Source organism: Pelodiscus sinensis, chromosome 1 (assembly GCF_052426305.1).
Source record: "Pelodiscus sinensis isolate ZL-2025 chromosome 1, ASM5242630v1, whole genome shotgun sequence".
NCBI classification, from domain to species: Eukaryota; Metazoa; Chordata; order Testudines; family Trionychidae; genus Pelodiscus; species Pelodiscus sinensis.
The window spans coordinates 61621969-61910326 of record NC_143052.1 but is presented as its reverse complement, the minus strand read 5'-3'; the positions used below and the strand labels follow the sequence as shown (position 1 = coordinate 61910326).

Below are 288358 nucleotides of genomic sequence, written 5' to 3'. Positions count from 1 at the left end.
ATGCATCCACCTTATAGTAGCCCCATCTAAGTTGTATTTACCTAGTTTATTGATAAGAATATCATGTGAGACCGTATCAAACGCCTTACTAAAGTCTAGGTACACCATATCCACTGCTTCTCCCTTATCCACAAGACTCGTTATCCTATTAAAGAAAGCTATCAGATTGGTTTGACATGATTTGTTCTTACACCGCATTTCAAGAAAGATGTGGAGAAATTGGAGAGGGTCCAGAGAAGAGCAACGAGAATGATTAAAAGTCTAGAGAACATGACCTATGATGGAAGGCTGAAGGAATTGAGTTTGTTTAGTTTAGAAAAGAGAAGATTGAGGGGGGACATGATAGCAGTTTTCAGATATCTAAAAGGGTGTCATAAGGAGGAGAAAACGTGTTCATCTTGGCCTCTGAGGATAGAACAAGAAGCAATGGGCTAAAACTGCAGCAAGGGAGGTTTAGGTTGGACATTAGGAAAAAGTTCCTAACTGTCAGGATAGTCAAACACTGGAATAAATTGCCCAGGGAGGTTGTGGAATCTCCATCTGTGGAGATATTTAAGAATAGGTTAGATAAATGTCTATCAGGGATGGTCTAGACAGTATTTGGTCCTGCCATGAGGGCAGGGGACTGGACTCGATGACCTCTCGAGGTCCCTTCCAGTCCTAGTATTCTATGATTATAAGAGCTTAGCTTGACAGGAATGAGAGGCTGAATTTGTGTTAATTGGTCTTTATTCAAAAGAAATAAAACTTAAGCCTTGAAGTAAAGGGCCTGGATCTTTTGTAGCTGGAACATGTCCTTTGGTGTACCAGCCAGATAGTTAGTCCACTGGCTTATGGAAAAAAATTTTTGCTCTGAAATGGATATGTTTCTGATTTTTTTTTTAATGTTTTAAACAAAAAAGAGAAGTCTCTTCACTGTGACAGTGGCTGCAGGATCAGGAAAGCCGTGTGGGTCCTTGCCATCAACCCAAGGGAAGACAGACACAAGGAAGATTCTCCAAGACTACATGAAAAGCAAGAGCTTCTAGTAAATGCAAGGTGTAGGCTGGGCAGTGTGGAGCCTGCCCCCAAGAAGTTGTCTCCCACTCTGTCCTTTTAAATATTTGTGGTGATGTTTTTCAGGACCCCAATATCAGGCTCCTTTAGCCAGATTTAAGTGAAATAAGTTGCCTGTTTGACCCAGTTACCATTTACCTCAACACCTTTGAAAATCCAGTATAACATATGACTCTGACATTCATTCATTCATATTGATGGAACTTCAACACTTCATATTGAGAGAATGAAGCAGTTTGGCATATGCAGCTGTATGAGATATCATAGTAACGACATCTGTTGAAGCCCTTATTTCATTGTGTTGGGTGATTTGAGTCTTCATTTTATTTAATCATAAACTTTGGAATTAAATCTGTATTGCAGATGGATAAAGCCACTGAAAGAGTATGAGTACCAAAGTTTTGCTTGATCTCACACAATTTTGGAGTCATTTTCTGTTTTGGGAAAATTGTGGACAAAACCACAGAGGGGAAAGAAAGGGAAAAAACAGGATGTAAAGAAGAGGTGAATGATCAGAGGGAAAACCAAATATTGAGCTCTGGATCTGAACTTTGTGACTTAGGCCTATCCCTATTTAGAACATACCACTTTGGGTTAAAAAGCTAAAAAGTGACAATATCAACTCTTTATTTTGCTCTCTGAATGTAAATGTCAGTTGCGAAAGAGTAAATATTGAAAAGTGGATGGAAAAGCAGCAGCAGCACAAAGTGCCTAAGGAAGAACCATGTGATAATAAACGCCGGTTACAGCTAAAAGCTGTGGTATTCAGACATTGTTCTATTGACATAAACTCTATCATATGCTATTCATGCTATGATGTGTGAGCTATATACAAGATGCACTATAGACAAAGAACAATTATTTGAACCATATGCGATACTTCTCCTGTGTAATGTGACTACCATATGCTGATTGGGACACAAAGTATTTCTGATACTTCTTTGAAAAATGCCAAATCGTCTTCCTGGTTCTGAGCAATGATGAGTGTCACGGGACTATCTGTTTTGGAGGGGTAGCTGTGTTATTCTGTTTCAGCAAAAACGTGTCCTGCAGCACCTTAAAGAGTGCCCAAATATATATGGGTTATAAGATTTCATGGGCTGCAGCTCACTTTGGGTATGTCTACACTACAGCGTTATTTCAAAATATCTAATTTTGAAATAGTTAATTCAAAATAGCTTATTTCAAAATAATGTGTCTACACACAAAATGCATTTCGAAATAGCATTTTTCTATTTCAAAATAGCGCAAATCACATTTAAGGCCAGCCGGAACTGGTTCCGACAGGGCATCAGGTCAGAAGTTGCCTTGTGGCCAGGGCAGCCAGCAGGGCACCCTGGGAAGGGCTGGAGGCTACCTATTTTGAAATAAGCATCTACACAGTGCTTATTTCAAAATAGTGATTTCAAAATTGGCACTATTCCTCGTGGAATGAGGTTTACCAATTTCAAAATAAGCCCTCTGCTATTTTGAATTAATTTCAAAATAACAGAATGGCTGTGTAGACGCTAAGAAAGTTATTTCAAAATAACTTTGCTGTGTAGACATACCTTCCATTCTTTGTATGCAAGTATAAACCCTTTGCCAAACTAGAGTTTCCACTTCATGCATCTGATGGAGTGTTACATTACTATGGGGAGGACCAGCGCTAATGTGGCCAATTCAATCATAGTGGAAGTGGCCCACTCCCAACAGTTGACAAGAAGAGAATACTAAAAGAGTGAAAATTACCTTTTGTTGTGAGCTAGCCATTCCCAGTCCCTATTCTAGCCCAGCAGTTTCATGCTGTAGCCTTTTTTTGAAGTTTTTTTGCTGAAGTATGGCAATTTTCAGGTTTGTTACTGTGTTTAAGGAGACTGAAGTGCTCTACTGATTTTTGTATGTTGTTGTTCTTGGTGTCTGATTGTGTCCATTTTTTTTTCACAAAGACAGTTAGGTTTGGCCAAGGAACAAGGCAGAGGGGCATTGCTGGCACATGATGGCCTTCTAGCCATCTTTCTATTCATCTTACCGTCCATTTATCCAATCCACATTCCCCTAACTTGCTGGCAAGAATATTGTGGGAGACCATATCAAAAGCCTTGCTAAAGTCAAGGTATATCACATCCACTGACTTTCCCATGTCCACAGAGCCAGCTACCTCATCATAGAAGCTAATCAGATTGGTCAGGCACGACTTGCCCTTTGTGAATCCATGCTGACTATTCCTGATCACTTTCCTCTCTTCCAAGTGCCTCAAAATGGATTCCTTAAGGATCCCTTCCATGATTTTTCCAGGAACCAAGGTAATACTGACCAGCCTATAGTTCCCTGGATTGTCCTTTTTCCCTTTTTTGAAGATGGGCACTACATATGCCTTTTTCCAATCATCCGGGATCTCTCCCGATCTCCATGACTTTTCAAAGATAATGGCCAAAGACTTTTCAATGACATTTGCCAACTCCCTCAGTACCCTTGGATGCATTACGTCCAGACCCATGGATTTGTGGACTTACATTGTAATTTACATTGTTCTGTCTGCTATATCTCCTGGCCACTTAAATCATACCATCAATACTTAATGAAATTACTTTTGTTTATTAATAAACTTAGTGTAAATAATCATTACCTAGGGCAGACAAGCAGCTGTGCATCTCTCTCTTTACATAAGAAAAAGAATGGACAATATGACCTTGCTCTGTATAAACCTGTATACAGAGCAAGATGGATTTATTTGGGGTTCAGGTCCTATTGGAGCGCACCTAGAAGCTGAGGCAAGTTCTTTTGATTGAGCCTTCCCAGAGCTGAGTGGATCTCAGTGTCTCTATTACTCTTCATAAGGCTGTGACCCCCATCTCTGTATCAGTGCTAGAGGAGGCCGGAAAGTCTGACTCTGCAAGACAGAGTAAAAGGGGTGCCTAGGAAGGTTGGCTCAAAGGTGTATTAGCACATCAAGTGACAATCTCAAGGGGATCTTTGTGATCAAACCCATCACAGTGAGTTCCAGGTTTGGGAGGAACCTGGCCAGGGCATGTACTGGTAACAGAGGCCCCATGAATAGTCATCCCTCTCCCCAACATGCTAGCCTGCACCAATGCACAGGAAACCCCTTCAAAGCTGTGCTCTGAGACCTGGAAGAGGAATGGATAGATATAAGCACCAGGTGCAGCAAACCTTTACTTCTGCCAATAATCTCACTGGGCCTATTAGTCTAAATAAGGTTCTTTCACTTGAGTAAGAGTTTACAGAAACAAGGCCCTAGGATTTTCTAAGGCACCTGCTAACTTGGTAACTAAGCATCTAGGATGAGATTCTGGATTATGGCACTAAAATCTGAAACACAGAACTCATACCTGAGGCTTTGTCACCTTTGTGTGGTTATAGGGTGCTGCTGGGGCACAGAACAGCTCTTGGCATACTTTAAACAGTGCTGGGACATCTCCTGTACACCAGGGCTGTGAAAGGGGTCATTGGAGGACAGCCTGCGACAATGGCAGGCCAGTGACTGTGTGTAGTGCTGGGAGATTGCAGCACTGGAAGACATAAACTGAGCCCATCACAGCATGCACCCAACATGGGATCTGTTTCCCTGAGCTGCCAGGAACCAGCTCAGGAAGCCCAGCTGCCTCAGCATTGCCCACCTTCTGTCACTGCTGTTTCCCCTCAAAAGCACTCATCACTATCCTGAGCATGCCTTGGGCATCCCTGCTCTATGAGTATTTGGGGGCAAGGGTGCAGCTTCCTGCTGGGTAGGCTGCATCAGGCAGCCTGGGAACATGCAGAAGACTCTGCTTGGAAGCAGCTCTTTCCACTCACACACACCCCTGCATGGAGCAGCAGTCTCAGGAGCAAAGCCAGTCCACCCTGGAGGGCACTCCCCTGGGTCTGCCCAGACCCCTACTGCTTCTCCCTCAGGCAGACACTCCCCAACTGCAAATTGCAACAACTCCTCCTGCAACTTCAGTCCCTCCCTTAACTGGAACCAGCCTGACACACCTCTCCCTCCACCAAGCTGAGACACCACGTGGGCCAATGAAGCCACCCACAGGAGGAGTGAACCTTGGCTGGTGGGTGCTCACCTCTTACTCTGCCTGGGCACAGCACCCTCTTGCCCATAAGACCCCACAACCACAACACTCTGAGTTGTTGCTCATGTTGCTCACCCTGACCTTGAGAACATTTCCCCAGGTTTCTGGACGTTTGCAAAACCCCCAGATCTTGCCTTCTATCCATCTGCAAGCCCCTTGATACACAGAAAAGGAGGAGGCTGCAGGGTTTGTCCGCATGTATTGGGGTTACACAGTTTAAAATTATGTTCAATTCATTAGGAAGGTAATTTGAACGATATGGCAAAGTAATGCTTGAAATGTTATGTGTTTAAATCAGAAGTGTTTGTTTAAATAATAAAACCTCCCCACAAAAAAAGAAATGCACGCTTGTTTAATTGTTATAGAGTTTTTAAAATCACTTACTAAAATACCTGAAAAACTTTCCTCCCTTCCCTCCCTGGTGTAAGAACTCAGCTCCCCAAATTACAGCCTGGAGAAAATATTTACTACCCTGTCCTCGGCTTTGTGGCTGACATAGCTGGAAGGCAAAATGATCTAGTGGACTGAGATTAGCCTGGAAACCAGGACTAATCCTACTGTAATTCTCAGGGCTATCTTTTACTCATATGCAGAATTTGCATTATGGGGCACCACTGGGTCTTAATGTCCAGCCACCTGCCTCTTCCTATTCCTGTTCTGTGACTCTGGTTCCTCCAGAGAGGATCTAGTTAACTTAGAAGTGAAAAGCCTGCCAGACCTATTAGCAGAACATTGAACCTGTGAAAGAGCCATGCAAGTGGTAATGAAGTCATATTTCATTAATGTGTTGCTGAAGATTATAAAATCACATCTCTAAAAAATCATGTGTCCCCGCTTTGGCTGCCATTGGGTATAAGGGCAACAGTTTAATAGTACTGCATAGCACTCCATAGACCCTAAGGATGGCCCTAGTAATTCTGGCTTCATATGGTTTGGGGCAAATCATGTAACTTCTTTCTCTCTCTTTCCATCTCCAAAATTGGGGTGATAATATGTATTTCACAGGAGCATTGTGAGGATCAATTAGTCTGTGCAGTGCGTTGAAGTTGTAAACCATTATATAACTGCTAAGCATTAATATATTTGCTTATATATCCTAGAGGTTTAAATGGAAATATTGACAGACAAACTACTGCAGTGTTACTGGCAACAGACACAGCTGTCATTATCATTTTTTTAAAAAGGCTCTTTTCCATGGCTTTTATCAAAAAAATTAATCTCTTGCTCTTGGGGAAGATGGCTTGCTCTGGGGCTGTGCACCACAGAGCATAGTCCTGGAGGAAGCCACCTGCCCTGCCCCTGCCATTCAATAACCTGCCCTAAATCTTGGTGTTTGTAACAGGTCCATGGACCAGGGGAGGGGCAAAAAGGGCAATTGTCCAGGGGCTTGCTGGTAGTACAGCAGGGTAAAGTAGGCTTCCTGCCTGCCTTTGCACCACACCACTCCCAGAAGCATCTGGCACCATCCCTGTGGCCCCTGGGAAGGCCTCCTCACACTGTCCCCGCTCCAAGTACTGACTCTGCAGCTCTCGTTGACCAGGATCTGCAGCCAGGTTGTACCTCCCTAAACCAGGACTCTCTGATTTGGCAATATCCATGGTCCATAAATGTTCCTCGCCCACAAAGCCCAGGGATAGGGATGTCAGGTGGTGAGGCTGGAAGCAAAGCTGGGGAGCCAGCAACTTGGCCTGGAACACTGTGGAAGGGGGGTGAGCAGTGTGGTGGGGAACTCTGGCCCTGGCAGCAGCCAGGGAGCTCCAGTCAGGGCAGAGAACATGGAGCTCCATCCTTGGTGGTGGCCGTGGAGCGCCAGCCCTGGGGAGTCCTGGTTGGACTGGCAGCAACTGGCCTCTGAAGAGCCCCAGCAGCAGGAGGGACTGGAGCCAGAACCCAAGCCCTTGGGCAGTGGGGTGGGCATAGGCCAGAAGAGCCAGTAGAGCTGATTGGGCATGGGCTTGGGGACCTCTCCTCATCCAGCAAATCCCTTTGTTCGGGACTGGCCTAGTCCTGACGGTGCCAGATGAGGGAAGCCCAACGTGTATTGTCTATGACCCCTATTCTGAAAAAACTTACGTACTTAACCTTATGCATCAGGAATAGTCCCGCTGATCTCAATTGTAAAAACTCACTGCAGGAAGTTACACAAATGCGTAAGTCTTTTCAGGATTTGGGCCTAATGGCTAAATATAAGTCTTCTTGAATAGTTATCAAGTCAATAAATATTTTTATAAATACTCATTTATTGTAAATATCCTTATTTTTAAAAAGGAATAGAAAATGCAAACGTTCTGTTACAAAATTACACTTCCATGAGCCTGGTCTTGCAGCTCGTACTTGGTAAGTAGTTCGCTGAAATCAATTTAACTACTCGTGTAGTTACTCAGGCCCTTGGTTGGTTGGTTTTTACAAAAGTCATATTTCAGTGGCAATCCTCATTTAATCTTAATGGAAGTAAAATGACCGAAGCATGAGCTTGTTAGGAACAGAGTTTGAAAGATGTGGAAAAGGAAGCCTCATTTCTTTTTAAGAGCCGAAGGATATTTGTGCACCCAGATAACTCTAATATGTGTTTGAAGCCAATGTGCATTTGAATCTTCAACCTTAAAATAATGTTATTTTATATTATGAAACTCAGATTAGCTCTATCAATGCGAGGCTCATTCAGCCCAAAACAGTAACTGTGAAGCATGCATGGAAGAATTTAGCTGCAAATCATACAATAATAGAGAAGGGGACATGGTGTCCATTTGCAGGAATCACATTTAAAGGATAAGATTAAAAGTACATTATTTTGATGTAGGATTATAGAAAGGCCCCTTGCACAGCTGGTGCAATTGCTGTTGAGAGAGACAATCCGACTTCTGCTTAGCTTTCAGACAGTGATGATACCATCACACTTTTTTCATAATACTGGAGGATAACATTGGGGATTTATTTTTTACATTTCTAAAATAATTGCTGCTTATGAATAATGCAACTAATCGTCTTTTATTATTACCAGCTTTTGAACTATAACACGTGAAGCTGCAATGCTTTTTAATTTCCTTAAACTCACTACATAACGTGTTTCATTTGCTGTGCTTTCTGAAGGAAAACACCCATAACTGTGCATGGTACTGTGACAGTTCTCAGAGCCATAGCTTTGCTAGGCTAAAGAAGAGAAGTAGAGCATTTTATAGTCGATTCTATAATCCTTACTTTCAGGAATGTTCCCTAGTTATTAACTTCAGGGGGCTACTCATTTGAATAGGGGTTGAAATTGCACACCTAAAACCACTCTGTGGGGTCCAGAGGATGGGCAAGGTACCACAGAAATCTGAACACCCTTCCTTGTGGGATATTTGGAAGGCCCCAGTGAATACACAACCAAACAATCCCTTCAGTATTTGATTTTATTGGGAGTTAGGTGCATAAATACCTTTCATCTAGGCCTGACCCCTGCTCCTGAAAACATTTACTGTGTGCACAGGCTTAATTTAATATATGTACAGAGTTCAGTGGGCCTGCCTATGTCAGGAAATATATGAACATGCACAAGTCTTTGCAGGATCATAGCTTTAAAGTTTGGGTGACATTTTAGGACAGAATGTCATATTAGTCAGTCCAATAAACCCATCCCTAAGTATGAATAAAAGGAGCAAGAATAAACAAACTTGTAAACCAACTAACATGGTTTTTATATAAATGTCCAAAGTGGTTAAAAAAAGAGAGAAGGAAAATATCTGTTATGCCAGACAGATGATTTGTAAATATTTCCAGTAGTTTTCCAAGAAGTATCTGCAGTTTTACATTTCTGCTTACAGTACTGTAGCACCAGTAGTGAGTACTAACTAACTGTTGGTATTGGACTAAAGCCAGGACCTTTAGTACATAGCTCAAAGAATGATTGACACATTGAGAATAGAGGGCAAGTGTTATATAGGGGAACAGTTGCTACTTCCCTTTTAGCATATAAAGTATCTCTACCATGTCATTTTCTGTCCCTTACCCTGTATGTTATCATTGGCTACATAGACCAAAAACAATGTTAATTTCTTTTTGGATCTTCTTTAAGCCAATAAGACCTAGTATAAGTGGTCCTCATAGTTAGACACAGCTCATATTTAGGCTTTCATGATGCTTGCAGAGCAATAAAGGTAATAAAGAAAGCAGAGAAGAAATTTATGACAAAACTTTTATTAGTTAGTGCCATCAGGGACCATGACACAAAACATTCAGAAGGAGGTCACCAATTTCTTATTGTTCAATGAGTCATTGTGCTGTTAAACTGAATGTAAAAAAGACAGCAATAAAATGACTGCATAACCAAAGAGGAGACATTTTCAAAATTTCTGCCATTTCACAAACACCTCTCTCTAATTTTTGCCTGCCTTAATGATAGACTAATTACACTGGCTGATCACAGTTCTTATTTATCTTAAATATAAGTCTTTCCCCTTGGTAGTATCTAGAATTCTTCCAGTAATTCTTAAATTTTACAGCTATCATAACAACAGCTTTATGGGCAATTCAGGTTCTAATAAGAATCATTGCCGCCATTGATGTGCAAGTTTACTTTTTATGAGCTTACGAATATCTCTCCAAGTGACTTGCATAGCTAATTATCTAGTGAGTCATGCCTCCAAGGAGTCACATTCGATATCCTGCAGAGGAAATATCACTTTAATTGTCAACATTTAGTATCTGAAGCATAAAATGTGAATTGCTTGATCATTCTGGTTATATTCATTCATTACTCAAGTGCATATTTTTTTTTTTTTGCATTCTACAAAAAATAAGAGGGGGGTGGAATATCTAGGTGTATACTGAAAAACCCAAATGGCTTAAAAAAGAATTGATGGAGCACTTACCATCATTTCCCTGTGTCGGCTACTCTTTTTGGCACACCTACTGACTGTAGCCAGCATCCCTCCTGGAGATGTGCAGCATGCCATCCACATACATTTTGCCCTGCTGTGCCTTCCTGATATCAGAACTTTGTTCTTCTCTTCAGCATTAGCTAATTAATCAGTCTTAATAAACCTTGCTTTATTTAACACAGAAAACTAAAAAGAATGTTGAATGGTATACAACATGTCTGAGTCTAGAAACTTTGTTCTTGCAGAATGCTAGATTCTTGCAGTCTTGGGCATTGCAATGACCCTACTGCATATCTGGGAAAAAAATCATTTTTATGATCTGTCAGTACTAGAGCTGATTAAATAACAGGTTTTTTTCTGTTTACTGGCAATTCCAAGAAATCAGAAGAAAACTTCCCTTCAGGCTGTACTGAAAACATTTTTTCAAAATTGTTGGTGAAAGACTTTAAAAAAAACCCATTGTTTCATTTTGATGATCAAAATGTTTTATTCCATTTTGACCTTTACAAACTTTTGAATTTCTTAAAGGAAATTTTAATTTAAGGACATTTTGAACATCTTTTCAAACCTGAAATTCAAAATGTATTGACTTTTTGCAGGGGGAGAAGGACAAAAACAGTTATGGGAAACTAACATAAATCTATAAATGTCTTTTATGTGCCTGCATTTGTGTCTGTTAATTATGTCATGTTTTATATACAGAAATTACTGTTTTGTCTTATAATTAGGTCTCTGTTCTTTCTCTGAGGTTGAGTACCTCCTGCCTGGCTTTTTCTTCTCCCTAAACAGGTTTGGAGCGCTCAGTGTCTCCCTCCCATCTTAAAAGGACTAACAGCCAGCCTTAGTCTCCCGCACCTCATCATCTTGTTCCAGGGTTTGGAAGGTCTTTTTTAACCACCTTCACATGCCTTGGTCTGGTAGTCAAAATCTAAAGGCTAGTAGGGTTGCTATCAATTGCTAGAGCTGTCAGATAAGGCACAGGGGCATTAGGATACAGAGGCATCTTCTATCCTCCTCAATTATTAGAAAACCAAATTCTATAAGCCAGCAATGAAACCTCAGGTAATTTTGGCTCTAAACTAATTAATGTAGGGTTAAATTATAGTTTTGCCACAACCACCAGGAAGGGTCAGCACCTAGTTGCACTATCCCTGGGAACCGCTCTAGAACCAGACTGACACAGAAAGTCACCATTTGGTTCCTGCTCACCCCCATAGACCTTGTCTAGGATAGGAAGTAATCTATGTTTGCCCTATACGTGGTCCCTCAGCACACTGGCTCAGCGACACTGAACACTACAGGGAGAGTAAGGCTCCACTGACTCCCCATCCCTCCTCACCCACTTTAACTGCTTGCACTGGGCGGGGGGGGGGGGGGGAGGGGGCCGGAAGTGGTCCCACAAGGCTGTTCTTCTATTTTGCTTTCCTGTCTTTGATATGGTGAGCTGGTACGATGGGAACTTATTCCCTTGCCTCACAACAAGGTGACTTTCTAACTCTTAACGTGTTGCTTTAGCAAGCACTCACAGAATTATGGTACAAGAATAACCCCACCCTCAGATTACTGTATTGTTATTCTGTAAAAATGTTTTTAAAACAGTTAATATTACAATAATTGTAAACGAATGCACTTCAGTGTTGCTGTTTTGGCATCCATTACCATGGCTATTCCATATTAATGTAAGTTAGTGACTAGATTAAAACCACTGAGAGTGAGGGAGTGGGAATTGTCCCCAGAAGCTCTCCACTGAAATAAGGAAGAACCTGCAAGGCAGTTATGCAGGATTTGGGCCACTGTATGATACAATATATTATACTGAAGAGTCGTTGAGTGAGTATGTCGTCACCTGGGACATGCTAATTGTCTCTCTGTGCTGCAAGCCACAGTTAAGGCAGACCAACAGCAGAGACAGCCCTCGGATGGTCTGGCTGTTGCTATTTGAGATAAAGGAAAGCAGGATAGCAGTGATGCAACAATTGACATCCTGATTCCATCAAGGAGGACACCTTAGAAGTCCTAGCTAACTTATTGCAGTAGTGTATTTTACCCCACTTTTGACTCATCAAAGTGGAATCAACTTCTGTTTATTTCAAATGCTTCCATAAATGTAAAGCAAGGGCAGGGAACCTTTTCTGGGTCAGGGCCACTGACCCACAGAAAAATCAATTGGGGGCCACCCACAAGTGAAAAGGCAAAAGAAAACAAAACACCACCACAACAACAAAACAACGGGCTCACCAATGCTGGGGGTGGGGAGGCTGGAGTCTCAGGGGCCAGATCCAAGCAAGCCCCAGGGCCTTAGGTTCCCCATTCTTGATATAAAGCCTGAGGAGGACTGTTTTTAAGTGACTGCAACACACTGCACGTAGAAGCAAGCCATCATTCAAAGATAGGTTCTGTCTCTAATAATTAAAAGGAGGAACCTTGTTTGTCTGTTTAAACTAAGTAGGTGCTAGAGGTATTATTTAGGCAAAGTAAATTGTATTGGTTTAAGACCTGCCTATTAAATCAATCAATACACAAGCAAGTGAATGGAAGATGCACACAAAGCTGTCCTTTTCATTAGCATTGGAGGGTTACTGAAGAAAACGATTGATTAAACCAGCCTGCTCCCCCAAGACAAAAACACAGGTAGGACTCTAGCCCAGCCTCATATGCCATTGTGGCTCACTTAGGATATGTCTACACTGCAATGCTATTTCAGGATACCAGAGTACCCCGAAACAGCTATCCTGTGTCTTCACAGCAAGCCCGTTATTTTGGGCTCACTATTCTGATGTCCTGTAAACCTCATTCTATGGGGAGTAAGGGACGTTTCAGAATAGACCTTTATTTTGAAATTTGGCGCTGCACAGACAGTGCAAAATGACAAAATAAGCTATTTCGAAATAGCATCGAAATAAGATACACAATTTACATAGTTCAAATTGCGTAACTTATTTCGAGTTACGGGGCAGTGTAGACGAACTCGTAGTGCTGCTCCTCCACTGGCGGAGTTATACCTGCATCTTTATGGTTGGATTCATACCCTGTTCTACATGCTCTTGAGTAAGCTCATCCCCAGTGAACCACCCAACTCTGACAAATTCCCTTCCACTCCCCAAGCTAACCATCCATCCTCTATATGCCACCTGCCCACACATTAATTTGCCTTGGTAGACAGAGGCTCCATTGCGTATGTGGTGAAGAGGGAAAACAGGAGCAGACTGGAGTGGGGAGAGGCTAGGGCTACGTACTATTGTCCTGTCGGATTCCCAAAACCCACTCTCCTTATCTGCAGTATCTATCTCTAGTAGTCAGCAGGACTGCTCTACTTCTTCAGTAGGAGATTTTTTGATGTGATTGCTGCTTCTCTGCCCAGGCAGAGCCAGCTCATGGCCTTGCCCTACTTCGCTAACAGCTCATTAAGGCTATTGCTTGTGCTGCTTTCACAGACAGGGCAGATAGAAAAAACATCTTCAGATATCTTGCCAACCACCCCATCAGTCTGGGATTCCTCTTGCCAGTTAGAGCGTCTAGTGCTTTGCCCCGTGTAATTTCAAACATCCTAAATATCAAGAGTTCCACCTTCTTCCCTGGTGAGACTACTCCATCACATAGAAGATCTCGCCATTAGGAAGTATTCCCTAGTATTCAAACTAAACTTCTTTCTCCCTAATTTCATTCCCTTGCTTCTAGTTATGCCCCATATGCTAAGTAATTCCTTCCTGTTACTGGCATTAGGATTCTCATCACATATTTGTAAATGGCAGTGGTGTTCTCTCTCTCAGTTGATTGCTTAGGATAGTCACACATTCTCCTATGTGTGACTGTAGGTTTGGGCAGGCAATGATTTCATACTAAAAAGTTCACCACCATCTGTTTAAAAGATGATGGAGATTACCTATCTCCTAGAGCAGGAAGGGACCTTGAAAGGGCATTGAGTCTAGTGCCCTACCTTCACAGCAGGACCAAATACCATCCCTGACAAAAATTTTGCCCCAAATGGCCTCTGCAAGGATTGAATCCTGGGTTTAGTAAGTCAATGTTAAAACCACTGAGCTATCCCTCCCCCTCCAAATATACAACATTAAAACCACTATATTTAGGACCTAGAATAGAGTTACATTTTCCCTTTCTATTGTTTTGTTTGTTTTTGTTCTGATGAGACAGCTACACCACTATGCTTCTGTAATTGTTTGTTATGAAACACGGAGAAGGAAGGAGGTCACTGAACTAAATTGCACAATATGTGTGTCTCAGCCTGCCGTGGCTGCTTTCCATAGCACTAGCAGGTACATCAATATCTGTTCCATTAGGTATTCACTCCACTGATCCTGCTGTCGCTATAAATAAGGGTGGAAAATTAGTTCCTGTTTTGAAATTCCAGGTAGACAAAAGCAGCCATTTGAATTTTCAGACTTTGTACATAAAGGCTCAGCCACAGCATCCTGAGGTAATAGCAACATCTTCCTTAGACTCCTGTCCTATGAATGACAGAGAAAGAGCAGTTTCATCTGTGTGAAAAATCTCCAACTGTTTTTCTGTATTTAGTGAAACCATTTAGGAAATAAAATGCCAAACTTTAACCCAATAGGAAAACATAAAATTCTCTAATGGTTTACATTAATAATCTTTTGAAACAAGCATACAAACTTGTTTTAGTGTATTTGAACTATTTTTGATGCTTGGCAGAAAGCCAGAGGCCCTGGGCATCTATTGTGTGTTCAGGTACAAACCATGATGGCTTGTGCTCATAATAAATGATAACCTTTTCTCTGCTGGAGGTGTCATTGGACAGTGTTTTGTTGGTGGAGAAGAAGAGGGAGGCATTTTGTTTCTTTTTCCATCTCCTGCCTCCTTTCAGCCTAATACAGCGACATTTTGTAGTAAAAGAGAAGGAAGGAGAATATACTGCAACTCTCTGTAATCCTTTTACTTTTGTCTCCGAGTCCCAACCAAACACCTATAATCCAGTTCTTACGTTCCTGTCTACTGTCCTCTACTCCTATGAGTCTGGTCCTACAGAAGCCTGGATCCTTTCTACTATGCCTTCTTTCTACTTCTTGTGTAGTCAAAAATGTATATTTTAGTATTGGTTATAAAAATATAAGTTTGATGCATAATGATTTGATGTTTAATGATTTTCTTGTAATTTCTGTATGCTTCTATTTCACCCTGTTTCTCATGATTCAACAATGACTACATTGCAAACTAAGTTGTGTTTTTTAGTAACTATGTAATCCAGTGGTCACCAACCAGTAGATAGGGATCTACCAGTAAATCTTGGAGCCTCTGACAGGTGATCCTGACCGGTTTAGCTAGAAAGCTATCAAGTACAAGCATTTCAGTTGCCCCTCCACCCACTATCATGCTCTTCATGCCCTCTGCCTTAGGGCTGTCCCCTGGGAGCTTCCTGCTTGCCGTGCATGGTGTGGGAGGGAAAAAAGGGAGGCACTGATGTCAGGGTGTCCCTTCTCCCCCCCCACTTCCACACAGAGAGAAGGATAAGGAGGGAGCTTGGCAATGCGAATCTCTGTCACTCTGCCATTCTCACAAACCAACTGTTCTTCACTCTCATCTCCCGACCCAACACATGTGTGGGGGATTGTTGTTACTTCTTTCACTGCTTGCAAAGTGGGTTATTTTGGGCTTGTGACTGGTCTCTGAATTTCATAATTTTCATTTCTCTCTTATGCTTATATTTAATTCTTTGAGCAGTGAGTTCTAAAATGCCTAACCTGTCATGGCTGGAGTAATTATCCCTGTGGTAATTGCTGCTCCTGGAAGTGACTGGCATGTCTCTGCAGCCCCTGAGAAAAGCAGAGCAGGGGGTCTCCACATGCTGTCCTTGCCTGCAGACACCACTCCTGCAGCTCCCATTGATCAGTAACAGGAACCATGGCCAGTAGAAGCTGTGGGGTCAATGCCTGTATATAAGGGGAAGCACATGGTGCCATGGAACTATTGCTGTACAAGCCAGCTGCTTTCAGGAGAGATGCAGGACATGGGCAGGAGTAAGGCTGCCTTATCCCCACTGCTCCACCACCAAGAAGCTGTCTCAGTTAAATGGTGCCCAGCCAGAGCCTGCTTCCTGAACCCCTATTCCAGCCCTGAACCTTCTCCTGCACCCAGAAGTTAGTCCCCCTGCACCTAAACTCCTTCTCAGAGCTTGTACCCTGAAACGCCTCCTGGACCCCAACTCCCCATCCTGGGCTAAACCCAGAGACCTTCCCACAGTCCCAACCTCTTGGCCCAAGACCAGAGACTACACCTCAACCCCTTACCCCAGCCTGGTGAAAGTGAGTGAGGATGGGGGAGGAAGGGGGATGGAGTGAGCAGGGAGAGGCCTCAGAGAAGAGGCGGGAAGGAAGCAGGGCAAGGGTATTTGGGTTTGAGGTAGATCTTACATTGCACTTAAATTGAAAAAAAGGGATCTTGTGGTTAAAAGGTTGGAGACCACTTCTTTGTCTGGAGTGCTCTGTACATTGTTTGGTGTGAGTGCAGGATATGTGAAAGAGTCATCAGGAAGGTCCAGATAATCAAGAAGACTTGAGACACTTGGAGATGATGAGAGAACATCTATGGGGCCTGAGGCTAGAAGAAGGCTAAAGAAATTAGCAGAACAGAGAAGCAGACACTCCCGAAGGTGAGAGACAAACAAAAGATAAGAAACTTAACAATAACCATCAAAGAATAACTGAAAAACCTGAAGATCAAGAACACATATTCCTGCGCATCCAGAAATATAATCTACGCTATCATGTGCCGAAAGTGTCCGTCTGCTATGTACATTGGACAAACATCTCAGACACTTCGCCAAAGGATTAATGCCCACAAAACAGATATCAGACAAGATCACAAAGAGAAAACAGTTTCTTGCCACTTTAACCAGAAAGGACACTCTCTAAATGACTTAGCCACCTGCATTCTGCTACAAAGACCTTTTACATCTGCACTTGAAAGGGAATCCTCTGAACTGTCATTCATGTTAAAATTCGACACTTACCAACAAGGACTTAACAAGTCTTTGAACTTTCTCACCCATTACCAAGACAGTTTCCCCAATTATCACCTGTAATACCATTAACTCACAAACATCCCACTCTCCCTACCTTTAATATCAGCAATTCACAGACACTTACCTTCCTTCCTCCCCCTTCCCACCCCCCCGCATCCCCCTTCTGTTCTGCAATGTGATTTGTCCTTTTCATATTTGTTCATTTTTTTTAATTGTATCCTTTGGTATATATGGTTGTGACTACTTTCTTCCACTATTTGATCTGAGGAAGTGGGTCTGGCCCACGAAAGCTCATCATCTAATAAACCATCTTGTTAGTCTTTAAAGTGCTACATTGTCCTGCATTTTGCTTCAACTACCCCAGACTAACACGGCTACATTTCTATCACTGAAAAACCTGAGATTAACACCTTTTCAGGATAAATGGTTGCAGCTTGACACTGCAATACCCACAGACTCAAATGGGAACTTACTTGTTTGTATAAGAAGGAAAGCTCTTGCCATTAAAACTTGATTCAGTCCTTCAAGACAAGCCTCAGAGGAGTCTCAGAGGAACTTCGACTCCTCACTCCTGGCCAGCAAGATGGATTTGAGCCACGACAGTCTTGTAACTATGCACCATCTGCAGGACTGTGTGTGTGGGTGTATATGTGTAGGTATGTGTGAGCTTGTCAGTCCCCGACTTACAAATGGGTTACTTTCTGAACACCTGTTAGTAACTCAGTTTGGTCGTAAGTTGGAAATACCCTTAAACGCACTGCCCGTGCTGTTTGAAAAACTTGATGTACCTGGTTCTCAACTCGAAAATATTATAATGGGGTTAATGGTAGGTTGATCGTAAGTACAGATGGTCATAAGTCAGTGTGTTCATAAATCGGGGAGTGGCTGTACAGTAGAAAAGCAGTTAGCATATGCTTCATAAACATGACATATTGCCTTTTCCCCTGTAAAAAAATCCCATGTGCTTCTTATAAGCATAACACTGCTATGTCTAGACTACAGGGTTTTTTTTCAAAAAAAGTGACCTTTTTTAAAAAAAACTTCACCTGCGTCTAGACTGCTGCTGCGTTCTTTCGAAATTAAATCGAAAGAACGCGGTGGTTTTTTTCAAAATTGGTAAACCTCATTTACAAGGAAGAACGCCTTTTTTTGAAAGAGCTCTTTTGAAAAAAGACGTTCTTGAAAGTAAACAGGGCTTTTTCGAAAGAGAGCATCCAGATTGCCTGGGTCAGAAGTTGCTACCACATCCTGCAGTACATCTGCCACACTTGTGATATTATTGGTGGGGCTTAGCTCCCATTGACCCCTGTGACATAGTTGCTCCTGATTATCAGAATATATGTACATCAGAAGTAATTCTGCTGAAGTCAGTGAAGATACATGAGTGGAAAGCCAGTAAAAATGAGATATGAAAAGTCCATTTTCTTCTGTGAACAGTCTTTTAGTTGTGGAATCAGAAGAGTCCCTACCATTGAGCTCCATATTTTTAGATCTCAGATTGGTGCATCAAGTCTATTATTCTACCACAAGGTGAGATGAGCTAGAACAGTGCAGAAAAACTCATACATAAGGGTTCTGATGACATATCCAAGAAGTGTGAGGAAGAAAAGAGAAACACTCTCAGGAACATGAGTAGGAAGTTAGAAAATAATGCCTATAAATAGCTTTGTGAAAATCCAAGATGTACAATATTACACAGGAATAGGAAACACTATTAAAAAGTGTTACCATAGGGTGGCTGTTCATTGGCCTATCTAAAATGAGATGAAGGCCTCTATAAATACATTTTCTTGTAGAGAGGTTCTACATCATTAATCCATTCTCACTGCATCTTGAGCAGTACTATCACACATTACCAGAGCTTGAAAACTATTCTGATCTCTCAGGCTTAGGCTTAGAATCACAGAAATGTAGAATTGGAAGGAATCTCAAGAGGCCATCAAGGGCAGCCCCCAGCATTGAGGCAGGATCATCCCTAAAATGATGTTTGACAATCTGTTCATACAGACCTACGATGATGGGGATTTCACAACCTTCCTTGGAATCTGATTCCAGAATTTAACCACCCAGACAGCTAGACAGTTTTTACAATAACTATCAACCCCAAATCTCCTTTGTGGCAGTTTAATCCCATTTCTTCTTATTCTACCTTCAGGGGACATTGAGAACAACTCATCACTTCTCCTCTTTTAAAGGCAGTTTCAAGTCCCCCCTTTCAATCCTTTTTTTCTCAAGACTAAACATGCCCATAAACTTTCTTCATGGATCATGTTTTCTAAACCTTTTATCATTTGTATTGCTCTGCTCTCTCCGGTTTGTCCATATGTTTCTTAAAAGGTAGGGGCCAGGATTGGATACTACTCCAGTGGGGCAGTGCTGAGTGTAGTAGGACAGTTGCTTCCCATGTTTTCCATATGACACTTGTTAATACATATCTTTTTGCAACTGCATCACATCACTGACTCATTTTTAGTTTGTGATCCACTTACTCCCCAGATTCTTTTCAGCAATACTGCTTCCTAGACAGTTATTCCCCATTTTCTAGTTGTGCATTTGGCATTTCCTTCCTATTTTAGTACTCTGCACTTGTCTTCATTGAATTTCATCTTGTTGATTTCAGACTAGTTCTCTAATTTGTCAAGGTTGTTGTAAGTCTAATGCTATTCTTAAAAGTGCTTTCAACACCTCACAATTTGGTGTCATCCATATGTTTCATAAATATACTCGCCATCTCATTATCAGAGTCATAAATATTGAATAATACAGACCTACTGACCCTTGCAAGACCCCCACATGTTTGACAGCAAACTTTTGATAACTACTGTGAATACAGTTTGTCAATCAGTTGTACGCCCACCTTATATCAATTTCATCTAGATCACATAAGAACATAAGAACATAAGAACGGCCGTACTGGGTCAGACCAAAGGTCCTTCTAGCCCAGTATCCTGTCTGCCGACAGTGGCCAGCACCAGGTGCCCCAGAGAGGGTGGACCGAAGACAATGAACAAGCGATTTGTCTTCTGCCATCTCTCTCCAGCCTCTGACAAACAGAGGCCAAGGACACCATTTTATCCCCTGGCTATTAGCCTTTTATGGACCTAACCTCCAGGAAATTATCTAGCTTCTCTTTAAACTCTGTTATAGTCCTAGCCTTCACAGCCTCCTCTGGCAAGGAGTTCCACAGGTTGACTACATGCTGTGTAAAGAAGAACTTTCTTTTATTAGTTTTAAACCTGCTACCCATTAATTTCATTTGGTGTCCTCTAGTTCTTCTATTTAGGGAACTAATAAATAACTTTTCTTTATCGGCCCTCTCCACACCACTCATGATTTTATAGACCTCTATCATATCCCCCCTCAGTCTCCTCTTTTCTAAACTGAAAAGTCCCAGTCGCTTTAACCTCTCCTCATATGGGACCCGTTCCAAACCCCTAAACATTTTAGTTGCCCTTTTCTGAACCCTTTCCAAGGCCAAAATATCTTTTTTTGAGGTGAGGAGACCACATCTGTACACAGTATTCAAGATGTGGGCGTACCATAGTTTTATACAGTTCCCTACTTTGCTTATGACCATGTCATGTGGGACTGTGTCAAAAGTCTTACTATAAACAGGATATATCACATCTACTGCTTTTACCCTATTCACTAGATCAATAATCCTGTTAAAGAAGTAAATGAGGCTGGTTTGGCATGATTTATTCTTGACTGTGCTGGATATTCCTTATAATGCTATTATTCACTAAATGCGCACAAATTAATTGTTTAATAATTGATTCCAATAGCTGCCCAGGTATTGAAGTTAGGCTAACTGGCCCTTTTTAAAGACAGGTCTATGGCCCCAGAGCTCAGAAAGGAGGCACACTGAAAGGCACCATGGGGAAAACCTGCAATGCTATTGTCTGCATGGTATCTTTCGCATGAATATACAATGTCAATGGTTCACTTGCTGAGCCTTTTGGTTACTAGCATTCTGCAGAGAAAGCTGGCTGTTCTCATAGGGTTGCCAGATGGTTTCTGAAAAAATACCGAACCCCCCCCAAAAAAGGACCCAGAGAGTAAAATAATAATAATAAAACAGTGTGGCCCCTTTAAGAAACGCTTTTGAGGCTTTTTGTCCTTAACAGGCTGCTGGCAGCCACCTGCCATCTTGCCTCCCTGTGCTGAGCTGGACAGCTCCCCTGTGGAACCCAATAAGCACCCGGGATTTTCGCATCCTGGCCTGGAAAAAATCAGAAAATACTGGACATTTTAGGTGTCCAGTGTTTTATGAATTTTTTTACCGGACAGGAGGTGAAAATACCAGACCATCTGGGTCAATACCAGACACCTGGCAACCCTATGTTCTCATGGCATTTGCTCTTCTTTGTTTCCAGCAGCAGTCACATTAAAAGAAACTAAAACTTCATTGCAAACTTTTTCTAATATTCCTTTTCCATGTCAACAAATGCTGCTAGTTGCCATGAGGATTTTGTGCTGCCAGGATTTTATGCAGTGGCCTCATTGACATCTATACTGCATCACTGTGGGTTAGGGGTACCAGTAGGAGCAATCTTTTCCATCCATTAGCAAAGCCCAATTTTCTTTTCACATTGCTCTTTACAATCTGCTCTGTCCAGCAGTGGGAGTCAGATCCTTCCCTTGTTAAAAAAGCTTCTTTCTATAGGCCAATGCAAAGGCTGAGCTGGGCCATGATGTGGTCTTCCCTAACTCCTTCTTAGTGTTCTTTTCTGCAAGGAATAGCAGGAGAGGAGTAGAAGTAAGTAGTTCCTGGCTGTGCCACACACAGAGAGGCAGACAAGAGAGAAACTTCCTGAGTGCTTTGGCAGAGGGGTTGCTCACAGTGTCGGCTTCAACATTAGCAAGAAGACTGTCTCTCTTTAAAGGTACAAAACTAAACAGCATTTTTAGGGTTGCCTGGCAGTAGCCTGTCATATAATTTGCTTTCAAGACATAAAGCTCTTGTATCACCCTTTTAAGTTCATGCCTGGCCCATTTACATGTGCGATGTTAAAATTAAATCATGTTGTGAATGCCAGCCACATGTGGCAGCCAGCAGAGCCCTCTCAGAGCAGCGGAGGCAGGCAGCCAAAGGTCTGTATTTACTTTTTGCTTTGGTTGCTGATTGGATTATTCATTAAACTTACAACATGACCTGGAAGAATTCAAGCCTGGCTACATTCATCAAATCTAATTTCTTTTTGATGAAAAAGAAATGTAATTATGGAGGTACTTACCTCAAACCACTCTTCCTACTAGAAACAGCATTAATATCTACCAAGACAGGCAGCCATCAGTTAAAACTGAGTCCATTCTGCTATGTAAGAACCTCCCAGATAATTTTGGGGCCATTTGTAAGGTTCTCTATCACAGTCTATATTTATCTCTAATTCATGCACAGATAATTCCTATTATCACTGAATGAGGAATAAAAGCCCCTCTGCCTGTTATCTGACTGCCCTCCTTTAGCTCCTAACTTAAATCATCAAAATTATTGGTGGGCAACCTCAGCCTGCAGGCTCTATGCAGTCCATCAGAATAATCATCTGGCAGGCCATAAGACATTTTGCTGATGTTGACCCTCCATGGGCACGGCCCCCCATCACTCCCACTGGCTGCAGTTCACGGTTCCCAGCCACTGGGAGCTGAGGGAAGTGACAGCCAGCACATCCCGCAGCCAGTGTGGGAGGTGCAGGAGGCCATTCCTGCAGATGGTCAATGTCAGTAAAATGTCTTGCAGCCAACCAGTGGTTTACTTTGCTGGGCAGCATGTATCCCATGGACTGCCGGTTTCCCACACTGGTCCAAATTCTTACTTCATGCAAAGGGGAAAATGGATGCACTGTATTTCAATAGTTATAAGCAAAATAAATGGGTGGGGAAAGTTTATTTTTAAAATGCATCCCACATGCCATAATTTACTGAACTGTTGGAATAATATTTTTGGGTAAGAGTTCTTCTACTTCAGGGGTTTTCAGGAATTTGGGAATACTTTGGATGATAGGAAAATAATTACCACTTATGTGGGCATGATACATTTTCCAGCTCAGTTGCTCTGCTTTGATTCACATATTAGTCTCTGATTTATTCTTTGTGAGGAACTAATGCATTAGGTAAACAGTGAAAAGGTAGACACTTTTTGATGAACAACTTCTAAAAATTGACCAGCTCTTTCATGTACAGATTTCTAGCCCAATGGGTCATTTTCAGATGAAAATGAATAAATCACAATATTTACATTTTTACTGTGGCCCCGATTCAACAAGGTACAAAAGCACATACTTAACCTTAAATTCAATGGGATTAATTGGTCACTTCAGGTTAGATATATGGTTAATTTAGGCCATATATCAAGGTATTTGACATATGTATCAGCAAGGTATTTGTCTCAAATTCTGCTGTCAGACATCACTGTGAATCTCCCATTGACTTCCATAGGAGATGCATATGTTTATCTTAAGGTATAGTTTGTGAGATGACCCACTCTGGGATGAGATGAATGAGCAATGCCTAAGGCATAGTGGCTGAAGGAATTATGCCTGCAGATGCCAGGAGCAAGCACAAATTTCTCCATATGTGCAGAAGAAAGCACAATTGACCAGTACCAGCAGAATGTGTATGGCACATGTGTCCCTCTGTACAATCCTGCAGCCAATTGCTGGTGTGTACGCTGGGAGGAACCATGCCAGATCCCTTGTGAGGCACTAAGTGCTGCTTGCAATGTCCCTCTCCTACTCCCACAGGCTTTGTACTCACATTGTGGCCATCCCTGTTCCCAGTGTCCTTGCCAGTGCACCCAAGAGCTGCAGCCATTATTTATGCATAAATATATATTATACCCCACAGGCACTAGTGAAGGAAGATTTACAGACCACATACAGCACCAGTAGCATCAAATACAGTAGAAACTCTGAGTTACAAACATCTCGGGAATGAAGGTAGCTTGTAATGCCGAATATAACAATATGATTGTTCTTTCAAAAATTATAACTGAACATTGACTTAATACAGCTTTGAAACTACTAAGCAGAAGAAAAATGCTGCTTTTCCTTTTTAAACGTAGTTTGCTTTTAATGCAAAACTGCACCGTTTGTTTGTTTTTGTTTTTGTTTTGTTTTTTGTCTTTTGTCTCTGCTGCTGCTTGGTTGTGTACTTCCAGTTCCAAATGGCATCTGTGGTTGACTGGTCAGTTTGTAACTCTGGTGTTCATATCTTTAAGGTTCTACTGTAGTCACAAAACCATGTTTTGCTTATAACTGTATGAAACTGGCTTTTTTCTCCTAAAAAAACTTGTATTGTTGCATGTGAGGAAGCACAGAGAAGAATCTTTCATCCTCCACTAGTGCAGAAGTCTGCTAAAAACAATGGGAGCTGATTTTTTGTGGGTTTCTCTAGCATGACCATATGCCATATAAAATTTTGCTGAACCAAAACATTTAACAAATTGACTTGATTTCCCATTGTATTGATTGACCTCGTTTTTTCAATGTCAAATCAAGAGAACATAATTACTTTCTGGACAAACAATCCATAATTCCAGTAAATGTCCTTTGTAAATGGAAGTTCATCTTGGGTACATTCTAACTAAAATAACTCTCATTTTGTTATAAGGAAACTGGAGAGAACAAAGCTTTATAGGAAAGCAAGAAAATCTCCCTCCAAAAAAGAACTTGTGTACTACACGCGGTCTTTACATTTTGCGTCCAAAAATAAAATAATTCTGGTGCACTCTTTGCAAGGAGATGAACAAGATAATTGCACTGTATATGTACTCAGAAAATGTCAGGCAGACCATGAAGCATTGACCAGAATATGAGATTTTGTTCTTTATATGAGATTTTGCTCAGTGGTTTGAGCATTGGCCTGCTAAACCCAGGGTTGTGAGTTCAATCCTTGTGGAGGCCGTTTAGGGATTTGGGGCAAAAATTCATCAGGGATGGTACTTGGTCCTGCTGTGAAGGCAGGGGACTGGACTCGATGACCTTTCAAGGTCCCTTCCAGTTCTAGGAGATAGGGTATGTCTACACTACAAAGTTAATTCGAACTAACGGATGTTAGTTCGAATTAACTTTCATAGGCGCTACACTAGCGCTCCGCTAGTTCGAACTTAATTCGAACTAGCGGAGTGCTTAGTTCGAACTAGGTAAACCTCATTGCACAAGGATTAAGCCTAGTTCGAACTTACTAGTTCGAATTAAGGGCTGTGTAGCCCCTTAATTCGAACTAGTGGGAGGCTAGCCCTCCCCAGCTTTCCCTGGTGGCCACTCTGGGCACCACCAGGGAAACTCGTATGCCCCCCTCCCAGCCCCGGAGCCTTTAAAGGGGCACGGGCTGGCTATGGTGCCCGTGCCAGGTGCAAGCCTGCCAGCACCCAGCCAGCAGACCCTGCACCTGGCACACCATGAGCCAGCCACCCGATGCCCCCCAGCCCTCCGCCTCTTCCCGGGACCAGGCTGGCGGCTGTCGGGAGCCTGGCCAGGACCGCAAGAGGTGGGCACCCGCCTGGTCTAGTGCAGACATCGTGGACCTCGTCCACGAACTCCGCACTAGGCACAGGAAAGTGGCCGTCTAGGGCAGAATAGCTGCCAGCCTGGCCACCCAGGAGCAGGTGTGCATGAAAATCAAGGTGGTCCACTGAGACCCCCGACCCTGAGCCCTGAGCTTAGAATGGCTGTACTGGGTCAGACCAAAGGTCCATCTAGTCCAGTAGCCTGTCTGCCGACAGCAGCCCACCCTAGGTACCCTGGAGCGGATGGACCAAAGACAGTGACCAAGCCATTTGTCTCGTGCCATCCATCTCCAGCCTTCCACAAACTTTGGGCAGGGACACCATTTCTACCCCCTGGCTAATACCACTCCATGGACCCAACCTCCATGACTTGATCTAACTTCTCTTTAAACTCTGTTCTAGTTCTAGCCTTCACAGCCTCCTGCAGCAAGGAGTTCCACAGGTTGACTCTTTGCTTTGTGAAGAACAACTTTCTGTTACTAGTTTGAAGCCTGCTACCCATTCCTTTCCTTTGGTGTCCTCTAGTCCTTCTATTATGGGAACCAATGGAGAACTTTTCTTTATGCACCCTCTCCACACCACTCTTGCTTTTATAGACCTCTATCATATCCCCCCTCCGTCTCCTCTTCTCTAAGCTGAAAAGTCCCAGTCTCTTTAGCCTCTCTTCATATGGGTCCTGTTCCAAACCCCTGATCATTTTAGTTGCCCTCCCCTCTCCCAGCCTCTCTCTTCCCCTCTCCCACCTCTTTTTCCCAGTCTCCCCCAGTTTTGTTCAATAAAGAGAGATTCTATTTTTTAACACACTTTTTCTTTATTTTGTAAATCAGGAAGGGGGGCTAGGGAAGGGTAAGTGGAAGGAAGTGAGGGAGGAATGGGGTACGTGCCCCCAATGGGGAGGACTGGGCTGGCTCTGCGGGCTTCTCGGGGTGGAAGTTCTCCTGCAGCCCCCCCGATTGCCCCCTCCCCCCAGATGGCAGCCTGTGGCAAGTGCAGCCGGGGTGATGGCCGAGTGCTGTGATGTTCCGCGTGTGGGCACTCAGGGCACTCCAAGCCAGGACTGCTTTGCAAGCGGGGAACCCTGAGAACTGTCTGTCCGGGGTGAGGGTCGGGTCCCTTTAAGTACAGCCCTCGGCTAGCCTGAGACAGCAGCTCCACGCTCTAAGTCCTCATCTGATGCCCTGCCGGCACTGCTTCCGGCCATCCTTAACCTCTGTTCAGGGTCCACTTAATGTGGACATGCTAGTTCGAATTAGCAAAACGCTAATTCAAACTAGTTTTTAAGTCTAGATGCGCTAATTCGAATTAGCTTAGTTTGAATTAACTAATTCGAACTAAGTTAGTTCGAATTAGCGCTGTAGTGTAGACATACCCATAGGCAATCTCCATTAAAATTAAAAAAATGTAATAAGTATTTCTTTAAAACTCAAATATTTTTGCTGCTTCACATAGCTTACGTCAAAGTTGGTCAAAGATGGCTTCTGCTTCAAAATAAATTGCCAAATTTTACCAGGATTTATACCACCAGGGATGAATCTTACCACATCACTCACATGTAATTGTTATTTATTGTTATTAATTGCTATGAATGGGTAGCAAGTTTAAAACTAATAAAAGAAAGTTCTTCTTCACACAGCATGTAGTCAACCTGTGAAACTCCTTGCCAGAGGAGACTGTGAAGGCTAGGACTATAATAGAGTTTAAAGAGAAGCTAGATAATTTCATGGAGGTTAGGTCCATAAAAGGCTATTAGCCAGGGGATAAAAATGGTGTCCTTGGCCTCTGTCTGTCAGAGGCTGGAGAGAGATGGCAGGAAACAAATTGCTTGATCACTGTCTTCGGTCCACCCTCTCTGGGGCACCTGGTGCTGGCCACTGTCGGCAGACAGGATACTGGGCTAGATGGACCTTTGGTCTGACCCAGTACGGCCGTTCTTATGTTCTTATGTTCTATTATTTTATTTATGCCCCTGTATCAATGTGCTAACCTAAAACAGATAGTTAAGAAAATAATAGTCTCTTCCTTTTCCAAAAATTCTTAGTGTAGTGGCCTGATCCTGCAAATGTTTTCTGTTGGGCATAGTGCCAAGCTCAAATTTTCAAAAATCATATGTCAGATCTCCTGCAATCACGTTAGACTTAAAAATCATGATATTTAAAAAAAATTAGTGATGGATTCCTTTCATTTGCCTTCACGTGTGTCAGCCATTCAGAAGCATATTTTCAAGCATTTCTCTGTAACTGCTAGAACCTCTTTTATTGTAATAAAAGTACATAAGAATGCCCATGCTGAGTCAGACAAAAAGTCCATCTAGCCCATTATTCTGTCTGCCAACTGTGGCCATGGTGCCCGAGAGGGAATGAACAGAACAGCTAATCATCAAGTAGTCCATCCCCTGTCGCCCACTCTCAGCTTCTGGCAAAGGGAGGCTAGAGACACCATCACTGCCCATCCTCGCTAACAGTCATTGATAGGAGCTGATTTTATCCACTTCTTTTTTGAACCCTGTTATAGTCTTGGACAAAGAGCGTCTAGACTACATCCAGTTCTGTCGACAAAGCAAGCTGCTTTGTCGACATGAGAGTGTAGACACAAAGAAGAGTGTAGATGCAATAACGCCTTCTGTCAACAGAGTTCTGTCGACAAAAGGCATTATTCCTCTTAGAATGAGGTTTACCGCTGTCAACAAAACTGTCAAATTCTGTCGACGTTATGTTGACAGAACTCAGCGGCAGTGTAGACGCAGGTATAGTTTTGTCGACAAAAGTCCATTTTTGTCAACAAAACCCTGTAGTCTAGACACCCCCCCAAAGAGTCACCACATCCTCATCGGGGTCATTCTCTACTGGCTTGTGTGGAAGAGGTGCAGAGAAACTCCAGTGATGCATGACAGGTGCAGAGCCTCCATACTACAGCAATTTCTCTCAGAGTTTTGCTCCCATTGAAGAATGACACTGAAAGAATTGAATGGTGTGGGAAGCTGGGTCTTCCTCTGCGCCTGCTTGCTCATGAGTGGATTAGGTTTTCACAATGGTCAGTGGATAATAATCTCACTGAGTTTAAGACAGTTGACATGGAGACAGGATGCTATTAGAGCACAGGTTCCCAAAACAGGGGGCGCACCGCCTTAGGGGAGCATGAAGAAATTTCAAGGGGGGGGGCGCGAGGTGACCCAGTCCCTCCCCCATCAATTCTCTCCCCCTCCCCCGCAAGAAAGAGCCTGGTCTGTACCAACTCAGGCTGGCTGGGGCGGAGAGAGGATGGAGCGTCCCAGTCAGACTTCAAAATGGCCACCTTAAAAGGGCAATGCCTGCTCTGCTCTTAAAAGGGCAATTTTATTTTTTTTTTTTGCTCAACAAGTTTTGCTGCTTTTTTGGGGGGAATGAGTGTTTCTCAAGATTCAAAAAGGGGGTGTGATGCCAAAAAGTTTGGGAACCACTGTATTAGAGGTACTTACATAGGCCTGATTCTCTTTTGCACTAAAGCCTCTTTATGCCACTCTGGCAACATGAAGGGACTTTAAAATATTTCATAGCAGTTCAAAGGGACAATAGTGTAAATGAGAATCAATTTCCTAGGCTGTTCTTGAGTCAGCTTGTCTAGCATAATGTGGATGCTTTGCACTGCTCTGCCAGCATAATCCGCCTATGGAAAGATCTCTGTAGGGAAAGAAAGATTGGTGGCATCACCTTTATTTTCTTGTTCTTATTGAATAAAACGAACTACTCTTCTGTAGGATTGTTAAAGGCTTGGATGATGGTGGCACATATGCTATAGTGGTAGCAGAGCAGAGAGAGTTTATTTCTTTATTGAAAGGGATTTTCTGCTGTTCAAGAAGACTGTTTGAACCAGCACATGCCTATCAAAGTAACCAGTCTCCTAGAGAAAGCTGCATAAGTGGTGGTCACTATGTATTCAGCAAGGTTAAACAATGTGTTCTCATGCCATGAGAAAATGTCTGCTTGCTATCAGCTGGACAGCAAGAGTCTATTACAGTGGCTTTAGCAAATAAAAGTTTTCTTGTCACATCGGGGCACATTTCGCTGTCTCTTATCTAGAGTGCATCAAAAGTCATGGTTCAGTTTTATATATTCAACTTTCTTACCAATCCAAACAGCTGGGGAGAAAAATAACAAAGAAATCATGCAACACTTGCAAGGAACAAAAACAACTTTAAGCAAAGTAAGATTTGGGTGCCTCACAAGACTGATGATAATCTCCTTATGAAATATAATGGTTAATTATTAAGAAAACAGGCAAGGAGAAATCTAAAAGCCCATTCATATTAAACTAATTCATGTTTAAATGTGAGACATATTAGTTTTCTCCAGCATGAAAGTTCCTCTTTAATGTCTTAATGGCATTTAGTTAAACTCCTGATTAACTGATGTTTAGTATACTGTAATAGTAATAAAGAAATCATTTACAATCAAGACACTATCTCCAGAAGAAAATGTAAAAAGAAATATGCATTAGAAAGACACTCTTGTGGCTTTCTGTTCAGTATCTGGCTCATCAAAGAGAGCTCACTAAAAATACAGTTTATAAAATAGAACACAGCAGTCCACAAAGGATGGTGCAAAGCATAACATTTCAGCATGATAGGCAAGGGAATTAAAATAGCCCTTCACATTAACAGTCATAAGTTTTCACCATATATGTATTCTGTTGAAATTTTTTTGCTCTTAAAATAAAATTTCAGTGGAACTTGAGTCATGCAAAGGCCTTGTCCTGGGCCTGTGCATTGCACTCAGCTATGTTTAGTGGCTTATTCCAGATCACACAGTAAGTCAGTGGAAGGGCTGGGACTAGAATCCAGTTGCCCAGTGTCCCAGTACTGTGGCTTACTGCCAAGATCGTACTCCTGGACCTAGACACATATAAATATATAGTCACATATTACATCAGTGTGAGTTTTCCTGCAACAGCATAAGGGTATCCATAAATATTTTTCAGATCAATTTTTAAAACCTTGTGTAAGTTTCAGGAGTTTTTCATTTTTTTTTTTTTTTTTTTTTTTAATGCTCAATGATGTTTGATTCTGCCTGATTATGATTCTATGGCTCTTTCTTGACAGGTCAAACAGCAGGAAACAGATTATCATCATAATCACTTAGCTGTAGTATGGTGCATTTCTTTCATTAAGGAGACATAAACACAAGACTTCCTGGTACTTGACTTAAGTACACGTTCTAGCGGATAATTACCAAGAGCAACAGGGTTCTCAATAACAGCAATTCTGGGTGTATTTAATGGTACTGTGCTAGGCTATCTCATATTGAATTTAACACTAAATGATTAAATATTTCAGGAATGAGGATGTTCCAAATGGATTGTAAACAGTTCCATGCATTGTGAATACAGGATATTCTGTCAGCACTTTTGTTCTCTGTTAGTAAATGTTCACATACACTCTTCACTATGCTTCCTGAGAGTCAGAGGGAAATTAGTTTTTACCTTTCTTTTCACTTTCTAATCATTGGGGACATTCTTTACTTGGGTACTTATTTCAAATGTCTTTGTTTTGCTAACCTGTTCCTGTTGCAGTCACAGACCTTTTCCAGATGGCTACCAACTGTGATCTTGTTTGAGACACGTGCTGATATCTCTAAGAGGATTACGTCTCATCTTCTATGAACTCTAAGCAAGGAAGGCTAAGAGCTTCTTACCAAGCCTCTGGGCCCCAAACTCTTTAACTATTAATCCAAAAGTGGGGCTACTCACGGAGAACAAGGGTTTTAAAAAACAGCTTCTAAGGGTGTGTCTACACTGCACCCTTAGCTCGAAATAAGCCATGCAATTTGAGCTACACAAATTGCATACCTTATTTAGGGTACGTCTACACTACAGCGCTAATTCGAACTAACTTAGTTCGAATTAGTTAATTCGAACTAAGCTAATTCGAACTAACGGATCCAGACTAAAAAACTAGTTTGAATTAGCATTTTGCTAATTCGAACTAGCATGTCCACATTAAGTGGACCCTGAACCGGGCTTAAGGATGGCCGGAAGCAGTGCCGGCAGGGCATCAGAGGAGGACTTAGAGCAGGCATGTCCAAAGTCCGGCCTGCGGGCCAATTGCGGCCCGTGTTCCGGTTTAATATGGCCCCCGCTTCCTCCCCCTCTCCTGGCTCCCCGGCGCTCTTTTGAACTGGCGTGCCCAGCGCGCCGCTTCCGGCCGCGCCACCGCCGCCGCCCATGGCCTCCACGGTCCTAGAGCCTGCCCTGTAGGGCACGTCCGCAGCCCCGCTCTCCCGCTCGGCTGCGGGTTCGCCCTGCCCCTGGGCCGCCGTGAGGCCGGCGTGCCCTGCGCTCTCCACCCGCCTCCGACCCCGCGGGCCCTCCGCCTTGGGGCTCAGAGTGCGGGGACGGCCCTCACGCATGTTCACTTCTTCAAATCTGGCCCTCTTTGAAAAAAGTTTGGACACCCCTGACTTAGAGCGTGGAGATGCTGTCTCAGGCTAGCCGAGGGCTGTACTTAAAGGGACCCGACCCTCACCCCGGACAGACAGTTCTCAGGGGTGCCCCGCTTGCAAAGCAGTCCTGGCTTGGAGTGCCCGGAGTACCCACACTCGGCACATCACAGCACTCGGCCATCAGACCGGCTGCACTTGCCGCAGGCTGCCATCTGGGGAGAGGGGGCAATCGGGGGGCTGCAGGAGAGCTTCCACCCCGAGGAGCCTGCAGAGCCAGCCCAGTCCTCCCCATCGGGGGCTCGTACCCCATTCCACCCTCACCTCCTTCCACTTACCCTTCCCTACCCCCCTTCCTGATGTACAAAATAAAGGACACGTGTGGTCAAAAATAGAACCTCTCTTTACTGAACAAAACTGGGGGAAACTGGGAAAAGGAGGTGGGAGAGGGGAAGAGAGAGGCTGGGAGAGGGGAGGGGGAAAACTGGGAGGAGGGAGCTGGAAGGGGGAAGCAAGGGAAAGGAGGGGGTGGGGAAACTCAAGGATCAGGGGTGGGGGTCTCGCTGGGCCAACCGCCTCCCAGCACGGCGAGGGAGGGGGCCTCGGCGTCCCCGGGGGGATGGGGTGGAGGGTGCGGAGGTTGAGGTGGGGGGTGTGAACATTGAGGAAGAGGTTGTGGGAGTTGAGGAGGAAGAGGTGGGAGGGGGGCAGGAGTGGGGGGAGGGACAGCAATTGGGAGGGCAGCAGGTGCAGGACCAGCACGGGGCACCATGCTCTGCAGCAGGAGCTGCAGGTTTATGCTCAGCCCTCGGACCTCAGCCAGCAGCTCGTGGCGGAGCTGCAGGTCTTCCCGCATCCAGGCCTGCAGTGTGCGGTGCACGGCTCGCAGGGCCCCCGGGTGCTGGTCCCAATACTCCTGCTCCGTGGTGGCGGTCCGGAGCAGGCCATGGGTGCGGGAGCATGTCCCGGGCGGGGTGGTGCGCCCTGCACGAGCAGCTGGTGCAACTGTAGAGAAAGAAGAGAAGGGGTCAGTTCTCCCTGGGGACGCAGAGGATGATGCCCAGCCCCCTCCCCCACTCTGCAACGTGAGGGTGACCATGTCCTGCACCGTCAGAGCTGCTGTGCTTGTACAGAGACCATGGTCAGGATGTCTGGCTCTCCCCGGGACTGGGAGCTGCCCCAAGACCACACCCATGTCCCTGTGCCATGTATAGTGTGGCCGGGGCGGCGGGGGGAGGAGGACATCTCCCCGCCTCCGTGTAGAGGGGACATGTGAAGGGAAAGCATCCTGCTGGGTCCCGCCCCGGGGTCGGGAGCATGTCAGGTCTCTTTGCACAAGCATGTGCCTATTGGGCCATGGCCCCTGGGTGTCACGCAGCTGGAGCCACCTGCCCAAGGGTGGCATGGCACGTGCTCGCACGTGCACAGGTGTCTGCGTGATCCGTGGAAGGCATGGCCCACGCGTGTGGTCTCTGGTCTCCCTCCCGCCTCCCCCCCCGAACTACTTAATTCGAACTACTTACCGGTACGGTCTCCCTGGACGCTGGGACATCCTGCGGTGGCCCCTCCGGTGTGCCCGGGTCAGGGCCCTCTGGTCCTGGCTCGCTGCCTCCTGGGCTGGTGCGGACTGCCCTGCCCCCCAAGAGTTGGTGGAGGGCAGGGAAGTAGGGGCAGGTGTCAGCCCCTGCAGCGGCACCGCCCCTGGTGGTCCTGGCGTACCCCTGCCGCAGCTGCTTCACTTTAATGTGCACCTGTTCCCGGGAGCGCCTGTGTCCCTTGCGGGCCATGGCAGTCGCTATGCGGCCATAGACGGCCGCGTTCCTCCTCCTAGTGCAGAGATCTTGGAGATTGGGGGCCTGCCCCCAAATCTCAATGAGGTCCATGACCTCCGCACTAGTCCAGGGGGCCGCGCGCCGTCTACGGCCCCTGGCTGGCCCCTGGGTGCTCGGGGACTGGGCAGGGGACGGCTCGCTGCCACTGGCTGCCTGGCTCATGGTGGGGCCACTCGGTCAGGGGCAGACACTGCTGGCAGGGCTGTCTGTCTCCAGTGCCATCTGGCCAGAGCCCTTTAAGGGCCCGGGGCTAGGGGAGAGGAGAAGAGTTTTCCTGGTTGTGCCCAGAGAGGCCACCAGGGGGAACCTGGGAAGGGCTAGCCTCCCACTAGTTCAAATTAAGGGTCTACACAGCCCTTAATTCGAACTAGTAAGTTTGAACTAGGCTTAATCCTCGTGGAATGAGGATTACCTAGTTCGAACTAAGCGCTCCGTTAGTTCGAATTAAATTCTAACTAACGGAGCGCTAGTGTAGCGCCTATGAAAGTTAGTTCGAACTAACGGACGTTAGTTCGAACTAACTTTGTAGTGTAGACATACCCTTAGAGTGTATTTCGAAATAGCTTATTTTATAATTTGGCACTGTCTACACAGTGCCAAATTTTGAAATAAACCACTATTCTGAAATCTTCCTTAATCCTTGTGGAACGAGGTTTACAGGGATGTCGGAATAGCGTGCCTGTTATTTAGAAAGATATTTCGAAATAATGGGTGCATTATCAAGATATGGAATACGCTATTTCAGGATATTGGAAGTATCTTGAAATAGTGCCCCAGTGTAGACATACCTAAGGACCAGAAGAACTAGTGGATAGAAGGGTGCATAAAAGCCAGATATACCTAACATTCCCTAAATTTGGGTTAATAAATGCTTCCACTTAATTAAAAAAAAAAGGCTGCAGAAGTAAAAACAATCCACAAGGTTCCAAATGACTTACTGACCAAACTCTTTAGGTCAGGACTCCTTCCCACAAAATCCAAAGGCTCTTTTCTTTTGTCTTCTTAGATGCAATGCCAGAGACAGACTGGGAGAAAGGGGGATATGTTTAAGTGCTTTCCCTTCCTCTATAAAGTTTTTAGGCTCTCTTTAAAAAACATTTCCTGCTGAGAAGCAGGAGTCGGTCACTCCCTGCTGTTTTTTGGCTAAGATGCAGATCTCTTTAACCTACCCTAGTTTCTTGCCAAAGAATGGCCACTTGTAGGCAATGGTCCATCAGCTTTGTTGACAGTTGGCTGGGGTGTTAGCTTTCCCTTTGTCTTTCAGAAACTGGTTTAACCACCTCCCAGACTTAGCTGGGAAATATACTTCAGTCATGGTTTTAGCTTGGGGGTCATAACTTGACATATAATCAAGTTTCAGGGCTGTGCCCATCAAAGCTCATGATAACGTCTATATGTTTTGTTAGTCTTTAAAGTGCTACCAGACTATTTGTTGTCTTTTAAATGTACATATAATGTCGCTCTATGCACTTTACAATGCCATTACAGATCAGCAAGTTATGAGTTGTCAAATGATATCTCAAAAGGCACACTTTCTACAAAGATTATTATAGTATGTATAATGGAATACAAGGGTGCATTCCATCACTGGGTGGAAAATCCACAGGTAGGAGGCCATACCTATTGTTGCCAATGGCAGAGCAGGACTACAGTCTGTCTGAAGGGGTAAGATGCTTCACCCTTTGCTGACATTCCAGATGCTCTGCTGAGCAGAATATTTGGATTTTACAGCATACATAATTGAGACCTCTACAACAGCAAGGGTACTTTCCTGATTGTATATGTTAATAATGTACATTAAAGCAAAATTCAGATAACATAACCAATTTTATAGCAAGTCTTTATTCCTCTATGTATGTTGTGCTTTTTGCTTTCCCTTAAAATAATAACCATAGTTAGCACCCCACAGTTTAACAGCATAATACATTGTGCTCTCCTGCTAAAAATGCCTTTCTTCCCACCACTTAATGTTCCGCGTCAACAGAAAATGATACTGAGATTTCTAAAGAAGCATATATTTTGTATTAAGGAAACTTTTACTTCTGTAGGACTTACTCCAGTTCAGCTGGGTAAATTGGAAGTTTGAGCACATGAGGCTCACAGGAACACTAGGGTGTGGAACTTGAGAGTGTTCAGCGGAAAGAGATACCTGCCTGTGCAAGTAGCTAATGTCCAGCCACAGTGTTGAGCATTGTGACCAGGGTTGGTGACCTTTGAATATTATTGGACAAATGGATGGATTGTGGGATATTTGTTTGCCTGCTTTCTTTTGTTTAAGGAGTAGCATGAAATGTTATTGCTCCAAATCTAAATACAGCATAGTTTGTTTCAGTGATACACATCCAACACAGCCTATTTCTGGAGAGTTTACCAGGAACAATGCTGATCATATGCTATCAACCTCTAATAGGCACAGGAAGACCAAATTTACTGAAACATTATTCTGAGCTAAATATAGTGGGTGTAGACACGATGACCTCTATTCAAATTCTGTGAGATGATTGAACCTTGTGGATAATATTTTCTATTTCATATTATGTATGTATATAGCAGAAAGGTGTATGTGATGTTTCACTGTTGATTAGAAGATAAAAACCCTGCCCCAAAAAGCTTAAATGATGTCAGAAGTTTCAAAGAGAGTAATTTCTATTGCCTACATATCTTATTATGTATAGCTTTTTCTGTTTAACATGCTTTTTCAACCCACTGCCCCCTTATTCTTCTGTGGGACCTACAATCTGGTGCCAGTTCCTGGAGAGAAGATTTTTGCAGTGTAGACTTACATAGTAAAACACTGCAGAAACTTAAGGGCTACGTCTAGACTGGCATGATTTTCCAGAAATGCTTTTAACGGAAAAGTTTTCCGTTAAAAGCATTTTCGGAACAGAGCATCTAGATTGGCATGGATGCTTTTCCACAAAAGCACTTTTTGCGGAAAAGCGTCCGTGCCAATCTAGACACACTTTTCCGCAAAAAATCCCCGATTGCCATTTTTGCGATCGGGGCTTTTTTGCATAAAACAAATCTCAGCTGTCTACACTGGCCCTTTTGCGCAAAAGGACTTTTGCCCGAATGGGAGCAGCATAGTATTTCCACAAAAACACTGACAATCTTACATGAGATCGTCAGTGCTTTTGCGGAAATTCAAGCAGCCAGTGTAGACAGCTGGCAAGTTTTTCTGGAAAAGCGGATGATTTTCCGGAAAAACTGGCCAGTCTAGACACAGCCAAGATGTCCTCGAAGCACACTGCGCCTGGGATCAAGTCAGGACTTCAAGTCAATGGCCGTATGATGGGTTTGTGGGAAGAGAAGCTGAGCTGCAGCAGGGATTGATAAATCCCTCTGAGACTGACAGGAAGCACACAGTGAGCAGGAGCTCTGCCACACTTGGAAAGGGTTCAGAGTGGGCTCTATCTCTGAGCTGCGCCAGTTCTACTTTGGAGAGCCAAGAAACACAGTTTTCTAGCCTAGCAGTAATGTAGAGCAGGGCCTGCACACTTCATGCATATTTGTCTCTGGCAGCGCCATGTTTAGGGATACACGGAGTACATGGCTATGTAGGGCATCCAAAAATGTGGGGCACCAATTCTGGATGCCTCTATAGTAGCCACATGTGATTATGTGCTTATGGATGGCTCTGATTGCCATCTGCTGGTTCCCCGCTGGCCCAGCCCCTTCCCCTGGCTGCTCTTTCAATTAAGGACAGCAGAGCTGCCTTCTCCCTTCCGCCTTCCTCCCGTCCTACTCACGTGTTCCTATTGGCCAGCTGGCCACTGAATTGAGGGCTCCCTCCTGCCACACCAGGGGTGGAGAGGAGTCTGCTACCTCTACAGCTCCATGCCAGTCCCAGGAAGGCCCCGAGCCCTGGCAGAAGCCATACATGGGGGTAGGAAATTGTGGGAAAGGGCACAAAGGAAGTCCCGAGCCCCAGCAGAAGCTGCACATGGGGGGAAGGAGAACTGGGGGGGGAGGGAAGGGAAGCCATGGGGAGCCCTGAACCCAGTCAAAATCTGTACCGGGGTGGGGGTGGCAGAGGGAAGCCACGCCCAAGCAGAAGTCACATATGTGAGGGAAGCGATGCTGTGGGGAGCCCTGACCCCTGGAAGAATTCAGGAAGTGGGGGTTGGAGAAAGAAGCCTCGGCAGGAGCCACATGGAGTGGGAGGGAAGCCCTGAGTCGTGGCACAAGCCACATGGGTGGAGGCGCATCCGTAGGTAACTCGCGTAGAGTCCCATAAATTTTAAGGATGGCCCTGGTGGCTGGTCCCTTCACAGAGGCACAAGTGTGGGGGGATGTGACCTGAGCCCTCTCATCCATTTTTTATACCTGCAGAGGGCCTGCTCTTTCTAGAAATTATGCTTTGCAATGCCCTCTGTAACCAGAAAGGTTAAAGTTAAACAATTTATGTAATTCCCTAATCTTGCTCATTATCTTTTCTTAAATAACTGTCTCCCTCTCAGAGGTTCATCATTTCCATGACTTTCACAGGCCTTCCTAGTGAGTAGACAAATCACCCTCTGTTTCTGGATGTCAATCACAACTCAATAACAGATATAATTTTGAGTAATGAGTATCAAATACTCACAGGAAATCATTTATGATCAATTCAAGAAGTACAAAGATCATTAAAATCTGAATAATAAATTTAAGAAATTTGCACTCTGGTCACTGGTAAAAAGAGACTGAAATTGCCCAATAAATTGTAAACACAAATACAGCAATAATATATGGTGAATAACACATACAACATGTTTACACCACATGTAATATAGCACTGAACTCTTCACGAACTGAATGTTATGCTGACCCTTCTAATAAGTGGCATAGTCAGAACGACGTGTGATGGTGTCTTCCCCCATCTCTCGCCCCTGCTTTATAAAATTGAGTTATGCATATTTGTATTCATAACACAAATACACTTTGGACAAAGTCCTCATGTAACCTAGCAAGTTTAATGTCAAAATCTGCTGGATTTGTATATCTTACTTGCTATATGTATCATTCTTGTGTGTAAAGTTAGAAATATGGGATAGATGGTTTAAATGTGCAAATGAAAGCCATCAAGGATGTTTCCAGTACTCTGGCAACCTTAATCACTCGAGCTATGTCTACACTACAGACTTCTTGTGCAAGAGAGCATCCACACTGCACAAGCACATCGAAAAAGCAATGCACTTTTGCGCAAGAGAGCGTTCAGACTACATGGATGCCCTCTCGAAAGAAAACACTGATAGCTATTCACAGAATGGCCAGCAGGGCACCTGTGCTTTTTTTGATAGGGTTTTTTTGCGCAAAAAGAGGCAGTTCCTCATCCACACACACCTTTTTGTGCAAGAGCTCTTGCGCAAAAAGGAGTTATTCCTTATAGAAAGAGGAATAACTCTTGTGCAAAATCCCCTCTGTTCTGTTGATTTACTTGCGCAAAAACGCATTTAAAGTGTAGATTTTCCACAAGTTTTTGCACAAAATCGGCTGGATTTGCACAAAATCTCTGCAGTTAAGATGTAGCCTGGGTGATCACCTTAATGGCCTGTAAGCAGCCTTGTTTTGTCTCTTAAGTTTAAGCAGCGGTTGGTCCTGGAAAGATATGTTACTATGCCAATTTGTACTAGAATATTAGTTTAACCAGGCAATTTTCCAGTCAAATGGGATGGAGAACAAAGAATTCCCATCCAAAAGGATAATCGCGTCCGGGCGCTATTTCGAAATACTCTATTTCGAAAAAAGAAATGCAATCTAGACACGGTTATTTCGAAAGAAAGCCCTTCTTTCAAAATTACCCTTACTCCTTATAAAATGAGGTTTAACAAATACAAGGGCATCCCCACACCTGGCATGACCCCCTTTGATGTTAATGAGAGAAAAAGGTACTTGGCTGGCACTCGGCACTTTGGAAATATGCTTCTGTGAAAAAGTGACCACAGAGATTATTTGTTATTATTATATCCTAGGGAGGCTACGCCCACCACTCTCTATACTCACCAACCCCCCTCTCTGGCTGCTTTCATTTTCATGGCCAGAGAGCCTGATGACATCATTCTGTTGCACAGCAGGAAAATCTTTTTTATATAGAGAGATTGTAGAAGGATCCTTCTACATCATGGATGGCCAACCAGTTAGGCTATGTCTACACTACGAGTGTTCTCAGCAAAAAATATGCTAATGAGGGACTCATTTACATGAGTTGCGATCTCATTTGCATATTTTCTGCCAATCTGTTTTTGTGCTAGGGGTTTTTGAGCAAAAATAAGCAGTGTGCACGTTTTCTTTTTGCGCAAAAACATCCTTTTCCCACAAGATCGGCATACCTCCTTTTTTGAGGCATAAGGATCTTGTGGGAAAAGGGGGTTTCGTACAAAAAGAAAATGTCCACACTGCTTGTTTTTGTGCAAAAACCCCTAGCGCAAAAATGGATCAGCAGAAAATATGCAAATTAGATCACGACTTATGCTAATGAGTCCTTCATTAGCATATTTTTCTGAGAAAACTCGTAGTGTAGAGACATACTCTTAGAGACGAAGAGCCAAAATAGTGGTGGATAGAGAGCAAAGAGCCACATATTATATTATATATTTATTTTTATATATCTATATATAGAAAGATAGATAGATAGATAGACATTTTACATAAAATGTAGTGATAGTAACATTACAAAACATTTTGGACAAAAATCAATAAAAAAGTCTGTAGTCACTTAAAAAAAGGAACAAACATCAAATTAAAAAAACACCTTTAAAAATACAGTAATATTCTCACACACACACACATAAAAAGCATCCCCACCATGTATTGTAAATTTAACACTACTGCCCTATTATGTCCTGTGAGTTTTTTAAAATTAAACTGAGCTGAGAAGTAAATTAGCACAATTTGAAATGCCTGTTTCACTTCAGCTTGTTGATCTCTGGTATGATTTCATCTTTTTTTTTTACTTAGGAAGATTATGGCTTTTTTATAGTTCTAAAAATCCAGATCTGTCTCAGACTGCAAATATGAGAGGTTCAAAAACAATAAGGGAGAGACTCATATCTCAGAATAATTGCTTCAGCCTGGCAAACAATAGCCCTTGAATTTTCTTTAAAGAAACAGTGTAAATCAGGTACATGCTGATTCTTTTTTTTTTTTTGCCCTGGAATTTAAATATGACATGTGTTGGCTGCTGTGATGGGGCATCCGAGCCCTGCACTCCCATGGACCTGACTCTGGCGCTGTATGGGGGGCAGGGCCCAAGGCAATCAGCTTGCACCACTTGCTCCGAGGTGGCGGAGCAGCTGGGAGGCAGCACGCCTTGTGTCAGGAGCGCAGCATCTGGCTCCAGAGGGCAGGGGCCGGGGGGACACTCATGGGGATGGCAGAGACGGTCAGGGGCGAGCGGCGGGGGATTTAAAACCCCAGTGGGGAGAGTGAACGTGGGGGGAGGTGGCAGAGAGAGGAATCTCTGAGAGAGGTGAGCTTCTCCCTCCCTCTGAGTAGAAGTGCCCACAGCACGAAGGGCCCCATGTGGGTATGAGGGTATGGTGGTGGTGATAACAACCTGTGAGTAGAAACCAGTGAGCCCGGCCGAGTTCAAAAGGTGGGGCCAAAGAGGTAGGAAGTGGCCCAGGGTGGGGCTTTTTGCACAGCCCGTGGGCTAGCGAGTTTCAGGAGGAGCCCCCGCTAGCTGGACAGGACCTTAATTGACCCTGTCCTTAGGGCCCTGTGCCGACACCCGTGAAAGAGGGTGGGTCTGGGTTCCCCTACCTCCTCTCGTTCCTGAATGGATGGATTTCCACCGCCCCTGGCACCAGGGATAGGAGGGAGGTCTACCCGTGCTTCCCGAGAAGCCCTAATGTGTGGTCTGTAGCCGGGCAGGACATATCATTGCCTAGAAAAAAGCCCAGGGCTGCGGACTTTTGCTGGGCAAGTTGGGCCACCGCTTCTAGCGGGACTGACCTACGAATATTGGGGTGGGGATAATTGGGCTGGGGTTACGCCCCTTGCGGATCTCACTATCGCTTTCCCAAAATTCAGTATAAAAATGTATACACTGTCTCACAGCAGCAGCTTGGGCCTCAGTGAGAAGCACCACTTCATGGCTGCTGCAGCTCCAGTGGACACAGCTGGGGGGTACATTTCCCCCAGCTAGCGTAGGTTCAGGTTCATCTGCCTCCTGTGCTCCCCAGCCAGAGTGAGGAATGCAGCAAACTGTGCACTTTCCTCCTGCTCCCTGACAAAGGGGAACAGCCAGCAATGTTCCTGTATGAATTGGGGTGGTGGTTTCAGTCCCTCCGTTCTCCCTAAAGGGTGCTGGGAGAGTGGAAAGCTTGGGGCTGAGGCAGTCCCAGATGGGGGAGGCATCATCCCTAGCCAGCCCCTTTTACCTGCCTGATGAATCTATTTCTTTTCTATATGGTTTTATGAGAAGCAATCCCATTCTAGGCACATCCTGTTTTCCTGGCACAGCCACTGCTTTACCTTTCTTTAAATTATGATAATAATAATAATAAGATGTATACCAAATATGGTGGTCCTAGCTCTTACCATTTAGGAGTTCTTGAACAAACAGACAAACACATAGTCAGACACACAAACTCAAAATATATAGATTTAAAAGTATGATGAGGTAAAATGACTGTAATTTGTCTCAAGCGCATTTATCCACATAGGTTACCTAGGACTAAAAGGTCTGATTTTCAGAAGTGCTGAGCACCCAGCTGACGTCAAAGGTTCAGCCTTTTTGAAAATCAGCCTCAAAGAGTAACTTAGAATGGTGATAATTCACAAACTCAAAAGAAGATCAAAGAAAACATTTACATCAGTAAGAGAGTTACGGTGATCCATGAATATGATAAAACATTTCAAAGTTTGTCCAGCTTAAGGAAGGTCCCGATTAACTCAACAGCAAGCATTTAAAATCCTGATAACACAAGGTCTCCCTGACCTTGTTGGCAGCCTGGTTGATGTAATAGGTTCTCAAGGATGAAACTCTTTTGAAAAGTTTCTAAGCTATCATGTAGCACAGCTGTCACTCATGGTAATCTTTAAAAAAAACTACTGCAAAAACTACTACACAAAATCATGCTTCCCACTGATGTTTGGTTCCCTGAGTTCATCAAATAGGATTTTGCCACACAAGATATATTTTTATCTATCTTTTCCATGGCTTTTCCATGTGGCTTTAAGTAACATTGTGCACCAGCAGCTTAGCTTTAGGGACTGAAATTGATTTTTATCATTATAGCATTTCAAGATTCACAGTGTGTGCTTTACTCTGTCTCACAAAATTGTGCAGTGACACCCACACCATAAAAGGCAGTAGCAGAAGCTGTATTTTTTAAAGCATTCAGACTGACTTGGGAGATCATAACAATGCTAGTGATGAAAGCATCAGTACCTCTCCCATATTTTTATATCCATGTATTAAATGCTATTATTGCAACATCTGGGCATTTAGGACTTCTAAATTGTCTTTTGATTGCACATCATATGTCTCTCAGGTTACACATGGTTGAGGCACACCTTGCCAACATGTGCTCTTAGCATAAGGAAGCTTTGTCTGTGCCCTCCAGGAGGCCAGCTTCTCATGTCCACTAGTAAGAGACAACATAAGCTCTCCCCCATTAGGTCTATGCAGGGCTCACTGAGTTTAACAGGTTAGCAACAGGCACTCTCCTATCCCTGAGCCCTCTGAGGGTACGTCTATATGGCACGGCTATTTTGAAATAAGCTATTCCAGGATAGCTTATTTCGACATAGCACATCTACACTGCAGGGAAGCCTCAAAATGAGACTGAGGCAGACTTCCCTAATGTACATGTACTATCTTGATTTAGAGCCCTAGAAGGCACAGTGGAGAAATAATTTAGAATGTCCCTGGTGAGAGGCCATTTTGAAACAGCAGCAGTGAAGTGTTGACACACGTCTTATTTCAAAATAGCTATTTCAGAATAGGTGCTGTTCCTCGTAGAATGAGTTTTACAGGTTTCAGAATAAGCCATCTGGTATTTTGAAATAACAGAATGGCTGTGTAGATGCTGACACTGTTATTTTGAATTAACACTAGTTATATTGAAATAATGGTGCAATGTAGATGCACCTTGAGAGTCTCCTTGGAGGTCCAAGTCCTGCCCCACTTGCAGTATTCACAGATTTGCTGCTTTCAAAGAGACAGTGCGCCACCGCTTTTCTATGCCATTTCACATCACTGCTCCACTTACAGCATTGAAATATGTTTATAGGGAAATCAAGTATAAAGTTATTTAACAAAGCAAAGAGATTCAAGGAACAGCAAGCAGTAGCATTGGAAACAATAATATCGTAACACATTCTAGAACCTTATCTTAATTTTCAAGAAAATCTCATGTCTTGTAGAGTATTGCATATGCACACTTAGAATCCTTGTGGTGTTTATAGTCAGGCTTTGCTGTTCACGAGAGAAACTCAACCAGCTTGCTGTTTGCCTTCTGGGTGAAGGAGCAAGTGTGTTCCTTTTCCTCTCAAGATATCCAAGCCCATCCTTTTGTCTTCATTCTTAACCAGGACTTGTTTAGATTCTTTCTGTAGATTTTCTCTTTTGTGGATTTTACAACCTTTTGCCTAGCAGCTGGTTAGTCTCATAGGCCTCAGTTTTGAGGCAGGCAAAACATAATACACACATATGATCAGACAGGGAGCTAAGAATCTATTACCTTCCTCCTGATTATAGGATAGCCAACTTTCCTGACTGGATGCCATTGCTGTGAATGACATCTGGTCTGTCCAGTCAGGAAAGCTGGCAACTGTACACCTGAAAGGAATCTGATGACTTGCCTTAACTTCAAGACTTTAAGAACGTCATTTGCAGTATAACTATACAGGGAGCCGACAGCCTACACAGGCCTCTTGGCAAGGTGTGTGTGTGGGGGGGGGAGGGGCTGGCTCTGCACTCCAGGAGGGGGCAGGGCCTTGGGCAGAGGGGGTGGGACCAGAGCAGCCTGCCCTCTGCACTGCCCAGAGCATGGCATGTCCCCTGCCCCCATTAGGGCCACCTGGAGCATGTTGTGCAGCACTCTGGCAGCAATTTAAAGGGCTCAGAGGTCCGGCTACCATAGCAGTAGCAGTGGCAATGGCCAGGAGCCCTGGACCCCTTTGAATTGCCAGGTCCGAGGCAATTGCCCCCTTTGCCTTTACCCTGGTGGTGGTTCTGTAGATACAAAACTTCTTAACTGTTATCCGTACATACATTTCACGATGGTTATGATGACTGGTGAGTTATTAGCTCAGTAAAGATCTTACATGCCACCCTTTGGTGAACTATTATGCCTATCTCTGACCCAGAGGTTTTCAGTAAATCCCTACACATTTCCTGCATCCTCTCCCAGTTAGCAGCAGGACGCCCCTGGGTCACATATGCGCATCAGAGTGTCCCACTGACAAGGAGGATAGAAATTAGGTTCTACTGCTCCAAGGAGGCAAGTTTGGTTTTCAAAAGTGCTGGGTACCTACAGCTTCCATTGATATCTGTGAGATTTGTGGGTGCTCAGTAGTTCTGAAAATCAAGCCATTGATATTTAGGGGCCTAAACAGGGATTTAAGTACCTAAGTGTGACATTTTTGACCAGTGTAACTTGTCACTTTTATAAACACCATTGATATGCTCTCCATTTTTTGTTAATTTAGAACTGTCACTGACTTCAGCCCCTGAGAAAGCTGGGCTTCAGGCTTTCTAGTGTATTGTTATCTACCAGCACACATACCATGCACTGTGTCTTAAACAAATGTTAGAAAAAACAATGTCATCATGTGTCCCTAACCCTAGAGAAATGTACACATGAGTAGCTTTACATATATCACTACCATCATCAAACAGACCTGCTCAGAAAACAAACGACAATTCCTTTGAGATAGAGACAACCTCCTCTCCAGTGACGGTTGCCTTTTGGGCAGCAAGAGGCTCATACGATGTCTCTCTGTATAAGTCTTTTCAGTCTGACTCCCTACCACACCATCCCCATTTGCAGAAGGTAAATACAATAGTCAAAACAGAAGACAAAATATTACCTTATCTGAGGGAGTGAGAGGAGGGCCAGGCAGTACAGGGGATAAACAAAATGTTTTTTCCCAGATAGCCCCACCCTGCTTTGCCTGCAGCCAATGCCAGGCCAGGAGGGAAGGGAACCTGGCTTAGCTAGCTGCTGACCAGCAAAGGAGACAGGAGCGTGCTTCTGCAGCTGGCAGGACCTGCACCAAAGCCTGTCTGCTGGGACAGCCACAGGAGACAATATACCTCCAGCCCTGCCCCCATCCCAGGACAAAGGGGAGGGGGAAACATGCTAGAAACCCTCACTGAGATGGAAATCTATACTCTTGGGGACATGCCCCAAATTTAAGGCCTGGACTAACATAGTGGGATGGAGTTCCTAGGCCCAGGGCACCTGTGGCAGTGGTTTGCCCCCCCCATTTCTGCCAGCTAATCACGGGGCCTAACCAATAGGCCACCCTGCTGCCAGTGAGACCCGGCCACACCTGACAACACTGCATCTTCTAAAAATGAAGTATCTTCTGTAACTCTCCTTACAGCCATGGGAAGTTCCACATTTAAATTCTGATGCATTAAAGTGATCATATGATTCACAGTAAGCTTTCTATCTGATTATCAGTTTTATGTGCTATGTAGTAATAGAAAAGAATCTGCCGCAGGACTTACAACATATCATTATCCAGTATGGATGGTACATTTTCTGTGTAGCTGGTTTTAATAGACTGCTCATAAAAAAAAAAACCCAGATTATATTTTTGAAGTTGGTGGTTAGTGGGTATGTGTTGGGCAGAGATTTCAAGGTCAAAAGGGAGCATTGAGATGAGCTTGTTTGACTCCATTTATAACACAGGCCATAGAGCATATGTTATGGAAAGACATTCCACATCTTGATTTTAAAATAACCAGTGATGGAGAATTCATCATGACCTTCAGTAAACTGTTGCCGTTGTTAATTACCCTCAGTATTTCTAGATTTGTTGAGTTCCACCTTCCAGCTATGGGATCATATTATATCTCTCTCTTTCCTGTTGATCAAATATCAGTGTCCTGGCCTCTTTGTTATTTACCATTCCCCTGATTTTTTTCATCATCTACATACTTTATCAATGATGATTTTGTTTTCTTCCAGGTCAATGATAAAAAATATTAAAAAGCACAGGGTCAAGTTCTGATGCCTACTAACCACTTAGAAACACCCTGACTCAGTGATGATTCCCCAATTACAATTATATTTTGAGATGCATTAGTCAGCATTTAATCTATTAATATGTACCAAGTTAATTATACATCATTCAGTTTTTCATACGGAATGTTGTGTGGCACCAACTCAAATGACTTACAAAAAGTCTACCCATTGTCCTTCATTTAAAATAGTTGCTATCCATTAAGTTCCTGTGCTTTTATCTGTGCTGCCCCCTGTAAATGCAACCCATAGCCCTGCATTATGTATCTATTATTGGATTTCACCCAGTGAATGGGACTGTTTGCAATAAATTGAGTATTGATGTAACAGCATGCTTTACATTGATCAGTACACTTAAAACTGTTTTAGTTATTTAAAAATAGGCTTCTCTAGTCTCAGATGAGTTTTGTAATGTACATCTATAAATCCGCGTTTCCTTTTTCCTCCCTTTAAATAGCTGCATTATATTTTCATGTTTTATCTACACCCTTCTGGGTATTAATAATGAAGTTTAACCTTGTGAAAGAAAGAAGGATTCTCTTGTTTCAAAGAAGGATGTGTTATGAAGCCATTTGATGTAGCAATAATATTGTGTTTGTAATATCTCTTTGACAAGAGAATATTTATGTGGACAACCCTACAAGATGATACAAATATAAATGAATACAGTAGAAGGGGCTTAGAAAGAATCATTTAACATGATGAATCAGATGTAATAATTTTCTTGCTTCCTTGCAGTTGAAATTACTTTATAGACAACACAGCTCAGTAACTCACAACAAATGTTTTATCTGACAAATTTAGCCTCTTTCTTCTTGTAGAATTTTTATGTGTAAAACATGATTTCTTCAAATGTATTTGTTGTTTCAATTCAGTGGACAATTTCATTGTGCTGATTGTCTTCCTTCATGGATTGAACACAATTCTGAGATTCCAGTATTATCTGGTCAGGCTCAGTCAATTAGATATCACTGGTGTTATGCTCATGGAATACACAGAGAAAGAGTTGGGAAAAAATCATGTTCTCTTGCTAAAGATTTGCAAAGATCCAAAACTTCAGTGCATCAGCCATATCTTGGCAGGGATCATATGTAGCTTGTTATCTCCAGCAGACAGGTTTCCTGGTGCTAGTATCATTCATCAAGTGAATTCTGAATGGGATTTCTCAAAATGCATCCCACAAATGTGCCCATTCACTAGATACAAAGCAAAATGATGTGTCATTCCCAGATCCCATATGAATGTTTCTCCATCATAAAAAGCACAAATTATGTACTGACAACCAAAGCAAATTTCACTCAGAACTTTGCATACCCATTATAGAAGCAGGTCTTGCAGGGTGAAGAGCTTACCTAGAAGACAATTTTCCAAAATCCCAGGCTATGTCTATACTGCAGGCTTCTTGCACAAGAATGTGCAGAGCGTCTACACTGCACGCACGTTCTTGCGCAAGTAAATTTACAGTAAAGTGTTGGAACAGAGGGCTTCTTGCGCAAGAGTTATTCCTCTCCCCAGGAGGAATAAGCCCTCTTGCGCAAGAGCTCTTGTGCAAGAAGGCAGTGTGCATGGGCAACAGGGCTTTCTTGTGCAAGAGAGCATCCACACTGCCATGGACTCTCTTGCGCAAAAGCATATATCTTGCACAAAAGGACACGGCAGTGTGGACATGCTCTTGAGCAATAATTTTTGCACAAGAAGGGTATGTCTAGACTACATGGCATGTCTAGACTACATAATCGCCGCTTCATTTAAATTTAAATGGCTGCCACGCTGTGCCGATTAGCTGTTTGTCAGCTCAGCGCGCTAGTCTGGACGCTCCGCAGTCGACATCAAAGGCATTTGTCGACCTCCCCAGTAAACCTTATCCCACGAGGCATACTGGGGAGGTCGACAAATGCCTTTGATGTTGACCGCGGAGCGTCCAGACTAGCGCGCTGAGCCGACAAACAGCTGATCAGCACAGCGCGGCAGCCATTTAAATTTAAATGAAGCGACGATTATTTAAATCACCGCTTCATTTTCCTATGCCGGGTAGCCTAATCTACATGCCTCTGTCGCCAGAGGCATGTAGTCTAGACGTACCCAAACTCTTGCGCAAAACAGTTCTTGGTCAAGAAGCCTGCAGTATAGACGTAGCCCCAGAGTACACATCCTCTCCTTTCACTTTGACATGCCTAGGAGTTGCATGTCTGCACAATAACATATACAGACATAGCCACATGGGTTCAGAACAGTGTACCACTGTGTTCAGTAACAATTGCTTTGGAAGAAATTTCAAGATATCATGTGAGACAGTGGTTCCCAACCGCTGGCCTGTAGCCAGGTGCTGGGCAGTGAACCGCTAGCTGCCAGGCCATGGCGGCTCTGGTGGCCAGGGATGGGATATACCACCCAGCGCCTCCCCTTCTGCCGTGGCTGTTGGGAGAGGCATGTCCTGCCCCGCCTCTCAGCCAGCCACTGCTGGGCAGGGGCTGGGTCTCTTCCTGGACATAGAAGAGTGACGGAAGGGCCCAGCACAGCAGCCTTAGAGCAGCTGCGACCTGGGCAGCAGCGCTCAGCTGGTGGTTGGGAAGCAGTGCAGGGGGCGGGGCTAGTGCTAGGGGGCTCTGGGCATGAAGGGCTCTAAGAGGCGGGGGGCTGGCACTATGGGGCTCTGGGGATGAGGCTAATATTGGGGACTGGGAGAGATCCTAGGGGCTCTGGGTGCAGTGGGGCTCTGGAAACAGGAGGCTGGCACTGGGGCAACAGGTGGACGGCTCCAAGGGGTGGTGATCTGGCACTGAGGCATTTGTGATGGGGGGCTGGCACTGGGGGGCTCTGAGGGTAGGAGGCTGGCATTGGGGGAGTTAGGTGCAGGGGAGTCTGGGGTCAGTGTGTGGTGCTGGGGGGTAGTTGAGGGGTGGGGTGCTGTAGGGGTTAGGGCTGGCACTGGAGGGCTCTGGGGCCAGGGTACCCCAGTTTAGCCTCCCAGAGCCACTGCGAACAGCTGGCTTCAGCTGCAGCAGCCACCCGGCACGTGGCGACTGCCGGAGCTGAAGCTGGCTGTTTGCGGTGGCTCTGGGGGATGGGTATTTTGGAGCAATGGTAACATTTTATTTGAATATTCATTATTTGATTAATGAATATGAAAATATGCAAATAAAATGTTACCTACAGCACAGCTTTCAGAAAAACATCCAATCCTGATTTCAAAATACTAGCAATGAAAAATCCACCACAGCTATTTACGAGATGTTCCAGTGGTTAATTATCCTCGCTGTTTGCAATTTACCTCCTATTTCCAACCTGAATTTATCTAGCTTCAACTTCCTACAAGACTGGATCATGCTACACTTTCTCAGCTAAAATGAAGAGCCCTTTACCAAATATTTGTTCCCCACACAGATACTTATAGATTACAATCACGTCACCCCTTTACTGTCTCTCTGCTAAACAGATAGACTCAAGGAGCTCAGTCTGGAAAAGGCTTGGTTTCTAATCCCATTCTTGTGGCACTTTCCTGAAACCTTTCCAATTTATCAATATCCTTGAATTGTGAACAGCAGAACTGAACAAAGTGTTCCAGCAGCAGTTGCACCATTGCCACTTACAAAGGTAAAAATAATCTCTTTGATCCTGCTCAAGGATCTTATTTATGCATCCAAGGGCCTCCTCAGCCCTTTTGGCCACAGCATCACACTAGGAGGTCATCTTCAGCTCATTAGCCACCATGACCCCCAAATCTTTTTTTCCGAAATACTGCTTCCCAGGATTAAATCTCCTCCTTTATGAGTATGGCCTATATTCTTTGTTCCTAGATGTATACATTTGTATCACGGACCTGTCCTCTTCCGTATTGACCACTCCCCCAGTTTCAGCAAACTTTATCAATTAATAAAAATGTTAAATAGCACCAAGAGCAGATCCCTGCAGGGCTCCATTAGAGACACCATCTGCTAGATGATAAATCCCCATTTACAATTACATTGTTACTAACCAAATGTAAACAATCAGTCATCATTTAATCCATTTAATAGGTGCCATTTTAATTTTATATCATGCTAGAAGTATCAGATTATTTGGACAGGATCTATTTTCCATAACCCATAATGCCACCATTATTTTTTTATTAATCACATCCTGTATCAGCCACTTCATTATCTTGTCTTGAATTAATGTCAAACTGACAGGTTCTATAATTACCTATGTCATCCCATTTACCTTTTTTGCCTTGAGGCAGGAACCCCTTCATTTGGGCCTGAATTATCTTCAATTTATAGCCTTCCTAGGCATTGGAAGAAAAGAAAATTAAATGTAGTTCACCAAGGTTTCGCCAGTACTCTCCTCTATACATTTAGTTTACTAGTCCAGGCCTGGGTAAAATATGGCCCGTGGGCCGCATCCCACAAGATCTGGCCCACGGAGGCAGAAGGGAGCCCTAGGCAGGCTCCCCTGCTTGCCCTGCAGCCTTGCACGCTGTGCAGAAACACAGTTGCTGGGTTCCATTTCTGTTTCAAAACTGGAGGTAGGAGGAAATTTCAGGAGTCCCTACCCCCACCGCAATCCCATTGGTTGATTTCTGACCAGAAATCAGCCAATGGGAGCTGCTTGTTGAATAACAGGCAGCCAAGAAGAACCACGCCCCCTCTCCTTGGCTCAGTTATTCACTGAAGCACATGGCCAGGCAGGCAGGCTGGCTGGCTGGGAAACATTTTAAGTACGGTTACCAGATGGTTTCAACCAAAATACGGGACACACTTGACATTACTTCATAATCTACATTACATCTTATTTAGACAATACCGGACATTTATATTTTCTCAATTTTTTTCCTGAACAGAAAGTTCAAATACTGGACTGTCCAGTTCAAAACCAGACACCTGACAACCCCAGTTTTAAGCTCTGCAAGCTTTAGCTCTGCAGGCAGGAAGGCTGGTTTGGCTGCTGACTGGTAAGTCTCCTGGCCACAGCCTGCCTATGGCACCCCAGCCCCTCCCTACCCCAACCCTCTTCCCTCCCACCACTCAACATACCAAACCCTCTATCCCCCTCTTGCACCCATACTTCCTCCCAGATCTGGCACCCCAATCTCCTGCCTCAGATCACAAGCCCCTTCTACTATGAGTCACATCCCAAACTCCTGCACTCCAGTCCCCTGCCCTAGGTCACAACCCTTTACCCAAACTCCCTCCTAGCCTCCAGTCTCCCTCCTGCACCCCAGTCCCTTACTCTAAGCTCCCTTCTGCACCCAACCTCCATCCCAGGCCCCACATCTCCTCCATTAATATCATGAAAGATATTTATACAGTGCCCAATGCAATGGGATCAAAGACTCCAGATGTTCATAGAATCATAGAATCATAGGACTGGAAGGGACCTCGAGAGGTCATCGAGTCCAGCCCCCCGCCCTCAAGGCAGGACCAAGCTCTGTCTACACCATCCCTGACAGATGGCTATCTAACCTGTTCTTAAATATCTCCAGAGAGGGAGATTCCACCACCTCCCTTGGCAATTTATTCCAATATTTGACCACCCTGACAGTTAGGAATTTTTTCCTAATGTCCAATCTAAACCTCCCCTGCTGCACTTTAAGCCCATTACTCCTTGTCCTGTCCTCAGAAACCAAGAGGAACAAATTTTCGCCATCCTCCTTGTGACACCCTTTTAGATATTTGAAAACCGCTATCATGTCCCCCCTTAATCTTCTTTTTTCCAAACTAAACAAGCCCAGTTCATGAAGCCTGGCTTCATAGGTCATGTTCTCTAGACCTTTAATCATTCTTGTCGCTCTTCTCTGTACCCTTTCCAATTTCTCCACATCTTTCTTGAAATGTGGCGCCCAGAACTGGACACAGTACTCCAGCTGAGGCCTAACTAGTGCAGAGTAGAGCGGCAGAATGACTTCACGAGTTTTGCTTACAACACACCTGTTGATACAACCTAGAATCATATTTGCTTTTTTTGCAACAGCATCACACTGTTGACTCATATTCAACTTGTGATCCACTATGACCCCTAGATCCCTTTCTGCCATGCTCCTTCCTAGACAGTCGCTTCCCATCTTGTATGTATGGAACTGATTGTTCCTTCCTAAGTGGAGCACTTTGCATTTTTCTTTATTAAACTTCATCCTGTTTACCTCTGACCATTTCTCTAACTTGCTAAGGTCATTTTGAATTATGTCCCTATCCTCCACAGAAGTTGCAACTCCACCCAGTTTGGTATCATCTGCAAACTTAATAAGCGTACTCTCTATCCCAATATCTACATCATTGATGAAGATATTGAACAGTACGGGTCCCAAAACAGACCCTTGCGGAACTCCACTTGTTATTCCTTTCTAGCAGGATTTAGCACCGTTAACAACAACTCTCTGACTACGGTTATCCAGCCAATTATGCACCCACCTTATCGTGGCCCTATCTAAGTTATATTTGCCTAGCTTATCAATAAGAATATCATGCGAGACCGTATCAAATGCCTTACTAAAGTCTAGGTATATGACATCCACCGCTTCTCCCTTATCCACAAGGCTCGTTATCCTATCAAAGAAAGCTATCAGATTAGTTTGGCATGACTTGTTCTTCACAAACCCATGCTGGCTATTCCCTATCACTTTATTACCTTCCAAGTGTTTGCATATGATTTCCTTAATTACCTGCTCCATTATCTTCCCTGGGACAGACGTTAAACTGACCGGTCTGTAGTTTCCTGGGTTGTTCTTATTCCCCTTTTTATAGATGGGCACAATATTTGCCATTTTCCAGTCTTCTGGAATCTCCCCTGTCTTCCATGATTTTTCAAAGATCATAGCTAAAGGCTCAGATACCTGCTCTATCAGCTCCTTGAGTATCCTGGGATGCATTTCATCAGGACCTGGTGACTTGCTGACATCTAACTTTCCTAAGTGATTTTTAACTTGTTCTTTGTGTATCCTATCTTCTAAACTTACCCTCTCTCTGCTTGTATTCACTACGTTAGGCACACCTCCAGACTTCTCGGTGAAGACCGGAACAAAGAAGTCATTGAGCATCTCCGCCATTTCCAAGTTTCCTGTTACTGCTTCTCCCTCCTCACTGAGCAGTGGGCCTACCCTGTCCTTGGTCTTCCTCTTGCTTTTAATGTATTTATAAAAGGTCTTCTTGTTTCCCTTTATGCCTGTAGCTAGTTTGATCTCATTTTGTGCCTTTGCCTTTCTAATCTTGCCCATGCATTCCCGTGTTGCTTGCCTATATTCATCCTTTGTTATTTGTCCTAGTTTCCATTTTTTATATGACTCCTTTTTATTTTGAGCATGCCATCCCTCCCTCAAGTAGCCCCACCGGTGAGGGGGGAACCCCTGATGGAGGGGGCCCTGGAGTGTGTGAGGGGAGGTGGGAGGGAACACCCCAAGGGCCATGTACCCACCGCATCTCATTCAGTGCATCCCCTGTTCTCCGAGGCCAATTTCAAGCCATTTATGTGGGGTGGTCCGGCCGAGCCCACAACACCCGCATATTCCGGCACTTGGGCCTGTGCCACAGGCTGGAGGTGGGGACGTACTTCCCCCAGCGGGACCTTGCCATTCGGGCCGTTAGCATGCCACTGTGCATCATGGGGGACGCAGTCTACCCCCGATGGCCTTACTCACACGGCCGTACATGGGCTGACTGGACTGCAGCCAGGCCGCCTTTACCCCCCACCTGGACCGGGCCTGCAACCCCATGGAGTACGTCTTTGGGCGCCTGAAGGCACGCTTCTGGTACCTCCTGACCCACTTGGACATGGGGGTGCAGCACATCCTGGAGATCATCGCGGCGTGCTGTGTTCTCCACAACATAATTGAGGAGAAGGAGGAGGCCTTCCTCCCAGGGTGGATGGCAGGCATGGGCCAGGCCTATCAGCAGCCTCAGACAACTGCCACCCAGCAAGCCAACCACGACGGGGTGCTGTTCAACCAGGCCCCACAGTAAGCCGCACCTATGCCTCCAACCGCGGGGCTCTCCCTATGCCCCCACTTCCCGCTCCCATCACCAACCCTTCCCCCCACCCTTCCCTCACCTCCCAATAAATAGCACGCACTCGGGTAACATGTGATAGTCGCTTATTTACAAGGGGAAGGAGATGGGCTCTGAGGAGTGGGGAAGAGGGGGGCTTTCAACTGGAAGGGGGGAGGAGGGCTCCAACCCGGGAGGACCTCATGGGTGGGAGGGGCGGCCTCTCCCACCGCCATGGGTGCAGGGGTCCCTGTGCCCCTTGTTGCGGGTCGGGGAAGGCTGCACCAAGAGGTGCCAAGGTTGGGGGCCATGGGAGCCATGGGAGGGGGCATGAGCACACCAGGGGAAAGGCAGGGGGAGTCAGGAATGCCAGGGAGGTCAGCGGGGGAGGGGGGCAGCTGCACTGTGGCACAGGGCCCGTGTGCTCCGTGATAGTGCCCAGGAGGGTGCACACACGGTCACAGCACTCCAGGTACTGGCCCCACACCTCCTCCCACCACGCCACGTCTGCGCGGATCTTAGCAGTGAGTGAATGCTCAATGCTCTCAATCGCGCAGATGTGGCAGTGCAGGAGGTGGTGGCGGTCCTGGGAGCGCCGCGACGGGCCCTGGCTCCTCAGTGCCAGCAGGACGGGTCTGGAGGGTCCCTCGCTGGCAGAGGGTCCCTCTACAGGGGAAGCAGATGACAGCACTTCCCCATGGTGTTCTGGGTGCCCTGTGCCCTCCTCCCCGTGCCTCACATGCCACAACGCCTGGGGATGGGTGCAGCAGGCATGTGGGGATGCCCCTGTGGGGATTCCCCAGCAGGGGGGCCTGGGGTGGTCCGGGGGCCCCTGGGGAGCCACGGGTGTGGGGGGGGCATTGTGCCTTCCCATGGGGCTGCTACCGTGTCCCATGGGTGGCCATGGTGGCGTGCTGTGTGTGGCACCTTCGGGCTGTGTGGGGTCAGGGCTGTGCCCTTGGGGCTGGGCTGCTCCTGGCCAGAACCCCTTCCCCTCCTCACTTGGGCGTGCATGACCCCCAGGGTCCCGGGCGTGTGCTGGGGCTGCCTGCCATTTCCGTGTGCCACTCGGTCTGGCTGCACGATGTTGCACGTGCCGCATGCCACTGTGCGTCGTGTGGCCAGGTGGAGCCGTGTGCCGCTCTCTCCCCCGCACCCCATGGCCCCCCTGCCCCCTCCGCCCTTGAGCGTTGCAGCCGTGACTCTCACCAGAGGATCCCTCGTCAGTCTCCGAGGAGGCCCAGGACACGTCCTGGCTGCTGAGCCAGGCCAGAGGGGTCTGGCTGCTGTCCAACTCCTCCTACTCCTCGATGGACCAGTCGCCCTCCTCCTCCTCCTCCTCCTCGTCCTCTTCTTCCTCCTCTTCTGGCAGCTGGACCACCTGGGTGGCCACTGCCGAGTCAACCCGTGCCTGCAGAGCCTTGGCTCCCATGTCCCCCAGGAGGGTGTCCAGGCGGTGGTAGTAGGGGCATGTGGCGGCTCCGACCCCCCTGAGCTCACTGGCTTGCACGTACGTGAGCCGCAGGTCTTTGACCTTGGCCTGGACCTGTTCAAGGGTCCGGGCCAGGTGTCCTTTTGTGGCCAGTGCCTGGGCCATCCGGGTGAAGATGTCCGTGTTTCACCTTCTGGACTTGGGGTCCTGGAGGGTGCCCTTCTGGTCCCAGAGGTCCAGGAGGGCCTCAACCTCAGCGGTGCCCCAGCATGGGACCCATCGCTTGGGGCCCCTGTGGGCCTGCTGGGTGTTCTGGGGTGGCTCCTGGGTGGGGCTTGCGGGATGTCACAGTAGCTGGGCAGCTGTCATGACTCCCTCTGGCTGCTACCCAGGCTGCGTGTGCCACGCGGCTCCGCAGGGTGCCTATGCCTTTAAGGGGGGGCCGGCTAGGGGGAACCAGAGAGTTGTGATTGCATGTATGGAGTGTTGGAGAGGCCACCTGTGTTTTTTCCTGCAGGCCAGTTCTTGCACAAGAAGCCCCTGCCGCACATCCACACTGCCCTCTTGCACAAGAGCTCTTGCGCAAGAGGGCTTACACTTGTTAGAAAAGAGCATAGCTCTTGCACAAGAAGCCCTGTCTTCTGACGCCGTACTGTAAATCTTCTTGTGCAAGAGCAGGCGGGCAGTGTGGACACTCTGCGGGTTCTTGCACAAGAACCCACCAGTGTAGACATAACCCAATGTCTTTACACTTGTGTAAAAACAACGTGGCTACGTCTACACTGGCCCCTTTTCCGAAAGGGGCATGCTAATTTTACAGGTTGTAATAGGGAAATCCGCGGGGGATTTAAATATCCCCCGCGGCATTTAAATAAAAATGTCCACCGCTTTTTTCCGGCTTTTAGAAAAGCCGGAAAAGAGCGTCTACACTGACCCCGATCCTCCGGAAAAAAGCCCTTTTCCGGAGGATCTCTTATTCCTACTTCAAAGTGGCATTTTTCCGGAGGATCGGGGCCAGTGTAGACGCTCTTTTCCGGCTTTTCTAATAGCCGGAAAAAAGCGGCGGACATTTTTATTTAAATGCCGCGGGGGATATTTAAATCCCCCGCGAATTTCCCTATTACGACCTGTAAAATTAGCATGCCCCTTTCGGAAAAGGGGCCAGTGTAGACGTAGCCCATATGATGAGAATTAGGCCCATAATATACTCAAGCTATCTAGATTCAGGAGAAAACCCTCTATCGATGGAATAATCTAGGTGAAATCCTGTCCCCATTGAAGCCAATGGGGGATTTTGCCATTGACTTCAATGGGGCCAAGATTTCAACTTCTGTGTTTTCTGTAGACTAACTACACTTACTAGCAATTTTCAAAGTAGGTCTTTGGCAAAGCCCCACTGAAGGGCGAGCACCCTACAGGAATTATAGAACCTACCATCTTTAACTTCAGGTTAGTTAAGACTATAAAAGATTGTCAGGAATTTCAGAAGGACCTAAAATAACTAGACAATTGTGCCTCGTGATGGAAGATTAAAGTCAATTTAAACAATTATAAAGAAATATTTTGAACTGGAAATATATATTTATAAGTAACTGTTCAATCAAATAACAAGGTGGCATTGTGAACAGCTCAATGAAGCCTTTTGCTCAATGTGCAAAGGTGATCAAAAAAGCTATTAGGCTGTATTAAGAGAATGATACTGAAAATATTATAATGTTATTATCTGAATGGATGATACGCCTTTCTCCGGAATATTGTGTTCAGCTTTGGCCACCTCATTCCAGCAAAAATGGAGCAGCAAAAGAAAGGGGCCAGAGAAGGATAACAGAAATGATTAAAGTGTTGGAAAGATCACCATGTGATGAAAGTTTCAAAAGGTTAAAAATATTTAGCATTGAAAGGAAACCAATCTGAGGGTACGGCTAGACTACAGGCTAGACTACATCCAGCATCTAGACTACATCCAGTTGTGTCGACAAAGCAAGCCGCTTTGTCGATATGAGAGTATAGATGCAAAGGACAGTGTAGATGCAATAACGCCTTCTGTCGACAGAACTCTGTCAACAAAAGGCGTTATTCCTCATAGAATGAGGTTTTCCGCTGTTGACAAAACTGCCGAGTTCTGTCGACGTTATGTCGACAGAACTCGGTGGTAGCTGAGACACAGGTATAGTTTTGTCGACAAAAGTTCACTTTTGTCGACAAAACCCTGTAGTCTAGACACACCCTGAGGTGAAAAGAAAGTGGTAAGCACTGGACTAGAGAAGCTCCCTTCAGGATGTGTATCTGGTTTTGCTCATAAAACAATGGAGATTCTAATTAAATTTGAAAGGCAAAAATCTACAACAGATTAAAAAAATCCTTTCTCACTGAACATCAATAACAAGTGGAACCGCACTGCCACAAGATACTGAGGTAAAGAGCTTAGTATAATTCAGTAAAGGGACACAAACTTTTATGAGTAAAAATGCAGTTACTATTTAGGATGAAAAATGTGTGAAATTAACTCTCATGCTTTAGTATAAATGCCTAGTGTTTAGCTTAAACTTTTCCCATGGGTATGTTATGTATTTTCCCCAGTATTGGAGTTTTACAACATCTGGTATTAGTTATTGTTGAAGACTTTATAGTTTTCAAGATGGACTACTTGTACAATACAATAAGACATTTCCTATGTCCTGTGTGCTAACAAGGATTAGATATGAATGAATGGCCCACATGAGAACAGCCCTATCCATTGTCTGTCTCGGGTGCTGCCTAGTCCCTCTTCAATCCCCTACCCCATACATGTGTTTATTTCCACATACACTGAGGTCAGTAGTGCAAAGCTTACCAAGATGTTCTTTTGCAAAGCCAAGCCATATAAAAGAGTAACTGATCATTATTGCTCCATGTCCAAAACATAAAGTAGCCAGTAAGACCACAAAAGCAAGCTAGTTCCTATACAGATTTAGCCACAAGTTGAGGAAAAGGAGAAACCCCAGAGAAGAAAGCAGAAGAACACTGGCATTAGCAGGCTTGCTCAGGTGAAGTGTGCAGCGCTATTAAGTGCCATTTATGGTTCTTGCAGAGGGATTCTGTGGCTCCAGAAAAATTTCAGATGCCTGGAGAATCATGGAAATCATCCTGCCCTCACTTGTATTTGTATTGTTTGCAAGTGGGCACAAAGGGCTTTGAAATCATGATGGTGCTTTACGCAACCAGAGCTGTGAGCCCCTTGTCACCACTTGACACAAGGGAGTCTTGCCTGTCCTAGCAGGGGTTTAGCTCCCTTCCATAACTCACCTCAGTCACTCAAGCACTATTCTCCAGGCTATACCAGCCCTGTCTTTGCCTTGCAGATTGGCAACTGGTATATCTTAGCCCCTGACTTAGAGTTGCAGACACAGGCTTTATTCTGGCATTTCCTCACTGGAGTGATTGGCTTTGCAACTTAATATATTTCACACAAACCACATGAAAAGGACATTATTATTAATTTTGAATACTTACCTGGGGGCAAGTCAGCTAGGACCAGATTCTGCTACCTTTATTCATGCTGAAAAGCACTTTAATCTTCAAGAATCCCAAGCAGGCACAAAAAGGACTACATGTGGTGTAAGGTTTTATTCAGTGAGTGAAGGGACTAGATTTGGCCACTGGCAACTGGAACATCATATTGACATCTGCATAAACAATGAAAAGTCCTGTGGCACCTTATAGACTAAGGGTATGTCTACACTGCCACTCTAGTTCAAACTAGGGTGGCTAATGTAGGCAATCGAAGTTGCAAATGAAGCCCGAGATTTAAATATCCCAGGCTTCACTTGCATCTTGCCGGGCGCCGCCATTTTAAAATCCCCATTAGTGTGGACTCCGTGCCCACGGCTACATGCAGCACAGAGTAGGTAGTTCGAATTAGGCTCTCTAATCCGAACTACCATTACACCTCGATTTAAATCCCAGGCTTCATTTGCAACTTCGATTGCCTATATTAGCCACCCTAGTTCGGAGTAGGGTGGCAGTGTAGACATACCCTAACAGATTTATTGGAGCATAAGCTTTCGTGGGTGTGACTAGATGCCCGGACCCCGCACTCTAGCCTTGCTCGCTCCAAGGTCATGGGGTGGAGACCTGTCCTGGCTGCACTACGGCCACATTTGTCTGCGGGCGGAGGGACGCCCAGGAGTCCCCCAGCCTAGGATGGCAAAGGGGCGGGGCCTGGGCAAAGAACACAGTGGAGGGATGTCCCTGACATTGGGTGTGGGGCCGTCGGTGATGGCGGGGAGTTTAAAAGCCCGGCCCTGCCATGCAGCAGGGGGGCGGAAGGAGGACGACGCTCTGGGGAGCCGGAGTGCAGGAGGGAAGAAGGAGGCATCTTCTGGCCGGGGGCTGAGAACAAGCAGGCCAGCCCTTCCAAGGGGAGTTGGCCAAACTCGCGGTGCCGAGTAGGTGGCAGTTTCACCAAAGGGAGTGAGGCCAGGCCCAGAACTCAGTTACACCCCAAATGGGGCAAGGAAAGGGAGAAGATGACTGGAGAAGACTACCGGACAGGGGTAGAAATAGCCCAGGGCACAGCCCAAAAAGGAGCACCCGCGGGCTGCCATGTTGCAGGCGGCATCCCCCGCCAGCTGGACAGGGGAGTGTTTCCCTGCCCTTAAGGGCCCTGGGCTGGGACCCAGTGGAGTGGGTGGGCCCAGGTCCCCCTCCCTCCTCTCACGCGCCATAGTGTCAGCCACATCCTATGACGAGCTCTTGAAGTGAAGAGAGTTCAACACAGCAATCGGGACACTATTCTGGGGATTTGAGAGATCCCGGAACCTGGAGGGGACTCAGGAGTCACTGAGGGGTACGAGCCCCCTTTTTCATTTGAAACTTGGAGGACCCTAAACAAGGCCGTGGGGGGATGGCCGTTGATCGGTGTTCCCAAAAAGAGGTACCCAGACTTTATATACCTGTACTTTCTTGGGTGGTGGAATCACAAAATAAAGGAACGAAGGTCCCCGGGGTCTCTCGCCCGGGATCTACCGCATGACAGTGGGCATCTGACGAAGTGGGTCTTTGCTCATGAAAGCTCATGCTCCAATAAATCTGTTAGTCTATAAGGTGCCACAGGACTTCTCGTTTTTTATGCAGATTCAGACTAACATGGCTACCCCTCTGATATTGACATTTGCATTTCCAGAAAAATTCACTCTACCGTCCAAACCCCTAAACTTTTGCAACAGCAGAGCCCATGTATAAGATTAATATTGGCTAATTCATTCCTAACTAGGTATCTTATGAATATGCCACCACAGAGCTCAGGATCAGATGAGGAAACATATCCCCTAAGCACTGCTGGTGGTTATTTATTTTTAAAGCCGCTTCTATTTATAGAAAAGCACTGACAATAGCACCTCTGGCAGCAAACCTGTCATATCTGATAAGCAAAGAAAGGCTAGGCTTGCTTACTGTTTGGATGGGAGCGACAACAGCACGGGAAGTGGGGCTGATGATTTAATTAATGGCATTCTCCTTGCTGAGTCACCGTGTTGCTGTGGGCACAGTGCTGCTGGAAGTTCTGTCTCCCACATCAGATGGAAAAGTTCTTATTAAAGATCCCATGGCACTTTTGTAAAAGTAAGAATGATTTTATGTGGATGCTGGCATTTCCTGAGCCGTCACTTGCAGGAACAGAGCCATAGGCAGGTTTTGACTTGTCTACTAATTCATGGGACAATATTCCACACAAATACTTGTTTAACCTCATCTCCATAATAGCAGATTGACTACTCTGAAATACACTCTCATGCCCAGTTCAGTAACAGTTCTTCATAATGGTGCACATTTTGGACATTTTGTTTTGTTATTGTCCTTCAACTGTGGCTAAATAGGCCAACATGCAAGTGGCAGTCCTTTTTATGTAGAATAGTGATAGAAATGTAGCCGTGTTAGTCTGGCATAGCTGAAACAAAATACAGGACTATGTAGCACTTTAAAGACTAACAAGATGGTTTATTAGGAAGTGGGTCTGGCCCACAAAAGCTCATCACCTAATAAACCATCTTGTTAGTCTTTAAAGTGCTACATAGTCCTGTTTTTTCTTTTTATGTAGCTCTGTACTGAGAGGATTGCAGTGTATGCCCACTGAATCTGCTGCTGCTTACAACTCAGTCTCTGTGCTTCAAGATCCATATGTTAGTTAAACTCAGCTCAGTCTCAGCATCCCCATCACTGGGGGGTCAACAACCTTGCCAGGTCCCAGAGCAAGGTGGAGGGGGCTGGCTCCGTGTTCCCAGAAGGGGCAGAGCCTTGGGTAGAAGGGCTGAGGCTAGAGCAGCCAGCCCTCTGTGCCACCTGGAGCGCGCCATGCTGCGTTCTCTCCCCTCCCAGAATGCATTGCATGGTGGTCCAGTGACAATGTAAAGGGTCTGAAGCTTTGGCCACTGCTGCCATAATAGCAGCAGTGGCTGGGAGATCTGGGCCCTTTTGTATCAATGGAGCGAAGGGGGCAACTGCCCTCTTTGCTCTTCTACCCCATCAGCAGGTCTGCCCATCTCTGACTACTGCTTATTAGGGTGGTGTACCTATTGCTGACAACACCCAGCTGTCAACATGAATGTGGCTTTGGTTCAAGTTGTACTTCAATGCATCCTTGAAGAGTTTCTTCTGGTCATCGTGTATGCAGTTGCCCATGTATGTAGTACAGCCATTTATTTGGCATTTCAGTGTCATCCACCCTCCACACGAGCATAAATATGGCTTCAATCCCTGTGGACTGACTATGTTCCAGAACCTCATAACTGATAACTTTATCCTGCCATCTGATGCAGATGTACTATATTGCAGATGTACTACATTCAGTGTATCTAGAAGCTTGATGTCATGCCTGCAGCAGGTCCAGATCTTGCATCCATACAATAAATTGGACAGCGCAGCCACTTAATAAACTTTTAGCTTGGGTTGAAGCCATGTTGCTGCCAATCTCTGCCTTATTATTCTACCAAGTGATGAACTGGCATTGTTAATGCAACTTGTCGGTTCCTTGTCTATCATAGCAGTGTTCAACAATCTGCCGCCAAGTTAGCAGACGTCTGTTACAGCTTTCAAGCTGTGTGTTGCTGAGGATGACTTTTGGTTTCATGCAGGGATTCCCTGGTGCAAGTGGACACATGACTTCTGTCTTTTTCATATTGATTGTCAGCCTGTACCTGGCTTCAGACTCTGCAAATCTGTCCATACTTAGTTCTCTCTCTTCTTTAGCATGTGCATTTGGAGCACAATCATTGGCATACAGAAGCCCATGAACAATTACCTCATAAATTTTTATGGAAGATCTCAGCCTGTTCAGGTGAAATGATTTTCCAGGGATCTGTGAGTCTATGAGTAGCCTGATACTCGCATTCAGGTCTCTTGTAGCATCATCAACCATTGCTACATAAAAGAGATTAAACAGGGCTGGACCAATTGTGCAGCCCTGCTTAATACCATTAGAGATAGGAAATGGCTCAGACAGACTAGCTTCTACACAGACTTGTCCAAGTATTCCATCATGAAATAGCCTCAGATTTTTTTGGACAAACAAATCTACATAATAATTGCCAAAGTGCAGATTTATTGATAGAGTCAAATGCTTTAGCCAGGCTGATGAAAACAGAGTAACGGTCCTTGTGATAGTCCCTGTATTTTCCCTGCATCTGACAGACTTCAAATATCAAATCTGCCATTCCTTGCATTGACATGAAACTGCATTGCAATTCCAAAAGCACATAATTCGTGATGTTACAATCAAAAAAGTACTTTATCCAGAACTTGTAGAGATGTTTAAGCAGTTAACTATTTTAGGATGTTTTTATACCCCTATTGTTGACCTAGTGAAGAGATGGGGCCATGTTCATGTTGTTATTCCATGTTGGCTGATCCACCACTCTAATTAGTGCCTCATCTTCAGTGTTGGACAGCATGTTAAGGAGATAACTGAAATGTTGTTGCCACCTCCAAAGGATTTCTCCTTTGTCAGTAATCAGTGTTAGACTGTCTGTACTCTTCAAAGGCAGTGTAGTGGTATGGATAGATCCATAAATATCTTTTAAAGAACCAAGTGTTTGGTTTCATGATGGTCGGCATCAACCTGGATTTCATCTACTGTGGCATTCCATTATTGATCCAGGATGTCTCTAGGCTTAGATTGGAGTTCATGACACAGATTCCTCTGTGATGCTGGCAGACTAGGTACCAGTTCATGCCAAGATCATTACAACCCACCTGAACAATGAAAAACACCTAGTTGGAACCAGTCAGTCTTTCACCTGTATAAAAACTTAAAAAACAATGAATAGTCTAGCATCACCTTAAAGACTAACAAAATATATAGATGGTATCATGAGCTTACGAGGGCACAACCCACTTCTCCTGCCCTAATGATGCGCCTGGCACCCACTGACCTGTCTGTTCGTATTTTGTAAATAGATACTAGAGCTATAAACATGTATTTACTGTTTGGACTCTACAAAATACTTGTATGTTGCATTAATATCACTTGTAATATCTGTATCCCATGTTATAAGGTTATATTTAAATGTTTGCTCTATAACTGTCAATCACCAGACAAGGAAGAAATATCAATGTGTGTGAAATACAATTTCCAACAGGAGGTGTTATCTATTGTCCAGAAAAAAAGGGGGGGGGGAGGGAGAGCTATCAACACTACATGAACTACTGTGGAACATCAGAAGACAAAAGACTTTATGGATTGCTTCTCCTGGCTTCAATCCCTATGAAAAGGAGATGTGCAACTGAATTTCTCCCAACATCTGAATTTGCAAACTGAAGCAGAAGGGGGAAAGAAATAAAAAGGACTAGCAAGAAAGAACTGTCTTTTACTCTGCTGTGATTCTGAGGGGCTAAGATTACTAGGCAAAAGCAAAAGATTCTCAGTGCTTGGCCTGGGTTAGCCCTAAAGAACATACAGAGTTTGTGTATTACAGATGTTTCTATTACATTTTAAAGCTTAAGATTGGAACTCATTTGTGTGTATATATTTACCTGCATTAACCTTATAAATAATCCTCATTTCCTTTTCATAGTTGGATTATTATAGTATTAGCTTCAAGTGTTGTCTTTGGAGTAAGTGATTGGTTCTTTGGGGAAAAAACGCTGCGAAGAATCTTTGCTGTGATTCTTTGTGTCCAGGAACATCTATTAATAAGATAAGCTCCCTTGGGTGGCAAAATAGTTCAGAGGGGACTGTCTATGAATTCATGCTAAAGCTATTATAGTACTTGAGGTGCTCACACTTGATACTTGGCTGGTGAAATCTAAGCATTGAACTCAATTTGAGGTTTGTGCTCTACTTCTTCACACTCTGATTTGAAGCTGGAACTCACATTGTGGAGCCACTTCAGGACAGCTTGACATACTGTATGTTGTTGCTGTGTCTACAAAGACATGGGAAACAAGAACGTGATGATGCAGCTCATGCTTTTTAGTGAGTAGCTGTTGGATTTTTGGGCCATTTTCATTAAACCAGCCATTTTCCTGTACCTTGGTTGGCAAGAGTGGCCACTCACAATTTACATTAGCACTAAAAATCAAGCCTGCAGCGATGTTGTTGCAGAGCTGAACTTATGTAACTTCATCTTGTAATTGCTTCACATTGAGCTATGTGATTGCTTGAGATGATGACTTGCAATGCACTGGCTGTATTACCAATAAAATACATCAGGTATACATCAGTCCAGCAACCTGTTCCATGCATGGCTGAAGTGATTAGTACCTAATGCAGAATTGGTCCTAGAACAACGATGGAGTCAATAAGATGCCATTGTTTGGATCTTGGGTGCATCCATGATATGTGAGATTTTTTTGGTTTGGCAAGTGGAAATAAGTGTTAATGACTGCTAACTGACTCTTGTTACACTCACTGAGTAGCAGAGCTCCACTGCCATTCTCTTTCCCAGTCCCATGCTGTCCAGTGGTGTGCTACCAGGTTTACTTACAATCCTGGCAATAAAGTCCCCCGTGATAATCAGTTTATCTGTTGCTGCTATAGACATTATGGCTGTGTCTACACTGGGCCACTTATTCCGGAAAAGCAGCCGCTTTTCCGGGATAACTTGCCAGCTGTCTACACTGGCCGCTTGCTTTTCCGGAAAAGCAATGACGATCTACTGTAAAATTGTCAGTGTTTTTCCGGAAAAACTATGCTGCTCCCGTTCGGGCAAAAGTCCTTTTCCAGAAAAACTGTTCCGGAAAAGGGCCAGTGTAGACAGCACAGCAGTCTTTTCCACAAAAAAGCCCCAATTGCGAAAATGACGATCGGGGCTTTTTTTCCAGAAAAGCGCATCTACATTGGCCATGGACGCTTTTCCAGAAAAAGTGCTTTTCCGGAAAGCATCCTGCCAATGTAGTTGCGCTTTTTCCGGAAATACTTATAATGGAAAACTGTTCCGTTTTAAGCATTTCCGGAAAAGGGTGCCAGTGTAGACGTAGCCTATGAGTTTGCCTAAATCACAGGTAGAATGCTTCTTTCTTATTGTCAGCATTTGTCATGGTGGAGGCGTAAGCGCTAAGGATGGTAGTGAACAACTCATGTTTCAATGGCAATCACAAAACCAAAAGATGGTAACCTATGTCTTCAGTGAGACTTTCAAGCCTGGAAGCAAGGGAGTTGCTAATGACAAAACCCACTCCTGATTGTCATGGCTGAGTGGATGGGCAGCCTGGCCAGAAGAACAGGTATCCTGCACTGATTTCTGCGATTCACTCTGCCATACTGAATGAAACCAGACTCACTGATGCAATGTTGAGCCTGTCCTTGGCCAGTTCTCTTGTAAGAAGTGCTATGCCTCTCTCAGGTCCACTGATGGTAGGGTTATCATATAGAATCCAAACATTCTATGAAGCTCTTGTGAGTGTAAGTTTGCTCATTTTCTGACTGCATAAGTATACAACCTTCCAAATATTGTGGTCAGGGTCTATAGAGGCAGAAAATGTGTGGGACACCTTTTCTAGCCCCCACGTGGGATAAACAGTGTAGTCATGAAGAGAGCTGCTCAGATGCCCAAGACGTTGCTGAATGGTACTGCTACTTCCAGGCACAGCACCAAGTGACCTGCCTCTGTGGACTGCCTGCATGCAGGTCTGTAACTACAAGCACCAGCGTCACCACACCTGTTGCTTCACCCTTCACCTATCACTGTAGTTCTTTCCTAAGAACTCAGGCATGAGAAGTGGTAAGAGCTTACATGGCATCATCCATACTTCTCACCCATTTTCCTGCACTCCAGTGGCATGCACTCCTATAACAATGGACAGTGGTAAGGATGCACTCTATGGCCATGGATATGGAATCATTCTATGTGCCCTCTCCAGTAGTAGATAACCCCTATTCCTACGTCTGCTTGTTACACTGTGTGAGTATAGCACTCTCATTGATAGAGACCACTGAGGTCTTCACCATTGGCCCAGTCAGTGGGAGCATGTCTTAATGAATGTGCATGTATCCACACACTGATGGGCCAGTTCATTGCACCTGTAGTGCCTCACGCTGCTGCAAGATCAATTGGAGAATTAGTCTGGGCAAGCGATGGCCTATCTGGTCACCAACACTAGGTGTGGCACTCAGGCCTGTGCCATGGCATTGATTTTGTATCTATGAAGCAATGCTAATGACACTTGGTCCTTTTGGAAATGCCGTATTCTTCTCAATCAAACCTGCTTCTGCTCTCACTGAAGTCTTTGGGAGTTTTCTCCATGATGTCAATCACAGCAAGGCAGAGGCTGTGAAGAAAAATTAAATAAAAGAAAGTTCTAAAATATGCACAAGCAAGTAATATTAACACCCCTGAAATAAATGCTTTGGGTCCAATTATGCTCTTGTTGACATTGAAGAGAGCAGAAGTAGGCTTTCGGTGGTACAGCACATACACTATCATCCTTTCTTTGTACATATAAAAAGCAGATGTATTTGAGAATTTATTTAAGGATTTTCAGAAGAACTAGTGCCTCTCTTGGAATTTACACCTCAAACTCTGCAAAAGAAACAAAAGGAACCTGTATCAGAATTGTTTTTATGAACAGTGATGGAACAATATTTCTCCAGAAATGTATCCACTTGATGCCATGCTTTACATACACCCACTCTTCCAGGAACTCCTTCAGAACCATCTCTGATTAAGCAGTCCCACACTCATGACAGGCATAACTGTGTACAAATACGTCAGTATTCCACATCATTTATAGAGGTATTTTCTGAAAATACTATTTTTTAGAGTTGAATTTTGTTTTGTTTCCTTGAAACAGTGAATAATGGTGATAATATAGTGTAAACCACTTGGGGTGATCTAAACAGAAATGTAATGGGTTAAAAATGTCGTATTATTTTATTCTCTTTAAAACAACCTTATGCATAGTAGAGCTGTTTCTTTCCCCTGTTTGCAAATTTTATTGTATTTTTTTGTTAAAAAAATGTTTTTTAAACAGAACAAGTGACTTGCAAGGTGTCAAACTGGGGTGCCGATCCTGCAGTCATCACCTTGATTTACAGATAATGTGAAAGGGAAGATGGGCTGAAATTGACAGATTATATCAAATATTTTTTACAATATTACAGTGACTGTGTGGGAGGCAAATGTTTTTTGACTCCAACATAGCATCCATAGACTCTCAGTAAGCATACAGATTTGTTTTGGGTGGCAAATATCTTAGTTAGTCAAGGCTGTTTCCATTTGGTGTCTGACTGGAGTTCTGACTGGTGTCTGTGAGGAAATTTGTTGTTATATTGTAGAGAAAATCATTCAGATTCTAGCAGTCCTATGTTACCCTTTGTGCTTTGTATTCTATTTAAAATTATGCCTGTTGGAGTAAGGGCGACAAATATTACATAATTTCTATTACAATTGTGTCCAGTAATGGTCTCCAGAATACTGCATTTGTTGGTGAAACTTCATGCCACAAGAAGTGCTCTGGACCTTCTTGGCCAGTAAAGGCCAAAGGTGTGCAGGTACTAGACTGAGTGTCAATGGAGACCATCAATGCATCCCTTAAAGAGTAGGCTTGCTGTTTTCTCTTAAGGAATCCTGATTACAGATTTTATTCAAGAAATCACCTGTTAGTGTTGACAATCTGATTTACAGTCTGTATTTTATCTTTTCTCAACAGTTAAGATTATTGAAAAGGTTGTGGTGAAATCCTCACATTTCCTTAATCCTTGTCAATTTGAGAACCAACTGGGTACAGTCTGCATTGCAGTTGAGTTGGCTGATGATCTCTTCCTGATAATGACTGAAGAGGACATCTAGGCTGATATTATGTCATCAGCCTCTCATACTGTTGATCTTAAGGTGCTGTTGACATGCCTCACTGGGAATGCATGAAGCTGCTCCTTCCACAGAAAGATCAAAAATTGTTGCTTTCCTCCAAGAATACCAAGGTGGAGTTCTAGAAGGCATATTCAGCAATTCTTAGAAGGGTTAGTATGGAAACATGGGTTGCAGTGTTCATCCATTGAAAAATATAGGCTATTTAACAGGGAAGTGAAAATGGATAATGAGGTGATCTGCAGCCAGAAGAAAGCTGGCTGAGGGATAATTGTACTGAGTCAAAAATATAGGCCATTTAACAGAACCCAAAGCATCTTGAGTCTGTCTTTTCTTGTGAAATGTGAACAACCCAAGGTAATTTTTTGCTGGTAGTGATACCCCATCATGGGACCAGTGGAGACATAGGCTACGTCTACACTGGCAGCTTCTTGCACAAGAACTCTTTTGCAGAAGAGTTCTTGTGCAAAAACTCTTCCAGAACAGAGCATCTACACTGCCATGTGCTTTTGCGCAAGAGATGTGCTTTTGTGCAAGAGCATCCATGCCAGTGTAGATGCTCTCTTGCGCAAGAAAGCTCTGATGGCCATTTTAACCATAGGGGCTTCTTGCACAAAAAATTCATGTTGCCGGTCTACACTGGCCTCTTCTGGAAGAGCTCTTGCACAAGAGGGCTTCTTCCTGAGAGGAAGCATCAGAGTTCTCACGCAAGAAGCCCTGATTTTCTATAGTACAACGTCAGTTTACTTTCGCAAGAACACGCGACCAGTGAATACAGGGGACATATTTTTGCACAAGAGCGGCCATTTTCGTGCAGGAATGCGCCAGTGTAGACACAGGCTTAGATTTTAAATCCCTTTGTTTCTTCTTCACATTGTATTTAAAATGATGATCTAGGCAACTTGACCGAGAAAATAAAACCTGAAATGCACAAGAATTACTGGAAGATTTGCAACATGTTTCTATAAACCTGTGCAGTACTAATTTCAATAGTTTTGCCTGTACTAAACAAACAAACAAACATATAAGATCCCTCTTTTTTGTGGCTTTCTATTTCATGGTGCCCTTATCAGATACTTTGTGTTAGCTTCATTAACCTACTTTTGGTTAAATAGGCTTAATTAACATCTCAAATAAACAGCTTTGAAACGACAAACTAATAAATATCCTTCAAATTCCTCAGGCCTGCCAATAAAATTTTGTAACTGACATAATTACAGGGGTTTAGAAATTAATTATTAATTGTATCTACAACTTTCAATCAAAAAGGCTTACTTGTAAATAAGGTTTTAGCCCCAAGTCCTGTAAAACATGTATACATTTACTCACATATATAAGTGTTTTGAAGGATTGGGACCTAAGTTAATGACTAGTTTATGACTTTCTTTGTACAGCTATTTTTTTTTTTTTTACAGGAAAAGGTGTGGTGGTGAACTTTATAAAGGAAAGAGGAAGAACTTTATCACCATATAATCCTATTTCTTATACAAATATAGGTAATATTACATTGTGCAGGCTATATATGAGCCATGTGTTTTAACAACTCAGTTTTTATGGTGCAAACCAATAAACAGTAGCACTTCTGATCTGTCCTTGACATCTAACAATCCATAGAATTACATTTTAATGCTGCAAATAGACATTCTTTTAAAATATACCCTTTGAAGGCTTTTTTTTAAAGTATCCCTTTTGTCAGGATAGTTCTGTGCTTCCTAACTTTGACTTTTAGATTTACCCGGTTTCAATGTCACAGGATTAAAAAAAAAGAAATGTTCCACAACCCTGGCTGCACTGCATAGACTGTAAAGTTGAATCCAGAGTTAGATAATGTAATGATAGAGGGAAAGTGGGATTCATATCCTAAATGAAAGCACAGTTTTGCTATGACCAGAAACTTCAGGATCTCTACCAAGCATTTATAAACCTCAACTACCCACCTGGAGAAATAAAAAAGCAAATTGAAAGAGCCAAACGAATACCTAGAAACCATCTACTACAAGACAGACCCAAGAAAACCAACAATAGAACACCACTAGTCATCACCTACAGCTCCCAACTTATACCTGTCCAACACATTATCAATAGATTACAGCCTATACTGGAACAGGACACTAAACTCCAAGAAGCTCTGGGAGACAGACCCATAGTCTCCTAGGCTGTGTCCAGACTCAGGGGTTTTTTCGAAAAAAGTAGCCTTTTTTCAAAAAAACTTCCCCTGCGTCCACACTCAAGCCGCGTTCTTTCGAAATTAATTCGAAAGAACGCGGCTTTTCTTTCGATGTCGGTAAACCTCAATTTACGAGGAAGAACGCCTTCTTTCGAAAGTTCCTCTTTCAAAAGAAGGCGTTCTTCAATGTAAATAGGGCTTCTTCGAAAGAGAGCATCCAGACTCACTGGATGCTTTCTTTCGAAAAAGCAAGCCGCTTTTTCGAAATTTCTCCGTGCAGTCTAGACGCTCTCTTTCGAAAGAGGCTCTTTCGAAAGATGCTTTCGAAAGAGCCACTTTCAAAAGAGGCTTGCAGTCTAGACATAGCCCTATAGACAACCACCTAACCTCAAGATGATTCTTACCAACAACCACAGGACATACCACACTAATACCAACCCTGGTACTTTCCCTTGCAACAAACCCCGCTGCCAGCTTTGTCCACATATTCACTCTGCTGACACCATTATTGGGCCTAACCAAGTGAGTTACAAGATCAAGAATACATATTCCTGCGCCTCCAGAAATATAATCTATGCTATCATGTGCCGAAAGTGTCCGTCTGCTATGTACATTGGACAAACGTCTCAGACACTTCGCCAAAGAATCAATGCCCACAAAACAGACATTAGACAGGATCACAAAGAAAAAACAGTTGCTTGTCATTTCAACCAGAAAGGACACTGTCTGAATGACCTGCTAACATGCATCCTACTTCAGAAGACATTCAAATCTGCACTTGAAAGGGAATCCTCTGAACTGGCATTCATGCTAAAATTCGACACTCTCCGCAGGGGAATTAACAAAGACTCCAACTATCTTACCCATTACAAAGATAGCTTCCCCAATTATCACCTCTAATACTATTAACTCACAGACATTTCCCCTTCCCCACCTCTAATATCATTAACTCACTGGCATTCACCTTATTTCCCCCCCCCCCATATCCCTCTTCTGTTCTGTAATGTGATTTGTCCTTTTCATGTGTGTTCATTTTTTTTAAATTGTATCCTTTGGTATATATGGTTGTGACTATTTTCTTCCATTATTTGATCTGAGGAAGTGGGTCTGGCCCACGAAAGCTCATCACCTAATAAACCATCTTGTTAGTCTTTAAAGTGCTACATAGTCCTGTATTTTGTTTTTTGCTATGTTAAGGAAGACTTTTTTTTTTCTTTTTAATGTCCATCAAAGCTAACGGCCTCAGAATTTCCGTTTCCACCATGCAGTCTCTAATTGCAGGGCTCTTTATTTACTTACAGGGAACTCCACTCACACCGTCACTTCGAGCCATAGTCTAATATCTCCATTCATGTTGACTCGAGTGGGATTACTGGTGGGAGCAGGGCACGGCACCGCTGGGAAAGGCAGACCCGCTCCAGGCGGAGCGGGGGGGGCATGTACACCTGTTTGATGGGTTGCCAGCTGCCTGCTCAGCCTGACCCGCCCACGGCTCCTAACCACCCCTTCCCCCGGGAACATTCCCCACGGCACGGCCAAGCGTTGCTGCGGCCGGGGCGCGGGAGGAGGGGAAGGGGGAGCTGTCGCCCCAGCCCCCTGCCAAGCCTGTGGCAGGGTTTTTTGCAGCAGGAGAAGCAGGAAGCTGCCCGGGTAAATCCTCCCTGCTGGTCACATGACTCAGCCGAGCCGCCGCCGCTCCCCCTGGGCTTAGTTCAGCGCTCGGCGCACGGGGAGGGGGACCAGCTGCTGCAGCCGGAGCTCCGCAGCCGCCGCCGCTCCTGCCTCGTCCCTGCGGGTGGATTTCCTGGCCGCCCGCTCCATGCAGCGCCTCCATTGCGGAAGTGCAGCGGGGGCAGCCTGAGCGGCGGCGGCGGGGCTGGGCTGAGCTGGCCCGTGGCGCGCCCGGCTCCCGGCGCTGGATGGTGCTGCGGGGGCGGCCGGGGCCGGCGCGGGCAGGAGTAACATGCTCACTCGCGTGAAGTCCGCCGTGGCCAATTTCATGGGCGGCATCATGGCTGGCGGCTCGGGCGCGGAGCACGGCGGCGGCTCGGACCTGCCCCTCCGCTTCCCCTACGGGAGACCCGAGTTCCTGGGGCTGTCGGCGGACGAGGTCGAATGCTCCGCCGACCACATCGCCCGGCCCATCCTCATCCTCAGCAAGGACACCAAGCGCCTGCCCTGGACCACGGGATACGCCGAGTGAGTACGGCAGCCTGCCCGCCCCCTGCCCCGGCCCGTGCCCCTGCCCCTCTGGGGGCTTCTCCGCGCCACAGCCGGGGTGTCCCCTGGAGCGGGGAGGGGTGTTCCCTGAGGCGCGCGGGGGCAGCGGAGCACCCCAGCGCGTTAGTATCCAGGGTAGTGCACCCCCCATTTGGGCTTCCTCTTCCTCTGCCTGAGGGCGAGGGCCCGGGGGCTGGCAGTGTCGCTTGTGACACCATTCCTGCCCCAGGCATGCCCGTCTGGCGGGGGAGGGTTGCTGTCCCTGCTAGGGGCGGCTGGTACATGCGTCGAGTTGAGTAGGTCTCTCATCTGAAGCCTCTGCCGGGGCAGGCTGTTTTCTGCCTTCCTGAAGCGAGCCCCGTCTTTTGCAAAATAACCTTGGGGGTTCTGCTTCTCTCCGGGCTGCCCCTTAGGCCCGGGGAAGGAGTTCTTGCAAACCTTAAATCATAGACATTTTGGCTGATTCAAAATTGGTGCATGCCCGTGTGGGGGTGAGACAGCTGTTATGTGGCTATCTCTGGTTGTGTTGCTGGAGAGGATGGGGAACTAGGATTTAACACCTCCCTTCCCAGGCCTGAGCAGCGCTGAGCACAATGCCAGCATTTGTCATTGAGCACTCTCAGTTCTAAAAAATTTCCATCCTCTGTGTATACATTGGCACCGGGGGCTGGGCTGGGAAGGTGGAATGAAGGAGACTACAGTAGTTCTTCCCTGCTTTTGTACCTCAGCTGATTTCCAGTATCTCAGACTCCTCTACTACCCCCAGTTGGTGTTTACAGCTGTACCACATATTTAATTTCCCTGAATTGAAAGGATTAAATGATACGCTATTATTCTAAATCCTGGTGATGATTGCTGGTGACTGGATATATTGTGAATACCCATATTGGGGGGATTTGATGAAAGCGAGACTTCTGTACTCTTTGAAAATGACTGCTGGGGAGGGGGGAAGGAGGGGATGAATAAGTCAGTTGAGCAGCTTTTTGCATTGACACAAACACTAAACTTGGTTTAGGTAGTTTGTGGAGAAGCTTGTTGACCAAGAATGTGTCCCTGCACCATTCCTGGTTATCTTGCTTCACAACTAGCAGCATTCAAATATATTTTGTGCTGGCCTAGTGTCCTCTCTCTGTTGCACTGAGATCCAAGACTTCCCATTGCAAATCTCACATTGAAGATCCATACAAATGGAAAAGCAGCCTATTGGGAAGTTAAGGACACTCTGAGGTATGAATAGTCCTGGCCACTCTCTGCTGTGCTGATAGTTCATTACCTTGAGTAGTATCATTGGTGTTTATTTTGGAAGGAATTGTGTATCTGGGCAGTAGCCAGTTCCAGTCTTAAGCACAGTCAAGGCAAGTGACCTCTTAGGGACAATTCTTGCAGTACACAAAGTGCAGAGCTTGTTTATGTAACAGAGGCTCTGCGGCCAATGACAAGGGAGAGTGAAATCTGCTCTACAGCCTTAGCTTAGTTCCAGCTGGCTTTTAGCTCATGGGGTAGGGGCTAAAATGTGTGCCTTTAAGGTTCGGTCCCTCCTGCGGATGATCTGGTCCTGCAGCATTGCATTTGGATAGGCGACCCCATCAACTGTTCAACAATGAAACTAGTTACCAGGAGATTTATGTGGTGGTGCATGATTTGGCTCCCACTGAATTTAATATTAGTTTTACCATTGTTTCAATGGAAGCAAGATTGAGATCTGTAGAGTACAAACTGTAAGACCAGCTGTGTCAATAGCGATGATTGATTACAGAAGCTACAAAAAATCCAGAGGTTGGGGGAGAAATCGCTTCCTTTCTGTGAGGCGCTATCTCTTAGGACCTAATGCAACTCCATTTCTCCATTAGAGTGCTTACAGTGGCACATTTATCCCAATAATCTGCACCACTGTAAAGTCTCCTGTGTAGCTGCTCTATGCTGATGGGAGAGCGCTCTACGTTAACATAATAAAACCACCTCCAATGAGTGGCAGTAGCTAGGTTACTTGAGAAGCTCTCCCACCAACAGTGCTGTCCACACCAGCATGTCTGTTGGTGTAACTCAGAGCAGTATTATTTTCATACCCTTAAGTGACATAAGCTATACTGAAAAAAGTGGCAACGTAGACAAAACCTTAGAGCGGGGTGGGGAACCTCCAGCATGCTGGCCTTGAACGGTTAACCTCTGGCAGACAACCTGACAGTTTGTTTACCTGAGTGTCCATAGACCCAGAGCTTCGCAACTCCAGGGGCTGCGGTTCACCTTTCCCAACCAATGGGAGCTGTGGGAAGTGGCATGGGCTGGGCAACTGTTTGCCGCAGCTCTCGCTGTCTGAGAACAGTGAACCATGGCCAGTGGGAGCCTAAGGACTCAATGCCTGTAGATGTTCAGGTAAATAAACCATATGGTGGGCTGCCAGTGACTTACCCTGACAAACGGTGTAAGGCCTACAGGTTCTCCAGTCTTGCTCTAAAGTAATAAAAACCCTAATTTTTTGACAACTTGGGGAGTTGGAGCAAGGCTTTAATGAGTCTGCTGAAAAGGTAAAAAATGGTCTTCTAATATGTATGGAAGCACTGAAATGTAAAATAGGATTTAGAGAATTTTAATTCCCCCTCCCCCCAAACCCAGTTTTAGGGAATAGAGTAAACCATCAAATAACTTCACAAGGAGTTATCAAAATGGGTGAGGTTTGAACGTTTATAAAACTTTCAGTTGTTCTGGTGGTAAAATAATCTACTAAATCATTCTTTACAAAAGGGAGTAACTGAGGTCCTATGATTGGTTAATGGACACAGTATATCAGTAACGAAGTACAAAATAGATGGCTGCTAGTGGACTCAGTACATGTCTGTGAGTCCAAGGGAGTTTTAATGTAGAAGGAGTTTTTCAAGAAAGAAGAGTATGACGCTAGGCAAATAATAGTAATAGAGATGTAGCCGTGTTAGTCTAGTCTAGCTGAAACAAAAAACAGGACTGTGTAACACTTTAAACCATCTTTTTTGTCTTTAAAGTGCGACGTAGTCCTGTTTTTTGTTACGCTAGGCAAAGAAAGCATAGTGGGACTGTGTGGGAAACTGTATGCCTTATGAGCTTCAGGGGGTAGCCGAGTTAGTCTGTTACTGAAAAAAAACAACAAATGGTCTGGTAGCACTTTATAGACTAACAAAACATGTAGATGGTATCATGAGCTTTCGTGGGCACAGTCCACTTCTTCAGATGACCGGAGTTATGAGTTTGGGATATGAAAACTCAAAATAAATAGGAGAGAGGAAGACAAAGAAAAAGGGAGGAGGGTGGGAGACAGCATCATTAAGTATCTGGAGAATGAGTACTTAAACCTAAGCAGATAAAAATCGAAGTCAGTAGATTCCCAAGATAGGAAGGATACCACTCAGAGAGCTGTTAGCACCTTCAGTGGTTATTAAGTAGATAGTGTCCCAACAAACCCATATCACGATTAAATCCATTAGCATGTGCATTGAATTTATGGATGAACTGTGATTCCAGGGCCTCCCTGTGGATCTGGTTTGTGGAGCTGGTTTGTTTGAATTAATGTTTGCAGATAAAGAAAATGGCTCTGGTGGGTGTGATCAGAAAAGAAAAGATATTTATCTTACCTGTATGATAACTTTCATTTTTTCAGTGTTAATCTTTGGTGTGTGGTTCAGTTAAAGTGCAGGACCTGTTGGTAACTACTGAAATGAGGCAATCCCTTAGTTTCACATAGGCCTGATCCAACCCACATTGAACTCATTTGGGAGACATTTATTGACTTCATTGTTTGACTAGGGCCCATTGGGAGATCTTCCACTGCTGAAGAAAGAGGGGAAAATAGTCTCCTTAGTAGACATTTCCACTAATGTTTGCCTTTTAGAAGACTTTCTAGAACTTTCAAAATTGTTTCACAGTAGAATTAACCAGGTATTGTTTAGAGAAGCTGGGGTGAAATAAGGCAAATACCAAAATTGCACCCATCTTCCCAATGCAAAGCAGGTGAAACAGTCATTACTGAGCAAAGAAAATGGATGTGGACTCAGGGAATTTTTGTGCTACAAAGGAAAACAATGCCAAACTCTTCATATTTGTCAACTTCAAATTTATTTTTGGCAGGTGCAGGCTAACTTTTTGTGGCTTAATCATGACAGGATTTGGTGTAATATGTACATACAATTGGCTTGTCCTTCCCTCAGCTCATCATAAAATGTGGTGATAATGGGAGTTATGCCCACATATCAAGGGGGAGAATAGAGATGACAAATTTAGAATTGCCTGAATAAGGGACAGGAAGGTGGAACACTTTTTCAAAAAGTTCATTGTTGTGTTGTAAAAACTAGATCCTCCCTTTCTGCTTTTAACGTTCATACTTTAATGGAATGTTCTCTGTAGTTAGCTCCCTTAGTAATTAATTGAAGGGACATCAGAGAGAAATCTGCTATACCTGTCCAGTAACACATGATGTAATATTTAAAGGAAGTGATTTAGTTGTTGCTTCACTATTTTTTTTCTTGAGGCAAGTCTAGAAAAGACTGTTCTCCCTGAATTCCTCTCTCCATTGTGGTTTTTAAATTGCATCTTCAAGAAGGTTCAGAATTATCTCTCTGTGATCAACTCAATTTCTTTATTTCCATATTGAAATATTTCCATATTTCTTTTACCAACTTTTTTACTTCAGAATCTTTTCTGCAGTAAGCTCGTTGCATAAACAAGTTCCCTACATAGAAGTCCTCAACAATTATGAATATCTAGTCATGAGTAAAGAAAGCAAATGCACTCTTACTGTGCATAGGGATGTAATCAATTTTCCTATTCTATATAGCAGGCTCCTTGAGATTTCACGTAATGTGTAGTAGCAGACATGTTGGTTTACTTATGGCTCCAGAGGTCCTTTTTATTATTGGTATCCAGCTAAGTCATCATACAAATTTCAGTCAGCATCTAGAATCTATTCTGATAGGACAGGGACATATATACAATAAATTCAAACTACTGGCACCATAGACTAAATGAGGCTTCTATCTTTGAGACCTTTACCTCTATGATTTCTTTCATAATCCCCAAAGAGAGGGGATCTTCATAATCTTAGTAACTTGTGACTGAAGTGATAATGGTAATTGCTTGCATCCCACCATATCTTCCATAATAAAATGGTGTTTATTGCAAAGTCTGGAATTATTCCTTGGAACAGCCCATCCTTTCCTCTTGTGTCTTTCATATCAGTATTTCAGGCTGTTTTCTCTTTCAGAAATACTTCAACTGGTTCAGAGTTGAACTTATTGCTAAGAATTTGCTATACACAAATGTATTTATCTCAGCAAAATTAAGTGGCAATATTCTAGTTTGTTTCTAATTTTGATAAGGTGTTTTTTTAAATCTGAGACTTGCACTCTGGTATCAGTTATAAAATTCCACCTGCATGTAGAATGTTGAAACATTGCGGATAACTATTTTGAGCAAAAAAATGCTAAATAATATATATTTAGAGGCAGAGCGTAAAGCAGGGTTCCTTCCTGGTATCAGAGTATGAAATTGGTAGGGCTTACTGAGGTTTCCTTACTTGCTTATTCACTAAACATTTGTCATCTTGGAAAACAATCTCCCTTCTGGCTGTTACTTCATCCAGAAGAATTGAGAACTGTCAAGCTCTGATAGCAGATCCACCCCTTTCTTTAGAATGACAAAAGTTATTTCTTTCAACTAGACACTTCCTTTATTCCAGAGGTATGATGTCCTTGCAATTTTGTGCATCAAAAAAACCTGTTTTAAGTCGGTGGTGGTATCTTGGGACTTTTTTTGTTTTGTTTTTGTTTTGGTAAATGCTTCTGTTTTGTTTTCTGATGGGAGATGTTCTGACTAACCTGATATAAACAAAAACAACAAGGAGTCCTGTGGCACCGTAGAGACTAACAGGTTTATCTCTGAGGGTATGTCTACACAGCAGCATTATTTTGGAATAATTGATGTAATTTCAAAATAACAAAGAGTGTGTCTATACAGAAGGCATTATTTCAAAATAATGTTGAGGTGGAGGACTTCTTACTCCAACTCCTGTAACTCTCATTTCAGAAGGAGTAAGGGAAAGTCGAAGGAAGAATGTTCTTCCTTCAACTTCCTGTTGTATAGACAGCACCAAAAGCCAAATTAAGCTATTTCGACTTCAGCTACATCAGTAGCATAGCTGAAGTTGCGTATCTTAATTCAACTTTTGCCCTTCTGTGTAGACATGCCCAACCGTGCCACAGAACTCGTTGTTTTTGCAGATACATACTAACCCAACTAACCCTCTGAGGTTATGTCTACACTAGGAAGGTTTGGCGACAAAAGTGCTTTTGACATGCAAAAGTCACCAAATGTGAAAACCAGTCAAACCAGTTTTTTTTTACTCCCATTGTTGACATTTCATGGCCATAGTGCTAGCATCCTGTTGGCTGACAGAGCAAAGCAATGGGGGTAAGCATCCCACCGGGCAGTGTTGAGTGAAGGCAGAGCTGATCCCTGTGCTTCTTAAGATTCCTGTCTAGCTCTGGAGCTCTCCATGCTAAGGAATGTCAAAGCATCACAGCAGTTCTCCAACCTTCCCCCTGCAACAGCATCTGCCTTAGGGATATTATGTTTGATGAATCAACTAATCAAATAGTTGATGGAATTTGCATCGACTATTCGATTAGTTGATAAGGGCGCCTCCGCCTTTGAAATGTTACAAGAACCCTGTGGAGGCACCGCAGGGAGCAGGGGACCAATTGGGGACGCGAGCAGTCCCCTGCTGGCCTCATGCTCCCTGCAGTGCTTCTGCTTTTGAAATGTAGCAAGAGCCCCACTCGTGCTACATTTCAAAGGTGTAAGCACCTCAAGTTCCTCGCTGTGCCCCAGGCGCCTCCCCCCCCCCCCCCCCCGCCAATGGAGATGGTGCTGGGGGAGCCGGCTTTTAAGCCAGCTCTCCCCAGAACAGGCTCCTGTTTCCCCCCCCTCCCCTTGCTACCTCTCACTGATAGAGACAGCAAGGGGGGAGGGAAGTGATGAGTCGACTAGCCGATAAGCATATGCTTATCAGATAGTTGACTAGTCGCTTAACATCCCTCATCTGCCTGCCACTGTGTTACTAATGCAGGGCAGAACAGAAGCACGCCAGTGGTTTGTTCTTTGTTCACCAAACAGAGCAGCTCATTCAGCTGTCAGATAGGTTCCCACTCCTGCTCTAGGAAGTAGGGCCCGGGGGCTGAATGTTGCCCCTGGCTTGCCTGAATCTGGCGCCCAAGGTTCAGGGCTCCCCCCAGCATTGGGGAGCCTGCGCTGGCACTGCAGCTCTGCCCCACTGCAGGGCTGGAACACACAAAATACTAGGCTGGGTCTCCTTAGGCTCTGGTGTGCGAGTGGAATGTGAGGAGTGTCTTTCTCCTTTCCCCAGTCAGGGGCCATTTCGGTGAGGGTTTTTTTTGTTTGTTTGTTTGCTTCTTACTTGTGTGCGACTCCTGACTGGTTTTTCTGTGGTTCTGCAGCTGCTGACTCAAAAAAGGTTCCCTAGAGCTTTGGAAGAGGAGGGGCACATGCCTGTAGAGCAGCAGAGATCACAAAACATTGAGCAGAGCTATCAGGGCAGGCATTGTGGGATACTGGCAGAAGCCAGTTCTCTTGACAGAACAAACGGGGGGGAAGTCCAGGGATGTTAAATATTTAATTGAATAATCGAGTAACCTCATGATTTCTTATCGGTTAGTCGACTATTCTATAGTCCCTAGGAGCGGGGCCAGCAGCAGTGTGGGATGCCAGGAGGGAGCTAGTCTGCGAAGGGAGTCAGTTTAAAAACCAATTCCTCTTGCGGACCAACTGCTTGCTGCCCTTGATAAAGAGGCAGCAGTCATTGTCTGCGGGGGGGCAGGGCCTGAGCTCCCAGACACGGCATGAACTGGAACTGAGCTGGGCTGCCTGCCTGTCTGGCTCCTAATACATTTTAAATGCAGAGCCACAGCAGGGGTAGGTCCTGCACCCATCGCGAGCCAGAATTGAGCTGGGCTGCTGGCCAGCCTACTAAAAAATGTACTGGTTTGAGGAGAGGGAAGGAAATGTGTGTCATCTATAGCATTAGCCTAACAGTTTTTGCTTATCAGTTAATTGGTTAATCGATTACACTATTACATCCCTAGAAAAGACAAAAGTCTTGCTCAGGGTGGAAGTTTTTGTCACCAAAACTGGGTGTTTTTCCCAACAAAAGTCACATTGCAGGGTAAATGCTCTCACTGTTTTGTCACCAAATAGCAGTTTTAGGTGACAAAACATGTACACAAGGCCTGAGACTGATATATATACAGGCCTGACAAACAGTATCTTAAAGCGCTTGTAATGTTTGAATAAAATTTTTTAGTATAATACCACTTTTTGTTGATTTTCCTCATGAATTAATTTTGATTATTATAGTGAATTGACAATTCAGTATACACTATAATATACACTTTTTTTCACAAATGTACCGCTAATCAAAAGAAGTAATTACACTTGCTCTTCTGTACCTAACGTGCCTTTTGTTTTTGAGAAGTGGTCAGCTTAAGTGAGGAGAAGTTGCCATTTGCAATTTTGCAAAGTACCTGCTATCTTCCTGAGTGTGGGGCCACACTCAAAAAGCATTAGGACTGCCTCTAAGTGCACCCGTAACTTGTCTGTTGGTCTTCTGAGGATTACCCTATTAATAGGTAGGAAGCTCACTGTTCCAATTTTTTTTTCCTGCACAATTTCCTCAATGCAGTCTGCTAGCCCATCAGCCCCTTCTCAAGAGAACTTGTGGTGACTCTTCCTTAAGCCTTGTTTTGTGCTTTCTGAACAGACTAATAAACTAAGCCTATTAATATAACTTTAATTTTAAAACTATATGATACAACTAAATAACCTGATAGGTACTCAGTCGCATCTTGGCTGTGCACATAGCTACATGTTTCTGTCACTTTTATGCCTATCTTTCCTCCTCCATTCCCTTAATTTTTTTACACCTATTTGTTGTGTTAAAAATAGATCATAAACTCTTTAGGAAGAACTGTTTCTTCTGTTTTGTGATTGAGTATGCCTTGGTCCTGGTTAGGATCTTTGGGCTAACCTATAATACAATGAAGAATAATAAGTCAGTCTGCTTTCTTTCACTCCAGAGTATATTTAGGACAAGCAAACTTTTATTGGATTTACTGGGGAATAGCCTAGCTCATTGTGCTGAAGGAATTTCATTCGGGAAATAAGTGTGCATTTTCCCATATTTGAACAGCTTTGACAGTAAAACAGCAGTCTAGTTATACTCCAACTGGATTAAATGCTAACGTGCATTTATTATAGCTCATAACTTCAGTGCTATAATTTCTTTCTTAAATTAGTAAGAATCTAAGTAATGGGGTCCAAGCCAGTTTTGTCCAGTCTTCTTATTTCCTCACTATCTTACTTTCCTACAGTCTCTCTGAGAAACGGGTTAGATGCCCGTTCAAAGTACTCAGTGCCTATCTTGATACTGTTGTATACTACATTATCTGTGAACACATGCAAAGCAGATTTTGCCTTAACTCCTTTCTAAATTGTGCTTTGATTCTTACTGTTTGTTTGAATAGTTGGTATGGGCAAGGTTTTTGCTTTGTGTGCATGTGTATTTCCTTAATAGTTTTGAAACTTATTATTATCCCATTAGTGCTCTTCTTTGTTTGAGAAAACATGTGCCCAGGTCTTTAGCCTCTTTTGATAACGTTACACTTCAGATGTCTTGCAAGACAGTGTGGTTTTTCTGCACTGCAGGCCTGCTCTAGCAATTACATTTTCTCTGTGATGTGGTAATTGCTGCCCCATGATGGATGCAGAGCTCTAGGTGAAATATTATGTAATGTGGCCTTATACTGCATCATTATAGAGCCACATTGTTGTTGTTACTGCAATAATTTTGTGGAAATAGAGGAAAAACAGGATATGATTTTATTCTTGACGTGCTGGTTCTTTTCTTAAGCTGATGACTCTGCAGTTCATTTTCTCTTACTATATTAGTTACTCAGGTTCATTGCCTTTAAGCTGTTTGTACAAGAATGAGCCTTGAGAGTCTTAAGATCAAAATGTTTAGCATGACTTTTAAATTTGTCCACACAGATTTCAGAAACTGTGGGCTGTCCCTTTCACACTTCAAAGGCAAGGTAGTGGAGATGTGCTGCACAGGAATGACTCAAATTACCCCTGTATCATTATACTTCATATCTCAACATTACAAATATTAAATTAAGCCTTGTATCAACCCTCTGAGGTAGGCAAGTATTACTGTTCCGATCTTTCCAATGGGTAAACCGAGGCTACTACTTGCTTAAGGTTGATAGAAGAATCTGGAATAGAATGTATACATCCTGACTCTGTCTCTTGTTCTAATTCCCTGACCATGCTGTTAGTAGGAGATAACACAACAGCTATGTTTGTGTGAATTAAAAGTACTTATCATTGCTGGAAGCTACCATTGCCAATAGTCAGTTAGGAGCATGACTCATGTTCCCACTGTAAACAGGGTTCTTACAGACAATGCTAATTTTGCTGTGTGTGACTTCAGTATCTATGACAAAAGGGAAATCTGTGAAACAAGCTTTCTGCTCTTGTTCTCCCAACTTCTCTCTGCTCAGGGATGAACATAGACAAAGGTAAATTTCAGTATCTATCTTAAGTTGTACAGAATCATGAATTCTTGGTTTAATGGCTTTTGGTTTTGTTTGTTTTTTCCCCCTGTGTCTGGATTAATTTTATGTGTGCTCCTTAATCCCTTGCTTAGTTGAGAGCACTAGATTTAAAGTATTGCCTGATGAATTACTTTAAAATTCAAATCCTCTGTGTATGTGGCATTCTTATGTAATATGTTAAACTTCAAGCCTTATTCCTTCACCCCCTGAAAAACAGACAACAGCAATGACATGATATTTACAAGGGCTTTAGAAATCCTGAGAGCTAACACTTAACATTTATGTAATGCCTTTTAATCTGCCAGGTGTTTTGCAAATATTAATATATTTCCAAAGCAACCTGGAGAATGGTGTGTGTAGGTTAATACTTCCATTTCATAGGTGAAGAGATAGAGGCCAGGAGGCTGAGACTTGCCAGAAGTGTGAGCACTGGAAGTGGGTCTCCGGAGTTCCTGTGTCTCAGCCTTCTGCTTAGACCAGTACTTTCCGTGCCTTTGTGCACTTGGTTTTTGTGGCACAATTTTTGGCATTTTTGAAACTAAAGGGAGTAAGGGAGATAATTTCCCTTAACATTTTTTGTGTTTTTTAGTGTGAATGCATGAAACTCTGAAGGAAACAAATTAGGAATTCAGCTCTGAATGGTTTTAATTGCCTATGTACAGCTGGAATACAGGAGCTATGACTAGAAACTCAGAATAATGTTGTGAAGGGTAGATTGGAGAGAGAGGGTCTATAGCAACAGCCCAGGGCCGCTGAATTACGGTAAGCACTGTATCCTAGGAGATAGTGTGGCTTAATGGAATTAAAGAAGAAATAAAAGAACTGTCATCTGAGAAGCCAATGTAACACACATCAGTTATTTACCATCTGTTACCTAGTTCATTGTAATTTTAATTCTTCTTTTCCTCACTGGGGTTTGCTTCACTAGCTGAATTCCATGAAGTTCTGGCAGTGATAAACAGTCGTAGTGGAGGAGTTGCCAACCTGTTACCATTCCTAAGACTGATAGAAATGGATGGTCTGACAACTGTATTAATCTGTTTAGTTTCCCTTTAGTTTAGAAAGAACCGTCTGGCAGTTTGTCTACACTACATGAAAAAGTCAACCTAAAATATGCAACTCCAGCTACGTGAATAGCATATTTGGAGTCACCATACCTTAAGTCGAATTTCTGCAGCATCCCCGCTGTGGGAGGTTGATAGGAGAAACTCTCCTGTCGGCTTCCCTTACTCCTACTGATCCTGAGGCATATTGGGGTCGATGAGGGCACCATCAGTGGTTGATTTAACAGGTCATTATTAGACCCACTAAATCAAACCCCAGAAGATTGATCTCCAGAGCCTCAATCTCAGGGTAAGAATAGACATGGCATGAGAGAACATCAATTACTTAACTCCAGTATGAACATATGTGCAGGTTAAGAAACACTGTCAAATGCTTTGGGTTCAAACTTAGACTCAATGTTCCTTCAAAAGTATTATATTCTGGTGGAGGAGGGACACAGAACCCAATATGTATCATTTTTATTTTTAATTCTCCATTTCACCATTCAGAAGTTTTATAGCAGCTTCCAATAGATTTTGCTTTGAAGGAACCATTCTAAAATCATTGAGCTTTTTTGGTTCCTTTTGTGTGCCCCTGTGCTGCTACAATCCTTTTGTGTGTCCCTGTGCTGCTACAGTTTTCAGAGCATCCACATTTGTGGTGACATTAAGTCATAACACTAAAGGGAGCTAGTCTGGCTTCTGCTGCAAGAGAAATACATATGTGAGAAAACTAGCTTCAATTATATAAAATAAGTAAAATGGGATAGGAATAGACATTTGATATTTCTCAGAGATAAATATAAACACTTAAACCGTAAAATAACTTTTTTTTTTTTTTTAAAAGACACTATCCCTATGCTTGTTTGAATTTTTATAGTATGTTCTGGGTTTTTTTTCTCACCACTTTACAGATACTAATGAATTAAATTTCACTGTGGCAGTGGGTGGAAGGTACATACTGTATTAAGATGGCCAATAGATGGAGGGAGAAATTTAGTTATTGCCAAGGTGGCTCTAAGATTGGGCTGCTCTGGGAGCTAAGAAGGCCCTCAGCCTAACTTAGAGTGCTTCTGGGGTGCTTGGCAAAGATGTGCAAATCTGTTATTGGCTGCCTGTAGTGAGTGATGCTATGTGGAATCTCTGCAGTGCTGTGAGCAGCAGATTGATCCCTGAGATTCTGCTCTTACTTGCAGCCTCATTCTTGCATACCTCCTCTGCCAGGGTTTGGGTTTGAGTCATCAGAAGGCAGCCTCACAGCAGTCATCTGCATTTCTTGAACTGGGGGAATTGCTGGGATTGAGGCTTTTAAGGCCCCTATCTGGCATAAAGGGGCTGGGACAGAGATAAGGGTCTTAACTATGGAGATAGACATGCAAAACGAGATTAAGATTCTCAATCCATTTTTAACAAAATACAGGACTATGTAGCACAGGGGTGTCCAAACTTTTTTCAAAGAGGGCCAGATTTGATGAAGTGAACATGCGTGAGGGCCGACCATTTTGCCTGACATTCTTTAAACCATTAAAATTCAATGCAAATTAACTATTTTATGCAAAGTTTATTGCAAACGGCATACTTTTCATTTCGTCACATGGATGACAAATCTAAACAGGTGTTAAATCACTCTGCCTTTCATATCTGAAGGCCAGATGAAAAAAAAATCCAAGAAGCTGAAATATATGTCAGGAACATTGTAAAGTACATAACATATTATTGGTAATAAAGGTTGTCTGTCAACTTTTAAGTTCAAAAAATATGAACAGGAACATAACACCAAGTATACATGTTGTGTCCAAATATATTTAACTCATTTAGACCAACTGACATTAACTGAGATTTTACAATGTATTCATCTCAATACATATGGATTCGTTGGGGGCCATAAAAGATAGATATTGCCAAATTACCTGGGGGGCCGTATTAAACCGGAACACGGGCCGCAATTGGCCTGCGGGCCGGACTTTGGACATGCCTGATGTAGCACTTTAAAGTGCTACATAGTCCTGTATTTTGTTTCAGCTACCCTAGACTAACACGGCTACATTTCTATCACCAATCCATTTTTAAGCACCTAAATTAGTGGCTTGACTTTCAGAAGTGCTAAGCACCCAGAGGTTCACAGCCCACTGATCTAAGATCCAGTTTAACATCTTTATCCTGCACAGACTATGGTATGTGCATAACTGGACTGATGGAAGCGGAATCTCATTCGTACATACTAAGATAATATAGTCTGACCTCATGCATAACATAGACTATTGAACTTCCTTGAAATAATTTATGTTTAAACTAGAGCCTATTATCACAGTTCAGGGCAACGGCACCTGTATGCCTCATCTATGGTCTACCAGCTCTCTGGTTGCCTATCTGTCACCTCTCCTGGGGGGAGCCAGGTGTGTGTGTCTGTCTGTCGCTCCTGATCAGGATATTGCAAGTCTGCAAAGTTCTCTGCCCACACTGTGAATTCTTCAGTGAGTATAAGCAGGCCTGCTTTGTCTTCTCCTCAGAGGCTATAAACACTGTAGATGCCGATAAGGATACGTTACACTGAAATTTTCATAAGCAAGCCCATTTATTTCTAAGATGAAAGCATTGCAGAGAAAACCCATTTAAAGAACCAACACACATGCTAATAAGTTTAGCAACGATCACTCCAACTCTAACAAGGACTCCAGCTGGTGGTCAGTCCTTCACACCTTGCCAAGAGGTTTTCCTGGGGGTACATGTGCCTAATAGCTGTTAGCTCAGAACAAGCCTACCTCTGTAATTAGGCCAAGTCCTTCCAGCTCTTCCTAGAAAGAACTAGGGCTTTCCTTGGATGAAGACCCTGTTTTCTGAATCATAAAGTAGGCCATGGATCAGTTAAAACTCAGGCTGTTTGTTTTCTAAAAGTTACTTATTTGTATGTCCTCTGGAGAATCCAGTCTGAACCAGTATGTATGTCAGGAATCAGGATGTGAGTGATCAGCTTAGTGATTGGAGCAGAGATAATCAGCTGAAGTTGGGGCCGCAGATCAGAGCTGAAGTCAGGAACTGAGCATGACTACAGAGGGTTATGCAGTTTAGGAGCAAGGCAGAATTGGGAGTGGAACAAGGCTTGGTGAAGGGCAGGCAAGATTGCATGTTCGTGTTGAGCAGCAAAAGATCAGTTGTTGCTGCAGGGCTTAAGAGCAGATCTTCTGAGTTCCTCAGCCGATCATGTGGCCCTATTGTGCCCCTGTGGTGTTCACAGTCTTCCTGGAGCCTGGGCAGTGGCAAATCCGTATTCCAAATAGTACTTCCGTTCTCATGAACACATCATAGGACACAGGTTCCCTCCGCCTCTCCCCATCCACCCTGCTCATCCACAGAATCTGGAATACTCAAAGCAGGTTTGGGGCAACGATGCTTTCTGCCAATTCCCACAGCCAGTCATCAGGGCCATAGATTTCTCAGTCCACCAGTTAGTGACACTTAGTCCCAAGATGGTTTGAGAAATTTTAGTCTAGGCTGTGTGTCTGAAACATAAAAGTAGTCTCTCTGGTAGAAAATTCCTTCATGTAACTAAACCTCTGAGTTAGGTTGAGTGCCTGTTTCATCCAAGGCCTGGGTGGTAAGTGTCCCAAGGCAGTAGGAATCAAAGGAGGGACATTTAGGATCCTGTCCACTGTTCCAAAGGCCAACTTGAATGACTTAAGTAGGCTGGAAAATGGTGTCACACATGCCTTCACCTGTTCATGCTCTCAGGACAGGGCATTTGTCTTCCCCTTTTTCATATCCAACTAATGGTATGTCACGACTAATTCAAACTAGACAAAGAAAAAGGACTAATGGATATGGCATTGCTTTAGGTCAGTGTTTCCCAAACTGTGGGCCACAGCCCAGTATCGGGCCATGGGAAAAAAATACCAGGCCTTAGCGTGGCTGCTGGGAGGGGGTGGGGTGGGCTGGGCGGGTGTGTGTGTGGGGGGGGATGACTGGCCACCAGGAAGCAGGGTTTGGGACAGCATGGCTGTCCTGCGGAGGTGGGGGAGGGGGCAGTGCGGGTGGCCAGCAGAAATAGGGCTGGATGGAGGGCGGGGACGGGGGGAGGCTGGACGGGGGAGATTGAGAGGATGGGGAAGATGGGAGAACCAGCCTCTGGAAGCAGGGCTGGACGGGGGCAGCGAGGCTGGGGGGGGTGGGGAACACTGGAACCAGCCGTTGGAAGCGGGGCTGGACGGGGGAGATCGGGAGGAGAAGCGGGGGGATGGAGGGGGGAGTGAATTGGCTGGTGGGAAGCGGGACTGACCTGGGCACGTGCAGACCCGGGCACATGAGTGAGTCTGGTCCCAGGGATTCCATTTTGCCTTCCCCCCTCCCCCACATCTACCAGCCAGGCAGTTTGCAGCTATGGACTGATACACCTAATTATAATAAAACTTACCTAATTATAAAATACCGGACATTTTATATGTCTGGTATTTTCTCAATTTGTTTCCCGGACAGAACCCTCAAATACCGGACTGTCTGATACAAAACTGGACATCTGGCAACCCTACCCCTCCTTGCATCCTCCCTCCTAGCCAGATACACGATCCCCAGTCTGTTCCTGCTCCCGCCTCCTGGACTGCCCGTGTGGCATCGGGTCCCCAAAGCCCTGGCCCAGGATGGGTGGAGGATGCAGCTGGGTGAAACACTGAAAATTTATTCATTTTTAATTCTTTTTTTATATGCGTTTATGTTTTTGGGCTGCAAAAAACAGTACTGAAAAAAACGGGTTCCAACTCAAGTAAAAAGTTTGGGAAACCCTGGTGTAGGCAGCTTTCTGTCCACCTTACAGTCCATTTATCCAATCCATATTGCCTTAACTTGCTGGCAAGAATATTGTGGGTGACCGTATCAAAAGCTTTGCTAAAGCTGGCACTGTGGGCTTTGGGAGAACTAGAAACAGCTTATTTGAATAGTCATAATTTTCTTAATGAATATGCAAATATGCCAATGAATGTTACTGCTCTTCCAAAAGCTCATGAATGGATTTATTGGTCCCCGTGTCAAAAAGTTTGGGAACCCTTGCTTTAGGTTTCAGGCTATTCTCCATATTTTTGTGATCCACTAGGGATCTGAAACTGGGGACTGGGATTTTTTAAGAACATGATGGTGCTCCTCAAAAGCTGCCTTAATTTCAAGCAACAACATGTCCCAGGTGACTTGTTTCATTTGTCTGGGCTTAGGTTTCCAGGATAGAAAAAACAATGGTGGAGTTGATTCTGGCTCCCATTTTTTGAGAACACAACTAGTATAGTGAAGTTTGATGCATCCACCTCTGTGGCCAAAAGTCTGGTACGGTCTGGATAGACAAAGATGAGAGCAGTATTTTTTTTTTTTTTTTTTTTTTTTTTTAAACAAGCTTTTTCACATGGTCAAAAATAGATAGGATCTCAGGGACCGGATCCACTGGCTGTACTTCCAGAAGTGTGCTATCATGGGAGTTATCAGGTAGTCAGACCCCTTGATGAACACTGACAAAAGTAGCTCCCTATCTGGATTCTCCTAACCAGCACACTAGCATCTGTATCTGTGGGTCTGTCTGTCCTGGTTCAGCAACTCTGACTCCAGCAGAGTTATAACCAGCTACGCTCTGGTCTTCACCAGCCAAGAGACCCCAATGCCATCTGCTTCCAAAGTCCCCCAGACTGTCAGCACTGAAATATCCAGCCCTTTCTTTGAACACTTAGAAGTAATAAGGGCTGTTCCTTTTAAAGAAGCACAAGAACAACAGCTTATTGCTTCAACTGGGGTTAATAATCACTTTGCTTCAACTGGGGTTAATAATCACTTCACTTCAAACACAGAACTGAGTAGATTTCGATTAAAGCAAGTTTATTAACAAAAGAGAAAAGTAAATGAGTTCAGGCATAAGGGATAAAGTTAGAAATGGTTACAAACAAATAAAAGTGAAAAGGGGCTTTCTAGTGACAGACTTAAATGAACCAAGTCTGTAATTTTAAGAGACTTAGGACATCTTGTTCCAGCAAGATGACTGACCATCCCCTTGGTCAGGATTTCCAACAAAGTCAAACATGTTCAGTTCACTTGTTGTCTTAGGTGAAACATAACTTAGAGTTCTTTGCCCATCTCTCTCTAGTGCTGTGTACCTTTGAATTGGACTCTTCTGAAGGATACTCCAGATAAGGTTCATTAGTTCATTCTGAGTACAGAAGCAGTGATGTCAGGAAAATAAGATTCCCCTGTTGGTTTCTCCCATGCTGAAGGTTGCTACTATCCAAATTTATTTCTCCTGCTGTAGCCTGTGATACAAATGAATAGCTCATTGCATTTGGGCCACCCTAGTTTGAGGTGTTGCCTCTGATTTATTTGGAGGAAATCTGTTTATCAATTCCCCATGACATGGCTGGTTTAATCTGTTAGCCACAGACTTTAAAGCACAATATTAACGAGCATCCATAATATCACATTCTGCATAGTTACACATAATGACTATTGTGGTGGTAGTTTTAAAATGATACAACATAATGTATATTTTGTACACGTGTGTATGCAATGGTGCCTATGGTCACAGATCTGATTGCTGGTCATGTATCCTAATACAGTAAACTTCTGATAATCTGGCACCTTTAGGACCCAGGGGCACCAGATTATCAGATATGCCGGACTATCAGAAGGGGGGGCTATGAGGGGTCTGGGGTGCGGTGGAGGGGATGGGGGACTGGCGCTGTGGGACCAACCTGGCAGCACCCCAGCTGCTCTGCCCCAGACTTCCCTACGTCAACCGCTGCTGAACTGATCAGCAGCTGACTCAGGGAACCCCCGGGGCAGAGCAGCTCCAATTGTGCGGCTGCCTGGAGCACTTCCGGGTTCCAGGTGGTGCCGGACTAGCAGGAGTGCCGGACCACTGGAGTTTTACTGTACCTAGGTCAATACATGCATCCAGGCTGGCTGGGAATTTTGCCTGCATCAGTTCATCACATTGTTGATGAGCTGGATGTTGTAGCACTGAGCAGCTGTATTCAATTCAATGTTTGTCATAAAGTGCCAGAAGTATGCAGAATAGCTGGCTATCAGCTGGACTCCTTGTCCCAGGATTTGCAGTGCAGCCTTGGCTGTGTGCATACAATTCAGGTTATTAGAAGCAACCAGCAGGCACCTGCACACTCCTTAAATTAAGGACTAGTCTTCTCAAATCAAGACGTCCCATGCCAGTGCTTCTTCAGAAAACAGACTAAGGATAAATCCCATCCTCGCAGGGTTGGTGGGGAGGAAAGCCACTGTTGGTTCAAAAAACTCATGGCTGAAAGAACTGGATGTGTTTAGTCTTGAGAAAAGGAGATTGAGGGATGACTTAAGCCTTCTTTTATGTTAAGGACTCTTATAAAGAGGATGGTGATCAACTGTTCTCTATGTGCACTGAAAGTAGGACAAGAAATAATGGGCTTAATCTGCAGTAAGGGAGATTTATGAGAGATACTAGGAAAATAATTCCAACTTAAGTGTAGTTAAGGTCTGGAATAGGCTTGCAAGGAAGTTTGTGGAGTGTCCATCATTTTAAAACTTAAAAAAAAAAAGTTGGACAAACACCTGCCAGTGATTGTCTGTGTTTACTTGGTTCTGCTGCTGGGGGTGGGACTTGACAAAAGGAGGCTCAGGTCATAGTCAGGAACTAGGAATGAGAGCCAGGGTCAGGAACCAAGCAAGAGAGTAGGAATGGAGAGGACTAGGCAGCATAGGAATAGGGCTGGGAGCAAAACAGGATGGATCTGGAGCAAGGTAGGTACAGGAGATATTGTACATGCACTTCAGCTACATTGACCAGCCAGAGATCAATTGCTCTTGGGCTGCTTGGAGACTGGGCAGGCACATCTGCAAGTCCTTGTTCCTGACAATATGCAGATCTTTCTGGATGGTAGTACCCCCGAGAGATGTTACAACCTGAGTGAATTTGTTGAATTTACTCTGTTGAGCCTTCCAGGAAGTGATCCTTTCCCTCTCCCCACCATTCCCCATGGAATCACATAAAATCCCTGGCCCACAATGGTACATACATTTAAGAAGCCACCAGAACCTTTCGTAGTTAATTCCAGGAGATGATAACCCTCACTCTTATGCTCTTAAATCCGTCAGTTCCAACTTTGAGGACCAAGTTTTGGAAATTTTGACCTAAATTAACTTACTAAGATCACAGAAGAAATGTGACTGTATCGTTATTCTGACTTTTAGCCAGTTGGATAATGTTCTGTCTGTCTGGAAAAATCATACCAGGTGTTCCACTGTAAATTTGTAGAATTTACAAAGTAAATTCTATAGAATTGGTATTTTATTCTAGTACATTGGTGTGTTGATGGATTGTCAGGGGCAGTACTGGCCAATGTCCTGCAGTTCTCTGCAAGTGGGCAGACTGAGCTCATGCTGGTCACAACTTGACTAATGTGAGTCCCACCCCACCCTTTGTACCTTCTACCAAGCAAAGTTGGTCCAATAAAAGATATTTCCTCATCAGTCTTTTCTTTCTCTTCTCTCTTTAAATGTTTATATCATAATCTGCATATATTAGTTATATGCTTTGGTTTTATAGTCCCTGGCTGTCTTTTTGAGCACATTGGGTCTATTACTGATTGCTACATGTTGGTGTAACTTGACTGAAACCAATGGAGTTAAGATTTTATACTGATGTAATTGAGATCGGCATCTGCCTTCATCTAGTATTGATCCAAAGTCTATTGTAAGTTTTAGCCCTTAATCGTGGTTCATGTTGTTTTCAAGTAGTTTCTATGTATCTTCGGGAAGAGGTAGTATTCAGGGAATGCTAACTGCTCTCGTCAGCTGTGCTTTTATTCGACACATGTTTCTAAGCAGTACATAGTCTTACATTTTTACTAAATAAACTGCTGCCTAAGTTCCCTAAATTATTGCTTACGAACGCTTTTAAATAGCATGAAAATGCTTCTTAGTCTCCATTACAAATCTGATATTCCAGGATGTGTGCACCATTTAGGATGAAATTAGGTATAAAATATCAATCCAGAATTTTATTGAAGCTAAACTTTATTTTCCTTGAGTTAGATATTTGGAAGTGGTATGTGGCAAGAAGAGGGCAAAGGTTAAATAACCTGTAGTTGGACCGAGTGCTATAGTTAAGGTTTCAGAATGGTAAAAGCTCTAATCCCCTGTTTTTAATTTTTCATAACTTCTGAAGGAAAAAAGTTTCACGACATTTTCCATGTCTGATTTCTATCCGATGCTTTAAGTTAAAAAAAAAAACCTGTGAGTATTTATCGGTGCAGCTGTTATAAATGTATAAACTGTATACGCTGTATAACACTGTATAAATGTTTTACTTTGATTCAGCTGTTGACAGTTCTATAACTTACAAACTAGTGACCACAAAATTAAATCATGCTGTTTTGCTGTTCATACAATCATGAATTAAATCATAAAGTTGTGAATGCTGTTAGATGGATGAGTGTCTTTGGAATTCTTTAAGTGGCTGCAATAATGGTTTCTGTAATACTGTTAAGTTGTATGGTACCAAATAAGATTGCTATCATTTGCTGGATACCAGGTTCTTGTCAGCCCTTTCCTTCCAGTTCATGTGTTCGGGAAAATGCTCTGAACTTCATTCCTCACAAGAAATGCTTCTGCAAAATAACCATTCCAAAAATATGTTGACATGCACCATTTTTCAGGATGGTTCTCCCTCCAGTTTAGTCCTCACTGTCTGTTTAATGCCTTTGTATTCCCTACCAAAAGCACAGACCCCTCAAATGCTTCTTGGTGGATTATTTCAGCATGCCCCAATGTAATCCTCTGAAATCCCAGGTCTGAAGAAGATAATTCTATTACTTATTAATAAACTGAAGTCTCACAGAATGCAGATGGCATGTGAAAATATGGGAAACTTCATATCTGTAACTTCAATATTTTTTAAAGTAGTTCTAGGCTAATATGATTAGCTATAATCCTGTTCCTTGATCTCGGAAAAGTATGATATATAATTCACAAGTTTGTGTTGTGAAATAACTCAAGTGCTTTTTTTCTATGTTGAATGAATTATTTTGCAATTCAGCTGATTCAGTCCTTGAATATACACTGTTAGCTACAGCAGGAAATAAGGACCTGAGAACCAAGAACCAGCTGTATGCCATAGTATTGTTACTCAGGATGGTTTACTGTATCCTGATTTTTCAGCTCTCTAAGTGGAAGTGCAAGAACAGTGTAATACTCTGAAATAGAGGGAATTCCCATACACTGAACATGGACATGGAAATAATTCATGCCCAGTTTGTGGTTGCTTCATAGATATTGATGGGATCCTATTTGCTACTAAATTATTGCTATTTATTGCTGGTGTAGTGGTATGTTTAATTCTATTCAGGGACATATAGTATTTTCTTAATATTGAGAAGTCTGTCCCTGATACATTTTGCAATTGTTGGTACACAAAGTAAATAATCTATGTAAATATTTTCCACTGATGCAAATGCTACTCCAGTGATGCTAATAGCATCTATGGAACCATATGTTTGCATATCATAGGCAAATATGTTTCCAAAAAAAGGAGCATGACATAATAAAAGGCTACAGGGAGTAATAAACAAACATATCAGAGAAATGGAGGGAGATTGAGAGTCAAAGGTGAGGTATGGTTTAAAAGCAGTTCACAATTCTTGTGTGCAAGCAACATTGGTAATAAGATTTGATTAATAAAATACTTGGTAGACATTCTTATGTTCTTTGTGACTTTTGTATGCATAGTGCCTCACAGGACAGGGTCTCTAGATGCTATCATACTGTAGTAATAAAAAGCCTTACAAATATTAAATAATGCTCATGTAATGGTATCTTTCTGAGAGAGAGAAATCCTAGTCCCCATTTCTTGGATAGGAAAACTGAGACAGGTTATCACTTGCCTGTTTCAGTTTACACTGCTTTTCTGTGATATTGAATTTCAGTTTGTGTTTGCAGCAGGCAGGGTGACAAACAAGAGAAAAAAGATGTGAAAGCTTGCAGAAAACTTCCTTTGTGTAAAGGAATGACAAATGTGGAAACTGAGTAGAATTTTGCTTCAAGATTAGCCCAAGTCCTCAGGATTCTATTGTGAAGTAATCTATATACTGGATAGATTGAGAGAATTACATTAGTTCCTTTTAAGCAATACATTGTGTTGATGTGAATGTGAGGTGGTCTAATAGAATAGTGATACATGGTTGTGCCTGCCTCCTGGAAACGGGGGGGATGGGGATACAGGTTCCAAATAAAAGATTATATAGGTACAGGACAGCCACACATCCAGTTTTTTACTGGTACACCTGGTCAAAAGGGGACCCTGGCAGCTCCAGGGCCACTAAAAGTCTAGTTGGCAGTGCAGCAAGGTAAGGCAGGCTCCCTGCCTGTCCTGGCTTTGCACAGCTCTTGGAAGTAGCCAGCATATCTGCCTCCTCAATGCAAGTCTGGCCATGGGGGCTCTGTGTGCTGCCCCTGCCCCAAGCACCAGCTCCGTAGCTTCTGTTGGCAGGGAACTATGGCCAATGGGAGTTGTGAGGACAGCGCCTGTAGGCTCAGGAAGCACACACAGCGCCATGGCCACCTCTCTGCCTAGCAGCCAGAGGGGAGAGATGCTCCCAGTAATGGCAGCAGCACAGAGTCAGGGCAGGCAGGAAACCTACCTTTTGTACTACAGATGGGGAGCCTCCTGAGGTAAGCACTGCCTGGCTGGAGCTCACACCCCAACTACTCTCTGACACCCCAACTCCAGGTCTGAATCCCTTTCTGCAAACTAATTTCCTCCCAGTGCCTGCTCCCCAATGCCTGTCTCAGTCCTGAGCCCCTCCCACACCAAACTCGTGGGCTACGTCTACACTGGCCCCTCTTCCGTAAGGGGCATGTAAATTTCAAGAGTCGTCGTAGGGAAATCCGCAGGGGATTTAAATATCCCCCGCGGCATTTAAATAAAAATGGCCGCCGCTTTTTTCCGGCTTTTAAAAAAGCCGGAAAAGAGCGTCTAGACTGGCCCCGATCCTCCGGAAAAAGCGCCCTTTTCCGGAGGGTCTTATTCTTACTTCAAAGTAAGACCCTCCGGAAAAGGGCGCTTTTTCCGGAGGATCGGGGCCAGTCTAGACGCTCTTTTCCGGCTTTTTTAAAAGCCGGAAAAAAGCGGCGGCCATTTTTATTTAAATGCCGCGGGGGATATTTAAATCCCCCGCGGATTTCCCTACGACGACTCTTGAAATTTACATGCCCCTTACGGAAGAGGGGCCAGTGTAGACGTAGCCTTGGAGCCTGCACCCCTGTCCACACACCGCCTTGCCCCAGCCTTGAGCCCCCACCAGCATTCCAAGTGCCTCAGCCCTTGTCCTACCCCAGAACTTGGAACTTCATCCCCTTTTTCACCCCAATTCCTTGCCTTAGCCCAGAGCCCCTTTCTACACCTTGTTTCCTTATTTTGTGGCTCCTCCCCGGAGCTCGCAGTCCCAGAGCCCATATCCCCTCCCATGCCCTAGCCCCCTGCTCCAGCCTGGTGAAAGCGAGCAAGGGTAGCAGAGAGTGAGCGACGAAGGGGAGTATGGAATGAGCAGAGGCAGGGTGTTCGGTTGTGTGCAATTAAGAAATCTGGCAAACCTATATAGACACAGGCAGTATTCTAATTTTTTGGTAAACTCTGTGAGGTTAGGCAGAGGTAGAAGCAACCAACTTGTGGCTGGAAGGAATTTTACCCAATATTATTAACACGCTGTTACAGTCCTACAACTTCAAGATCCATAACATTGGTTTCAGTGCAAGAAGAGTCCTTGTTCTTTGGTATTAACCACATAAAAAAGCTGGATCAAGGTTGTGTTTTTGAGAGGTATTTGATTTTTACTGCATTTATAAATATTCTTTAATCCTATTAGGCATTAATTTCTTACAATCTTATCAGGGGATTTCCAGGTGTTTGTGTTTTTGTAACTAGAACATTCCTTCAAAGCCTTTTTCTAAGTAATTGTAATAAACTCGTTTTAGGACTGGATAAGGGATGCCACAACAACCATTATAGACCATCTCTCTAATCATGTCTTAAAAGAAGCATATCTAGTAATTAAGGCCCATGTTTTTGAATGTCCATGGAAATTTATTTTACTGTCTGGGGAAACAACAATAAGGGATAGTGAAGAACTGCATAAGGATTATTTTAATCATTTCAGGCCAACACAGTCAGTGGTTGAAGTAATAAGGAAGTGGCAGGGATGTCTAATGCTTCCATTCTGTTTCATAGTTCCATGTGATGTGGTGATGTATTTCCAACGGAGCTGAGCAGCCCAATCTAATACAGAATTGGTTCTCTTAAAGGTCTAACTAGCATGAGTTCCCCTGTTTTTCTGATGTTTTTATGCCCTCTTGATGACTTTATTCGTTTAAATCACAACCTTGAACTAAATTACACATGCCCCATCATATTGATTTTTTTTAAAAGGTTTCTTTACTACAGGAAAGGCAATGTGAGTAGTTGAAGAACTATGAAAGGTTCTGACAGTCATCTCCACGCTGCCCATTTTATCATTACCAAATACTGACACACGCACATGATTTTTCAAAGACACAAATATATTTACATGTTTAAATTTTAATTGTAGCAGACTTTTCATTGAAGTCATTGGGGCTGTTTAGATATAGCATATGTTTAAAGTTTGCAGACTGGGCTCTAGATTGTTTAACAACATAATAGAATATCAAGTTTAAAAAATGTGTATATGTATGTATGTATATATAGTGGCTGAAACTTTTAACTCCTTTCAGTCAATAGCAGTTAAACTAAAAACACTTCAATAAGTTTATCCCTTTCCAAGTAGATGGATACCGGATGTATGCTGGCAGTAATGCATAAGTAATTTGGTAAATAACTACAGTGTAATAAAAAGCCATTTTTCATTATGTCCACTATGTTGCTTTTTTTAAATCTAGTATTCAGCTGCTGAGACTGGCTTCTTTAAAGGAAAAACTTCTATAATCTGCCTTTGTTTGGAGGGGTGGGGGAGCATATTAACAAAATAGTGGATAATGAAAACTGTTAACAAAATTTATTTGGACTAATAAGGAAACTTAAGTTGTCATGGGAAAAGAAATAAAGTTCTACAATGGCTTGCTAACTACTTCAGGGTACATGTCACTACATCTGGAATGTGCAATTTCTAGCTTGAGTAGACACATCTAAGGTAGTAGTCTGAAAATAGAAGCAGAACCATGATGGCAGACTACGCTTTCCAGACAGGGTCATGCTCAGAATGGTTATCCAACCCCGCTGGTCAGGTTGCCATTGCTATATAGCCGCACCCCAAGTTGCAAACGGTTGAGTTATGACCGTTCGCACTTACGACCAAAGCTCCCATGGAGCGGTCGTAAAGACGGTGCCCGAGTTATGAACGTGACCCGCGCTTATGAACAGAGTGGTCGCGTGTAACTCAATGGGGTCCAAGTTACGAACAGCTCAAGTTATGGCCAAGTGTTTGGTCCATAACTCGTTCGTAACTCGGAGAGAGGCTGTATTTCTGTTTTTAGAGCACTAGATCAATTAGCACTAATGTGGTATGTCTACTCCAGCTGAGAATTCCAGCTCAAGCATAGACATTCTCTGAGAGAGAAAACAATGAGTAGTAGGATTGAAATGTCTATATTAACTTTTGCCAAAGGACAACAACAGGGTGCCCCAAGGTTCTATACTCAAACAAATAGTATTTAATACTGTAATCAATTCAATAAAAAGTGGAGTAAGCAATGAGGTGGCACAAACGCTGCTCACATAATTATTTAGCGAGGGCTACTTAAGTTCAGAGGGATATAATAAAACTAATTGAACTTGCAACTAGATGAAATTCATTGTGGATAAATGCAAAAAAAAATACATGTTGGAAGGAAGGATTTGAACGCCTGTCTGTTCTGAAATTAGTGTAACCACTCAGGAAGAAGACTTGATCGTTGCTGGAGAGTTTTGGGTTTTTTTAATCTGCTTTTTTTGACCACCACTGCACACTGAGCAAACAACACGGTAGAATGTATGAGAGAGTGAATAGAAATTATAGTGAAAATACATTGCCTTTCAAGTATCTAGGACTGATGACTAAAGCAGAAAGGATGTTGGACATGCAAGACCTCTGAATTGATCTGCTATGGTAATTTCATTGGTCCCACCGGTGTGTGTGTGTGTGTGGTTTTTGTTTTAAATAACCACCATTTTTTAGTTAGAGACCAAAGTGCATCTGGGAGTGCTTGCTGAAGAGCCTGCAGCAGCACAGCAATTAACATTCCCAGAGCTATTCTGAGATGGTTGCTGATGATGTACCAAGCAGTACAGCTATTAATTTCTAGCACCAGGGGATGGAGGGGAGAAGATGTTTAAAAAATGGTCCGGAAAGAAATAAGCACAGGCTTCTAAGAGGATATGGATAGGACATTTAGCAACTTAAAAGTAGTTTCTCTTCTACAAGCACTGCAGACAGCATGGGTTTTGGACCAAGAGAAGGTGACTATGTTCACGGGATACAGATATAAGAGCTGCCTTTTCTGAGTCTAGAACTCTGATAAAATATAGTTCAAAAATATTATCACTGTTGATGCTTCTTGTTTACCAAGTCTTATCAAGTTAACCCTTCATATCATATTAGAGAGAGAGAGAGAGAGAGAGAAACACATGTAAGCATTGATCTTCCTAGTTTTGTTCCCCATGCATAAGTACTTCTCCCGTTATATGTTTGAAAATGTTGGGTTAATCGGTAGTCCAGGTTGAATCTCTCTAGCTCGGCACTCTGTGGTCCAGCAACATCCGTGGTCCATCATGATTTTAGTTAGCCAGATGTCCACTTATTATCAGCATGGCCAATTTTCCCACCATCTCATAAAGTTTGTTTAAAGCCACCAGTCCTGGCTCTCGGTGTTCTGTGATGGTTATCTAGCTCTAATTTACCCCTTAATGTCTTCTTAGAGCCCAGTAAGCTGTAGAAGTGTTGGTAATCCTGCTAGACAATAGTGACCTCCCATGGTCTGGCAAATTCTCTGGTTCTGCATAGGTCAGGTTCCAAGGATGCCCAAGTAGGCCAGGTTCTAATACTTGTATTGTTTTAAGTACAGTAAACTTCCGATAATCCAGCACCTCTGGGACCCAGGGGGTGCCGGATTATCAGATATGCCAGACTATCGGAAGGGGGGGCTATGAAGGGTCTGGGGTGGGGGGGGGGGGGAAATGCTCTGCCCTAGGCGTCCCTGATTCAGCCGCTGCTGAAACTGACCAGCAGCAGCTGAATCTGGACGCCTGGGGTAGAGCAGCTGGGGGACTGCCGGGTTGGTCCCACAGCACCGAGGAGCGGTGCTACTGGACCAACCCAGCAGCACCCCAGCTGCTCTGCCCCAGGCGTCCCCAAGTCAGCTGCTGCTGAAACTGATCAGCGGCTGACTCCAGGAAGCCCGAGGCAGAGCTGCTCTGCCCCAGGCTTCCTGGAGTCAGCCGCTGGTCAGTTTCAACAGTAGCTGAATCTGGACGCCTGGGACAGAGCAGCTGGGGTGCTGCCGGGTTGGTCCCCGCAGCGCTGCACCTCAGCATTGCGGGGACCAACCCGGCAGCACCCCAGCTGCTCTACCCCAGGTGTCCCCAAGTCAGCTGCTGCTGAAACTGATCAGTGGCTGATTCCAGGAAGCTGGGGGCAGAACAGCTCTACCTTGGGCTTCTTGGAGTCAGCCGCTGGTCAGTTTCAGTAGCGGCTGAATCGGGGACACCTGGGGTGCTGCCCGGTTGGTCCCGCAGCTCCGAGGGGCAGTGCTAGGGAACCTACCCGGCAGTGCCCCAGCTGCTCTGCCTCCGGCTTCCCCAATTCAGCCGCTGGTCAGTTTTAGCAGCGGCTGAATGGGGAAGCTGGGGGCAGAGCAGCTCCAATGGTCCGGCTGCCCGGAGCACTTCCGGGTTCCTGATGGTGCCGGACCATCAGGAGTGCCGGACCGTCAGATGTCGGACCATCGGAGTTTAACTGTATTAGGTTTTACAATGAAGGAACAATGTGAGCTAATTTTTTTTGGAAAATTCCATGCAGGTGAATGGGGAATATAAAAGTAGCTCCTAGAGCAGGGGTGGGCAAAAGGGCTTCTGCGGGCTAGATCTAGCCCGCCAAGTGAGTTGTTCCTAGTTGTGAGCACTCTGCACTTCCAGCTGCTTGTGCTGTCAGAGAGAGTGAGTGTGTTCCTCCTTGTCCTGTGTACACAATGCCTTACCAGCTCTGGGGCAGGGAACTGTGAGAAGGGGGCTTTCAGCCAAGTATTTCTTTTTGAAGTAGAGCTTGATGGTGCATGCTGCTTCTTTGTGAAGCTTGGCTAAATAAGCTATGTTCCTTATTAAAGAGAGAAGAAAGTTATTAATTATTTGCCTTTTAACCAAAATAGCATCCATCCTAGTTTTATTCAAAGATTATTCAAATTATTTTAACTTGAAAATATGAATTAAATAGTACTCCTCTGATGCTGGCTTAATTGGTGCTTAGAAATTCTCTTTCATTTCTCTTGATGATATCTTGAAAACTGCCATTTCTCTTCAATAACTGTTGAATTATTGTCATAATTCAGAATGATCTGAACAAACTGGAAAAATGGTCGGAGGTAAATAGGATGAAGTTTAATAAGAACAAATGCAAAGTACTCCACTTAGGAATAAACAATCCTTTTCACACATACAGAATAGGAAGTAACTGTCTAGAAAGGGGTACTGCAGAAAGGGATCTAGGGGTCATAGTGCACCACAAGCTAAATGAGTCAACAGTGTGACCCTGTTGCAAAAAAACAAACGTGATTCTGGGATGTAATAACAGGAATGTTGTGAGCAAGACACGGAACGTAATTCTTCATCTCAACTCTACACTGATTATGCCTCAATTGGAGTATTGTGTCCAGTTCTGGGTACCATGTTTCAAGAAAAATGTGGAAAAATTGGAGAAAGTCCAGAGAATATTAACAAAAATGATTAAAGGTCTAGAAAATATGACCTATGAGGGAAGGCTGAAAGAATTGTGCTTGTTTAGTTTTGAAAAGAGAAGACTGAGAGGGGACATGATTAGTAGTTTTCAGGTATCTAAAAGGGTGTCACTGGGAGGAGGGGGAAAATTGTTCTCCTTGGCCTCTGATGATAGGACAAGAAGCAATGGGCTTAAACGGCAGCAAGGGAGGTTTAGGTTGGATATCAGGAAAAACTTCCTGTCAGGATGGTTAAACACTGGAATAAATTGCTTAGGGAGGTTGTGGAATCTGCATCACTGGAGATATTTAAGAGCGGGTTAGCTCTGTGGCTATTTTTTTTTCTGTTTCACTTTCCAAGAAATGAATAATTCCCAATTCAAGAAAATATACACTAAAACCAGTTGCATTTGTGCTTTGTCTTCTCTTTGTCTCTTAAAGTAAATGTTTTAAGATGCATGTTCCCACATGTGAAGTACATGCTATTATATTAGTAGCTTTCATTGAGCCTTTGTTACCTAGAACATGGACCCTGTTTGCATGGGTGATGAGTGGAGAAGCAGCTCTTTTGGATATTTCTTCCAGAAACTGGAAATGCCCTCATCCTCATGCTATATTGAGGGCTCTATGAGTTAGAATTTTCCAGGGCCAGCCCAGGGACTCGTATCGTCTGCAGCAGGCTCAACTTGATATCTATGAAATATCAACACAGATGTTAACACTGCTCTGTGCTTAGAACTTGAGGAAGGGGCTTTTGTAAACTGGGGAGTCAACAGAATCATGGCTCGTCATGTCTAGACATAGCCTAAGGGTACGTCTAGACTACCGCGTTTTGTCGACGGAAGTTTCGTCGACAAAGAGCGTCCAGACACATTGAGTTCTGTCGACAAAGCAAGCTGCTTTGTCGACAGAACTCCGTAGTCTGGACGCAGTGTTACAGGCAATAACACCTTCTGTCGACAGAGTTCTGTCGACAGAAGGTGTTATGCCTCGTAAAATGAGGTATACCAGCGTCGACAAAACTGCTGAGTTCTGTCGACGTTATGTCGACAGAACTCAGCGGTAGTGTAGACGCTGGTATAGTTTTGTCAACAAAAGTCCACTTTTGTCGACAAAACTAGGTAGTCTAGACACACCCTAAGAGAGAAACATGGGAAGCAAAAGGGGTAAGTCTGATGTTTGCTAAATACTCTTGTATGTTGTTAAAAAATTGAGTTTATTACATCATCAACATTGTATTAAAACCACTGTGTACGTAACTTAATTCTGAATTATTTCTTTTTGGAAAAATGATAAAAATTGTCATTTGTGGAGTGTTTCTTTTTTGTACAGCTATAGCAGACACAAAAGAACTGCTATAGAACTACAGAGACATTGACTAGCACTAGGGATGTAAAATCCTGTTTAATTGGTTAACCAGTTAAATGTGATGTTTAACAAATTAAAGGGGACACAGACGGGGGAAGGAGAGGCACTCTAGTCCAGGTGGGCTGGAGTGCCCTCCCGCCCCCCAGAAGCAGTGGCTGCCCCAGCCCGGCTGGGGCATCTCCTACCTGCACCTGGACAGGGCAGCCAGAGCAGCTCTTACCCACAGCGGGCCCCAGGGAGCTGGAGCGGGCCCCAGGGGGCTGGAGCGGGCCCCAGGGGGCTGCAGCAGCCCCCTGCCTGCGGCAGGCAGGAAGCTTCTCCAACCCACACTGATTAATGTTTCACATCCCTAATTAGCACTAATAGGTTCTAAGAAGCTAATTGAGTAGTTATTAGTAGGCACTTAACTAAAAAAGGGCTATATTACATGTAGGATACACTGGGTTTGAATAATAAGGATTTTCTGATAAAGGCTGTTTAGATTACTGGAATTATACTATCTATCTGTTATATCACTAAGAGGAAGCACACCACTGCACATCACCACTTTTCTATGGCACTTGAAGTCTGCTTCTATAGCCCCTCAATTTTTTCTCTGTTGAGGGTGATATCAATATAGGAAATCCTGCAAAGTGAACCAAGTTGATTTTCCTTGGTTCTCAGAGCTCCTGCTTGCACTCCCATGAGTTCAGGTTTTACCATCAGAACATGGTGCAAGGTTTCCAACTGCACAATATTCTGACAAGATGCTTACGAAAATGCTTTTCAGCTTCATCATAAATAATGTATTGACTCTCATTTGGACAGAGCCTGGGAATTTAGAAATAAAAATCAGACAGCTAATTAGAATCTGTGGTTAATAATGAACGTTCCCTTATTATAAATGTGGGCTCTGTCATGGGGGGGCTTCTGAAAAGGAATCCTTTTCTGTAGAGCATTAGCAGACCCCTGTAGTCGGAGAGGGGATGAATGGCACACTGTAATTAACGGTGTAGGTTTCATCTGTATAGGTATTCAGGATGATGAGCATCAGGTGAAGTTTTGAGGAGACTTTGTCATTACTAGCGAAAATTGCTCTAACCTGCTCCCCAAAGAGAGGCTTTTAAAAAGCAAAACAAAAAGCCCTGTTCTTTCTGAGACGCATGGGCCTCATGCCAGGTGATATTCTAATCTCTGTCTATACACGGATCACTTGTCATCTTGAAACACTATTTATCTTTCTCCTTCTCTCACCCGGAATAGCAGGTACACAAACAATTGACTGAGATACCTCCCCAGGATGGGTTGCAAGCACTAGTGTAATATATGCAGCTAAAATATTTTCAATGTCTCCTGTAAGAATACTGCCTCTCCATTAGTTAGCAGTTGAAGGATATAATGGAAGCCTTGTTGCACTTCTCAGATGGAATATTGCTCTGGTGAGGCAGGACTGTTTTATTATTGGGATTTTCCTTGGTTTTTCTGACCTCTTATTCTTTAAGTGACTGTTGCTTTCCAGAATCTTTATTGTTAGAGGATCAGGTCCTGGGGGAACCAGTTTGATTTTCACAATCTAGAATCTTGTTATTACAAAACCCTGCTCAACGCCCTTATGAACTGTGTAGGAGAATCTCCTGTAAGAATGGTTGTCCATGTTAGTATGGGGTGAAGAAGAGACTGTGCAGTTGTGATATTTCTTCCTGAGAGTGAGAATTTAAATTATTCATAATCACAATGTACCAAACACTCTAATCCAAATGTGGTATTAGGATAAGCTCACACAGCTCCTGTTAATTCAGTGGCATTGCAACCATTTGCTCTAGGGCTGAATTTGATCCTTGTGTCTGTTCAGTCTTTGAAGGCAGAGTATCTCTCTTCCAGCATTATGTGATTATATTCTTTGTTGCAGAAATTGAATGATTGTATGACCCTGAGAGTGGTCCACATAGGAGACAGCAGTGCTGGACTTCTGGGCTGGAGATTTCATTTGATTCAGGTTGTAATATAATAGCTTCTAACTTTGCTACCATTTAGAAGCTGATGAAAGGAATGAAAGCAAATAATACTGGTTTTGTCTTCATGTAACATAATAATAATAAATCCATCATGATGATTTTTTCCATGTTATTCAATGTTTCCTTCCTTGGTAATGAGTATTGTAGAATAATATTGTTGTTGTCCAATTAGTCCAAAAATCCCCAGGGGTTGAGAAGGCTGATACATAGAAAAGAAAGGAGTATATTTAAAATATAGATTTGGATTTCTGTATCTCTTCTGGCAATTTTCTGATGCAGTCGAGAGCACATTGATTTTGCATATTAGATAAGATTTTGTTTGAAATCACAAACTGTGTATAACATTGTAATGCAAATTAAGATGGTCTTGCTTGCAAATAGCTTTCAAGAAAGGCTCCTCAGCCATTTTAAAAGGGCAAACCGTCATCACAGGTGACTCCATATTAATAAGAATGGACAGAAAATTCAGTACGGAACACAAGGATAACGGGAATGAGTTGTCTCCCCATAGTGGAAATATAACCAGACGATTAAATGAGTTTACGAAGTCACTTGGCAGATCTCTGTTGATGGCGATATACCTATCAGTATCACGTGGAATTGCACAGATGACTGAAGACTTCAGGATCTTTGGAAGCTGAAGAAGAAATATTCCTGGAGAGCTTTCCAGTCCCATGAGTGAGAGAAGGCAGAAAATACTGGAGGTGAACTATAGAACCAGTTCACCTGTATGTCAGTTTGCTCAAACTAGGGGTTAGCCCTATAAGAATATATTTAGTGCATCAACTCTATGAAATGTTTATATGTTACTGCATGTAATAATCTCACTTGTAAAGTTAATATTCCATGCTATATTCAGATAGCTGCAGCGGCACAGGAGCCAAGCAAACAGAGCTGTAAACAGGGGAGTTTGAGTGGGAGTTCTGTTGGAGGGGCAGTGTGCTGGGAGAGAAGCTGAGCCCTGATTAGGGGGCGGGGCTTCACTGATTAGGGGTCCTATAAAGGTAGCCTTCTAGTCAGGCAGCGGCACAGATAGCTGCAGTGGCACAGGAGCCAAGCAAACAGAGCTGTAAACGGGAGTTTGAGTGGGAGTTTGTAAAGGGAGTTTGGATTGTGGGACTTGTTTGGAGTTTGTTTTTGTTTGTTTTTGTGTTCACCGGACTAATAGGATTTTGGTGAGAAAGTAGATAAAACACAGAGGCATTAGTGGCCATGGCCCAAGTAGTAGCGAACACAAGGAGGATGATTGGATGTGGTAGCTGCGGTATGTACATAATTCTGGAGGGGGTATCTGAAGGGAGTTTTGTTTGCATGAAGTGCTGCCTGATAGAGCTGATGGAAGAAAAGATCTGAGGATTGGAGATGCAGGTGGAAACTCTGGTCGAGTTTAGAAGGGGGTTTGAGCAGATGATGGGGCAAAGGCATGACGTGGCTGAAGGGGAAAGTTTAGATATGCAGATGGAAGCAGGATCAAGGATCCTCAGAGGGGGGACTGCTGGGCGAAGAAAATGGACAGTGGAAGCATGTGACTCAGAGAACCAAGCAGAGGAAAAGATGGGTCAGTGAAGGAAAAATAGAGCTCAAGAACAGGTATGTGGAGCTGGAGAATGAAGAAGGGGTACAGCAGGTAGAAAATGAAGATGGAAGGGTAAGGAAGAAGAGAAGAGTGGCTAGTCCCATAGATAAAGGGGAAGACTTAATGGAGACAACACCAATAATGAGCATTAGGAGGATACAGGATGGGTTAAAGAGGATTACAAGGGAAAATAAGAATGGCAAGGACTTGCAGCCAGAGGAAGCTAGAGATAGACTAGAGAATTTCACTGTCACTAGGAAAAGGCAGGTCTATGTGATTGGGGACTCCTTATTGAGAAGAATAGATAGGCCTGTAACCAGAACTGATCCAGAGAATAGAAGGGTGTGCTGTCTGCCAGGTGCTAAGATACGAGATGTGGAACTGAGGTTGAAGAGGATTATTAAGGGAGCAGGAAGGAATCCATTGATTATCCTTCATGTAGGAACAAATGATACGGCTAGATTCTCGCTGGAACGAATTAAGGGAGACTATGCGAGGCTGGGGAGGATGCTCAAGGAAATTGAGGCTCAGGTGATTTTTAGTGGGATTCTACCTGTTCCTAGAGAAAGGCAACTAGGATGTGACAGGATTATGATGATCAATAGATAGCTTAGGCAGTGGTGCTATAAGGAGGGCTTTGGGATGTATGGTCACTGGGAGGCATTTATGGACAGAGGACTGTTCTCTCGGGATGGACTTCACCTAAGTAGGGAGGGAAATAGACTTTTAGGATGGAAGCTGGCTCAATTGATTAAGAGAGCTTTAAACTAGGAATTTGGGGGAGACGGTTGGGAGATGCCCAGGTAATCTCTATGCCGGATTTTAACACTGAGAGGGAGGAAAACGAAGTAAGAAAGGATATAGCTGGGGATAGGAGAATGAACATGAGGAAGGGTGGGGTGGATACTAGTCTAAGAGGTCATATTGGAGGTATAACATCCATGCCAAATTGGGTAAAGAATGTGAATGAGGCCAAACAGCAAAAATTAAGATGTTTGTACACCAATGCAAGGAGCCTAGGTAACAAAAAGGAGGAACTAGAGCTATTGGTCCAGGAAGTGAAACCAGATATTATAGGAATAACAGAAACATGGTGGAATACTAGGCATGACTGGAGTACAGGTATTGAAGGGTATGTGCTGTTTAGGAAAGACAGAAATAAGGGTAAAGGTGGTGGAGTCGCATTGTATATCAAAGATGAGGTAGATTGTAAAGAAATAAAAAGTGATGGAATGGAGAAGACAGAGTCCGTTTGGGCAAAAATCACATTGGGAAAGAAAACTATCAGATCCTCCCCTGGGATAGTGCTTGGGGTGTGTTATAGACCACCAGGATCCAATTTGGATATGGATAGAGACCTCTTTAATGTTTTTAATGAAGTAAATACTCATGGAAACTGCGTAATCATGGGAGATTTCAACTTTCCAGATATAGACTGGAGAACAAGTGCTAGTAATAATAATAGGGCTCAGATTTTCCTAGATGTGATAGCTGATGAATTCCTTCATCAAGTAGTTGCTGAACCAACAAGGGAGGATGCTATTTTAGATTTGGTTTTGGTGAGTAGCGAGGACCTCATAGATGAAATGGTTGTAGGAGACAACCTTGGCTCGAGTGATCATGAGCTAATTCAGTTCAAATTAAATGGAAGGATAAACAAAAATAAATCTGAAACTAGGGTTTTTTATTTCAGAAGGGCTAACTTTAATAAATTAAGGAAATTAGTTAGGGAAGTTGATTGGACTAAAGAAATTATGGACCTTAAAGTGGAGGAGGCCTGGAATTATTTTAAGTTAAAGTTGCAGAAGCTGTCCGAAGCCTGTATCCCAAAAAAGGGAAAAAATTTATAGGCAGGTGTGTTAGACCAAGCTAGATGAGCAAGCATCTCAGAGAGGTGATTAAGAAAAAGCAGAAAGCATATAAGGAGTGGAAAATGGGAGGGATCTGTAAAGAAAGCTACCTTATTGAGGTTAGAGCATGTAGGGACAAAGTGAGAGAGGCTAAAAGTCAGGTAGAGTTGGACCTTGCAAAGGGAATTAAAACCAATAGTAAAAGGTTTTATAGCCATATAAATAGGAAAAAAACAAAAAAAGAAGTAGGACCGCTAATTACTAAGGATGGAGTGGAGGTTAAGGATAATCTAGGAATGGCCAATATTTGAACAAATACTTTGCTTCAGTCTTTAATGAGGCTAAGGAAGAGCTTAGGGATAATGGTAACTTAACAAATGGGACTAAAGATATGGAGGTAGATATTACCATATCTGAGGTAAAATCCAAACTTGAACAGCTTAATGGGAGTAAGTTGGGGGGCCCAGATAATCTTCATCCAAGAATATTAAAGGAACTGGCACATGAACTTGCAAGTCCATTAACACACATTTTTAATAAATCTCTAAACTCAGGGGTTGTACCATTTGACTGGAGAATTGCTAATACAGTTCTGATTTTTAAGAAAGGGAAAAAAAGCGACCCGGTAATTATAGGCCTGTTAGTTTGACATCTGTAGTATGTAAGATCCTGGAAAAAATTTTGAAGGAGAAAGTAGTTAGAGACATTGAGGCTAATGGCAATTGGGACAAATGACAACATGGTTTTACAAGAGGTAGATCGTGCCAAACCAACCTGATCTCCTTTTTTGAGAAAGTAACAGATTTTTAGATAAAAGAAATGCAGTGGATCTAATCTACCTCGACTTTAGTAAGGTATTTGATACAGTACCACATGGGGAATTATTGGTTAAATTGGAAATGATAGGGATTAATATGAAAGTTGAGAGGTGGATAAGCAACTGGTTAAAGGGGAGACTACAGCGGGTCATATTGAAAGGTGAACTGTCAGGTTGGAGGAAGGTTACTAGCGGAGTTCCTCAGGGATCAGTTTTGGAGCCAATTTTATTTAATCTTTAATAACGGTGACAGGAAAAAATTTACTTTTCTTCGCTGTTTAAAGTCTGACAGAGCTAGAGACAGCAAACTGAACTCAAAGATCCCAGTGCTGCCTCCTGAGTCTGCACTGAAAGAAACTTTATATTGACAGATCACTACACATTTGTCACTCTTGATATTTAGATAGTCTCTTGTGTGTGTCTGTTTGCTTCTTTTAGCCTGTAAATAACTCTTATTTTTTTCTAGTTAATAATAAATCTTTAGAGAGTTTTACAGGATTGGCTGCAGATATTGTTTTTGGTGTAAGATCTAGAGTGCCAGTCAATCTGGGGTAAGTGACTGGTCTCTTGGGACTGGAAGTGACCTGAGTATTGTATGAATTTTTTGGACTTTATTTAAATGACTATTTATCACTAAATCCAGTTTGTCTGGGCAGCAACATAGTTCCTTTCTTAGACTCTCCTTAGAGACTGTCTGTGGCTTCATGGTAAAACTATTCTAGTGATCCAGGAGTTAACCTTTTGTTACTGTCTTGGTAAAATCTAATTGGTAATTTAATTATAGAATACACCACCAACGGGGAGGGGGCTGCTCTGTTTTTGACAGTAAGCCCCGAGATATGCACCCACTCATGAGCCACTCAAGATAGTGTGATCCCTACATCTCACAGGTAGGAGGAAATGTTCTTGGTCGGAGATTAGCAAACTGAAATACCAAAAAGGGCATTTAGCAATGCAAAGGGAACCTGATAAGTAGGGAAATGAATATGACAAACTCAGTGAGTTACAAATAAGTTGAACTGATGCTTATATACCAATGCTAGGAGTCTGGGTGAAAAGCATGTGGAATTATAAAGTCTCATTGACTAGAAGGAATTTGATACAATTGGCATTACTGAGACCTCTGCTGGAATGGGTCTCATGATTTCAAATATTAAAACCACAGGTTATATAACCTGTTTAAGAAGGATAAAACGGGTAAAAGTTTTTGGGGATGGGGCGCATCACCACACCTTAAACATGCCTGTGCTAGGGCTATTAAAGTCAGAAGTTTGAGGGTTTTTTTCTTTTTAAATCCATTTGAATTCATTTGCTAAGAAAGAGCAAGAGAGAGTGTGGCTCTGTTACAAATGATCAAATCAAGTCAAAAAACAGAATGAATAACTCTTTAAGCACCTGTTTGCTGTAATGTGTAGAAAGGAAAAACGATAGTGTTAGAGGGAACTTTCATTTGTGGAGTCCTAGACTGGAGGTCCTATTTAGTGAGTAGTAAGACACCTAGATTTTCTAAAAATTATAGAAAAATGTAATTACATTTTATCCCACATAATGTACCTCTCTGTTGGGTCTCATGACACACAAAAATGAAGTAATCACTGGTCTGGAAGCTGTTTTTTTGCTTAGGGGCCATTGATCATGACTTGATTGCAGTAAATGGGGGCAAAGAGAGGACAATAATGATCAGTAATTATATATATACGTGATGCTTCAAAAACAGTAATTCTTAAATCTGACAAATTATGAGCAAAATTAAGGGGGGAAAATGCTCATTTTATATAACTTATCTAAAAGAATACTGGGAGGTAACATGATTAGTGTACAAGTACCTACACAAGGAGAAGATACTGAGTATTAAAAGGCTCTTTAATGAGCAAGGCATAATGAGAAACAATGACAAATTTGTCAGACAAGTTAAAATAAGGCAGGCACTCTTAATGGTGAGGGTGTAGTTTCCAATGGTCAGTTGAGGGAAGTGATGGCTTCTCTGACTCTTGGCTTTGAATTAAGTCTGGATGCCTTTCAGCAAGATGTTTTTAAATCAGATTCATCTGTTATATCCAAGCTACTGGGCTTAATACAGGGGTAACAGTGTGAAATGTACTGGCCTGTGACCTACAAGAGGTCAGACTAGATTATGTAGTCCTGAGGGAATTAATTGTTGCACTTGGAGCCATAGTAAAATTGCAGATTCCCTCAGGACTGATTTTGGTAACTAATAGAGGCTGAGTCACTTATACAGAGCAATCTGAATTGCTTGATGTGCTGGGTATAAGCAAATAATATGTGGGTTTTTTAATAGAACTCCAGTTACAAACACTTTAGGCATGGAAATTGTTTGTAATTCTTAATAAAATATTATGATAGTTCTTTAAAAAGTTTACAACTGAACATTGACTTAATACAGCTTTGAAAGTTCACTGTGCAGAAGTTTACATTTAACAGAATACTATATGTTGTTTCTTTTTTCTGTCCCTACTACTTCTTGCTTACATATTCCTTGTTCTCAATGAGGTATGTGGTGGCCTGATCTGAATGTAGCTCTGCTGCTTGTAGCTTTGTGATTCTACTGTGCAGCTAGGTATGTACACTTGGGAACAAAAAATGATGGCCATATTTTCAGCATAGAGACCGTTAGCATGGGAAGCGGTGTCTCTTTAAAAAAAGATTGTCCACCACAACCCACAAATCAGCTGAACATGGCCTCCCAGTGCAGTGCTGTGTCCAAATGACTAAGCAATACATGCATGCATAAAAAGGGGAATCTCAAATGAGAATAGAGAGGTTAGTTTACCTTTTTCTGGCACTAGTGATAAATGAGAGAGTTCAGAAAAGAGTCATGAGAATAATTCAAGGATTAGAAAACATGCTTTATGCTGTACGTTCAAGGAGCTCAATCTGTTTAGTTTAACAAAGAGAAGATTAAGGGATGACTTCATCACCCTCTATAAGTACCTGCACGAGGAACAATTATTTGATAATAGCCTCTTCAGTTTAGGAGAGAAAAGTGTAACATGATACAGTGGCTGGAAGTTGAAGCTAGACAAGTTCACAATAAGGAGTATATTTTTAACTGGGAGGATAATAAACCTTTGAAACAGTTTGCGAAGAGTCATGATGTATCCTCCATCTTTGGAAATTCTTAAATCAGAATTGGATTTTTTTTTAATAAGAGATGCTGTATTTCAAAAGGAACTATTTGGGGAACATTTTATGGTCTGTGTTAAACAGAGGGTCAGACTTAAGGTTGCTAGATGGTTTCAACAAAAATACCGGACACACTTGATATTACATCACAATCTACATTACATCTTATTTAGAAAATACCGGACATTTATATTGTCTCAATTTGTTTCCCGAACAGAGAGCTCAAATACTGGATTGTCCGGTTCAAAACTGGACACCTGGAAGCCCTAGTCAGACTAGATGATTGCAGTGGTCCTTTCTGGTCTTAAACAGCCTGAATCTATGAATTTCCTAAAAAGGTATCTGTACCAACAAACATAGCCATTGGTTCATTTTAACTACCAGGCTACATCTACGCTACAGGAGTTTTTTGCACAAAAATCGCTATTTTTGTGCAAAAACCTGCAGAGCATCCACACCTCAAGCACGTTTTTGCGCAAGAAAATTTACAGAACAGCATAACAGAGGGCTTTTGTGGTATAGGTATACCCTCTTCTACGAGGATTAACTCCTTTTTGCTCAAGAACTAAAAAGGTGTGTGTTGGACACTCAACAGGGGTTTCTTGCGCAAAAAGAGCCTATCAGAAAAAGTACAGGTGCTCTGATGACCAGTCTGTTAATGGCCATCAGAGTTTAATTGCGCAAGAGCGTCCATGCAGTCTGGACACTCTCTTGCATAAAAGTGAATTGTAGATGTAGCCCCAGAGAAAATTCCCTACCACCTATAGATGTACTTTGCAGTTGAGGTTTTAGTTTGTAACAGGATGACTATCAATTTAATAGTATAGCTGGCCTGAATAAGCCTTAGACTTATATTCATACAGCATTGCAATCTGTATTCAGAACTATGGAAGAGTACCAGCATTATTAGTAGCCATGGAGACAGCTCTGTATTTTCACCTTTTAGAGAAGATTATCCAGAATAGGTTATAACTAAGCCAGAAACCCATTAGTCAAAACAGGTACCCCCATTCAATATATGTATCATACAGAATAGGTGCGATAAGAAAATTCTTGCCTCTGTTGACAGTGATTTTTAAAAGTCTGAGTTGTCATCATCCCCTATCACACTAGCGTTGGATAACAGTCCTCAAGAAATCATTGCTAAGAGATATGATGGCAATGATATTTCTAGTTGTCATTGCAACCCAATTAGTCTTGCAGTTAAAGAGTTTGCAACAAATATGTTTACAGACTAGAAGAGATCAGAAATAGTCACTAAACCTCTGAATGTTAATAGCTGCTCTTTTTGTCACTTGTAATAGGAAATGGACCAAGGAACTACTTTTAAAAATGCTTGATTTTAAAAAAAGAAACAGAATGTGTAATTAAGAATAACTGTATAAGTAAATGAAATATTATGGTTTCTCTGTACTTGTTAAAACTCAGAAAAGGTAAACCTAATTTACCATTAACCTACTCAATTAATACATGTTGCAAGATTCCACCCTCTCACAGTCTCCTTACCTTTTCTGCTATGATTCAACACTGATAATAGTGTAGCAAAGCAAATTTCATCTGACACAATATTTTTTATTTTTGATTCTTCTAACTGTCAGGGGGAAAGTACAGGTTGCAACACTTTCTGCCTGAGCAGAGTAGCATCTTAAGACTGATTTCAAACTAAAAAATAAAGAGTAGGTTTTAGGACAGATGTAGTGCCAGCATTATTTTGTAATGGACTGTTCAGACATTTCAGTTGATTTTGAACTAGATAAACTCCTGGATTTTCTGTATTTATTTATTAGGAGTTGTACCTTAGGGCCTAATTCAGCTCCTTCAGATACCAATTGGAATATTTCTGTTGGATGAAACCCTTTGAGAGGATGAATTATGGGAAATACAAGTGAGTCTGAAAAGTATCTTTTGAGATACAATGTAACGGAGAAAAACTTCCCTTGCATTTTAGCATTTGCTTGGTGTAAAGGATGTTGGGTTTGAACTTAGAAACAGGTAACAATTTTAGATTTGCTGTTCTATTTGTCACTGAAACTGTATGGGGGAACTGAGAATAAATACCAGATTGCCAGTTTTGCTATCTGGAAAATCAGTTTAGCTAAGAATTATGCATCCTAGACACTTTCTGCATGCGTAGAGTGGAGAGAGAAACAATCAATCCCAGTAACACGTACATTGATCCATAATGTTTTCATGTAGAGTAGAACATTGTTGTAAAGCAAATGCTGCTAATGAATTGTCAGGAGTCTGGGGAAAAAAAGATGTGTGAGACCAGTAATGTCTTTGCTGAGACTTAAATGAGCTTCTTACTGATCAGAATGAAAGTCTCTTGCAATCCAAAAACAATTAAGTCTTGTGGCATCTTAGAGACAAACAGATTTATTACAGCATAAGCTGCTTTGGGTAAAACCCACTTCATCAGATGAATTGAAGGGGAAGTTATAGAAGCAGGGCTATGTATGAGGAAGAAATTATTTGTTATTGTTAATGAAGCTAATCAAGTCGGAGTGGAAGTGGGTCATTCACACCATAGCCAAAGGATAAATGGACACAAATCAGACATTAGGAATGGTAACACGCATAAACCTGTAGAGGAACATTTTAATCTCCCTAGCCATTAGGTAACGGATTGAAAAGTAGCTGTTCTACAACTCTGGACATTAAGTAATGGATTTGAAAGTAGTCATCTTTCTACAAAAGAATTTCAAAAACTGGTTACAAAAGAAGACAGCTGAACTGGAATTCATTTGCAAATTCAACACAATCAATTTAAGATTGAATAAGGATCTTAATTGCTTAATGCATTACAAAGGTAATTTCCCTTCTCTGGATATTCACATCTCCACATCAAATGCTGTGAATGATTCACTTTTCCCTGACATGATTAGCTACATTAACACAAGCAGCTTCTTTTTATATATATATATATATATATATATATATATATATATATATACACACACACACACACTTCTGCTTCTATATCTTCCACTTCAATTCATCTGATGAAGTTGGTTTTCGCCACAAAAGCTTATGCCCTAATAAATCCGTTAGTCTTTAAATTCCACAAGACTCCTCATTGTTTTTGCAGATACAGACTAACACAGCTACCACTCTGAGATTCTTATGCTAAGTCTACACTGCAGCGCTATTTTGGGATACCAAAGGTATCCCAAAATAGCTATTCTACGTCTTTTAAGTGCACCCTTTATTTCAGAATATAATGGGCTCACTATTCCCACGTCCTTATAAACCTCATTCTATGAGGAGTAAGGGATATTTCAGAATAGCGATTCATTTCAAAATAAGTGCTGTGTAGAGAGCGCCAGATTTCAGAATAAAGTATTTCAAAATAACATCGAAATAAGATATGATGCAATTTACATAGCTCAAATTGTGCATCTTATTTTGACCTTTGGTGCAGTGTAGATGCACCCTTATAGTCCAGGGAGTGTAACAGGCCTAGTGCATCTGAACTTTTGCTCCTATATTGTGTACCTCCTTTTTGTGGAGATAATGGAAGCTGCAGTGTAGTCTGTAGGTATCCAATGCCAGGAGTCACCCAATAATAATAATATACTACCAAGTGCCATTTAATATGATATATATGTGGGGTAACCCTTGGTGCCTCATAATGCTTTGCTGATATAGCTCCCAACCTTGGCCTCTTCATAAGTGCTAGAACTAGGAGTACTAAGGGGCGCTGTCACATCACCTGATTTGAAGTGGTTCCCATTATGTACAGGGTCTACAGTTTGTTTAAATAGCTCTCAGCATCCTCATTAGACAAATTGTTTCAGCACTCCTGGACCCCTTACAAACAGCCTGCAGGTCATACCCTGAGTATCTGAGGATAGCAACAGCCTGCCAACATATTCTAGTCATGCTCTGGCTTCTACCAACCTTCATTACTGCTTGCAAGGTGACCTTAGCGCAGTCTCAGTCCTGGACTTTCCCCCAAACCACATGTTCTGCACAGTCCAGCTCTCTTCTCGACAGCTCTCATGTTAGAAGTCCATTCCCCCCATACTGGGTCAATGAACAACAGTTTGCTAGTTTAATTGGCATTATCCACATGGTTCAATTTAAACACAACACTGAATTTCCTTTGATTAAAGAACAAAACAAGTTTATTTAACTACAAAGAGATTTTAAGTGAGTACAAGCATAAGGCATTAAAGTCAAATGGTTACAAGAAAAAAGGAAGATTAAAAAACACTTTCTAATAACTAAAATGTAAGGTAGACTTGGTTCAAGGTAAAAAGCCTTAATCACGAGTTCCTAGCAAAGCAGCTGATCACATTTTCAAGTCAAAATCTGCACTGAAAGAACAAAGGGCTGGTTCCTAGGCAAAAAAAGTGAGTGATAGAGTGAATATGTGTGGTGTGTTTGCCTCTCACTTTTATAGTCCAGTCATTCTTTGAAATGCATTTTTCCAGATGGTTACCCCACATGAAAGTTTCTTCCAGCTGTGAGGACAGAGATGCGAAATCTCTTTCACCATGAGACTCCATGTTGTTTTTTGTTAAAATGAAGATTGATTTGCTTCTGCCTCTCTGTTGCCAATCAGCTTTGATGACAACTAGCTTAGAGTCGTCATCTTGTTCTTTTTCCTCTGAGGGACAGATTTACCTGTTCCCCAGCCTCATCTGGTAAACACACTTCAGTCATAATTTCAGTTTGTTTATGACATTACTGTACAGAGAATGTTGCTATGCACATTTCACCATGACATTATTGAACTACAAGTTATTAGTTTTCAAATAATCTCACAGGCGTATTTTGTACAAAGATTATTATAGTAGTGTGCAGGAAGTGAATCCAGGGGTGCGTTTGATCACAGCACATCACTTCTTATATGCAAATGGTTAATCAAATATTGGCTTTCCAACATATGGTGCTAACTGTTTTCCATTCTGGCAACTTCGTATTTTCTGTAGAGAATGTGCTTGTGGCCGGACTGGAGCCTGTCTGCAATAATTTATGAATACTTTATATTTACCTGGCTATGGGGATGTTTACTGTCTGAATACATTGGCTTAGCTTAATAGACGTCAGTAAGGAAAATCAAGCAAGAAAGAGAAATTATGCCTTAAGATAAGTGACTTCCCATCAAACTCTGGAGAACTGTTAAGAGACATGCCAGGATAAGAAATGGCCTGGGAACCAAGATCAAAAGCAATATATAGAAGATCAAAAGAAATATATAGCAGATTTTAAAAGGAACACTCAAGTGGAGGGGGAAATTTGTGGGGGGGGGGGGGGGGGGCAGACTGACCCAAAGCTATCTGTTGGGGTGTCAGAAGAAGCTAGACTTGCCTAAGGTACCCTCAGGTGATGGTAAACCTTTTTGTAAGATAGACATGTATGTAGATTGTGTTTTGTTTTTAAAATAATCTTTTCTCTGATGTTTTTCCCTGCTGTTAAAATAAGCAATATTTTGGATTGGGGAGGATGTTTTGTTATGGAATACCATTGGTCACAGACTCCTAAAGGGAGTAACCACTTTGACAGAGGTTGGTCACCATTTGGATCGTTAAGGTTGATAAATAGGGCACTGTAGCCCGGAGCTCAGTCTGAGTGGAAAGATTGCAGAATTCCAGCCTGTGATAAATAAAGGCACAAGACTTGACACCCGAGGAGGTGCTCTCGAAACCAAGGTGGAGACACCGTTATAGAGTTAGTTTTAACTGTGCTAGGATAACAGTGGAATAAAGCTTTCAAAATGGCACGTGCTGTGTCAGAATAGAGTACCGTTCATTTTGTAGAATGTTCATTCTAAAAACAATGTGTACTGAACACCATCTTTGTTCATTCCGAAAGTTTTCCACTTATTACAAGATGTAGACAATACATACTAAAACATGGAGGCTTTATTTTACAACTATCAAAAATTACTTGCAAAATATTCAAGTGAGACTTTCACAGTAAGAGATGTGAGAGTATGCTGCAATATGCAATGCATCTGACCAGCCTGGTTATTTCATCCAACTGATGAAATCTGTGATAGAGGATAGGTTCTGATTGAGGGGAAGAGGGTGCAGGAGAGAGAGAGAGTAAAGGGTTCCAGTGTGTGCTGGGTAAAGAGTAAATTTATCTGAGGAAACTGACAGAAAAATAGCAAATCTGGAATGAAGAGATGCTCAAATATCACTAATAGAGGGAAGCAAATCTGAGAATGAAAACAAATTGGGTAAGTAGTGTTTAACCAAACAGGTTTGCCTTGGTGACCATCAAAGTTCCTGTAATGACTGTGATGGTATAGAGAGCCATGTTAGTGTTTAAAAACCAGATGCTGTTAGCATAGATGGCACTGCTACAGGTTGCTGTTCAGCAGCTGGTTTAATAGCTTATGCCTGTTGTTTTCCTAATTTGATTTTTTTGAATCTCATTCATGTGTCCAGAAGAGCCATTCAGGATCAGATCAATGATGCACCTAGCCCTATATCCTGTCTGCTCACAGTGACCAATTACAGATACTTCAGAGAGAGTGAACAGAGCAGGGCAATTATTGAATGATCCATCTGTCATCCATATACCTAGTCTCTGGCAGTCAGAGGTTTAGGGAAAACCAGAGCACAAGGTTGCATTCCTTACCATCTTGGCTATTAGCCATTGATGCACCTGTCTTCTGTGAACATACTCAATTCTTTTTTTAACCCATTTATATTTTTGATTTTTCACAACATCTCCTGGCAGAGAGTTCCACAGGTTGACTGTGCACTGTGTGAAGAAATACCTCCTGAGGTTTATTTTAAACCTGCTGCTTATTAGTTTTATTGAATGACTCCTGGTTCTTGTGTTCTGTGAAGAGGAAAATAACACTTCTCACTTCACTTTCTCTTCAAGTTCCCTGATTTTATAGACTTCTCTCATATACTCTTAGTCATGTCTTCTAAGATGAACAGTCCCAGTCTTTTTAATATCTCCTCAAACAGAAGCTTTTCCATATCTTAGATCATTTTTGCTGCCCTTCTCTGTACCTGTTCCAGTTCTTGCTATATCCTTTTTTGAGATGGGTGACCAGAATTATGCAAGTATTCAAGGTGAAGGTGTGCCATGGATTTATATAATGACATTATTATATTTGTCTAATTATCTAGACACCTGGGGTCAGTTAAGAGTTTGCCTGAAGCAGCAGGCTAATCAGAGCACCTGAAGCCCATTAAGGCCTGCTGGGGTTTGCTCATAAGGGCTCTCTGGGAGAGAACAGATGAAACTGTGTGTGATCTGAGGATTGCGAGAAAGGCAGAGTTCCGTGGAGGAGCAGGACTGACTTGTTCAGGTACCAGAGGAAAGGTACTAGGAGGGATCATTTGGGGAAGTGGCCCAGGGAAGAAGCTGCCAGACTGGGAATAACAGAAACCTTGTCTGTTGCTGCTACCTTAGGGTCCCTGCGGCCGGAACCCAGAGTAGGGGGTGGTCCTAGGTTCCCCCAAACCTCCCCATGCCACTACAGTCTCCTCTGAGAGGGAAGACCAGGACTACAGGAGGGTTTTACCCAAACTGTGAAGTAACCTGTGATGAGTGTGGCTCAGTAGGCTGTGCCCCCTGCCTGTAGTAAAGAGGCTGTGTAGAGGGCCATAGTGAGCCTCTGAGGCAAACATTATCTGCCAGGAGCACAGGACCCACTGGGCATGGTCGGGCTTTGCCACATTAGTTACAGCCTGGGTACCCTGAAGAGGCAATAGAGGGAGGAGTGTAAGGTGGTCCTGCATCCAAGAGTGGCAAAAAGCCTAGTGGTTCCGTCCTCAGTAATGAGCAAGGGTGTAGTCAGTAGTTTTTGAGGGAGAATTGAGTAGTTCAGTTATGACAGATTTGAGATGGTATCAGGCCAGTCTGGAGAAGGTGTCCAAGAACAGCAAGAACTAATAAGGTTGGCTAATCTTTTTGTGTCGGGTTAGGGCAACTGACACTGTAATGACTTGGCAGAAGAGCTTTGTATTACAATGCAGAATCACTGAACCTACCATTCTCTGAAAGGGCTCTTTTGCGGAATCAGTGCACTTAGCTCCTAGATGAGAGTGTGTGTCCTGTCCAAACTCAACTGCAGCCTCAGTGTTTCATAGGGTGGGAATGGCAGTCGTCATAATGGCTTAAGGGTGGGGGAAGTAAACTGAAAAAAGGAGGGGGAATCCTGGGCTACTGTGTTGTACGTTGAGAAAATGGATCTATTTGCAAATGTATAACTCAATTGCCCTATCTTAAGAGTACAAGGCATCATGTCAGAGACTTGGTAAAGATTTCCAAGACTGTGGTAGCTGAAGTCAGTGGAACTCAGTGTGACTTAAAAGAACAGGAGCATTAGGAGCGGGCTATCCTTTCCAGGTTCCAGAAACTTGGTATTGTCATTTGTATATTTATCTTAACCGGTGTAGCTTCCAAAAAGGAATAAGTAGAAATCTGTTCTGCAAGTTTGTGCATTGGCTGTTTCTCATATGTATAAATGTACTTGTGAAACTTTCAAGGACATGACCTGAGCACTCTGCTGGCTGCTTGTAGAGCTCAGCAGATGACGCTGTTGGGGGAAGTAGAAGTACATTTGAGGTATATACAGTAACAAGAAGTAGATCTTTTTGTGAGTGTTAGGAGGGAGAATTAATAGATAACTTAACTTGTATATGTTGTTCATTTACTTGAACCCCCCTCCACTGTTTAATATGCAGCATTTTCATAGTTCAGACTAATACCGTCTGATAGAACTTAATAGCACCAGAAGAGCCATTTCTGTCTCTCGTAACTGACATACATTTAAAAAAATGAATGCAGTTTATTATGGCTCTGAAAGGCTGTGATTCTCTCAAGTGAGTAAAACTAACTTTATGGGGGAGAACACAGTTCAGCTGTGGAGAACTTAAATAAATATATTGGTTAAACTTAATTATTATGCATCAAATAAACTAATCAAACAAATACATTTAGAGATTTGGCTGACATTACAGTGGCTTGGAGTTCTGGCTAGAAATTTGCAGCACATATAATTTGTACTAGCACTAACTGTTCAGACGTCTTTGTAGTAGCTAGACACTGACTTTGAAATAAGTGTCAATGTAATTCTACTCTTAACTCTGACGTTTCTGGATTTTTTGGGTGTGGATTCATGACACCTTTGGGATCAATTTTTCAGCTAAAGCCTCTATATCTGGGAATATGTTTTATCATACCCAAAGGACTTTGATGAGTCATTAATTAAATGGGAGTTTTCATGTCTCTGGCAGCAGAATTGGATCAAAACTCTGTAAGTAATCTACTACGTGACTGCTATCTTCCTTCCTTCATCCAGAGTCAGACAGGTCTTCCTCATTGCTTTTTGATGAGTTGTTTTGCATGGTTCCTGATAGTTTGAGGAAATATCTTTCTTTCAGTTTCTTTTACTGCCTCAGTGTCTTCTGTCACACTGGCTGCACGGTTGCTCCTGTAAAGGTTTCAACTGTTTGAACTGTGTTTTGTACCTTCCAATTTTGACTTATTCTGTATTTGGCAATAGGCTACCTTGGCTTTTCACCTGCCTCTGGAAATTTCCACTACATGCATCTGATGAAGTGGGTCTTTGCCCATGAAAGCTTATGCTCCAACACTTTGGTTAGTCTATAAGGTGCCACAGGGCTCCTCGCCGCTTTTGCAGATTCAGACTAACACGGCTCCCATTCTGATACTTGGCTTTTCAAATTTCACTGGAATTCCAGTGCACAAGGATGAATTATGACCGATTCTCAACGGTGAGTGCTCAAAAGTGTGTACTTCATTAATTCTGAAATTCAACAAAACAGAAGTGAAAATAAAAGTTGTAAAAGGCTGCTACATTTTCTTATGGGTAATTCCAAAGTGCTGTCAATATTCTGGCAGCATTTACTACTTCAGTGTGCTACCAGGACAATACATGTTACCTAGTTTAAATTTTGACCAGTGGGACATCTGATCTTGACTATGGAGTTGTTAGTTTTATTGATAACCTGTTTTGGAAATCAGGAATGGTCTGGAGACCATTTTGTTACTAACCCTAGGAATGCCTTCCAGTTGTGTAGACAACATGACCTATGCCATAGAGAGGGCTTCTTTACTCTTTCTTATTAAAGCATCAATCTGTTCTCCTGCAGGCCAGGTGAAGTTGCATTCATCATAGGATCAGCATTTCTGTCTAGAAGCAAAGAGGCCTCTGCTTAGAGGAGACAAACTAATACAAACATCGATCTGTGAACAAAGCTCATTGTGTTTCCTGAGATATTTCAATCTGGAGATTTTTCATCAAACCTCCCTTAGATTTATCGGTACTAACGTATGTGCTTTAAAATGTTTGTAATTTCTAAGTAAATTAGTTTAAAAAGTTTTTAGTCTGTTTGGCAAAACAACACTCTCCTTCACATGTATTCAATACATTGTCCTGTCTGATGGACAGTGGAAAGGACTTAATGTTTATCTGCATCTTCCGGTTGCTACTGTAAATTCTGTGTTTTAAACTGCTGAGACTCAAGCCACGACCTTCTTTGTAACAGACTCAAATGAATGCAGAGGAAAGCTCTTTTTGGCCAATGCTTGTTGAAATTGTGCTTAGCTTCTCTGTTGGAATCAAACTGTGCATATTTTAATGCATGCATCTTTCAATCTTGATTATTGGCTGAACCCATTGAGTTTTTTTCTAACTGATCGTGTTTTAAATGTCCCCTGCAATATTGGAATAATACTACTGTGGAGAAGAGCATCGAGCTGAGTGTGTGCAGGATGGTGTGACACTTCTTGGGGATACCTAGGATTGAGAGTCACCTTGTTAGCTCCCTGCCTCCAGCATGAGGGAGACTTGCTTGTATTTGGTATCAATTTCCTGACACCACCAGCTTCTTAGCCTCCTAAATAATCTTATTCTGAGCTATACCAGCTCTTGCTTTGCCTTGCAGGTTAACAGTAGGGATATCACAGTCCCTATTTGAAGCATTCCTTGTAGTGGCTGGCCTCTTATTCACTGAAGAAATACCAGTTCTGCTATCTCCCAGGGGAGAGAGCACACTCCAACCTGTGTGATTCAACTCAAGATCAGGTCTTTGTATAATAGCACAGCACTGAGAGCTATTTATAGTGACAACAAGAATGGGTTTATTGTCAAAGGTTCATTATTCAAGAGCTAATGAGAAAGGATAATAGAAACAAGGGTTTCATATGACCTGATTTCTAGACCTTATACTTTAGCCTGTTACCTTTCCATATGGAATTTGCAGTTTCAGCCAGGCAGGTTGTGAGCCCATTTTCATGAAGGCAATCACACTACCTATGGTAATTAATTCCTAGATGCAAGGGGGAAAGGATGTCATCTTTGCATTCTCCAGAGTTTGTCTGGACTCAGTCAGGATAATCCTGTGTTGTTTGTTCTTCACTGTGCCATTGTCTTGTCAATCTATCCCTTCATTGACTTTTTATGTAAAGAGGGCTTTACCAACTTCATGGCTGTGAAAAATGCATCACAGATTGTGAAATAAGATCTTCCCTGTGAAATCCTATCTCCTTGTGCTGCTAGGAGTGCCCCAGCTGGGTGCTCCTAGCTGCTAGTCCAAGACAGGCTGGAGAGACTTCTCCTGTGTGACTGCTTTTGGTAGGAAGATCAAATCCACCTCCATAAGTCACACAGAAGTGAGGGTCATATACCTGCATTTCTACACTGCAGCAGCCCTGGAGCTGGGGCCAAGGTTTCCCCTCCTCTCCCCCTGCATACTTCCAGCCAGGACTCAGGCATTCTACTCCTGTGTCGTCTTCCAGGACTCAGGGTACCCATTTTTCTAGTGAGGTCCAAAATTAACTGAGGTTCCTGCGTTATCTGCCACTGGCCATGACTAGAAGCTATAGGACTCTGGCTGGGGTGCTCCCACCAGAATGATTGAGATGGTATCAACCTCTAGGTCCCTCTTCTAGTGGCCAGAAGATCAACAGCCGCTGCCTTCTGTGCTGACTTCAGAGCCCAGCAGATCTGAAATGAAGTTCAAATCTTGCGACTCTCCTGCCCACAATCCAATTTTAGGTGGGACTCCCATGGTAACAATAGGGAAACTGACATTTCTGATCAGAAATTTCAGATACAAACATCTGAAATCAGGAAATTGATCAATTTTAAACCCTTCTTGCTGTGAAATTGACCAAAATGTACTGTGAATTTGATAGGGGCCTATAAATAGAGCTTTCTATTTGTTAGCTTTACATCTCAATCAAGGGAGAGGCAAATGCAAATCTTTTGTCTGGCAAAAACCACATTGTCAACTCTACATTAATACTGACTTTAGAATATTTTCAGCATTCAAAACTCTCTATATAGCATCTGTATACTCATTTTACAACAATATTAATGACCAGGGTGGTTCCGACTTTTATTTAAGGCCTCAGTTGGCCTTCTTTGGTGAATCAGAATGTACCTATCAGGATTAGGGATGTATACCCCTCTGATACATAGTATAGTCGATTAACCGATAAGCAAAAGTTTATAGGTTAATGCTATAGACTACACGCCTTTTCCCCCCAGCAGTAAATTCCTTGCCAGTAAATTTTTTAGGAGGCTGGCCGGCAGCCCAGCTCAGTCCCAGCTTGCACTGGGTCCTGGACCTACCTCCCGCTGCAGCTCTACATTTAAAGTGTATTAGGAGCCAGGTGGGCAGGCAGCCCAGCTCAGTTACAGCTTGTGCTGGGTCTGGGAGCTCAGACCCCTCTCTCCTGGATAGGGGCTGCCTGGGGATTATAGAATAGTTGACTAACCAATAAGAATCCATTAGGTTAATCGACTATTACATTAACCAATATTTAACATCCCTAATCAGGATATTCTTGTAACCCCATTGCCAGTTGTCCTGGAGAAGTTTATGAGTTGGGGAGAGGGCCAGACACCCAGAACTGAGTGGAATTTTCACACTTTTAAAACTCTAATTTTTCCATGTGGTTGGTGCACCTAATTTTTTCCCTCCCAGCCAAATTGGTAATTGGGGTGGTGATGGTTTGGGAAAATAGGAGGTGAATTAACATGTGTTGGGAATGTCTCTGGGATCACCAAAAGAGCTGCAGTAGAAGTTAGTATGAAGTTAAATGAATAAGTAAAGCCAAAGATAATTAAACTGCTAAGTAGAGAAACAGTTGAGGTACTTAACTACAAATAATAGGGAGTAACAGAAAACAAGCTTATACCTTGGATCACTTTGCTGGTATGCTTCCTGTTTCTCTCTTTTGTTTAGATTGTATATTTGGTAGCTCAGGGAGTGGCAAAGACGTTTTTTCTTGTTTTGAAAAACGCTATTGATAGTCAATATAAATGAGTAATCATCACAGTGGAGTATAGCTTTACTTAAAGCCAACTGTTCCTGTTGCACCTTTCAGAAGATCACATAACATTAACTCTTCTTAGACAGTAAGCTTTCTGGATCAGGAACTATCTTTCTTTTTGTCTTGTATTTGTACACTGCCTGGCCCAGTGGACTCTTGGTTCATTATTGGGGCTTCCAGCTATTACTGCAATACTAATTTTAATAATAATTGCACAAAATAAATTAAGCCTGTCAAAATCCTGTAACAAAGGTAAGTATTATTTTGATGCTGTGGATGGGAAAACAGCAGCTCAAAGAGGTTAAATGGCTTGTTCAAGTTACATGGCGACTGTGAAGCTAGGCTCAGAACCCAGAGTAAGGATGTTAAGTATCAGGTAATTGACAAATAGCCAATGCATTTTGCATCAACTATTCAATTAGTTGATAGGGCACCTCGACTTTGAAGTGTAGCAAGGGCTGTTGCTACACTTCAAAAGTGAAAGTGCTGATGGAGCCTGGGGTCAGCTGACTCCCCAGCTGATCCCGGGCTCCACTCAGCGCTGCCGCTTTGAAGTTGCATGCAGCCTGGTGACACCCCAGCTGGCTGCAAGCTGCATGCGGCTTTTCAAAGTGGCAGTCTGGCCCAGGCTTCAAGCAGCACTGCTGCTTTGAAGTACTCCTTCTTCTTCCCCACCATTGGTTCTTCTCTCTGAAAGAGGCAGCAAGGGTGGGGGGGAAGCGACTAGTTGACTATCCTGTCGACTATCCGATAAGCATTTGCTTATCGGATAGATGACTAGACTTTCACATCTCTAACCCAGAGCTCTGACAGTTCACAGCTCTATATCCTTTTGTGCCGTCTCCTGGTCAGCAGAGCCACTGTTCACGGATGAGGTCACTTTGCTCTAAAACACAGGTTTGCAATTGGAATCAGCACATGGAACAGTTATTGATGGGTTTTTTTTTATCTTCTGTCAAAGTGTTCTACTTAAAATGGGTAGCTCTGAGCAATCAGAAGCTTCTTTTGAGCCCAGTGATGCAAAATATATAGGTCAGAATCTCTAAATCTATATTTAATACTAGCATCTTTAAAAACAAATGGCTTATTGTAACCTGAATAAGTGTGGTGCCTCTTCTTTTATATTTTGGCCCTCTCTTTATCTAATTCTTGGAGTTCTTAATTGTACCCTCAACCAGCAGCATAGTCAGATCATAGGACTGCAGTTAAAATAGCATGTGTCTATTTAGGGACAGCTTCATGTTCTTATGTTCACCTATCATAGATTTTTGCTTGTGAATGTCAGACTTTTACCTTTAAACCTTTGGCACTTACCATGCAGGGAAGGAAGATAGAGCATTTGCTATAGGTATGTTCATTCTGCAGACTTCTTAAGGCTGCATATAGAGTACAAACACTGTATGCCCCCTAGCACAGGTAGCAGTATAGATGGCGAGGCAATGCTTAGATGAGTAAAGACATTCCTGAACCGTTGGGATATGTATCCTGTGCACCTGTGTGTATGTACAAGCACTGCCTCATCTGTCTCTCTTTTTAGCAGGATATGTTCTCCTGTCTGCCAGAGTCTTTCCCTACCTCTGTCAGTGGGGAAGGTCTCATAGCCCAAGCTCCAGTCTGAGTCTGAAAGTCTACATGGCAATTTTTAGCCTGAGCCCGAACCGGCTGACCTGGGTTGGCTGCAGCAGTGCTGTACATCTTAAGTATAACTGTATCCCAAATAGGGATGTTGAAAACCACATATTAGAGTGATCGGGTAACTGCTGAAAATCTCAGCAGTTACACGGTTATCTGTGCTGAAGGCTCTGCAGTATGAAGCTTTGCTTTATACTGCGGGCTGTGCAGCAAAGCCTACCCAGCATCGGCTCTAGTCCTCCCGGCTCCCAGGAAGGTGGCTTTGTTGCCCTACCTCATCATCATATCAGTTAAATGGTTATTTGGTTATACTCTAACATCCCTAATCCCAAGTGTTTTACTAACTCCATGTGGATTAGCCACCTGACGTGGGACTACAGAGAGCATTACATCTTTGAAATGCCACCTGCCATATTGTTCAGAGACAGCTAGTGAGAGCTATTACAGCCACCCTTGTAAAACTTGATGTCTGGTGCTTAGGCGGCTGAGCTATTGCTCTAGGTAAGGTATAATTTCCTTTCGTGTATGATTTCATTGTGTTGCTTAGTGACAGTCATTCCCCTAAAACACTAGTTTATGTTCTTCTGTTCCTTATACCAGGCTGCATATATTTAGGCCAGCATGGAAATTTCATAGCTGTATGCAAGAATATTCATCTCTTAACTCAAAGGCATGATAAACAAGAAATATTAATCTGGATTTGTGAAATGATTACAAAAATCCCCCATTAGTCTCTGTTCCAGAAGGCCAAAGTGCTGATTATATCACAGTGGATGTAAATCTTTCTTTTCTCTGCTATTGTACATTTAGGGTACCAGGCATCAGGATTTTGTGATTTAAAAAAAAAAAATCAGTCAGGATTATTCTGCTCAAGATTTATTGACCACATTAAAAAAGAGTTACTGTTGGCAATGAGATGGATGTATTCCCTAGAGAGCTGTTGTTTAAGGCTTCAGAAGTATTTTGTTTTTCCATATCCATGAGTAACTTTATTAATACAGCTCTGTAATCTGGTGAGAGGGGCTGAATTTAAAAAAAAAAAAAAGAATGTTGAAAGTTGTTTTTTTTTTAAAATAAGTATTATGATTGCTCCTATGGAATCTTGGATTGTTTGGAAATAATTAATAATGATTATTTGGAAATCATTCAGAATAGAGCCATGTGGAGCAGGGGATGTATTTTTAATGTATTTGTGCAGTGACTAGCATGGATCAAACCGGCTTGATTGTGGTCTTCAGATGATAAATAGCATATAGAAGACTGAGGTGATGGATGGTAACCTGTCCAGCCATTGCCACTTTCACTTAGCGTTACTATACTTTAATGTATGCACTCCAATATTCCTGATTATTCTAGATTTCCTATTAATATGTTCTATGTTAACTGATCCTAACTTCAGTTTGACAGACTGGCCATGCAAATGAACTGATGACCTCCAGGAAGTACTAGATCAGTGGCTCTCAATTACTGTACTCCTTTCAGGAATCTGATTAGTCTTACATACCTCCAGGTTTCATCTCACTTAAAATCTACTTGCTTACAAAATCAGGCAGAAAAATATGCAAGTGTCATAGAACACCATTACTGAAAAATAGCTGCCTTTTTTACTATATAAGTATAAAATAAATCAATCGGAATATAAATATTCCTGCAAGGTAAGGGTTTGGTTGTGTCAGGAAAATGGGATGTGTGTGGAATGGGATTGCTTCTCAGAAAACCGTACGGAAGAGTCAGGCCCTTCACGAGCCTCCTACCCTCCAGGTGCCCTTTAGGGAAAGTGAGGGTGGGGAGCTGAAGCTCACTCACCCTGATTTGTATGGGGACATTGCTGGCAGTCCCCCTTCATCAGGGAGTGAGGGAAAAGTGCAGTTTTCTGCATTCCTCACTCTGCCTAGTGAGTACAGGAAGAAGACTAATTTAGACTTGCTCTAGCCAGGGGGCCTGCACCCGTCCCCCAGCTGTGCCCACTGGAGCTGCAGACGCCATGGAGAGGTGCTTCTCACCTGGCCCAAGCCGCTGTGGTGAGAGACGGTTGGGGTAATCCTTTCTCCCTAGGACAACCTGCCCCACCCCAGAGAAATGATTTAAATGAAGCATGTAAATTTTCATTTTATTTTCCAAAAAACAAAAATTAAGTGAGTTAAGGACCTGAGCAATGCTGGACAAATCTTCTAATGTTTAATAAAATCACTCATGTTTATTATTAAACCCAGTGTAAATAATTGTTACCAGAAGAGGAAGGAGATGGAGCAGCTGTGCATCTCTCTTTCATTGATTAAGGGAGCAAACCTATGAGCTTGCTCTGTGTAAAACTTTTAGGCAGAGTAAAATGGGATGATTATCCTATTGGAGCTGTACACCTGGGCGCTATGTCAAGTCCCTGTGATTGAGCCTTCACAGAGTTGGGCTGTTAGTGTCTGTGCTGCTCTGCTGTGGGCTGTAACCCCAACTCTGTGCTTTTGCTGGGGGAGACCAGAACTTCTGGCTTAGCAGGACAGAGTGGTAGGGTGCCTCAAAAGTCATGTTGGCAGGCTCAGTGTTATGATCAGCCCCCTCCCCCCCCCCCCCCCAGGTGACGGTCTCAAGGGGATCTCTGTGACCCAATCCATCACACTGCTTACTAAATTAACTGGGGTAAATACACCCTTCCATTTAAGTGTAGCACTGATATTGTTTGTAGTAAAAAACAAAAAAGGTTATTAACAAGAGAACACAGGTTAAACGATGCCAAGTAAAAGAAATAGAAATGGTTCCAAGCACATAAGTGGACTCGTGCTTCTAAAAGTCTATACTGTGATCTAGCAAGGTACAGGCTAAGATCAGGGTGGTTTCTCATGAATTTTCCTACTTCCCATGCATGCCAGACTTTCCCTCTGTCAAGACCTTCCACAGAAGTACAAGATTCTGATTTCCATTGTCTGTCTTGGTGAAAGATGTGTGGCTAAGGTAGTATTTCACCTGTATTCATGATCCCAGAGACTTCAACCTACCTATATTGAGGAACTCCCCTTTCTCAGCTTGTTCCCTTGAGTAAGTCTAGTGATGGAGGCCAAAGATGGCTTCTGTCTTCCAGTGTTCAAAGATTTTGCTTCAAGAGGCAGGATGATCTCATGCAGTTTTCACCTCCCACAGGCTTCTGATCCCATGCTGATTTCTGTGTAAATAGGATGACCATTGTTTCTGATTCCACCATAGGTTTCCATAGGAGACAGGAAAGAAGGCAGTTATTTACATGTCTGGGAGGGAACTTATTTCTATCTGTTTGGCCAAAGCATCCCATTAAGTATCCATATTTCCTCATGCAGTTTAGCTTCCAGAGACCTTCATTTTGTGCACTCTTATAATACAGCAATATTGTGTGTGCAGGCACACACACCCTGTCTGATTCTACAATCAGAATGTATATTGCTCTTCATTGTTTTCTGGCTCACCTATCTAGGTCACTCTCTCAAAGCTGTATCTGCTCTGTATTGCTAAAAGGAACACTCTAAAGAAATTGTTAGGTCCCTAATTCCCTCTATGTGAATGGCACCCTTGAAAATGGGACTGAAGTTCCTAAGTCAATTGGTGTCTTTGAAAATTTTACTGAGACTCTCAGAGCTTGTCTACATGAATATTTATTTGGGGGCGTGAATGGACCGTGCACTAACCTGCTGCGGCCCAACCAAAAGCACCCTGGCACACATCAACATTTCATCATATTTTAATCGCTTCCCATTGCAAAGAGGATGGATCAAGGCATGTTAATGTGTGTCAAGGTGCTCATGCATGCTTGTCCCACAGCAGGCTGCTGCACGGTGGAGTCACACCCTGGTTTGCAGAAAACTGAAAGTGGATCCAACTCTACACTATACCCCTAAGCAACGTAAGTTACATAAGCCTGTGGGTGTTTGTACAAACCCCACAGTGGCCAGCAAGGGGTTAAGAGATTATTTTGGGCTCAGACAGCCCCATCCTTCCATACCTGCAGCAAATGCTCCATATGCGGGAGGAATTAAGAGATGGGAAATTCTCATTTGAGTGGCAGAGCTGGAGGTGAGCAGACTTGCAGCCCACAGCTCCAGCAGAGCAGAGGGAAGCCTAAGACTCTGACACAGCTGCCCAAAGGGGCCCTCCCTGAGGGAAGGGTGGATTTCCCCTGGAGACCAAACAGAGAAGTGTTTCGTGGACCTTAGACATTGGTAACCCCTTCTTACTCATTGTGGTTTGAGTTTCCCCAGCAGGATTAAGCTGACCTCAAGGATGGGGGGGAAATGAGAGAAAGAGGTTCAGTGAGGACAGCCTTAAGCAGCCATGACAACTGGTAGCCCAAAGGGCCCTGGGTCAGAGTCCAGTAGAATGGGAAGGCCCAGGTTCCCCTTTCCACAAGCTCCTTAGTGGTCAGGAGTTGCACTTGTGATTGGTTGGCCATGTTGCCCATTGGGGACAATTTCACAACCTAAGTATCCGTGTAGGACTGCACTGTCAGCAGGAGTGCTCTGCCACTGATAGAGCTATTGACTATTGAGTAAGTGGATTAACAATGCTGCTGGGAGAGCTCTCTCCTGTCAGTGCAGAGTGTCTTCAGTAGGGATGTTAAATATCATTTAATTGAATAGTCGACTAACCTCATTAATCCTTATTGTTTACTCAACTATTCTATAGTCCCTGGGGGCGAGGCTGGTATCCAGTGCGCGCCGGCCCCACTCCCTGCCACTCCACACTGCTGCCTCTATCAGAGGCAGCTGCATGGGGTGCCAGGCGGGAGCTGATCTGCAAGGGGAGACAGTTTAAAAACCAGCTCCCTTTGTGGACCAGATGCCTGTTGCCCCATTCTGCTGCCTCTGGTAAAGAGGCAGCAGCGTAGGGTGGCAGCTGCCCTGTCCAGGCTGGGTGCCTAGGTCCTGGACCTGGCGTGAGCTGGTACTGAGCCAGGCTGCCTGCCCGCCTGGCTCCTAATATACTTTAAATGCAGAACCACAGTGGGGTTAGGTTCCAGACCTGGTGTGAGCTAGGACTGAGCCGGGCTGTTGGCCAGCTTGCTAAAAAATTTACTAGCAAGGTGGGAGGTTGAAAATGCATGTAGTCTATAGCATTAACCAATAAGCTTTTGCTTATTAGTTAATTGACTCACTGTTACATCCCTAGTCTTTAGTACAGTGGTGCAGCTGCATCGGTGCAGCATTTTGTGTGTGCATCTGGCCTTAATGTTTTTATATATCAGACCTTCTTTAGCAGCCCTACAACAAGCCAGTGGCAGTCCAGTCTGAGTATTATTACTCCTCTTGAAAAACGAATGCAATTTATTTTTATTTTATTTTATTTTATTTTATTTTATTTTATTTTATTTTATTTTATTTTATTTTATCATCATCAACAATAATCCTTAATATTGATTTTACATTTTTAGCTGTTTCCTCTGAGAGTTGATGTCTTTGTCCATGGAGCAAAGATGATTTAAATAATAAAAACCTGCTTCTCTCAGCATTCCTCTCCTATGGGTAACTAGTAGCTCAGATCCCTGAGGGCAGATCTCCTCAACCTCTACTGTAGCAGGAGCCTCTAGTACAAATATCAAGTCCAGTTCACCACTTGGCTTATAGCTGCTTCATATAAGTATTCATTGCAGGATCAGTGCAATGTGAGCCCTCAGCTTTGTAGCAAGGCTGATAGGAGCTGTAGCTTCATGGTGCTTTATCTGACAAGGAGTGACACTCAGAGCCACTGTATAAACTGCTTGTGCTCACTACTGGGCAGGAGGTGGCAGAAGAAACTAGCCAAGAGGAATCTGATGAGCCTGATGAGTGCTTAGGAGCAATCTCCAATCATAGAGCCCTGGCCTAGAGCTAATGTGGTTGTGTAGGAAATGGTCTGGAAAAGTACACCAGGTTTGGAGTGAAAGGGATGTGCTGCTTTATATTGGTCTTTGGTTGCAATACAAAGGGAAGAGAGGGGACCGGGTTTCCCTACACTGCATCAATGCGAACGGGAGAGATGAGCTGATTGTCTGAGAACACCCAGTCATCTGACAGGGCTGACTGATCTTGTCCAGGGCTACAGGACTAGAGAATAGAAGAAGCAGAGGGAAGAGACTGTTTTGTTTTTGTTGACCCTTGTCAAGGCTGTTCCCCCACTCTGGCATGACGAATGCAGAAGTGGGGGCCCGCAAGAGCACTCCAAAACCTTGCCTCTATAGGCTCTGGCACAAAAAACTCCCCCTCAAAATCCTAATACCTGGATTTTGGGAAATCCACTTCCACCACCCAAGTAATTCCAAGAAAACCAGGGAAGAGATTACTTGGGAGACCTCCTCTCTAAGATAAAATTCTCCCCTGCCCCAACCTCCGTTTTACTTGGAGTTGGGAAAAACAGGGGATTCACAGGCAACAATGGACTCTGCCCTTATAACTAGGCACTGAGTCAAAGGACACAACAGTCAACCAATTCTGGTTAATTAGAAAAAAGAAACAAACTTTTATTATCAAAAGAAAACTACAGTTGCAAGCATAGTAAAGTGGCTAGATGGAAAGAGCTACCAATTGATGTTGGTACTCAGGGGGACGCCCTGGGCTAACAGCTTTAGTTACAAAAGAGAAAAAACACACTTAACAGCTCAGACATTAGTTCCAAATTCCCAAACCAGGAAAAACAACAAATCCTGATGGACTATCTAAACTTTTCCCTACTTACACATTGTAAGAAGTCCGTTCTTGGAGAGAGAAGTGTGTTGCAGCTCCCCCCCAGCCTTGGAAGAAACTGCTTTAAATCTCAAACAAAGAAACAGAGAGGAAAAACTCCTCTTTTCAAGTTTGAAATTCCTACCTGCATTGTTATTGGCTGACCACCCGATACATGGCTAAGTGCTGAAGACATTCGTTAACCCTTTAGTTCTCAGGTGCTAGTCAGCTCTCCTGGTTATGACAACCTTGGAAGGGGAAGGCCAGAAGACTTAACCCAAACTCTATCTCCCAGCCCTCAGTCCCATCTGTCTACCAGGGGAGGTAGTGAGCTGATTAAAGTAGCTAAACTGAGGAAACAATACCTGGGAAGTAAAAATACCATTCCCCTAAGGCTGTGTAATGTACTGAGATGACAGTACAACAGTAGAATTAATTGCAAACTGAAAATGAGATCAATCCCAGGCATTTTGGTACACTTCTATTTTTCATGTTCAGCCTGTTTTCTTACTGTAACATACTTTGTCCCCATAGCTGCCAACTTGCAGCCCATACATGCATCCCCATAAAACAAATTGTGCTAGTGGCAAATCACGAAGGAGAGGAGAGATGCTCTTCAAAGCATTTGCAGAGACTTTTAAACTTTAATAAATTACATGGAATTATGTAAATTAGCTTAAAAAAGGCTATGTGATTGAGAAGCTGGGAGAAGGCCAAAGGACTGGAAAGAAAGAAAGATAATATGGAAAATGTTAGTAGAAGGGAAGTAAATATAGAAAGAGTCCTCTTTTTTGCTCATGCTGTACCAAACAACACTTAATATACTTTGCTCATCACCTGTATGAGCTATTTTGCCAGGTTTGGCACTGCTGACAAAGTAGCAATTTCCGGCTCTGAGTGCATGTAAGATTTTTGATCTATTTTTATATTAAGAGCCAGATGACTCCTGTAGTGTTTATCTGCTCAGAAATTATTATAAGGACCAGTTAAGCCATTCCTGATGTATGTTCAATGCTGGTGATTCTGTTTACATCACAGTCCTGAAAACAAGCAACATTGGCCTAGGACTAGCTTGTTAGATAGGGGAGTATTAGAATTTTCTTTGTAACTATGATAAACCCTTTTTAAAGTCAAAATTTATTTTAAAGGAAATCAAGATTTTAGATGACAAAGTTAGGGAGCAACAGCCGTAGAGGTGGACATACCTGCTGTACATTTTATATCTGCATCGGTTACTTGGTTACAATGTAGACAGTAAGGCTGTGTCTACATTGGCACCCTTTTCCGGAAAAGGGATGCTAATGAGACTAGTCGGAATTGCAAATGCCGCGGGGGATTTAAATATCCCCCGCTGCATTTGCATGAACATGGCTGCCGTTTTTTTCCGGCCCGAGGTTTTGCCAGAGAAAAGCGCCAGTCTAGACAGGATCTTTCGGAAAATAAAGCCTTTTCCGGAAGATCCCTTATTCCTGATTTTAAGAGGAATAAGGGATCTTCCGGAAAAGGCTTTAATTTCCGAAAGATCCTGTCTAGACTGGCGCTTTTCTCTGGCAAAACCCCGAGCTGGAAAAAAGCAGCAGCTATGTTCATGCAAATGCCGCGGGGGATATTTAAATCCCCCGTGGCATTTGCAATTCCGACTGGTCTCATTAGCATCCCTTTTCCAGAAAAGGGTGCCAATGTAGACACAGCCTCCGTGATATAACATAGTCTAGAACATTAACCTGGGAGTTATTACCCTCATGATAGGTCCAGGGAATTTACAGCTACCATCTTTCTTTGTGGCTAGTCGGGAGAGGAGTCTCAGAACCATCTTCTCCAGTCTGTGACCCCATGTAACTAGAGAAGTTTGAAAACCGCTTTTTTAGACAGATGTGGTTTTTAGCTTTTCAGATTGTTTCAGGCTTGTCACCACTTCTCATAGGCAGCCAAAAGGCCTGACTATAATTGCTGGAGACTGCCTATGTATTGAGCAGAGAGAATTATAAGACTTTTGGGACTGCAACCATCTTCTTGTTCTGTTTGTACAGTACCTGGCACATGGGGTTCTTGTCTGTCTTAAGCAGCAAATTGCTATTGCAATACAAATAAATGATTTTTGGTGATATTTCTGTTTGTAAATGTAATGCAACTTGTGTGACTTTTTATTAATTGAATAATGTGTTGGTCCCAATCCTGTAAGCAGTCCTCCAGAGCTTATTACAAGATCAAGACTGAGAATTTTCAAAATGTTTAGGGTTTGCATACACTCAACACCAACTGAAACACATGCATATCTGCAAGCAGCCATCTAGGGGATTGGGATGTGGGGGAAATTCTCAAACTAAGCATAGAGAGGCATGCTAGACTAGGGATGTTAAATTTTGATTAATCAGCTACTCAAGCAGTTGATTAAATTTCCATTGACTACTCAATTAGTTGATAAAGGGAACCTAGCATGACTGCTTCAGTCCCTGATTGTGCCAGGTCCCTACTGCTGTGCCTCTGCCTTTTAAATGTAGGAAGAGACACCCTTACTCTTACTACATTTAAAAGGCAGGGATACAGCAGTCCAGGACTTGGCGCGAGCCAGGACTTCTCAATCCCAGCTTGCGCTGGGTCTTGGAACTGCTGCACCTCTGCCCCCTGCTTCCTCTGCACTGTGGAGATGGTGCTGGGGAAGCCTACTCACTCCATCCTCTCCATGCCCTCTCCTCCCTCTCTCCCTTCTCCCGCCCCCCCTCCCCCCGCTGCCTTTGATAGAGACAGGAAGTGGGGTGGGGAAGGTGAGTATTTGAGTAGTTGACTTGACTACCCAATAAGTCTACACTTTTTGGGTAGTTGACCACTCCACTAGTCACTTACATCCCTAGTCTTTACCAAACTCACTATAGCAAATGCCAGAAGATCGACTGCAGCAACATTGATCTCCGCAGCAGTGAAGACATGCCCTAAGACCCAGCAGGGAGTGCTGGTATAAAAAGTCACTTGCTAGGCAAGATTGAGAGCCACGAACAGAGGCAACTGTTAGGAGAGGCTCTGAGGAGTTGAGGGAGGAAATGTGAGAGGGTTTCCTTGCAGGTTCAGCTCTGTGCCATTCTACATTGGCTGGTGACCTACAAAGGATGTGCCGTGTTTGGAAAACAGACCCTGTCAAACTAACTTGGTGCCCTAACTTTTATGACGTTTCAAGTTTGGTTGATAAAGGTAATAGTGTTGACATAATATGTGTAGGCTTTTGTAAGGTGTTTTACGTGGTACCAGACAAAATTTTGATTAAAACGCACTAGAACCGCAAAGAATTACCCTGGACACGTTAAGTGGATTAAAAGCTGGCTGATAGGTCAAAAATATATTTGAAAATTATTTATCAAAGAGTGGTTATAATAGGGTGCCACAGAGATTCATTTCTTGGCCCTGTGCTATTTAACATTTGCATTAATGACCTGGAAGAAAACACAAAATCATTATTGATTAAAGTTTGCAGACTGCACAAAAAATGGAGGCCTGGCAGATAATGAAGAGGACAGGACACTGATGCAGAATTATCTTGATCATTTGGTAAGCTGAGCACAAGTAAACAAAAGAGTTTTAGCATGGCTAAATGTAAATGTATAAATCTTGGAACAAAAAGTGTAGGTCATACTTAGATGATGGGAGAGTTTATCCGCCATGATTCCCAAATCTTTTTCGGAATCTCTGATGTGCAGGATAATCAGCTGAACATTACCTCTCAGTATGACATACTGGCTAAAAGGGCTAACATGATCCTACTCAAGATTCACATTTATCTATATTTGGCACTGATTCAGCCACTGCTGTAATACTGTATCCAGCTTTGGAGTCTATAATTAAATTAGATTCTTGATTAATTGGAGAAGATCAGAGAAGAGCTAGGAGAATGATTAAAGGATTAACATATTATGCCATATCATGTTAAGACTCAAGGAGCTCAATTTATTTAGCTTAACAAAGACAAGGTTAAGAGGTGATTTGATTACTTTATAAATATGTCCCTGGGAATTAAATATTTGATAATGGACTTTTTGGACAAATAGGGAACGGTATAACATGATCTAGTGTCTGGAAGTTGAAGCTTGTCAAATTAAGACTGGAAATAATGTGTACATTTTAAATGGTGAGGATAATTAACCATGGGAACAATATACCAAAGGTCATGATTGCTTAGCCATCTCTGGTAATTTTTAAATCAGGATTGAATGTTTTTCTAAGAACTCTGCTCTAGGAATTATTTTGGGAAAATTCTATGGCCTGTGTTATACAGGAAGTCAAAGTACTGTAGATGATCACAATGATTCCTTCTGGCCTTAGGATCTGTGAATCACTATAATTTGCTTAACAAATCACCTGGAAATTTACACTGGCCAGGAAATATGTGGGTAGCATAAACCAGGCTTAATGGTTATAAGATTTTTAGCTGGATTTTTTGGCATGAGGGAATTTTTGTGCTTTTTACCCAAGCGTAGTGGACTTTAGGTCATGTAGAAAGGCTGTTTGGTTCAAGCAGACTTTACTGTGAATGCATGTTCTGTAATTGGTATTTTAAAGCAGATTAATTGTATAAGTAATGTGGCCAGTGGATTTTGAGTCCATTTTGATTTAATGTTAAATGTTTTAATAGTATAGTGCACTGTATTGGAACATCTGTAAAATAATAAATGACGTGAAATTTGGACAACACTCTGTCTTCAAAGCACTATACATCTGGCCTGATTAATTTGTATTTACATCCATGTTACTAGAACATAAAATTGTATTCCTCTTTAGAAAAGCCAATCCATGGCCTGCAAAATTAACTCACTAACTTTCCCTCCTTAGATTTACTTTCTTGCCAGGTTCATTCATTCATTATCTTCTCCCCTCTACTAGTTAGTGTTCCTGCTTCCATTTGTCCTGTTTCTCTGTTTAATATAGCATGATTACTCTGTATAATGATAGCTATTGTGCTTGAGGGAATGATCTTATTTGTCAGGTGTGCTTCACACAATGGGAATGCTGCTGAGTAGCTTATTAGCACTCAAGACAGTTCATTGCAAAGTTGCACCATGATGGAAGTTTTTTTGTGTGCGCACATATGAAACTTGTCTATTAGGGAGATGGATCTTTCTCAGGGAGCAAACTCGGACAGTGGAATGAACCTCCACATAAACTAAGGTCACTTCTATGCTTACCACACTGGAGATCGATCTGCTGATGTTTGATTTAGTGGGTCTAAATTGAACACTAATGGCACCTCTGGTCGACACCAGTACTCGATTTGTGAGGAGTAAGGAAAGTCAACAGGAGTGTTTGCTCCCATTGACCTCCTGCTGTGTAATAGGGATGTTAAATATCGGTTAATTGAATAGTCAATAAATCTCATGATTTTTTTTAAGTTAGTCGACTATCCTATAGCCTCTGTTTGGGGGGAGCGAGGCATCCCAGACATGGCACGAGCTGGAACTGAGTCGGGCTGCCTGCCCCCTTGCTCTGAATACACTTTAAATGCTGAGTTGCAGCGGAGTAGGTCCAGACCCAGTACAAGCCAGGTCTGAGCTGAGCTGGTGGCCAGCCTGTTAAAAAATGTACTGGCAAGGTTGGGGGAGAAATGCATGTAGTCCATTGCATTAACCAATAAGCTTTTGCTTATCGCTTAATCGACTATACTATTACGTCCCTACTGTGTGGACAGCACAAAGCTTCGTTTAAGGTTTGTTGACTTCAGCTACATTATTTATGTAGCTGGAATTGTGTACCTTAAACTGACCTGCTGTGAATTGGATACTAACTTTTAGCTCTAGAGCAAATTTCTAGGAAATGTTTGGGACACATTCAGATTATTCCAGAAACTGTAGGGATATTAATGGATAATGGATAATTTTTATAGAATTGAAACCCAGTGTGTGTTGTTTGATACTGCAATAAGCATTTGCTATGTTTATTCTATTACTGGGAACTGACAATCTTTGATAGTTTAATTAGGAATTTAATTGATTTTAAAAAATGTAGTTCAGCTCATGCTTGTAGGCTTGAAAAGAAATTGCAGGGGAGGGAGCAGAATTGGTAGACTACAGCTAAAATCTGATATTTCAGTTCAGAGCTAAAACTTTTGCATATATAAGATAATGTAGAAAAACAAACAGGCAATTTGCTTACTCCTTTGAATACCCATAGACATGATACAGGCAGTCCCCGGGTTACATGGATCCGACTTACATCGGATCCCTACTTACGAACGGGGTGAGGCAACCCCACACTAGCTGCTTCCCCTCAGCAGACCAGGGAGACGCGGAGAGGCTTTTCTCAGCAGACACCTCAGCTTGAGAATAAAGGACTGAGGGAAGTGAGGTGTGGGAGAATAAAACTGAGCTCTGGAGAAATGTTTGGCTAGAGTTTCACCTACAATATGTACCAGTTCCGACTTACATACAAATTCAACTTAAGAACAAACCTACAGTCCCTATCTTGTACGTAACCTGGGGACTGCCTGTATTGTGGAAGATGATCTATTTTTAGGAAATTTGATTTAGAAAGTACAATAAACTCAAATATGAAATTCCAGAACTACTAACTGCAGAGGTGCTGAAACTAGGGGTGCTCAGGCTGCTGCAGTTTCTAGCTGAAATAGTTTCCAGCATATATATTCAATGGCTCTCAGCACCCCTGTTGTGCACGTATTACCCACACACCTACTGTAGTTACTGAGCAATGCAAATGGTACCTAGACCACAACAACAGTTAATATCAAGAGACCTCTACAGCATGGGCTGGCTGTCACCTGGCTTTTAGCTCAGAGGGTAGAGGTTCCTATACACCACTTCCGAGGTCCCAGGTTCAAATCTGCCTGGTGTGGCTTAATTGAAGTAGAAAAAATAGTACACCTGTCTTTATTCAAAGTCCCATCGATGTACATCTTTCTTGTATAGGCAGTTTTTTCTTGGTCGCCTCCCAGATAATGTCATATTTTACAGAGGGGAAAAAAATTCATAATTAACAAAATACACGTAATCTGAACAAGCTGCCAAAAGCTATTAAAATTCCAGTCCACATAGCAAGGGCTTCATGGATCCCACAGTTTCATAGCCACACAGTCCACACCATGACACAAGACTGAACTCCATAACCTACCTTTTCAGTCTGAACAATATTGCTTCTGACCCTCTGGTTTTAAAGTTTACCCAGGTTCACTGATATCTGAAGCCTTCATATATCTGCAGAAAACAACAGCTCTACGTGATGTGAGTTTCCTCATTAAGGCCAATGTGTTTTGATTCTGAACCCTAATGATGGCACAAATATTAAAGCTGCTGATCATTTCAGCAGAAGTATCCATCTTATTCTTTAACCCCCAAATGCCAGCAGCTCCCAGAATCCCATATCTAGCTACCAAACTTCTCCCCTCATGCCCAACACCTTTTTTTTTTAATTGGGGAAGTATATTTTGGAAACTTCACTGACCTAGGATATTTCCCAAGCAGTCAAAATAAAGTTTTATAAAATTTGTGAGAAATCATTGAGATTAAAAGGCAATCTATACATCTCAGCTAATGTTTCAGGCTGCCTACCTGTTTAGGAAGACATTGCATTGGTTTGCACTTGGCTTTTGTTCTTATTGTTTTCATCCATGGGGTTTTAATTTAAAAAATAATTATAAAAATGAAAAGCTTGGATTTAGGAGCACAATTCTATGGCAAATAGTGGTATATTCTGTGCATAGGTCCCTGCCTATAGATCTGCCATTGACAGTGTTTACAAAGGAAAATTTATGGTTTATAAAATTCCTGCATTTATACTTACTTCTGCTCTGAAGTATTCCAACACATTTCCGTGATTTCTAGAGATCTGAATTCATCTTCTAGGTGCAGATTCTTGGAGGCAGAAAACATACTTTTTTTTGTTTTTTAAACTTTCCCTTTGCATTTTTGGGTGCTTTCATACAGATCACAGGTATCTTATTTTTAAATAAGAAAAAGTCAACTCACTAATATTACACTTATTTCAGATAAGGCACTTTTACAATACCTGATATGTTAGATGAATATTGTGAATAAGAAATGAATGCTTATCTATGGAAATGTGTAAACTCTTTCTGTCACACTTGTGAAGATTAACATTGTGCTAATTTAAGTTGACAGCTGTATAAAAGGGATTAGTACAAGCACCATCAAACTCTTGAAGATAACTTTCACACATGCTAAATATGAAAGATAAATTTCAAAAAGCTTGGAACAATTTTGCATAAGCCATTTATCTTGATTTCCTTTTACCCTGGAAGAGCTGAGACTGCACTTCTTAGCATTGCAGAGTGCTGTTATGATATGAGAACTACTGCAATTCCTTAAACTAAGGACTGGCTTCCATGTAAGAAGAAGGAGAGATTTTATATATATAGCTGTGAGAGAAAAGGCCATGTCTACGCACAGATCTTCGAAGAGAGCATCATTAAGGGAAATAGGAAAAATAATTCAAAGATAAATGGCCTGTGTATTTTTTTCTGACTACTGAGTGCAAAAGTTCACTTTAAGGTCTACATTTTGAAACGGAATATTTAGACCTGCCTTTTCAGAATTCAAATTAACAAATGCTTGGGCACTTCTGGTTTCTTAGCCAAAGTGACTATTTTTCATCCTGCAGTGATATCTACTAAGCAGACCAGTTAATCTTTAATATATGTTCATGGAATAGGGTGGTTCTGGAGACCAGTAATGGGACAGTCTACTTTTTTGCCTCTAAATTATTAATTTAAAAGTGGGCACAAGTATGATCACAGGACACTTCCATGTGATGGCTATCTGAACAATGAACTTCTTTTCTTCTCCTAAAGGTTGATACAATAAGGCTATGCTTATGGCAAATTAGTAGGGCAGCATGAAAAAATCTCAGGCTACCACTACCCATGTCAGATTTTTCCTGTGGATCAGTGAAGTCCTTCGGTTTCCAGAGGAGTCAAAGACTTCTGTAATGATCTTATAAAATGTCTTCCTTACAAATTATTCTGTTACTTTGTTTTATATGATATTGTACTAATCTGGTCCCTTAAATACATACATTCTCCTTTTCCAGTCCCCCTTCCTTGTTGTTAATTTCTCTGCCCCAATTTTAGGTTCTCTAACTCAGTGTTTCTTAGCCTTTTTTTTTACAAAGTACCCCTTTAAAAAAAATTATAAGTACCCCAGTATCTACAGTTTTCAGACACATAACATTTTTCTACCATTGCAATACATTTGTTTAATCAACTTAATTGTAGCTGGACAGGCGATGAAATTTTTGGATGTAAAAAGTACAAAAATAATAAAGCTCTGTAAAACTTAAAACAAATTAATTTTTCTTCAAATTTCAGTTGTTGACGTACCCCCCAGACCTCTCTCGAGCACCCCTAAGGGTACTCGTACCACTGATTGAGAAACACTGCTCTAACTTATTGCCTTCACCAACGCTAGTAGATGCTCTCTGTTTGCCTCTTAAATAGCAGAAACCTAACAGTGAGGTTCAGTTGTCCTTGGTGTTTTGGTTTATGTTCATAAGCATAAATGTACACCAGGGTGAAGGCTGGATCTGCTATTCCTTAAACAGAAAGCTCCACTAAAGATCTATCTAGGTGTCAGAGATCATTGGTCTTGAGCCTGGACCGTGGGTCCCCAGGCAGTGTTTAAACTGTGGGTGACACCTGGCAGTGGAGAAGAGGATTAGCTCATGAAGGGCTTAGGCAGCAAAGTTCCTGATTGGGAGTAACATCCAGCCTCACTAATTGCTTAGATGCACTGTTTCCAAGAAGAGAAGTGGAAAGTTGAGAGCAAGTAGATGGATGCTTTGTTGGCTCTCACTTACAGCCTGCCTACTTACCCATTGGCCTGTTCTTGTTGATCAACTCTGCCCCTACACGGGCCAGGTAAATTACGAATCTGGGGGAATCCCAAACCATGAGCTCCACAGAGGGCCTTTATGGACTGGTGTAGCAGACAACTTTTAATAATGCAGAAGCAGCCTGGATGCTACTGAGTCCTCTATGGACCAATCCATTCCAGACTTGAGTGAAGCTCATTTGAAGAAGTGGGTTTTACCCACAAAAGCTCATGATACTATATATATTTTTATTAAGACTCTAAAGTGTCCCAGGACAACTAACTATTTTTAAGATTTATTTGTGGGACGGTAAGAGGATAGCCAGGGATCAGATTACGGCCGAGTTTGGTGCCTTTTGCTGGAGAGAACTGCTACAGTGTGATGTTTCACATTTCCATCAGAATTTCCAGAATAAGAGAAACTCTTGAGAAGAAAGTGTAGAGCTATTTAGACAAAAACCAAAGAGGCATTGAAATTCTTCACAAGAGTCATATGACCAGACCGGGCCTTCCAGAATCCTCCTAAACCATAATTTGAACATATCACAAGGTCTTTGGGCTAGGTCTACACTACGAGTTTCTGCTGCAGAAAAAAATGCTAATTAGGGACTCATTAGCATAAATCGTGATCTTATTGGCATATTTTCTGCCAATCCCTTTTTTTGCTAGGGGTTTTTGTGCAAAAAACAAGCAGCGTGGACTTTCCTTATTGCGCAAAAACCCTTTTTTTGCGCAAGATCAGTATACTTCCTTTTTTGAGGCATAAGGATCTTGCACAAAAAGGGGTTTTTGGTGCAAAAAGGAAACATCCATACTGCTTGTTTTTGAGCAAAAACCCCCAGCGAAAAAAAAATGGATTGGCAGAAAATATGCAAATGAGATAGTGACTTATGCTAATGAGTCCCTCTAGCATATTTTCTGACACAAAAACTCGTAGTGTAGATTTAGCCCCGTTCATGTTACTTTCTGCCAGCTAGTTCCATGCATCGCCATATCAGAGTAGTGAAATATAGAGCTTCAGATGTTTTCCAAACTGGTTTACTTATTGTTGGGTCACTTCGTTCTTTCAGCCTTCTTGGACCATTCAGGATCTTGACAGATTTACTTGATAAAGCAGCTTTGTAAGTATTGTACTGTGTGAAATAACAAACCACAGAATGGCATAATGTCTCCCTCAGGAATAGTTCTTAGTCAAGCATTCATTACAGTTAGTAGGGCAGTTCTGAGATCTGTGTGGAACAGAGGAAGCTAAAAATATTGACTCGTAGTAAAGATCATCCTACATGCTCAGCTTTACTGTTTCTTATCCTTTAGGTTTTTAAGTTAGTGACTTAAAAGATGGTTGAAAACCATTGCCAGCCATGTTGAGGAGAAAGTGATGGGCTAAGCTGCAGGAAGCTATTTTGAAGCTATAATAAAGTATTTCAGGTAGACTTTCTATAGTTCAGTGATGCTTTAAAGCTCATTTGTCGCATGGCAATTTAGGAGTAAATATCCAATGGTTTATTTACCCGGGTATCTTTTTGTATTTTCACTTCTGTTTCAAATCGCATCACTGCCTTCCAAACACATCCAGAAAATAATGTGCCTTCAGTCCAGAAACTCATTATACTCAATATCTAAACTCCATCTTGGCAAATACTGGGCATAAGAGTTTATTAGAGTTGCAAAACTGCAGATGGGTATCTTGAAACTGCACTTCCTTTAGTCCCTTACTTTCAGGTGTCTAAAATGATTTCAGTCACAATTGATGTTTATGAACAAAGAATCCTTGCAAACAGCTGGTGGTAATATGCATACAGATGTTAACTACATACAAATTCTTGCACATCAGATTGCAGCATAGAAACATTTGGTGTTCAATAATCTGTTCATTCACGAAGATAGTTATGGTTAACGGCTGTGTCATTTTTCAGGATACAACTAAGTTGCTTTTACTAAAAGAAAATTATTCATTTACATACAATAATGCAACAAAGTTGCCTTCAAAGAGCAAGGTTTGTTTTTATTTTAAAATGGGTTGACATAAAAATTGGAATTTTATAGTCTGGGAAGAATACATAAAATGATACGTAGAGCGGAATCTGGGTCTTTTTGTACGTGTGCATCGTTCTCCTTCTCCCTCCCCACCCCAAAAGACCCCAATTTGGATTAAAGATTTTCAGATTGTGGTGGTGGTAATATCAGCACTGAGGAATTGGGTGTGTTTGATTTTATTAAAGGAGTTGTGAGATGCATGCTGGTTGTTCATGTACTTTCACATGGTTATCAGGACTGTGCAATATACTTCAATAAATAAAAGCCCCATCTGGCCCAAAACTCCAATAGAAGTATCCTGCCTTCACATACTGATCTGTCAATGAGACTTAACAGTTAGGGGAAAAGGTGGGGCGGGGTAGAAAACGTGTTCAGTGGCAGGCAATAATCATTTAATCAAAAGGGAAATAGTTAATTATGTTGTGAGGAGACATTATCCCATGTTGTACAGGTTCTCGAATCCTCCCACAGCTGAGGCTATTATACTTCCAGGTCAGTACACAATCACCTTCCAGGTCTGTTGAACATATAACAAAGCAGATGCTGCTAAGGTTGGTTTGAGTTTATTCATTTGCCTTAGTTGGTTGATGTCATTGTCCAGTCTTTTAAATAGTCAAATCAAATACTTATACTGAGAGTTTTGGAATCCCTACTTCAGAGTTTTATCATTTGTTTCATATATTGGCTGGCTAGAGATATAAGAGTTATAAGTTATAAGAGTACTGTGGCCTGTACTTTGTTTGCAGATTAACAGGTGTTGAGATTATCTACCTTGAAATTCACAGGACTGTCCTAGTTTCATGAATCTGCCCCAGGTTGTATAGCTTCAGAGGGGTATCCAAGTTAGTCTGTAACAGGAAAAACTTAACAACAAATAGTCTGGTAGCACTTTATAAACTAACAAAACATGTAGATGGTATCATGAGCTTTCGTGGGCACAACCCACTTCTTCAGATGCCTGTAGTGTGTTCTGGACATCCAACACTCCAGTCATCTGAAGAAGTGGGCTGTGCCCACCAAAGCTCATGATACCCATCTACATGTTTTGTTAGTCTTTTAAAGTGCTACCAGACTATTTGTGTGTTAAGTTTTTCCAGGTTTTACAGGCGTGGCAGGCAGAACTGTGAGAATTCTGCATTTAAACTTAAGCTGTTGGCACAAATACGGTAATGTCGCATTTGCAAAACCATGTTATATCAGGCAGTGAAACACATGGTTGCAGCATTAAAACACCATGTCTCAAATGCACATAACATTGCAAACTTTGTGCCCGGAGAAACTCATTTGGAAAGAGAACTTAAAAATGTAACCCTCTCTCTTTTTATGATATCAGCAATCTCTGCTAGCCTATCACACAAGAGGCGGGAGCAGCCATTTGAAGGTTGCATCCCACATACCATTTCGCCTACTGTTTTTTCTTTATTTGTTAAAATTTAAGATTAAGTGCTCTGCAGTTGTTCCTTCCTCCATTCTGTGACCTCTGTATGGAGCACATTCTGTTTGGTATAATATTGTGCTTGTGCCACTCATAGGAAGTGGACTGAGTAGATTCCCGGAGCTGAACTATCCATTACCAACCACAGTTATTAGAGGGTGGCTAGCAGCATGTGAATTAAACTGAAAGAGCAATTATTAACCTCTTGTATTTTAGCTGGCAAGTATAAATATCACCCAACTCATCCATTCGTGGGGCATCAGTCCATTATAATTTTGCTTTAAAATTTCATGTTTTCTTTGTGTGGATAAATTGTAGAGTCAATTAATTAATGCTCATGTAGCTGTGTGGAAATGTAGCTCATTTACATTTTTCAATTTGTACTGCTCCAAATGCTTACTTTCTGAAAAATCCCATAAAAAAATATGTCCATAAATGTCAAAAGTCAAATTTTAAGCTTATGAATATTTAGAAACCGTCTGGCCATATTCCTTTGGTTTTTAGTATGTCACTTAGCAGTGATAGAAGCTTCTGAGGTTTGCTAATGCTAACATGCCATTTGTTTTTTCTAGGGTAATAAATGCAGGGAAGAGCACACATAATGAAGACCAAGCAAGCTGTGAAGTGCTTTTTGTAAAGAAGAAAACTGGAGGCACTATTTCCACACCTAACAAAAATACGTCCACAAAACGAAGGTCCTCACTGCCAAATGGAGAAGGACTACAACTAAAAGACAACTCGGTAAGTAGCCTTCACTAATCTTGCTGTCAGAACAGAAATACAGACTAACATAGTAGAGACCGTAGTGTAAGACCAGTGAAAAACCTAACAATTCCGAAGTGTTGCAGATTTTTTTTATATACTCTTCTCTGGCCTAATTGGCTCTGCTTTCTCAAAGATAGTTTTACTCATTTTATTTAGCTCCATTTTTGGGTTCTGAATTTCACATGCTGCAAATTGTTTCTCATGTAAAGGAGAGAAGACAAACAATCATAGTGGACATGCTAAAGCTATTTAAAATAATGGATATAATGAAGGCCCATTTTCTCTTTCTCATAGCATAAGCCCAAGAGAACATAACCAGAATTTTTAGGCAACATATTGAACACAGATAAAAGGAAATACTTTTTATTATAATACATATTTAACAAATGGCATTCACTGCCTCAAGTTATTGAGAGTGCTTAGTGGGATTCAGAAATAGTCCTTAATCACATATAGTCTTAATATTTATATATAAATAGGAGTTATAGATATAGAGATATATTTATCTATATCTATATCTATATTTATTTCATGGTACAAACTACTCATTAATAGCCTTGTTTAGAGAAGAAATTTCTCCTGTGGGCAGGTTTTGACATAGAGGATTTCTTGCAATCAGTGGAAGATTGGCCATTGTTAAGGCTCAGATTTAGTCATTTTAGTAAAAATCATGACAGAGAACAGGCAATAAACAAAAATATCCCTGACAAAATGGGAAGGGAGGAGAGTCTCCCTACCACCTGCCCTGTCTAAAACACTGTGGGGTCCCCCACTGCCTGCTGCGGCATGGTGAGTGGGAACTCTCGGGAACCCCCAGGAAGCTCTGGGGTCCCCCTGCTACCATTATAGAGTATGTTGTTTGTGGCATCTGTAGGCAGCCTCTGTGTCACTGAAATGTGTATAGATAACAGAATGCATTTAAGTGTTTGTTCTTGCTCGTCATATCACCACTCTTCCTTCTGATGTTCTCAGCTTCATTTCTCACTCAGTCTTTTGCAAACTAGGATTATTATCTTAAAGGCACCATGAATATATGTGAAACTTCTCAATTACAAAAACATATGGGAAAACAAGCAGAAGACTGGCTCTGCCCTGAGGTTATGAACAGGTAAAAGGTGATGAGGGAAGGTCTTAAATATCAAAACCAAAACCAAGAAACCCGGGACACAAAAATCTTTATATTTGACCAGAGTGAATTGAAAATTGCTCAAGACACTAGGACAGCAGAGAATGACGACATCTAATAGTAATAAATCCCTTTTAAAAATGTTACTCCAGCTCCTCTACAGATTTTTGTCAAGGTCCTGAATTTTCAACAAGTTAAATTTGTAATTGCATAGGCCAGGGGTGGGGAAACTAGGGCTGGGGCCAGATGCAGCCCCCAGCTTCCCTGGAAATGGCCCCCGATGCTTGGTGCTCCCCCCAGTATTGAGGAGCCCATAGTGGAACTCCAGCCATCCTGCTGCCGCACCACAGGAACGTAGCGCACACAGTCTATTAGCCTAGGCCGCCCAAGGCTCTGGTGTGTAAGGGGAATGTGAAGAGTGTCTTTCTCCTTCTGAGTCAGGGGCTGTGTCAGTGAGCGTTTGGGGATTTTTTGCTTTTCACTTGTATTCAGCCCTTGAATCATTTTTCTGTGGTTCAGCAGTCTCCAACCCCAAAAAGGTTCCCCACCCCTGGCATAAGCAAAATACTAATTCAGCTATGCCCTGAACTAGTTCAAACAATGAAATTCTGCAAATCTATTCAGTATTTGCATGCACAGATGATCAGAATAGTCATGTAAACATGTACTTCTTGACTTGTGCTCACAGTAACAGTAATTGCACATATGTGCACCCCATTTGTTTTAAAATTAAATACCAAATGAGGATCATGCTGGTATCCTGCAGTATAGTTCTAATTTGACACTCAGTTAAGTGTTGTTTTGTTTTCCTGCCTGATACACTGTTTTGATGTTCATGGAACATAGGAAGTGTCATACTAGGTGTCACTAATATTCCAGACAGTCTAGTTCCTTTTCTCCAACTGTTGCCAGAATCAAATGATTCATAGGAAGATAAAAAGGAAGATTATTTACATAATTGTCTGCCTAAAGGGAATATGTTTTTCCAAATCAAAGATAGTTTGTGGTTTTATATCCCTAGTTTACATGATTTTTGATTCTATCTAAATGTAATCAAATCATTAATCAAATGTTCTCATTATCTTTTCCATGATGACAGTGAGTTCTGCGAGTTAATTACTTTTTTAAACTTTCTTTTTGTCAGTTTTAAACTGGCTGACAGCCAGCCTAATTAAATATCCCCATGTTCCTGTGTTATGAAAAATGGTTTATAGAATCTGAGTCTTGCTGTCTTCATATTGAGTTATTTAATGTGCTGCTCTCATAACCTTTCTCTCCTCAAGTGAACAATCTGGTCTTTACAGTCTTCCTACACACAGTAGTCTTTCCATAAATCTAGTTTTTGTTACCTGTATCCACGCCTCTTCGATTTCTGCAGTATCTCTCTTTTTGAGAGTTGACCCCAGACGAACACAGTATTCCAGGTGAGACACCATTGTTGTCTATGCTAGCGTGACAATACTTTCAGTAGCATTAGCTATCCATTCTTGATACTTTTTTTTATATATCCTATCTAAAGATCTTCCTCCATATTTTACTAAATAGACACCACAAGATGATGCTGTATGTATTGGCATATAACAAAATGGCAGATATAATATTTCCCAAAACAGGGAGCCATATGGCTGAGGGTATTTAGCTACTGGGGGCAGTCTTGCTCTAGCAGCTAGCAGAGGTTGTTTTTTTTTCCTGGTTGTGTACGTGCTGGGCTGAACCTATGAAAAAAGATGAGGTCACATAGTTATTAGTATTAATTATTTGTATTATTTAAAGCATAGCAGACCTTTTACCTGTTAGCATTCTTTGGTAGAGTTCCAGGGCTAAGGATACTGTATTTTTTAAATACGATAGGATTTTTTTTTAATATGAGGAAGTTTATGTAAAATGCAGGCTGTTATGCATCACATTAATATGTAGAAATAAAGAAATGAGACACTTCAAGGCATACATCTTGCTGGGCTGTTGTTTTACCTCACAGGGGTTATTAGGAAAAAAGCCAAACATTGAGTTCTGCAGTCTCTCAGAAGGGATATCCCAGCATGACACACACTCTGAAATCTTACTGTGGTTATTAAAGGGTTCTGTGTAAAGAGAGGAAGAAGGAAAGGATTTATTAAAATAATTGTTTAAAGGCAAGGTATTTCACAGAGTTAAAACAATTAAAAAGGAAATGCAAATTGAATTTTAAAATCTTTATTTACTAATACTATTTTTTCTTCAGATTTCTTTATACTTGGCAGAACATGCTTTCCATACTACATGCCTTTTCTTTCTTCTCCCATCCTCCATTTTTCTCACATTCCCTGGGACATTTTTATGACTTAAATGGCAGCCAGATTTGGAAGTTGTAAAATCCTTTTCATTTCATCAAAGAAACTGGAAATCCCCATCCCCCATGAGCAAGGATGATGGAAGTGCTGCTTGGAGATGTGTGAGGTGCTTGCCAAGCAATATGGTTTTAAAAAGAGAAGTTGCCATCTGGTGCAGTATCATTAAGTGGCTTCCAACAGAGTTTCCTTTGCACCTGGAGATGGCAGAGAAGCACTGTAATAGGGCCCTGATCCTGTAAGCTGTTTGTACATATATCTATTAATATGGGGGACCCCACTGAAATCACTGGGCTCTGCATGGGAACGGGAAATTGCCTATGTACATTAGCTTCAAGATCTAGAACCCAGTTCCTCAAAACTGAGCTATAAAGTAAGAGCCTCCCAGCAGGAAGAAAATGGACCTACATAGCAAAGATGAATCAAGAAAGGGATGTAGGGCTATTTTTTGCCCATAGAAAAAGCAAGGAAACCTGGAAATGAGAAATTAACTTTTTGTTTCAAAAATGACAAAAGCCCAAGAAGAAAAAAATCCTATTGAGATCTTCATCTTCATTTCATCTTGCAATGGGAGGGTCGTTTCCAGCCTGCCTAAAATTTTGCCTCAAATTGAATCTGTGTACTATAAAAGGTGTATACAATTTTGTTTGTGATTCAAGGTCTTACTGTGCACATATGTCTCTCGTGATTCTTTGTCTGTTGCTTTGTTAAAAACAAACGCCACATTTGTAAAGCTTGAATGCTTTTAAAAGGTTAACATTAATTTATCTTATAATTACAGGAGACTGCTTTCAGCTAGGTTTAGTAGCAGAGGAGCCTGAAGCTGATTTGATCTCACAGCAGACTAGAAATGCATTGTGAGATTCAGAGCAGTGAGATGGCTGCTTATTATATTTATTATTAACTAGCCAATTAGTCTGTCATAAGACAGGATTTTCAGGTCTCTCCTCCACGTCGGTCTTCTCTCCTGAGCCTCCGGTCTCTCACTCCATCTCTCTCTCCTCCTCCTCCTCCTCCTGCCTCCCCCCATCTCTCTCTTTCAGCTCTCCACCACCTCCTGCCTCTCTCTCTCTCTCTCTCTCTTTCTCTTCTCCTCCCCCTCCTGCCTCTCACTCATGGGACTGTGGCGCCCAAATGGCCGTTTGGGCTCCGCACTCCCCGTGCTGAATGGGGGGCGCAGAGCCTAACGGTCAGTTGCGCCGCTTGCTCCCATGTGGTGGCCTGGCTGAGCAGCGCCACGGCGGGAGGCGAAGGGGGGTGGGGCAGTAACGTTCACGGCCAGGGGACGGGGCCTGGAGCTGCTGTCACGCCACACATCACTGCCCGCCCCCATTCCTCCCACCGTGGCACTCGGCTGACTTCTGTGCCGCTCAGCCAGGCCGCCGCGGAGGAGCAAGCAGTGCAAGCTGCCATTTGGGCCCCGCACTCCCCATTCAGCACAGGCCGCCCAGAGGGAACAGCCAGCATTTCAGGCAACAGCGCGGCTCATCATTGCTGTGTTTTGATTGATGAAATTTTCAGCTGAAGGATTCTGGTCAGCCAGTGGAGATGGAGAGGCAGGATTGAGAGACCATTACTTTATAGATTGCAGCAGATGGAACTGTGTTTTAACTAATTTCACAGGGGAAAAATGGTTTGTGAACTATGTGCTTCACGCCATAATCCCTCCACAAACCCACCAACTGACTAGCCATTTTGACTACTCAGAACTTTTCTTTGTGACTGCCATTGAAATAAAAATGTGAACCAAGTTACTAAGTAGCAGCAAAGGTTTACCAGTTCAAGCAGAAGAAAGTACAGCAATCATCTTCCATTCTGATTTAATTTAAAAAAATCTTTCACGGTCTCAAGATACCTTTTGTGACAGCTGTGTTACATGTTGACAACATGTATGGCAGCTACCATGCTGACTGATACATCAGGGACCTTTGACCTGAAAGCATGATCTTAAACTCAGAGTTATAACACTCCTGTATTCTTTGTGGATTAACACAGAGGGCAGCACCAAACACACAGACCTGTAGGTTGAATATGTCCTCTGATCAGAGGAAGCTCATCCCAAGCATTTAAGGACCATTGCAGTCAAATCCTGTGCGTGAGTTCCCTCTTATGTGGTTGTTACCATCTTGGCCAGTGCTAAGGATTGAATCACGGGCTTCTAAAGCTAAGAGCTAAATTCTCTCAAGTCTCAAGATAAAGCAGTACGCTTTCAAAACTTAGACCTGTACCAGCCCCATATACTGAATGTATATAGACACAGAAGAGGACATCTGACACCCCCTGACCACATTCAAGTGTTTCTGGGAAGTAGAGACCACTGGATTGTAGCTTAGGATTGCTAACTGTCTAACGGCACAAACCCAAACACCCTTGCCTTGTCCTTTGCTACGTCTTTGAGGCCCCAACTCTCTCACCTTCCCCTCCCCTTTTCTTACTCAATCTCCCCCATGTTTACTCACTTTCACCAATGTTTTTATTTACCAAAAATTCCAAAAAAAAAGTTGGTTTCGGTTAAACCATCATGTACAGTGAAATTTTTTGGCTGCCAACCAACCAAAAAGTAAGTTATTCATGCCACTTTAGTTACTACTGGAAAGCTAGTTGTGCACCTTGGTCTGATTCCTAGTGGATAAATGACCATGTCACAAAAGTATTTAGCCCCACTGCAAGTGGTCCATTCACAAGGGAGGGAAGGGCAAAGTAGAGTGGGTATAACGAACTAGCTTCCTTCCCCAGTGATGTCATGCCTTCTGGGCATAGTTGATACAGTATGTAGAATACTGTAAATTTAATCAGCCTTTCCAGGGGATGGGGTCAGCCAAGTGACATGACATTTTTCCCTTCCAAAAAACGCCTATTCTTTTGTATCTCAGAACAGGTCAGGTACATTAGATAAGGTGCAAATAATTGTCAGTGTTGCTTGGGTCACTGGCAACCCTGATAACTGTGTACATGGTGTTTTGTGTTTTTTTTTTCTTCTCACAAACAGGAAAATGATGGCATCAGCTTGTACTTCTGGTCCCTGTTTGATGGACATGCTGGATCTGGGGCAGCTGTGGTAGCATCCAAACTGCTTCATCACCATATTGTGGAGCAGCTGCAGGAGATTGCGGAGATCCTGAAGAACTCTGCAGTCCTTCCCCCAACCTGCCTAGGGGAGGAGCCAGAAAGCGCAGCCACTAACAGCAGAACTCTAACCAGGGCAGCCTCTCTGCGTGGGGGGGTTGGAGCTCCGGGCTCACCCAACACCCCTCCAACACGCTTCTTTACAGAGAAGAAGATCCAACATGAGAGCCTTGTTATTGGAGCTATTGAAAGCGCATTCAGGGAAATGGTAGGTGTATTTCAGGGCTGCTTTCACAGCTTAATGAATGACATGGGTTGGGGAAGATGAATTTCTTTTCACTTGTTCAGTCTATAGTTAGGTCTGTATTTGGTGGCTCTGTCCTGTAGCGTCCAAGCCCCTCACAGTCTCTCATCCTTGCCACACCTCCATGAGTGGGGCTGTGCAGATGGGGAGCTATGGAGAGCTGTAGGAGAGATTCCTAAGCCCAGTTACACAAGAACAGATGATAATCCTAAATTCCAGGGTGCTGTATTAATTACTGAACCATCCTTCCTGTCACAGTGTTGTGTAACTTGCTGAAGTAGCTTTTAGAAACATCTTTATTTTTAGACATGTAGAAAGTTACATTGTTCCACAATAGAAGATAATCAGTTTTCAATGGTAAGGTAAATTATTGACACTAGGCTGTATATTTCCTAATAACAAATGGTGATGTTTATCCTGGTCCAGTGGGATGACCTAATGCCCTGCATAAAGGGTGTGGAAGAAAGTTGCACAGAGGATGCGCTGGCACTCCTCATGCCACTGGCAGGGTCCCTGTACCAGCCTTGATATAGGAGGCCACGTTCTGGCAGTTTGGGGGTGGACCAGGGAAAGAGTCCCAGTACCCACTGCAGCTTGATGGAGGCTCTTGTTCGTAAAAGCAGGGCCAGATTAAGTGGTGCTGAGACCCTAAACTATGTCAAGTTTAAGAAGCCCCTAGCATCACTCAAAAATGTGTATTATTCTAACAGGACAATAAAATAAAAAATAGTTTTATATTTGCATACATACTGTTACATGGGCAAGGATGCAACTGGTACATTTTCATAATCTGAAGCCCCAAGCTGTATCTTAGGCCAGGTCTACATGAGCGGAAACAAATCAATGCAAGATTTGCACCCCCAGCTACATGAATTGCGTAGCTGGAGTTGACTTTGCATTGATTTTTCTGGGACAACCCTACAGGAGGAGGTTAACATGAGAAGTTCTCCCATCGACTCTCCTTACTCCTCGCAACAGCAAGGAGTACTGCAGTCAACGGGGGTGCCCTCAGCGTTCAATTTAGGTCATAAGCTAGAAGAGGGGCTACATAACAGCTCTGTACTCTGGTCCATTGCTGCTGTGGGTGGGTCTCACTCCACTCATTTGTGGTTCACTCACATGGATAGTTGGGGTGAAATCCTGTCTCCATTGAAGTCAGTGGCAAAATTTCCATTAATTTCAGTGGAACTAGGGATTGACTGGTAAGTGGATATCCCCTGCAGGAGGCTGATTTTGTGAACTTGTGCCATTGTGAATAGTGCTTGCTAACCTGAGAGTTCTCCAAGCAGTAGGACCATGCCCGATAAGAAGTGCCTGTGGAATCAAGCCTTAGGGAGTAACTATATTATATGTCTTTTAAAAAGCTTCATCTTTGTGCAGAAAACTTTAAACAGCATTTCCCAGCGGTTTTATTCTCAAGGTGAAGTACAAAGGCAGGACTCAATCATAATTTTTCCTCATGTGTGTGAATTAGTCTCAGTACATGCCTCTAATTAGCAGACTGCAGCAGTTATTCCGGAAAAGAACGGTTTCATTTCTGCACTCGAGTAATTATAATGATTATGTTTTTGTAGTGCTTTCCATCCCAAAGAATCAGAAAGCTCGTGGCAAACAACTGTACTACTGAAAATATTCATTGTAAAATAAATATTGTACTTTTTATTACAAACTTTTTACAATTACATGACACGATGGAAGCAGCACAGAATTAACTATATTTAACTTAATATTATGAAATATGTACGTTTGTTAGGACATTGCTGTGTATGTCTTCTAGCACGGAGGACCCTACCTGAAATTTGGTCCCCATAGTGCTAGGGACTGTGTGCACAAACTATGGTAATTTGCCTTTCTTCGTGTTACTAGCCGACACGGAGATAGGGTTGAGTATCACCTGCCCCATGTCTTCGATCAAATGCTGCAGGCTGGGCACCTTTTATTCTCACTCACTTCTGCCTTTTCATCATTGTCTCGAGGAACCGTTCATAGTGGTTACCCAAGTACAATAACAATTCTAATGAAAAAATAGGAGTAAATGCAATATAGCCAGTCTTAAAATCTGGATAACATTGTGTACTTAGAATGGGCTTAAGAAAACAGAGAAGTGTGTCTGTGTCTGTGTCTGTGTCTGTGTCTGTCTGTCTCGCTCTCTCGCTCTCTCTCTCTCTCTCTCTCTCTCTCTCTCTCTCTCTCTCTAGTAATGGTAAAACTTAAAAAACATTGAATAGTCCTGCAGCACCTTAGAGTCTAACAAAATGTAGATAGTATCATGAGCTTCTGTGGGCACAACCCACTTCTTCAGATGAATGGAATTAAGGGATCCAGGGTGAAGATAAATAGCAGAGAAAAGAGGAGACTGGGGGGGGGTATGATAGAGGTATATAAAATCATGAGTGGTGTGGAGAGGGCCGATAAAAAAAAGTTATTTATTAGTTCCCTAAATAGAAGAACTAGAGGACACCAAATGAAATTAATGGGTAGCAGGTTTAAAACTAATAAAAGAAAGTTCTTCTTCATACAGCGTGTAGTCAACCTGTGGAACTCCTTGCCAGAGGAGGCTGTGAAGGCTAGGACTATAGTAGAGTTTAAAGAGAAGCTAGATAATTTCCTGGAGGTTAGGTCCATAAAAGGCTATTAGCCAGGGGATAAAATGGTGTCCTTGGCCTCTGTTTGTCAGAGGCTGGAGAGGGATGGCAGGAGACAAATCGCTTGATCATTGTCTTCGGTCCACCCTCTCTGGGGCACCTGGTGCTGGCCACTGTCGGCAGACAGGATACTGGGCTAGGTGGACCTTTGGTCTGACCCAGTACAGCCGTTCTTATGTTCTTATGTAAAGAGAGGGGATGGGGAGGGAAAGAGAAGAGGAAAAAATGGAGAAAGGTTTTGTTTTGTTTTTTAAATTAGTGTCCTTGCTAAATGAGGCTAATAGAATGGGTTCCAAGTATCTTACTTAGCTTTTTATGTCATTAGGAGGTGGAAAGTAGCAGCCCATCCAGATTAGGTCTTTGTTTAAACCTCTATTCAACGTGTCAAACTTGTAAATTAAACCATGTTCTGCAGTTTCTCTCTGAGTGACTTTTGATATTGCTTTGAAATAATTCAGACACTTAGATCCATTAGTGAGTGCCCAGGCAAGTTGAAATGTTCCCCAGTAGGTTTCTGTGTGTTGCCATTTTGAATATCTGATTTGTGTCCATTAATCCTTTGTTGCAGAGACTGTCCAATTTGGCCAATATACATGGCACAGGGGCATTTCTGGCACTTGATGGCATAGATCACATTGGTGGGTGAATAGATATATGAGCCTTTGATGTGGTATGAGCCTCCTTGATACCAATGTGATCATTCTGTATTAGTACCTTTTCCGTGTTTTTATGGAAAATCTTAAACAACTAATAGGCTAGCAGCACCTTAAAGACTAATAAAACATGTAGATGGTGGTATGAGCTTTCATGGGTACAACCCACTTCTTCAGATGACTGGATTAAAAGTCCAGATCCAAGAATAAATAAGGGATGGTGGGGGGGAAGGGCGAGAAAGAAGGGGGGACGGGTAAAAATAGTGAATTGGATTGTTCAAGTTACAAGGGATATGTCTGGGATGGAAGCTAGAGGCATGAAGGTAAGTGTAGCAGTCAGTAGGTTATCGGTATAAGGTGGTGGAAATGTGTCCGTCATGTAATTGTACTGTAGTGACCCCTCAGTCTGACAGGCCTTGGGGAGGGGGGAAGGCCAGTCCTTGCCTACAGACAACCCCCTAACCTCAAACAAATTCTTTTCAGTAACCACGCAACATTTAGCCTGCCCAGGCATTCATTCATGGATCTCAAAGTCACAGTACATAACCCTCTTTGCACATCCCTTCAGGTACTGCCTAGCAGAAGGCCTTCAACTCCTCTCTTCACTTGGAGTGCTGTGTGCCATTACTCCTTTCTGCTTAGTCTCCTTTTGAATACTAATTAAGTTTTCCCTGTCTTGTCTGAAGTGTCAGACTCAATGTAACTCATTTTTAGTCATAACTCAATTAATAATTCCAGTGCCTGTCAAATATGATTTCTTATGGAGAGTCCTCACTCTAACACTCCCCCCCGCCACACACACACACTAAGCCACGTGGCACTCTATGTATCTTCTGTGGATGGTTGTCATTCTACTTAGAGATTTAAACTACTAGCCTATCTCCTGTCTGTTTGTTTTTTTTCTAGACTTTTTGTTGTAGCTTGTGTTAATTTATTTCTATCTTGTAACCTGAGGTAAATGAAGATGGCCTGGGATAAATATTTGTTGTGTGCCAATTGTTAGCATTTTCAATTGCATTTGTTAACAGCTTTTCAGTTGCTTCAAGTTTTAACTCGAGTTACCATACAACCCAAAACTGTAGTGTGAACGAATCCTGAGTGATTTTCATCTTAGTCTTGGTTTATAGCCCATGTTCTGAGGCACTGGAAGGGCATTTCCAAGTGTTCTTTTATATTAAGCTACTCTGATAACTTCATCAAACTTAGCTTGCTCAACTGAACTGAGCTGAAGGGGAGCCAATGGGTTAGTATGCATAGCTTTGTGCATCACAGGTAAGCCATCCACTTCTTATTTCTTTTTTGTCTTAAAGAGAGTGTAAAGCCACATTCAGCCTTTTGTAAAGAAAGTGCCACACAAAGTACACTCCCACCTGAAAGGTATATCCGTACCCCCAGTTATCCTGCTCTCAGCTCATGATTTAATTTATTTGTTTTTGTTGTGTTGGGGTGAAACTTAGATTTAGATGTAGAAAAGTGATAGAAAGCTGGCTTGTTGCTAGAATAACAGATGGGCTGAAAAAGTGGTGTTCAAATCCTGAACCGGATTTGGATTAATCTTGAAATTCAGAATCAGGACTAAGATTTGTATTCTGTGTAGATAAAAATCTAATAAATTTTCTAGTAAAACTTTCAGATGAAAATGGTGACGATCTTGAGAGAGACCATATTTCTGCCATTTTAAATGGTGGAAGCACTTGAATGAATCTGTTCAAATAACTGGCAAAACAAGAAGAGAGTTGACTTGGTGATTTAAGCATTACATTTCAGAATATCATATAGTTAGCCTTACTTCTGGAGCCACAAGTCCAAATCCTAAGAGAACCCTTCATCCTGTAGATGAAATTAATTCCTATGTTTCTTTTGAGGTAAACAGACTGAGATTCCTGGAACCTGCATAGAATCAGTACATTACTTTCTGGATGGTCTGTATAAAGTGCTTTGCATCTGCTTGATAGCATAAAAAGCAAATGAATCAGAATGTGATGTTTACAGCCATTCCATATTGAGTCAAGATCAAGCTTATGTAGAAATCCTACTTCTGAATCTTACCTATTCACCCATTATGAGATTGATTTTTATCATTACTCTGTTCTGAAACTTCTACTCAAGACAGAATTGTTGCACAGAGGGGAAAAATTCTTTGTTCTTTTGGAAGCCACGATTAGCATTGTTTGGCCTTCTCTTTTTTTGGAACTGAGAGGCCTATTGGCTAGGCTGTGACAGTGAATGAACTTTCAGAGGTCTTAGGGTACGTCTAGACTACATGCCTCTGGCGCCAGAGGCATGTAGATTAGGGAACCGGACATAGTAAAATGAAGCGGCGATTTAAATAATCGCCGCTTCATTTAAATTTACATGGCTGCCGCGTTGAGCCGACAAACAGCTGTTCAGCTGTTTGTCGGCTCAACGCGGCAGCCATGTAAATTTAAATGAAGCGGCGATTATTTAAATCGCCGCTTCATTTTACTATGTCCGGTTCCCTAATCTACATGCCTCTGGCGCCAGAGGCATGTAGTCTAGACGTACCCTTATACTGTGACTCACCTGCTCTACGACTCTGCCAGTGTTAGCTTAGGGTACGTGACTCTTTTGGGAGTTATCCCGAAATAGCTACCCCACATCTACACAAGCCATCCGTTATTTCAAAATATTTTTCAAAATAACAGGTGCGCTATTTTGCCATCCTGGTAAACCTGGTTGCACAAGGGATGGCTCGAAATCGCGTGTTACTTTGAAATTTGGTGCTGTATAGACATGCCAAATTTCAAAATAAGCTATTTCAAAATAGATTTGAAATAACATACGCAATTTGTGTAGCACAAATTGTGTATCTTATTTCAAGTTTAGGGTGCTATATAGACGCACCCTTAGGGTTGTCTGGCTTGGCTATAGAATCTATAACTAAATAGTTTTTCCTGTAGCACTGTGGTCAGTACAGTGCAGCCTACATGGCAATCAGCATCCCTATGACAATTCTTAAGAGGTTTGTCCCATCCGTACTACAAACAAAAATCTGTTTTATTTTTAATTTTTGATTTAAATATAAAAATAGATAGTTAACTCTGGCTTTGGAGGTTTAAACATTTTAACTTGCAGTCTGTACAAACAACATAGCAAACCCCCACACAACAGAAGCACCAGCTGCCTAGAATGTCAAAATGAAAGTGCAGCTATATCCCACCCTAGAAAGATCTTAGCTGTCCTCTAAACCCTGAACAAAGAAATGGGCTTTTCAGAGTGTCCTGGAGATGAACAGTTATGGACTCTTTTGGAGCAATATGTCAATGAGGTCCAGAGCTGAGAAGCCCTAATGGAAATTGCCAGCAGTCCATCTCCTTTTTTTAAAGCAGCTTCAGCATCTAATTTCAATAGTAACATTATCCCTTGGGACAGAGGCAGTCTTTCATGTCCTAAACCATTTATGATTATGACCAAAATCAACATGAAATTCTAGCTGGAAACCAGTAAGCAAGCAGTCTGGTTCATGAAGCACTGATGTCATGTGCTTCTACTGTGATACTCCACTTAATAACTAGACAGCAGTTTACTGCTCCGCCTTTAGTTTTCAAAGGGATTTTATGTACAACCTTGTGGACCATGCAGATTTTAAAGTGGCAAAAGAATAGAAAACTCTCCATATCTGGTAGACGGGGTCACAGCCTTGTGGAATTAAATGGCTCTCTTGCTGAGTACTGTAATTTTAATCCTCTAAAAGCAAATGGTGGTCTAACACCACCGTGAAGGTGTGAGGTCAGGCAGTATATAGCAGATGGATTCCTCACTGAAAGATGCCAGTACAATCTCTGTTATCTTCTGGTGATGCTTTCCTTAATCTACCGTCGTCCACATTGCCAACGTTAGCCAATTTGCTCATGTTAGAGTCCCAACTTCAACCAGGACCTGGATCAGGTTTCTATAGTGTGAAAAGTGTGTGGCTGGCACTTTGACACATTCTGCATTATAAACATGTTAAATAAGAGGGGTGAAAAAACTGAACCCTGCTGAACCTCAAATGAGAGACCTTGGCGTAGAGCACCAGTTACCCACTGTGGCCACTCTTAAGGGAAAAGAAATCATCTAAGAGCAGTTCTATGTCTTCTCCACTAGGTGGCACACACAAGCCAAGCAACATATCATGGTTGATGGTATCAAAGGCAGCTGCTTTGCATAAGATGAACTTCAAACTTGATCTTTATCCACTCACAGGAAGAGATCACTGACCACTGTAACCAACCCAGTCTATATTTAGCTTGACAAGGATCAAGAACAGCTGAGACATGTGAGAGTTGTCTCACCGGAGCCTTCTCAGCAATCTGTCCGAAGAATGGAAGATGGAACAATGGCCAGAAGGGGTGATGCTGTCACTCTCAAGTGAGAGCTGGTTGTCAGAGGACATAGAATGCTTAGACATCAGTAACATAGACAGGTGATTTGGAAAGTCTCTTATTCCACTGGGGCTTTACCCAAAATTAATCCCTCTACAGCAGGGGTCTCCAACCATTCTAAGCATGAAATCACTTTTTGAATTTCAGTGCAATCCAAGATCTACCTCAAACCCAAATACACTGGCCCTGCCTCCTTTGTGCCACTTCTCCCAGACCCCGCCCCTGCTCACTCCATCTTCCCTCCCTCACTCCCCAATCCTCCCTCTCTTTCACCAGGGAGAGGAAGCGGGTTGGGGTGCAGGCTCTGGTCTTGGATTAAGGGATTTGGAGTGTGAGGGGGGCTCTGAGCTGAGCTTGGGGCAGGCAGTTGGGATGTTTGAGGGGGTTCTAGGTGCAGGCTGTGGGAGGGTGTTTGGATACAGGGTGCTTGGTGCTAGGAGAGGGACTTGAGGTGCAGGAGGGGCTTCATGACTGGGGTAGGGTTTCAGTATGTGGGCTCCAGCTGGGCACTGCTGATCTCAGGTGGCTCCTGAGTGGTGATGCAGTGCGGCTAAGGCAGGCTCACCCCTACCTTGGCCTGGCACCCCTCCCAAAAGCAGCCAGCAAACTCCGTCCCAAGTCCTGTTGTGCCCCCTCTCTGCTCTGTGGGGATAGGATACAGGGTGGGAGTGGGGGCACCTTGACATCAGCGCCCCCCCTACCTTCCCTGCCCTGCCAGCAAGCAGGAGGCTCCCAGGAGTGAGGGGAGGCAGTTCCAAGGCAAAGGGCGGGAGATGCACAGCAGTAGGGGGAGGAGCAGCTGAAGTGCCGGCCAGGGGCGGATATAGGGCAGGGCGAACGGGGCGGCTGCCCCGGGCCCCGCGCTTAAAAAAGCCCCGTGCATGCGCCATGGCAAAGGGGGGGGCCCCGCGGAGTTATGCTGCCCGGGGCCCCGCAAAACAGTCATCTGCCCCTGGTGCCAGCACTTGATAGCCCTCTTGGCCAAACCAGTCAGAATCACCTGTCAGAGGCTCCAAGATCTACAAATAGATACTGATCTACTGGTTGGTGACCACTGCTCTACAGTGTGCCAGAGACACTGACCAATTGAGAATGCTATACTCTAGTGGTCACCAACCAGTGGATCGGGATCTACCGGTAGATCTTGGAGCCTCTGACAGGTGATCCTGACTGGTTTGGCCAGCAAGCTATTAAGCGCTGGCACTTCAGTTACCCCTCCACCCACTGTCATGCTGCTCCTGCCCTCTGCCTTGGAGCTGTCCCCTGGGAGCATCCTGATTGCTGTGCAGAGTGTGGGAGGGAGAAGAGGAGGAGTGCTGATGTCAGGGTGTTCCTCCTCCCCCCACTTTTCTCTGTGTGGAAATAAGGTATAGAAGAGGATGGAGGGAGCTTGGCAATGCAAATCTGTCACTCTCTCACACTGTGTGTGTGTCTGTCATTCTTACAAGCTTCCCTTCACTCTCCTCTCCTGACCCAACACATACATGGGGGGTTGTTGTTACCGTAAATTAGCATATATAACCCGCACTCGTGTATAACCCACGTTTTTTTCCTGAATGTGTTTTTTTAAAAAAAAAGTTTTAGATAACCCGTGGACATGTATAACCTGCTGGTTATATACGCTACTTTAAGGTAATTGCACATACCTGCTGCCAGTAGTGGTAACGTAGAGCGCAGCACAGGCGAGCTGGCTGGCCTGTGGGAGAGGAGTCTCACTCGTGTCCAGGCTCCGCACAGCCACAGCCAGGCGCAACCCACCCTCCTCCAGGCGGGGGGAACAGAGAGCGCAGAGCAGGCGAGTAAAAATAAACTTGTATACTCTGTGGATATGTGTACCCCACGGGGCGGGAGGTTGTAAAAATGTGTATAACTTGCGGGTTATATACGCTAAAAGACAGTACTACTTTTATTACTTGCAAAGTGTGTTATTTTTGAGTTTTGACTGGTTTGTGCATTTCATAATGTTCATTTCTCTCTTACACTTCAATTTAATTCTTTGAGCAGTGAGTTCTAAAATCCCTAACTTGTCGTGGCTGGAGTAATTTATCCCTGTGGTAATTGCTGCTCCTGGAAGTGGCTGGCATGTCCCTGTAGCCCCTGAGAGAGGCACAGCAGGGTCTCTCCATATGCTGTCCTTGACTATAGATACATCTCTTGCAATTCCCATTGATCAGTAACGGGAACCGTGGCTAGTAGAAACTGTGCTCAGTGCCTGTAGATGAGGGGCAGCACATGGAGCCATTGCTGTACATGCCAGCTGCTTTAAGGAGTTGTGTAGGGCCAGGGCAGGAGTAAGCCTTCCTTAACCCCACTGATCCACCAGCCTGAAGCCATCTCAGTTAAATGGTGCCCAACCAGAGCTTGCATCCTGAATCCATATCCCAGTCTTGAACCCCCTCCATCCCCCAACCACCTGCCCCCAGGGGCAGATGACGATTTTGTGGGGCTTAGGGCAGCACAATTTAATGGGGCCCCCCTTTGACACGGCACATGCGTGTTGGCGCCACGGCGCATGCGCAGGACTTCTTGAAGCGCAGGGGCCCAGGGAGGCCGCCCCACTCGCCCTGCCCTATATCCACCCCTGCCTGCCCCAGCCGCGAGTCCCCCTTCTCTTTCCCAGAGCTTGCACCCTGAAATCCCTCCTGGACCCCAATCACCCACCCTGGGCTGAACCCAGAGCCCCTCACACACTCCAGACTCCTTGGCCCAAGACCAGAGCCTGCACCCCATCCCCCTACCCAGTCTGGTGAAAGTGAGTGAGGAAGGGGGATGGAGTGAGCAGGGTAAGGTCTAGGGAAAGGGGTGGAGAAGGGGCAGGGCCTCAAAAAAGGGGCAGGAAGGAAGTGGGGCAAGGGTATTTGGGTTTGAGGTAGATCTTACATTGCACTTAAATTGAAAAAAGTGATCTTGTGGTTAAAAAGGTTGGATACTACTGCTATACTCTGTCATTGTGACATATGTACTGTGACAAAGATTTTCCAGGTAGTATACAGAGAATTTTAACTATCAGACATGTTCATTAAATTAATGGGAGCTATGCAGCAAAATCTCCAGATGCCACTTGAACACTTATTTCCAGTATGAGTGGAAATAAAAATAACGGTGTCTTACATTTCCTTGTGTACATTGTTGCAAAGCAGGAAAGCTCTTTTGAGTCTCGTTTCATTTAACAGAGCAGGGTGACTTTTGCACGTCACATGAGTAAAATTTAGAGCTCTGAACAGAATTATCCTTCCAGCTATGGAGGGCTACATGGGTCACTGTCAAGACTGATAATTTTTTTGGTGGGATGGGACACATGATTGGAATGTTGGTATGGAAGGGTACGGCTTGCTCAGGAAGGACAGACAGGGAAAAAAGGGAGGAGGGGTTGCCTTGTATATTAAAAATGTACACACTTGGACTGAAGTGGAGATGAACGTAGGAGATAGCCGTGTAGAGAGTCTCTGGGTTAAGCTAAAAGGAGTAAAAAACGAGGGTGATATCATGCTAGGAGTCTACTACAGGCCACCTAGCCAGGTGGAAGAGGTGGATGAGGCCTTTTTTAAACAATTAACAAAACTATCCAAAGCCCAAGATTTGGTGGTGATGGGGGACTTCAACTATCCAGACATATGTTGGGAAACTAACACAGCGAGGCACAGGCTATCCAATAAGTTTCTGGACTGCATTGGAGACAACTTTCTGTTTCAGAAGGTTGAAAAAGCTACCAGAGGAGAAGCTGTTCTGGATTTGGTTTTAACAAATAGGGAGGAACTAGTTGAGAACTTGAAAGTGGAAGACAGTATAGAGTTCATGATCTTAAGGAAAGGTAGAAGGGAGACCAGCACAATTGAGGTAATGGATTTCAGGAAGGCAGATTTTGATAAGCTCAGAGAACTTGTAGGTAAGGTCCCATGGGAAGCAAGACTGAAGGGAAAAACAACTGAGGAGGGTTGGAAGTATTTCAAAGGGACGTTGTTAAGGGCCCAAAAGCAAACAATTCCGCTGTGTAGGAAAGATAGAAAATATGGCAAAAGACCAGCTTGGCTTAACAAGGAGATCTTGCATGATCTCAAAATAAAAAAGGAGTCATATAAAAAATGGAAACTAGGACAACTAACAAAGGATGAATATAAGCAAGCAACACGGGAATGCAGGGGCAAGATTAGAAAGGCAAAGGCACAAAATGAGATCAAACTAGCGACAGGCATAAAGGGAAACAAGAAGACCTTTTATAAATACATTAAAAGCAAGAGGAAGACCAAGGACAGGGTAGGCCCACTGCTTAGTGAGGAGGGAGAAGCAGTAACAGGGAACTTGGAAATGGCGGAGATGCTCAATGACTTCTTTGTTTCGGTCTTCACCGAGAAGTCTGGAGATGTGCCTAACGTAGTGAATACAAGCAGAGAGAGGGTAAGTTTAGAAGATAGGATACACAAAGAACAAGTTAAAAATCACTTAGGAAAGTTAGATGTCAGCAAGTCACCAGGTCCTGATGAAATGCATCCCAGGATACTCAAGGAGCTGATAGAGGAGGTATCTGAGCCTTTAGCTATGATCTTTGAAAAATCATGCCAGACAGGGGAGATACCAGAAGACTGGAAAAGGGCAAATATTGTGCCCATCTATAAAAAGGGGAATAAGAACAACCCAGGAAACTACAGACCGGTCAGTTTAACGTCTGTCCCAGGGAAGATAATGGAGCAGGTAATTAAGGAAATCATATGCAAACACTTGGAAGGTAATAAAGTGATAGGGAATAGCCAGCATGGGTTTATGAAGAACAAGTCATGCCAAACTAATCTGATAGCTTTCTTTGATAAGATAACGAGTGCTTCAACTGGTGTAATTAGGTGGATGTGGTGTCGGGAGATGCAGCATTATGTACATCAACATTAGTGGCTTCCGGGAGACACCCCCCCCCCCCCCAATACTCCACCAGACCACGTCAGACATGGTTTTGAATTCCACTGCTCATTAGCAAGGTATGCAGGTACACTTCCCTCCCCTTTTTAAAATCCTATAAATGTTTGGAATTTCATTTCTTGGTAGCTTGGCACAGAGAGGTCACCTAGCAATGGGCTGTGCTGGCTCCATGCTGCAGATGCACTGCTGCCTGGAGTAAACAGGCGGTGGTGAATCTGTGGGAAGAAGAGAGAGCTCTATTCCAGCTGTAGAAATATCTTTATTTATGAGCCACTTGGGGCATGGGGGAGAAGAGCTATTACATGGACCCTCAGCAGTGCTGTGTGAAAGCCAAGAGCAAGGGTAGCAAGGGCAAGAGAGGCTAACCATCATTCTACTGCAGAGCCACAGATGTGCTACTTTTACAAAAATCTGCATGCCATCCTTGGCGGAGACCCACCACCACCCCAAGGAGCACCATGTCACAGGCCCCAGCTGTGAGCAGTGAGGAGAAGGAATATGGAACCTGGCACGCCAGTGGCACAGCAAGCAAGGACCTGTTTTGTGGCTCTTCACAGTCCAGCCAGTCCCTACAGTCAAGCACAAGTGAGACTGGTACAAAGGAAAGAGTCTCTGGTTAGCACTCAGTTTGATTTGATATTGCAGACGCACATCTGTTTGTTTACTCTTAATTTTTATTTGTGCTAAGAGAAAGAAAGAAATCACTAGGGGTACGTCTAGATAGCAGCGCTATTTCGGGCATGCTATTCTCATGTTCCGGTAAACCTCGTTTCATGAGGATTAATGGACTTGTAGGAATAGCGGTCTATTTTGAACTTTGGCACTGTGTAGACAGTGCCAGATTTCAAAATAGATGATCTCAAAATAAGCTACGCAATTTGCGTAGCACAAATTGAATAGATTATTTCGAGCTAGTGCTGCTGTGTAGAGACACCCTAATAGAGTGAGAAGCAGATAGTAACTCTGCTTCCCCTCTACAGTTAGGCAAAGGGGGTCTTGCAGAATTGTTTGTGCACACCAGCATGTCCTATGAATCCTCTCTAACGATCTCGAGGAAACTTTTTTGTGAGGGTGATCTGCAATCCACTACCCAAGGTTTCTGGGGAGGACTGCATTATTTCTCCCACAGTGATAGGCCACTTTCCCACATCAATAATTATTTCTGCAGGCACCATTGCAGTACACAAGCTAGCAGCATGTATCCCCGATCTATAGCTGATTGCCTGTAGGAGCTGTTTCCTATTCGCCTCTGTAACCCTCAGCAGAGGGAATTCAGCCAAAATCTCCATCACCTATGGAAAACAGTGCCAGTATTCAGTTTTGTTGTCCTAGAGGCATGCCTGTGAACTATTCACCTCCCTCCTGGGCTATACTCACCATCGTTCTGACTGCTTCTCCTTTATGAATCCCAAAGTTAAGTGAGAATGCAGTGCTTGCCAGTTGTGTGGATCAAGGGGAGTGAGTTCAGTATGCCAAGTTTTCACAGTAGTACCTCTATATATGGTATCTTTTGCAGCTGCAGAAGTTATCTTGAGAATCTCTGCATTCACACCAGCCACACGGCACAGCCAGATAAGGAGAGGAGGGAAGAGAACACAAGCTGACACGTTCCAAGAGATGCTGCAAGCTTCTGCTGCTGCAGATACACTTGTACATGCTGTATACTCTTGCAAACCTTTGGGTTCAACAGTTCCATGCTCGCCTCCCTCTGCAGCCCACAGAGTACTGCATTATATGTGACATCAGGCACCGTACCACTGTACTGTGCCTGTCACTCCACCCTGAGGGATACTGCAGCAAGCACAGCAGTACATGCACTGACCTGTGAGATACATGGTTGGTATATGTGTTCTGTGAAATGGAAATGACTGTTCATTCTCCTTGAAAAGTTCTTTTCCCTGTATTTATAAAATTTCATTCAATTATAACTGTGTCTGTTTGCATGGATGTTGAATAAAAGTCTATTTATGGAAACTTAATTCATTTTTATTAGTTCACAACATATGCTGGTTGAGGCTGACGTTATTCACAGTTGATAGGTGCATATGCAATGTTATATTACTATGCACACTATGCATTACAAGGCTCATAACGGGGTGCAAAAAAAGCAATGCAAGGCAGAGCACACTAAACCAACACAGATTACTGTGTCTTACTATTAAAATAGTATTTTAAAGTCTCCATAAGCTATATAGCTTCATGCTGAGTTCTTCTTATAGGTCTTGTACTTGGCTGCTCAAAATCAGCAGACATCTGCTCCTTCAAGGCAAAAACTTTTTCTCTCTTTGCTTCACAAATATTATGAGGGACACAGCAGCTAGCTATAACGATTAGGATCTTTTTTCACTGAAGTCTAATCTCATGGGTAGACTGTACCAGCAACCTTTCAGATAGTCAGACACACATTCTACTGTCATTCTGCACCTTCTGAGTCTATAGTTAAAGCAATGCTTTACTGTTGTCAAGGTGGCCAGTGTATGGCTTTGTGAACCACATGAGTAAAGGCATTAGATCTCCCAGGATCACTATTGGTATATCAGCAATCCACAGTGATAGTCTTCTGGTCTGGAAAGAAAGTCCCTGCTTTACAGCTTTCTGAAGAGGCTTGTGTTTTTAAAGATGAATGCATCATGCATCTTCTCTGAGCAGCCTACCAGCACTTCCAGTACTACAGAAAAGTACCCCTCTCTGTTGGTGTACACTGGAGTAAGGTGGTCTGGTACCAAAATAGGGATGTGTACTATCCATTGCCCCACCACAGTTCTGCAACTGCATTACTGCAAAACCATCCACTATGTCCTGCATGTTGCCCAGAGAGTGAGTCCTTCATAGGAGAACATGGATGCTTGCATCACAGCAACCCCCAGAATGAGCTTCCCAACACCATATTGATTCTCAACTGATTAGCAGCAATCTGGTATTGCAAAACATCCACACAGCATAGACGTACACAGCACATTTCATTGGGGTGTGCATCCAAAGAATTTTTTTAAAATGCACTTTGACCTCCCCCCCCCATTAGCCATGCCCCTGGAGGGTAACCCTCTCCAGGCAAGATGGGCACATAACCAAAAGTAAAAAGTGTTATGTGACCCCCGACCCAAGGACTTTTCCCACCATCCTCCTACCAATAGGGATTCGTTTTGCCCCCACCAACTCCCCCCCATGCAACTATCCTGCAATTGCATTAATCCAATGTGTCTGACATTAATGCGGGGGTGGAGAGGCTGGGGGGGGGGGGGAAGAGTTCCCTCTAAGAGTTTCCTCCCATGAGTAGAATGAATTTTGTGTTGTGCACCAGTACTGAATTCATGTGATTTGTTTGGATGTGCCATTGTGGCACCCAAGTTATTAATAAATATCTACCTTTCCCCTCTGTTGCCATGTCTCCTCCCCTTGCTCCATCTACTCCCCTGGTGCCTGCTGCCTCCCAACCCCTCACCCTCCTCTGCTGTCCTGACTCCTGCCGTTCTCACTGCCCTCAGCCTTCCTGAGACCTGCTCCTCCTCCACCAGCCCTTCTCTCCTCCCTGTGCCCATTCCTCCAGTAGCCCCACTCTGATCATGTGAGCTACCCCTCCTCATCCCCTCTCCTAACACCTCCTTCGCCTCTCTCCTCTGGTGCTGGTCCCTCCCCTGCAGGTGTCTGCCCTTCTGCTTCACCCCCAGGCCCCTACACCTTCCCTTACCCCTGCACCCTCCTGGTGCCTCTCCCTTCCCTCACTGCCCCTGCCCCCTTTGCCCTTTTTTCCCTGATGCCCATCCCCTCACCACCCACTGCCCCCATTCCCCTCATGACCCTGTGCCCTCACACATGACTTGCTCCAACCCCACCTTCCTCATGCCTATGCCTTCTGTCAAGCCTTCTGCCAGCACCTCCCACTCCAATCCCCAATGCCCTTCCCCTCTCCTCTTACAGCATCACCCTCCCACTGACACCTCCCCTCCTGCCCTTTTCCTCATTGTCTTCACTTTCCCCCTAGCATTTGTGTCTCGTCTACCCTGTCCCTTTGGTACCTTCCCCTTTCTTCCCCCTCTCTTCCCCCCCGTACAAGCCCCTTCCACCCCTTCCCCTTTCTTCCTCCTCCACCTTCCCCCACTGCAAAAGCCTCTTCCTCTCCCATCCCTTCCTCTTATTTCCCCCCTCCCCCCCCACCTTCAGCTTCTGCCTTACAGCTGCAAGGCTGGAGTCAGAGCCAGCCCAAGCTGCAGGGCCAGGGAGGGGCAGCCCCGGGGCGCCGTATGGTGCTGGAGGGCCGGGCGGGGGCGCTCCCGGGCACCTCGGGTGCTGTGCGGCGCTGCCGTGCTGAGCGGGGGCGCTCCCAGGCGCCTTAGGGCGCCGTGCCGTGCTGCTGGGCTGCGTGGTGCTGCCGGGCCAGGTGGGGCCTAGGGCGCAAAAATGGCTCGGGCTAGCCAGCCCGAGACATTAGGGTGTGCCTGAGCACATGCCAATACCACACAGTTATCACTGCCTCACTTTTCCACTCACTACAGCTTTCAGTATGGTGCTGCTGAACCAAAGGGCAAGCAAAAGCGCTGCTTGCAGATCTAAGAATGTGGCTTTGCACGTTCAACAGTTCTGCAACCACTTTGTCATCACAAGCCTGCATGACAGCATGGTCCCGCCAGTCAGTGCTTGTTTCCTGGGCCCAGAACTGGCACTCCACCATCTGTGCACTGTGAATGCAGCCAACAATGCTGAATTACTTTTGTCCATGTTACACAGCAATCTAGTCTTCAAGGAATCATTTCCCACAGCTTTTCTGGCAATACTGTAAATACAGCAGGATCAGACATCCCTTACTTGCAATGCTCATCATAGTAGTACGGAACTATGCAAGATCCAGGCTTCTCAGAGATGACATGCACCTAGGTTTATGGGGCTTTAGAAAAAGAGGCACAAAACATTATGGGATGGAGAAAACTGCATTATAGGATATAGAAATCATTTTCCCAGTCACCCTTTTGCAATTCATTTGCCTCCACGAGGCATTGCAAACCATTCCCAAAACACCCTGCACTGATTGATGGCAGGTTGCACAGTGGGATATGCATGGGTGCATTGCACTGATACAGGTAGTGCACCACTGACACAAGGAACATGGTGTAAATATGCAAAGGTGATTTAATTACCATGGTGTCTGTACATCATCATCATAACTTATGTGAATGTAATTTTGTAATGTAGACATACTCTGGAAAAAATCAGGCTTGTTGTAGTACTCCCTCGTTTGCATCATAAAAAATACTTTTGAAGTCATCTATTAAAACAAAATATAATATTTGCATCCTTACAATCCCAAAGCATGTGCACAGCAGACTGAAAATGGGTAAGGGAACAGACATTGATTTCAGATTTTGAAAGGATTGTTAGTAAAAACCAAGGAATAAAGCTATTTTAACATAGTTGGTAGTGCCTTCAAAATGCACTTTAGTGTATGGGTTTAAATTATTTTGATGGTTAAAAGTTTCTGCCTCTTTTTTGAAATACTCCTGTCTTGGTTTAAAAAAAAATCCATAGGGATGAATACCAACTTAAAACTTGTCTATGGCAAAGATGGCAGATATATTAAAGATGTTTATTTTATGCTTATATTTCTCTGACAAAATACTCTTAGATTTGATTTCTTTTGTTCCCCCCCTCCACCCCTCTCAATTTTGATTTGTAGGCAGTAATAGAAATTGTGAATATATCAGAAAATCAGAGTGTAATTCAAATATTCGTCAGAGGATGGCCTCCGTGGGTAACACTGCACTTCATTCTTGTATGTCTTGCAAGATACTAAACAGAATACTTTATCCATGGAACAAATGGGATTGGGCACTGTGTACATTGCTCATAGTCATTCCATTTTTTTCCCGGAACATACAGTTCTGGCAGCAACAAGCAGACAAACTCAACAGAACTTTTGGATTAGAAATATGAATATGTTAAGTTTTTAATAAAATTTCTTCCTAAATGCTAATTGCACAGCTATTTTATAAACTCTCTTCTGTTTTCCTCAGGACTTGCAAATCGAGCGAGAGAGGAGTGTTTACAATATATCTGGTGGCTGCACAGCCCTTGTTGTTGTGTATATGTTGGGGAAACTCTATGTGGCAAATGCTGGTGACAGTAGGTAAGCAAAGCAACTCTCTCTAGTTTTGGAATTTTTTTGCCTAAAAATAATTATTTCCTTTTCAACAGGCAATTAGCAAAGTAGCACAATGGGGCCCTGATCCTTGATTGGAATTCCTTTCAATTTAAATAATATGCCTTACTGTTTATATTGTTCTGTTGCAGAAGGTATTTAGTAGAAACTAAAACTAGCATAAGACCTGTCTTCCGATAAAATGATCTTTAGAGAAGTTGAATTTTCTGGTGTTCCTTGTTGGCAGTCTCTTAATGACTCTTGTGTAGTATGAAATAAAAAAATCATTTTTACTGTGTGTTCTAGTGCAAGTTTTTTATTAACCACTGTTTGAAAGAGTTGAGTATTTCTGTTTGAGAATTGAAAGAACTTTTAGAACTAGAATTTGCTTTTGTTCCTCCAGTCTAGTCTGAGAGGATCTCCTAGCTAATTCTTGATGGGTGCAGAGCCAATCAATTGTGATAGATGTGGCTAGTGCTTTTGTAACTGGGGACATGACCAGGAAAGGATTAAAATAAATAAATCCTGATTTATGTATTCGCCTATCCCTTGATGGACTCCTCAGAAGTTCAGGTCACTTACCTAATCTCTTATTTAAATAATGATGACGACAATTATAAAAAATTTGCCCCTGGAAATATTACTGAGAAGAAGCTGTTTTTCCAGTCTTCTGATGAAGTAGGCCTGCACAACATATGGCCTGCGGGCCGCATGCGGCCTGAAGAGGCTCACTGTGCGGCCCATGACGACTTTTGGAAATAATATTTCCTCCCTTCTCTCTTCCACTCTCCTCTACTCGCCTTTTGAAAGCGGTGCTCTCTTGTGACGACAGGGACACAAGCTCTGGTCCCGCCCTACGCCCGTGTGTGGCCCCGCCCCCACTTCCGGCTCCCGTCCCAGGACTCGGCCCCCCTACACACCTGTCGGCTGGGCGACCGCTTGCGCAGCGCAGACCGCTGTCAGAACGCCACACTCCCCGTGCAGCACGGGAGTCAGCGCTGTTGGAGCGCAGGGGGGGTTGCCCTCGCCGCCACAGTGCGGCCCCGCCTCGTTACAGCTTGCCAGCTGGTAAAATCTACGCCCCGTCGATATTGTAACTTGTATCAGAGTGAAAAAATTTTGCGCTGAGATATTTCTTCTCTTTATGTGTGACTGTGAGTCTTTCCCTTGTGTATGAATTTATTCAACAAAATCTTGAGCTTTCAACAAAATCTGTTGTTGCATGCTGAAGCCCGGTGGTGTGGGGTTTTTTCTGTATGCCCGACACGTGGTGGGGTGGTTTTTTTTTTAAAGCCGGCGTATTCGGTATTTTTTTGGAGAGCATCTGGCAACCCTTCTTGCGGCTCGCAGCTGTTTTCTTTGGAGTAATATGGCCCTCTCCACTTTCCGAGTTGTGCAGGCCTGTGATGAAGTCAAAACTTAGGGTGAACTTAATGGAAATCTCTCTTTCTCTTTCCCATACCACCTCCAGGGAGAGAGAGAGACTGTTCTTGTAAGACTTCCAGTCTTTCTGCTGTTTGTGTAGCAGCCCTGTCGTACTGGGAAAGAACAAGCTGAGAAAAGTAGGGAGGGAAAAGTAGGTTATTCTCTGTGTTGTATGAAGCAAAACTGCATTGGCTTGAAAAGGGGAATAGTCAGCCCTAACATTAGACAGAAAGCCACTAGAAGAGAACTGTATATGGATTTTTCTGTATGTGCACACGCATGCTTGTGTGTGTGCATTTTCACAGTTTCATTATGTATATGCATGTATTAGAAAAGATAGCGAGAGAGCAGATATAGTGCTGCACAAAAGCCTTAGAGTTTTAAGGGGGCAGTAGGCCTAGAAATCTTAAAGGTAGCAAGAGTGATTGCTTGCACACCCAGTCCTAGTTCTCTGCATGCCGGTGCTATGATTCTTCTTGATGTTTGTTAGACACACGTTGAATTAGGAACAAGGCATCGCATGCTTTTATTTTGCACTACTCATTAATTTCATGTTGACAAAAGACACCTAAAATGTGAAGCTCAAGTCTTGGCCGGGGGGTGGGGGGTGGGGGGGGGGAGCTAGGAGGACATCACATCAGGCCAAGGTGAAGATGACCAAATAAATGAGAAATGCATATGCACATTGCATCACACCTACGTTAGAGGTAAACAATCTACAGAACTACTAGCCACATGACTCGGTCTCTTGCCTTATTTTAAAAATAATCACAGCTGGTTTCTGCTAGCTTAAAAGATAAGAAAGTGGATCTCTCCCTCTTCCAGGAGCTGACTAGGTTAGAGGAGACGTTATTGTGTTATCTTTTACAGTCCGAGCAAAAGTCTCAGCATCGCCTCATGCTGTTCATACAAGAAATGCTCAGACTTAGGAGCAACTGGGAATACTCAGTTTTAACATAACTAAAATCTGTACACTAGCTTCTTTTAGATCTTGCTTCTAAGATTAAATTTCTCTAGACTGACTTACAGACACTTATTTAATCACTCTAGTGAAGTTCACAAGACACTATCCTAAATTCAATTCCTGTCACTTCAGCTTTTAGCTCAGAATTCTGTCTTCTGCATGACTAAAGGAGTGTGATTAGAAAGTAGCAGTCATTGACTGTCACAGGTGATTTAATTGGAGGGGGCTTTGCTCTTTATTCTGCCCCATAGATTGTTCTGGAATGGGTACTTTAATATAAAACCCTGTATAACTGGGTTTTCGGAAGTGTTCTTTTTGGTCTGCAGTAATTTTACTTTTGTTCCAATGTGACTAAACTTGAAATGTTTGGAAAGAAGAAAGTGCTCTATCATAGAATATATTGCTTGTGTATCTTTTTTATCAAGACCTAAGTGAGAACAGACCATGTCCTCAAAAACTTTCCTTATGTAGGAGCCTCTGGTGGTTCTTGGAACTGAGTGGAATATTTACATGGGCAATGTTCTTAGTGCTAGTTATTCAAATGGATCTTCTGGAGTAAGCCTAAGTCCTCTGATCCCGCAGGGAAAAAGATGTTCCAGTCCAAAAACCTGGAAGTGAAGTTTTTGATTAGTCACTTGAATTGTTACTGAGAATTCTGTTGGATCTGAGTGGCCTTTGAATCTCTCCAAAGTGTATGCTCGGAAAAAGAGGAATCATAGAAATAAAGAGGCAACTAATTTGGCTACTGGGACAATCGGAGAAATGGAGAACCTGCCGAAGGAGCTTAGCTTGTTTAGCCTAACAAAATGAAGACTGAGGGGAGAGATGACTGCTGTCTATAAATACATCAGAGGGATAAACACCTAGGAGGGAGAGGAGATACTTCAGTTAAGGGTCAATACTGGCAAAAGAATATAAACTGTCCATCAACTAGTTTAGGCTTGAAATTAGATGACAGTTTCTAGCCATTGGTGGGAGGTCTGAAAAAGCCTTCCAAAGGGAGTACTTGGGGAAAAAATGTAAGTTGTTTCAAGAATCAGCTTGATAAGTTTATAGAGGGGATAGTATGATGAGATTGCCTACAGTGACAGATGGCCCCTCCCTGTCTGCTCTTAATAAGTACAGGCAGTCCCCGGGTTACGTACAAGATAGGGACTGTAGGTTTGTTCTTAAGTTGAATTTGTATGTAAGTCGGAACTGGCGTCCAGATTCAGCCGCTGCTGAAACTGACCAGCGGCTGACTACAGGAAGCCCGAGGCAGAGTAGCTCTGCCCTGGGCTTCCTGGAATCAGCTGCTGATCAGTTTCAACAGCGGCTGAATTTGGACGCCTGGGACAAAGCAGCTGGAGGCACTGCCGGGTAGGTCCCCGCAGCGCCGCATGTCAGCGCTGCGGGTGACCAACCTGGCAGCACCCCAGCTGCTCTACCCCAGGTGTCCCCAAGTCAGCCGTTGCTTAAACTGATCAGCGGCTGATTCCAGGAAGCCGGGGCAGAGCAACTCTGCCTCGGGCTTCCTGTAGTCAGCCACTGGTCAGTTTCAGCAGCGGCTGACTTGGGGACGCCTGGGGCAGAGCAGCTGGGGTGCTGCTGGGTTGGTCCCGTAGCGCCGAGGCGTCGTCGGCGAGAAAAGCCTGGTCTGCTGGGGGGGGGGGGCACCTCTGGTTCCAGTCGGATGCCAGTCATCACATTTCTACTCCAGCAGAACTGTTGCTGTTGACTCCTTTTAAATGTGTATGAATGACTGCAGTGAACCAAGGGAACACTGATGGGGGAAAGGAGGGACAAAGGAGGCAGTTGCCCCAGGGCCCAGGGATTCAAAAGGGTTGGGGACTCCCAGATGCTGTCGCTACTACTATTAAAAGGGCAGTGGCCAGAGCCCTAGGCCCTTTAAATTGCTGCTGAAATGCTCCACTGTGTGTTCTGTGCAGCTCTGAGAGCTGAGGGGAGTGGTCCCCAGCCTCGCCCCTTCTACCCAACGCCTCGCCCCATTCTGGGATTGTGGAGCTGCGCTCCAGCCCCACCTTGCTCAGGGGCCCATTCAGGCTGTCTGCTCCCTGGCTAACAGGGTAGGCTCATCAAATGTAGGTGGGAGACTTTTCTTTCCTGGGTGCTACATCTGTGCTGTGGAATTCTCTCAAAAGAAGAAATTCCTCATTACTTCCAGAAGTAAATGCAAAAGCTATTTAACTTAGCTTACCCTCAGTTTTTCTCATGCCTGCTCTGACTCCCATCCTCAACCCCCTCCCATTCACTTGCATATTAGCACTCCCTGTAAAAATCTACACACGAATCGCTGTTTCCTACAGGCTAGAATACTTGGAAGAAGATCACATGTTGCAGTGATATGAACTGTAGAAGTACCAAGTTAAATCTACTTTGTACAGACTCTTGTCCTGAAATAGAGCTAGACTGGAAATTCAGTGTAATTTTAAAACAGGAGGGGTTACAAAGATGGATTTTAAAAGGCTTTCTAGTATCATAGAAATAAGGTATCTGCAGGAAACAATGAGAACAAGGAAAAACTAAGTGTGAGACTTGAATAATAATGGGCTCTGCAATGCTCAGAGTTATGGCTGTGGTATTCAGTTTAACCACTAAAGCTTCTCAAATCTAATCATTTCATGCCATGTACGCTGGCACTGTTGTATAGCAGCTGTCCCTTTGTAGTTGATATGTAATTATACCATGAAAAGACTTTAATTACCATATTACTAAATTACCAGCAGGCAGTCTTCTGGCACAGCCCTAGTTCACTTCAGCATGTACTACTAGACTTACCAAGCTGAACATTTTCAGTTGGGTATGGAAGGGAGGAAAACTGAGCTAATTCTAAGTTTTGTGACATACTCTTATTGAGCATGATGTTATGGTCTTAGCTCATGATGCTCATGTCAATGATGTAATTAAATTTTTGCTAACCAAGGAGTTGCAGTTCTACAGTAATTATGTAGGAACCGCACAGGATGTTAGCATCCTACTGAGAGAGCCACTTCTGCTCTTTAATTGGCAGGCCTGACCATTCTTAGATTGTCATAAACATACCTTCTTGAACAGTGAAAATCTATATCTGAACTTTGGCCAAAGATTTTTAATGTGTCTTACTCTCTAAGCTAAACAGCAGCCTACTTAGCACACTGTCCCCTTCAGGGGAGAAGGGAACACAGAAAGAAAGTCTTTCAGTATTTTCCTTTTAAAGGTATGGGTCCCAAGGTGAAGCCATCTATTTGGTTTCCTTCAAATGTTATGTGAAATGAGTGCTGGCAAAAAGGATATTCAGCATTGTTTGAGCAAGGTTATCTGGGTAGTAAAGTGGAGCACTGTTGTCTTGTATTCAATAAGTAAAGTTTTCAATGTATATTGGTCTTAGTCTATTATGCTGCGTTTTGCATACCCATGTAACATACTCTGGCCTGATTACTTCAGAATATGTATCTGAATAGCTGCTTTGTAAAACACAGTAAATCCTCCTTGTGCACTAATTCAATAAAATATTCAATTGAATAATTATATAATTATTCAATATAATATACAACGTTATAGTAACTTCTAATTTAAAAAAACCTGATATAATGAGTTTTGTCAAATTTCTTTTCGATTTGCTTTGGAAGATTTTTTTCTGTTGTTGCTGGAGTGTTTTAAATTTAGTCAGTAGTTCAGGGATCATAAACGAGGAAATGGACAGATATTCTTTGTTGATTACTAGCCAGTTACAGTTTCAGTGTAACACTTGCACAATATCATTCTGATTACTTTTATATGATATCAAGAAATTAAGGCTATGTCATAAAAATTCCTTTAGTTTTCATGGTGGCCCCAGTACAGATCTGACCATTTTATTAGAGAATGCAAGAATCACCGTTTTATACTGCATCATACACAGTGATACTATGAAGTTGTTCAAGAACTGCACTTATATCACTCCATTTAGAAATAATCAGCTTGTCTTTTATTTTCCTCACAAAGTCACAAAACTCTGGTCTATCTACAAATAGATTCTTGAACTTTATTTGTTTACAAAAGAATAGATGAAAGCAGGGGATGACGGTCTGGACTTGACTTTGCTTAATCTGATTTTTTTTTAAATATTTTGTCTTACTACCTTCCCTGAACTGCCACCTCAGAGAAAGGAGTGTTCTCTCCTTTTAAAATGTCGGACATAGCTGGATTTCCAGGGAAAATGTTCTCTTCCTTTTTCTAATGTGCTTCAGGTAAGTTAGATGACAGTAGCACACTGGGTAGCTTTTTTTATACAGGGTATTCACAACTGGGTTAAGACTAATCAGTCTCAACCTTGTTCCTGGAGTCACATGAAAATAAATATTATATTCTTAAAAGAGGAGAAAATTAAACTAATGTATACAGTGTTGAAGCCTTCTTTACATTTGGTTGCAATTAAAGCTATCTTCTCCCAAAACTAGCTACATAGCTCTCTGAGGGTATGTCTACACTGTGGCGCTCTTTCAGGATACTTCTGGTATCCCGAAAATAGCTATTCTGCATCTTGACAGAGTGCCTGTTATTTCAAAATAATGGGTGCACTATTCCAATATCCCTGTAAACCTCATTCCATGAGGAGTAAGGGATTTGTTGGAATAGTGTTCTATTTCAAAATTTGGTCTTGTGTAGACTGTGCCAAATTTCAAAATAGGCTATCTTGAAATAAGGTATGCAGTTTGCATAGCTCAAATTGCATAGCTTATTTTGAGCTAGGGCCACAGTGTATACGCACCCTGAGTGTATTTGCCATTCTCTTCTGGGATACACATATTCACTCTCATTTCGTTATTGTAGTCATTAATAGTCTGTAGAAGTGGAGCTTACTTTTACAGTTAATCATTGTGCAAACTAGATGAGAAAGGCAAGGATATAGCCATGTGGCCATTAGCTGAAGCACAACGCTATAATGTAAATGGAATTTTCAAAAAGGGAAAATTCAAGGAGCAGAAATCCCAACACATTAGTGTGGTCATTATGACGGCATTACTCCAAACAGTTTTAGCAATATGATTTGCCATATATCCAGAAAAAAGGTGCCAGTACTCCAGGGGAAAAGTTGTTGAGCTCTGCCTGGAGGTGCCGGTACTGCATACTGGGCAGTACCATCACAAAAAAGCACTGCATATACCTATAGGCCCATTTAAAAATTAAGCATGGGGTAGCAATTTGCCTAGTGTCGTACTATTTTTGTTTTACTTTTTAAGATTTATAATAATACTTAAGATTTTACAGGTTTCTTATCTTTCTCTTCTGATTTTCTTCATTAGCTAACCTAGACTTGCTTTGTCCTTTTTTCTGTCAATGCAGACTGGATTGAAACTACCCTTTTAAAACAAAGCTGATGTTTTAAAAATTAAAATTTCTCTCTATCCTCCAGCTACAATCTGGTGTGCAGAAACAGTCTGTCTGCACTCAACAGAGAATCGTGGAAATAAATGTACTGTCATTCACTTTGGGAACATGTAAGCAAATCCCACATTCCCTCAATTTTCTTTGTGTCTCCCCTGCTTTGGAAGCCTGGTGTATATGCCTAAGGGACTTGCTCTCTCTCCCTGTTTTTCATCCTCTTTGTGCAAGGAGACATTAGAATTGAAGAAAGATTAAAAAAACAGCAATATTTCAAGTTTTACAGCATTTTATCCTGATGAAGTTGTTGGAGTTGTTTTTAAATGCCAAAGTAGTCTGTCCTCCTTTAATTATTTCAATTTCAAAGTAATCATAGTAGTTGACAAAAATAAGCACAAGCTTTCCTGATCTCAGTTGACAGTGATTTTCAGAAAACCAGGCTACAATGATCCATTTTGCAATGAAGAGACATGGGTTAGATCAGCAAGTCAGGAGAGTTAGAGAAAGGAATTAGGTTTCAAGACAAACTGAATGAAAAAGAAGCCTAGAGTCCCTCCCACACATGGATTCCTTTGAAGACAAAGCCACATTCCTACCTCTTCTCCAAAGCTTGTTTTTTCTATGAGAGAGCTTGTGTTACATCCATAGCCCTTAAGCTAACAATCTAGCAGGTATTTTTGGCCATTGCAAACAGTAGTTTATGCAAAATGGGTCATCAGTCCTGACTGTCCTACTTTTTTCCACAGGAGGTACTGGCATTGCAGGTTATGTGGAAGTGTAGGGTACATTACTTTTGCAGTAATTTCAAAAGATAGACTAGCCACTTTGTGTTTACCAGCTCCAAAGATGCATGCCTTCTCATGCTTTCTCACCTATAGGATTTCCACTTTTTAACTACATTAGCCCTTGTAAATGGAATCACTTCCTGTTCATTTGTGTTGGGTTCCCATTTTATATGTGCATAGTGAAGGAGGGAATCCATGCCCTGACCAGATAAACAAGGATGGGAGAGGGGAAATGTTCTCCCAGATTTTATGAATGGGAGACTGAAGCAGGTGAAGGTCAGACTGGAAGTCTATGACACAGTTGAGAACTGAATTCAGGTCTCCCAGTGCAGTACATTAACCACAAGAATACCCTCCTATCTATGCCTTTTTAACAGATCACACAAGGGAAGCTCTTGTGGATACTTCATTAATCTTTTTAGAACCAATACTGAGACAAGATCAGGCAGACAAAGAGCCACAAATCTTTTTAGTCTGTTAGAAGGAAGCTTCCCAAGTTCGCTTGGATTGTACCTCAAGTCTGTTGAGAACTCTGATTTGCTGGAAGCCTGTTTCAACTTCTCCTGACCCTTGGATTCTGTGGGCTTTTCAGGTAACTTAAGCAGTTACAACTCATCAGCATCTAGCTAACAGTCCATTTTCTAGTTTCTTAGAGCTGTACTAGATACCAGGGTTCTGCCTCAACTCTGTGCATGTATATGTGCAGGAACTCTAGAAAAAAACTTTGCCATGATATTGGGCAGATATTATTGCCCAGACTAAGGGAGGCTGAGAACACTTGTTAGTTGGGTTGTAGAAAGTAGTGCAGTGGTCCTAACTGGACCAGTACTTGGTGATATCTGTGATGACTCTAAATATTCCTTCTTACTTTACATGTAGATTAGAGAGGATTTTTGTCTGTCTGCAAGGGTACCCTCCCGTCCAATGTGCCCACACATTCTATAATTATTTCTTGAAATTATATGCATAAGGAGACTTACACCAACATAGACTTAACTTTTCAGGTAGTTTGCAACCATAGAGATCCTTCTAGATTTATTGCTTGATGCTGGATTCCTAAAAAGGGACAACTGCAAAAAACCTGACCTTTTTCCAGGACCTGATATCCAGGAAACTATCAACCAATGTGAAAGATGTAGACTTGCACAGTGATCTGTTCATTTAGATTTGCTTACTGTAGGACACTTGTCTTGGGAACTAAACCAGAAAAAGAAACCAGACAAATAAAACCCTCCCAAAACCACCATTTGGTGCAATATGTAGCAGCCCCCGTCCCCCCAACAAAAACTATAAAGTCATGCCACTATGGTTCTGTCATTTCTCTGGCCTACCCAATAAATATACTTAGTCATAAGCATTATACTGTGCTAGAGAGACACAGTTGTGTATCATTACTGTAACAATGCTGTATCCAATTTTATCACTGCTTCTTTTTTACTAATTCCCTATTCAGAGTAGTAACTTTATAGCTAGCCTTCTTTCAAAACTCATGGTTGTCTATCATGCAGATTTGCCTTGGGAGATATCCAGACAATGTACCAAACCTTTGGACTCCCACTTAGTCACCTTCCATCCACACTAGTTCCAAGAACCCTCATACTCCAATCTCCAAAGGATATATCCACACCAACATAGCCTACCCACTCTCAACTTATATTCAGTTAGAAAAACCCATGTTAGGCAACATACAACTTCATTTTGTTTCGTGGAATGTCCAACCATATAATTATATCAGTTGTTTTATTTCTGTGATGGAGATATACTAACTTCCTTTTTATGGGTGGCCAAGGCTCTGTTTTGTACATTAAGATGGCTCAAATTACAGTTTATACAATCAACTTTATTTACATATTTTTATCATAGAATACTAGGGTTGGACAAGAACTCAGGAGGTCTAGTCCAACCCCTGCTCGAGCAGGACCAACCCCAACTAAATCATCCCAGCCAGGACTTTGTCAAGCCTGGCCTTAATAACCTCTAAGGATGGAGATTCTACCACCTCCCTAGGGAACCCATTCCAGTGTTTTACCACCCTCCTAGTGAAATAGGTTTTTTCCTAATATCCAACCTAGACCTCTCCCACTGCAACTTGAGACCATTGCTCCTTGTTCGGCCATCCGTCACTACAGGCAGTCCCCGGGTTACATGGATCCGACTTACATCGGATCCCTACTTACAAACGGGGTGAGGCAACCCCGCACTAGCTGCTTCCCCCCAGCAGACCAGGGAGACACAAAGCTAGCCCCCCCCCTCCCCCCCAGCAGACCAGAGAGACGCAGAGCGGCTTTTCTCAGCAGACACCTCAGCTTGAGAATAAAGGACTGAGGGAAGTGAGGTGTGGGAGAATAAAACTGAGCTCTGGAGAAATGTTTGGCTAGAGTTTCCCCTACAATATGTACCAGTTCCGACTTACATACAAATTCAACTTAAGAATAAACCTACAGTCCCTATCTTGTACGTAACCCGGGGACTGCCTGTACTGAGAACAGTCTCTTTCCATCCTCTTTGGAACCCCATTTCAGTAGTTGAAGGCTATCAAAATTTCCCTTCATTCTTCTGCAAACTAAACAAGCCCAGTTCCTTCAGCCTTTACTCAGAAGTCATGCATCCCAGCTCCCTAGTCATTTTTCTTGCCCTCCGTTGGTTATTCTCTGATTTGTTCACACCCTTTCTGTAGTGGGGGAGCCAAAAACTGGATGCAGTGCTCCAGATGTAGCCTCACCAGTGCCCAAATGGAGGGGAATAATCACTTCCCTTAATTCGCTGACAATGCTTCTACAAATGCAGCCCAATATATAGAATCCTCTCCGGATACCAATTTTGTATCTGCATCTGTATCCACAAAAGTGAGCTGTGAATATCCACTTCCACATCTGTGGATGTGAATACCTGTGGATATAAGGGGATATCTGCGATTTGCAGGGCTGTACCAATATGCTATTGGCTTTCTTGGCAACAAAGGCAAACTGTTGTCTCCGATCCAGCCTCTCATGTACTGTAATCCTCAGGTCTTTCTCTGCTGAGCCAGTCAGGTGGCTGTGTCTACACTGGGCCACTTATTCCAGAAAATTAGCCGCTTTTCCGGAATAAGCTGCGAGCTGTCTACACTGGCCCTTGAATTTCCGGAAAAGCAACAACGCTCTACTGTACAAAATCAGCCACTATTCCGGAAAAACTATTCTGCTCCCGCTTGGGCATAAGTCCTTATTCTGGAACACTGTTCCGGAAAAGGGCCAGTGTAGACAGCCCAGTAGTCTTTTCCGAAAAAAGCCCCGATCGCGAAAATGGTGATCGGGGCTCTTTTCCGGAAAAGCGCGTCTACATTGGCCACAGACGCTTTTCCGGAAAAGGGGCTTTTCCGGAAAAGCAGCCTGCCAATGTAGACGCTCCTTTTCCGGAAAAACTGAAAACGGAATAGTATTCCGTTTTAAGCAGTTCCAGAAATTCATGCCAGTGTAGACACAGCCGCCATGTCTACACTACAGAGTGTTGTCAGAAAAACAGCAGTTTTTCCAACAAAACCTGAGTTACGTCCACACTGCAATCGTGTTCTTTCAAAAGTAAACTGAAAAAAGAGGGGTTTTTCCAGCATTGGTAATCCTCTTTGTATGAGGAAGAAGCCTTCTTCTGAAAGAAGAGGCCTCCAGGAAATAACACAGTAATTTGGCCACTCCATCCACATTAATCAGAACTCTATAGTTCCCATCTCCTGGCCCCTCTTAAAGCTGCAGGCACCCTGGACAAGCGTTGTGGTAGGAAGCTGGCCTGACAGCAGCAGCTCACTGTGCAGCTCTCTCTGCCACAGGTCTTGCCCCCCAAGACAACCCTGGCCCTCACAGGGAGCATCCCAGGGGTCCCAGGACCCACCTGGGGGACCAAGAGGTGGGCACCCTCCTGGTCCGGAGAGGAGATCCTGTCCCTCCTCGAGCTGTAGGGTGAGGAGGAGACATTGCAGGATCTCTACTCCAAGCGGCGCAACGCCGATATTTTTGAGCGCATAGCTGAGTCCCTGGCGGAGCGTGGACACCCACCCTGGACCTTGGATCAGGTTCGGAGTAAGATTAAGAAGCTCCGCCAGGGATATGTCCAGGCCACAGAACGCAGCTCGCGCTCAGGGGCAGGACCCCATACCTGCCCCTGGATCCTGGGGGTTGCGGAAGCCTCTTCCCCACCTGTCATGGTGGACTCCAGCCTCTAGAACCCCATCATCATCTGGCCAGAGATCACGGCGGAGGAGGAACAGGAGGACCAGGACCAGCTGGAGCAGGAGGAGCAGACAAACACTGTCATCCTGACCCTGGAGCTGGTGCCTGTCAGCCAGGACGTCTCTCAGGCCTCGTCGGACACCGGGGAGGGATCTTCAGGTGAGTGGTCTTAGTTTTTCACACAGAGGATGGGGAGGCTGGTGCACAGCGGGTGGGGGGATGAGTGTCTCTAACACTGCTCGGGCTGGACATCATGCTGCAGTCCATGCGTGTGGAACCACGTGCTGCGTTAGTGTGCACCACACGGATGCAGCAGGCAGCCCCTGAGCATGGGTGGGATTCTGTTGCCAGGCTCAGGGGAGGCCACACACATCCTGCCATGACCCTCTCAGCACCTGCAATGGCTGAAAGCAGGCTAGCCACAAGAGCGCAGGCATGACCCGAGACACACTCGCTCCTGCAGGCAGTGCTGCAAACCACAGATGAGCATTCCAACACCAGGGAGGGCCAGGCTGCTCCTGACTCCTCTGCTGTCCATGAGGGGATCCCACTGTGGCCAGACACTTCCCTTGCCTGCTTGTCTGTGGGCCAGGGTGGAGGGTGGGAAGTGGGCAGCATGGTCCCCTGGGAACCTCTGGGCCCTGGTGAGACATGGCCCGTTATGCAGGCCACACATGGCCTTGCTCCCAGGATTTCCCCCTACTCTCCCTGAGGACTGTTGGTCTCTGCTTACAGAGGAGGGAATGGCCTCAGGGACAGTGTCTGCAGGGATGACTGACTGCCTCTCCCTCTTTGTGTTCTCCACAGCTGGAGCATCTGGGACTGAGGGATGAGCCATGCCATCAGAACCAGCGGCCAGAGCCCGGGGGGACCTCATGCACCAGCATATCACTATCCTGCACAACATGCAGCAGACCCTGGCACAGAAGGATGGAGGACTCAGAGTGGCAGAACCGCACATGGGACCAGCTCATGCAGCAGTGCAATACCATGTGTGCCATCATGTTTCACATGATGGCACACCCACCTGCTGTCACTGCTCCTGGCTACCACCCTCCTGGCCCCCTGCTATGCCCATTCCCCCTCTGCCTGCCTCCCATGCGATGCCTCTGCTACCTCCCCAAGTGATGCCCATGCCCCCTCTCTCTGTCCCCCCTGCCATCACTGACCCCGCTTCAGCCCCATCCCCTCGCCCGCCCGTCTGTGGTCTCTGGACCCACCCAACTCTGGCGAGGTCCCTGCAACTGAGGTAGTACATCTAGCCACCCCCTGCCACTCCATGTTATCTGATCCCCTCCCGGGTATCCACCCTCCGCCCCCCCCCACCTCCCACCCCCCCAGCCACCTTCTCAATGTAAGAGAAATACAGACTTCATTTTGTTGGAAACCAAACAGGTGTGTTTATTGAGAGGTCAGGGAAGGGTTGTGGTGGGGAAGGGTTAGGGCAGCAAGCCAGAGGCCCCTGTTGGGGAAGCTCTGGGGAGAATTACTGAGGTCCCTGAGAGAACCTCTCCCTCAGGGCCTCCCGGATGCGCACCCCAGCCTGATGGGCTTGTTGGATGGCAGCTGTTCTTAGCTAATCAAATGCTTGCCCCTCATGGCCAGCGTCTGCACCCCACCCTAGGAGGAAGGCCACCCCCTTCCTCTCCACAATGTTGTGGAGGATACAACATGCTGCGACCACCTCGGGGAATATTGTGCTCCCCCATGTCCAGGCGGGTCAGCAGGCACCTGAAATGCGCCTTGAGGCAGCCGAAGACACCCTCCACCTGGATCCTGGCCCAGTTCAGGTGGGCATTAAATTGGTCCCTGCTGGGGTCCAGGTGGCTGGCATAGGGTTTCATAAGCCACGTCATGAGGGGGAAGGCTGCATCCCCCACGATGAACAGTGGCATCTGCACGTCCCCAATGGCAAGTCCACGGCAGGGGAAGAATGTGCCTGCTTCCAGCTTGTCATAGAGCAGTGTTTCTTAAACTGTGTTTCTTAAACAGAATTCAAAATGGCTGCCCTTAAAGAGGTGTTCCTCGGTCTTAAAATTTAAGAAACACTGTTGTAGAGGCTCAAGTTCTGAAAGACACGGGCATCATGTGTCCTGCCTGACCACCTGACAAAAATGTCTGTGAAGTGTCCACGGTGATCGACCAGAGCCTGCAGCACCATTGAGAAGTAGCCCTTCCTATTAATATGCCAGGCCGCTTGATGTTCCAGTGCTTGGTTCAGGATGTGGGTCCCATCTATGGCTCCAGTGCAGTTCGAGAACCCTAGGGCAGCAAATCTGGCCATGGTCGGGTCCAGTTCTCCCAGGCGGATGACCCACTGCAGCAGGATTGAGTTGATGGCCCTCACCAACTGCAGACGGAGACAAACGCACAAAACAGAGAATGAGAGAGGGAGTGCTTGAGCTCTTGGGAGGTGCCCGCCCCCCTCCCACTCCCTCTCCTCCCCCAAACACCCCAGGATCCACCCCCTATGGGACCACCCCCAAGCAGCTGGGCTGTGTGAGGGCAGGATGGCACAACCCCCCAGAGAGGGGGCTTCCCCCCACCCCCACCCCACCTTTCCCTAGGATCCCCCTTTTCCAGGCCCCAGAGTGCCTTACTTCCATGAGGAGGGCCCTGACAGAGGACTTCCACACACCAAACTGGTTGACCACCAACCAGTAGCTGGGGTGGCAAGCTTCCAGAGGGCGATTGTGACCCACTTCTCCGGGGGAGGGGGAGGCCACAAGTGGGTGGCGCATCTGTGGAGGGTGGGGGTGAGCCAGACACACAGTTCCAAAAAGGTGGTCTTCCGCATGCAGAAGTTTTGGAGCCACTGCTGGTCGGCCCACCGCTCCATGGCCAGCCGGTCCCACCAGTCCGAACTGGTGTCCAGCCTCCAGAAACGCCTCTCCACAGTGGGTTGCAGTTGCCAGAGTGTAGCTCCCACAACCAGGGAGAGGGTCCCCAGAATGACCTTGGGGTCAAGCTCAGTCAGGACCAGGAAGGCAGTTGGCACAAAGTTCTGCAAAAACTGCAGCATGGCCATGTGGAGCCATCGCATGCCATGGGGCAGCTCCAGCTCTATGGCATCAAGAGAAAAGCTGTGGCAACCAAAAAAGCAGGGCAATCACAGCAGGCACTGCGAGAGCTTTGCTGTCCCTCAAAGAGGTAGCAAGCACACAGCAGAAGTAAAGAAACAGCTGTCCAGGGTGGTCCATTAAGCACGCGTCTCTGCAAGGCTCCAGCACCAGCACTCAGAAGCAACTGGTGGCCTGAAGTGGTTCCGGGTGGCCTTTTATATGAGAGCGCATCCAATCAGTATGGACACTCTCTTTTGCAAAAGCAGATCGCTTTTTCGATGTGCTTTTGTGTGTGGATGCTCTGTTTTGGAAGTATTTTCTGAAGATCTCTTCTAAAAAAACTTCTTCCGAAAAAGACTGCACTCTAGACATAGCTTCAGTCTTGATGCCATCCCTTCTCAGTACTTTCACTGCCTCTACCCATATTTTGTCTTGTCTAGGGGCTTTCTCCTTTTTCACATTCCTAAGAGGCTCTGCAAGCCACTTCCTTCTGTACACAATCTATCACTCCCCAGGTCAGCATATGGATTTTGAATTCCTCATTTGAGTTCTTCTGAGGATCACTCTTTCAAAATACTCCAAACTTTGACTCATTCACCACATTTTCAGTACATTGTATTCATTTGATGTAAGAAGATTAATTAACATGCCTCATTTTTTTCTCTTGCCCTGGCAAGTCTAGAGATGGTCTTCTCTCCTGCCTGTCCTCCTAGCTCATCACGTTACACTTTGTTACACTGTGTTTAGGAATGTTCTGATCGAGAAGCCTCGGATACACTGTGAAAACATTAAAGGTCTGATGAATCAATTGCATGTCCAGTTTCTAGTTCATGGACTTGTTCAATACAGACATGATTGGAATCATTGGCAGGGAATTTTTGCATGCCAACAGTAAGAAGCCCAGCACTTCTAAAACAACGATGCCATAATAGTTGATCAAAATCTTCTAAGATACAGCATGTCCAAAATAGCCAACTGTTCCACATATAAACCAAGAGGAAACACACCTGGCTCTGGCCAGCACTGTTTTATGTCTAAGTAGGTGCTAAAACCAAGAGTAGAATCTACCCAAAGTGCCACTGTTGTCCAGATGCATCTGTGGTTATACAGTCACCACTTTCTTAATTGCATCTTTAAAAATATGGTAGTTTGGCACAAGGATATTGCTGACAAACATTCCCGTGTAGAGGAAGTTTTATAATGAGGAGGTGAAACATTACATGTTGGTAGTTCTCACCATCTGTTCAATAAGCAAAGCTACAGTGATGGAAGTCCACCTAAAATCCTAAGGTAAGGTTAATAATGCCTGTTGTAGCTTTCCAATGCATAGTGTCTAATTTAAACCCCGAATTTAACACTGCTTGCCACTATATTATAGGATACTTTAAATCTACCCATGTCAACAGCCTATACATCCTTGCAGCCTATATATCCTTCCTGATATACTTCAGGAAGTTGCTAGTAGAATCGAGTGCACAAGATAATGCACAGATATGTCATAATCAGTGTTGAGACAATTGAAGTCACAACAAAGCTTTCTTGACACTGTTAAACCCTTAATGCTGTCACCCAAACAGACAATGGTTCAGTTATGGAAAACAAGTAGAGAACTATCCTGTAGCCCATGTGATTTGGCATACACACAACTCAAGCATCTTCTACACAGTACAGATTAGCCCTGGTTGATCTAGCTCTGCCTTAATTGATAAGAGTCCTGCGCAGAGCATCTGTAGCTGCAAAAATGAGTGGAGGATAGCCACATCCATATCCGCTGTTACAGATACCTGCGGATATACAGCAGATGCTTACAGATATGCAGGGCTCTTTTAATTGACTCTGCCCTGAATATGACTGATCTAGAGGGGCAGTTATTATCTCCATCGCTGACCCTAGAATCTGTGACTGTAGCAGAGATCCTCAGTTTATGAAGCATCTCCTGAAATGCCAGAGGTGCTTTCCCACTGAACAGGTGAGTGCAATGATTGGGCAATTGCATGTGCAATGGGTATGGAGAAAAAGCAATATAAGGAGATGACAAGAAGTAGCAAAGTATGGCCCCGCTATTTGTTTAGGTCATCAAATTGGCATGGGCGGTTGGTGCAGCTGGGGCTGAGGGAGGCAGGCCTTCAGCCCCACCTATAATCCCTCCCCCTTTGCTGAGGCTGTGCTCCCCAAGAGGGGACGCGGCAGGGCAGCATGCCAAGCGCTCCCCAGAGCAGCAGGGAAGGAAAGAAAAGTGGGCATCATACCGAGTGCTCCCCAGCCTCCCCACAGAAGCGAGGCAACACGCTGAGCATTTCCCAGCCTCCCTGGAGCACTGGGCAGGGGAGGAGAGGGGGCAGCACACAGAGCACTTCCCAGCCTCCATGGAGCACCGGGGAGAGGAAGACAGGGAAGGAACAGCTCCCGGAGGACTAAGGGAGGGCAGGAGGTGGTTCCAGCCTCCCCAGCCAGGAGCACAGGGGGGCCAGGTGCTGGGGGCAGCAACACTCCACCCCCCAGCATGCCAACAATAGGCTCTTTGGGGGCAGAGTGTGGGCATGGCCCAGCTGGCAATTTGGGAAGGCAGAGCATTCCCTTGCCTAACCACCAGACACCCCTGCAAATTGGACAAGGACCAAAGCTGGAGGAAAGAATCCACATGAATACGGACAATCTCGTCCAGGCTGAGGTGATCTCCATCAGAAGAATACCCCCGGGAGCAGCTTTTGCAATCAAAAGGCCAGTGTGACCAGCCTGGAGAAAACTTATCCTGAAGAAGACAGTCTGACTGACCTGGACTGCCTTTCACCATTAATAGTTTTTGAATAATATTGGAATCATATTTTTTTTTAAATCTATTAATGGTGAAAGGCAGTCCAGGTCAGTCAGACTTGTGCACTTCTGAAGAGAGCTTAGCTGGATAATGTACTTGCAGAGTTGACTGTAGTTCAGTGCAGATAACGTCTATTGATCTCAGCCATAGTTAGGCATTCTGCGTACCTGCCTACAAATCTGGTATAAAAGTTGATCAAACTTTGTGTATCTTTCCATATATCTTCCCTTTAATAAGTGTTCTAACAATGTTGTCTCCTGGAGAGTCCTACTAAATCATGGCAACCTAAGCAAACAAGAAATAACCAGGGGAGACCTGCAAGCTAGGAACCACCCTGTCATCACAGGTGTTAGTGTGTTCTGAGTGGAAGGGCAGTTCAGTATGAAATACATACTCGTTAATCTCAGAGGGTATGTCTACACTACAGTGTTATTTCGAAATATCTTATACCTTATTTCGAAATAACGCGTCTACACACAAAATGCCTGTCAAAATAGCTTTTTGCTATTTCGAAATAGCACGTCCACACTGAGTGGATGCTGAATCACATTTAAGGCTGGCTGGAACCAGGTCTGGCAGCACGTCAGGTCAAGATTTACTTTGTGTGGCTGCTGCCTGAGGCTATCTGAGGCCTGTGCTTAAAGGGACAACCCCCACTCCCTTCCCCTCCCCGGACAGCCGGTTCTCAGGTTTCCCTGCTTGCTTGCTTCATTCAATGAGATGTCTCTGCGTGCTCTGGTTGCCCTCACTCAGGACACCACAGCACTCTGCAACATGGAGTCAGAGCTGCCCCTGGGCACACTGGTACTTCTCTTGGACACATTGCTGCAAGCCTGGCTGCACTTTCTGCAGGCTGCCATCGAGGAGGTCCATCGGGGGGCTGCCACTATCCAGGAGCCATGCGGGAGAGCTTCCATCCTGAGGAGCACTAAGAGCCTCCCTAGTCTGCCCCACTGGGGGCTTGTGCCTCATTCCTCCCTCACATCCTTCCACTTACCCTTCCTGATGTCAAATAAAATACACGTATCTTTATGAACACAAACTCTCTTTATTTAACAAAACGGGGGGTGGGAGAATGAAACCCTGGTGAGACTGCGGAAAGAAGGCGGGAGAGGGGAAGAAAGAGGGTGGAAAGGAGAGGGGGAAACCTGGGAGGAGGGAGCTGGAAGGGGGAAGCAAGGGGAAGAAGGGGGGAGGGGAAGCTCAGGATTGGGGATCTCGCCGGACCAACTTGATTTTCATGCAAACCTGCTCCTGGGTTCGCATGTGGCCTTTGGTGGCCAGGCTGACAGCTATCCTGCCATAGACGGCTGCATTCCTCCATCTAGTGCGGAGATCATGGATGTTGGGGGCATTTCCCCCCCCCCCCAAACCTGAATAAGGTCCGTGATCTCCACCCTGGGCCAGGAAGGCGCCTGCCTTCTCTGGGCCCTGGCGGGCTCCTGGGAGCTGGCAGACTGCACCTGGGGAGCAGTGGCAGGCTGGCTGCCAGTGGCTTGCTGGCTCATGTTTTGGGGCCACTGGGTCGGGCAGTGACTGCTGGCTCTAGGCTGGCAGGCTTGGAGCTGGCACAGGCACTGTGGTCAGGGTCTACCCCTTTAAGGGCTCCGGGAAAGGGGGAGGGACGGGGTGTTCTTGGGAAGGCTGAAGGCCCCCCATTTCAAAATAAGTGTCTACACAGCACTTATTTCGAAATAGCAATTTCGAAATTGGCATTATTCCTCGTGGAATGAGGTTTCCAATTTCGAAATAAGCCCTCCACGGCTGTTATTTCAAAATGACTTTGTGTAGACATATCCAGAGATTAACACTTGGCTCAGGTGTTAGTATGAATGAGGAATAAGTCCTCCAATTGAAATGCACAAGGTCTGCTTCTCTAGTGCAAACAGAGTCTGTCTATATGGCTGTTGTAATTCTGCATTAAAAAAGTGTAACTATTTTTGCAAAAATAAACCAATCAGAATCGAAGCTTTGGAATATACAGTATTAGCAATCCTTATTTTGTCCTGGGTGTCTTACTTACAAAGAGTGTGAAATAAACAGCCAGAAGTAAATGCAAGTAAATTATACAATTTAAAAGTAAACAAAAAGTGAAAATTCTGTATGTTGTCTTGGGTACTTGTGCTTAGGGAGATGTGCCAGGATTATAAACTCATCTCTTCTATGGAATCCGTACAGTGGTAGAGCCATGTAGGTTCTCGCTGCAGTTCTCTTACCCTAGGAATGCAGGAGGAAATAGCTGTGTATCGTCAGGGACAGAGGAGAATCTACAGTAGATGCTCTTGTGCATCTTGCCTTCCCTCTTTGATTAATGTGTACTCCCCTTCCTGTTTCAATCACCTTTAACTACTGCATAGGGAACTGGCCAAAGAGGCAATGAGGGAGGGGGAATTGGAGCATATATTACCTATGAAGAGAGGTTAAAGCGACTGGGACTTTTCAGTTGAGAAAAGAGGAGACTGAGGGGGGATATGATAAAGGTCTATAAAATCATGAGTGGTATGGAGAGGGCAAATAAAGAAAAGTTATTTATTAGTTCCCATAATAGAAGAACTAGAGGACACCAAATGAAGTTAATAGATAGCAGGTTTAAAACTAATAAAAGAAAGTTCTTCTTCACACAGCGTGTAGTCAACCTGTGGAACTTCTTGCCAGAGGAAGCTGTGAAGGCTAGGACTATAACAGAGTTTAAAGAGAAGCTAGATAATTTCATGGAGGTTAGGTCCATAAAAGGCTACTAGCCAGAGGATTGAAAGGTGTCCTTGGCCTCTGTTGGTCAGAGGCTGGAGATGGATGGCAGGAGACAAATTGCTTGATCATTGTCTTCGGTCCACCCTCTCTGGGGCCACTGTCGGCAGACAGGCTACTGGGCTAGATGGACCTTTGGTCTGACCCAGTACGGCCGTTCTTATGTTCTATCAGTGAGCGCTAAAGAAAGAAAAGCTGTTCTGTTCAGATGAAAGAAAAATTATCCCATACTTGTTATCTGTATTTGAATATTTATGTATGCAAGTGTTAGGAGGCTGCAAAATGAGAGTAGATGGAAAGGAAGGCAGAGATTTTCTTTTGCTCTGACTCTTCTTGATTCTTTGTTTTGTTGCTTGTATGTTATGCTCATGAGGACATTGAAGAGAGCTGAGGCACTTACATGCTTTGCCAGCATGAGTGGGTGAGGCCTCTAGTATAAATGGAACATTCATGTTGAATTGTGAGTTTTGCTATAGCTTTCACTGGAACCAGGATTTCATTCCCTGTGGGTATTGATAATGGACATGTCACTATTGGAACTCATCCCTGTTAAAGGCTAACTAAATTTCACAGCGTGGATTATTTTAGTGTCCTGCTGGGTCCTCCTTAATCTGTAAAATTATAGGGCTGGTGTTATGTTCCATGAAGTTGCTGATACAGCAAGATGTTTGTAAAAGCCAAGCAAACCAAGGCACTAAGAAATTAATCTGTGCCGTATTATAAGCAGACTAGTTTGGTCAGTAATAAGAGAAAGAAAAGCTGTGTGTTTTAATATATTTAAACCCTGTCAACATTCTTAAACAATTATTCTCTTTTATATACAGGCGCATCTAAACAATTGTAGACTGGTCATTTTTTTTTAGAAATTTGTTAAAAAGATAAATATAGCTGATTTATTTTAAGTGTAGCAGAAACCAGCAGTTGTGATTCCTGATCTTGCTTTAAAATACCCATTTAGTATAATAGTAAACAAATACCCTCTCAGACCAATTCCATAGTTACAGGATTTACATGTTTTTTCTCAGCTATTTTGTGACACAACTAATTAAAAGCTCTTGCTTTATTCTCCTTTGAATGTAATAAAACCTTGCCTTGTTCTTTGTCATTCTAATCCTTCTCTTTAGCATTGACACATTTCTAATACCTCTTCAGACAGGCCAGACACTTCTGCCTCACATGTACAGAACCCACATTGCTCAATACCTTCTGACAAAATGGTTACATCCTCCCGTGGCTTGGAAGTGATAGATGCTGTCAAAAAGCGTTTTCCAAATGGCTTCTCTTTGTCACCTCTACCAGATTTTATCCTCCACTGTAGAAATGTGCAGTTTAATGTTGCGTTTCAAATCATTTTTGGCTGAAAAAGTGTGTAATGGAATCAGGGCATCCCATGAATACCCTTAACAGTAGGAGATGCCTTTTTTGTTTGAACACTAGATTCCCAACAGACCCACGATGGCAGTGAAATTACACTTTTGACCTTCTTCACTAAAGTGTTCCTTTCTTTTTATGATTAAATGAGAGTAACCAACAATGACTTTCTCTAAAATGCATGAGTTTCCCTCTTTTATATATTTTTTACAAGAGAGGATGCCTGGCAGTTCCCAGATGATTACCTCCTCTTAAAAGGGGACTCCTCTGCTTTCTGTGCATTCTCTCTTGTTTTTATATAAAAAGTATTTTTGTGCATTTTTAAAGGGAGTACAAGATTGATTTTCCCCCCATAATCCTTACTGGCAAGAAAAACTCTGAAAGGCAGTGATCAGTTACCCATTTTTGTTGCCTCATAAGCCATTAAAGGCAGAAAGTAAAAAACTTGCCCCAACTATTGCTTTAGGGTATTGCCACTGAATATGATAAACAGAACTTTAAATATATGAGAGAATGCATTGGACACAGTGTTCACATGCTCAGAGATTATTTGGTTGCCCATAATGTAATGCACAGTTGAGTCAAACTGAAATAAAAATGGGAATATTTTATGAAGAATCCCATGTACCCCCCTCTTATGCATCTAACCTGTGAATGTTTCCCTTCATATACATGAGCACTGAGCTTTAATCCATCCCAACTGCTGTGATTTCCCTCTGCACCATTTTATGCATGGATATTCTGGCACATCAGTTGCATGGCTTTTTAGGGGGGAGAGTTTATTAGACCAAGCAATACAGTCCATGGATAAACCTGGATTAACAGGTTTTAAAAACTTGAATTGATTTTTATTTCTTCAAATACATTTTTGTCTATTTCTACCAGCTCTAAGCTACTAAAATTACTGCCCTTATTTGTAGATCCATGTAATATTCTGTGAAAAGCACAGGGTGTAATTTCACAGTATTGTTTATGTAGGAGCCTACAATAAGGCGGCAAATTATTGAGCTTCAATATAGGGGAAAATAGGAGAAATTCTCTGGTCTGTATAATAAAGGAGTCTAATAGTGAACTAATGAGCCCACTGCCCTTAAAATATAACAGGTTTTGTTCTATTTATTTAATTTTTCTGGGATGAAGTGGTATTTTTTGGGGGGCAGAGAACAGCACAAAGCAAATGAGTTAGAAGAGAAATGGACACTAAAAGTAAATATAATTTGGGGCCTAAGGTATTTGGCAGTTCTTATTTCAATTCTTTTACCAAGTGCATTTTAAATTTCTTCATAGCTGATATAAATTAATGATCGCTATGGAACTGAAGTAACCTTGTCATCAAGGAATATTCTGTTAGTGTTGACATACTCATTCCCAACAAACATGAATCATCCAGCCACATATCCCTATGCCTCTGGCTGTACTATAATGTTTCACTAGTGTAGTTAGAATTAAAATGTCAGCATTAAATACGGCAGAACCAGATGGGCTGTGAGCACAATAGCCTCTCCAAATCCAATAGTTTTCTATTTAGCTAGTCCCTTAAAGTGACTTGCTTCTAGGACAGCCTCCAAAACATCATGTCAGCCAGTTGCATTCTAGTATAAAATCACACAGCCAGAATCCCACAACACTCTGGGAGCTAGCACTTCCAGAAGCCATTGTGCTTTATCACTCACACCTCCTTCACATGTGATAAAAGCAATCATGCTATAACTTGGTGATGCTGGTATGACTGCTTCGTGAAATAAAGTGCTACATAGTCCTGTACAATGTTAACAGCAGAGTTCCCCATGCTTTGAAGTACGTATATTCTATATGTTTCAAAATGGTTATTTTAATGTCCTTAGTTCCCACATCAGTCAACAAGATTGCTCCCTTAATTCAAGTCATTTTTCAAGTGACCATAGTACTGATACTGATCATACTGGAATTGAGAGCCTTATCCAAAGAACAGCCTCTTCTTAGGCAGCAGCAGCACCTTGAGGTCATGGAAGGGTCAGTGAGAGGGTACTTTAGTCTCCATACCCAATGAGGGCTGATCCAGTATCCTTTAGATTCATTGGAAACATTCCCTTCTACTTCAGTGAGTGCCGGACCAAGACTTTCAATCCATAGCTTCCTTGGAGAGATTGCTAATAAGCTTGCCAGTTATGGTATGATGTGGACTGACAGTAACAACCTTCAGTGACATGTAATTGTTAAATGGTTCAGACTGAGTACTGGATAGCTTGAGAGACTGGTAATGGGATATTGAGCACTACTATTGATCAGAGCTGTATTCACACTGGTGACCTATAAGTGAAAGCCTGATTGTCCCATTTCTAATCTCTTGAGCTATCTGGTCCTTCAGCCCAAGCTATTTTACTCCTATGTGCAGTTGTAACTCTCTTGCATGTTAAAATACATTATAGGTTTTCATATTTAACACTAATCAAATTCAAGGACATTCAGGACTTAGCTGCTATTCCATGCTAAATTTACTTCTTTGCTTTGATTGATCCAAGGTGCTCATGCTGGGCTGGACTGTTTCACACCATATGGCTGTAATATCTAGTCAAAACAAAAAATAGGCCCCTGAAACACTAGCTTTTGTACCTCGTAATTTCATTGTTTGTGTGCAGTTAGCCTCTTAAGACTCAGTTCTGCCCTTAAGTACATGCGTGAGACAGGCATCTCTTGAGCTATCAGGTTCTTCAGTCCAAGCTATTTTACTTCTCTGTGCAGTTGTAATGCTCTCTCTCTCTCTCTCTCTCTCTCTCTCTCTCATGTTAAGATAAATTCTAGGTTTTTGTATTTAACACACATAAATATTACATAGGAAACATTCTGGCATGTTCCAGGATGGGCCTGAGCCCTAAAATATGTTTTGATACAGATCACCTCTTAAATAGGTGGTTTTTTTAAACAATAGAACTTATAAGTTAATAGTCTAAAAGTAGTATTAAGATGTGTGATGTTTCTGGCATTAGCTCCTTCAGACCAAATTTATGATCAAAAGAATCCTTCTGATTCCTTCATTTAAGATAGGAAATTCTGTTAACATCTTTTGATTATTGTAGTGTGACTCACTACACAGTATCAACATGTTGAAACTCTAGGTGAGGGGTGGGCAATAATGTTAGAACAGAAGACTACTTCACAAATTTTTGAAGTGGCCTCTGGCTGTCCTGGAAGGGGTCGGGCCAGGACACTTTCCATGCTCCCATGCCCACAGACCCTGATTGACCTGGGGTGCAGGACCGTGTGAAATCTTTGACCCCCATAGAGGATTATGAAAACTGGAACAGCTAGCGGTTCCTTCTAGGCGCCACACGCCCCTGGGACGAAACTTTGCATGCTCCCTCCGCCCCCAGGCCAATCAGAGCCTGGGGACGTGGGAGCACGCAATCTCTCATCCCCTGTCTCTGCCCTGCAAGGAGTGTGCTGCACCTATAATGAACCATCAGCTGTTCAAAACACCTGGCAATTCATTCTGAGCACCGAGTGCCCCTGGCAAGGGGAGAAACTTTGCATGCTCCCCCACCCACAGGTCTTGATTGACTTGGGAGCAGCAGGGCAGCCATGTGCTGGATCAACCAGCTTGGCCAGCTAGATCCAGCCATGGAAGCTCTTACTCACCCCTGCTTCAGTGTCAGACTGTTACTCATGAGTCAAATCCAGATGAAAGGGTTATGAAAACTGGCTACTGTATTGGAGCAGTTGTCTGTTTCAAGCCCACATTAAATTAACCATTAGCAATAAATAAAGCAAATCTGCCATTGCAAGCAACACTCAGGGCTTTTCTTATTTCAGTTTTGCAAATGAATGTATTTAATTTCTGGGCGTACTGCAAATCCTCTTTGTGACCTCCACCAAGCCGTGTTTATTAGACTGGAATAGGGAAGGAAAAATATCCCAGACCCATTGCCAATGTTCCCTCTAAGATTTTCCATACTTGGGTGGGTTGAATTTTCTTTTGAGTGGATTGAAATTTCTTATGTGCAACACCAACATGGAGGTAACGTATGGATGTGCACCCACCAGTACAAACAAAAACCATAGGTATAAATATATATTTTAAATGTCCCATAGGTGTGGAAGAAAATATATTAAAACAAGGGATAATTAACAAGGAGCAATTCTTATGATTATTCAATATGAAATCAAATAAAAAGAAAATTAACACTACCCTTGGCTGAAGAAGTAGGTTGTGCATACGAAAGCTCATGATACTATTTATATATTTTTGGTAAAGATGCTACAGAACGCTTGGTTTTTTAAGGTCTTTATTTTTTTTTTTTTAGTTACCAACTAACAGGGCTACTCCTCTGAGACTTTGGAGTACATGTATCATCATCCTTTCTAACAGACAGATGCATGTTTCAAAGATCTTGCAAATAAGGTTTCCTACTACAAAACAGCTAGCATGACAGCTAGTACTTGCTACTTCTGACTTGTAAGAGTCAGAACTCTAGTATATAGCAAAGATCTGGCCTTAATGCAGTGTAGTTTGCCATGTATTAATTAGTAACACAAGATTTAAACATTAAGATCAGAGTTTTAGATATCTGCAACACTCAAAAAAAATTCTGTTAAAAGACTCTTTTTCTTTCTTACCGTAAGCCATTAACACAGGGGTGGGCAATATATTTTGATGGGGGAGCCACTCAAAGAATTTGGTAAGTGGTCAGGGGCCACACCCTTCCCTTATATTAATGGAGGAAGTGTGGGGGTCTGCGATGGAGGTGTTGGGTGCAGAAGGGAACTTGGGGTAAGGGATCCAGGTGTGGGATCTGGGAGGGAGATTGGATGAAGTAGGGGATCATGGACTGGGATGAAGAGGGAGTGCAGGGCCTGGGAGGGAGTCGTGGCCTGGGGCAGGGGCACAGGAGTAGGTAGAGGGATTTTGGCTCTGACCAAGGATAGCGGATCAGGGTGCAAGGTCTGAGGGGGGTTGTGACCTGAAGTGGGGCATAGAAGGAGATGCAGTGTCTGGGAAGGTGTATGGAGTCTGAGAAGGTTTGGGTTACATGGGGTAGGAGGGCAGAAGGGAGGCAGAGGGTTGGGGGAGGTAGGGAGGCACTGAAATGCCAGAGATAGAGTTCTGACTGGGAGACCTTACCTGGCTCCAAGCCAGCAGCCCAGCAGATTCCTTAGCCAGGGTCCCTGCCTTCCAACCCCAGCACGTGCTCAAGGGAGCTGCAAGAGCCATGTTTGTTGCTCTAAACCAGGGCCCTTTGTTTGCGGCCCACGCTGAGGTTTGGGTTTACATGGGGCTCAACATGTGACCTGCAGGTGGGAGCCAAAATAAAAAGGTAGTCAATGTAATGGTCTTCTGTTAATATGGATTTTAGTAGTTAAATTCCTGGACTGACATTGCTCATTAAAAGTGCTGTCATACGGGTGGAAATCAGGTAAATATTGCTTTTTATTAATGTCAGCAGAACTGACTTAAATGGAGCCTGTTTACTGTGTAGTCTTGCCTTAATCTTTGTATTCATGCCCATCAGTGTGAAAGAAGATATTTGCATGTATATGCAACCACGCTTAAGTTGCAGCCCTTGGCATGTGCTGTGAGTATCATTGTGGCCACTGGAGCTTCCAAAGTTGAGTAGCCCTGCTCTAAACTGAATGCTGTGAGCTCGGGGCGTGCGCGGGGGGTGGGGGGCAGGGGAGATGGAGGAGGGGCACTTCATATGCTTCTGGTCTTGCAAACAGGCAGCTGCTATAGGTCAAAACCAGCTAATGGGAGCTACTGAGGGCGGGGGCAGCATGAGAAGCCTGTCTCCCCTCCCTCCAGGCTCTCAGCATTCAAAAACACACACATGGCCCTGCACCCAGCTTTCCTGAGTGCCAAGTGGGAGCGGGGCAGGCAGGGAGCCAGCTGAGGCTCTTGTGGCCAGATCTGGCCTGCACATCACCTTTTTCCCAGCCCTGCAGTAGCAGCTGGAGCCAGCTTCCTCATTTATAGCAGAAGCAGCTGTTGGTGCTTCTGCTCCTCCAAGAGGGCGGGGAGTGCCCTGCCCCCCTCTTTCCCCAGCCAATCAGCTGAGCTTCCTGCCTGCGCAGGAAGTTCTGAACCTCTGTGTGAGGCTCCGAACAGGACTGCGCGGGTGCACAGCTTACAGGGAACCTTGCCCATTGCTAATTTAAACTCTGCTCAGAAGAAGATTGTGCAAAAATATCTCCTCAGTGCTCTTCCCCCATTTTAAAATGATTTACTTATTACCACAAGGGGAATCCCTCCCCACACAAAAAATAAAAGGAATTTCTGATAGTAATAGCAATGGGATTTAGCTTTCATGAAACAAATGATATGCTGTAGGGTGGGTTTCTGTGTGTGTTGCCTTCTAGCTATATTTGCAGCAATAAGCTCATAGTTTCTGTCAAAACTATCCTTCCCTCTCCCCATTTTCCTCGCCCTACAGACTCTTTGTAACAGAAGTCCTGCGTTCTCTGCAATACAACTTCCAGGCATCCCTGCTCATTTCCACAGAAACCCTACAATCCTACCCATTTCCCCCCTGCATTATTCCATTGCATTATTTGCAACATTTGAATATTAGCTGGTGGTTTGTATATTACATTAATCCAATATAGCATGAAATGACTCACAGGTATGTTATGTATTGTAGTGATGCGATAGAGCTAATTGTGTAAAGCAGTGCTTTAAGGATTGTTCTTCAAGGAGGGTTTGTCTTTTTAATCTCCACTAGGGTTCATCAAAGTGTTTGTGGACATAGAATATCCTTTGATGGCTTTTCAGCCCCAGTAAGATAGTCTGTGTAGGACAGCAGTCAACAAACTGATTAGATTATCAGAGGAGTAGGATATGAATAACACAAGTACATAAAGGATCACAAAAGAAAGGACTGATACAATTTTAGGACTGTAAAAACTTGAATAAAAATAACAATAACGGGTCTTGTGTACGCATACTATAATGGCAAAATTGGAGAAATCAGAATAGTGTTAAAATGTTAAGCTGCTCTAATGATCTAGGTGGGCAGATCTAACGATAATAAAATATTTGGGAGCATGTACATATTCTCTAACCAAAGTATAAAGCATGTTATGTGCACTACTTAAGAGGCTGAATAAATAATGAAAAGGTCTGAGACTAAAATTCTATTGTTAGAATAGATACATGAACAATAAATACAGTTGAAACATTATGGACTAAATTCTCCTTTAGTGCAACTTCTATTGGCTAAAACAGGTACACAGAGGACAAATGTGACATTTTATTTTATACAGATATATTATAGGGATGACAGAAGAATGTTCATTATTTGGTAGAATTTTCTTTTCTCTGTGCTGTTTGCAGAAATGTGTGTGAAATCTGCCAGATGATATATAGCCATCCCATTACCTGTCTTCTTCTGGCAGGTAACTAGTTAGATTTGTGTTAAACAGGATTTGCTTTGCCATTTCCATTTGCTGCGAGAATGGAAATGTTACGATATGCTATATGACCAATCAATAACTGGAAAGTGCATTGCATGAGTCATCTGAAACCAGCAGGTTGGAGAATGTTCGTTGTTACTGGGATTAAAGCTTGCAAAGGGTGGCTCTGCAATCAGTAAATCTGCAGCACCTCCTCTGAGTGTCTGGCTTTCACTAATAAAAATAGACCCTGTATTCTTGGGTTGAAATAATTCCTGCCCTTATTGTTTGGCTGCCTGATTTTTCTGAGCTCTAATGAAGTGAATTTGCCATAAGCAAATCTACTGCTTTGCCATTTGACCAAAAATAAAATGAGACAAGAGTTTGTATCTTGTTTTCATAATCTTTTTTTTTGCGGGGGGGGGAGGAGCCTTTTTTGGTCTTGCTCTGGTCCAAGCAGAATAAGCACCCAGCAATGTTAGAAACAGACCATATGTCCCAGTATTTTCTGTAGTCTCTACTAACAATGTTTTATAACAATAAAATTGCAGGGCTATAATAATCAGGAACAAAGAAGTTATCCCAATGTCTTCAGAATTCACGCCTGAGAGTGAGCGTCAGCGACTACAATATCTGGTAAGAGACCTGAGGGCTGTACTAGCTGCTGCTGCTAACTGTTGCTGTGGTGTTCACAAGCATTGTTAGGTAACATTTTATTATAGCACGTTTATGAACAAACTGCTTAGGGTACATAACTCATTCCTGTTATTTATTGTACAAGGTATAGAATGTAGCCATCTTGACATTTGGGTGTGAAACACACTGGTGCATATTTTTTCCCCTTGTTTTATTAGCATGACTCACAAAGATCTCTACCTAAGCTGAATCTACCATAGAGGTGGTCTCATTCAGTGTGGGTAACTATGAATCAGGAGCGATGGATAGTGTTTAAATGTTAAGCTGCTCTAGTTTGCTTAGGGCAGCAGAACCCCCTGAAGTCAATGATTAGCTGATGAGAGATAGATGCAGTGTGCAAAACACTCGTACCCTAGATGCCATGTAACAAATAACCAAATATATTTTGAATTTCTGACTCAATCCACCATTTTATTTTTACACCATTGAAGCTAACAGTTGAGCCCGCTGATTGCTGTATCACATATGAGATAATAAAAAGTAGGCATTGCAAACAGATTTCTTATCTATTACAAACCGGTCTCTTTTGGTTTGCCTCTCAAGAGTTAAAAGTTAGTGCAGCCTCCTTATTAACTGGGTAAGTCAACGCCTACTGTCCTGCTGCATAATACCTTTTATGTTTAGCCTGGTCCAATTGTCATAGTATTTGGCAGGGCAGATATGCAGAGTTGTTAGGGGTTTCTTAAATGCTTTTGAATGAAATGCCTTTTTGTTTTTATTCAGATTTAAGTCCTATTCCAGTTCATTGCTTGAGTCTGAAATTTTCAGAGAAAAGAATTACTTTGGGAAATATTCATATTCAGAGAGCCAAACACAAAACAGGCCTAATACATATTTATGCTTAGTTATATTTAAAATGATTTGTTTTCCTATAAAATAAAGGGAATCTGTAGTATCTTGGGAGCCTGGCACTTCTCTGGGAAATAAGAGATAAAGCACTGCCTACAAGGGATTTTTGCTCTTTTGATGTCCTTTCTGGCTTATATGTGAAAACAGCAACTGATTTGAAAAGCACTTCTGCTGTTTCCCCTGGAATTTTCTTCACCTTTGTTTATTTCATTTGTATATGTAGCCTGAGCCCGGGGTATCATGTTCAAAGGAAATACACATAAGATAGCAAAAGCATGAAACAAAATTAGAGATAATTTCAAACATTCCATAAGTAAGACTTCAACTTTAGTATAAAAACAAAACAAGGTAACCACCTACCAATACTTTGAGATACTTAGAAAACATCTGTTTTTTTAAGGCGAACCTCAAAACAACTCCATGTTTTTTTGTTTACCTTAAATAAACACCTCACTCCAAAAAATCCAAATGCTTAATTAAAATGTATCTAAATTATATGAAGTTCCTGGTCATCCTCATCTTTCCAGGGCCCTCATCTGGCTCTTTTCATCCTTATGTCGCTGGAAACCAATATTCACTGCACTCCCTTGACTTAAGGGTATTTACTTGGGATTTGTTTAGATGCACGTGTCTGGCTTCCCATTTAAATGTAGTTTCCCAGTTCCCCCTCCCTTGTACACTGAACAACACAATCTGCTCATTCTGGTCTTTTTAGCATAAATATTTCTCTCTGCAGTTGTCAGTGCCTGTAATATTACCTCAGTCGGAATATGTGTTTAGTTCAAATGAACCATAAATCCACTGCAGTCTTGTCTCCTCCAGAAATACAGAAGAAAGTGGCCCAGTTCACTGTTGGAACTGGAACTAGAACTGGTTTAACAGTACAGGAAAACTTTTAGACATCGGATTTTCTGACCAATCCAAATTATAACACAGTTTTAGTATGGCCTGTCCTAAAATATCCATGAGAATGACCCTTCTGGATCACTTGGGCTTCCATTCGTAAACTGTCTAGTAAGGAACAGCCTCATCTACTGTTACTACTTTAGTAGAAAATTTAACTAAATGCAGACCCTGGCTTTCATTGGTTCCATAAAGCTGTATGGATATTTGCAGCATAAGCAGCATGCTCTGTCAATGAGTAGAAACTTCTTTGAGCTTCCAGTTGCAGACTCCCTCCTATCAGGCATCTACTCTTAAAGTTACAATAGCTAACCATGCAGACCATATAGCAAAAGGTGTCCAAGTGTTACATTTGCATTCCCTTCTCTCTCCAGATTCACAGCACTTGGGGTTGTTTTGCTCTCAGATAGGTTCCATGCATGTAGTAGACCCTTCTCTAGACAGGCTTTTGCCAGCCTCTAACGTGTTGTCCTTTTGCTTCAAAATAGTGAGACTGTGCACTGATCTGTTGCCTTCTGGAGTTTTCTGACACATCAGCATTTGAGCTAGCAAAGAATGTATCTGTTGAGATTGGCTGTTACCTTTTGAAGAGAGTTTTCATTTGAATGTTCCATATTTTGCCATTTAGTGTGGTTTTGCCACATGTATTTTACCATGTATTCCCTTTGGAAAGTTTGAGTACTATCAACTAAAATGTATTGCAGAATGGTACATTATCATTTGCATTATAAACATACTTAGAAATCGGGGCTAACCACTGTCTGTACATAGTTTAAGGCAATGTTCCTGCCTCAGAAAGTTAGCAGTCTAGAAAGACCAGGAGTAGGCAGAAGGAATTGTTCTTGTTTCTTTTAGTGGTTGGGGAACTGTGCCTCAAAGAGATAATATACCTTGCTCTGCAATATATAAGTCTGTTCTGGAGCTGGGAACTGAACACAGATCTCTTGAGTATGTCTAGTGCCATAGTCACAAGATCATTCTTCCCCTCATATAATTCTTTTAAATAGATATTTCTCTGTCCAAAAGGTTAGTTTACAAAGTACTATCTGGTGTATGGCAACACTGTATGATTTGGGGAGGGGGAGAGCTCCTTTCAACTTCCTGATAATCAGATGGTATGGTTTTCTTCCAAAATATCAGTTTTGTCTGTATGTCTTACTCTCACGTTTCTTTACACATTCACCTCAGATCCAAATCTTCAGATGCACCAAAGCTCTGCTTGATGCACCGGGCAAAAGGAAGCGCAAAGGTGGCTATAAGCTACTTTTTGTGTCCATCTGGTGCTAGGGAAAGCCAGTGTCAGTTCTATGCCAGTTGGAAACTTTACTGTATTAAGGGAAACTACAACTGTCCACTGAGGATCTGACCCTGGAGACTTGTTTTCTTTGTCTAATGTTTCCCCCTATTTAGATTCCCTGTTGTTTCGCTTGAATATGGATCCAGCCCTAGTAGTCTTCTGCGTGCATCACACTCAACTCATTCTAGTTTGTCTGGGGTCAGGCACTAAAATGTACTTCAGAAAAATGTACAAGGATAACTGTCCTCCTATTAAAGGAATAGTAATATACCTTGAAGCTTGGCTATATGTGTGCGTAAAAATGCCAGCACTGATAACACTATCGGTTGCAATGAAGCTTCTGATGTTAGATGTCAAAATGATACATTCTATAACATGACTGAACAAGTCGGTATCAAACAACTTCACAGAGAGAATTGTGAGCACATGAATGCACTCTACAGCCTAATTTGTTGGGATATTTATACATAAATATGACTTGGTTTTCACATTTGCTTTGCAGATCAATTTTAATAAAAAGGCAAAAGGGAAACCCGCTACTTGAAAGAAAAGTGACTCACATTTCCATGTGTGGGATGCTTTCTACATGGCTAACTGTTAAAAGAACATAACTAAGGGTGAATCTTTGATATAGCCAACCATAAAATGGCTGACTCCAAAAGCACATAATACAGAATACTGTAGATTTGTGCCAAAGCAGATAGTAATAAAGATCAAAATGGTGGAAAATGTTTTTTGTGCCCTAAAACTAGAATAGTATAGTGAAGCCTTTTTAATTACATTGTTAAGGATACAGAAAGTAAAGTATTTGGTATTCACTGAGATTGGTTGCTTTTGCTTTTTTTTTCTGTGAAGTATATTTTTCTCTTAGCATTCTTTATAACCTAGACTTAGTATATGCAAAATCATTGGTAAATGTGGCATATTATCACTGCTTAAATGTTATTAGAATCGATTGCCATTTTGCTTTTGTTGATCAATTACAGAGATTTTTTTTGTCTGCTTGTGGATCTCCTTTAAAGAGCTGCAGATGTTTAAGGTTTTTGTTGTGTATGTGTTTTCTTGTACTATTGCAAAAGCCAATCTGCTACCCAGGGAAGGCAAAGAGCCATGCTTTGTAGTGAAGAAGGAACAGTTTTAAGTCAGTCTGAAAGGAGTGAATCTTGGATTTTATAGTAGCATATTCTTACCACTTTATAGAATTACCAGGGAAACATCAAGAATAACTGCAAAAGAAATGTTCCTTCACATAAGAATTCAGCTCACATGCAGACACCAGCAGCTTCCAAATTCCTCTTCTCCTTCTGTTTTACTGACGTCAAAAATACTAGAATCAAGTTAAGATTCTGAGATTATAAATCAACCATTGAGGGTTGGCTGCAGAAGAGAAATCTTATTTGAACATTAGCAGTCCACTGATAGCTCTGCCAGCTTTATTAATCTTATTTCACGTGTGACCTTACATTTTCCATCTGAGTAAATCTTTATGAAATGCATTCTTTCACAATCACTTTCCCTTTGCAATAAGGGAAATTCTTGTTTTCCAAGAAAAAAAAATATTGCTAAAAGCCTTTTTAATTTGGTTTCTTTTGGACCTCTCTATAGTATAACAAGCAATTTTATAATCCATGGGTGAAAAACCCATAGGTGTTAGGTTTCGTTGTTTTTGTTTGTTTGTTTGTTTGTTTTTAAAACAATGCTGTCTTTTTAACTTCAGAGAACACCAAGCTTTGACTGCATTTATAAATATTTGCTCAAGATAATACAATTTTTAAAAAATGGAATCAGCAAGATTCCAAACTAAATATGGATTTCACTTTTTAACATGGCAGATTAAAAGAGTAAATAGTGGAAAATCCCAGCCAAAGTTGTAATATAATATTGAGTTTCTGAAATTTATTTAGAAAATCAGGAAAATATAAAATTCTCTATTAAAATTAGCAATCAGGTTTCTGTCCCATCTCTGAGCTCTCAGAAATTACCAAATATATTTAATAGTGCAATTTACTAAATTAATGGTTTTAGACATGTATAGTTTTCAATAAAAAAGAAAGATAAATTCAATGATTGTATGTAAATTTACATATAGGATATCTAAAATACTAAAGTAAAAGTATAGAAATCCTCTTCTTTAGTTTTGACATCACTAGATATTTTTTTAAAATCAGTACAGGTTGGACCTCCCAGGTCCAGCACCCTTGGGACTGACCGATCTCAAACGAGGTAGTTTGCCGGACCGGGGAAGGTCAATTCCAGCTGCTCTGCTGCCATCCTGGGCTCTCCTCCTGATCACCAGCTCCTGCTCCCCTCACAACTGACCACCCCACAACTACCACTAGGCTCAGTTCAAAGCCCCGATGTTGCCAGATCAGAAATGTTCTAACTGTAATATCTCAACAGTATTTCTTTTAACAGAGAACAGAGATCCGTCTGCATGGACTTTTATGACAATATTTTAGGGGAACTTCATTGAAGATTACAGTTATGAAATACAGTAATGTTGTTCTGTGCTGAGAAGGGATTTGGTGGAACTTACAAGCTTGAGAGTTGGGCCTTGAAAGTAGACTGCAACCTAGTCAGCTACTCAGAAAAACATCTGCCTTGATTCCATTTCAGTGAGCTGGAGGTTTTTCCCCAAAAGATGTCTGGATAAAAGAATGGAAGCAATTGATTTATTTTAGGCAAGAGTTGTGATGTGTTAAGCCTGACCTAGCTCCCACTGAGTTCAGTAAGTTCATGCCTTAAATGGAAGGAATATTTTATTGTGACCTATTTGTACAAGAACTGTTGTGTAGATCAGTAAATAGCACTCCCAACTAGTCACTTTTCATGAGCACTAGATTTATGACATACCTAGAAACTAATGCCAGCTCATTTGATCTTCCCTGAGTGCAGCTGCTCGTGAAGATAAGGCAGATTTTATACCCTTAGCCAGCTGAACAGGACAAAAGGGGCCATTTTCAGAAGGGTGAAGGAAATGCAACTTCTGTCTGTCTACTGTAGGCCCAATGATCCCTGGTAAATTTGACTTGTTTGTCTCAGGCAGGAGTTCACTGTCAATAAATGCAGAAAACCCATCACATGTAAATTATCATTAAATGTTTCTTTCATTTGTCCTTTTGCTGCTGCTGCTTATGGTAGAATGTGGAGAGGAAACACAACAGTTAATTATGTACATGAGCTCAGATATAGTGTTAACAGATTCACTTTTCACTTCAGGGGATTTCGGCATTACTGCCTCCTAGGACCCAAATGAAAAGGAGTCATTTAGTCTGATATTGGTCCGCATCACAGAATCACCATACCCTTTAGTAACACTGGGGGGCTGTGCCCCCTGCTCGCTATGCTCACCGACCCCCCTCTCTCTGGGCATAGGTGTCTAGCTGGGGGAAGGAGGCAAGAACGGGCTGGGGGGTAGGTGTCTGGCCAGAGGGAAGGGGGACAGGAAGCAGGCTGAGGATGTGGGATTTCAGTGGAGGGTGTGTGTGAGGGGGCTCGGGGCATGAGGCCCCAGCAGGGCAGTGAGTGAGGGTGTTGGGTGTGCTGGGTCTTGGCAGGGTGGTGAGTGAGGGGGCTGGGATGCGGGATATCGGCAGGGTGGTGAGCAAGTGGATTGGGTGCAGGGTCTCAGCAGGGTAGTGAGTAAGGAGGCTGGGGCCACTCTGGGAGCCCATGCTGGCATTCCTGCCTCACCCCCCGCAACCCGAGACCCCAACCCCCTACCCCCTCACTCACTTGCTGAGGCCCCCCCCCCAGCTCCCTCACTCACCAGCTCCAGCTCAGCCCCCCTTCTCCCCTGATAGCAGAGAGCCCGCACTGGTGCTCCAGCCTCACCCCCTTTCTCCTCTCTCCCCGTGAGGTTGAAGCAACAGCACTAGCTTACTGCAGGGGGCGGGAGAGAAGAAAGCCCCGAGACTCCCTGCATGCTGCCGTTTCCCTTCTCTCCCCCAGCTAGAGGAACAGCAGGAAAATCCTCCTTGAAGCACGTCCCTGTGCTGCTGTTCCCCCAGCCATGGGAGGGGGAAGGGAAGCAGCAGTGCATGGGGAGCCTTGGGACTCCCTCCCTCCCACCCACAGGAAGCCAGTGCTGGTGCTTCAACCTCGTGGTGGGGTGAGGTGGTAGAACTACCATATGTGAGAGGGCTGAGGGTGTGGAGTCTCAACTGAAGGGGGACTGAGTAAGGGGGCTAGGCCTAGCACCAGGAGGGGCTGAAGCTGATAGGGCTGTGGGGGAAGAGGCTGGTCAGTGAGAAAGGTGACTAGGACCAGGGGGCAGGGCCGGGCAGCCAATGGCAGCGGTAAAGGTGGCCAGGGCGGCTGGTGGCAATAGTAGCATCATGGTGAGAGGAGGGGCTGCAGCCGGTAGGGTTGTCGGGGAAGAGGCCGGTCAGCAGGAAAGGCAAGGGTGCATATTCTGGGCATGGTCTGGCCAGCAGCAGTGGTAGCGTGGTGCGAGGAGGGGCTGCAGACTGCAGCGGAAGGATCTGGAGCTGTCTGGAGCTGAGGGCGAGATGACACCAGTGACGACGTGATGTCACTTTGTCATCCCACAGGAAAGAAAAATGTATATATAGAGAAAGATTAGCAAGCAGTCTTTGGTCAAGGGACTCAGGCTCTCAATAGCTCAAGTGCAACAGATCAAAACTGAGGAATATTAGCAGAGCTGTGTAAATATTGTTAGGGTCAGCCCAAAAACATTTCAGCAAAGCTGTTTCTGCCAGAAAATTGGGAGGGGTTAACTGAAATTAAATTTTCTGTGAAGGGTTTCTGATTTCCACACAAAAGAATGATTATTTTAAATTGAATTCCTGAAAGCCAAAACATTTTGGCTGGAAACAGAAGTATTGTGATTCTGAAATGCCACCACAGTGCCTCATGGGAATTACAATTGTGGTGCTTCATGCTCTAGTTCATTTCTATGGGCCAGGCTCATTGAACAAATTTAAACTCCCACAATGCACTGCCACCATGCAGTTGCCATGATGAGTTCCATCACAATACTGCCTTCTATCACCAAGAACTGACACCGTGGTGCATCATTTAGGAAGATGCAGTTTAACCTGGCACATAATGGAAAATGGGAAAATGAAGCACCCAAACTACAACTTTCATGAAGCAGGACGGAAATATTTCAGTTGTTGGCTGAAAATTTGAGCAGGGGTGCAGACTCCATTTTCTGACCAGCTCTGGTAAATGTCCTTACCCCACTGTGGTTGGATCTGTGCAGCATGAATAATTATTCACTTCCAGGACCAGATATACTCATAGTACAGAAAATATTTTATAACCCAGGGTTGGTTTATTATCAGCAGTTTGTCAGGAACTAGTATAAGTTTTTAGCAGGAAAAATAGGTCAGAACTGCTTTGGTTTTTTAATAAGGAAAGCGATTAATTAAAAAAGTGCTACAAAAATGGAAACGGGCTAGCTGAATGAAGACTACAGGTACCATGGTATGTTGGTAACACTAGATTGTTGCTGGTGCTGAACTAGGGGGCAGGAGCCTGGCTGTGCACGCACGCTCTCTCTAGTTCAGCAGCTATAAAATGGGATGATAATTAAGGCTGCGATTCCATCCTGCAGGTAATGGATTCCATGACATTCAGGAATCGTTATGACTACTTCTGGGGCAGGGCTGCTGGAGCAGCAACTTCCAGAACAGCTGATGGGTGGTCAGCTCCAGGCCTTCCGGAACAGTGGCTGGCGTTGGGCGCTGGAGTAGCAGCGCTCAGCCCTTGCCTCAGTAGCCACTGTTTCTTGCCCATGACCTGTCTGTGACTTTTGCTAAAAATACCCATGACAGGCATTATCATCATGGCTAAGATTCTATCTGCCTTATCAAACTGCCTTGAGTTAAATGGGTGACTAGTGCTATAAAGCTGCTAAATGTTGGTATGTTAAAAGTAGGGAAGACATAGAAGACTTGGCGGAGATCTCACTCCTCTAAGAAACAGAGTAGTGGAGAAATCTAATCCAATACTCCCTAATCACCAAATAGTCATTCCCTTCCTGCTTTTATGTATTTTTTACTGTTTAAAAAGAGGCGATGATCCTAGCAAACAGTATTCGTACACAGGAATACAAATTTGAGACTATCTCATACAATATGAATGATTTTTTTAGTATGAAATGAGTATGGTTTCTCGTTTTTTGCCCATAGGCTTTCATGCAGCCCCACTTGCTGGGAAACGAATTCACTCATTTAGAGTTTCCAAGGAGGGTACAGCGCAAGGAAGTTGGGAAGAGGATGCTCTACAGGGACTTTAACATGACTGGCTGGTAAGTGCATGCTGTTGCTGAGCCCTGAAAAGGGAAAAAAGTCAGTGTAAATCTGTCTAAGTCAAAAGTGTGCATGTATTGTGCAAAGGATTCACCCTCTGTGTAACTTTTCCTTTTTACAAGTCAAAACCTTAAATAAATCAGAGATTGTTGTCTAGTGTTATGACCTTAGTCTTGGAGTGAGATGATAGAGAGGCAAGACAAAGGACATACCATGTGACTCTTTCATGTGTTTAAAATCATTATTTTATAAATATGGTAGTATCTGGTTTAACATTCATTTTCTTGAATGATGTGCCGCAGAAGTGCTTGTAGGGTAGATTACCCTAGACTTTTGAAAGGAATTGGATATGGTGCCGCACGAAGCTACTGGGGAAAAAGAAAGTTATTGTGTGAAGGGGCAAAGTATTAAAAACAGGTAAGTGAAGGGAAACTCAGAGGAGAAACAAATGATCAAATTCCCTTTTGGCAAAGGGTTAACAGCAAGGTGAGTCAAGATTCTGTAATAGTTATTGCAGTGTTTAATATATTTATCATTTCTCTGCAAAGGGGAATGAGCAGTGAGGTAGCCAGATTTGCAGGTAATCCTATTATTTAAGTTAGTCTAGGTAGAGAGAACATAAGAACGGCCGTACTGGGTCAGACCAAAGGTCCATCTAGCCCAGTATCCAGGTGCCCCAGAGAGGACAGACCGAAGACAATGATCAAGCTATTTGTCTCCTGCCATCCCTCTCCAGCCTCTGACAAACAGAGGCCAGGGACACCATTTTATCCCCTGGCTAATAGCCTTTTTTGGACCTAACCTCCAGGAAATTATCTAGCTTCTCTTTAAACTCTATTATAGTCCTAGCCTCCTCTGACAAGGAGTTCCACAAGTTGACTATGCGCTGTGTGAAGAAGAACTTTCTTTTATTAGTTTTAAACCTGCTACCCATTAATTTCATTTGGTGTCCTCTAGTTCTTCTACTTAGGGAACTAATAAAGAACTTTTCTTTATCGGCCCTCTCCACACCACTCCTGATTTTATATAGCTCTATCATATCCCTCCTCAGTCTCTTCTTTTCTAAACTGAAAAGTCCCAGTTGCTTTAACCTCTCCTCATATGGGACCCATTCCAAACCCCTAATCATTTTAGTTGCCCTTTTCTGAACCCTTTCCAAGGCCAAAATATCTTTTTTGATGTGAGGAGAGCACATCTGTATACAGTATTCAAGATGTGGGCGTACCATAGTTTTATACAGGGGCAGTAAGATATTCTGGGTCTTATTTTCTATCCCTTTCCTAATAATTCCTAGCATCCTATTTGCCTTTTTGACCGTCACTGCACACTGCGTGGAAGTTTTCAGAGAACTGTCAATGATAACTCCAAGATCTCTTTCCTGATTTGTTGTAGCCAAATTAGCCCCCATCATACTGTACGTATAATTGGGGTTATTTTTCCCGCTATGCATTACTTTACACTTATCCACATTAAATTTCATTTGCCATTTTGTTGCCCAATCACTCAGTCTGGTGAGATCTTCTTGGAGTCCCTCACAGTCTGCTTCTGTCTTGACTATCCTAAACAGTTTTGTATCATCTGCAAACTTTACTACCTCACTGCTTACCCCTTTCTCCAGATCATTTATGAATAAGTTGAAAAGGATTGGTCCCTGGGGGACATCACTAGTTACCTCTCTCCAATCTGAAAATTTACCATTTATTCCTACCCTTTGTTTCCTGTCTTTTAACCAGTTCTCAATCCAAGAAAGGACCTTCCCTCCTATCCCATGGCCATGTAATTTACACAAGAGCCTTTGGTGAGGGACCCTGTCAAATGCTTTCTGAAAATCCAAGTATACTATATCTACTGGATCCCTCTTGTCCGCATGTTTGTTAACCCCTTCAAAGAACTCTAATAGATTAATAAGACAGGATTTCCCTTTACAGAAACCATGTTGACTTTTGTCCCACAAATTATGTTCTTCTACATGCTTCACAATTTTATTCTTCGCTATTGTTTTGACTAATTGGCCCGGTACTGAAGTTAGACTTACCGGTCTGTAATTGCCAGGATCGCCTCTAGAGCCCTTTTTAAATATTGGTGTCACGTTGGCTACCTTCCAGTCATTAGGTACGGAAGCCGATTTAAAGGATAGGTAACAAACCACAGATAATAGCTCAGCAATTTCTCATTTGAGTTCTTTTAGAACCCTTGGATGAATGCCATCCGGTCCAGGAGATTTGTGAACGTTAAGTTTTTCTATTTGTTCCAAAACCTCCTCTAATGACACTTCAATCCGGGACAGTTCCTCTGATTCATCACCCACAAAGGACGGTGCAGATTTTGGAATCTCCCCAACGTCCTCAGCCGTGAAGACTGAACCAAAGAAATCATTTAGTTTCTCCGCGATGGCTTTATCGTCCTTGATTGCTCCTTTTATAGCTTGATCGTCTAGGGGACCCATAGGTTTTTTTAGCAGGCTTCCTGCTTCTAATGTACTTAAAAAACATTTTGTTATTTCTTTTTGAGTCTTTGGCTAGTTGTTCCTCAAAATCTTTTTTTGCTTTTCTTATTACATTTTTACACTTGATTTGACAGTGTTTATATTTCTTTCTATTTATCTCACTAGGATTGGACTTCCACTTCTTAAAAGATACCTTTTTGTCCCTCACTGCTTCTTTTACATGGTGGTTAAGCCATGGTGACTCTTTTTTAGGTCTCTTGCTATGTTTTTTAATTTGGGGTATACATTTAAGTTGGGCCTCTATTATGGTGTCTTTAAAAAGTTTCCATGCAGCTTTCAGGGATTTGGGTCTAGTCATTGTGCCTTTTAATTTCTGTTTAACTAACCTCCTCATTTTTGTGTAATTCCCCTTTTTGAAATTAAATGCCAGGGTGCTGGACTGCTAATGTGTTCTTCCCACCACAGGAATGTTGAACGTTATTATATTATGGTCACTATTCCCAAGCGGTCCTGTAACGGTTATTTCCTGGACCTGATCCTGCACTCCACTCAGGACTAAATCGAGAATTGCCTCTCCCCTTGTGGGTTCCTGCACCAGCTGCTCCAAGAAGCAGTCATTTAAGCTATTGAGAAATTTTATCTCCGCTTCTCTTCCAGAGGTGACATGTATCCAGTAAATATGGGGGTAATTAAAATCCCCCATTATTATAGAGTTCTTTATTTTGGTAGCCTCTCTAATGTCCCTCAGCATTTCAATGTCAGTATCGCTGTCCTGGTCAGGTGGTCGGTAATATATCCCTACTGCTAATTTCTTATTATTGGAGCATGGAATTACTATCCGTAGCGATTCTATTGAACATGTTGATTCGCTTAATATTTTTATTTCATTTGATTCTACATTATCTTTCACATACAGTGCCACTCTGCCACCCACCCGGCCTGCTCTATCCTTTCTATATATTTTATATCCTGGTATGATTGTGTCCCACAGATTTTCCTCATTCCACCAGGTTGCAGTGATGTCTATGTCAATCTCTTCATTTAATACAAGGTACTCTAGTTCACCCATATTATTAGTGAGACTCCTAGCATTTGTGTACAAGCACTTTAAAAATTTGCCACTGCTTATTTGTCTGCCCTTCCCTGATGCATTGGATTCCTTTGTATGTGGTTGTTTGTCTGCTCTGGCCCATGGTTTGCCCTCTCCCCTCCTCTCTTTCTGACTACAGCTTAGAGAATCTCTATCAATGGATTCTCCTCTAAGAGAAGTCTCCCTCCAATTTACGTGCATCTCCGCACCAATCGGCTTTCCTCCATCTCTTAGTTTAAAAACTGCTCTATGGCAGTAATGGGAGGAACTTGAGACCTAAACTAACTGGGAGAATGGGCAACACAATGGCAAATGGATTTCTGCGTTGATAAATGCAAAAGAATCCACACAATAAGGGGGAAAATTTCAACTACTCAATCACCTTATAGCAGTGGTCTCCAACCTTTTTACACCCAAGATCACTTTTTAAATCTCCGAACAGGCGAAGATCTACCGTCCCGCCCCTTCCTTGAAGCCCCGCCCTCTCTATTCTCCTCCTGTCCATCACTTGCTATCCCCAGCCCTTACTTACACACTCTGATAAACAGTTTATTTTTAAATTATGCAATATATAAAGTTAAAATCACGTGTTTATAGTTATGAAATAAATGGTCTGTTTTTTATTCATGCTATTTAAATCTAAAATGAAGCATTTATAATTATACATTTTGTGGGGACAGAGGTCTGTGGCTGGGGGCAGGGAAGAGGGAACAGGGTGCTGGGAGGGCAGAGGACAGGGTTCTGTAGCAGGGGACAGAGTGCCAGTGGGGACAGGTTTCTGCAGCTGGGGACAGGGTGTCAGTGGGGACAAGAATAGAGACAGAGTTCTGTGGCTGGGGACAGGGGAGTGGGAACAGAATTCTGTGGCTGGGGACAGGGGAGTGGGGACTGCGTTTGGGGAGGGGAGTGGGGACAGAGTTCTGTAGCTGGGGACAGGAGAGTGGGGACTGAGTTCGGGCAGTGGGGCCAGGGGAGTGGAGACAGAGTTCTGTGGCTGGGGAGTGGGGGCAGGGGAGTGAAGTACCAGTAGAGACAGAGAGTCCCCCGTATCTGCCTCCTCCCAGGATTCCCCACCCCCAGAGGGAAACCAGTGCGTGCCTGCCCCGGGCCCCCCCCCCCCCCCCCAGCGCAGGGAAACCCCGCGCACGCCTGCCCCAGGGCCAACCGCCGCGCGCACGCCTCCCCCGGGGCTGAATCACCTCTCCTGTGCTGTGCAGGGAGCCGATGCTCCCTCCCGCAGTACACCAGGCAGAGCAGCTAGCGCTACCTCCGGAATCGCCAGAAGTGGCGCTAAGCTGCAGGACTTCTGTCCATCCCTGGGAAGCCTACACTACCTCCATTTTCACTTGAGGTAGGTAGTGGGGCTTCTCAGGGATGGGAGGGAAATGGGGGCGGGGTGGACAGGACGCCTCACGATCGGCTGGTCGAGGCCTCGCGATTGACCAGTCAATTGTGATCAACCTGTTGGTGACCACGGCCTTATAGGGTTCAAAATTAACAATATTGACACAGGCAAAATCTGGTCATCATTGTGAACTGCTCAATGGAGTTGTGAACCTGTCATCAAAAAGGCAAATACAATATCAGGATGAATAAGGAACAGATGGTGAATAATACAGATAATATTTTGATATTATATAAATCAATTATATGTCCTAATCTCAGTGTGATGTACAGCACTTCTCGTCCTACCTAAAAGAGAACATTTGCAAAATTAGAGGTGTGTTTAGGGACATAAATAAGAGCAGGGGCGGCCTGTCCGTATAGGCGAACTAGGCAGTCACCTAGGGCGTCAAGTTAAATGGGGCGCCAAATGGTGGCGCAATATCATTGAGGGGTTTGGAGGCGGGGGTGCCAATTACATGGTTCGCCTAGGGCGCCAGTTGCTGGCAGTAGTCTAGGGCCACCCCTGAATATGAGGAGATTGGAGGGAAATGGCAAATAGCTTTCTAAAGGAGATGCCTAAGAGGGGACATGACAGTATCAAATAATGAATGGTATAAAGGAGATATATTAGGAGCTTCTGTTCCCCTCTCCCATAACATAAGATTAACTCTTAAGGATTATGAGGTTTCCTGTACCTTTCTCTGAAGCATCTAGCATTGGCCTCTGTTGGAGATAGGGATTGCCATATTGGATAGTCCAATATCCTGTGTCCCCATTAATGCTTGTGTATAAACTCTGTCAACTCGCAGGTCTTCATTGTTGATGTTCTCTTTGCCTAAGGTAAGTCCACACTTGAATTTTTAGTCACATTTTAACACGTGTTAACAGAGTTACACATTTCAGCCTAGACTGCATACAGGTCGCTGTTGCTAGGTTAGGATTAAACACAACTAGCAACAAACATTGGAACAAACATTTGCATTGTATTTACACTGTAGTTTCCAGTTCTGTTAGTTAACGTGTGTTCAGGGGTGGCTACCCGCAGCTTGCGAGCCGCATGCGGCTCTTCAAAGAAAAAATTGCGGCTCCCGCACCCGTGACTCTGAAAGGGGCAGCGTGTTTCTGTCTGAAAGAGACAGAATCGCAGCGTCCCGTGCAGACTTCAAAATGGCTGCCTTCAAAATGGGCACCTTAAAAGGGCAATGCCTGCTCTGCTCTTAAAAGGGCAATGGCCGGCCTTTTTTTGTTTTTTTTCCCTCAACAACTTTTTTCCCTCGGCTCTTTGCACTGTATCCACCACTATTTGGCTCTTTGTCTGTAATGGGTTGGCCACACCTGTGTTAATTCATAATTAGAAATTCACACCTCAGTACATCTGTGGTGAACTGAGAGCTGAAGAACAAGGTAATGGCCAGAGCCACAAAAATGCAAATGGAAGATGATGCTACAGCTCCCATCTAACCCTTGTATTTAATGTCAGTAAAGAGGAGGGGCCACTTTTATACTGGAGTCATCAGTCTGAGAAAATGGCTGCAAGATACTCAACTTCAGACCAAGGCCAGTGCTAGTTTATAAGCAGTCTCTCTTGTTTCTCTGTCAGAGCTAAAAACAATCAAATGGTGAAAGGCCTGTTATGGCCTCATGAAGCTTAGCTGATAAGGGTGCCATTTCAGGTTTAAATGTGCTTGGTCAAGGAAGTTGTGCTTCCCCACTACCTGTGTATTCTTGTGTAATAATCTAGGCAGGAGTCCTCTGTTTAGCTCATTAAACAGGCCCCTCACTTCAGTACAGGCAGTCCCCGAGTTCCGCAGATCCGACTTATGTCGGATCCGCACTTACGAACGGGGCTTTTCTCGCCCCGGAACTCGCGGGCGGCGGGACCACCCAGACACGCAGTGGTCCCGCCACCGCGTCCTCCGGGGCAAGAAAAGCTGCTCCGGGTGTCCCTGGTCTGCTGGGGTGGTCCCCAGCAGACCAGGGACACCCAGAGCAAAGCCGCAGAGGCAGCGGGGTCCTGCGCCTCCAAGGCTTTGCTCCGGGTGTCCCTGGTCTGCTCGGGACCCCTCCCAGCAGACCAGGGACACCCCGAGCAGACCAGGGACACCCGGGGCAAAGCCTTGGAGGCGGTGGGGTCCTGCGCCTCTGTGGCTTTGCTCCGGGTCTCCCTGGTCTGCTGGGGGGGGGGGGCGGGGGCGCACTAGCTGTGCGGCCCCCCCCCCCCCCCCAGCAGACCAGGCTTTTGTTGTGGACGCCTGGGGTAGAGCAGCTGGGGTGCTGCCGGGTTGGTCCTAGGGGGACCTACCCGGCAGCGCCCCAGCTCTTCTGTCCCAGGTTCCAGATTCAGCCGCTGTTGAAACTGATCAGTGGCTGATTCCAGGAAGCTGGGGGCAGAGCAACTCTGCCTCGGGCTTCCTGTAGTCAGCCCCTGGTCAGTTTCAGCAGCAGCGGCTGAATCTGGAGCCAGTTCCGAGTTACGTACAAATTCAACTTAAGAACAAACCTATATTCCCTATCTTGTATGTAACCCGGGGACTGCCTGTAGTTTGAAATGGCTAAAAATGGTTCATGTTAAAAATCTAACATACCTACAAGCTCAGTGACTATTGTTATTCATCGTGATGATTACTCTCCTCAGGTTGCTTGCTTCTCCTTTTTCCTTCCTTGAGTTAGGGTAGCTATTATGGTGTTTAAGCCAATATCTCTTTCCTTTCCTTTTCCGGAAGATTCATTATGGTAGAGCCTGGTTTACTAAACCTCTGCCAAATTTGAAAAGAGAGAGGGGCATAGGGCAGGGAGGAGTGTGTGGAATTCATTGGCAGTTCTTTGATCAGTATATCTCCTGCATGAGTGAGTAGATGTACGGGGAGGTTTTAGAAAGAGAAACACTCATTCTCACACACAATTATTGAGTGCAAGGGAAACTTACAAATTCCTGCGGTGTAATACATAGCCCTCAGGGTTTCTTTTGAAAAAGGAACTGCACTTTATTTTAAAAATTCAGGGTGTTTTTCTGTGTTTTCTGCTAGAAGCTATAGGATTGTAATTTTTTCCCTTCTACTGTGGTCTGGAGCATTTCAGAGTCTCAACAATAGATTGGCTTGGCCAGCTTGTTTGGATTACAAGAGGTTATTGTCTCTGGGACTGTCACAAAGCAGTTGGGCTTCGTTTCTTTTTTCTTTTTTCCCTCCATGAAGTTTCTCCACTGGCTTTGTTTCAGCAGCTCACAGTGGTAACAGAGCTGCCAAGCTTCTTCATAGCGTTAGGACAGCCATTGATCCAACAACATGCACTGCCTCATACTAGTCTAATGCTGCATGTAATTGCTTTGAGACCAACCCTTTCCCTTCTCCCCCAATCTCTACCCCGCCCCCACTCCAAACTTGTCTCCCTTCTGTTCAGATTTTGTGCCAAAAATTCAATTATAGCCTTTAGGTGGGAGCTTAATGCAAGTCACCCCCCTCGGCGTTGTGTCAAGCAGCCATCACGGGATATATACTGTAGCTGGCATTGTATCTTAAGAGCTCTGTCTCCTGCTGAACAAGCCTCTGAGCCATCTCAAGCTGCAATTTTCTGGCAGATGTCTGTATTACTGAGCTGAAAGAACAGTTTCTCACAGCTGGATCGGTGGTACTGGGTTCTCAGGCCCATGGCTGGTAGAAGTTAAACCTTATCATGAAGAGAGCATGTCTGGTATCTTTCCACATGTCCTGCTGGGCTGTCCGTGAGGCAACAGATACACCAGTGATGTTTCTTCACCTGTGGCTATAAAGTCTGGTGGCTGCATGGCAGCTTGTGAGGTTTCAGAATTTGTTTTCAGCCTTCATAGTGCCAAAATTCAAACCTTTGGAATGGTTTTGCAAAAACAGAACTGTGTAGAAATGGCTGTTTTGAGACTGAAACCTGAGCTTTTTGAATCAGGAAAGTTTTTTGTGTCAGAAATGACCAAAACTTTGGAAAATATTTTGGCTTTGATACAATTAATATGATTGAAAATGTTCTAACAAGCTGCTGTCCCACCTATATTTAAGGGATTAAAACTAGAAATGAAGTGAATAGAAGTCACAAGCAGCATCTGAGCATTCTGTGTAACTAACTGTACAGCTGTGCCCAGATCTGCTTTCTCTGAGAGGTATTATGATTGTTTACGGTTAGCTGCCAGTGGTTATCACATTTTTGGGAGCAATTCCTGTGTGTGACTTACTCCAAACCAAAAAAGGATTGTATTCTAGGACTAGCGCTAAACAAATAACATTGGGCAATTATTTTTGTTAGGGGGGGAGGCCACTCCAAGATTTTGGAAAGTGGTTGAGGGCTGCACTCTTCGAGGATATTAATGGAGGAGATGTAGGGTCTGGGATGGCGGTTGGGTGCAGAAGGGAGCTTGGGGTAAGGGACTGGGGTGCAGGAGGGAGACTGGAGTCTGGGAGGGAGTTGGGATGAAGCAGGTGGTTGTGACGTAGGGCAGGGGACTGGAGTGCAGGGGTTTGGAATGTGACCTAGGGTAGGAGGGGATTGTGATCTGGAGCAGGAGATTGGGGGTGCCAGTTCTGGGAGGGGTATAGGTGTAAGAGGGGGACAGAGGGTTTGGGTATGTTGAGTTGGGGGGTGGGGAGCAGAGAGTTGGGGCAGGAAAGGGCTGAGGTGCCAGAAGCAGGCTGTGACCAAGAGACTTCTGCCAAACTAGCCTGCCTGCCTGCAGACTTAAAATGTTTTCCAGCCAGCCTGGCCATGTGCTTCATGAATAACTGAGTTGAGGAAGAGGGGGCATGATTCTTCTTGGCTGCCTGTTACTCCAACAAGCAGCTCGCATTGGCTGGTTTCTGCCAGAAACCGGCCAATAGGAATGTGCTGCGGGTGGGGCAGCTCCTAAAACTTTCCTCCTCCCCTCCAGTTTTAAAACAGAAGCGGAGCCTAGCAGCTGTGTTTCTGCACGATGCGTGAGGCTGCGGGGCAAGCAGAGGAGCCTGCCTGGGGCTCCCCGCTGCCTCTGCGGGCTGAATCCAGTGGTTTGGCGGGCCAGATCCAGCCCGCAGGCTGTATTTTGCCCAGGCCTGCTCTAGAGTCAATATTGTCCACTCCATGGAATGCTTCCAACTAATTTAAAGCTCTCTTTTCTTTTGAAGGGGAAAGGTCTTTCGGACTCTGATCATCTAATGAAATGAGTTTAAAGTGAGGGTTTTTTTTTTAAATTTTATTTGGGATGGATGACCTTTGCTTTTATTGTGTAGCCTGCATTGATGTCTGTAGCTCACACTTCAGCTCTCAAAAATAAAGTCTTAATCACTTAACAGGAACCCAAAATCCTACACAGAGAGCCAATTGTGCATGGTTTGGTTGGGAACATGCAGGTTGATTTGAACAAATATTGTCAAGGTGGACGATGTCTTATCCTTTATTGCTCTGTTCAGTGTCCTCTGACAGCACATTCAGGTAGCCTGACAGAGAAGTGGATAAGCAGATTGAGAAATGCCACAGAGTGCTTTATGAAGCCAAGGCCAGCGCTGCACCCCCGTTTAATATAAATTGATTTATTGAATCAAGCACAGAAACCTTGTTACAGAAACCTCAGGCTTTATCCTCTAGAGAACTACCTAATAAAACAGCCCCAACTGACACTCCTCATTAGCTTTCCCTTGGATCCCAAGGCAGTATTTAAAGTGACAGTGTCCCTCTTTTAAGCCTGAATTTATCTTCTGGTCAATGCCTGTGGGTCTAATTAACTTAGCATTATTAGTCTTATTCAGATAAGCTGCATTTCCTAACAGCTTGACTCCAAGTTGTAAAGAGTAATTGGAAGTCAGCAAACCCTGCAACTTCACCCGCTTGATTACACCTTTTAGCCATATTCATTCAACTTACCATAAAAAGTTCATATTTTTATTAGTATTGTATGGGCTTTTTTTGTCTAGTAGAACCCACTGTGCTTCCTCTGTTGAAATTCTGACTATTGTTGTGCTTAGACCCCAGTCTCATATCCTTTGGAGAACTGCCAGGGAGAGATCAAATTTTAATTTCATAATTACTTCACAAGAAAGCAGCCTTTTCCTGGTTGTGCCTGGTATTAATTTCCTCCCAGCGACTTACATTTTCATAATTTAATGATTAGAGCCACCTTGGCAGCTTTGGGCTTTTCTAGAGAAAAGTGGGGTAGGATGTCATTTTTGCAGCAGGAACTGTAATCCAGAGCTACTAGCAAACCGGGAGAAAATAGCAAGGTGAATTAGTCATTTGCATAGCTCCTGTAATGGGAGAGGGGCTGGGAAATGGTTCTTTTCTGTGCACGGAGGAGGCAGCTCATCGCCTGGCTGTCTGGAGCACAGCTCTCTAATGATAAATGGTTGTTTGCAATGTGCATGTTCTGCATGTTTTCAAGATTTGCAGCTCTGGCTGCAGGAGCAGCGGGGGATGAGACCTGACCTGCTGTGTACAGCACATCTCCTGACAATGATGAATGGCTCCACTTTCCCAAGTGCACACATGCCACAGGAACTGAGCCAGTGTCTTTGGGGCAGGATAAAACAAAGACAAAACAGACAAGTAATAGTCATTGCCGCACGGAAAGGAGAAAAGTAAAGCTGCAAGATGCAATAGCAGTTCCCCATTGTTTGCGCAACAGACCCAACTCTGTTGAGGTCTCTGTAAAAATGGACTTTACCTCCTCAAATATATTTTAGTTTGAAAATCTTTTCTTTGGTTATGGTTGCTTGTTTTTTCCATTTTCCTCCTCCCTATTGCCACCTACATTGGGCAGGTTTTATAAATACATTTTACTCCTCTTTTGCACCTTCCATGTCAGGTTTTCAGTTTACCTTGTACACACCCATCCAACCTCTTGGCATGAAGATGAGTGATTAGCAAACTGAGGCATAAGAAAATTACATTTTCTAAAGCTGCTTAACATCAGACACCTGTATCCATATTTAGGGTCCTTCCTAACCAAGGCCCTTATCCAGAAAAAGCAAATAAGCATGTGCTTAAATTCAGGCACATATTGAAATACTTTCCTGGATCAGGGTTTGAGTTGCTTGATTGTGTTCCTTAACCATAGTGAACTAACATTTCTCTTGATTGAAGGAATGGGAATAAGTGGATAATTATTCTGACTCAGTGGCAGGAATCAAATACACTATACAGAGAACCAGAGACTAATTCCTGGAGATTAATGGTTTGAACACCCTTTGTTCAAGCAATTGATCACAACCTTTGTTTCCCTTCTAGCCAGAGAGGTGTACAGGCAGTCCCCGAGTTACGTGGATCCTCCGCAGTTACGAACGGGGTTTGTTGCCCATCTCCCTGGTCTGCTGGAGACCAGCAGACCAGGGAGACAGGAAGCAAAGCCACTGAGGACGCCGGCAGCGGGACAGCCGCGGTGCGTCTGGGCTGTCCGCTGCCTGCATGCTCAACGGCTTTGCTCCACGTCTCCCCAGACCAGGGAGACGGGGAGCAAAACTGGGGAGCACGCGGGTAGCGGACAGCCCAGATGCGCCGCGACTGTCCTGCTGCCGGCGTGCTCCGCGGCTTTGCTCCGCTTTGCTCCCCGTCTCCCTGGTCTGCTGGTCTCCAGCAGACCAGGGAGACGCAGAGCAAAGCCTCGGAGGACCCGGGAGGCGGGACCGCGGTGCTACTGGAGCAACCCAGCAGCACCCCAGCTGCTCTGCCCCAGGCGTCCCCAAGTCAGCCGCTGCTGAAACTGACCAGCGGCTGACTACAGGAAGTCCGAGGCAGAGTTGCTCTGCCCCGGGCTTTCTGGAATCAGCCGCTGATCAGTTTCAGGAGCAGCTGACTTGGGGACGCCTGGGGTTCTTAAGTTGAATCTGTATGTAAGTCGGAACTGGCGTCCAGATTCAGCCTGTTGAAACTGATCAGAGGCTGATTCCAGGAAGCCCGGGGCAGAGCAACTCTGCCTCGGGCTTCCTGTAGTCAGCCACTGGTCAGTTTCAGCAGCGGCTGAATCTGGACTTCAGTTCCGACTTACGTACAGATTCAACTTAAGAACAAACCTACAGTCCCTATCTTGTACGTAACCCGGGGACTGCCTGTAAATAGAGGATCATTTCTAGTCAGTTTTGGGTATAGATTGCTCGAGGATTAAACTCCACTCTGTAGCTAAATGCACTGGGAATGTTGGTTAGAAAGAAGTAGCACAGGGTATGGAGAACTGATTATTCTCAAACTTGTCTGGCTTTGTCTTTTCAAACATGTCTTAAATGGATGCCCCTAATTTTTTATCACTGTAAACAGATCATGTCTAAAACTGCTGTCCTTTCTTTTTGCTTAACATAAGTGGCTCGTAAAGTTGTGTGTCAAGTAATATTCCCTTGAAATCATACCACTTGCCATTAGCTGTTTCCATTGGATTGTTTTTTCAGGTTTGTACTGAATGTCTCATTGGAGGGATTTGCAATGGGCTGTGGCAGCTTGTAGTCAGACTCAGTAATAAAGCAAAGAATGGGATGGACATGAGATTTGAACTACTCTCTCATCCACAGAGCTGAGCCTTCCAGAGTAGGGCTGAGGCATGTTACCAGCCCTTGTTTGCATGACCAGTGTTCATCCCTAGGATGTCACTACAACAATTTTCATTGGTGATAAATTCATTCAATTTTCAAAACAGTATATTTAAACAAAGTTGATTTAAAGTACCACTTTTTGTTTTCTTTACAAAGCCAATTTACAAGTTGTGCATGTAGAAAACTAACAGATGAGACAGTATTCTGGTACTAATCCCAATTTAGGCACTAACAGTTGGGTTCCCGGTTGAGTTCTCCCCTCCCCCCCCCCCCAAAAAAAATACCACCTACCAGTGCCTACTGATGTCAGTAGAATTTATTGGGCATGCAGGAATTATGAAAACCAGGCAGGCTCCAAAGTATGAAATTTTGGCTCCTAACTTCAGATTCCTATTTTTCAAAATTTGGGTCTTTGTGCCTAAAAGAGAAGCTGTGGGAATTTATAAACTTTTAGAGGATTTTAACTATTTAACAAATGCTTTGTGGTACCTGCTGTCATTCTCAGTGTGTGGAAGTTTGTTCCATAGATTGCCCTGTGCAAAACATTTTGCAGTGTCCACCCAATTTTCTGCATTGTACTTAGACTAGATTACAGTTAATGTATGAGTAGCAACATCTAGATCCTGGTTGCTTCTAGGGATATGAATGGTTCTGATTAACCAGTGGGGACTAGAACAGCTCCTGGGGGCTGCTCCAGTCCTGCGGGGCCTGCCGCAGGTACAGGGCACTCCAGCCCAGCTGGGCAACTCCTGTCCACAAGTGTGTGGCTGCTCCAGCCTGGCCGTGGTGGGAAGGAGCCACTCCAGCCTATTCGGGTTGGAGTGCCCTCCCCCCCACTGCCCCTTTAATCAGTTAGCCAGTTAAATATTATGTTAAACATCCTTAGTTGCTTATAGTTTCGGCACTTCTTTTGGCTCCTGACACAATTTGGGCCATTTTTCCAAAATGTTGATACTGATGCCAAATGTAACTCTGTAGATAATTCATACTTTGTAGCCAATTCTGTAGCAGATATGGATCTTGCTTAACAACACCAGATGTGTTCTTCATAACATCGTTTAATGCTCTGATAAGTGTGGCTGAGGTTCATTTGGATAAGGTAAATATTGCGCCTCCTGAAAAGTATAGTGCAGTTCAGCATTCCATTACATTTATCCTTGTGAGTTCTACATTCCAGCCGTTTACAATATTGTGACCCTATCATGTTGTCTAAGGATGAAAGCGAGTAGTCAATTACTGTATCAGAGGCAGCAAAGGGGGGAAGCAGGAGCTGGTGTTTGGGGGAGCCAGCTTAAAAGCTGGTTCCCCCAGCACTGTCGCTGCAATGCTATCTGCCTCTTCCCCCGCTCCGTATTGCTGCTTCTATCAGAGACAGCAACATGGGGTATGGCATGGGATGCTGCCACAAAGCAGCCCCTGTCCTTGGCAGCCTGAGCTCACTACAGGCAGATGTTGCTCCAGCACAGCTCCTGTCTGCAATAGCCAATGCTGTCTGCAGGCAGAGGATGCTCCAGTAACAGCAATCCCGGCTTGCGCGGGGTCCAGTACCTATCCCCAGTGCGCTTCTGTAGTGTAAATATAGTAGGAGCTGGGCTGCTTGTGCAATTGGTTCTTCCTACATTTAAACTGCAAAGCCAAAGTGGGGGTAGCTCCTGGACTTGGCATGAGCTACGACTGAGGAAGCCTTCCCTTATCGACTAATCGTATAGTGGATAAAAATGTTATCAACTACATGATTTGTGGATTACCTGCCTCTTAACATCCTTAATGCTGTCTTTGAGGTTGAGCACATATCAGTCTGTCAAGTGTCTCTGATCACACTGGTTTTCTAATTACATGAGCCAACTGTGTAATAATTTGGTCATTTGTCTGTCCATGAGTTGCAGTGATTTGTGGTGGTTGGTTTCAGATCTTTGAGTCATCGTCTTCTTGTGCAGCTGCCATCTGTAGTTTGTTCTGTTCGTTGTTCCTTCTGAGAAACAAACTGGAGATGTCAATGGTTTCTACTGAACTCTCCACTGTCAGTTTCGATCACATATGATCTGGGTGCTGAATTCTTTCTCTTTACGACTGTTGGAGTTATCCATCCTTTTTCTCCATTCAGTCTGACATGAACACAGTCACCAGGTTCAGCTGTACATAAGCTCTGTGAGCCTTTTAATCCAATTTGGCTATTCTCTTTAGAGTGGTCACTTGATTCTTTTCCAGAGTTGGAACAGTCGTTCTGAGTTGTCTTACCATCAGGAGTTGTGCTGGAGTGTATCTTATAGCTACTGTGTGTTGATCTAAAACTCAGAAGAGCAAATAATGGACCATCCTGCCGTAAGTCTTTTGTGGGTGTCTGTTCAGCTCTCTGACTCTTCATTTCTTATGGCTAATGTGGGCTGCTAACAGTATGTTCAAAGTCCTGTTTTGTTCTGAATTACTTAAATTCTGATGCAGTGAATTACGATCTATTGTCCATCATATGGACTAATACGAGCAAAGTCACTTTAATTTCTCGATAGCACTATGGCAGGCTATATCTTTCAAATACATTATTTCTACATATTTGGGAAAGTATTCCACTATGACCAGGTAAAAATGTTGTCTAAATCTGCAAGTAGATTCTCCCAAGGTCTGTCTCGTAAATGTGTTTGTACACTATACAGTTCAGCATTGTCTCTTAAATTGATTTGTACGGGATCGTCTTTCAGAAATCCAGTACCATCATGTCCACTGCCCATTCTACCTTTCTTCCCCTGCTCATTGTGACTGCCATTCTGGGGAAGAGAAGGTTGCTGGCTTTTGATACTTTGATCACATGCATAATGAAAGCATTGTTTTGGTCTTTGTAATTTGTTTCTGTGGTGAACTAGCCTATGCAGCTGTATACGGTGACTTCCACTCTGGAAGAGATTGAAGCTGATTTTTAGTCACTTCTGAGATAATGAAGGAGCTGATATCACAGTTAATTTTAAAGTCAGTAGTCTTGCCGTGAATGTTCAAGGTAAGTAAGAAATCCCAGAAACCTTGGCTCTTGATTATCTATAATGTGAGTCAGTTCCCTGACTGTTTTGGTGAGGCAAACAGCTAAAAAACTCCATATTTCATGTATTTATTACACCATGTGCCTCTATCTGGACATGCATTATTTCTTTGAATATGACTATTTCCCAAACCTTGTGCAGCTATGCAAGTTCTGCTTGCCTCGGGTTTTACGAGGATGACATTTAACATGTGTCTATTTACAATTTCTAAGCAAGTTTCATGTGTTTTAATTTTGTCAGATTTCTCTAGATTTTGCTGATTCACCACTTCAGAATATCTTGCTGTTTGAATAGTTAAATTTGTCTTCGGTTATAGCTTCTTGGAAGGGTTTTTATCTGCTAATCCAATAACCCATTGGTCCTCTGGTGCTGAAGCCCTCACAGGAAAAAAAAAAAGTAGATGCTCAGCATCCACCAGCCACCTTCCCATCAGCTCTTGGGTGGCAGGAGGAGGCAGTGTGAGGTTGAGACACTGAGGGAGGGGGAAGGAAAAGGCAGAGTGGGTATGGAGCTCTGGGGCAAAAGAGACATAGAGCACTCACACAGAAAAATTAAGTCAACACCTGTATTATTTATTGCTTTTTTTTCCTTCTTCCTGAAACCATTGGTTTTTTCCCTTCTGTTTCTATTCTTGATTTACTCCTGACGCCATGTCATGTTCTTCTATACCACACATGAACTGGCTATAGAACTTACTTGTGCACACCAAGTGTGTTCATCATAAGGTTTTTTGATGCTCTACCAGGGAAGGCAGAAGCTTATTTAAATGAAGAAGCCACCTAGTGGCTGAACAGGACAGTACAGCTTAGCATTTCATTACAAGTTGCAACCAAACTGCATCTGTTTTGTTATGGGAGCTTAGGTTGGATGTCATGTCTGAAGACAGCTGGCATTTTTTACCAGATGGAAGGTTCCTCTGCCTCTGTATATGTCAGTTTTTATAACATACCAATGGTTACATAGTATCTTTATATATACTGCCTTTTCTCTATAAACAATACAAGCAGGCATAAATGCAACTTTATTTCTTCAAGGCAAGTGAAATAGACCAGAAGGTTGTAGCTTGTGTGAAATCAACAGTAGGTTTCCCACAGTATAAATCGATAGACTCTTCAGTTTCCTTCCTCTTCCCCAGTGGATTCACTGAGCTGCTGGCTGAAAAATTGTCCTTTATCATTCTCCTGCAGGCCTGAACTTTGTGACACAGGCATCTCCCTTTGGGGAGAAAATGAAAAAGCAAACAACATTGCTTAATGCCCAATTGGAAGTTCCTTAGTTGTTATGGTAATGAATACATAACAAAATTAATGATGAATTAATAACAAGTTATTCATAATGTTATCTAATTTTAGCACCAACTGTGTGTCTGGCACTGTCTAGGAAGGCATAAAGACAGACATGGTCCATGCGCCAAGCAACTTAAAGCATAAGGTGCAAGGGGAGAACCAGAGGCTTAAGCATTTTTAACTTTTCTGTAGCATTGTGACTCAAGTTCAGGCTAGTTTGTCAGTAAAAAGGGAAATTCTCAGGGAGTTCGTCCCAGGGCTTAATCATGTTTGCTATTTGAAATATATATAGTATAACAGGCCATAAATATTAGTGTAGAAATCTTTATGGATTGTTGGCCTTACTAGCTTATGATATGAGAGCCATTTGGACCCCTCCAGTATGGAATGTGGAATCACATAACATCCTGGTTACTAAGCGTCAGATTCTAACTGGCCATAACACAGCTGTACTAGGAAATGAAACCTCCCCAGTCTTCTCTGGGGCTTGCTTTGGGCTCCTGCCTGAATTTTGGGTTTCGCTGAGCATTGGAAGTGCTCCAGAGTAAGTATGGAGTGGAGCTGCAATAGCCATGCTCCAGGGAAGGCAAGTTATGGTGGGGAGGAAGTAATCTGCATCCTTTTTCTGGGCTATAGTTACACTCTGATGGAAGCAAAATAGAGAGCAAGTGAGGAATTGGTGACTCTTAAGACCATGCACCAGTTACCTAAGATCAAGTTGCTCACCTTGTAGCTTTTCCCCAGATACTGGCAGCTGGGAATGAGGGAGCTACGATTGTTTCCATGCCAGTTCTGTTCAGATACACTGGGGAACTGAGACTACCTTGTACACTGGACGTAGGTGTTTGAAATCCTCCCAAGGCTGCTCATGGGAAGCACCCTACATACAGCTCCATATACAGAGTTTAGAGCCTGTTGTCATGCTAGCCCTAAGGTTGCACATGAGGTGATCTCTTCCTTTCAAACTCTGTTTGATCTGTTTCCATCCCCCTTAGAAAATCCAAGCAAGACACAGATTCTGTTACTCTCCTCTTTGTTCTTTCTCAAGGAAGACATCACTTATGGAATGTCTAGACTACAGGGTTTTTTTGAAAGAAGATATGCAAATGTGGTGAGAATTTGCATATCTTCTTCCGATCGCTTTTTCTAAAACAGGTTTTTCTGAAGTGAAAGTAGTCTGGATGGGGTTTTTTTTTTTTTTTTGGAAAAAAAAACTTTTTCGAAAAACCGCGTAACCCTAGTTTTTTAGGAAGTGCGGGTTTTCGAAAAAGGGCTTTTTCTGAAAAAACGTGTCCAGACTACTTTCACTTTTGAAAAACCTGCTTTCAAAAACCGATCAGAAGAAGATATGCAAATTAGCACCGAATTTGCATATCTCCTTTCAGGGGGAAAAAACGTAGTCTAGATGTGCCCTTAGATAAGGCCTGGGTGGGGTAAGGCAAGCAGGGAGCCTGCCTGGGACTACTCCCCACAGCGTCCCCTGGCTGGATCCAGCCTGCAGGCCATATTCTGCTAGTACAGTGTTTCTTAAATTATGTTCTGTGACACACGAGTTCAAAATGGCTGCCCTTAAAGGGGCAGGCAACCTTTTTTTGGGTGTGGGGCTCAACAAAAAATCCTTGGTGGTCCTCAAAAAAAAATTTTGATGTTCCTCTGTCTTAAAAAGTTTAAGAAACACTGCTAGTATCTCTTTGTTCTTTCTATCATGCAACTGACTTTGTTCCTTCTATCAAGAAGCTAGTTTTCCTTTTGAATTAAATCAAGACACCAAGGTTTCTTGGTGTGTCTAATAGAAATATTATTTTCTGTTTATTTAGGGTGTGAGTATCACATGCATTTTGTAATGGACAGTTATTTCTCCTCAAAGTGGAAAAACATCAACCCAAGAAATTCTCCTTTGGCTATACTAGCTATGACTGAAAACAGAGAAAAAAATGGTTTGTACTTCCTACAACAGAACCAGTATTTCCCCAGTTTGAAACGATATTTTTCAGTCTAGCATGAATGCTCCCTTTAACAGCAGTATCTGGGTAGTCACAGCTACACAGAACAAGGATTTCACAAAAACCAGTGGCTCTCATTATATGGCTGTTTATCTGTTCCATTTCAATGTATAGGGTACATAATATGCAATTTATTATTTTCACTCAAGTAAATTTACCTACATTTTTTAATATGGAAAGGAACATTGAAAAAGATCACTTTGACACCAGCTGACCGTGCAAGGCAAGGTAAAGAGGAGGCTTAAATTACATGCCTGTGTCACTGCTTCTTGATTCTGACTTGACCACAAGGTCATGCAGTACATGTAGTTATGTAATGCACTGTATTGATCCCAGCTCTATGCAATATTTTAGTGTAGCAGGCGGGGTTAAGTTAGATGGGTTTCAGTGTGGGATTTCAGCCATAAACTTTAATTTCCTGGCTTCTGTTGGTTTGTGCCACAACCTTAATGTTTTTTAAACCTAATTGTGTTTGAGTCCAGGAGTTCAAACAGCCAGTCCAGCTCTAGAGTTGAACATTAGGTGTTGAGGCTCTAGTGAGACTCACAAGAGGGTCCGTTACTGTGCATGCCTTTTTCACACTTGTCCATTCTAGTTCCATGCTCAATACTGATTTGTTCTCTCCGGTGATGTGTCTGAGGTAATTCAGAGGGTGAGAGAAGGGGAGAAAATAGCAAAGGGAAATACACATTGTCACGTAGAGAAGGGAATGGAGGTGAATTATTATTATTATTCTTTTATTCCAGTTATTGTTAAAAATCAGATATGTAAAATGTATGCACACATAAAATAACCATTTAGCAGATGAACTCATTCTTTTCTCATCTTTTAGCCCTTACTATGAAACACAAATAGTCTGGTAGCACTTTACAGACTAACACAATTTTGTTAGTCTTTAAAGTGCTACCAGACTATTTGTTGTTTTAAGTTTTTCCTGTTACAGACTAAAACTCTGAAGCTTGTGAAACACAGAACTTCTGGAAATCTTGCATGTCCTAGCCAAGGTCAAATGGGCTCTAAATATCTTCTAAAGCTCTCCACAATATGAAGCTTGGTTTGATATAAACAGCTCCTGAAGGCGAGAACTGGATCTGAGAACTATTTCACACTCCAGCCACCTACAAACTCTGATGTTTCTCAGTTTCAGATTATTAATGTGAATCCAATCACTCTTCTTTATTGCACTGTGTAATTGTACAGCTGATGTGATGACCAGCAGTGTATCATTCATCCCACCCTTTAGTTATTTAGGATGCTGTTCCAGTTACCTTTCTTCTGCTTAATAAAAACAAAGACAGGTTGGTGTTTTACATGCTTCGTGTTGTTTTCAGTAGCTTTTCTTTTGGCCATATAGCACAGTTCTGTAAGGAAAAATCTCTGCACAGAAAAAACAAAAACAAATTGGCAGCTTGCTGAAAAGACAGTGTCTCTCAGAAAAATAATAAAAATATACATGGATGTTTGTGTTAGGGCACTGGGTCACTAATTGAGTGCAAGCTTTAAAAAAAATGTTGTTTGTCCCCCCACAGGGCATACAAAAGCATTGAGGAGGATGACTTGAAGTTTCCCCTTATATATGGAGAAGGCAAGAAGGTAGGCATGTGAGCTTTCCTTGAACCAAAGGGACAAAGAATTCTGTGCTGTTTACCACGTACTGTAGCCTGTGGCAGTCCAATGTTTTCCACTCAGTATCTCTTTATTTGATCATTTTGACAGCTTGAAAGAATATTGTGTCTGACATAAATCAGTCTCTGTCTGCAGGGAGGGAAAAGTGCAGTGTACTAAAAGGAAGCTTTATAAAAACCGTGGTCATTTGTTGCTCAATTTACCTTTGTTTTCTTACATGCACGCAGTTTGTAAGAGTATTTTTCATTGTTACAAATAGGTAAGCTATAGTGGCACAATCTCAAATTACTGTTCCTGGGCAGATAGCTCTCATGGTTTGGTTGTAAAAAGGGATTTAAAATGTAGATAGGTTGGGTGAAGAAGACACAAATCTATGCGGTTTGCTGACTAAAACAGCAGTTGTGTGTTTAACGCTGAATTACTGTGTTTTGAGATAAAGGGCACTGTTGAAATCCTCACATAAGGGAAGACGCAGGTGGGTGTGATCTCAGGGAAAGGTAACGCATTCTCAGTAGAGTCCTCTAAGGCTATTTTCACATGAACCACCCTTGCATCTTTCCAATAACAACTAAAATGCCCCTTTTTTTAACAGAAAAATGGTAATTTCATCCATGTGCTACTGTGTTACCAACTGCATGATTATGAACAGCAAGATTATTAGCTCTGATCCCAGCAAGCTTAGCTAGATGTAGCAATAGGATGAATATAAGGACACAGAAATCTGTTTGCTGACATTAGTATGCTCGCTGTGTTTCTAAGCAGCACTTCCCCACTGTTTGGGTTCTTATTTGAATACAGAAATATGCAATCTTCAAATTTAATCTCGTTATGCAGGATTCAAACCTGCTATAGCTTATCTACAGGTTTGACAGGATTGATTCTTGGTTTGTGAAGTGTTTGTGCACCTGTTATTTTTAATTTATTTTTTCGTTTTTTGTGAAGATAGTCTTTTAGTGTGTAAGGTCGTTTAAAGTCAGCTCTGTCACTAGCTGGCATCAGTAGCATAAGCTACCTGGTTCAGAGGTGGCCCCAGATTCCTGTTCCCCTGAATGGGAGATAATAGGAAGGTTGCTGGGCGGGGATGTTGGATTCATTGTCCTATGAGAGTATATTGCTGACTTCTCTGTGGTCTGATATTCATTAAGGAAAGCTCAGAAGGTTCTTAGAGGAATGGCTGCTGTCTCAAGGGAAAAGTGTTTTCACAAGTAGGTGAGGTGTGTGAGCTAATTAAACATCTTATCTCTCCAAATGTTTCTCTTAACTACAGAACCAGTAGAGAGAGCATTGGGAGTCAAGTTCATCTCTAAAACTACTCTGTTCTCGGAGAGGACCTGTTCATGTTATTGACACATGAGTGATTTGAGTTTGCCTTGTGGTTCTTTTGTTGTCAAAGGAAAAATGTGGCAGCACTCTATTATGAAAAAACATCCTGCTGCCTTCGTTATTAAACCCCCAGGTTTAAAAAAAACCATTTTATTAAAGCAAAATTAAAATAAAATGTGAACACACTAAATTGTATATTATTAATTTGGGATCAAATTAATATTCAAAGAAACTGGCTAAAGATTTTGGCTTGCTTTTTAAGGAGCTGTCCTACTCTGAATATGGTAAAGATTCTAAATACCTATCTTCTTTTTGATGCTTCTTATGTATGTTCTTAGTGTGAAAGCATTTTCATTACAAGCACTATTAGTATTTTTATACAACAATTCCATAGGAGGAGGAATTGTTTCTCCAATAATGTGCAACACAAGGTCTAGCAGCTAACAAAAAAAGTAATTAATTTGTAGTTCTTCTTAAAATGTAGACCCTTTATTTGAGCTTTAAGGAAGCAGATCAAGGGATCCTTAGGATGCTGGCATTTTGTCATAAAATGAATCTTTTTAATAATTTCCTTCCTAATCCATCTAATTCCTGACTACAACCAGCCTACATACAAGTTTTTCCCTTTACCTGCAATCCCTCCAACAGAGCACTGCCCTAGGAGCAAAAACATTATGGGGTCAACTGCCATCTTTACAGTAATAATTTATAAAAATTATCTTTGAGCTACACATATTGTTCCCTGTTGAAGGGAAAGGACTGGGCAGGGATAGTCGAATTGAGGACGTAAATATGTGGTTGCGCAGGTGGTGTCGCAGAGAGGGCTTTGGTTTCTTCAACCATGGGACTCTGTTCCGGGCGCAAGGATTGTTAGGAAGAGATGGGATCCACCTAACGAAGGGAGGAAGGAGCATCTTCGTGGGCAGGCTTGCAAACCTAGTTAGGAGGGCTTTAAACTAGGTTCATCGGAGGACAGTGACCAAAACCCTGAGGGGAGTGGGAAAGTCGGATACCGGGAAGAAATGCAAAGAGGAACGAGCAAGAAAGGAGGACCCCTGATTTGAATGGAGAAGATAGGGCGAGCAACTGGTTACGTGAAGTGTTTGGACACTAATGCGAGAAGCCTGGGCAACAAACAGGAAGAACTGGAGGCCCGGTCCCAGTCCAAGAAATATGATTTAATAGGGATAACAGAGACGTGGTGGGATGACTCGCATGACTGGAGCGCTGTCATGGAAGGGTATAGACTGTTCAGGAAGAACAGGCAGGGGAGAAAAGGAGGAGGAGTTGAACTGTATGTAAGAGAGCACTACAATTGCTCTGAACTCCAGTATAAAGAGGGAGAAAAACTGTTGAGAGTCTATGGGTTAAGTTTAAAGGAGCAAACAACAGCAGTGATGCTGTGGTTGGTGTCTGCTACAGGCCACCAAATCAAGTGGATGAGGTAGATGAGGCTTTCTTCAGACAACTGAGCGAAGCTTCCAGATCGCAGGCCCTGGTTCTCATGGGGACTTTAATCACCCTGACATCTGTTGGGAAACCAATACGGCAGTACACAGGCAATCCAGGAAGTTTTTGGAGAATGTTGGGGATAACTTCTTGACACAAGTGCTGAAGAATCCGACCAGGGGCCGTGCGCAGCTTGACCTTCAGCTCACAAACAGGGAGGAACTAATAGGGGAAGTGGAGGTGGGTGACAACCTGGGAAGCAGTGATCATGACATGGTAGATTTCAGGATCCTGACCAAAGGAAGAAAAGAGAGTAGTAAAATACACACCTTGGACTTCAAAAAAGCAGATTTTGACTCCCTCAGTGATCTGTTGGGCAGAATCCCCCGGGATGCTAACATGAAGGGGAAAGGAATCCAGGAGAGCTGGCACTATTTTAAAGAAGCCTTATTGAAGGCACAGAAAGAAACCATCCCGACGTATAGCAAGAGAGGCAAACATGGCAGGAGACCGGATTGGCTTACAGGGGAAATCCTTGGTGAACTTAAGCACAAAAAGGAAGCTTACAAAAAGTGGAAACTTGGACAAATGACCAGGGAGGGGTTTAAATGTATAGCTCGAGAATGCCGGGGGGTTATCAGGAAGGCGAAAGCGCAAATGGAATTGCGACTGGCTAAGGATGTGAAGGATAACAAGAAAGGATTCTACAGGCATGTTAACAAGAAGGTGATCAGAGAGGGTGTGCGGCCCCTACTGGATGAAGGAGGTAACTTAGTGACAGATGATGTGGGGAAAGCTGAAGTACTCAATGCTTTCTTTGCCTCTGTATTCACGGACAAGGTCGGCTCCTGGACTTCTGCGCTAAGTGACTCAAGATGGGATGAAGATGGACAGCCCGTGGTGGGTAAAGAACAAGTTAGGAACTATTTAGAAAAGCTAAACGTACATAAATCCATGGGTCCAGACTTAGTGCATCCGAGGGTACTGAGGGAGTTGGCAAATGTCATTGAGGAGCCTTTGGCTATTATCTTTGAAAAGTCGTGGAGATCGGGAGAAATCCCGGATGATTGGAAAAAGGCAAATGTAGTGCCCATCTTCAAAAAAGGGAAGAAGGACGATCTGGGGAATTATAGGCCGGTCAGTATTACCTCGGTTCCTGGAAACATCATGGAAGGGATCCTTAAGGAATCCATTTTGAGGCACTTGGAAGTGATCAGGAATAGTCAGCATGGATTCACAAAGGGAAAGTCGTGCCTGACCAATCTGATTAGCTTCTATGATGAGGTAACTGGCTCGGTGGACGTGGGAAAGTCAGTGGATGTTATATACCTTGACTTTAGTAAGGCTTTTGATACGGTCTCCCACAATATTCTTGCCAGCAAGTTAAGGGAATGTGGATTGGATAATTGGACGGTCAGATGGATAGAAAGATAGCTAGAAGGCCGGGTCCAGCGGGTAGTGATCAACGGCTCGATGTCAGGATGGCAGTCGGTTTCTAGCGGAGTGCCCCAAGGTTCGGTTCTAGGACCGGTTTTGTTCAATATCTTTATTAATGACCTGGATGAGGGGATAGATTGCATCCTCAGCAAGTTTGCGGATGACACTAAGCTAGGGGGAGAGGTAGATACGCTTAAGGGCAGAGATAGGGTCCAGAGTGACTTAGACAAATTGGAGGATTGGGCCACAAAAAATCTGAGGAGGTTCAACAAGGACAAGTGTAGAGTCCTGCAGTTGGGACGGAAGAATCCCAAGCATAACAAGCTGGGGACCAACCAGTTAAGTAGTAGTTCTGCAGAAAAGGACCCGGGGGTTACAGTGGATGAGAAGCTAGATATGAGTCAACAGTGTGCCCTTGTAGCCAAGAAGGCTAATGGAATATTAGGTTGCATTAAGAGGAGCATTGCCAGCAGATCCAGAGATGTCATTATTCCCCTTTATTCGGCTCTGGTGAGGCCACATCTGGAGTATTGTGTCCAGTTCTGGGCCCCCCACTACAAAAAGGATGTGGAAGCATTGGAGAGGGTCCAGCGGAGAGTAACCAAAATGATTAGGGAGCTGGAGCATATGACTTTTGAGGAGAGGCTGAGTGTGTTGAGTCTGTTTAGTCTGCAGAAGCGAAGAGTGAGGGGGGATTTGATAGCAGCCTTCAACTTCCTGAAGGGAGGTTCCAAAGAAGATGGAAAAAGGCTGTTCTCAGTAGTGACAGATGGCAGAACAAGGAGCAATGGTCTCAAGTTGTGGTGGGAGAGGTCCAGGTTGGATATTAGGAAAAACTATTTCACTAAGAGAGTGGGTTACCTAGGGAAGTAGTGGAGACTCCATCCCTAGAGGTGTTTAAGTCTCGGCTTGACAAAGCCCTGGCCGGGTTGATTTAGTTGGGATTGGCCCTGCCTAGAGCAGGGGGCTGGACTTGATGACCTCCTGAGGTCTCTTCCAGTTCTATGGTTCTATGATATTGAAAATCAATATTCCCTTTCCCCAGGGACCTGCTCACCCACATCAGTTTCTTTGTTCGCATCCTTCTCTCATCTTTTCATTTGGGTTGTTTTCTTATCAACATCTTTTCCAACCCAATCTTACCCACAGTGAATACTCACTTTGTGTCCCAGGAATACAAAGAATTTAGAACATTTGTCCAGAGCTGCTAAAATGGCCTGACTAAATGTCCATCTTACGTTTTTGGTGCCTTATGTTTCTTTTTAACTTAACAATTACTATGAATAGCCATATTTGGGCTCCTGTCTTGTTAGAATGTTATCCCATGATGGGATGATCTGTTGTTATCCCAATTTATTGCATTTTATGTGGTGGTGGTTTAATTATTATTATTATTATTATTATTAACAAATTAGGGAAAGCTACTCCATCCACTTTTACAGAACTTAGAACTCACCCTTGGTCTTATGTTTCTATGTGAATTTTAATAGTTTCTAATATGTCAGTCATGCCAGCAGAGATGTACTGAAACAAAATTTTCTGGGAAGACATGCATCTTTACCAAGGCTGCCCTTCCTACCCAGTTTATTTCTTATTTGTTCCATTTTTTCCGAGACTTTTGTCGTTTTATTTTACATTGAAGGGGCACTTGGCTTAAAATGATTTTTATTTTTTCCATAGTATTTATTCTGAACTATTTAAAGATTCCTTTACTCATTCAAGTTTATGTAAGTGTGACAACAGTTTGCTTGGACCCTTTTGGGAATATTAACTCCTAACATTTGGGCTATCGCTACACTGCTGGCTTTTGCTGACAGAGTATGCAAATGAAGCACTGATTAGCATTTTGTCACACTTTGTTTGCATGATCTATTTGAGCAGTTTTTGCGCAAAAACAAGCAGTGTGGATGTTTCCCGGAGAGGGATAAGGATCATGAGCAAAAAGAGGTTTTTGCGCAAAAAGGAAACATCCACACAGCTTGTTTTTGCGCAAAAACCCCTCGCGCAAAAACAGCTCAAATAGATTATGCAAATTAAGAACGACGAAATGCTAATCAGTACTTCATTTGCATACTCTGTTGGCAAAAGCTGGCAGTGTAGACAAAGCCTTCGGGTTTATTGTTGTTTAGTTTGAAGTTTGATGCTTACCCAAATTCCAGAGTTCTATAATTTTTTTACTCCTGCAAATATAACAAGGCATTGGCATGGAAAACTATTATTCTGATGCCTCTTATCACAGGACTGTTTCATTGCAAATGGCTCCATTTTCAGAGGAAGCTAGGAACATGACATAGCCATTCTTCTGTTGTACCCCTAAAGAAAATAAAAAGAGGGATGCGTCCTAAATATTTACCTTATTCCCACTTTTTGAAAGCTGCCTACCACTCAGCATCTTCCCTCTTCTCAGGGGCATATTGCATATAGGAAATGACAAAGCTTCAAGAAGGAGCTGTTAAAATAGTCCACTGATGGAGTGCTCTTCTTGACGAACATGCTGGGTGCTTCATACGCTTAATATAATTTAGTATTTCTATTGGTAGTCATACTTGAGGACTCTTACAGCAGTGGTCCCCAACGTGGTGCCCGCGGGCGCCATGGCACCCGCCGGGGCATTCATGGGCACCCGCTGACAACCTGGGCCGGCCCTGCCCCTGGCGCATGGGAGGCGCCAGCGCTGGGTGCACAGCGCTCGAGTGGCCCCAGCCCCAGGGCACATGCGGGCGCTCGGGCGCGCGGTGCTCGAGCGGTGCCGGTGCCAGCCCCAGGCACGTGGCTTGGGCAGCAGTGCCGGCCCCGGGCCCACGGCACAAGGCGCTCGGGCAGCCCCAGCCCCGGCCCTAGGGCACACGCTGGCGCCGGATGCAAGGGCATCTCAGTCCCCTGGCGTGCCCCCGGACGTGCGCCCCTGGGCGCCCGGGGCGTGAGTGGCCCCCACCTCCCGGGCGCCCGGGGCGTGAGTGGCCCCCACCTCCCGGGCGCCCGGGGCGTGAGTGGCCCCCACCTCCCGGGCGCCCGGGAGCCTCTAAAGTTTGGGGACCACTGTCTTACAGAATCTTTACAGAGGGATTAAGGCTTCATTGTCCTATACCCTCCACAAACAAACTTCTCAGAGAGCTCACAGTTTAGGCTCTAGATAATACATAGCAGAATAAACAGAAATGGGGAAATAGAGTAAAGGAGGGAAAGACAAGGAAATGGTAGAGAGAGGTACATTCAGTGTTTTTAAATTCCTGTGGACTTAGATGAATGAGAGAGAATATTTATTTTGGTTGAGATACACATTTTTATTTTACTGATCTTTTTCTCTTTAACAGTCTGTGTGTGTGTGTATTGCTATATATAATTTTGAGACAGTAGGAATTTGCAGCAGCAGTGGATATTAAATCCACACCAATTCTATCCAGAGTGGGATTTAATTTAGAACAATGGGGAGGGGGGGATGTCTTAGCCCTGAAGAAAAGGTAAAATCAAAGTCAGTGTGACCCTGGTGGATAAGCAGTTAACATTGTGAAAGTGAAATGATTAAACGTTGCTGTCTATATTAACTCACAGTTAATAGGGGAGGAGACACTGAAAAAGAGAAGTGACTCCTCCAAAAGCCCTAGTAGTTTTGTGGCAGAATCAGTTTTTAATTCTCTACTACATTAGCACTGTGTGTAGAAGTGGTTTTGATACTAATGATTTTTCTTTTTATTTCCAGGCTCGTGTCATGGCAACTATTGGAGTAACTAGAGGACTTGGAGACCATGACCTGAAGGTGCATGACTCCAATATCTACATCAAACCTTTTCTGTCTTCATCTCCAGAGGTACAACATCCAGGTCTTTGTTGTATGGCCTATGGGATTGGAAGAATATTAAACTAAGTGCACTTTGTTCATCTTGAATTACCCTCAGCTATGGAAAGTGTCCAGAATGTTGCTTTGTTCTCTTAAATGTGTAAATCAAGAGTGTAAATAATGACAGGACTGATGCCATACACGACATAGTAATGCAGTTTTCATTCCTCTGCCTACTGCCCCAGGAATGTACACATCCTTGTCAGGGCCCCTGATGCCTTCCCGTCTTCTAAGTGTCCTGGTTAATGTCCTTCTGCCTAAGGGGCACTGGATGTGACTTTGCAGCTGCTTCATTGTCAGCCCAAGGATTCACTTTTCACTGGCACAAAATGCTCTTCCCCTTACATTTCCATTTCTGTGATTGAACATGCCATAGAATTTAAAGTTCATGTCAACTTCTGAAATAAGAGACTAGAACCTAGATACTGGAGTCCCAGGTTTCTTGCACAGTAACATGCAGGTTTCTTGCACGGTAACATGAAAACTGCAGCTTGTACACAGCATAGAATCCCAGTGTCTAAGGCGGAAAAATAGCCAGGGCACATCAAAATATGCTCCATACCTGCCCTCAACCCAATTCTTAATTTTAACAGCCTTTGGACAGTTGAGACTTGACTTCCAGAACATTTTCAGTTCACCACTATCCAATTCTTGGTAGCTGCTGGTATTTGGAATGAAGCAGTCCATGTCAGGAGGTAGGGCATTTTCAATTGGTGGCCCAGGATGTTGCAGTGGCCTACTGGAGTTGTCTCTAGTGAGTCTAAGCCTGGATGTCTTCAGAGCCTCATCTAAAACTCCTTTTTGCATAAGCCTCCCTGTAATCATAGAACACTAGAACTGGAAGGGACCTTGAGAGGTCATCAAGTCAAGTCCCCTGGCCTCACAGCAGGACTAAGCAATGTCTAGATCAGTGGTGTGCAACCCATGGGTGTCTTCCTGGGGGGGGGGTCGCAGCGCTGGGCCAGCCGCCATTTTGCTTTCCCAGCTTGGCGCCCAATGTACGCGTGGCGGGGGTGGAGGGAGTAGCAGGGGTGCGGACCGGCACTTTAAATTAAAGGGGCCGCAACAAAATGTTACCGGCACCTTCCGCCCCCCTCCTCCCCAACCAAAATTTTCCTGGCCCTGGGGGTTGCAAATTAAAAAAGGTTGAGCACCACTGGTCTAGATCATCCCTGACAGATGTCTGTCTAACCTGCTCTTAAATATCTCCAGTGATGGGGATTCCACAACCTCCCTAGGCAATTTATTCCAGTGTTCATTCACCCGGTCGGGAAGTTTTTCCTAATGTCCAACCTAAACCTCCCTTGCTGCAATTTAAGCCCATTGCTTCTTGTGTTGTCATCAGAGGCCAAGGAGAACAATTATTCTCCCTCCTCCTTGTAACGCCCTTTTAGATACTTGAAAACTAATGCCGTGTCCCCTCTCAGTCTTCTGTTTTCTAAACTAAACAAGCCCAATTCTTTCAGTCTTCCCTCATAGCTCATGTTCTCTGGACCTTTAATCATTTTTGTTGCTCTTCTCTGGACTGCTCCAATTTCTCTACATCTTTCCTGAAATATGATGCCTAGAAGTGGACACAATACTCCAACTGAGGCCTAATCAGCACAAAGTAGAGCGGAAGAATGACTTCTCGTGTCTTGCTCACAACACTCCTGTTAATGCATCCCAGAATCATGTTTGCCTTTTTTTTTTTGCAACAATGTCATAGTGTTGACTCATAATTAGTTTGTGGTCCCATATGACTCCTAGATCCCTTTCTACAGTCCTCCTTCCAAGACAGTTGCTTCCCATTCTGTAAGTGTGAAACTGATTGTTCCTTCCTGAATGGAGTACTTTGCATTTGTCCTTATTAAACTTCATCCTGTTTACCTCAGACCATTTCTCCAGTTTATCCAGATCATTTTGAATTTATGATTCTGTCCTCCAAAGCACTTGCAACCCCTCCCAGCTTGGTATCATCTGCAAACTTAATAAGTGTACTCTCTATGCCAATATCTGAATCATTGATGGAGAAGTTGAACAGAACCAGTCCCTATTTCATATGTGTGAAACTGATTGTTCTTCCCTAAGCAGAGTACTTTGCATTTGTCCTTATTTAATCTCATTCTGTTTGCCTCAGACCATTTCTCCAGTTCATCCAGTCAGAGCCTGAGCGTTCTGCACATTCCACTGGCTTCAGCAAATACTCAACTGTTGCCAACATTTGAACTAGTAGTTGAAACCTCCATGCTACAGATATGAGTGCCCTAGTAATGACTACAGAGAGGGAGCGAGGGAGAATGCGCACACTGCCAAACTAACAAATCCTGACTAAAAAGCACTTGCATTGAAGCTTGAAAGACAGCTTACGTAGAGATTCTGGTCACTTAAGTACATTGATAGCATCCATCATCCTTCCCCATTCTCACTCCTGTCCTTTCCCTGCCCCCCTCTCCTTCCCCCAGTGTGCACTATTTCTTACTTTTGGAGCCAGCTCTGCTGTTCCAAGCCAAAGAATCAGCCCTTCTGCCCTCATCACTGCAATAGATTTGCTTTGTGCCAGTGTAATGCTTCAGTTCTGCCTCTACTTTCCAGCACTCCAGGTCTAATATATCTCAGGAGGATCAACCTTGAGAATTGTTGCAGCAATTATATCATTCATGCAATATAAAGATCTTATTCGTTTTTCCAGTTTGTGTTTGAATTCCAAAACATCATGTGCACAACATGTATGCTAGCTGAATCTCAGACTCTGCAAGGGCCTGATCACATTGCAGCAAAAATTAGGTTACTCACCTTGTCCAAGTAGCTGATGTTCTTTCAGATGAGGGTCCCTGTGGGTACTCCATGCCAGGTGCTGATGTGTCCTTGCAGGGATGCACCAACACCTGGCGTGGAGTACCCACGGGAACCCTCCTCTCAAAGAACTTTGTTTCCATCATCTTTTGATAGCTAAGGCCAGCAGAAATGTCATGGGGCCAGAAGCGGAAGATGAAGAATACAAGCCCTAGCAATCTTGAGAGAGAGTGAGCAGAAACCAAATTCTGTGAGAAAACAAATACAGGTACCAAAAACCCTCCCACGCACAGAACGATGCTCTTTCTCAAATATTATCTTTATATTGTCAGGAACCCGCCTTACTACACAAAGAAACAAAGTCCTGTGCTGCCATTTGAGGAACTTGCATTTAGAAGTAAATTTTATAGAGTATCTCTTGCAAGTTCTATAGCACTTGCTCATCAGCAGACCTTGAATAATTAATTATATAAAGGTAGGGAAATATAATTTCCATTTTACATGGAATCAAATTTTATTCTGTTAACTGTACTAGCCCATGAGAGGAACTGACACATATCCAGGTCTGATAATCATCATTCAGTGATTTAACTGGTATGAGCTAAACTTTGGAAGGCTTTCCCAGCTCTAGAAAACTGAACCGTTTATAAAGAACCAAAGAAGCACAAAACAGACTACCAAGGTTAAGGATATTTCACAGTGGTATGCTATGTATCTATTTTTCATAGTGAAATAATCATTTGACAAATCTTAATAGGAAATTCATATTAGGAAATGGCATTAGGAATCTTGCACCTGCATCTGGGAGATAAGATTTGGTTTTATGATTCTTCAGGTGATTATTCATCTATTTGTTGGAAGGGGAATGTGTCTGATAGCACAATTTGGCCCTTGTTACTTCACCTGACTGTTTGTCTAACTAAATGATGTGAAGCTGGAGAACTTTTCTCATTAAGTCTGTGCTTAAAGAGCTTCCTGAAGACGTCACAGTATGTAAAAGGAAACCACACAATCTTAGACTGATATCAGTGTTTGGGAGAAACCTTTAGGACTGCAGCATTTAAAGGAACAAATTGGTTAAATACTTGGAGAGAAGAATCAAGGGGATTTCAGGAATGGCAGGTCACATCTCACTGGCTTGGAATTCTTTTAGGCTACAGAGCCAGAGAAGAAGTGAAAAAAGCAGTAGATGGTCTTACCCAGTGGTTGAATTTGTCAGAAAGCATTTGAGAAAATGTTCTGCCTCATAGGTTAATATAAAAGACAGACATGGAGTAAGCGGAAAGTTGGCACAGTGTACTGGAAATTGGCTAAAGGGCAGGAAACAAAAGGTAGCAGTAAAAAGCTAAAAAGGAGGTTAATTGGTGAGTGCTGCAGGGAAGTGTTGGGACCAGCTTTTTGTTATTTACATATAAATTACTTGGAGTATGGTATTGAAAGAGATTTCCATGTTTGCCAATGAAACTGCGCTGAATAGTACTGCATGTACAAGGAACAATACAATTAAGAAAAGATTTAATTTTTTTTGAAGTAGCTGTGCTGATTGAAAGTAAATGCAGCTGAAGCTAAATGTAGAGCGTTGCCTCTGTTGGCTTGAATTCCACTGGGCCAGGCTGGGTCAGGAGCATCTCAGGTGGATGCAGGCTCACAGGTCAGTTTGCTATGAGTACTTTTCAAGCCAGATCAGATGTGGCTCTTTCACAAGCCAGATATGGCCTTTTGCAGTTAGGTACCTAAGAACGGCTATCCTGGCTCAGACTAATGGTCCAGTATTTTGTCTTTCAAGTTACAGTGACCAATGCCAGGTGACCCACAGGGAATGAACAGAACAGGTAATCATCAAGGCTATATCTAGACTACAAGAAAAGTCAGAAAAAGATACGCAAATTGCAAACTGCAATTTGCATATCTTTTTCTGCTTTTCTTTCAAAAGAGGCTTTTCCGAAATTTGGCACATCTAAACAGCACTGCATTTCAGAAAATACTGCTCTTTTGAGCCATCCCTTCTTCCTTGTAAAACGAGGTTTACAGGGATGGCGAAAGAATGTGTCCGCTTTCTTGGAAATTTTTCTTTCCTCTGGTATCCCGGAAAAGTGCTGCAATCTAGATGTAGCCGAAGTGATTCATCCTGTTGCCTATTCCCAACTTCTGGCAAACAGTGTCTAGGGATATCATTCCCACCCATCCTAACTACTAGCCATTGAGGGACCTTTCCTCCATGAATTTATCTACTACTTTTTGGAACCCTGCTTTAGACTTGGTCTTCGCAATATCCTTGGGCAAAGGTTTTGTTGTTTTGTTTTTTTAGTCTCTCCTCACATGAAAGCAGTTCCATGCCCCTAATCATTTTTTCCCTTTTCTGAACCTTTTCCAGTTCTAATATTTTTGAGATCACATCTTCACGCAGTACTCAAAATATGTGCGTACTATGAATTTGTATAGCAGCAATATGATAGTTTCAGTCTTATTATCTATCTCTTCCTTAATGATGGCTTATATTCTGTTGGCTTTTTTGATTGCTACTGCTCACTGAGGAGATACTTTCTGAATACTATCCACTGACTCCAAGATCTTTCTGGAATGGCAACAGCTAATTTAGACTCCTCCATTTTATATGCATAGTTGGGATTATGTACGTAGGGTAGATCTTGTTGAGATGTAACAAACTCTGATCCATCCTTTGTATCACCAATCCAGGATTTGGTGCTAGGGTATTTCCTCAGCACACATTAAGAGGTTTGCTGAATAACAGAATATACAGTCCATATCTAGAGAGAGTGCACAACTGTGAGTTTTAGCATAGAACGTCCACTGTGAACCTTAGCAGAGATCTGAAGACCCCAGTCAAGGTATAATTCATTTTGACCCATCCTCTCCTTGATGGGTGTCTGTACAGGAGTGACACTGCTACTTTGTCACTGGCTTTAAACATTCCTACTTTAGTTATGAAGTTATGGTGTGGGCTGATTAAGAGATCTGAAATTGTCGATCCTTTCTGGTGACTGTTGAAAGTAATTTTTCTAGATTGGGAAAATGGCTTTTTTCCAGGTTGCCAGGCTGGTCACCTACATCTGTGTGAGCTGGAGTGTTCTATATCCACTTAAAGTGCATGCAAGTTTCAGTGCTTTGTGTCACAACCACGATGTCCCTTAAATCTCATAGCTGCTGAATTATTATCGAGGGAAGGGCAGCAAGCAAGGGGTAGCCCAGAGGTTTTGGAAAAATGGCTTGTGAGACGGAGTTGATAAATAGCTCTCAGCCACATAAAATGCATTTGATGCCATACATGTATCACATGAGAATGCTGGTAGCATGCTACTCCGCAGTATAATCACAAATAGCTAATACAAGATGATATGCTTGAACCTCTGTGCTCCAGGTGTCTGTTATCTGGGAACACCTGTAGTATGGAGGAGGAAGCAGCTCTGTGCATTGTTGGAAGGGGCAGCAGGGGGAACAGCAGCACAGAAACACACTTCCCTTGCCACTCCTGTAGTGGCAGAGGCCAGTACTTGGGAATGTGGAGCCACATATACCCCTGGAAGAGAGGCACCAGGTAAACGCTCCAGACCCCGCAGCATCCTCCCTAGCATAACCTTTAATCCAGCATGCCCTGTTTCCCAGGGTTGCCAGATTAAAGAGGTTCAAGTTAGTATTAAAGATGAAAACTAGAACAACTCCACTAACTGGAAATGCATCTGGCCAAGACAGCCTCTGCCTCTGACACCCTCAGATTCTCTGAACAGTTCTAAACCAACTCCTTTCTATTAGTGCTCGCTAGCCACTTGTAGATGTATGTTAGAAGCTAAAGGAAAAGAGAAATATTGTGGCCACCCTTAAATACTTGACTTTGCAACCAAATGACATCACAGGCACATGTCCTCATCTTGCTGTAGGAAGTAATAAGAATACTGTAATATTCTACCTATCTACAAAGGTTTTGGAACGTTTATTAAGGTTTCTCTATTGTTCCAGTATATAGATAACTGGATGTGATAATCATTCTTTGGGTGAGAGCCACATTTGATAACTAACCCAACCGCCTTCCGTAAGATCAGTGTGTCTTTTTCCTTGGTCTGCATACCAGTCAAATAGCCAGTTCATTGTTCATGCCATTGCCCATCCCTCTTAAGTTCAGTGCATCATTGGGTGTCTGTCAGCATCCATCTCCTTGCCATCTTTTTTCAGATTGAACATGTCAAGCTTAGTCTTTCCCCATTGGAATAGTCACTAGTTCCCAAATGAGTCATATTATCTTTGCCTGAGTTTTACCCAAAACCTGAATGTACTTTCATCAAAATATTCGCTCTTCTCAATAGTGTACACTAGAGTCTGCAGAAATATGTATTTTTGGGCCCCTTTTCCAGCTGCATCAGCTATAGATTTGATGGGATTTTACTGCCTTGAAGCAGCAGCCATAGGCTGCAGTCTTGCACCATATGTGTCAATGGAAGACTTTAGTACCAGCAAGATCTGGCCCATAGCATTTCCTCCCAGTGCTGGCAGGAGGGGATCTGTTACTTTAATTTGAACTTTCGTTATCTAAGTGAGGGAGATGGGGCACATTTTTTAAAAAGTCTGCCGGGTTAGATATTTTGGTTTTTGGAGTGATTCACTGCTAAGTGGATAATATTTAACATTGAAATATCTTTCTGACTGTATAAAAGTAGCTGACCTCCAAGAGATCTCATGTGTTTTGTGTGATGAACATCTCGGCCAATACACTGGGAGTCGAGCTGGTGACCTCAACAAAAAAAAGCTACCTTTTGCACTAAAGAGTCAAGGTTCTATAGTATTGCTGGCTGAAAACACTGCTATCCCCTGTGAACGGGCACAGAGGTACACCCATAACAGTCTCCATAGACTAAATTTACATAAGAATGGCCATACTGGGTCAGACCAAAGGTCCATCTAGCCCAGTAGCCTGTCTGCCAACAGTGGCCAGCACCAGGTGCCCCAAAGAGGGTGGACCGAAGACAATGATCAAGCAATTTGTCTCCTGCCATCCATCTCTAGCCTCTGACAAACAGAGGCCAGGGACACCATTTCTGTCCCCTGGCTAATAGCCTTTTATGGACCTAACCTCCAGGAAATTATCTAGTTTCTCTTTAAACTCTGTTATAGTCCTAGCCTTCACAGCCTCCTCTGGCAAGGAGTTCCACAGGTTGACTATGCGCTGTGTGGTGAAGAACTTTCTTTTATTAGTTTTAAACCTGTTACCCATTAACTTCATTTGGTGTCCTCTAGTTCTTCTATTATGGGAACTAATAAATAACTTTTCTTTATTCACCCTCTCCACACCACTCATGATTTTATATACCTCTATCCTATCCACCCTCAGTCTCCTCTTTTCTAAACTGAAAAGTCCCAGTCGCTTTAGCCTCTCTTTATATGGGACCTGTTCCAAACCCGGCCCTTTTCTGAACCCTTTCGAAGGCTAAAATATCTTTTTTGAGGTGAGGAGACCACATCTGTATATAGTATTCAAGATGTGGGCATACCATAGTTTTATACAGGGGCAGTAAGATATTCTGTCTCATTCTCTATCCCTTTCTTAATAATTCCTAATATCCTTTTTGCCTTTTTGACCCCCGCTGCACACTGTATGGAAGTTTTCAGAGAACTATCCACGATAACTCCAAGATCTCTTTCCTGATTTGTCATAGCCAAATTAGACCCCATCATACTGTACGTATAGTTGGGGTTATTTTTTCCAATGTGCATTACTTTACACTTATCCACATTAAATTTCATTTGCCATTTTGTTGCCCAATCGCTCAGTTTGGTGCTATGGAGTTGTATTCCTGATAGATTTGGATCGGGAGGTGTACACAGATGAATATTTTTAGTTGACTTTTTTGTGCTCATCTCAAGAGTCCTCACTCAGGCCTTAAATAATAAAGCAAGTGATACATTTTACAAATTACCTTCTCTCCCTTTAGAGTGAAAGGAACAAATAGCCAGGATTAGTTCTGAGACTGACATGATTGTTTCGTCTGTACTGGTTACAATCCCATAAAATCACAATTACACTGAAAGGTCCAAGCATTTTATGTGTGTTTCCTGCTCCTTGACTCCTGACAAGACTGTGTGCCAAGAGAGATTGAAATAACTCTGTCTTCTATCTGTGCCAAGAACGTGTCCAAACAAATTTGTAGAGCACCGATGCTTGCTATTGAAGCACAAGGATAAAGCAGCATGTATGACCAGGTGCACTATTCCCAAATTCTAATACAGATCATCATAGTTTCTTGTCTACCTTGCCAAGGCTGTCACGCATCTTTCAAATTACAGTCATTGCTGGGGTAATTAAAGTGCTCTGTGAGTGGTTCCTGGGGAATTAAAGGAGCAGGCGGTTTGACAGTTGGAATGCAGGTCAGGCTGGAAGAAGACTTACATCCAACAAAAGACTCATTTGAAAAACTTGCAATGACCTTTGTTCATGTGCCGATTCAGTTAACTCTCTGATTGTGCAGTTTAGACAGCTCAGTCAGGAAAGGGGTTACAGGAGGACATTTTATACATAAGATGTCACATTCTTCAGTATCAGGGCTTCAGTATCAGGGCCCAGACTGAGAAGTCAATTCAGGTGGTGGGCCAGTGGTGGGCAACATGGTTGGTCAGGGTAAGATGCTGGCGGGACACCAGACAATTTGTTTACCTTGCATCTGCAGGTACGGACACTCACAGCTCCCACTAGCCAGAAACAGTGAACTGCGGCCAATGAAAGCTGCGGGCAGCTGTACCTATGGATGCAAAGTAAACAACTTGTCTGCCAATCTGCCAGCCACTTACCCTGATGAACTGCCGGTTGCTCCCCACGGGTTTTAGGAAAATAGCCTAGTATGGAAGAACCATTTTTTCCCCACTAATAGTTTGATTCCTTAAATTGACTCCAGATCAACAAATCACTTAAGAATATGCTCCGTTCACTTTGTGGAGCCACTCACGTGCTTAAAGTTAAGCATATTCATAAGCTCTGTGTTGGATCAGGACTACAGAAAAGACTAGGTAGCAAATCCTTGTACACTAAGCACTTCAGAACATGCAATTTATTGGGCATAGTTAATGGGTTCTGGGCAGATAGTGAAAAGAGTTATTAAAAATTCATCAAATAAATTATTAAATTCTTATTTGACCAGCTGCACCAATGATGGAGAACAGCCAAAGTGCAGAACACAGCCACAAGAGGAGAAGGGAGAGAAATAGGTTTGACTGCTTTGATCACTGCTGTCAGCACTACATAAATGCATTAGGACTCAGATGCAAGAATATTCAAGTCTGTTGCTATTCAAGTCAACACATAAGCACCCAATTAAGCACTTTTCAGCGGTAGGGCATGCTATCTTGAATCAGGAGAGGTTGCCAGCTCCAGGAAGAAGTTGGTCTGCTTTGGGGGAGAGTGAGGGAGTTCCATGTGGGGCTTATTTTAGTGCCCCCACCTAAGTTGTTAACTTATGACCAGCATCATCAGATTTTCACAAGAATTGGAATATTTCCTCCGTCATGCAAGCGATTGTCTCTTGTTTTTTGGTTTTAGGTGAGAGTCTACAATCTTCTCCAGTATGAGCATGGACCAGAGGATGTACTGATCTTAGCTACTGATGGACTCTGGGATGTATTATTAAATGAAGAAGTGGCAGAAGCTGTCACAAACTTTCTACCAAACTGTGACCCTGATGATCCCCACAGGTTTGTGCTTTTACCAGACAATTATCATTCTGCTGCAGCAAGAATATTTTTTGTAACTTATTCTTTTCCAGAGAATAACATGAAGTGAACAAACCTTTTCTTGTAAGATTTTCTGTATCTTTATGGGTAGATTTGCAGCTTGAAGGCTTTTGAAGTGGAAATATTTAAATGTGTTAAAAACTAAGACTGCTAACTATATAGGGATGGGGCGGGGGGGACTACACTAGGTTGGCATGAGTTCTATTTTTCTCACCTCACTAATGCTAAGTCCTCCTAAGGAATTTAGCAGGACTAGTGCCACAATACCAGCCCAGTAGACAAACAGCTTTGTTGCATGGGAATTTGCCCACCTTGCCCCTTACAGGTTCTGACCATCAGCATCTTTTCCTCAGTGTGGTCACCTGGTGCAGGAACCTTGAAGCTAAATACCATTTTTAGGTGTGCCACTGCTGATTGTGTGCTCAATTTATGATGATGATGATGTTTTTAAAACCAGTCTTCAATAGCATATGTCCAGAGTCGAGTGCCAGCAGCTGGACAAGCTGAGTGAGACTAGGAGATGACAAGGTTTGATTGCAACCCGTTTCATCAATAATAGTCACTGTTTTCCTGGCTTTATCTCTTCTTCCTGGTCAACATTGCTCTTCACAGCATCATATTATCTAGCAATACAAATGTTCCCAAAGAGGTGAATGTCACTTACTCTCCCTTGAACGAGTGGCCTGTCTGTTTTCTTGTGAATTAAAATATCAGAGTGAAAGAGACTTCAGTGTTGCTTCCTAATTCAGGCCCACAGTTTCTGTGCCCAGCCACCCCTCTCTCCTGAGCTGTCCCCTCTCCTAGGTAGCATTTTTCCTCTTATGAAAACTCGCACTGCTATGCAGAAGAGAACAGAGCTTTTTACACCTTTTTTTCCACAAGGGGAAATGGAGGGCATTCCGGGGATATTTTGGCATCCCAATGAAAAATGCGTGCCACTGGCTGAGGAGAATCCATAGAGCTCTCGTTACATTCGACTGTCGGTGGCAATTGGAGTGGGAAGAGAGTAATACAAATCCAAGTGGTTGTCTGAGTCCCTTTGCCCACTGTTATCTTCCCTGTTCTCCCTTTGTGTGGTAATACAGGGCTTAGCCTAAAAAGATGACGACTCATGTGAAGCATTTTCAGATTTGCAAGTGACAGCCGTTCCAGAGTAAATTGCAAACAGTATTTTCTTATACTGGCACTGACAAACATGGAATGTAAAATAGCATTTCACTGCAAGTGCTGGATTGTCAGGTGAATAGATGATTAGCATGAAGCTGCAGTTATGACATTCTGACCTTCACAGCCTCCTGTCTCTGAGAGAAGTGGTAAAAATGAGAGTGTATGGGCTGCTTGACTTCTGTGTGGCTTATTAGTCCCTCAGCTAAGATAGAGGCATACATATATCCTGGGTTTTGCAGGAGAGCCCAGGGCTATGGCATCTTAGAGCCTGCCCTAGAAAAAAGCAGCAGCATATGTGTATGCTGTACAGCGAACACAAAATGATGCTTTCATTTAAAGAAAAAAAAAGTCTAGGGATGTGCCAGCAGAACTGGGAGAATCATCCTCCCTTCTCCTGCCTGTTCCCAAAGAGGTAACCGCTAGCCAAACAGTGAAAATGTTATGCTTACGAGCATTACCCATCCCATTGTAACGGTGGATGTACAGATGACCTCCTCTCTCCCCATTGCTCTGGGGCCAGAGAGGCTGGAGCCATGTGGCCTCCTCCCTGCCTGCTACTCCCAGGGGCAGGGAGGCTCAGGCTGTGCAGCCTTGTCCCTCCTCACTGCTCTCAGGGGTGGGAGGAGAGGTTTGCGGCCTCTTCCCTTCCCACTGCTCCGGGGATGCTGGGGTACACGTGTGTGCTCTTCCCCTCCCAGTGGTGGGGGGTGTGCATGTGCTCAGCACACTGCTCCTCTCCTCCCTGTGGTAAGGTCAGGGTCTCAGCATAGGGGGCCGGGCTATCGGTGAGGCTGGGGGCCTGCCTCCCCCTAGAAACTTCTCAGGTCTTCTCAAATACTCTCTGTGACTGATGGACTCCTCTCCTTGTATAATAGTATAGTAAAATGCACATGGGATCTTTTTAGGGGAAAAGGCAATACAAAATATTTATTGAGAATAAAAAGTAGCACACACGCCATCCCATTAATGTTATAGTTACCAGTTTCTTACTCACATCAACCAAGCCAGCTAAGTCGGGTGTGAGAGAAGAGCCGGGCTTCTGTTGTCCAGACCGATGCTGCGATCTTAGGAGGATGAAGACCCAAAGGACCATTCGAGACACCCCATCTTTTATAGGAATCCCTTCTCATGCAGATCTATAGATTCTGCTGCATGTTGTAATCAAGTGACTTTGCAACGTGTTAATCTGGAGATTCTTTTTGTTGTTTTTTTAATATCAGTCTGCTGTCAATTTTTCTGGGTGTTCTCCCACCCTGGTTTTGATGGGTTTTATTATTTTTACATGTGCTTGCTTCTAACTTCCAAGTTCCCAGTCTGCCCCTCATCCTGTCACTGAAAAATAGGGGCACGTTTGATAGTTCCTTTGTGCCTCCAAGTCTCCAGCCCCTCCTCTGGCCATCTGCCTGCTGTGCTGGCCTTCAGACCAATCTTTTTTTGAAACAAACACTCAAGTTCTTCATTCACACGAACAAAAATGACACAATTGCTTCACACCAGCAAGGATTACATAGTTGCTTTTGTAATAGCAGATCTAGTGCAAAATATTCTAAGATTAAAATAATTATTACTATTACCAATGTTTCCATAATAGAAAAAAACATTCTCATACCCTTAAATTAAAGAAGAAAACGATCCTACTGGGAAAAGGGTGACAGTAGTGATAAATAGACCCTTCTGTCCTGTTCCTGCCTTAACATTAATAACAAACACAAGCAGCCTGCTTGATGCATCTTTACAAACAGCACTAGACAGTTCCTTTCTGCGAGTCAGAAAGAAAGGCTGTCAGGTTACACTGAGACACATGACATTGCATAAAGCTACATTTTAGCTTCATGGCTATTCTAAAAAGCTCCCATAATACATAGTGACAATTTGTCTCTTCTAGAAATCCATTTTTAGAGGAGTTGCTTCCTGGATCGCTCAGCCTGCCCACCTCTCTGGGACTTCGTTCACCCAGCTGTTACTTCCTCTCACCACACTCACCCGCCTGGTGCTGCCCTTCTTATTTTGGTTGCTTCTTACTCACGAGTAGTACCTATATGTGAGCACATAGTACTAGTGAGTGCTGATTCTAACTTGCCTCAGCACTGGGAAGTATCTGAAAGCCATGGTGGAGGCAACTGCCAGTCACATGGATATCCAACCCACCTGGATCATGTATGTCACTGAATCAATTCCCTTCCATTGCAGGGGCCTCGGGCACTGCTGCAGGTCAATCCCTCCTGTTCTCTTCGAGTGGCACACCCGTCTTCCCTAGGGCTGTAATACTATGATCTAATTTTGGATGTTGGCAGTGGTGTGGAGGAGACTAAATGGCATTTATTTGCCTATGAAATGCAGGAGGTCAGACTAGATGATCTGATGGTCTCCTGTGGCCATGAACTCTATGACAAAACACTTGTAGCTCCCAGTGTAGCTGCCTACAATCACCCTATTTATTCCCTATTGGAAAATCTGAGGCACATTTGCCTCTAGCTGGATAGCCAGGGCTACCTAGTAATTATACATACCTCAGTTAGAAGTGGGAGTTGTCTGCATAGCTTCAAATGATCGGGGTGACCCTGCCAGTCAAAAAGCAAAGAGGAAGTCCCTTGCTGGTGAGAACGTACTGATCATCTGTCTGTGAAGCACTACTGCACCGTGGGCAGACAGAGCAGTGTTGACCATTCCCCATCCTAGAGAATTTTCCTGTAAGTTCTCTCCTCTTTTCAGGACATGATTCTACTTTCAACCGTGCAGAAATATGTCTGAGGGGCGGGGGGGCAAAGGGAGGAGAGTGTGAAGATCTGGGCTTTGTGTGGTGGTCAGCTTAGAAATGAGTTTCTTGATCGTTGATTTCCCGATTTTGACATGGCCGCCATTTGTATTTAAATAAGCTTTTCCCAAACTTTTTGTTACAAACTAATAAAAACTTATAATCAGTAGTAGGTATGTAGTGGAAAGAGGAGCACGCGAGGAATCAGTTCGATGTCCCAGAGGGTGTTAGGCAACGTCAGAGGAAGAATAGACAGGGAATACCCAACAGAGCTTTGAGATGCCTCACCTATTTGATAATGTCGCCAAACACTATATTATTTAAAATTTTATCCAGGGCATTTCAGTGTAGCTGAGATCACCCATTTAACATTTATGGCCAGTTTTTCAATATCCAAGTTGATGACCTCAGCAGTGCTATCCCAGGACACACATGTACACAGAATCATGAATAGCTTATTGTAAATTAACAATGGAGAGGAAACATGGTCCTAGAGCAGTAGTTCCTGACCTGTGGTCTGCAGACCCCTGGTGATCCGTAGTGGTACTATAGGGGGTTGCGGAAAGTCGGGAGCTGAGAGGCTCCGTACCGGCACCCAGCAAGTCCCTCAGCCTGTGCTGCTTCCCGAGTGGGCTGAGGGATGTGCAAGCTGCAGGCACGACTATATTGTTTGGAGGGTCTGTAAAATTTTAATTGATTGAAAAGGGGTCCCTATGCTGGAAAAGGTTGGAAGCCACTGGTCTAGAGGGTAAGTCACTGGACTGAGGTCAGATTTAATTTCTGGCTCTGCCACAGGCTTCTTCTGAGAGCTTGGGCAAGCCACTTTGCCTCTCTGTACCTCTGTTCCCCATATGTAAAATAGGAGTGATAACCCTTCCTCCCTCCCTCTCTGCCTGCCTCATCTTGTCTGATTTTAATAGATTCTGGGCAGAGGCAGTCTCCTGCTACATGAGCATACAGCAGCTAGATCAATAGGGTCTTGCACTCTTAGGGACTGCAATCATAATACAAATAAAAAATAATAGTGCCCACCTATCCCAGGAGTTGACTATTGACCAGGTCTAATCTTTCAGTCATTCAGAAGTTAACTTTATTTTTTATGACTATGGTGCTTAAGGGTCCTACTCATAGATCAGCACAACAGTGTGGTAGATGCTGTACAAAATCAAAACATAAATGGTGACAGTCCCTGCCTCAAGGGGGTTGCTCTCTAAATGTAAGACAAGCTACCACAAATGGATTTAGGCAGTTGCAGGAGTACAAGTAAACCAAAAATAATATTGCTCTGCATGGTAGGCACTGGTCTGTGCATGCGAACAGTCTGATCATTGTTAAGATTTGTGTAGGTAAAGGAGAATTTTGAAATGAGATACAAAGGCAGGTAAGGAACTAACTTTTGCCGCACTTTATTTTTGTATATTGTATCATTTTTGTTTTGGCACTAAGAATGAAAATTCTTTGTTAAATGTGATCAATGAGTTAGCAGAGTTAATTAGTAGAAGTTATTATACAATATAGAAAAGATTAGAGAATTTAAGAGGAAAAGCAGATTTTCTGGGTCTGATTGTGATCCATCTAACATGGGTGTAACACCATTACATTTAGTGAGGTTACTCCTGATTTTTTCCACTGCGAGTCACACCCAAGTCAGGCCCTTCTACACTTAAGGCTCAGAACAAACACATTTATTAGTGTTTGGCTTGGAGTTCTATGAATGGACAGCTGACGTGAATGTTAATTTGTTCTTTTAAGTAATTTTGTGCCAGATCAGTTAGGGACTTATAAATAGTAGTGGCAAGGCATTTTTCATGCCAGCTTACAAGAGGTAATTAGAACAGTCTTTTATATGGCTTACAATGATATTTATGAAAATTACCTTGCAGAATTGCTCTTGCTGCTTGGTTATAAAGAATATTTAAAGGGCTTAAAGTACTGTGTAAAAGATTTTACCTAATTACCTCACAGTAGTCCAAATGAGGTATTGCTAATGGATTTGTGATTGTATAGCAGCCCTGACTATGAAACAGTGTCCCATTCTTTAGAGTAGTCAATTAAGGAGTGATCTTGCATATTGATCACTTTGCAAAAATGTTTAAAATGATGTTGCCAGCAAAATTCCAAGTCATTTGATAAGTTTAATAATGGAGTCTATGGAAAATTCATCAACTTTAATTTTTAAATGACTGCAGTGTGGAAATGACCCTTTGGCAAATATGCATGAGTCTTGTGTTACTTTTCACATTGTTGTTATAATAAGAACCTCCATATTCAGTGAGATCAGTGATGCATCTAGCCCATTCCCAACAGTGACTAATAGAAGTTTTAGAGGAAGATTCAGAAACACTAAAGTAGGTAGTTATAGAATCATCTGTCCACAAAAATGGTTTCTTACTAACACCTCTTAATTAGAAGAGAATGGAGAAGACAATGATGGAGTTCAGTGTCATGTTGTTTCCTCATATGAGGCTGGTTTATACCCTGATGCATGACAGTTTACATTCTTTTCAAAACTCTTGGATTTTGTTAGTTAATGTTTAATATTGGAACTTTGGATGTCTGTTACCTATCTAAATGAATAATTCTTTTTGCATTATTATCGTAAAGATAGGCCCAACATGCAAAATACCTGTTTGTGCTTTTCCTAAAATGAAACAGGATTCAGGTTCTAGTCCATCCCATTACAGAAATATAACTTACGATCCAAGCTTTCCGGTGTTTCAGGCATATTTTGATTTGAGGTTTTTGTTCTATCTTCTCTCTAAAAACTATGGCAGTACAATCACATGGAAAGTGTGATTAACTCATGAAATAAACTGCAAGAGATTTACATTGTCATGTGGTACTTGTCACATTGTGGTCATCATCTGGAATTTCTTCCAAGCTCTGTGGCTGAACCTGAAGGCTTCACTTTATTTCAAGGGTCTATTAGACTACTAGAACAGGCTCTTCATCCTGACCCCACTGTGGTATATACCACTGGGCTCTGACCGAGGCACCCTCCTATATGTAAATAAACCCACTAATATTTTGCTCTCCTCTGACTTGCCACACAAGTGAAACTACCCAATTGTGTTACTCATTTTAAGCAGTGAAATGATGATGAGAAAGCCCTTTTGAGGCAAAAGGGAAGGAAAACAGAAGCAACAGAGTACAGACTGAGATGTAAGACTCCACTTCAGGATTGTTACTTGTTATAGCTGATGCTCTGGAACTCCCCAGACCCGATGACAAGCTCCTTGGGGGACAAGGACCTTACACAGTGAGACATGAAGACAGTAGGGAAGGTTGGTCACTTTGTGGTTTCTAGTAATGGCTAACCAGTGGCATGATGGAGTAAGGAAGGTGGAGAGGGATTAATATTGACACAAAATGAATATCCCAACTGACTCGTTTCTTGTAGGAGTTGTGGCAGAAATGGGCCTTAAAAGGGCACATGAATTATGAGTGGAAGATGGCCTTTGAGATCAACTCAGGGAGTACAGTCCATGCACAGGGATCTGTGGAAAAGAGTGAATGGAGAAGACAGTGATGGAGATCAGTGTCATGTTGTTTCCTCATGTGAGGCTGTTACAGCTTGGGCATTGCAGCTGTGCTGCCTGATTGCTACTTCGAAAATATTTCCTTCTCACCTTTCCTCCTTTTCTTCCCCTCGTCCATCCCTCTCCCCACACTGTGGGGATAAGTAGGCTGTTGCTCCACCTCCTTTGTGCTTGGGAAGCAGCCCATGCAGGCCACACAGTTCTCTTTGCAGTACTCCACTGCTCAATGCTGAAAGCTTCAACAAAAAGGAAAAAAATACACAGAAGTTGCATTCCAGTGCAGTGTATCATTGGGGGAGAAGTGGATACTTTAAAACTGTTTCAGCAGTTCTCTAATGCTGGCTTGACAGTTGAAACCCAAGTTCACCGTGTTAGTGAATAAAGCATTCAGTACTGGCCTGCTGCTGCTATTCATCTCCACTTGCCAGAAACTCGCCCATCTCCTCTGGTGCCCAGCTGAACAGCAGTGCTGTAATTCCACTCTACATTGGAAGAGGAGTGTGGTGCTGCTTTACTGTCTTTACCTACTCTCTTTTTTTAACTTCAGCGCCCTAATTTTCGTGTGATCGAAAAAAAAAAATTTTTTATCTGAGGAAGTGGGTCTGGTCCACGAAAGCTCATCACCTCATAAACCATCTTGTTAGTCTTTAAAGTGCTACATAGTCCTGGTTTTTGTTTCTAATTTTCTTGTGTATTTCATAGTCTGTCTGTGTGAGAATCACTGGCTTATTGAAGGCTTTTGTAATCTTATCATTTCAGAACACCACTTTAAACAGGAAAGCACTTGAGCTTTTATGCAGGAGCTTAAAAGCAGTGCTGACTCCTTTGTGTTCTTGAGCTGTGGGAAGCCCCCTTGTGAATTAGGAACAGGTGAAAGACAAACTTTCCCTTTCACTGGCTTGCTGACATTTTCTTTTCCTACATTCTGACAATAATTGAAAAATCCTTAAAAATACGCTTCTAGCTGAAACTCGGTTTAGTCGCTGCATGTCTGATATGAGGTCTGGGTGTGCCATGTGGAATATTTTTGTTCTTTAGCCTTCCATCTAATGTTGATGTTGGGAAGCTGAGGTGTATGAATGTGTATTTCTGTAGAAAATGAAATTTTGTGTTGTATTATTAGGGCAATAGAGTCACTGCTTCTTGTTATCTCCTCTCCAAGTTCTTCAGGGTCTTCACTTTTGAACAGACTGTGGCAACTGCAGCATCCATGTGTGTGCGTCTGAGAGAGTTCATGCCTATTTCATTTCTTCTCGACTTGTGTAAAATGATCCTTGGGCCCTTCTCTTACCACAGAATAAATCTCTTGCCAAAACTAGTGAGACCTAGAAAAACTTACCAGTTTCTCACCCACATTACCAAAACACACAGTTCTCTGCTTTTAATCCAGTTCGCTTTTGACATTAAAAATCGGAATGTAAAGAAAGGCTCAATCTCCATGTACTGCCTAGTGACGTTTACACTGCATTTTAAAAATCCCTTTCAACTGCTGAGTCACTGTGCAGTGTCTTTTAACATATCTTGGAGGGTTGAGATACCAAAGAGTGTTAAAATTAAAAAACAGTAGTGACCCCCACTATTCTGTTGTTTTTTGAGTACTCTTTCTTAGCCAGTTACATACAGTCTTGTTTTCTGTTTCAAGCTTTGTACCATTAAATAATTTATTCTTGGCTTATTCTAACCTCAAACCCTGGAACAACCATCTTTTGTGTAATGAGCCTGCTTGTTTTCCTTAGAAGTTATAGTGCATTCCCTGGAGTGCTGCCCTTTGAACTGCTTGGGGCCCTCATCCTTGTGTTTTGTGGTGTTAAAGGAAAGGATCCCTCACAGGTGGAGGGATAACCTTATCTGACATCTGTGAGGTTTGCCATGATGCCAGAGTGTTTGGATCCTATTGGCTATATATTTGGGCCGGTGTCTGGTACTTAATTTATTATACGGCTCCTGGATACCAAAGGATAAGTATCTGCTGAAGGATATGCATCTTATCAAAAGTTTTAAATGAAATATAATAAATACCAACACAGTGTTTTATTGCTTTTCATGCAAATGTTTGTCTACCATTTCATGGGGGAAAAAATATAGATTGGTGGAATATAGGTATGTGAACAAGTTTACTATCCGATAAACAAATGCTAGTTGATACACTAGTTGATTAGTCACTTCCCCTGCGCCCCACCCCCTTGCTGCCTTAGAAGGAGGCAGCAAGGGTGGGAAGGAGAAGATGCTTCAAAGCGGCAGAGCCACGTGGAGCCTGCGGCCAGACCCTGGGCTGCACACAGTGCTGCCCCTTTGAAATGCTGCTGACCCCAGGCTCCAGGCAGCACTGCTGCTTTGAAACACTGTGGGGAGCCTGACACCGGGCTCCTCACAGTATCTCAAAGTGGCAGCACCACACGGAGCCTGGGGTCAGCTGGAGACTGCTGCTTTGAAACGCCACGGGGAGCACAGGGGCAGTGGGGGATGCTTGAGTCCCCTGCTGACCCCGTGCTCCGCACAGCACTTTTGCCTTTGAAGTGTAGCAACAGCCCTGGGGCAGCCTTATCCACTAATCCAATAGTTGATTAACCAGTTAATCTAAATTTAACATCCGTAGTGGAAAATGCCACCCCAGCCCCAAAACATGCACACTCATCCTGTTGCTCCTTTCTTGGCAGAAGCAGCTTGGCATTGAGAGGAAACAGGCATGACAGTGCATATCAGCATTGGGAGAGCTTTGTGGGGAAAAAATGTACATTGTCATTCATGGAAGTGTGGCTCTAGCTAAAGCAACTAGGGTTATGTGGGATATTCTTCGTGGTGAATATTGCATTAAGACTGGAGTTAGTGTTGAGCAAGGATTCATGCTGTAAAAACAACACTACTAAGAATCTAGAAGGCATTGATGTTTCAGAGTGAGGGCAAAATATCTAAGAAGTTATAAGTGAACTCTTTTCTCTTGGAAATGGAAGTGTCCTGCACGCATGCTCCTATGCCATCTTAATCTTCAGCAACGTAGAATCAGTCCTGTCAAAATCCCAAGTTAGCCATGTAGGGCTTTTTTTTGTGATCTTGCTCTGTGGCCTGCAAATGTTTTATTGTAGTGCAATAATGTAGGCCTTCCTATCTGAGCATGTCATCTTTGAACTGATATTTCAGTTATATGCAGTGGTAGGGTAGTCATGTCAAATATTACAGAGGCAAGGCATGTGAGGTTGGTAATGTGTTTTGTTGGACCAACTTTTGTTAGAGAGATGAGCCACATAATGCTCTTCCTGCTTTGGGATCAGAAGTTTTTCTCTCTCTCTTGAACAAAAGTGGTTCAATAAAAGGTAGTGCCTCACCCACCTTGTCTCTCTAACATTTCATTTATTCGTGTTGGCCCTGACCTGAGTTGTGCTAGAGAATCAAGTAGAACAATATCTGGACAAGGTGAAAACTTGATGATGTGCCACCTTTTAAATTTCTCACCCCCCATACCAGTGCCCATTGTTTCTCAACTGTTTCATGAAGCTGGAGTACAACAAATGTCTGCAATAAACACACTGCAGCTCAGCTCAATAGAGTGCTGCTCTGTTTCACAGTTTTGTAACTTAATGAAATGACAAGCAAATATTTGCAATGGAGTAAGCACCTGACATGTGAGTTTGAAATGGTCTTTACTGAATTTATGAATTTGTAGAGATTGCTGATTTCAGTAATGTGATTGTACAACCTCTGTTTCACCAGTTTTAAAATAATTATGATTTCAAAAATCGGAGTCTGTCAGTGGAAACTGACAAGTCATCCTTTGGATTGTATCTTTGGCTTTGTAACCAACTCACTATGTGTCATTTACTTTCTTTGCCATAGTATATCAATCTGTGATGTGGGTATACTACTATCTAACCTTCTTCAAAGAGGTATTTGACACTTAAGGTCAAGGTTTTCAGATGGGAGTTAATGATTTTATTTTTGGGAGCTCCATATAAGACCTCTTACACAGGCCTAATTTTCTGAGGGATGTTGAGCACTTTCTGCAAATCAGGTGACCTTAAAATATGTTGAGTTGGGCACCCAAAATCACTAGTCACTTGTGAATAACTTGGCCTAGTGCATTCGCATTTTTAAAATGCCTAGTGATTCTCATTTGAAAAGTGCAAAATAATTCTTCTTAGTAGTCAACACTGATTCTTTGCTTGCTGCTGAATGGCATCTGACAGCTTGTCTTTGTGTCTCAAAATGTAGATCTCATGAGTTGCAAAAACGTATTTTTCATAATGCTAGCAGCTGTGACCTCTGCTTGTTCTATTTCTGCCGTGTAACGGTGCTCTTCTTTCTCCACAGGTACACGTTAGCAGCTCAGGACCTGGTGATGCGAGCCAGGGGAGTGCTGAAGGACAGGGGCTGGAGAATAGCCAATGACAGACTGGGCTCAGGAGATGACATTTCAGTCTATGTCATTCCTTTAATACATGGAAACAACTTGTCATGAGAATAGCTCTGACGATGCTGGGAGGGTGGTCTTTTTAGGAGGAGCCTTTGAAAAGACATGATTTTCAGATCTGACCAGGACAGTTCTGATTGATGTAAATTAATCTAAATTCATGCTGGAAGGGGATGTTTCAGTCCAAAAGGTGGAGCTCTGCACATATTCTGTATGTGGTTAAAGGTATCTCTTAAGCTTACACCTTCTCTGTATTAATGGTTTTTGGTGCTTAAAAGGAATGGAAGTTAAATGCTGCTAGTATATTATGGATTGATGGTTCCCTGTATTGTCGCTCCAGGTGAGGAGCCCATTGTAACCTGAAACAGAACTTAATCTTTTTCAGTTTTACCATAAGGCTTGGAACAGGCCATTCTCAGTTGTGAAAACAGATATTGGGATTGAAAGCCAGTTGGCTCTCAACATCCCCAAGATGACTGGTGTCATTTCTTTGGGATCAGTCATTTAAAAAAGAAAGTTAAACCTGATTCTGACATTTGGCGTTATTGGTCATTAAGAGTAACTGTCATTTCTTTTCCCTGAAGAACTTCCAAAAATTGTACGTATCTGGTTGAATTCTTGTTTTTCCCACTTAAACCTCCTTCAGAGCCCTCTGGACATTTTACAGCACCTTATTTCACGTGTTTTGGTGGCAAAGCCAAGGCTCTCTTTGTGACTTGGTCTAACTCACCACAGCCAAGCCATCTGAAAATATTGCCCCGACAAGTAGGGCACATTGTGTTGATATAAGAATAAATCTTGCAACAGGAATTGTTTGTCCAGATTTCCTTTGCTGTGTAACCGAATCTTGACTTGATGCAGAGTTTCTCTGGAAGCCAGGGTTTCTCTGGGTAGATCTGTGCTTCAGCCCAGGTAAGGAGTCATGTTAGCAACACTTGAGCTAGAATGCTAAAAGTTGCAGTAGCAGCATCTCCATTTGGGCTGGAGCTTGGGCTCTCAAGTCTAAGTGGGCTAAGGAGGCTGAACTCCAGCCTGAGTCCAATGTCCACATTATCTTTAGCACTCTATTGGAGACCAGCCAGGGCAGCTTGCTCCCAGCTGGAGAGTAGACGTACCTTTTAGGACCTGAGACTTTCAGGGGCTGGTTCTGTCTGCTTTCTTGTGCATCCTGTTGACAAGATTGCTGAACAAACAGCTTAGCAGCCAGTGTTCAGTAAATGTATTTTGTCTTCTGAGTTTGTGTTTCATTGGATGTCTATGGTAAATGTTATTTTTCTTGTTATTAACCCAGAAACATGGATAGAAACCACACTGAAAAGCCTTTCCTGTTTGTCTCTCTGATTCACCATAAAAGCCCTCTGCCCTGTCCCCATCATCAGATACCAATGATCAAAGTGGCAACTCGCTCATAACTCTGCATCCTTTGGTACCAAGAGGTAGAGGGTTAACGCAGGTCCTGGGCTTGCTTGGTCTCCTCTAAGAATTGTATACACTTGGTAAGAAAAATAAATAAGATACCAGCACAGAAGCAACAGTGCAAGAGGAAACCAGGCAAACTGTAGCCATAACCCATGTTATGCACTAACTGATGATGTGATTTGTTGCTCCTGCAGCCATACTCGTACTAGCCTTCATCTAGCTCATTTGGCTAAAACAGCAGTGAGCTTCAGCAATGCATGGGTGTGTCCAGAGATGCTAGGACTGCCTATGAGATGCCCACACTGCTGCATCTTCACTGTGATTAGGACCTGTGCTATCTAGATGAAAGCTTGTGGGGAGTATGGCTCCAGAAGCTGCAAAGCACACCTTGGATTACAGCGCAGATATAGGTGCAATTACTGTTCCATAAACATAGACCTCCTCCCTTCAGCGCCAGAGATTTCAATCTTTTTTATTTTAAAGCTGTTAACACAGAGCTGGGCCCTCATGTCTGGGGAGCCAAGTTCTGCAGAAATTGCCCCCTAGCTGTGTACTGCTGGAGATGCTGATTCTGGTTCGTTAACAAAATTGGCTATCTGGGAAAAAATGCAGCTGACGCAATCCTAGCAATATTGGAGAGCAAACTAGACACTTCACAAATGTTAAGTTTGTCCCAAAGGAGAAAGTGCCAGCTTTAACAAGTGAATGCTATGTCCTTTGCATCCCTGCGGTGGTCACATTTTCTTCTGGACAGGACTGGCCTTGCAGCCTTCCATCTGAGTCATTTACTATGTGCTACATAAACAAGGGACGGTGTGTTTTCAGTGAAACGCAACAGGTATTTAGTTCAATCCATTGCATTTACAAGTGTTACTATGCCACATTAATGTGCAAGTACAGCAATTCCAGTGCAGCAGAACAGCCGACTTAAAAGCCCCTCTCTGTAAATAGTAAGTAGGAGATCCAAACTAAAAAGAAGCAGTGTGGAGTGGATAGCTTGGCTCATACAATCATACAAAACTAAGAGTATGATTGTAGCCTGCAAACTGTTCCATGGAGTCAACAATGCCTGCATGTGATAACATTGCAGCAAACAGCTGTTTCACAGTCTGGAGCCCGCATAAATCAGCAGCATATCCGCTTTAATAGTGCTGTGCTTTACTTTTTTTGCCCTTACCTCTTTTTCTTCATGCAACTGGAAAGTGATGTGCAGATTTGAAATCCCACTGAGTCTAGAATATTTTCTACATAACCCCTCATATGCTTTATATTTCAAGCAAGAGCTTTTTCCTCTTGCACCTATTTGCTTTCCCTTTGTTTGACCTAATACACTTTTACATGTACTTTTTCATGGGTTCTGAGCTGTGTAGTCCTCAGTGATTGTCACCTTAAATCAGGAGGGGGAACAATGGCAAATCCTTTGGAGTGGTACTAACAGCTGGGAGTGCTGGTATATCTCAAGATAATGCCTGCGGTACCCACTGTGAACCTGATGGATACAAATCCAATGCCAGCATGTTATGCATGATTTTAGTTACAAACATGGTACAGATGCCATCATTCACAAGACATGAAGAAAGATATTGTAATTGTAACTCATTCATCTGCAGTACAATATGTGACTCTGCATTACATTAAGTTAGACTATTACTGTCCTTAAACTGCAAAGGAAAATAATGTACCTTCTCATTTAACAACATTTTTAAAACTAACCCAAAAAGTGTTTGGCAACAACAGCAAGGTGCATAAACCAAAAGAAGCAAAATGACTCCTAACAAAATCTTCCCAACATTGCTATTACTTTGTGAATTGGCCTCAGTAGGTTTTCTTGTGGTTTTTATTATTATTATTATTTATTTATTTATTTATTTATTCAGATTTGAACCACAAATCACCTCATCCCTTTGCAGCTCGCATGGCTAGATCATGTTGTTCTGGCTTCCAAAGCACTTCCTGGAAAGGCTAAAAGCACCTCACTCTCATCCCTGAGAGAGAAAACAGACTCTCGAGCTCTGTGCAAGCAATTACAGTCAACCCTTTGTTTCAAACTCTGAGGATATTCTAGTTTAATAAAAAGCTTCCCAGTCAAACGTAAATTTACTGTCATTGTGCTGGGTGTTTGACCTACAGTCAGTATAAATGCCTTCTTACCACCACTGTATAGCATTCTATACTTTTAAAAAGTGATGGTTTTAGGAGGTAGAAGGATATTTGCAGGGGGAGAGGGGAATATTGAGTACATATTGTTTAATCAGAGACTCTTGCTTCCCTTTGTAGATTTCAGCATATTACAGGCCACAACAGCAAACATTTGTGAAGACAAGTAAAAAACTTGGTAAATTTTCTTCGCGCCCATCACCACTGTTTTATGGATGCCATTTTCCAGTGAGAACATTTTGTGCTTTAAAGGCTCTACTTCAGTAGGAAGGCAAGTTCCTTTAGGATAATGAATCTCAGTCCCTGCTCTCCCAATACACACATGCATCCAGTATGCAGCATAACTCTCATTGTGGCAGGATATTTGGCATGCAGGAATTGGCTTGCCTAGGAGTGATCAGCTATGGTAAATCCTGCTGTGTTGATTAATAAATCTGCTTCACAGTTTTCCCCCTCTAACCAATCAATGCTGTTTACAAAATCAGTCAAGTCGTCAAATCATAGACTAATAGAAATTATATATGGAAGATAACTAATAAACCACCTAGTCCATCTCTTCAAACGTTAGATAACTCCCTAAAGCTTTTCCCATGCTTCCTTGCTCCAGTCTTAATTTAAACATCTCAAGCAAAATGACTTCCTCCATTCTCTTTTGAAAACTATTCCATTCACTAATACAGCTGCCTCTCAAACTTTCTCTTGTCTACGAAGGCAAAATATTCCTTTGATTAACTTAATGGAAAGCCCAGAGATTTCATTTCTAGCACGTTTCTTTTGGTAACTAACAAGAGTTACAGTCCCTGAGTGAATACATAATCATAGCAACCCAGAGAGTTCATTGGCAATAGCCTATGCACCAGAAGAGAGAAATTCATCATAAAAGAAAACTGAAGGCAACAGACTGATTGTGTAAAGCAAAAGGCAGGCCATAGGACTGACATGCAACTATTTACATGGTCAAATGTGACTAACCAGGGCTCTAAAAGGGCTCTGAATTACTGTAGTAGCTATGCCCTGTCTCCATGCTGATTTGAAGCACAATTACAACATCTGGAAAGGCCTTTGCTTTGAACTGTACTTGTACATAGATATGGTTTTAAAGGACACTACACTACCCAGCCTACTCTGTCATATTGTCATATTTGTTCTGACTTTTTTTTTCATGTGGCATCACAGTTTTCATCCAACATGAATTCCAGACTCTGGTATTGATAGTTCTCTCTACAACATGCTAGATGTGTAAATAACTTTTTTTTGCTGAATAGCTCTTAGATGTATATAGATTAATGTGGCAATCATACAGATGGTGACCAAACAACGTTGTAACTGTGCTGCTCCTTTCTACCTGTTATGTACTTGAAGGAGGCTCCCTTGACAACCTCCACTTTTTTTGTTCTTCCATGGGTACTTTATTTTTTTTAATTTCAGTAGCCCCACTTTCCTCTTTCCTTCATTGGCCGAGTGAGCCTATTTTGAGGAGTGGTTGATTATCTAAGATTTGTATAGTCCAAAAAACCAAGAATCTGTTGGATGAAGATGTTTTGGACCAATGTACTTCTGCTTTGTGACTGTGAAATGTTGTTACCTTTTTTTGTAACAAAAAATGTTTAGTAAAGGGATATATTTTGTGGAAGTTGGGGGGAGGGGGTTGAAACTTTTAAGTGCAATGAAAAAAGGAGGATACTGAAAAAATGTATGCACAAAAGTTTTAAAATAAAACTTTAAATTATATATATATACACACACACACTTTATTCTGACTATCATTGGAGATTACTATCTCACATTCCTTTACTAGCCAATTATCATCCACAGTAATGTTTATTTTTAGCATGCTGTGTGTATTACCATGGGTGGGATGATTTGCTGACACAGTCTCACATCCCAGTGGAATTTAGGGCACTCCTGTGAAGCAATGGCATGCTCATTGGCATCTTTGAGACACAATCTGGAAGCGTTTCTCAATGGCTCTGAGATCAGTGAGCTATGACCTGACACAGTGGATGATCCTGCAGAATGTTCAACCATCAACTCAGTTTATGGCAAGTGCAAAATGGTATCAAATGAATATGAAAATTAGAAGTGACTTTTGAAAATTGTGACTACTACCCTGGAGGCAACCTGGAATTGGGGTACCACTGAGCCCTCTGTCACCAGCCTGGGCTCCTTCACTCATTGTGAGGCTGAGACAGGCTGCAGTCTTCTCCAAGACTTGCAGATATACAGCCATACAAAAACAGGGACATACCAGCTGCAGTTGCATGAATGATTTCACTAGTCGCTCTTGAGTCCACAATAGAGAAGTTTCATCCAGTTCTCCAAGTTCCCCAGCTTGGGGCCCCTGAGCTGTACCATCTTAACTTGCACTGGTCAGGCTTTAGATGAGGGCATTACCCAGTCTGCCCTTCCCTAAGTGTGGTGAGGACAATGCACCAGCCCCTGTTATTGAGCAGATTTCCCGTTGCTCTTCAAACAACACACTTTTAGGTGAAAAATATAAAACAATGTATTAACTACCGAAAGATAGATTTTAAGTGATTTAATAAATGTACAGCTCAAAGTCAGTTACCAAAATTAAACAAAATTGAAATTTTAAGTTCTATACACTTGCCAGGACTTGAATTAAGCAATGTCACACCCAGGTGGTACAGTTTGCAGCCGTGCTGGAAGGGCATAACAAATGGGATGCCACAGGGATCCTTTGACTGGTTCTGTTCAGTATCTTTGTCAATAATTTAAATGATGACAGAGTTTAACACTTGAAACTTTGCAGATGATACCAAGCTGGGAGGGGTTGCAAGTGCTTTAGAGGATAAGATTATAATTCAGTAGTTTCTAGACATTCTGAAGAAATGGTCTGAGGTAAATAGTTGAAATTCAATGAGTAAATGCACTGTACTCCACTGAGGAACAAATCAGTTGCAGACATATAAGATAGGAAATGACTATCTAGGAAAAAGTAACATGAAAAGAGATCTAGGGGTCACAATGAACCACAAGTTAAGTATGAAGCAGCACTGACACTGTTGCTTTAAAAAAAAAAAGCAAGCAAATGTCATTCTGGGATGTATTAACAGGGGTGTTGTAAGAAGCAAGAGAAGTTAAATAATTCTATTCTACTGTGTGATTAGGCCTTGAGTCAAGCTTAGTATCTATTTCTGGGCACCACATTTCAAGAAAAAAGTGAGACTGGTGACGGTCCAGAGAAGAGCGACCAAAATGATGAAAGGTCTAGAAAACATGAGCTATGAGGGAAGATTGAAAGAACTGGATTTGTTTAGTCTAGAAAAGAATAATGAGACATAACAGCTTTCAAGTACTTTAATTTTTCTTCCTTCTGGTAGCAAACTTTTTTCTCCTTGACCTCTGATGATCGGAAGTTTTTCCTAATGCCCAACCTAAACTTCCATTGCTTCTTGCCTTAACTATTAAGGTGGTGGAATAAATCGACAGGGAGGTTGTGTAATCTCCATTATTGGAGATTTTAAAAGCAGGTTAGAAAAACATCTGTTGGGCATCAGATGCTTGGTCCTGCCATGAGTGCAGGGGGTTGGCCTTGATCACTTCTTGAGATTCCTTCCAGTGCTATGATTCTATTTTTCTTTCCCACCTGGGTCCTTCTTCTCTCATTCAGTCTTCTCTTGCAGACATGTTTCTAGATGTTGTGCCGTTAAACAGGAGTAAGATTCCATGATAATATCAACTTCCTCTTTTTATAGCTTCTTCCATATGGTGGGAACTACATTGTGCCAAGCAAGTCCACAACAGTTTGTGAAAAAGTATAGGCAAAGATGGAGTCTAGTATCACATGATATAGTCACATGCCCTTGCATGCTTCAATGAGTCATAGGAGCCATTACTCATATACTAAGTGAAGCAGCCACAGGAAAACCCATCAGGTAATGCTAAGCTTCTATGGCCTGTTGTGTTTCTTAATGGGCTATCACCTTGAATGATTCTTCCACAATGTGATGGCAAAACTGGCTATAAACTGCCTTGAAATACTGGTACATAGTCAAAATTCATAACTTCAGCTACAATGACCACACATACAGTTTAACAAAACAAGACTTTAGATACCTTCAATACCTAATTATATGTTTGGTGCAATTATATCACCATTGTAAATATGTGGGTGCTGGGGTATAGTTTTGGGGCATAGAATGGTACAAAAAGGCCACATTTTCAGGAACGGTCACATTCTTACGACTCGTGAGCATAAATTCTCAGTTTACATAATCCAGAGGTAATTCTGATGCTTCTACTAAACGAAACAAGTGCATACTTGAGTCGCAAAGGTGAAGAAGTGTCTATAAGATTCATTAGGTACATGGAGTAATGTCTTCCTCAGCATCCATGCCGACTAGTGCCCAGGGCACTATCCATGCAGATCACTTGCTGTGAAATGCCAGCACTTAGGTGCAAGACCAGCTTTTTATGTGTGTGTTGACATTTTCCAGGCAATCAAACCACATACGTTGTTACATGTGTAAAGAGAATACCCCCCAGACAGCTTACTAAATTAATAATTTTTTTCATTGTTCTCCAGTGGATTAGTTACACTAAAACTTAGGGTACCCCTAATATAGTGTTTCTTCATGCTATAGGGTGTGTCTGTTTTACTCTTTATAATGTGTACCATCCTTGGTCGGCACAGGGCTGGCGATGGTGCTTTCTAAAGGTACAAATGAGGGATCAAGCCTTTCAACTGGGGGAGAGGTTCAGTGAGCTGCGCTTTAATGTAAAAGTGCTACATGAAGCTCGTATGCTGCAGTTTGGCACCACTGGTCTATAGGCTGCAAAGGCAGGGAACTAAACATGAAAACATATCAATGTCTTTCCAAGTACAATATTTTAAAATGAATATCCCTATAGTGGGTCTATTGCTATCCCTTCAGATACAGGCTAAGCTATGTCTGAGTGTGCTAGTGTAATGTACTTGCTATTTTAATTCCTTAGGAATCAGGTAACATTCACAACACAGACCTGAAGTAACAGTTTCTTACGATATTTCCTATATATAGCAAACTAATGTTTGGCACCCTAATTTATTCTTGCTACTTTTAAAGAATGTCATCAATTAACTAAGAAAAGTAATGCAAGTGGTAGCATTTTACTGTGTTTTTCCTAATTACTGAAAAACAGTTAAAAGCCTGAAAAATTATATCTTCTTAAATACATTCCTGTGCTAACTACTTGACATTTCTAGCACGAGACTAGATTGCAACGTTTATTGATTCAAGGTCTACTCTAGAACTGTAGAAGGAAGAGTGAATAAGCTAAAGTTATTGTGCATCCTGTTTTTTTGGAGAAGGAAAAAGGTGGATTTTTTGCAAATCAATGGACAGACAACTGGTGTCATGAGAGCCGTGGAAAGCCCTAAGGAAGAGACTGAAAGAACAACTATGTAGTTCTAAAGCAAGATGAATAAGAGGGAACATAACAAAGGTATAAAAAACAATGGTGCAGAACAGCTCATCTGGGGGCTCTTCTTTATACTACCTGACAATAAAAGAACAAGACGCATCGAATGAAATTAAGATGGGACAAATTTAAACATGATCTAAGGAAATGTATTTTTACTCATGGCATAATTAATCCTCAGCTCTAGGCTGTGCTGTCACCACCTATGAGGCAAAGAACTAATGTAGGTTTTCAAAAGGATTCAGCATTTGTACATCTACATTTATGTAAGACATATTAAGGCTATAAACAGTCATGCTTATATAGTCATAAACTAACAGGCTGGAATAAGATTGAGAGAAGATCTCTTTGTAAACTCGAACACATGTCTCTTTCACCAACAAAAAGCTGGCCGATAAAAGATATTCCCTCACCCATCTTGTCCCTTGAAAGCCATTCTCCTATATGGGGATGTTAAAACATAATTGTCCAGTCTTTAAAGAAAGCAAATGTGACTGATCTTTCACTCCTAAATATTTATTCCCTAAACTAAGCAAGAACTCTCAAGATTTTCGTCAGCCTTTTTCTGTTTTGGGTGGTGTTCCCTAAGGGCAGTAGCATGAGCTATGTCAGGAACTGAAGGCTGGTCCCCTTCCTAATGGTCTCATTTCTCTTCTGAGTTAATCAAAAGCTTCTGAGTGGTGGATGCGTTAGTCTGTAACTGGAAAAACTTAAAAAACAATGAATAGTCCTGCAGCACCTTAGAGACTGTGACGGGGTGTCGGAGTAACGGGAGGGGAAATCCCCTGAACCTTGCACTGATGTGGCGTTTTGTGCTAGTGCCACGGAGCCCTGGAGGCTGTGCCTTGGCTGTTCCATGGCTGCCGCGGGTGCATGCGCAGCAGCGCCCCGGGACAGCTTACCAGCCGGCAAGATGGCGCCTGCACCGGCGTCCCACAGTAAGGGCGCCAGCTTTAAGAAGCAGACAGCCCCACTGGGAAAAGGGGAGGGGGCAGCAAGCTGGAGGCAGGGGGGTGATGGCCCCAGCAAGTAGAGCGGAGCCAGGCAGGTGCAACGACTCCTGGCAGTGCTGAAAGAGTTGAAGTGACCCCCACAAAAGGGACAGAACAGCGCCAATGAGGGGAATGATGGGAAGACCTCCTCAGCAGGTAACGGCTCAAGGCCCCAAGAGGAACGGTGCCCTGGAGGCCAATGAAGGGCAGTGTTAGCTATATGTCGACAGAATTAGGAAGGATGTCTTAAGGACAGCCTCCCGAGGGTTAATTTAATAACCCAACCAATCCACAAGGGATGGTACTTAAGGTAGCGACCCGCTACTCCGTATCTGATCACCAGAGAATGTCAGATCTTAGCTAATAAGGCGCGTAAAATAAAAACGTGAGTCTGGTTTTAAAACTGAAAACCACAAGACTATATTATGAACAGATAGAAAATTTGTCAACACAATACCTCAAAACAACATACAAGGGGGCAGTCCCCTTTACACTACATGGACCAGGAGGGGAAGTCCCTTAAGATCTCTATACCTACACAGAGTCTGCGGTGACGGAGACGATTGATGTGATGCTGGCGACCTACGACCCTCGGGCTAATTGAAAGCCTTCAGGGAGGAACTACCAGGTGTCCCTTGTCGGATGATCCTGTCGCTTGGCGACCTACAATCCTTTGGCCAATTGGAAGCCGCAGGAGAGGAACAACCAAGGTGATCCCTCGAAGTACAGGTTGAGTTCGGTGACGGTCGGTTCAGAGGCTTCACGGAAGGTGGTCTCCGGATCCTCTTCTCGCGCTTCAGTAGCGACCGGAACAGGCGATGGAAGCTAGACTCTATCCTAATCCTATCCTAACCTTAACCTAAAATAAAAACCCTATACTAATCTCGACGCACCCGACGTACAGACTCGACAACGGCCGACATGCGTGGACCGACGCAGCCTGACGTACAGACACGATGACGAGATCTACCTATCTAACCTTACCTAAACTAAAATAATCTAATTAGGAGAACTGACCTTCCATCAGACTCCTTGAAGAAAAGAAAGATACCTAGAGTTCCATTATAAGCATTATAGGCTGTACAAGACCTCTTTCACTCTCTTTCGCTCATCTAAACTTATTCCCGATGAACGAGCGACACCCTGATCCCGGGTTAAGCCCGACGACCAGAACGAACTGATGCTAGGGAAGGGCTTTTATATCCTCCGCTCATGAATATGCATGAACTGCAAGGTTTTAAAATGATTGGATGCCAAAATGATGCACCTTGGGCATGGTACAAACTGATTGGATATTGGGAATGCTTATGAATATTTATTATGTAAATGGCAACTAACAGGTGAATGATGTTTTAAACTTTAACAGTCACCTGTGGACGTGACAGAACGTTGGACTTTAATGGAAGGTACCAAAGGCATTCTAAACTCAAAATGGAGTTTTAGACTCCATTTTGAGACATTGCAAATCTCTAAATATTTCAGGTATGCAAACACTTATAATAAAGTTCACATTGACAAAATACAGTATGCAGTCCCTTTGCACTTCACCGGTGTTTACAGGGTGACATACATTAGAGCTTTGCACTTATTCAAATAAATCTGCATCTTGATATTTCTGCCTTACAGCAGGAAGTGGCCCAGGACAGGGTGGAGAGATACCCGCAGGTTGGTGAGTTTCAGAGACATCCCCACCGACTGAACAGGAGGCCATTGCCCTTGTTTGTAGGGTCTTGGGCTGAGACCCAGAGAGAGGGAGGGCCCAGGTCTCCCTACCCTCCCTGCACGGGGGGGGGGGGGGGGGGGCTATAAACTACTAAAGGCAAGTGCACCAAGGACAATAGGTGGACACTTAGGACATACAACTAACTTGCGGGTGAGAGACACTGGGTGAGGGCCCCCTCACAGAGGAGGGGGACTAACAGAGACTAATAAAACATGTAGTTGGTATCATGAGCTTTTATGGGCACGATCCACTTCTTCAAATGAATGGAGTTATTAAAGATCCTGTTTCTAAATAAATAGCAGATAAGAGGAGAGAAGGAAAAAGGAGGGAAAAGGGCGGGGGAAAGAATAGTCACTTAGTGTCCATGCTTCATGAAGCTGATAGAAAAGGTACTGAGTGGCTGTGTCTAGACTGGTCAGTTTTTCCGGAAAATCAGCCACTTTTCCGGAAAAACTTGCCAGCTGTCTACACTGGCTGCTTTGAATTTCCACAAAAGCACTGACGATCTCATGTAAGATTGTCAGTGTTTTTGCGGAAATACGATGCTGCTCCCATTCGGGCAAAAGTCCTTTTGCGCAAAAGGGCCAGTGTAGACAGCTGAGATTTGTTTTCTGCAAAATAGCCCTGATTGCGAAAATGGCGATCGGGGCTTTTTTGCGGAAAAGCACGTCGAGATTGGCACTGACGCTTTTCCACAAAAAGTGCCTTTGCGGAAAAGCATCCATGCCAATCTAGGCGCTTTTTTCCAAAAATGCTTTTAACGGAAGACTTTTCCGTTAAAAGCATTTCCGGAAAATCATGCCAGTCTAGACGTAGCCAGTAAGTGTTCAACAGAGGTACGAACAAAACATTGGGTGGATGGCTCACTACACTTCCACATCCTAATGACATAAAAAAACAAACGCCGAGTACTTAAGAACACTTAGTATCTTCTCTCTATCAGCTTCATCTAGCATGGGTACTCTAAGGGTACGCCTAGACTACATGCCTCTGGTGACAGAGGCATGTAGATTAGACTACCCGGCATAGGAAAATGAAGCAGTGATTTAAATAATCGCCACTTCATTTAAATTTAAATGGCTGCCACGCTGAGCCGATCAGCTGTTTGTCAGCTCAACGCGGTAGTCTGGACGCTCCACGGTCGACATCAAAGGCATTTGTCGACCTCCCAGGAATGCCTTCTTGGATGAGCCCTTTGGTTCACTGACCTTGGCCCTTCTCTTTGATGCTTCACTAGCTTTGCCTCAGCACTTTTGTTTCAGTGTCTTTTTGGTTTGGTGTTTTGAAGTCTTGTCTATGACGTATAGTGCTGGGGTTCTTCCAGTGCTGCCGGTGCTGCTCCTGAAGGATTAACACAATAGACCATATCAAGCAGTATCAGCACAGACCCCTTCGAGAGCATAATGCTTAAGTCACTTGTACTGAGGTATAGTGTATTGTTTCCACAAAAGTAACATCTACAGGAAACAAAGTGATCCAGACACCATCCAAATTTCAACTGTCTTGACTCTGTGCACGTGAGAACCCTGACTAGTGGGGCTATAGAGGTGTTGGTTGGGACATTTACCCTCTCAGCTTTGTTGTAACAAGTGAGTGAAGTGTCATAAAATGTTGCATCACGACAAATGTTGATGGAAAAAAGTGCAAAAGGGAGGCAGTCTTCAAACAGTCTTTTGTTTGGACTAATTCATTCCGTGTTAAATTCATGTCTGGTAACTAAGAGACATGTGGGACCAGAAACAAAGAACAAAAATCAGTGAGTGAGAAATTAGGCTAAATGAGTGGAGAAAATAATGAAATGTTGGGGCTATTCCAGCCATCACTCCCTTTGGGGGCTTTTAAAAGAAAAGAGGTGAGGATGGGGGAGTTGATCTCAAGCACAATTGCTGACGGAAAGAGGGGAAAGGAGTAAGCATCACCATCATGTCTATCATCACAACAGTCCTTTGGGAGCCTGGAGTCACCCTGAACTCTGTGGGTCCTCACCATGTTCTCCTGATCCTGAGAGATACCCTGGCTACTACAGCCCAAAAAAGGAATCCAGATGACACTACCACCATCACTGGCTCCAGCTAAATTACAAATACCACCAGGGATGTCTGAGTGGCTCCCTCCCCATGCGTGCTTTTCCTTCCCCATCTCAGGGTATGTCTACACTACAGAGTTTTGTGGGGAAACGGCCATTTGGCCAACAAAACCTGCATTACATCCACACTGCAATCGCATTCTTCTGAAGGTAAATCGAAAGACCAGAGGGGTTTTTCCAGCATTGGTAATCCTCTTCCTATGTGGAAGAAGCCTTTTTCTGAAAACTCTTTTGGAAAAAGGCATGTGTGGACAGGGAGAAGGGTTTTTTTTTCCAGAAGAAGAGGCTTCCAGGAAATAACACAGGTGCCCTGGTGACCACTCCATCCAGATTAATCAGAATTCTATAGTTCCTGTCTCCTGGCCCCTCTTAAAGCTGCAGGCACCCTGGACAAGTCTTGTGGCAGGAAGCTGGCCTGAGAGCAGCACTTCATCACATGATTCTCCCTGCCACAGGCCTTGCCAACCATGTCAGAGCCTCAAACCCCTGGAAACCTCCCTGGCCCTCACAGGAAGCAGCCCCAGAGGTCCTGGAACCCACCTAGGGCAACCAAGAGGCATGCACCCAACTGGTCTGGAGTGAAGATCCTGTCCCTCCTCGAGCTGTGGAGCGAGGAGGACACTTGCAGGCTCGCCACTCCAAGCACCGCAATGCTGAGATATTCGTGTGCGTGGCCAAGTACCTGGCAGGGTGCAGACACCCACCCCGGATCTTAGAACAGGTCCGGAGTAAAGTGAAAGAGCTCCATCAGGGATATGTCCTTGCCAGAGAGCACAGCTTGCACTCAAGGGCAGGACCCCATACCTGCCTCTACTACCAGGAGCTGCATGAGATCCTGAGGGGGTGGGGAAACATCTTCTCCACCCATCGTGGTGGACTCTGGCCCCTGTCGTCGCCCGGCCGGAAGTCATAGAGGAGGCGGAGTAGGAGACGGACACCATCACCCTGTCCCTCGAGCCAGTGACAGCTAGCCAGAATGTCTCCCAGGCCTCATTGGATGCTGGGGAGGGATGTTTAAGTGAGTGGTCTTAGTTTGTCACACACACAGGGCGGGGGAGATGGGCACAGAGGGGGTTGGGAGCGAGTGTCGCTTGGGCTGCTCGGACTGGACATCGTGCTGTGATCCACGCACATGCAACCACGTGCAGCATTAGTGTGTGGCACAGGCGCAGCAGGCAGCCCCTGAGCACAGGTGGGATCCTGCTGCCATGCTCAGGGGACACCACACACGTCTGGCCCCAACGGGGGCGAACCTCCCATGGCAGCACCTGCCATGGCTGGAAGCAGGCTAGCATCAAGGGCTGAGGCACGACCCCAGACACACTGAGACGTGCCGCACACATCCCGGGGGCATGTTTGCATGTGAGAGGCACCATCTGCTCCCGCAGTCAGAGTTGCGAGCCACAGATGTGTGGGCAGACCCCAGGGAGGGCCAGGCTGCTCCTAGCTCCTCCAGCCACAGTGGGATCCCCTCATGGGTGGCAGACACTTCTCTTGCCTGCTTGTCTGTGGGCACTGGGGTTGGAAGTGGGCAGCACACAATCCTTCTCTGCAGTGGTTTAGCAGTGGGGCTGACTAGGTCCAGTACAGCCCAAAGGACTCACACATGGGAGAAGGCAGCAAATCCCTCCACAGTTTAATAGGCAGCAGGTAAAAAAATCCCCAAACAAATTCCCTGACTGACTAACTAAAAATTGGTGCACTCACACACTCCATGAATGAGCCTCAGGTTGAGAGATGACTCAGTCACTGCAGAGGGGCTGCTCTCTTCTGGCAGGGATCCTCTTCAGGCAGGAATCAGGCTGCTTCGATCCCAGAATTTCCCCTCACCACGAAGGGGTGCAGGCCACACAACTGCACCAAACTATAACCTCCTAGCCCAGCATTCAGTGCCACACAGCAGGCAGCAGCCCTGAACTAGCAGCTAGAGCAGAGCGGACCATGCGGTGACTGGTCTCACCCAGGGAGCTGGAGCCAACTCAGACTGGCTGGGTGAGCCTCCCAGAAAACTCCACAAACTGGGAATCAACAGTGGAGACATAAAACCCAGCTGAGGGATCCTGCTGTCAGGTCCCTAGAGGCCAGTTCTCAGGGGGAACCCTGCATGCAGGCCCAGGGCTTACTAGCTCCCACACAGCCAGTCCTCCCCTTGCCCTGCTGGCCCCAGACTCCCCTCAACAATGGCCTCTCCTTCCCCCTCCTGAACTCCCTGGGAAGGGCATCTCACTCCCTATGGGTTGCCGGGCAGACTCTGGCCCTGGTAGGGAGGGGGAGCCAAGGCAAACTCAGAGTGCCTCTCCCTGAGCTGCCAGCAGACAAGGCCCCGGGAATCCACGTAATCTACTTGGGGGTTACACTTATTTAAAACTGACTAATGCTGGACAGTTTCAGGGTTGTGTTGACTCTTTGGGTACATATATTTAAACTAAAGTAATACAGCAGACTGCTCCCAACTACGCCTGTTCAAGCTATTCCACATTTTATACAATACTTACATATTCACTGCAGGTTACAGAGACCATGAGTCCACAGCCCAGTGTAACATGACCTAGGGGCTATTTTGTCTCGATGAACAGCTGTCTCCCCTCAGTTTTCCATCCTGACATGCTTTTTAAACCAGTTTGCTATGAAGTCAGACACGCCTAGCTTCTCACATCACACCTCCAGCACATACATTACTCCAAGTTATATTGTATTACTGTGATAGCCAGCCATAGAAGCATAGATTACTAGAACTGGAAGGGCCCTTAAGCGGTCATCAAATCTAGCCCCCCTCCAGGACCAAGCACCAGCCCAGTCATCACTGATAGATGTTTATCTAACCTGCTTTTAACTATTTCCAGTGATAGAGATTCTACAGCCTCCCTAGGCAACGTATTCCAGTGCTTAACCATCCTGAGGCTATGTCTACACTGGCAGCTTCTTGCACAAGAACAGTTGTTCTTGCGCAAAAATTTGCCTGCTGTCTACACTGCATGAGCGTTCTTGCGCAAGTAAATTTACAGTATAATGTTGTAAAACAGGGCTTCTTCCGGAAGAGTTATTCCTCTCCCCACGAGGAATAAGCCCTCTTGTGCAAGCGCTCTTCCACAAAAGGGCAGTGTAGACAGGCAACATGAATTTCTTGCACAAGAAGCCCCTATGGTTAAAATGGCCATCAGAGCTTTCTTGCACAAAAGAGCATCCACACTGCCATAGATGCTCTTGCGCAAAAGCACATCTCTTATGCAAAAGCATATGGCAGTGTGGACGTGCTCTTGTGGAAGATTTTTTTGCACACAAACTCTTCCGCAAAAGAGTTCTTGCGCAAGAAGCCGCAAGTGTAGACGTAGTCTGACAGCGAGGAAGTTTTTCCCAATGTCCAACCTAAGCCTCCCATTGCTTCTCGTCTTGTCATCAGAGGTTAAGGAGCATAATTTTTCTCCCTCTCCTTGCTACCACTTTTTAATTATTTGAAACCTAATTCTTTTAGTCTTCCCTCATAGATCATGCTTTCTAGACTTTTAATCATTTTTGTTACGCTTCTCTGGAGCTTTTCCAGTTTCTCCACATCTTTCTTGAAATGTGGTGCTCAGAACTGGACACATTACTCCAATTTAGACCTAATCAGCACAAAGAATGGAGGAAGAATTACTTCTCATGTCTTGCTCACTATACTCCTTAATGCATCCCAGGATGCGGTTTGCTTTTTTTGCAATAGTGTCACACTGTTGACTCATATTTAGGTTGTAGTCCACTATGATCCCCTAGATCCTGTTCTGCAGTACTCCTTCCCAGACAGTCACTTCCTATTTTGTATGTGTGAAACAGAATGAGGTTAAATAAGGACAAATACAAAGTACTCCACTTAGGGAAGAACAATCAATTTGCCTCAGGCCATTTCTCCAGTTCATTCAGATCAGTTTGAGCTTATTCTCCAATGCACTCGCAATCCCTCACATCTTGGTATCATTCACAAACTTTCGAAACGTACTCTTTATGCCAATAGCTACATTTTTGATGAAGATATGGAACAGAACTGGTCCCAAAACAGATTCCCTACAGAACCCCACTTGTTATACCCTTCTAGCATGACTATGAACCATTGATAACTACTCTCTGAGAATGGTTATGCGACCAGTTTTGCATTCACTTTATAGCAGCCCCATCTGCATTTTATTTTCCTAGTTTATTGATAAGATACTCACTAGAAACTGTATAAAATGCTTTACTAGTAGGTATACCAAGTCCACCACTTGTCCCTTATCTCCAAGGCTTGTTATCCTATCAAAAAAATCTATCAGATTGATTTGTTCTTTACAGATCCATGCTGGCTGTTCCCTATCATCTTATAATCTTCCAGATGTTTGCAAATAGATTCCTTTAATTATTTGCTCCATTATCTTTCCTGGCACAGAAGATAAGCTGACTGGTCTGTAGTTTGCTGAGTTCTTATTTCCTTCCCTTTTTATAGATGGGCACTATATTTGCCCTTTTCTAGTCTTCTGGAATCTCTCCCATCTTCCATTACTTTTCAAAGATAATAGCTAATGGCTCAGATACCTCCTCTATCAGCTGCTTGAGTACTCTAGGATACAGTTCACACAGGCCCTGGTGACTTGAAGACATCTAACTAACTTCTCTAAGTAATTTTTAACTTGTTATTTTTCTATTTTAATTTCTAAACCTACCCTCTCCATGTTCAGTGGTATTCACTGTATTAGGAATCAAATCGCCACCATCCTTCTTGGTGAAAACACAAAGAAGTCATTAAGCACCTCTGACATTTCCATGTTTCTCCTGGGTATTCCTCTTGTGTCAAAGGCTGTGTCCAGACTCAGGGTTTTTTTCGAAAAAAGTAGCCTTTTTTCGAAAAAACTTCACCTGCGTCTAGACTGCAGCCGTGTTCTTTCGAAATTAAATCGAAAGAATGCGGCTTTTCTTTTGACGGTGGTAAACCTAATTCCACGAGGAAGAATGCCTTCTTTCGAAAGTGCTCTTTCAAAAGAAGGCGTTCTTGACAGCAAACTGGCTTTTTAGAAAGAGAGCATCCAGACTCACTGGGTGCTTTCTTTCGAAAAAGCGGCTTGCTTTTTCGAAATTCCGCGTGCAGTCTAGACGCGCTCTTTCGAAAGAGGCTCTTTCGAAAGTATCTTTCGAAAGAGGCTCTTTCGAAAGAGCTTGCAGTCTAGACATAGCCAAATGTATTTGTAGAATGTTTTCTTGTTACCCTTTGGCTGTGTCTACACTGGGCCACTTATTCCAGAAAATCAGCCGCTTTTCCGGAATAAGCTGCGAGCTATCTACACTGGCCCTTGAATTTCCGGAAAAGCAACGACGCTCTACTGTACAAAATCAGCCGCTATTCCGGAAAAACTATTCTGCTCCCACTCGGGCATAAGTCCTTATTCTGGAACACTGTTCCGGAAAAGGGCCAGTGTAGACAGCCCAGTAGTCTTTTCCGGAAAAAAGCCCCGATCGCGGAAATGACTATCGGGGCTCTTTTCCGGAAAAGCGCATCTACATTGGCCATGGACGCTTTTCCGGAAAAAGGGCTTTTCCAGAAAAGCAGCCTGCCAGCGTAGACGCTCTTTTTCCGGAAATACTTATAACGAAAACTATTCTGTTTTAAGCATTTCCGGAAATTCATGCCAGTGTAGACACAGCCCTTATGTCTCTAGCTCGATTGTGCTTATTTTGTGCCTTTGCCTTTCTAATTTTTCTTGTGTTATTTGCTTATATTCATCCTTTGTACTTTGACTTAGTTTCTACTTTTTATAGGACCCCTTTGTGATTTTTACAACATTCAATGTCTTGTGGTTAAGCTAGGGTGGTCTCTTGTCATACTTCCTCCTTTTTCTACACAGTGGAATAGTTTGCTCTTGTGCACTCAATAATGTCCCTTTGAAAAACTGCCGACTGCTTCCGTTGCTTTTGCTCTTCAGTTTGCTTCCCATTGAACATTGTCTACTAGCTTCCTGAGCCTACAAAAGTCTGCCCTCTTGAAATCCATTGTCTTTATTTTGCTGTTCTCCCTTCTACCAGTCCTTAGAATCATGAACTCTATCATTTCATGATCACTTTCACCCATGCTGCCTTCCACTTTCCAATTCTCAACTAGTTCCTCCCTATTTGTTAAAATCAAATCTAGAACAGCCTCTCCCTTAGTAGCTTACTCAACCTTCTGAAATAAAAAATTGTCTCATTCCAATACATTCCAAGAATCTATTAGGAAAATAACACAACAGGGCACAGGCTATCCAACAGATATCTGGACAGTTGAAGTCCATCATCACCACCAAATCCATGTGAGCTTTATATTGCAGTGCAACACCAGAAAATTCCAGTTTCCCAAGAAATATGTTATGTACAGCCCAGCCTTCTCCTGGACAAAAAAAAAAGCTCAAATAATGTCCATAATTTTATTAATAGAAAATGATATGCACAAATCCTGATAGCCTAACTGGGGAGTCCCAAACACTTCACTGCAGCCACACTGATTTAGATCATTTCAAGCATCTGTTTTCCCTTCTTATAGTTCTTTCTATTCTTCTAAATCATCTCCCGCTGAGGGCCAGGAGACAAAAAGTATGTGAGGCTGAAAACCCCAAGCTGCTTCATTGTCAAGATGTAGATTTTTTTCACTCCTGCCAAGAAATGGCCATTTAACTTGGTGATGGTCCACTTGATTTTTCTGACAGCTGGCTGAGATATTGGGTTAGCCTTTTGTCTCTGGAGAACTAGTTTTTGACTGCTGTCCAGATTTGTCTTAGTAATATTGTAGAAATAGAAGGGACCTCGATTCCAGTCACTTGTACTCAAGGCAGAACTAAGGAGATAATAGCGTGGGGGGGATTTGTGAGACATTTCAGGAGAGGTGCCTCCATGGGGCTGAAGCCTGAAGCTGTAGTGCTGAATCCCAGAGCCCTGAGCCACAGGGCAAAAGCTGGGAGCCCGAGTACATCCCCAGCGCTGAGCCCAGGTGCCCACTGTGGAGGTAGAGCCTCATAAGGGTTGTGCTCCCCATCTCCACAGGGAAAAAGCTCCAGTTTCCACTTTCTGTAGGATTTTTAAAATTTCAGATTATATAATACAATTTTTATGACTTTACACACAATGTTGCCACACATATTTTACCAAGGCAATAATGGTAA

At 43.3% G+C, this 288358-nt stretch overlaps 1 protein-coding gene across 1 annotated transcript; it reads left to right on the top strand.

The window, feature by feature from the left end:
- The first annotated feature begins 73253 nt into the window (after window positions 1-73253).
- Window positions 73254-267665, top strand: PPM1H (protein phosphatase, Mg2+/Mn2+ dependent 1H). The gene is made up of 10 exons (XM_075930876.2): window positions 73254-73947; window positions 149790-149958; window positions 156425-156769; window positions 175402-175514; window positions 206158-206242; window positions 215510-215628; window positions 236909-236972; window positions 244915-245022; window positions 255368-255519; window positions 267325-267665. The coding sequence occupies exons 1-10, from the start codon at window positions 73712-73714 to the stop codon at window positions 267470-267472; spliced, it is 1539 nt and encodes a 512-aa protein (XP_075786991.2). The 5' UTR covers window positions 73254-73711; the 3' UTR covers window positions 267473-267665.
- The last annotated feature ends 20693 nt before the right edge of the window (window positions 267666-288358 follow it).

Coding starts and splice junctions, on each gene's coding strand:
- PPM1H (XM_075930876.2), top strand. CDS start 73,712: ATGCTCACTCGCGTGAAGTCCGCCGTGGCCAATTTCATGGGCGGCATC. Junction 245,023..255,367: donor TTCTGTCTTCATCTCCAGAG/GTACAACATCCA, acceptor TTTTGGTTTTAG/GTGAGAGTCTACAATCTTCT. Junction 255,520..267,324: donor GACCCTGATGATCCCCACAG/GTTTGTGCTTTT, acceptor CTTTCTCCACAG/GTACACGTTAGCAGCTCAGG.